We start from the raw sequence: 252,735 nt of genomic DNA on the forward strand, positions 1-252,735 counted from the left end.
TTTACAAAGAACAATGACTTGTTTTTTTTAAAGCACGCTCCTCATTAAGAGACACTATACCCTCACACTGTTAACACAACTATATGGCTAACATCAATCTATTTTTACAATATTGTTAATTTTTTTTATCCAAACGTCAAAATCCAATTAGTTTGCATTTTATCTCATTCACTTATTTTGTCTCTAGTTAAGCTCAGAAATGCATTAAGAGGTTTTAAACCAGTCTGCTTAAAGCTCCTGTTCAGACTTTAAGCTGGTAATGAAATCGTCTAAAAGTTGTACTGATACCTTTATGACCTCCAAAAGCAATAAGACCACCAGAGAGAAGATGATCACCAAACCTAACACACCTTCAGTGTTCCTCACAGAAGCTTTAAAGCTCTGGTGAGGAGTTGTTTTTTGGTTATGAAACAGATTGATTGTTATTTTGAAAACCTGAAATCACTGGTGTCAGATTTAGCCATTAACAGGTTCACTAGAAGAGGTAGCATTTATTTTATTTTATTTTTTACATTTTCCAGAGCAAAGACTCACAGTGAGTGATAAGTTTGACTATTAAGAGAAAACAGAACAGAATGTTTTTTATTAGAATTTCCTACATGAACAGGATATATCAGCAAAGAATTATAGGACATGTCATGTCTGTCATGGCGGCTCTGTCATGGCGGCTCTGTCATGGTGGCGGCCAAGACATGTACCGTTACAACTATAAAATTAATTAATTAATTTCTCTGGCTTTGATAACTGTTGGAAATATTTGAGGTAATGTTAGTACTCAACAACAAAAAATATACATATAGGTTCAGTCAATTGTTCAATTAATTTAGATATTTTAGTGTTAAAATTCTACATATTGTACATTTAAGTAGTCATTATCAAAGTAATAAAGAGGATTGATGAGTCTTACCAAGACACAATAAAACATTGTGTTTGAAAAGCAACAACCTTCTTGAATTGTAAGATGAAAAGTTTAATTTGAACACATTTATATTTCTAGTTTTACAGATAGACAGAAATGTCTTAAAAAACAAAATTGTCTCCTGACATGCGAGAAGCCCCTGCTGCCAACACTCTTCAAGTATGAAACGTCATCATAATGAGAACCATAGTCTGTTCTTTTATACAACGTTTGTTTTTCTTCCTGAACACGCACAGTAACTCAGGACAAGCTGGCAGCAAAGTGGAACAAAGGATCACAGCAAGAATGAGACAAGCAAACGGCTGTCAAGGGGGACCAACCCACCAACACAAACTCACGCAGCCTTCAACATGAGCATCGGTTTGAGTCTCAGTCTCTCTGGAACAATTAGAGTGTAAGGGAAGGCTGAGCTCCTGTCAGCACATCTTCACTGAGGATTAATTAATTCCACTATAAGTCTAGAAGGATTGTTGTGTGAAAATGAGGCGGGGCGTAAATGAGAAAGAAAATAATTTTTGGCACAAGTTTTTCGCAACAACTTCAATTAACTTTGAGGATACATGGGGCACTGCGGTGTCAGTGTCGAACTTTGTGGATTATTGTTGGCTCATTTAAAGTCTTTCGACCAGAACACGCGGGTTTGAGCCTGTTATTAATGTTTACATTTATATATTTGCAAGTTGTGTGTGTTTTGCTGCATTTTTGGGTCATCACCCTTAAATTTGTAGTTTGGGATTTGTACAAGTTGGTGCCAATTACATAAATAGGACACAATTTGATTTTAAATAATGGCCAACTTGTTCATATTGTCCCCCTATACATCAGAGCATGCAGCTATATTGTTTTGCTCAGATGCTTGGTAAGAGTGTGAAGAGACACTACTTCAGACAGATGGAGATTTGCAGCAGAGAGGTAATTTTACACTCTTGGGATCAATTGAGACTGATGCTTGCAGATAAAGAATGAGCATAAAAACAAGGGAAAAAATTTGATTTTCTTTTTATGTTCCACCCTTCAGCTTACGCCTGGGGTTTCCCATGATTTTTTCTTTACACATCTGTAAATCATTTGAAGAGGAAGTGTTATTTTTGCTTCTGTAGAGAAAAAAGATGAAGGTCTTGAGTTGATATATTGCACTTTTAAAAATCGGATCATCGCCATGTTGATCATCAGTCCAAACTGGCTTCATTTGTAGGTGCTAAAAGCAGCTCCTGAAGTCAACGCCAAGACATACAGAACTTCAAAGCACATGCACTGCACGAGTCATTTTGTATTTGATTTAGTTCTACTCAAATATAGGGAAGAAATATAATTTCCCGTCTATCCTCATGTGAAAAGTTCACTTGCTGTAGCTGCAGCAGTGTGGGTTTTTTTCCCCTTCTCATGCCTTAGGCTTTCAGCAAAGTTTGCTCAACTTTTTGTCTACTGTCTCTGTCTTTGTGTGTGAAATTAAAGCAAGCGCGGACTTGAGTTTTCTCAAAGTATCATGGGATCGTCTGTGCAAGTCTTTTGTATTTTTTTCAAGCAGCCATCATCTCTCCCCAATCGTCAGAAACCCTTGGTTTGTGTTCACACTGCTCTACAGTGTGTGTGTGTGTGTGTGTGTGTGTGTGTGTGTGTGTGTGATTCCATGAATTAGATGGGCTTTTCAGTGACTGCGTAGTGCGTACAAAGTTTTGATTACTCTCTAAGAAGATTTCCCTCTGGGTTTTCTTCTCTTCTATACCTTTTCCTTCAAATGGACCTTTAAAACATTAACCAAAATTCTACAAATACATTAAGCTTTTACGGTTACAAATTAGACATCACTGTATGGGAAAGTTAGTAATTAACTGACCTGGACAGGTTTACCATGTCGGCAATCGATTTTTAAATATTTGTTTCAAACTAGGGTAAAAAAAAATGCATGTTACACAGTTTGTATGTTATTCATTACATCTGAACATATCCATATCCTGTTTATTCCTCTCTATACAAATATCATATAAATGCTCTTTAATCTGTACACATGTTAGACAGGTTTATAAAATATTTGTCTACCTACATCCCAGTCAAACATCTGTACATCAGGAACATGGGAGAAATGAAAGGAACAAAAAAAAAAAAAATGTGGATGCTTAATCTCTTTTCTTCTGGGCAGGTAATAACGTCAATATATATGTTTCATATATTGTAACTTTGATTTCTCATTTATAGTAATAGTGACATTCTAGTTTTTGTCAATGATTCATTATTTATACAGATAATTTAAATATGTTTTAGTTCTATCATTTATAACATCATTGATGGAGTCAGTGAGGGGTGTCCTCATCGTTATTGTTTTTTTTTTTTTTTTTTTTTACAAATGCAACAAAAGTTTCTCTCTACCCTTCTCCTCCTGTACATAAACACCTTCCTTCATCCTGGAGTAAAACAGTACCAAAATGAAAAATAAAACATTTTCATTCTTGTTTTAGTTTGCATGGAAACGTTCTCAAGAGAAACAAAACAACGAAAGGGACATTCAAAAATTTTAATCCAAGCTTCATATTTTTCCCATTTAATTTATTATTTTCCTGGTTTTGAGCTCTTTTTTTTTTTTTTTTTAGAATTGTCCCAGAGGTTTAATGGAGTTCATTGAGTTGAGCCCCAGAAGAGGCTGGCAGATGGAGACCCACTTACTGCTCATTCTGAACTGAAGGATTCTGACAATGATATGAATGGTGGTCCCTCTTATTAAGGAGATGAATTCATTCTGAAGGCTCATTTTCTGGCAATTTGTGTAATAGAATGATGGTACGTTCTCTCTCTGTGTCTGTATTTCTTCTGTAATGATTTGAGTATAGATTATACAGTAGAGACTGAAGGCAGCATTACACAGGAATTAAACTACAATATCCAGAGGTCAGCTTTGTAAGGCCTGTGGAGCACTACCTGCTCATACATTACATACCTGCACATATACACATGCAAAATAACACACACACAGCACACTCAACACACACATACTGGCTAATTCAACTATGAATATTGCATTCTGCAGAAAATCCACTTCATATTTTTTTTCATTGAAACAAGTCTAAGCAATTCATTGTTGCCATAGAAACACATTTACCTTTTCAATTTATTTCCTTGGAAAATCATATCTCCAGATAAAAAAACTAAATGTCTAGACTATGTAAGTCTGTCTGTCTGGATACGTAGAGGGAGGTTGTTGATTGGCAGCGGTCAATACTTTTAAGTATTGGGCAGAAATCCGATTCAAATGTCTTTTGATTGAGGGACTACATGAGCAATGTCGAGGAAGGAAACTGAGAGCTCAAGTTTGATCTCATCCAGGAAACAAAAAAGAAATCCTAAGTATAGAAAAAAAACGATTTTAAGGGGAAAATTGTGCACAATAATGAAGACAAAATGATTTGATGAAACTTGTTTGTTAAACAGTAGACATACAGAGTTGGGATTAAGGTTCCATTGTTGTGAAATGAGATTCTTTTAGGATGTCCTTGCTGTTGACAGGGATTATAGGCAGTGTGTTGATTCATAATCTGGTAAGCACTTGGATGCTGTAAGAGATCTCAGCTATGAACTCAGTGATACGTGATGTTGATGGCTTCATCATGCAAACCTCTGTTACTGTAGCTGGCCTGCCAACAAGACTGTCTCAATATAACTGGAGAATCAGGTTTGCTATGTCAAGCGTTTTCCATTTTTGATGGTGCTGATTTGATTAGTAGGAGAGACACATATTAAAATATCAGAAAGCAAGATTGCTCAAATGAAATCTGCTGCTATTTCTTGAAGAGAAAATGTTGATGAATGAGAAACAGATGTTCTTTAATAAGTGCTCAAAAATCGAAACAAGTTTGAAGCAGAAGAGGTTGTCCGGTGCTGCGAATTTGCAATCTGAATATATTTGGAAAATGTGTGTTTACATGCGAGAGATATGTTAAGTATTACACATTATATTTAATGTCTAAGAGAAGGGCAACATAAACCCTTAAATAAGAGAAGTTCTGTGGACATTTGTGCGATACACCTGCTTATTGATGTGAGAGACAGAAGGAGAGAGACTGTGACGGTCAGACATCTGTGTCTGTCTGTCTGTGTGTGTGTGTGTGTGCGTGTGTGTTTGTGCGTTTAGTACCTTGTGTTGCCAGGTTGATGCCCCGGGCGAGTTATTAAGCAGCGATTCTGGCGCCTCAGGCCACTGTTACACCTTTACTGCCTCCTAATGCAGCAGGAGACTTTGTGCATGTGTGTTTTTGTCTAGATCTTTGTACATGTGAGCAAGGGGACCTGTGTGTCGTCTCATTTATGTCTGGAATAGTCACAAAATCCAGCAGGGAGCATACAGGGGAGGAATAGAGGAGCTGGGGAAGCTGAGGATAATTTTTTTTTAAAAAGAGCGCGGTTGTGGTTACACAAACGAAGGATTCTCTGGAGATAGCCGTGTCTTTGCTCTCAGCGTGTGCTCCTCCTTATCAGGTGGGGAACACTTTTTTTCTTCTCCCCACCTCGCTTCAGAGTATGCTTGTATGTGTGTGTCACTTTTAAGGCGAGGAGTGATAACTCTCTATCTGAATATTCCAGCTATGTGTCCATTGTGTGTCAGACCACTGCAGGCACATCAAGCATATTCAAAGGCCCTCGAGCTGTGTTAACAAGTCTGGACAGGAAAGCGAAACGGGCTAGAGGATGCGTGAACACGTGTGGACCACGTGTGTGTGTGTGTGTGTGTGTGTGTGTGTGTGTGTGTGTGTGTGTGTGTGTGTGTGTATTCTCCACTGACCTGCAGTAAAGTCTGAGAAATTGTTCAGGTCAGAAGTATTTACTACACCGCTGTAAATGTGTGTGCAACGCCCTCCACACATTCCATAGCTAAATATTATTGCTCGAGTCAGAGATTACACTCTTTATATCCCTATTACCAGCTCCTCTCTCACTTCCCCTGCTTCTCCCTCTACCTCATATTCTTTTTCTCTCACACCGCCGTCTGCTTTCACACCTCTCCCTCTTCCACTGCCTATCGCTCTCTCTCCCTTTTTTAATTCTCTGCTTCTCTTGGGAAGCACCCGAGTCAGGAAGAGAGGCTTAAACATCAGGGTAAACGGGGTGATATTGCATTTTGACACGCCTCATATTATTTCCTCCTTCAATTTCACTGCTCGGCGTAGGAATGTGAGGACTTTCTTCCTCGCCTCTTCCTCTCCTCTTCCCTCCCTGCATCCTTATCGTCCTGTCATAATGTGTTGCAGGTGGGAAGGCATAGTGGCTGAACAGATTGCACTATACCTTCCAGTTCCCGTGTTTCTTTATTCATTTGTTGACCCAGCTCTGTGCGACAAAAGTGCGTTTGCAGCAGCGTGAAGGGAGAGGCGAGAAAACGTAAGGGGCAAGGAGACAGTCGAAGGTCGTTTGTGACTAACTGTTGCACCGAGGAACGAGCAATCTTATTCTCCAACTTAAACTTTAGCTCAGCGTTACATCAGTCCAAGCCTCAAATGTTTGTACAAGCTATTGATCATATGGTGTCTATCATCCTGAGAGGCATATGTGCTCTGAAACATCTGCATATTACACTAGGGGTTCAAAATAACAGACTGACCTACTGTTTGACTCTGAATGTAGAACAAAGATGTCATTTCGTTTAATCTAATTTTCCCTCAAAAAATGTGTCAGGAAAACTGATTTTCCCTGTAGTTTTACCGCCTATGCATCTTGTCTTGCCCTGTTTCTCCGTGGCTGAATGGAAAAATAAACCATCTAAAATAAAAAATAAAAACATTCAGTAAAAAGTAACAGAGCCGCGTCGGTCATACAGCAGCCTTTGTCAACAGACTGTTGTCATAGAGACAGGACAGATGTGCAGCGCTTTTCTTCTCAGCGCACAAAGGCTTCATGCAAACGCCCCTGAGCACACAGCCAGCGCTAGTGCTAACTAATTTAGATGGACATGCTTCAGCAACCAAGCAATCAGCTATCATTCAGTCTGCCTCGACCCCACCTCTTTGCCTGCTTCTCAATTATCTAGAAGTTAGTTGAAGACAGCAACATCCAATATGGCACCCACCAACACTGGGCTTCATAACACCTATTCAGAAATCAGTCATCCTACGTCCATGTCATATACAGTGAATGATTTAAAGAAGAGGTTTTCACATAGTTTACATATTTGCAGGCTATTTTACAGACTTACAGATATATTTCCTTTTTTTGTGTCAAAGATCTACTCTCACAGCCATACTTAAGTCAGTTTAGCAGCATTGCACATAAAACCTCACATAGACTATTATCAATTATCTTAATTGTTTCAATCAGATTGTCTTCCGGCAGAGGAAAACTGTCGCAGCAGACAATCCTCACCCAAACAGTGTTGGCATTTAAACAAGATGAACACAAGCTGTTTGTGTTCGTTTGCTTGTGGTTTAATGATGCCCCGCAGTTATCCTCTTCATGATCATAAATGTAAATACATTGATTTCTGGGAAAACATTCGGAGATATCCGTAAACATCAAGTGCAGTTTATGAGAGAGCTCTGACAAAAACACCACATTTAGCCTGATCAGAAATGGGATGTAAGCAACTTTTAAGATAACTGCATGCAAATTAATTCTGCCTACGAATACACCCACACCATGTTCTCGTACAGTTAACTGAAGCTGTGTGATTTATGATTTCATTTAAGAGATTTGACAGCAGCAAATTCAGATAACAGACTTTTAAAGAAGATTGACCATTTGGCTTTTTATGTTTTTTGACTACTCTCCCTTGCTTGCATTCCTCTCTCTGCTTTTCTATCTACCTTTTTTTCCCTCTTCACTGTCTGTCAGGCAGATGTTTGGGCTCTGAGGTGAGGAGGTGACTCCACTGGGAGTCCTCTCCCCAGTAATTGGCTGTCACACACAGCTTCCCAAAGTTGGCAAATCGGATTTCTTGGCATCCGTGAGCATGGTGGGGGTGAGGCCAGGGATAATATGGCAAGGTGAAGGCTTTAACTGCAGGTGTAAGTCTGTGTGCTTAACCTCTACTAGCACTCTCTGTCGCTCTCTTACTTATCTCCCTCTTCACCTGTCTGTCTCTCACTCTCACTCTCAACCTCGAACCTTCCCCTGATCTGCTACTCAGGTTACTGCTCCGTCTCCATTTTTCTTCCAGTGGTCACTTCATAGTCGTCTATTTTAAGCTGACAAATCCACCTTCTAAGTATTTTAGTCGTTATCACAGGCACAGGTTTTTATCGCAACCTGAAGCTGATCTCCTCCCTCATTTATTACAGCTACACTTAATTACTTATTAGAAGTGAGGCATTTACAAATAATGTGGTCTAAAATATCTTCTCTGCCTATGTGAGCAGGGGAGAGCAAGATGAGACCAAGTATAGAGATAACGATATCCAGGACTATATATTCAATCCTAAAAGCTTATAGGACAGACTGGAATAACTTTTTATGTCACCAGAACAGAACATAAAATATCCCCAAAAAACATTCAAACTATCTGCAAGTCAGTTTTTTTTTTATAACAGCACAGTTGGTAGTTCTCAACAGCAAGAGCAGTACAGCTTCAACTTAAAGTTTTTAACTGTATACCTATGAAAGAAAGTGCAATGGCAAAAAAAAAAAACTTTGCAAACTATATCGCCCAAATCAGCAGAAATTCTGTCTTCTAGTTCAATGCAGGGTTCAAAGTGGGGGTCCTGAAACCCTGGGAGATTGCTAGGGAGCACTAGGTGGGCGGTGGCAACTTGGAGGGAAGAGAGGGAAGAGAAGTGGGGGGGGTGGAACAAAAATAAAAATTAACTTGACATTATTTGGGACAATAATGCGATATGGGGGTTCTGGCATTGCAAAGTTTGGGAACCTCTACTGTAGAGCAGTGATTCCAAAAGAAAGATGCTCCCTGCGCCTGTGAAGGCAGTATGGGGGGGCCTAGATAGGGCGTGTACAAAAAAACATAATGTAACTTCTCAAGTTCACTTTTCAGTATTTGCTTTTATATGTCGCTGTTTTACAAACTATAAAGTGTATGTGGATGGATTGTGTATTTCCACTGCATAACTTTAGACCCATTTTCACATTTAATTTGCCTCTTCATTAAATGAAAATATATTGGGAACTACTTTATCCAAGTCTCAAGTGCTGATCATATTGTATGATTAGAGGATTTGCTTTTCTATCAACTTACCAAAAAGGAGTTCCAGCAAGTTGCTGTGGTAGAGTTGTCCTTGTAACAAAAATAAAAGTTGTTGGCGAGCCCAGTGGAGACACTTTTCAAGTCTTACCGTAAATTCAACAGGCAGACCTGATTGTAATACCCTGCGCTTACCTTATTTAGTTCAACTGCTAATTTACAACACTGGGTTGGGCACTAAGTATCTTATTCTCACCCCTCACTGTCAACTTTTCCCATTTGTTTAATCTCATCTAAATGTGTCTTCTCTTGAAATTCTGTCTGATGGGGGGTAAACATCAAAAAATTCACTTGACCGATACACCACTAATCCACTGCAAATACATTCAGTCTTTTAACAGTAACTGGATAGTTCTCAGCATCTGTACTTAAAGTCTATTTGTTAACCGGAGAAAAAAAAAAATTGAAGAAGATGACCATAATGTTGTCCTTTCATGTTGGTTCACTATTGATCTGTATGAAGTTTCAAATGTTGCATTTGTTAGCAGAATTTAAACATGGAGAAATCAAATACAAGTGTAGAAGTGGCTGTAAGTAGTGTCAGATTGCAGTCTTGCAACATCAGAGGTGCTAAATTAAAGAAAATAAATTGGGAAAAAAATATTTTAAATTAAAAAAAAATAGAGTTGAGTAATATAAGAAAAAGCTTTTAAAAAGTAATTAAGACATGAAGGCCCAAAGGGAGAAGAGCAGTCAGGCTGTCTGACATTGAGTGTTAGCCTATGACATGAAGTCCTTCACATTAGGAGGCCATTTCTAAGTAATTAAGCCTAAGGGTTTGATATGGTTCTGAAAAACATCAAGAATGGTGCTCAAGTTCCTGTGCTGTGTGGTGCTCCACAGAGACAAATACTCTGAACAAGTTCTTATTACTTGCCTGAGGCTTAGCTCTGACAACATGACTCTGTTATCATGTTGAGTTTCAGAATATTACAAGATGTCCACTTTTTTGGATACTGTTAATAAGTGATCCCTCAGGGCTCAGATTAACAGGGGAAAATAATACTGTCTATAGCAAAGTGTCATCAGGCTAAAAAAAAGTATGCATTGGCTGGTAGTAAGCCAAGTGCAGTCTGTTTAGAGTATGAACACCTGTTTCAGATGAGACGGCACCATATAAAGTAAACACCATAAGGTTTTTTTCCACCTAAAATACCCAGAAGTCTAAGTTGCACTAACTGTTTTTCAAGAAATAAAAAGGTTTCTCCACAACAGTGTGGTCTACCTACCAAAGCCCTAAAGACATCAAAATTAGGCAGTTAAGTGTGCTGTGCTGACAATGATGAGTCCTGAGAATCCTGCGAGTACTAAACCAATCAGCATTGCTCAGAAACACAAATCACAAAAATATTGTACCCTCAGAAAGTGTTACCCCTTTAGCAGGGACATTTTTAGGGGTGTAAAAATAAAGTCCCCTATACCTCTACTATACTCTCAAACTAAACCTGGGTCCCTTTAATGAAAAGACACGAATACCTCCTTACGTCTGTATCTTTAGGTAAAGATTTTTTGTGGAAATGCATTTAATGTTTAACCTTGTACATTGAGAGCACAGTTACTGAAGACAAATTCCTTGTGTGTGTAAGCATACATGGCCAATAAAGCTGATTCTACTCTATTCTATTTGATTCGATTCTGTTCTACATTTCCTTTGGGTTTTGTTAATAATGCACGATGTTGATAAACCTAAATGACAAAATTAGTTGACTCTTCTAAAACAAACTATTCTGTAACATAGCACTTCAACAGCTGATTTTCTGTAGTTTTTGTTATTTGTTTAAGGTTACATGGTGGAATTAATCAAGTTTCCCAAAGGTTTACCCCCCACCCCCACGAAAAATGATGTTAAAATTCTACATCTCTCCCTGTAAACTAGAAGCTATTAAGTCATTCAACTGTATTCCCATTGGAAGTGTTACTTTGCCGCACAGATTCCTTGTAAAGTTGGAGGCAACAAGAGGCCAGCTGCCGTTAGTTGTGATTGGATTTCATGCAGAGCTCCGTTCTCTGATGTGTTGAATTTTCTCAAACCGTCTCTCACTTTAGTGTTCACACAAGATAAGAGCAAAATCTCTTTTGATTTTCACACAGTCCCTGTGACCAGACGGGCAGGCTATCTGCTACTTCAGGGTAGAAGAAATAAGGTTTCATGGATAAAGACTAAAGATGATTAAAGGCAGTGTCAATGGGATAGGGTGACAGCAATCTGAAAATGGTGTGAAATATGTCTCAGTAGCTTTCAAAAACACTCCATACAATAACCAGTGCTCAATGACAAATACAAAAATACTTTTATATCAGACCTTTGTTTGGCCAGGTGCAACTTCTTTTTCACAGTCGAAAACACCGAACAATTCAGAACATCTGAGACACACCTTGAAAGACATAAATAAAATATATGTTGTTTTATATTTGATTTTTTAACACTATACTAAACAGGCTTATATAATCAGTAAGACCTCTGTCATTACTCACAAGTCAATAACAAATCTGTCACTGTTTGTAAGTTTGTAAATCTCTTTTCTAAAGCCAGAACAAACAGTACCAAAACTTGAGCCAGTAAATAAATAATTTGCTCCCAAACAGAAGGAAATGGCAGCTTTCCCAATCTGTTTTCTGTGGAGCTATTTCTGTTTTTACATCTTGATAACAATACAGGTTAAGGTGTGAGTTTGCTTTGTTTAATGTGAAACACTCAGGAGGATCATCCGGGGTTATTGGTATATTTTCTTGATGAGGGCAGATAGAACAGCAGCTCAATAAAATATACAAAAATAACAAAAGGTGAGTGTTGTCAGTGCAGCAAAATGAACCCGCAGTAGCCACAGTTAAAGCTACAGTAAGTGTTGCTGTTTATTTTCCCCAAGATTCATTGAAAACCCTCGGAATTGGTGGGGAAACAAGGTCAAACCAGTCAATTATTACAAGCTGTTGTCATTAACTTTGGCATGAATGAATACCAGCAGAGCTCTAATTACAGTTGTGGCCAAGCCGCTCCATTTGCCACTTTGGACATTTTATGCAGCCCACTCCTATTTGTCCGTAACATTCCTGAGCACCATTTTTATTTTCTTATAATCCCACTGAAAATCTTCCATGGCTAGTTTCGAGGCAGAAATTTGAAGTTGTCTGAAAACACCAAAGGAGCCATCAGTAGACTACGTCGATACACCCTTTACCCTGAGGCTGTTCACACACAGCCAACTGGTAGCAAAGTATTCAAGTGTGAGTTAACACTCTGCAACTCAGCTCACCCCGCTTTACATTTCCCTTCAAATGAGTGTGATGTTTTATGTTGGATGGGAAACAGAGGAGGAAGTTATAGACTGAAAAGGGAGAGACTACAGGTTGGAACAATGAGACAGAAATGTAAAAGTGTGATTTTTTTTTTCTTGATCCGAAGTTGTTCTCTTGGTATAACTGGATTTGGATTCACTTTTTTTTCCCATTAAAAAGCACATGCACCAAAAGACATACTAAAATATTTAAAGGTCTGAAAAATAAATACTGTTTATTATTTTTTATTTAGTTTGCAGCAAAGAGGAGATTTGACTTTACAACCCACTATCCTCATAACTTAAGTAAACTTTTTAATGTGAAGAGTTCAGAAGTTAATAATTCATCATAGGTATATGTAGAAGTGTCAGATAGCGTGTGCAAGGTGAGGCAGGAGACCTGGACTACATGCAGCTGTTCAGGTTGAACAGTGAGCCCACAAGCACCAGGGCTCATGGAACATTGCTTTAGCCAGTGATTGATATAAACTCTTTTTTTTCCTATTATCTCTCAGCAACAGAACACCATCCTCAGTGGTTGTTTTCAGTTGTGTAGTGCAAGGTGTTGGAGAAGCTGATCTATTCCCAGAGAGAAAGTCAAATTCTGAAGCCTTCAGTTGTTGTTGCAAAGAAAATCAGAAATAAGTTGAGCATGCATTTAATAGCAGGAAGTGCGTGTTAACCACCTCTACTGTTTGTCCGTCCTTTTTGGATTGTGAATATTTTTTGAATCCTTTTTTACCTTTATGACAGCAAAGAAGTCAGACACAGTGATCCCCGAGTACATTCATGGAGTGTTCACAGATCATCCAATTGGCCGGTGTGCACTGAACTGAGTAATACATTTCATGAATTATCAAACCAGCATGTCCCTCTGTTTAATGCAAATATACATTTTATGTATTTCTTTTATGTTACATATAAGTTGAGGTTTGGCTCTTGTGAAAGCATTGTATGATAGTCTGTATTTGACTCGTGTTTGGAACCAGTCTTTAAACATGTTTTTTTTTGCTGTAAAATGGGTATTTTAATATGGGTTCTAATGTGGATTCCTTGGTTTTATAGCCAACCTCAAGGGGAAACTCGAGGAACTGCAGTTTCTTTGCACATATGCATTGGCTGCTTCATTATTCAACACAAGAGTTTGCAGCTTGTTAGTTTGAAGTGCTTTTCGTTAAACTTAGGAGGACATCATCCACTGTCATCTTTTTGAAATACAGCAGTGTAATACTGCAAAGACAATGGACCAGATGTACAAACAATGCATATGCATACAAAACATGCATACACCATTTCCCAAACAAAACCTGGAATTTGGAGTGGAAGACTAGTGAGAAGTGCAAACATCAGAAATACTTCAGACCAGACATACACACTGTTTTCAAGAGATGGTTGTGGCTGAGAGCTTTAGATAGTAACTTTGCAGTTTCAAAAACTCCTTATTTATCTTTTACTTGGTGCGAGTTAAGACCTCATTTCAACCTCTGTCTGCAACAGTTCATTTCCGCTGCTTTCTCTTTAAGGCCTCCCTCCCCACAAGACAACTCTCTTCTGATTGGCCAGCTCTCTGGAAGACTGAAGGAGGGCAGAGCGCTCAGTTCATTCTCAGTTTCATATCGAGGAACTATCGCAGAACCACAGAGCCGTTAGTGAACTAACTCTGCACACTTATTCTGGGATTACGCCAATTTACGTGTACCTCATGATCACAAACTTTGCCCACGTTTAGTATGTTGTAACACCATAGATAGATCAGCTAATAGGTCAACTTTAACTGAGCCATAATGACAATCTTTATATGATGTTTTCATTATATCTTGAATTGTGATGAATTTACAGCCTTTGTGTCAATGTGGGGGTTAGTCATGGTCCGATCATCCCTGAGGTATTATGTATGACGGATTGAGATATGTTAGTTTTTTACAGGTACATGGTAAGAACTTGTAAAAGTAAAAACAGGTCATTTTAAGTGTCAAACACATTGACTCATTCTATCTAGATTAAGTGATTGCTGTAATGGCTCTTCCTCTTTGATATAATTTCCATTAACAGTTCTAATGCACAATTTTCAAAATACAAACAAGTGTTCAATGTGTGTATACATCCAAGAGAAAAATATTCACATAGATTTCAATGGTTGTGTATACATTGCTGAGGAAAATGAATGAAAAAATATTTTCGTCATCTTCTACAGGTTACTCCAGCTGGACTTCCAGTGTTGCACCAGAGGGCAAAATCGCCTCGTTGCATCATTCAAGTACAGCAACAGTTAACTTACTGCCTTTAGGCCTGTTATTCTGCCTGCCGCTGGGAAAGAGAGTAAATTATTAAAATGTTTTGAGAAAAAGTCAGGAATGTACCGTTACAAGTTGTCCATCACACCCTCTGCTTTTGGCTTTAGGTCTTGGGTTTGTTTAACACGGCTGTCAAAACAAGAATATTTAAAGGTAGGATGAATTGTTCAAAATTTGAGAGCTTCGCTGTCCCAGATTACATCAGAGTTTAAAGTGGGTGAAGACTCCATCAGTATTTGGAAACATCTTTCTCCAAAACTTTAACGGGCACATTTGTGTATTTCTGGGCTCTCATTTATGTTTGGGAGATGTAGTTTTCTGCTTCCTGTGAATCACAGGGTGAGCTGTAGTGAGATTTCTGACAATAAAGATAACACTCATGTAATCTTATTTACCAGTGATTATGGTAATTTACAAAGTTCTGTATCATTGGTAAGTTTTTAAAAGAAAATTGGAACAGAATTGACTGGAACTAAATGTCTTCCTTGGAGTCAATAAGTTTCCCTGATTTTCGACAATGGCAGAGCTGACATTAAAGAGCAGACAGACATTCACATTTTTTCATTGACACAAGCATAATGTAATACAGCCACGGGGTGTTACATTTTCAATAGAACATGTGCATTGCTAACACATACTCGGGACATTACATGCCCACACTCACAGCTTGGATTGAAAGAACCCAGTTCAGTCTTCTTATCTTGACTCTGAAATGTAATTATGGTATATACTGTAAGAGAATCATCAAAAAAGTTTTACAAAAAGAGGGAAAACCAAGTTGAGGGGGAAATGGGGACACAGAAAATACATTTGACCAAAAAGCCTGTGAAGGAAGTGAACAAAAGAAATTGCATTTGAATTTGCATTTCTGTAGGACGGATGTCAAATCCTACAGTTATTATGTATTCACCCAAAGCAAATCCACAGTTATAGGGTTACAAACATGACTTTCCCTAAAACCAATGCAAAAAAATTGCAATTAGAGAATAACTCAGCATTTGAATTGTTCTGATGTCCTCCTGCGGTTTTGCTTATTAATGCAGAGCTTTTGTTTCCAGGCTACAATATCATTACAGCTGTGTGGATGCGGTTTAATTTCTGAAGTTGTAAATGAAAGCTTCAAAGAAATTTTGAGTGTCTTGGAAAGACATGCCAGCAGATATTTGGCTGTTTTTCACCAAACATTGATGTATGAAAATTATTTTACTTGCGGCTTTTATGGGTTCGTACAACAGAGTTGTTCCAGTTTTTGTCAGCTTCTTTTGAAAGTTGTATACTTATTTTTGTTGCTTGTACATACCTGTTGAAATGCTGGAGGATAAAATGATCGAGTGCCTGGTGTTGGGAGGTTGAGATGGATTGAACGATACAGGAAGGGACACCTCGGCTGATGGGTGGGTGTATGGAGAGGCTGATGGATGAAGTGCTGACCTTTGTGAATGTCAGAAACCATAGGTGTGTAATCCCACCTCCCATCCTAGGCCTTCATTATGGAGACATTGCCTTTTGAAAGTGCCAGGAAAGTGTTTACAAAGATCAAGATTAAGAAGAAGAACTGGAGTGATGCCGTTTCCATTACAAATGATCTTGTGGTTGAGCAAAGTGCACCTTGGAGTATGTTATACTTGAATGGAAGTGCTTAGCGCTTTTACTGGGATTTCAGTTGACATCTTTTAACATGTTGTCCAAGTGTAAAGCCATAGATATTCTAATAGAAATGATCAATATAACATAATAGATAATGTATTGTATTGAGACAATATCATTGTGTCAATATCAGACCATATCATTACTTGAAGGTAGGCACATGGCACCAACCTAGTCATCATCAATGATCAGTTTTGTACCTTTAAATCTTGTGTTTTCTTTATCTTCAGGTAATAGGTAGTTCAGCAACAGGTCGGACTGACTGAGCCAGTGAGAGCAAAATAAGAAGCCAAGACAGGCTTACCACAGGCATAATGGAGGACGATCTCTAGTCAAGTTGATTTCTATAGCACATTTCAATAACAAGGCAATTCAGAATGCTTCACACTCAACATCAAAAGCATCATGACAAAGGGAAAAAGAAACTTTGAAATAGAACATTTTAAAATCACCCAAAAAAAATCAGAAAGTCATCCAGGATGACGATCTTGAGGCTTCAGACAATAATGAGTTAAGCCATGGTTATGTCCATTCAGTGTGTGGCTTTGACTAAAGCCCAGTGGCTGTTGAGACACCAACAACATTGGTCTTCATTGGGATTATAAGAGGGAACAGACATGTTTGTTCAGATTTGATGAAGGCTTTCACAAATTAAATTCATAGAAAATGTACAAATACAATGCTTAAAAGTGTCTTCTTTGTGTAGCTTTTTCAAAACTCTTAAATCCACATAACCTGGACCTTAGAGTAACTAAATTGTCAAGGGCATGTACTGTATTTACTGAAAATACCCTGCATCATTACCTTGTGCTGTAAAACATTTTGCCAGTGCCAGGTACAATAATGTTGTGGACAATTTCAGCAAATAAGCTGCCAATTTTCTCAGTGTTTCAGGGGAAAAAGGGCTCTTGGTCTCAGTGAGTCTCACCTGGTGATAAGCCTGTTATCTGTGCCTCCCTGCTCTGCCTCTGGCCCGCTCTCCTCCACACTTTGGCCGACCGATCAGACATTCAGCCCCCTCAGAGTCAGCCGGGGACTCAAAGAGCCGTGCTAAGGGGACATGGTGACTGTCACTTCAAATCATGCAGTGAATAGAAAGATGCCATTTCTTTTGTAGTGGAAGCCTTGGGTAAGAAATGATGAATCATTCCCATGCTGCTTGCAAATTTTTTAAGCAATTTTCCAACTAGGGCAAATTCAGCTAGCTCATTTTCAAAGGCAACAGACGTGACCACAAACTTTTGGCGCCCACTCAGTGATCACATTAGCAGTGTGCAATACAGAGAGTGTGTGAGTAAAGAAAATGCACGATATAGTCTCTCATAAGGTTTAATTAATGCATTAGAGAGACAGGCTAATGGAGACAAATGGGACTTAACCAATCTAATGAGTTTCCCTTCTGCAAGTCATTTATATATTTATCTACTTTTCTCATTATTGTTCATTATATAAAATAGGAAGGCCACTGTCAATTAGTTATGAGTACTTTTCCACTTTAAATTCATTCAACAAGGGCCATTTTTAAACACAAGAAAACAACAAATCTTTCAGAAAAATAGAATCAAATAATTGAGAATTTGTTTAAATGTATTTTTTAGCTACGTTTAATTTTTTTAAATATTGTATCTTGTTCTGAAAGATTTGATACATTTTCTTGTGAAATTTGACTGCTGTAATATGTGTTGGGTTTATTTATGGTTAAGGTGAGTGAGGAAGCTCCCTGGTCAACATATTTAGTATTTAGGATGCAGTTTAGGGTGCACTTGTGGATGATGGGTTCAATCCATTCAGGGTTTTTCCTGGCTCAAAATGAGGTGGTGGTTGTACCTTTCCTGCCTTGTACATGTGCATGTAGTGTGGATACTCGCTCAGGAATTGTAAGAATTGTGTAATGGAAGAAAGGAAATATCTCACAATAAAATGCGGCGCTGAATACCAGATCAAAGCACGTTTAAGGCCTCCAAATATTTATCTGGTGTTTCATTGCTGTGCCAAATGTTTGTATGATTGTATCTTGTCTTAATTTTTATGTTTACAAATGGAGTCGCTGTGATGCAAGACAAATTTCAGACCATGTCTGACAATAAAGTTCTACCAAATCATATTAAAACCTAATTTATAATACAAATGAATGTGTCCTGGGCTGTAATTTAAGCCTGGGGGTCCTCCCCCTGAACATTTTGATTGTCAATTACTGTAATTCTTATATTTTGGAAGCTAATAGACGAAATACTATGTTGCTGCTGTTTGTTTACGTCACACTAAGACTGCGGGACAAAATGATAACGATAATAACCGTGATATAATATTCGTCAATATAAATATAACTAATGTTCGTTAGTTAAACACATCGGTTAACCGTAAAACTGGCTAACCACTGTGTGTAAGTTGACATGTATTGTTTAATGTTGGAGTGGACAAATTTGTCAAACCCATGCTTGCCTGGAAGTCCCTTTTTTGTGTCCAAGTATGCAACAATAAACAGACTATCTCTTGTATCTTTATTTCTGCTTTACCCATTCTGATAGATGGAAAACCTTGGAGGGCAAAGTATTTCTCTGACCCGTCGTCATGAATGAGTGGATAACACAGTGAACTGGAGTGGCTTACTCTTTATGTTTCTCTCTGTGGGCCAACATAATTGAGTACATAAAGCAGTAGATTAGATCATTGTATGCTTTATTGCCTCTAAAAGCCTATATTCCTGTAACATGATACATCCTTTGACTGAACTGTCTGATGTTTTGTCCAAGATTTCCTGTAAAAGCCTGAATTACTTATAGCCTCCCTCGGTGTTGACCACACAAGAGCTGCTCTGTTTCTCTACCAACGCCAAATATGTTAACAAGGCAGCAGACTCCAACACTCTGGGACCTTCTCCAAAACTGCTCTTGGTGCCTCTCCAACGTTTGGCTGCATATGTACTGTATATGATTGCCTGGGCTTGCAGGTGGCAGAGAGGAGACAGATGTTGCACCTTTGTTTCCCCGCTTGTTAAATGTGCCTCCCCTGAGCTTCTGTTTTGTCAACGGGCCATATTAACAGGAGAGTCTGCATCTACCACTCACTTCCATGCCTTTCCTCTCTGAGTTCAGCTTCTTTTCCTTCCTTTCTCCAGCTAGTCCCATTCACACAACCATATAAGTGTTTGCGTTTCTTTTAGTGGTGAGTGTGTGGGCACAGACAGACATGAGTCACCTAATTAGATCAAACAGTGTCTTTCAAATGTGACAAAACATGATGACACCAGCGGGTTCTTTAGAATTGCGTTGTTCCTCGGTGGAAATGAGGATGACGCAACACAGAAAACTCATTGTGATGATAATGAGGCATTCTTAAGAGGTACAGAAACAATATGCCGGATCTTTCTTTCTGTAAAATGTGTATCCATTTTTTTTACATGTATTCTTTGATTTCATCATTTTTGATTACAGTATGAGGACGGTTTTTCTTTTCATTTTAAATTCTTCAGTTGAGTGTGTTAGAATCTGAACAACTTGGCGTTGAAGATTCAAAGATATCGAGAGTTTTGCTAGACGTAATGATATAAAAGAGAACAATAAGCACAATGAAGATCCCAAGCAAAAATTCATTTGAGCTTGTATAGGCCCCTCATGGCTAAGCTATATTTCACACTCCTCGTGTTTTCTTCAATCTCTCCTTCTCTATTTTTTGTGTCTCCTCTTTTGCATTCTAACCTCAACATTTCCCCCCTCTAGCTCCTCTTTTTTTTAATCCTCCAGCAAACCTCGCTCTTCCCTTGTGCCTTATTTTCTCCAAACTCTAGCCTCACTTCACTCTTGCTTTACATTCGTTCTCCTCTAGCTAGCTAATACCTTTGTGTCTTGCTGTTTTCGCCTCCCCCCTCCGTGTGATGTATGGTTCCTGCAGGTGTGTAACACACCGTCTTTGGGGGGCAGAGTAAGAAAAACAATCCAAACCCAAGATGTTTTGTTTTATCTCATTATATCCATGCTTCTCTGTGTTTTACCCTGGTTGTTCAGTTAAGTAGGTCTATAATGGTTTAGTGAGGCTCACCTCCCCGATCTCTACCCTCCAGCCTCTCTGCAAACTCTGACTCATGAGTTGTGAATGTTTAATAGCCTTTTCTGCTCTCTCTCAGAAGAAGCTTACCTTTTTTTTCTCTCTTCTCTCCATCACCAACTTGCTTGAAATAGTAAGCATCCAGGTCTGAAAACCTGTCCTTCCCTGAAAAACTATGTCCTGTGCTTGCCTCATACATTTTCTAGCCTCTCCTTCAGCAAAGATAGCCTCCAACAAGAAGGAGGGGGTAAAGACATGGGTGAGCAGGAGGCATGCTCAAGATATATGGGATGTGAAGTGTGATAAATGAACAAAACTTTAGGAGTACATAGAACTCAAAGTGTTCTCCTTATCTGCTGTCATGTTTAACACAATATTTGTGTTTGCAAACGTTCTCTCAGGAATCCAACGTAAATCGTCCATACTGGCACCAGTTAATCAGGGGGTAGCTGCTAGCTAGCATCTGACTGCTTCAAAAATGGTGTCAAAGAATGGTCATTACCCAGGCCTCCATCCGATGGGTTAAATTGCATTGTTGAGTGACAAAGTATTGCTTGGTTCTGAAAAATAAATTCTTATTCATTGCGATAAATTTAGACTTCTGCAATGTGTTTATTGAAATTGCTAATATTGCAGTAAAGATGACTTGATGATTAATCGCACAGCCTTAGTGATCAGTTGTCTGTTTAGGAAAAGCAGAGAATTAGCACGTTATTAATTAAATAAAAATTAGTAAATGCGTTAATTTCTGACCCTAATCACATTGCGATTAACACATCCATTAGCCATTAACACTGACAGCCCTACTCTAGATCAGAGTCGAAGTCCAGCATCTATTGGATGTTATTTCCTTGATGGTCGGGTTAATTGAGTTTTTTGAAAGAATGATACCAGAGAGAAAGCAACAACTTGCAGAAATGTATTGAAATCTATGCAAGCAATGAAAACAAAGCTTTTATACTGATGAAACCATAGAAGGCTTGAAATTAAGAGGGACTGGATGAAAGACGCTGAACATTTCATCATTTGTCTCAAGGCTCGCCACCGTGCAAAGTTATTGATACATATTGGACAGAAAATGATTTTTGAATGGATTACTCACTCACTGGATTTTTTTGTGCCAGCCTATAAATCCAATAAAAGCAATTAATGTCAGCCAAGTATGAACTGTGAGAATGACAGCCATTATACTGCCCCAACTCAAAGTTTTAAAGTAATGATGGTTTCTTCTTATAGGACACATCTGGAGATTAAGGGCAACAAAATGACATTGAGAGAAAACGAGAATGACTACATGCCCTAAAACCCTGCTTCCATTATTCTCATGTGTCCTTCACATAAGACATGAAATCCCCCTCCAACTTTGTGCTCTGTGTCCTGCTGCATTTTGACCTCTGTGTGTTACCTGCAAGATCAATTAAGAATCACATCAGTTCCACATTGTATTGAAAAAATGAACAGTTTCCAGGTACCTGTGTGTATGAGCAGGGGAATGGAAGCTACTGGAAGATTCTCGATCAGATACAAGAGCAGAAGAGAGAATTGGGAGAGCCAAAGCAGCGATAACACATTGCAGGACAGCTTAGAAAAGACATGGTTTTGAACTTGAACACAATCAAGTCTCTGGTGGGGTTAGCCAGAGGACACAAGTTTGAAACCCTTGTCAAGAAGACCCCGGCGAGATGAGTATAATCAGTGGGGATGCAAAAGTTTTTGGGAGAGTGGAGGAGGGTCATGGTTTGGAGCTTGGGATGTCAAAATCCTTTTTTTCCTTCAAACTGACTGACAAAACAATGTGCGGGAAAGAAGAGGAAACGAAGGTAGAAGACGTAACCTGAAGGTAGAAGCAGAGGTTTGGCATCTTCTACACCCAATTCCCCCCTACTTCAAAGAAACTTAAAGTTCCTAGCTGTTTTTTTTTTTTCTACTTTTCCCCATATATTTGTACTGTACAAATTGGCTCAGTGTAGGGCCTTGTAAGGGGGATACTGTGGGAAGTGAGGTGTTAAGAAAAACATGAATGAAGTTGTAAGGTGGAATATATTTCTCCCAATTTCTCAGTTCATTCCCCATCTCAGGCTTTTCACTCCTTTGCCCTTTTCCTTACACTTCAATCTAAGTGAAGGTGTTCTGAATGTACCAATAGCGTGTCTTTGCATTATGAACGAGAGTGTGTTTGCGTGTGTAGGCACTTGCATCTGCATAATTTGCAAGGACTTTTCAAAGAGTTCTCAGAATACTTAGAAGACACGTCATTAAAAGGGAAGGAATGCAGCACGTCTATATACTCAGAGAAACTCAACTAAAACAAAAGACTTCGGTCGGCCAGGTAGAGTCGGTCTTCTCTTAATACAACCACTGGTCCGATATGTCCTTAGACACTTAACCACAAGTTGCTCCTGCTCCTTTGTCAGTGGAATGTTGGGGTGAGCTGATGTGAAAATGCAGCCGAAAATGCTGCAGGAGGTTCACCCCCGAGCTAGCAGGACGGGGTGATGAGCTCTTTTTTCCAGCTACCGGCGATGATCATAGACTGTATGGTCGTGCAATCTCCATTCACGTATTGAAGGAACAACCTGCCATTACTTTTCTGACTGTGTTTACAAGATAGAGTAGTAGAAAAGTTATGTTATCTCCTCATGCCAGCAGTTAGGTAGGACAAAACATTTCACTACAGCAAGCTTTTGAGATTCAAGGAAAAAGTACAACAGAAGATCCTTTCATGACTCTCTATGAGTAATTTAAGGACAATGCTTTTACATTAATCAGGCACTAGTATTACTAAACCTCTCTGAAAAAAAGCACTCTTAGAAATAAGTTATGAAAGTATGGTTCCGAGACAACATGGCAGTTGAAAAATAAAAGCCTTTCATAATTGCATACATCTGTTTTAAGGGTTTGCAATAAGGTTGCTGGGTATGAAATGCTGCTGATTTAGTGGGGCTCAAAAGTGAGCAACTAGCAGCTCAGTACATTCTGAAGATATCCTTCCAGCAATTAGTCTGGGAGCTGCTATAAAGCCACCTAAAAGTGTCAAGGATATGAAGTCAGACAAGTGTACCAGGGAGAGAAGTGGGGGAACTGATAGTGTTGCTGCTTATTTTGACATTTAATACCTCATGTGCGTGTGTGTTTGTGTGCGTGCTATTTTTAGTTAAAGAAAAGGCCAGTATCTTCATCTAAGACATTGCTGGACTTGGGGATTTAGGCTTCAAATTCTGACATGGCAGTTGTGCTTTTATTTTTGGCTTATTGTCCGTTTTTTGGCACAAGTAAGCTCCTAGCTCCGTTCTCTTTTACACACACAGTGCTGAGAGGTTCATGGACTGTCCTGAGGGGCCTGCTGACAGTGTGGAGGGGGGAGGGTGGGGGGTAGTGAGAGAAGGGTGGGTGATAGGAGACCAGACTGACACCAGGGGCTGATAGCAGGACTAAAAACCACTGACTCTGTACCTGACATACACACACAAACACACACATGCGTGCGCACACAGGAGGGGGCTGAAAGAAGGACAAAGCCTGAGGGTCTCGGTAGGGAATCCATCCTTGAAAAGATGGATTTCAAAGTGGTGGCACCCTGCTCTTTTTCTACCTTTCCTTCCCTCATCTCCTCCCTTTTCTTCATCCCTCTCTCAGCTCTGCAAGGTGAAAAAAAAAAAATTACCTGCTGCAATCAGGGAAAATGTCAGCGACACACGCATGCAGGCTTACACACACAAACATGCACCACAGAGAGAGAGTATACTCACATGTTGTTTTTGCTCCATCTTGTATGTTTACTAGCCGCTAATAGCTAATAACATGCATAACCAATGTGCCAGTTTCAGCTTTCTCATTGTGTATCCAAAAATAAGCAAATTTTTATATTGTGATGTAAGCACAAAGCACAATCCAAAGACTGGATAATAAATGAGGTAGCCTTTTGAGGTCATATATTAGCTTGTCAACTGCCTTTTTCTCAACACTTTGTACCCATATACCTTATTCATTTGCCGGTAAATGTGTTACTGAGATTCTACTTGTGGTAGTTGCTCATCAGATTTTTCTATTTGTTGGATGAAAAAGCCTAAAGGGCTTGTGAGTGGTTGACTCATGGCCTGTTTGCCCAAATCTTTTGGGAGGGATATGTGAACAACATCACATGATAACTACAATACTGACTCCTAAAAGCTAACAAGCCAGCTAGGTTCAACAAGTTCAGGCCCCCATAACTGCTAGCAATTGCTAAAATATGACAAAATAATTAATTAAAACTTCTTGAAAGGTCTGTTAGCCACACAAGACATGTTAACTATTTATATTTGATTGAAAAATCCCCTGTGTGTTGCAACAACACAAACATAGCTTAGAGAGAAATTCAAAAACTGTCTTAGCCGTGTTGATGTCTAGCAGAATGCTAGCAACAACAACCTGTTTCAAAGCAGTCACACCCCTAATTATGCTTAATATCTATAGGCTTGATATAATTAAAACAAGGGAGGTTTATTTTTTATTTTATTTTAACATTCGACATGTGGCATGAATTACTGTAGAAAAAATACCCATATAGAGAATGGGACTGTTTTTTTAAACAAGGATTTTAACATGTCCAGTTCTGCTGGAAAGTTGGCCCTTTTAATATAAAGCCCTATGGGTATTGACTCTGTTACGGAGAAAGCCTCCTGCGACCACTCGAGGAACTGCAGTCCATAAACTAAAGCAATCGCTTCAATTCTCAGTCCTGACAGTTGCGTTGTGGCTTATTTATGCTGTTACTATGACAGAGACACAGAGCCAGTTCACACAGATGAAGGAAAACAACCAGGGTCATGAGAGAAAGTGAAAATTGACCTCCTGTATATAAACTTGTCATGGACACAGACCTGACACAGGCACAAACTCACACATGTATGGGAGAGAGCGAATCCTAATTATAGCCTTCAACAAAAATGCTGGCAGCTCTCTAATTGCCAATTAACTCAGGGTCAGTGGTGTTATCTCTCAATCGCGCCGGCCTCTCTGCTTTGTCCCCTCTTACCTCCTCCAGGAGACGAGGAGGCTTTACTCCTTCCCCTCCTCTGTCTAGTCCCAAACCAAAGCAGTGTTTAATTTGTGTAGTTATTTTGAAAAGCTTTGCAATAGCAAGGGACAAGGCAATAACTAAATGGTTATCGTATTGTGTCACCACCGCAGGATTGTCTGAGCTCCAGCTTGTTCTGGCTGGTCTGCATTCAGCTCCACTGCCACTAAATCACCTTAACCCACTCCAAAGAACAAACACACACAATAACAGGCTATTACAAACACACACACGCACACACACACACACACACATAGACTAAGCCACTAAATCACAGAGAGCAAAAGTGACAGGAGAGCTAATCTAACAGTAAACACATTTGCTGTTAATCCTGAAACAGAAAAAAGCCCTTAGAAAGTACATAATAGTAATGGGAAGAAAAAAACAGATTTCTCTCGGAAGAATCAGAGCAAAAGGTGCGAGAATGGATGTTTAGTTTAATTCAAATAACCACAATTACTTTTAACACACATACAAAAAAACTCAGAGGCCTCTGCAGATCTACTTGGCTGCACCCATATTTCCATCCCACTAAGCAGGTGGAGTCCGAGTTAAAGTGCGAGTTATGGTGCAAGGCTATTCATGAAATACAACAAGTTGTTGGGTTTTTTTCCCCAAATTATCAACAGACACAGTTTGGACCTAGAATTGATTTTTCTTGGGTGAAAACAAAACAAAATTTCCTCTGGAGCAGAATATTCCTGAACAACTGTTAAATAAATCTATTTTGGGATGATGACAATATGTAAGCGCTGATCAAATTGTATATTGTTTTTTTGTTTGGACAAGTGGCAACCTCCAATTTGGAAAAAGGACAAAACAAAATGCAGTTCCTCCAGTGTCCACTTGAGGGTGGCTCCAAAAACCAAATAATCCCCGTTAGAACCAATGTTAAGATGCTCATTTTTCAAGAGTTAAACACGTCTACAGCCTGGTACGAGACACGTTTGGGTTTCTAAAGCTAATCACTTTATTGGTACACTCTTTATGGGGAGTGAATCTTTTTTTATAACTCATTGGCTTTGATCATATTAGGGCTATACTGTAGAGGTAAACATACATTTTCGTTTCATTATAAAAAATTTAGTATGTAAATGGCTGATTTGAGTGATTGATCAAAAGATAGGTGGAGATAGGATTTCCAATATATCCCACATTTGTTCTTTTAGAAACTAATTGGTGACATATACGTCCATATTTTATACAATCTATGGTATACTAAAAATTCGAGTTTTTCATCTTTTCTTTGGTATTTTAGTATGTTTCTATATTAGCAAGCTGTTTGTGTTGCTATTGTTATTTACTTTTATTTTTTCATATTACATCAAGTAAACAAGTTGGGTTTCACACAAAGGGAAGGAACTCACAGAAAAGCACTGTTAGTAGGATTTATTGTAACAAAAAGGAAAACCAAAACAGTGATCAGTCCAAGGACTTTCATATCCAAAAAGAAAAACAGACAAGGTCCAGCAAAGCAGGTGAAAACACAAGTTATCAATAATTGGTACAAGGTTTGAGATGGTACCCAGGGAAGACAAGGACTAACTAACAAAATATATTAAAACTACAACTGAATTCTAAACAAATGAAAGGGAACATGACAGTGTCATATTCCCTTGCAATTTGTCTTTACCTCTTTAAATGTGATTGTAGAGTGTTATAGAAGGAATACTGTTTATTCTGCATTTGTGTGTGTCTGTGTGTGGTTAACTTGTGCGTAGTCTTCTCACGTTAGACCAAAAGTAAGAAAGGAGAAATAATAAGTCCCAGCCAAGCCATCAAATAAGACTAGAAAATGTCTTGAGGACCTGGCCTAATAAGGAACATCATGGCAAATGTAGTAATATATTCCTCCTTTAAGTCCACTGCTTAGTATTTCAGAGGAGTTCTTTAAACATCTTCCTGAGAGAAAGCCCGAACAGAGGGCAGAGTGGGTGGGAGGGATGGGTAAAGACAGGCGGCTAAGCAAGTAAACGAGTGAAGGTGGAGGATTGGAGCGGTGAGAAAAAAGGAGGTATTAAGGGCAGTTATATTATGAAATAGCCTGCAGGGTCTCAGAACTGAAGGGTAATGAGTAAATAGCTCTGTCTACATTAATTTCTCTCAACCTGTTCCTTTCTGAATGCATAAGCGCACAGTCTTTTCTTTTGATCAATGTCATTTGAGAGAGATTGGAAGGTTAAAAGGATCAGTGGTTTTATAGCTAACCCCTCTTTTCCATTACATGGGCCGCATTTACTGTTATCCTGACCGGACAAATCATGGCATAATAACAAAGCTGTAATGACAAGGCTTATAAACCCCATATTCACACAGCGTCACAGTAATCTTTCATGATCATTGAAACGGTCCGTTAGTCGCAGTGATTAGCCTCCCTGACCTTCAGATCAAGTCTGGAGTGAATCAAAACAAAGGTCACATGTAGCGTTGGAGTATTTGTTTAACCGTGCACACAGGAGAAAACACTCAAATGCTCACTCAATGAAAAGTATCCATATTCGCTAAAACAGTTCGAAATAGAACTATTTGGTTTTCTTAGTCCTTGACCTAGCTCTGAACTGACAAGGGAAGCATGTAAAAAAAAAAGGATTAACTTAATTTACCAAGTAATATGTTGCATCATTTGTATCAAAAATAATATCACATTCATATAGATCTATAACAACGAATATGTTTGGAGGAAATCGTGATCGTCATGATGCATAAACTATATTCACCCTGAGTTTTCTAAACAAATGTTAGAGATTAATATACCTGGGAGAAGCAAAACGTTGGTGCTAAATTCAGCAGTGTTTACTGCCAGTAACTGAATTGTTTTCCAACAAAATAAAAGGTATATCAGATCACTATCCAACTGAAGCAAGTCACTTTTTGTTGTAAGGTTTTTGTTTAAAATGTGATGTCAAGGGTTTCAAATGTCAATCTAATTAAAGGCATAGTTGGTCATTTTAGAAAACTAGCATGATTTTGAAAGTCGCATTCCCTCAGTGCTTCGTCAACACCGACCCCCTCCAAAAGCCACGCCCCTCACTTACATGCACCAGCACCATTGCTCCAGCAGCTGACCTCAGCTCATCGCTTACATTTTGTAGAAACGACCTCGTCTCGTGTCACATTCAAAGGTAAGTAAACACTCAACTTTATTAAAATACAGTTTAAAAAAAACTATTTTACCATTCACTACGGCCATCGACAAACTCAAAGTATAAATTCCGTCATCGGTGACTCACTTTAAGGTGTGGGCTAGTGCACGCAAGGAGCAAGAGAACGAGCAGGGAGACGGGGAGGCGTGATTGGTTCATCAGATTGGTACCTCGTGGCAGACATTGGTCGAAAGTTTTTCCATGCTTACAACTGCTACAGATGACAGATTTTCTTTGTTCCTTTTTCAGAGCACATGGATCATTACATTCTGTCAGAACCTAAAGACAATTTCAACCAAAATATAAAGAAGTGTATCTGGAGAAAATGACCAACCCTGCCTTTAACAATGAGCTCTGTGATTAATGAATCTTCTTTTTATCTTTGTTTTTGTTTTTTGTCAGAAGGATGCTTCACAAGTAGACTACCCTGTTTCTTTTAAAGTATTTATAATTCACCCTATAGCAGAAATCACAAACTTCATTGTTTTCTTTACATCATCGCTCACAGTGCACACAGACCTACACCATTGTGCTTCAATCTCAATAGTTTACCCTGCCACTCACTACGTCTCCCTGCCTATAGAGTCTACACAGTTGCCTTCTCATTAGCAGTATAGATTTGAAGTAGAAGAAATTTGCTTTCAATATTTAACCAGAAATATTTCCATAATAAGTAGTCAAACTTTACATTTTTTTCACATTCTAGATGTATTAAATGCAACAAAAAAAATGCAGCTGTAACTCATATATATATATAACATTTTATATTGTAGTTAAATATAAAAATTAGTCCTGACTCCTGACCTTTACCTCCCACTGGCCATCCACCCCTAACAACTCCTCGCAAATCAATGACTTTCACTTTAGAAAACCATTGTCAGTGAACATAACCTAAGCAGTCATTGCTAGCCATATTAAAAGCAGGACTGGATTTAAGTCATATTCAGACCAATTGAAATGAGACATGTTTGGTTCATCTGCCTTTTGAATTGCTAAGTACATGCACTAGCAAGTAAAATATTCAGCCATCCAGTGTGAGCATTCCCATTTTTAATCCGTGTTCAGGGTTCAGAGTGAGTGTAAAAGGAGCTGGATCTTGTCGAGGTTCAGTGTCATGCTCCAAAATAAAAACCTCCAGAGGAGTGATCTCGCACTCTTCTCTCTTTTCTGCAGACCAGCCAGTTAGCCACTTATCTTTACTACAAGGCCCTAACCTTTAAATGTATTTACATTTGTTTCCCTCTTATTAAAGTTATGTTAGGTCATCAAGTAGCCTTGAGGCATTTGGACCGAGAAAGTAAGACGAGCTGAGCCTATAATCTTTCTCTCTGCACTTGTGTAACAGCTTTGTTTTGAAGCTTTATTGTGAGTTTTTTCTGGGTATTGTTTTTTGGTTGGAGATCCAGGCACCTAACTTGTTGTCTGGCATGCTAACTAATGAAGACACATTTTTCAACAAGACAGGGACATGGGAAGTAGGGGGATGATGGTGCTACAGGAACACTAAAATCCAGCAAAATGAATACTTGTTTTAAAATGTTTAAACTTCTGTTTACCCAACTTTGTGGGATACAGTATGTGATACACTGATATGTGTGATCGCTTGTTAACTGTAACTTCATGCAGGTTGAACAAACTGACAGGTTGGCGCACACTCACTCAAGTGTTTTGGAGGTTTTTGGCATAACGAAGCAATCACAGATGATTTCAGAAGAACAACTTCTGAGAGAGAGAGAGAGAGAGAGAGAGGGAGGGAGGGAGGGAGATCAGACTCACAAGACTGAGGGAGCATGCCATTGTACGTCGAAGTCTGGATGGCCAAGAAACAAAAACTTGGTCATCTGTCCTAATGTAACTCAATTTACCTGATGTATGTGAAAAATACTGAAGACTGCATTCTCTGTACACAAACTGATGCTGCCCAAACAGCTCCAACGTGCATTAAGTGCGCATACAGGTCCGCTTATGTCTAACTAACTGCTCTAATAATTATAAACTATATAACTTTATTTGCTCATTGGTCACATCTAGGTGAACTTTTGGCGTGAGCTTTGTTGTCTGTTGAAGTGTATAACTCTGTAAAATAGGTATGAGCTGCTGTTAAATCCTGGAGATTTAAATGAATTAGCCTGGTACACTGTATGGCATGATCATATAGAATAGACTCTCAACTCCCCCAACTATGACTGACTTCCTGGCTCCCTGACGTCTAATTCTGTTCTTGTGTTTGAATTTTGAAAGGAATAACCTTGCTTCCACACATTGTTCCATTTTCGTATCTCACAAATATCACAAATTACTCTCAGAGAAAATTAGACTACAAAATCTCAAGTGATGTCTGTTAAATAATAACCTTGGTAAGTATATGAAAAATAAAGCCCTGCTTGTACTGACAGTGATATACTGTATAGAAAAAGATTTTACACACAATGAGCTACAGAACTCTTTTATAATGCCCTGGTACTCAACATTTTTTCTTTACGTAACACATGTGAATACAAAGACCTACTTAACACTTTAACCTTTTGTCTCATTCTCCTGAATTAATTCACAATGGTGCATGGTGATACATAGGCAGACTGACAACGGTGAAAACTCGAGAAGAAAATCTTATCAACTGTAAAAGAACTCTGTTTCACACATTAAAATAAATAATTTACAGAAAACAGTCGTGGGAGGCAAACTGTGTTCATATTTTCATCATTATGAGAAAACAAGATCTCAATCAGGAATGTATCCAAATTTCTAGTCAAACATGTTTATCTTAGTGATGCCAGAGTTTGCCCACTTCACTGGGAAGAGAAGGTGCTCAAATGCTCTGATGTACTTGGTTTGGTTTTTTTCTCGTATTTTCTTGGTTTAAATTGAATCCCAATGAGTCAATTTTAAAGTTAAAATCTTAATCGCAATGACATTAATCGTCAGGAAATCATGCGCTTAGGTAGATTTTGGAATCTCACAGGATCTTTGTCACACATGCCACTCAATGTTTTTTTCATTCCCATCCTGTGCCTTTTGCATTTTCCCATATCTTAATAATAAAATGTGTTACTTTTTTGATGAATTCTTCTCCTACTTGTGGAAACCGGGGCACAGAGCCTCCTTGCTCATGTAAAACCAAGCATGACTGCAATATATTATCTTATATCCTCCGACCAAGGGTCTCAGACAGTGTTTCAAGGTGTGCTCGGCCACATCTTGTGTGGGCTGATCCAAGTTTAATAATAAACCAGTCATCATCACCAATTCAAATTAGAGCAAAGGCAACACATTCCATAGTAATTATAATATTAAGATAATCTACTATCTTTCATTGCCTAGCATTAAATTGGTTAAAGTTATGAGTCAATGCCAGTGACCTCTTTTAAATTAATATTACAGCCTTATAGTCCATTGAATAGGTATATTGATATTATTTCAGTTATTGGACCCAAAGGTATAAAACAGACTTTACTGCAAGCTCCTATTTGCTTAAGCAGATGCCTCTGATTCCCCAACCATGCAAACAGATTTTCAGCTGATCTGGTCCGGGTCGGGACTGTAGAGAGGGGAGCCATTGGAGCATCTTCGGAAAATTCAAGATGGCTGCCAATGAAGTGTAATGATCTGTTCAATCACTTAAGCCAGTAATAAACTAGACAATGAATTGCTCTTAAAAAATAACGAACAATGGCTTTTTCAGCTTTTATCGATAAGAAAGATGTATTTGCCAAAAAGAATTTGGTGAAAGTTTGTTTTGCCAACTGGTTAATGTCACGTGTTTAGTTCCTGTGATTGGTTGTAGGTTTATCTCTGCCGCTTAGTAATGAAAAGATAACAGGGGGGGTTTAGGTTACTTTGAGTTTGTGAATTGGTCGTCAATGTCAGACATGCTAATATGACAAGCGAACCATGTAAACTATCGTGTATTTACAGCGATCAACAACTATCCCACTTTTACCAAGCAATCCTCCTTATACATTTGAACAAAAAACATCACAGAGGCTTCTCAGATTATCCTGCTGATGTGCATCCAAGACTGAGCAGTTCCAATGGGTATGAGTAACCAACGCTATGGGAGAATTACTCCAATCACTGTCAGAACTCAAGACAAGTGAGAGGTTCATTCTGAATCATTCCCTCAGCTTGAGACATTCCAGTGAATCATGTGTGAATTGAACAGTGCTCTGACAAAGGCAGAGAGGGGGCCAATGACGTAAGAGTCTAATCTGTTGTGTCATATCAAAGAACAGCTTTGAGCAGCTCCATTGAAAATGAATGAAGCGCTCATTTCTTGGACACGCAATGTGCTCGTCAAAAATTAGCCTTTTGTCTTCCTGTTTTGTTCTTTTGTTGTCACCGTAGCTTAAAGTTCTCTTTTCCATTTACCTTCAAACAGCTCACCATTGCTCATTACAAATGATTCAGGATGTGTGCAATAAAGGGTGAGTTGTTAGGGAATTTTAAAGGAATCTTTTTCTGTACTTCACCAACCAAGATAACAATGTATGGATGTATTATGACTTTGGGTTACTGGAATTGTTTCCCCACCTGTTTCTTTCTGCTTTGTGGGCTTGCAACACTGTAGATCCCCAACTTATAACACATTTGTATTTACTTAAATGCATTCAAAAAACTATCAGGTTCTTCATCAGGTGCCTTCAAGACAACCACATGTGTAACTTTTCCTCCTCTTGCCTCCGCAGTTTGTCTCTTCACACACCGACTTTCTCTCTCCTCCCTTAATTCAGTGGTTTTGGTGCTCATGGAGACCTAAAGAGATTGACTGAGCCTTAAGGGATCACAGGGATGTTAGAAGAGGTCCTCAGTCACGCCTCCGGTAACACACATCTGACGGACTTAATCAATTAGATAGACCAGATACTTGTTTCTTCCAGCACCGGACCCAAAGGGGCACAATGAGGTTTCCCTATATTTCATCCACACAAACAAACACATGGTGGTACATACAGTATAGACATTTAAATGAAGTGTCTGATGTGAATCTCCCTCTAGACTGAAGTTGGATCTGTTAGTAAAGTGGACTTGGAACCTTGAATCAAATGATTTTTATCAACTCAATCCAATCAAAAACAGCTTTATCTCAAAAACAGAAAGAAAATTACAATTTGAAGTTGTTTTCATGTTAAAGATAACCAGTAGCTTTTTCCAAAAAATAAAATCAAATAAACGTAGACTTATACAAAAGTAATGGAGCTCAATCATCACTTATGGGCCTCCATACATGTACGGTGGGAACCTGCCTGCAGAGTCCTTGTCCTCTGTCTGTATTTTGATATTTTGGTTGACACAGGATTTGTCTGGGTGCATTCACTCCAGCCTGTTTTCTGTTGGACAGGCAGGTGCCAAACACTGGCAGTTAGCTTGTGCTAGCTTACGAAAGTATCGACTTTTCCATTACAACATTTTTTTATATTCCCAGGTAGCTTGCAGTGTAGGTACAAGCAGTATTGATTGATTGATTCAATTTATTTCAGACATATCAAATAAAATCAAACATATCAAAAATACAAAACAAAATGAAAAGCACGAAAATACAATAAACAAAAAAACGATGTTCAAATTATTTCACAAAAAAAGAAAAAGAAAAAGAAAATAACATATATTCAATTGATATGCCTGAAAAGGAGTAGAAAGAAGTATAAAAGTTATTTAATCCTACCCCTTTTCCACAGCTCAATAATTAATATTTATTAAATTAAATTCCTGTGTTCCTTATAATCTCTCTATATATACAATCTATCTATCTACAATTTGCTATACTATATTTATGATACTATATTTGATATTTACAATCCAATGATTTTCCATACATATATACAACTTGATATACTATGATTTTTTATCATTTATATATTTATACAATCCATATATCTATATATACATATCTATTTGTACAATTTGATGTACTATATTTATATATTATACAATCTGTATATCTATACAGTTTGGTATTGTATGTTTACAATTATACATTTGATGCAATCTATATATATATATATATATATATATATACAATTTGATATAGGCTACTATATGTACAATTTACATATATATAATACACATTAACATACACCTGTGTATACAAAACTTGTGAATCCAATTATTATTATATTTATTTTATTATTATTATTTTTTTTTTTCCTTCTTAAAGCTCTCCCTCATCCCTGTACCTTTTGAAAATCATTGCTTTGTACATGTTTTTAAACTGGATCATGTTTGGACAATGCTTTAGCTCCGTGCTCATACCATTCCACAGTTTCACACCACCAATTGAAATGCATTGATTTTTTAAAGTCGTGCGAACAGCTAGCATCTTAAAATGTAACTTTTCCCTCAAATTATAACCCTCCTCTCTGTCAAAAAAAAAGTTTTTGAATATTACCTGGTAGCAGTTTGTTTCTTGCTTTGAACATGATTTGTGCCACTTGATAGTCAACCAGGTCAATGAACTTTATAGTACAGCAATGTAAAAACAGGAGGTTGGTGTGATCATAATATCCTGCTTCATTGATTGTGCTTATGGCTCGTTTTTGAAGTGTGACTAGTGGTAGCAGTGAGCTTTTGTAAGTGGTCCCCTAGACCTCCACACAATAATTTAAATAAGGTAAGATCATTGAACAGTAGAGAATATGCAATGATTTGTGATCCAATATATGCTTTGCTTTACATAGGACTGAGATGCTACGTGACAGTTTAGATTTAACATGTTTTATGTGAGGTTTCCAGCAGAGCTTGTGGTCTATTGTCACACCTAGGAATTTATTTACATACACTCTTTCAATATTGACACCATCTATCTTAACATTTCCGTCATTATTTAAATTACAATTTCCAAACAACATGATTTTTGTTTTGCTTAAATTCAATGATAATTTATTATTGTCAAACCACCTTTTTAATTTGCTCATTTCAGATGTAATTAACTCCAGAAGCTGCTCCCGTACAAAAAATATTTGTGTCATCTGCAAATAATACAAATTGTAGAATATTTGAGTTTTTAAATATATCATTTATATAGAGAATAAAAAGAATTGGGCCCAATATTGACCCCTGGGGGACACCACAAGCAATGTCTAAACAAGATGACGTGTATTCACCCAACTTCACAAACTGTTGCCTGTTATGTAGATAGCTCCTCAGCCAGTTTAATACAACCCCCCTGATACCATACCGTTCTAATTTATGAATTAATCTGTCATGATTTATTGTATCAAATGCTTTTTTGAGATCAATAAAAACACCAGCTGCATAATTCTTTTGATCCAGGGAATTTGTGATTTTTTTCAATTAGCTCAATGACTGCTAATGAAGTGGATCTGTTGGGTCTGAATCCATATTGGCTATCAGTTAGTAAGTTGTGTTTATTGATACATTTGTTTAGTCTGTCAGCAAAGAGTTTTTCTAAGATTTTTGAAAATTGAGGAAGCAGTGAAACAGGCCTGTAGTTTGTAAAGTGGTGTTTGTCTCCAGTTTTGTACAGCGGTATGACTTTTGCAATTTTAATTTTTCTTGGGAATTTACCAGTTTTAAATGATAAGTTACAGATGTGCGTTAGTGGTTTTTACAATTCCCTGAATTACCTCTTTAACTATTCTCATGTCAATGTCATTATAGTCAGTAGAAGTTTTGTTTTTACATTCATGAACCATCTCTATAATTTCACTGTCTTCCACTGCTGTTAGAAACATTGATTTTGGATTAATATCTACAAAATCATAATTCTTGTCGTCAGATCTCACAGAAACAGGGATTTTTTCAGCCAGTATTGGTCCAACATTTACAAAATAATTATTGAAGCCATTAACTGCATCATCCATATTATCAATAGTCGTATCATTATCAATAAAGTCATGTGGATATTTAACTTGTCTAGAACCATTTCCTATAACACTATTTAACATATTCTATAAACCTTTACTATTGTTTTTATTTTTATCTAATAATTTGCTGTAATATTCTTTCCTACTATTTCTCATATTAGTTAGCTTATTTTTATATTTCTTATATTTATTTTCTGCATCTTTGGTTCTAAGTTTTATGAATTCTTTATATAGTGTATTTTTCTGTTTGCAGGCATTTTGTAATCCCTTAGTTATCCATGGACTACCTGTACATTTAAATTTCATTTTTATTTATTTTATTGGACAATGTTTATCATACACCAACTTAAATACCCCTAAGAATTTTTCATAAGCTCTGTCAATGTTTTCTTCTTTATATAATATTTCCCAATTTTGATTTGTTAATTCATTTTTTAAAGCGTTCATTGACTCTTCTGTCCGTAATCTTCTGTACTTGACTGTACTCTCCTGTTTTTCCCTCTTGTAGTTGTCACTGAAAACTATAAACACTGGCAGATGGTCACTGATGTCATTGATCATTAATCCACTTATTGTATTATTGTCTATAACGTTTGTAAATATGTTGTCAATCAATGTGGCACAGTGAGATGTAATCCTGCTGGGTCTGGTAATTTTTGGATAGAGGCTTAGACTGTACATTGTATTGATAAAGTCTTCAGTTGGTTTGTGGTTATTGGGATTAAGTAGATCTATATTAAAATCCCCACAGATGAACATGACCTTTTGATTAGATATTGTGAACATTTCTTCCACCCATTCTTTGACTATATCAATATTGGAACCCGGTGCTCTATAAACACAGCTAACAATTACGTACTTCTTTTTTTCCATGCAGATTTCAACAGTTAAACATTCTAATAAATTTCCGATTGCAGTTGTCATTCCATCTACCACCTTGCAATTGAGGTTTTTGTCCACATACACAGCCACACCTCATCCAGTCTTGTTCTCTCTGTTCTTGTAGTTTAGTTCATAGCCATCTAATTCAAAGTCTACACCCTTTTCAGGGTTGATCCAAGTTTCTGATATTGCAATTATGTTAAATGGTGGCGCAAATTGACGTAAATATTCCTTAATGTTGTGGAAATTTGCATACAGACTTCTACTGTTAAAATGAATGATTGATAGTTTCTGATCTGCCTTAATGGTCTTATTGTACTGTTCATCTGTGTAATAGCCGCAGTCGTCATTGATGTTTAAGAAAAAGTTATTTTCCGGGTCGATATTGTATTCCATGTCTTGTAAATTGTGCTCCATGTATTCAAATGTTTTCAGTTCCAGATTCTCATTATCAGCAATCATTTGGGTTATAGGTACCGGTATAATGTCTCCAGATGTAGATGAATGATTTCCTTTAGAGTGTGTCATGATTGTGTAGGTTTTTTACTCACTTGTGTTTCCAGTTCGGCCTCATTGAAACTTGTCCAGCTCTCCAATGTCTCTGATCACCATCACTTTGGCCTCCTCCGGTGTTCCGTTCAGCTTTATGAAGATTTTGCAGTTGGTGGTCCCCGTGGATTGTATTTTATTTTGTTTCTTGATGAATCGTGCTTGCCTGGCTATATCTGCGTTTCGTTTTGTTAAGTGTTCATTGATGTAGACGTCTGTCCCCTTCAGCTGCCTGCCTTGTTTCAGTAGTGCAATTTTGTGTTTACGGTTCACAAACCTCATTATTATGGCCGGTTTGTCGGTGTTGTTTTTGCGGGGCAGAGGATGACAAGCCTCGATGGTGTTACAGTCAAAGTTGATTCCCTTTGACTATAGGAATGCTGCCACTTGTTGCTCCGCAGACTCGGAGACTGCCTCTGGTTCGCCGTTACAGTCAGCAGTCACTGCCCGTGCATACGACCGGGGTTTTATTTTGAGCCCCGATATAATAATATTGTTCATTCTGGTGTATTGCTCCAGGTCGGCCACTCTGCTCTCCAGGAACACGATCTTCTTGTCCTTCTCCTCGTTCTCCAGCCTCAGCGCCTGCTGCAGCCTGACAGCGGTAATCTCCCCCGAGAGAAAGTCCAGCGACTTCTTAATGTCGTCGACTTCCTCCATCGCCGGTTGTTTTTTCGGTGGCATGGTGACTCTGGCTTGTTGCCAGCTGGCTTTGTCCACGTGCAAGCTAACCAAAGAGTGCCTTGGCCTGGCCTGGTGGAGCTGGCTGCCGGGCTGCTGGTTAGCCTGGGCCTGGCCTGGTGGAGCTGGCTGCTGGGCTGCTGGTTAGCCTGGGCCTGGCCTGGTGGAGCTGGCTGCTGGGCTGCTGGTTAGCCTGGGCCTGGCCTGGTGGAGCTGGCTGCTGGGCTGCTGGTTAGCCTGGGCCTGGCCTGGTGGAGCTGGCTGCTGGGCTGCTGGTTAGCCTGGGCCTGGCCTGGTGAAGCTGGCTGCCGGGCTGCTGGTTAATCCTGGGCCTGGCCTGGTGAAGCTGGCTGCCGGGCTGCTGGTTAGCCTGGGCCTGGCCTGGTGAAGCTGGCTGCCGGGCTGCTGGTTAATCCTGGGCCTGGCCTGGTGAAGCTGGCTGCCGGGCTGCTGGTTAGCCTGGGCCTGGCCTGGTGGAGCTGGCTGCTGGTTAATCCTGGGCCTGGCCTGGTGAAACTGGCTGCTGGTTAAGCCTGGGCCTGGCCTGGTGGTGGCTGATTGGCTGCTGGTTAGCCTGGGCCTGGCCTGGTGGAGCTGGCTGCTGGTTAATCCTGGGCCTGGCCTGGTGAAACTGGCTGCTGGTTAAGCCTGGGCCTGGCCTGGTGGTGGCTGACTGGCTGCTGCTGGAGCCTTGGCCTGGTGGTGGCTTACTGGCTGCTGGTTAGCCTGGGCCTGGCCTGGTGGTGGCTGACTGGCTGCTGGTTAGCCTGGGCCTGGCCTGGTGGTGGCTGACTGGCTGCTGGTTAGCCTGGGCCTGGCCTGGTGGTGGCTGACTGGCTGCTGGTTAGCCTGGGCCTGGCCTGGTGGTGGCTGACTGGCTGCTGCTGAGCCTAGGCCTTGATCACTTAAATCCAAAGTTTTCACCTTCAGTCACAAATCACATTCATGATAGATGCAAGAGGACACCCAACAACAAGAGATGAAGTCTCGGTGGAAAAATACTCAGGATTAAGGTGATTTCTGACACACTGCTGCTGCTCACACTGTTGCTGCACATAAATGCTCCGCTCCCTCTGTAAAATCTTTAAAGTCCCAACTCTAAACTTTACATGTTGACTTTTGAGTTCTATCTATGTTGCTAGTATTGCTATTAAATGTAATATTATTAACCTTTTGATAATACAATTGTTATTGTTTTATTGTTCATATTATTGTTAGTATTTTGTGTGTGTGTGTGTTGTTTTCTGTGATTTGCTCTTTTGTTCCATCATTGGCCCTTGGTAGGAGTCAAACAAAGTGATTAAGCAGGCTGCAGAAACACCCTTACTTTTTTTTTTTTTTTTTGTCGATGTGGGACATTTGAGTGTTAAAAGAAAACGGTGTGAGTATTACTGTCAGGAAATATTACTTAGACATGAAAAGAACTACATCAGTTTGCCAAAATACAGTACACACCAAAAAGTTCTTTAAAGAAGCTTTAAATAGATAACTGATGTTTTGCCAGACCATAAAATGATTTAGTAAAATATTTACTATACGGCTTGGCCTTTGTTGGCATGGTGTTACATTCAAATCTAGATCTGTACTCTGTGGCGCTGAGGACTCTTGAGGATGAATTCAGTTTTTATTAAATCAACTTCCTTCAGCCTGATATGAAAGCAAAACAACTGAGCTGTTTATCGAGCTACGGCGTATTTAGGCAAATGAACACCAAATACCAACACCTAGCTTGGCGTATGTGCAGATGTGTTTGTCATTTAGATATGCAAATGTGTTGTGCAAACACTCTCTGAAACCAACAGACCACAACAATAGGCCACAGATAATGGACAAAGGCCTGTCGATATTTGCTAATAGATTTAATTTGCTATTCCTGTTCTGATTTATTATTTGCTGCATTTGTTTTTGCGTGGGCCGCTTTGTTTTTGTTGTTGTCCTTTGGCTGTTTGTCTGAACCAATTAGGGTTGATCCTCCGGGGAGTGGACTGGACTCTTCAGATGTCTGCTTATAATCTATTGATTCCTTTCATCTTTGGTTGCTGTTGATGTTGCCTGTATGTGTGTTGGTGTGCGTGCGCATGCGCTTGTGTTTATATGCGGGTGTGTTTGTCAAAGACAGATGGGGGTGGGTGGTTGTGTTGGAAATGAGTCGATCTCATTTACACTGGTCTCTTCACCCGACAGGGAGGAGGGGTGCCTCGTGCGTTTTGTTGCCTTTCTGTTTCCGTCCTCTCTCTTTCTCTCGCTCTCTGTTTTCTCACATATGCTCGTAGCATTCTGTCGTCTCATTTGTCTCATACTGTCTCTATATCGTCCTTTGCCTTCTATCTTAGTCTGCCAATCTTTGGCTGTCTACCAATTCACTCTCTATTTCTATCTCTGGATGTTTTCTATTACTCTGTCTATTTTTATTTCACTACCGTTCACTCAGAATCCATTTTAATCCTTTATTCACTGTTTCTTTCGACTTCCTCTCGCTCTGTCTTCATCTCTTCACTCCTCTTTCACTGCCTATCAGAAGGTTTTAATTCAAAATCACACTTGCCAAAATATTAGGCTGTGGAAGGCTAAAGTGTACCTTGAAAGACTTTGCGCAACAAGGTAATTGTTTCATTCAGCACAAGTCAGTAACAGAATTAATTTCTCTGACTGTCACAGCCACGTCTAATAAGTAGCTGTTCAAATCTTTCAAACTAAAGAGCAGCTCAGGAGGAAATTAGTCCACAGGATTTGTGAATTAGCTTCCCTTTGTAGATTCGTCATACAGAAGGTCGGATGCAGAATGAGAGGAATTGATGTTGAGAGAAATGTGTGGATTTGTCTGAACATAGGTTTAACTGAGGTTTCAGTGCCAGAGATTTGTATTTGATCAAATGCTGAATAACTGTTTTTTAAAATGTTTTTAGGACCCATTTTATTTTCCATATATACCAATAAGCTGTGTAAAAATGTGTCTGATGCCATGAATCCTTTCTATACAGATGACACCATCATCTACTGTTCGCCATCTATTGCTCATGCTCTCGAGTTTTTGCAGTCAGCGTTCAATGTTGCCCAGTCTCATCTGCAGAAGCTAAAATTAGTTTTAAACACATAAAACCAAGCTCTAGCTGTTTTGTCATTTTAATGAGTTATCAGCGAATGTCACATTTATTTTTAACTTCCCAAAGAAATCAAATCGAACTCAATCAGAGCTACAGGCACTTGTTTTTTTTTATTAACTTTGAGTTATCTTTCAAGGCACATATTGCCAAGTTTGTCTCCAAACTTAAGGGGAAGTTAGGCTTTTATTTTAGAAAGACACAGATTTGTAACTGGTGAAGGACGCATTACTCATCACTGTGACTTGTATACTAAATCTGATTGGGAACCCTTGAAGGTACGCAGGCATATAAGCTGGCAGTCTTATTTATAAAGCTCTTCTTGGTTTGTTTACTTCCTATTTATGTCCATACCTCCAAAGAATCAAAAGCAACTTTACCTGGTGTTCCTGTGATGTTTTTCAACTGTCTGGTCCTCATGTCCACAATGAGCTCGGAAAAGAGAGTTTAGTTTTGCCGCCCCTTCTGTATGGAACTTTCTCCAGATTTACTTTAAATTGGCAGATCTAATTTCGCTTGAAGCCTTTGGCTCTTTCTTAAATAAATAAAAAAATACAAGACCATTGGACAGTGCCTGTGTTTTTAAATAGTTTTCCTGTGTTCACAACTCCTGCATATTATTTGCGAACCAATTTGCACATATTATTTGTTGTTTCAACTTCTTGTACTTTCTTAATCAGACATCATTAATCATCTTGGACAGGTCACCCTTGTGAAAGAGATCTTGATCTCAAAGGGTTCATTACCTGGTTAAATAAAGGTGAAACTCATTAAAAAAAAATACTTATTGGTAAAATACTGAAATCAGCATGCCCATTTACTCCACATGCAGATACAGATGGTACCAGCCAGCAAGATGCATCAGGCTTTTATCTAACCTTCATGTAAAACCTTGAAGACCATAAACTGTATAAAAAGATGGACAGCATGGCAGCTACCCAAAGGTGACTTAATTGGTCAATTGATTAGGACCTTCTATTCACTGTTCCTAGGCTTCTATAGCCAATGAGAGCCTGAGTAGAAAAGGGACTTTCTTTCTCTCCCCTCCATGGCCATAATTACACATGATACAGATGTGTCAGTGGATAAAAAAGGGATAACAACAGTGTTGGCAGTCTAGTCTCTTCAGGGAGTCAAGAACAAATGAGGTCAGCACGCTTGAGCTGGCGAAAGTGAAGTAAAGTAACAGAGATTACGTTAAAGGAAACTACATTTACTGAAAGTAAAATTTTCAGATGATCATTTTTTAAATTAACAGCTATGTTGAAAATTAAGAAAATATTAAATTGCCGATAATAAACGATTAAAGGATTGACAGACGTGCACAGTTCTGGAGACGCATTTGGAGAAGTCAAAAGTAATATCCACCTTGTGACATCAAACATGAACTTTTTTACTGTCTATTTAGCTGTTTTCATTTATTGTCCGATCTGTAGTTCCTTTTTCCAAAGTTAATGTTGTAACCTAGGGTCTACCGGATGTTCCTTATTTTCTTTCAAAATACAAGTGGATTTGTATCGAACCATCAAGTTAAGTACCTGTAGCTTAAGACAGTACAAAATATTTTTAAAAAGCATAACAAAAAGGGTTTTGAAATGCAAAATAATGTAACTTCAAACATGCAATCAAAAATGTGATCAATCGCAATTAACTATTGTAATTCAGCGATTAATAGCAGTTTAAAAAAATCACGTTTTTGACAGGCTTAACTTTTACACATATGCAGACGACCTGTTGATTTTCTCTTTCCCTGTTTCCAACGTTTTGATCAGTTGTGATGTGAGTGATTGGGTTTTGCCTCTTGCCTCCATACATAATGTGACTTGAAGCGATAAACAATATAAGTGGAAAATCTAGCCCTGACTGGTCTCTTTACCGTAATCATGATCCCATCGGCTCACACTCATTATACAATTCAGAGCAGCCATTTTGATCAATCACCACCCATTGTAGCATCACTGTAGCAACCTTGAGTCTGTAACAGCCTTGGGCTTTCGAAATAAAAGCCTTTGATAGAAAGAGAAGAGAAAGAATGTAACCCATCTGTCAAACATATTCACTCTGCACCCTCTCTTCTCTGTTTCAGCTTTGTTTGTTTTGTTCCTGTACAAACCTGGATAGTTATTGATGTATAAACACATGTATGTTGTGCAGTTTCTTTATATATAGATGGCATCTGGGCTACGACCCACATATTCTGCCTTATCAATGGTATTTCATAGTTTTTGACAATAACTGTTGACGTTTTGCCGATGCCTCTACTTCCTACTTTTCCTTGTCTTCTGTTTAAACTTCAACTTTCACACTTTCCTCATCACTCATTTTTTTTATTTCTAGAAGTTGTGGATTGCAGAGAAGCTGCCAGCACATATTTTGTCGTCTTAAAGTTACAACCTGATTGAAGGTGTTGTTGCCGTTGTTGGATATAAAACAGCATTACCAGTAATTGCATCGTTTCACAGAGCTGCCTTAAAAACAACTATTTTGTTCAACTGTTTTGTTTCATTGAGTTTTAAAGGCGAGCATAAAGAGAGAGGGAATCAAACGCCTTCAGGGGAGAATTGGCTTCTTCAGCAATAACATTAAAAAGGCTTTGTGGTGAGGCAAAGCACCATTTTTAGAGTGCAATTATGGACACTGTAATCACTTTTGACTGCTCACACCATGTGTGTTTCAGTGTGTGTGTGTGTGTGTGTGTGTGTGTGTGTGTGTGTGTGTGTGTGTTTCTCCATTTCATCAAAAGCAGACCACAATGTGTATTTTCCCTTTACCTAACCTGTCCTTTATGGACAGCTGCAAGTTGACATGCATGTATTTATGAAACATAAACACTTTTTGTGCATGTGTCTTTACATTTTCTCCCATTTCGCTGAGCACAGCATTAAATAGCACAAGGCATGCAGAAATATAATTGGAGCTCCTTCTGGAGGTAGCTGTCCTTCAAGCACACAGAAAACAGAGGCCTAACAAATCATTCTTGACACAAAATGAGGAATTAAGGAAAACCAAGGTAAATAAAAAGAGCATTTCCCTCAGGTATTTCAATGGTAGCTTATTTAAGGCAAAGCCAAAAATACAATACATGTGACAGTGACCAAACAATCTCAATAAATCATTGATTTAGAATTATTTATGTTGAGTTGCTGAGCTTCTTCTACTCAAGAACCATCTTTAAGCTTTCCTCATCTGAAGGAAACCTTAACTGTGCCCATGAGGTATGGGACGTAGATGAGAAGCAGAAGTGAACAGTCAAAGAAAAGGAAAATAAGTTTTTTTTGAAAACCAAGGTTCTTGCAGACAGATACTGTATATCAAGCTATCATTGGGGAACCGTTGCCCCCTGAGAGTCCCTTGACTGCCATACTCAACGATGTCAGGTTTTCCACTGATTACATTCTCAACATGCCCCACTGTGCAGCAGTCTCCCTCAGCAGGGGGAAACACAGCATCGAATGGGGACAAAGTCACTTACCTGGATGAGTCAGTCTCCCTCGTGGGTCGATTTGGGAAGTCACTCAAAGCCACTTGGGCAAAAGTTAAGCAGAGGTGTAAGGAGCATACAGTAAGTCCCTACAGCACACAGTAAGTCCCTAACATCATTCAGAAACAATTTGTGGAGTCCATGCAGCCTATTGGTGCCCATAAGCCTGTTACCCTACTAAAACTTTCTAAGAGATCTGCTCCATCTGTGAGTTTGGGCTCCCTGCCTATTAGCCGTCCCAGCAACCAGTCAATCACCATACTAGTTGGCTTGAAGCAGGAGACCCCCCCCCCCCCCCCCCCCCCATTCCAGGAGTCCCTTGATTCCATGGCTGCAGAGAGGTCCCAGCTGCCAACATGAAAAAAAAAATCTAACTAGGTGAAGAGAAGCATCTGTTGTCTACATTCCCAGCTTAAAACATTCTTTTAGATAAACATATTGATCCATTTTAGACAGTAAATAGATTTTCTTGATCATTTGAAAGCATTGGTAACAGATACTTTAGATGCCCTTTGATTTGGAAAATATTTTCTTGCATGGTGAATACTACTTCACAAATGGTTTTAAGTGAACAGTTGAATTTAACATTTCTGAACAAAAAACAGTAGCTTTAAAGAAACTCAAAGTTGCCAAAATGTTAGTTCTTAACTACGAGGATCTTTCATTACCTTGATGTAATGAAGTGCACACACAGTCACTTTAATGTCAATATTAGTCCCCAATATTGGAGTAGTGTTTTTTTTGCGGATAAGAAACTATTTGTCACATTTCTGCTCCACTGCCCAACACCTTTTTCACAGTAATTTTCCACTCATCCTGCCTCTGTTCCACTTGTCCCGCCAGCCACTCCCATATCATCAGATAATTCTGCGCACCTGCGTGCCCAGCTAATTTCCATCTCTAATAAAGCCTGAACCTAAAGCTCTCCTGGTCACTCACTCATTGTTCTTTGTCATTTCCATGCAAGACTTTCCAGCAGTCACTCTTGGACTGATTCCCTGTATCCGGCCCTCCCTGCCTATCACCTTCAGCTCTTTTCTTAATCTCGGACACATTGGCCCGTAATACACACATGCAAAAACAGGACCTGTGGACATGCATTAGTGTAGAGATGTAAGAGTGTGGCTGCTACACACTGCTATGCAGGGAGTGCACAAGAGCTGTTGGGGGTCGGTTCCTAGCTCAAGGGCGCCTCAACAGTCCTCTGGAAGTGCCCTGGCACCTCTCCAGCGACCAGACCAACTTCCATATTTTGGTCCGCCCCAGCGAAAGATCTGGTTCCCAACCCAAGTCTCTACTGACTGAGCTACTGCCGCCCACATTCATTTGCCCCCAATCCATGTCTCTGTCTGCTTTATCCCCTTTAAGACAATATTGGTTGCTAACATTATGGGTTGTAACCATTGGCATTATTAGTTGATAGTTGTTCACCACATTGAATCACTGTTGGTAAAATTACAGTCTTGAATATTTTGCCTCAGTGACACTTTTGGTAGCAACCATATTTCATTTAAAAATATGTATTTTACAGTAATTGGCAGACTTCATGATTACTTTGTTCTACTGCTGTCACACTGTGATCTAACAGTCTGTTGTTCTTTAATGGTTTTGTGATTGACTTGTTGCCAAATGCATGTTAAATTATTCTTTGCAGAATATGTGTTATATCATGTTGTAGAAAAGGAAGCAAGGTCCATAAGGTTTATCCTAAAATACAAACCCTCTATATATATACACACATATAGTCTCTGCTCAGCCTGTAATATCATTTGCATTGTCCCTGTCATTGCATTTATTAAATAATTGATATTTGGTGACAGCATCTCACATTCCATACCAGATTTGACGAGTATCGGACAGGGCAGAGCAAAGTTTACTTACGAGGCCCCCACGGGGAAGCTATCTTGTGCACACGAGATAATGGATAGCCCCCCACCCCTCATTCCTAAGACATTTATAACTGCTTCCATCATGTCAATAACTTTTCTTAATAGAACTTCACAAATTGGCTCTACACAGTTTTTTATGTTCCAGATTGTTTATGCTACTGCTGAGAACTCATTAACACTACTGGTGTAATATGTAATGAAAACACTTACCACCTGCAGAGGAAATGATATAGAATTCCATAGAATAAACTTTATAAAAAAGTCTTATATAAAAATCTTATATAAATGCCAGTAATTGCTTGAATGAGAGTATTTTTGACACATAAGGGACAGTTGAATATGTCTCTGTGGTTAAAGTGAAGTTAGGCAGCCAAAGTATGTCTTACAATGTCCCATCTTTACTTCAATGACCACCTTCTCCCATTCCCCACTGCCCTCACATCTTTTCTACCTTTTCCTCATTGATATTTATCCTTCCCTGACATTCTGTTGCCCTCCCCATCCCTCCCACTGTCTGCAGACAGCTTGGGCTGAGTACAACTCTACTGTGGGATAACTTCATTACAAAACAACTTGGGGGAACGGAGAGAGGTTTGGAGATTTGGGGGTGGGGGGAGGGCTGATAAGTCTCAGTGTTGTAATAAAGCCCTCTCATGTTTATGCCTTCATCTCATGTCTCTCTGCTCTTCCCTAATAGAGAGATAGTCTCACAGTCTTTTCTCCAGGGTACCACAATAATAATAAAAAAAACATTAGTTTACCGCTTGAGTGATGTACAAACGCGATTTGTTTTTGTTTTTTTACATTTTGTCTTGTTGGTTATTTTGTGGATTAAGTTCACAAGTGAAGCTAATTCTTTTGGGTGTTACAGTCTTCTTACACTGTGACTGAGATGATACATGTTTTTTTTTTCCACAGTTGACAACCAGGAGCTGTTTTGTCAGTGTGCAGTCAAAGAATGTGTTTTAAGCACAAGAAAGATAATGTTATGAATGTGCACTAATGCTTGTGTTTGATACGTTTACCTTTTTTTTTATGTCTTGCAATGGTGGCAGTCTTAGTCGCCTAAAGCATAGCTTCCTCTTCTCATGATGCAACCAGTGCATGCTTCAAGTGATTTTGCTTTCACAAGCCATGACATCATCCCCTTACACTTTTGTTTTCAACACCTCCCTCCCTTATGCACACACACTTGTTTCCGTTGCTACATTGTGACTCCCCCCCCCCTTCCCCAAAAGGCAATGTGAATACTGTTATAAAATATAATTGGAAGAGAAGATGTTTTAAGCTCTGCTCATTTGACTATGAAGCAGTCATCCCAGTATCATTTAACTTTCTTTAATTGAATCCCAACAGGCTCTCTCTCTCTCTCTCTCTCTCTCTCTCTCTCTCTCTCTCTCTCTCTCTCTCTCTCTCTCTCGCTTCGTCTTTCTTTCTCTCTCTCTGTGGTTAGACCATGGGCATGCATGTCCATTTTTATCAGGTAGCTCAAATGCGATATGCTCTGTGACCATATTCTCTTGGCAGTAGTTTCCTCTGTCATCATGCTCAGGATGGGAGGCTGAATTGCTGTGATATACTTAGTGGTGTTTTCCAGGCTGGAAAATAGTATAAACTGACAGGTGGTTTGATTACACTGCATCTGCATTGAAAAGAAAATCCAAAAGGACTTTAAGTCATATTTCCAAATGAAACAGTATATCTGATAACACAACTGCTAGTGTGATAGGTGTAATTTATTTGAAATAACTGATAAGTTATAAATAAATTCATGGAGAAATAAATATGATTTTAGTGACATAAAACAGCAAATTCTTGTAAAAAATGTCATAAAAAAATTGCAGAAGTTAATTTAAGTTTAATAATTTGTAAAAGATATCAGTGTTGAAACAGATTCAGTCTGAAGGATTTAAAACACTTTAAAAATTAGTTTTTTGTTTAAAACCTTTGAAATATACAGATATGTCTGCCAAGATTTATGAATCTGTCATCTACCTGTAATGTCTATCAAGAGATAATGCATGTGACTGATTAGTGATGCCTGCCGAGGCCGGAAGGGGGAGCTCTCAGCTGCGATGCCTCATTCTGCACGACGCTGACAGAGGAAGCATCGTGTCTTGAGTCCATTTATTCATTTTACCCCTTTTCAGGTAAAAAGATAATATATATCTGTGTTTATCTACAAAGGATGTTTCTAGAGGTGTTTTCGTGTTTATTGTTAGGAACTTACAGAAAGGTTGATGTTTAAAATGTTGTATTTACATTTTATGAAAGTTCAGTGAGACACTAAGCTAGGTTAGCTCCGTGTTGTATGTCGTCCACACGTCACCACACGAGGTCAGTGTTGGCATGAGCGCGTGTGTAGGTCTGGACGTGTGTGTATATTAAGATTAAGAATCTGAAAGTGTTTATAAGAATAGTCATGGTTGAGAATATTCATGTTTAATCGTGTCAGTGAGCACATATATATTTTTTTGTTCGGAAGAAATTGTTCAACAGAAGAAATATGAAGTAAAGTGATAGACAGGATATTTTTGTTTGTATTTTCAACACTGTTGATTATTTTATTTTATTGTACTTACCTGTTGTGTTTCATATTTGCCTGTGAAAAGAAATGTTAAAAGAAAGCACCATTGTGACTATGTGGATCATTTTGAAAAAGATAAATTAAATCATTCTGCACGACGCTGACAGAGGAAGCATCGTGTCTTCAGTCCATTTATTCATTTTACCCTTTTTCAGGGCACAACACTAGCAACTGCTAGACAACAGCTAAATTAAAGCTCTGCTAACAGTCTATTTGATAGGTTTCAGAAGGGTTTAACTTCCTAGCCAATGGTAAGACATGCTAGGAATTAGTTTGAATGCTAACAATGGCTGGTTTGACTTTGCTCACATATCCTGTTTTAACTTGAAATACAGCCAAATGTCTGGAGCTTTGCAATTGCCATTGTCTTTTGTGGTTGCTGATCAATCAGATAGTAGTGAAATGATCAGATTTTCTAAGCTCAACTTGCAAACCCATAACACAGAAGTTTGCCATATGACAAAATTTGAGCTTTCCAACAAGAGCATAATTTCAGAGGAAAATACCGACCAGGCAGCTTTTTTTGGCATGTAGACTTTGCTGTACAAATAGGGAGACATAGTATCTTATAATATATTTAGATAATTTTCGCAGATTGTCATACAGAAACCTGTTGTAAATCATCAATATTTCATGTGTGTGTATGGTTACTCTGTTTCAAACGCTGCTACGTCTTTTCTCCATTCACTCTCACCCTGTATGCAATCATGCAGGTATCAGCTGGTGTCTCCAGCTTCACGCAAGTAACGTTACAGCCTGTTGCGGTCTGTTGCTGTAAACTTGGCCAAACTCTTTTAAGTGTTTCCATTTGAGTATACTTGCAGACAGTATTTTTTTCCCTTATCTTTATACTCACGCTGAAACCAAAATGTCCCCGCACTGATTTGAAAGACGGCAAGGTTTCCTTCCTTCCTCATCGCTTGCCATGTAAAAGTGAGAAATCTGACACCAGTGTTGTCAACTTCCCCAAACTTTAGCACAAAGTGATTTGATATTTGATATTTCCTCATCACAGGCACACACAAACAGTCAATTCAGAGAGAAATACACCAGGAATGAAAGCTTGGTAAAGGGCTATGTCTAAATCAGGGCAAAACATAATCTGGGAGACAATTAATGGGGTCATATTCTGCTTTTTCTGGTTTTATATGCTCTTTAGTGTGTTTTCCCAAGTGTCCTGTGCATGTTTAGGCACATCTATGTGCAAAACTTCAAAGTCCGCGGAAACACGGCTTCTCCTATGTCCTCCTGTTAGCTGCAGCATTAGCTGCATGTAACGCTCGGTTCTAGCCCCCTCGAAAAAAAAAAGAAATTGCCAGTGTGACGTCTTGTCAGTGTGATATCACTGATCTAAGCCCATTGGTTCGTTGTGGCAAGCATCATGTTGCACGCCCATTAACTTCTGTAGCACGCACACGATATGCTGTAGCCTGCATTAGCACAGTAGTGCTAAGGTGCTAATGTTTTTGCTTCCCGGCCCTCGGAGCCAAAGTGGCTACATTCCCAATATGGTAAAAGGGGCGTGACATTTCCGAGAACCGTGCTGAGCGACCGACCTATTACGGCAGAGCCGACAGACCGACCAATCAGATCAGACTTGGCACACGTGGGGACTCTGAACGTGGGCACTTCAGAGCCTTAGAGAGAGAGTCAGAAGCGAGCCGGTGCATGGAGCGGCAGTACATGAAAACAGACACTTTTTTCAAACTTTAGCTATTGTGAACATACTTTAGTAGATTAAATATACAAACCCCAAAAAGGGCATAATATGACCTCTTTAAGGAAACGAAAATTACTATTTTACACTACTTTTATTTGCCCTTTATTGTAGCTGTTAGGTTGAGCAATCGGTGTTGCCTCGTGTGTGCACTACAACCAAACGTGTGTTTTAACCAGTGATGACGGTATGGCAATAATCCATGCCGTGGCTGAATGTAATACCAGTGATGGTACAGATACAGTTTACCACACAACCCTATACAGACTGTACACCCAAAGTCTGGCTGGCAGGCCTGACGGCTGTGAAGAAGTTTATGGATGGGTTAAATGTCTCCAGAAAAAAGGGGAAGGTCTGCACACTTTTAAATTCTCAGTGTCAGCTGTTTATTGTCGTTGCGGTCACAGCCCTCTTTATTGCAAATAGTTTTCTCTTGCTGACCAATCAAAAATCAAAATCAAGAAGATGCAATACCGCTGCTATCAACTTCATCGACAATGGCGGAGGAGTAACTAAGCTCACTCGTCTTTTTGGGGGTACAATTTTGGGGGGCGGCGGTGGCTCTCAACCCCGAGGTCGAAGGTTCGATCCCCAGCTGAGCAACAAGTCCGATGTGTCCTTGGGCAAGACACTTAACCCTGCATTGCCCCTGCTGCTTCGGTGGCGTAGTATGAATGGATCAGTGTTGTACTTACTCTCTGATGTACGTCGCTTTGGATAAAAGTGTCTGCAAAGTGAATTGTAACATTGTAACATTGTAACAATTTATAGATCTAGAGCTGCTGTTAATGCCAGGACAAAATTCTGAATGGTCACTACCGAGGGAAACCGAAAGTGCCGTGAGCCAACTTTTAACCTAGCAACAGTAAGTACCAGTGAAATTGAGGTCGTGAATGCTAAAAGCGCAAAAAAAACACTGTTAGTGGACACAGACCCTAAAAATGTTCATCGTGATTTAAGAATGAATAAATAAAAGGGGAGAAAAAGCAATACATGGTGTGCCAGAACTGTATAATTCAGGCTGTGATACTTTATTTAAGGGAATCTTTGAAGGAGATTTAACTCATTGGTAGAGATAACAGAAACATGTATTTAACATTGCTGCGTGCAGTCAGTGGCAGTAAGGCAAAGTCATGTCCCCCCACCAGCAAGTGCATGTAAACAAGTACTAGTCAATCCAGAATGAAAGCAGTATTGTAGTGAGCATCCGGCTACCATTAAGTCACATCAAAACAAGCTAATCTGTTTGTTGACACATTAAGTCTTTGTGTTTTTGAGGCTCACAGCAAATAAGGTGGTGCAATTAAAACCAAAATGCCTCCCGAGCTAATCACCTCAAAATGCACAACCTGCAAAAAAAACAGCCTCAACACCTCTGAGTTGGCAAAAAAAGGACATTTGAAGTTTAAGATCTGCTTCCCAAAAGGCACTAAAAATGCTTTGGTTGCTTTTATAGAATTCAATGATGTACTTTACACATCTAATGAAGCCCATCTTCCTTAAATAACCAGAAGGTGACTTCAGGAATGATGTCACTGCATAAGCAAAAATTCCCTGCCATCGTTTTGTAATTATAGTACCTGCGTAGTTTATTGGTCAATTATTTTGTCCCACTGAAGCGTAGATTGCCAAAATGGTTTGCTTACACCTTAGAGATGGTTGATATGAAGTGTTTAGTTGAAGGATACTTAAGCAGGGACGATGCTTCCAGACTGAGAAGGTAAAATGGTTGTCTGTGTTGTCTTTTGTTTCTTTTAGCAGGGAGTAGTGCTCCCCTCCCTGCACTGACATTTGGAAGCCCATACCCTTTGATAGCTTTAAATGTAAAAGGCTGTCCGCGAACAAGGAAGTATGCTTCATGGTGTGGCTCAGAATTACATGACACAAAGACTCAGGGGGATGGAAATAAGAGTGAGAACAGTGGCAGTTGGCATTGTGTGAGAAACCTTGAGAGCAGCAACAAAACACAGAAAATAAGAATAAGGACTACGAACAGTCCATTAAAGCGAGAGTATTCTTGCATGTTCTGCCGTTTTTTTTTCTGTGCCCTTGTCTCAATCTCCCTGCTGTCACTCTTTAGCTGTAAATGCACTCGCCAAACGTGGGTAGTTAATAAATAAAACACATTTGAACATCCTCATTGTCCAGCAAGGTCTCCATGAAGTTGTATCACAGAAAAGAACCGCAGTGTTTACAGCAGAATAACTTTTATTTTTCTTAACCTTGACACTCTCTTCGTTTGTCCTGTACATTACTATACTGTCTTCTTTGTTTGTCCTGTACATTACTATACTCTCTTCTTTGTTTGTCCTGTACATTACTATACTCTCTTCTTTGTTTGTCCTGTACATTACTATACTGTCTTCTTTGTTTGTCCTGTACATTACTATACTGTCTTCTTTGTTTGTCCTGTACATTACTATACTCTCTTCTTTGTTTGTCCTGTACATTACTATACTCTCTTCTTTGTTGCTCTAAGCTCCCTCAGACTAACAGAGCTAAGAGAAAGAGGAAGCAGAAGGGTGATTAAATACAGGTAATAATGGGAAACTAGCAGAGACAACAGTCTGTGAAAGTCCTCTGCTTTACTCATTTATCCTTAAATTGTATCTCATTCACCGTTACACCAACAAAGCAACACTTCTGTCCCTCAACCTTTCAGGAGGAAAGCTAAATCTAATACTTTCTTAACTGTTATTATTTTCTATTATGCCAAAGTTCATTCTTATTTCTCTCACTTCTGAACCGTTTTATAACCCAATGTATATTCCCCTCTATCCCCCTTTAACCCATCCCATCAGCTGTTGTCTAAAGATGGTTTATACCTCTAGAAACAATGGCACATTTTTCGGGCATTTCGTTACCGTCAGCGCTAAGCCATAAACGACTGTGCATTGTTAACAGTCTAATTAGCCCCTGCGTTCTAGGCTTAGCTCTCTATATGGACTGTTTTTCCTAAGCCATATAAAGCGTGATTGGTCAATACTACTTGGACTACAAACAGAAACCAGAACACTTCCCATACTAGAAGCTGGGCTCTCATCAATGGATTCTATCTTCTTCTTTTTTTTAGTTGGTCACAATTGTTTTCATAGTTTTCCCCTTCCTTTAGTAGTAAAGAAAAACCAATTGAGAAATAATTATTATTATTTTCTTTTTGGTTCATTCTTATCTGTCACTCTCTCCCCTCCCTCTCTCTCTCTCTCTCTCTCTCTCTCTCTCTCTCTCTGTTTTTGTGATTGACATGCTCGCACAAAAGAAGCCGAAAAATCAGTTGGCTGCATTCAGCAAAAACACAGTTGTGATTACAAATGTTCAAACCATCCTCTTAGGAACGTTGAACATCAAAAACAAAACAGAAAATGTATTAATTCTTGTATTTGTTACCATTCACAACATTTAATTTAATGAAATTTAAGATACTTTTCAGTCACATTTGCCTGCACAATGATACAGAGAAGTACCGAATCAAGGTTTTTTTTGTTTTTTTTTGTAATTTTGCTTTATAATGAATACCTGGCATGCATTTAAGTCGAGGATTTAAGTGCTGCTCTCCTTCTCTGGCCTTGTGGAGAGCGTCCAAAGTGGAAGGCACTTGAAAACCGGTGGTGTTTTCCTCATAAAGTTTTTACCCGATGCATATTCAGCCATAGAAGAAGACCAATTCCTGGGCTATTTGTCTTCTCCATCTTTAGCATTTTATTATTTTTCTTTCAGGCATAACATCCCGGAGGAGCAATCAGAAACAAGATGTCCTATTCTATCCCGTCCTTTTTCTATCGCTTCATTAGGAGATATTTATGTTTAAGTTGCCTTTCAAAGGCTGGAGCAAACTTACACGGTTACTATGGTGACAGAAGCTGCACAAGCTGCATCTATAGTATCCACACATCCTCTAATCATGATTGTGTAGCAGTATACCATGAGACATTCCTGCCTTTCTCAGTTAATCAGCCCTTTCTCTCTCCTAATCCTCTTTATCCAGGCTAATTCTGCCCCCTACTGGGTCTACATTTGACTTTTTCTCTTTATTTAATGTTATTCTAATTCCCAACTTTACAGCACAATAAGCAGCTGTTGAGCACAGCTCTCAATATGCAACCTTGTCTTTAACAAGCTTTCATGTCCTCATTCGGGGAGGCGTATATAGCTGCAGAATGTGCTGCTCACGTTCAGAGTGTCTTCTCCCGTGTCACACTCGGCGAGGACGTAGCAGTAGTAGCCATCTGTTGTGACTTTTTGCATGAGATGTGATTTCACAGGCTGCTTTTACTGCCTGAAACTATCCCAGGCCTCCTCCTCCTCCTCCTCCTCCTCCTCCTCCTCCGCCTGTCTTTATGAGACACATCAAGGACAACTAGCTAGTAAAGCGCGTTTGTGAATGTGTGTGTGTGTGTGCCTCGGAGGGGAGAGAGGGAGAAAAAGAGATGGAGAAAGAGGGAGAGGCCACCATCTCTTGCCCTGTAACAAAGGCTGCTCCTGTTAAATCACCCAGCTGAATACGCATAAACACTGAAATGCATCATTTGCAGAGGAAGGTAGCGACAGGCCCCCCATTACTCCGTTCCACATACTTGGTTGGATTTTTTCTGATATTTGTCTTCTAAATAGCTTCAATGGACTATTAACTATGTTTATTCATGTGTATTCTTTTACCATTGTAGCGATAAATATTGCTTAATTTTAAATACATCCTGGTTAAAAAAGGACAAAAATACTTTATTGCATAATCCCAAACTTTTAGTGACAGGTGCACAGGACCAAAACTCTGCAGAAGAACAACTTTTAGAAACTAGTTTTTCTCCAAACCGCCTCCCTATCTACTACTGTGTTTGGCAGAAGTCAAACTGGATGGAGAAACTCTAATAATTTAACCCTTTTTCTAATTTCACCATGCAAGCAGGTTGTTTTTATTCCCCAGGAGCAGACTAAAATGACATCCAGAATTGACAGGTATGTCAGTGCTCAAGAATTCAGCAGCAGATAACACCCTAAGAAATATCACACATTAGGAGCTGAATTGAGTGGAAATGAAGGCAGCTGGGACACAACTATCCTCTCCGCTGACATCTTCACTCTTGTTTTAATTTTGCGTTCACCTCATATCCAATTTGCCCATAAATATGAGCAGCCAACTGGGACAAAAATGTGCATGTCAGCTTTCTCGTGCTAATTACAAGCTGGATGTGTGGGAATTTTTGTTGGCTTTGATATCTCCCATTTGGCTTCACAAACGTGAAAAGCCCGACAACTGGTGAACACAGCAACAAACCCAGCATTCCAAGGTTATGAAAATTAAAATGATCAGTTGTACTCTCGCTTATTTGATCAACTCATCTGTTAAAAAGACAGAGGAGTAAGTTTGCTTGTGCTGGATTCAAATGTGCTGTTGGCTTTTATCAGTTCAAACAGGTTCCACCAACGACACATTAACAAACAGAAAGACAAACCACTAATGGTCTGTCAGAATAGAAGAAATAGGGCACTTCTACCTTGGGCATTACCTATTGATTTGGTCTTTCTCAGGGAAATCTTGCTCCTAAATTGTTCCCATTACAGAACTTCTCCCTGCCTGCTGATCATATCAACTGCAACAGATCAACACAAACATTTGCATTCAGCTAAATGTAACATCGCACATCACTTTTCACCTCAATTCACACCCACACCTGACGACACCCTGACACCCTCACAGAAACAGGTGCTGATTAATTATCTGGATATTTAAACTCAATACACCTGTACAGAGTGTTTATTTCTTCAAGCCTGAAAAACAAAATGTAACTTGTCTTTGAGAACAAAATCAAACATAACCTACATAGCCACAATCAGTAAACTATGTAAAGATCACTTATCACACATGAACCAGAATATACTGTTAAAAAAAAAAAATATATATATATATATACATATATACATATATATATATATATTATATTTTTTTTTTTGGGGGGGGGGGGGGGTTGCTCTTGAATTAGGCATTACGAATCCAATCATGGGTCCCCCTTGCTAACCCTCACCCCCAGCCTAAATGTACCTTGTAAAAGGATTGTGAAGATATGCCAGTTGTGGCGCTTGGGTTGCCTACACTCAACCAAAGTGAGACAACAAGAGGTGTCCAAGTGCAGTGACAGTACGCACACACACACTGTTCATAAAGGTCTAAAACTGTTGAAAAAGCCATTTCCTCTCTTTTTGTAGATTTATAACATCCAGTCTCAAAGTTGTTTTCATGTCTTCACCAAGTACCCACTTTGTCAGCATTTGTTCTCAGTACATAAATACATCATTTATTTGTCACACTTGACTGCTGGTAGATGTAATCACCACTGAAGGAAATAATAACCCTGATAATAAAATTCCCATTACATAAATTGGCAGTACTTGTAATGGATTGTGGTGCTTTGCAGGAAGATATTAAGCATTTTGGAAGCATGATCATAGTAATTAGCTTAAGAAATCATCAAATATCATCAGGATAAATATCAGAAATGTTCACTTAATAAGATGTTGGCCTATAATTAATCATGTAATTGCCTCGTTTTAACACCCGACTGAATGAAATTCATGAAACATTAAACAGTATAGTTTCCTAAAAGTACTTTTTTAAAGTAACAGTCAAAGATTGGAAGACATGGAATTAGAAAAATCAATCAGAATTGAAATAAAGGAACAATTTGTAGATTAAAAAACATTTGCCTTTAAATATTTAAAATGGAACCAACGCTTACTAGCCTTCAACATTTTAGTGGTAAACTAAAGAAATGATCACAAACTTGAGCTGTCAGATTTTTCAGCGTCCTTTCATACAACATCACTGTCATTTCACTTCTCACACACTACCTTGGCAACCAAAGCCTCATGGGTGAGGCAAAATGTATTTTTGTGTGTGTGTCACTGTTTATGTCTGAGACCCAGTAGGTAAGTATTTATTTGCACTTTTCTTTGTATGTCTCCCTCCACCTTTCATCTCTTACAAAAGCACAGACTTGGCACGTCTGTTTGGATGGTCCTGCTTTGTGTTTGTGTGTCTGATCTGTCTGGCTCGGAGGAGTGAAAATGGGGGGTGGGGGGTTCTGTTTGGCGGTCTCTTAAAACACACAATCCAAAAAAAAAAGTCTCTTTGGATCAAGCTCTCTGTCTTTTTCTCTCTCCCCCTTTGTTGCTCTCTGTAAATATCGGTTTAGTCTGACTGTACCTGACCTTGAAGGTGAACTCTCCAGTGCTGACTGAGAATTAGAAGCGGCTGTGGAAAAACAGGAAGCAAAAAAAGCAGCTGAATACTGAGCCACCCACTTTTAACCACTGCAGGTGAAGAATTATTTACACAGCAACACAGGCTTAATACATAAGCCCAAATAAAACATATAAAAAAGATTTCCTTGGAGGCAAAATCATGCGCCTTGAAAGACGGCTATCATCTAAACTAGAGCTCCTCTCAACACGCTCACTGCCCGTGAAAGAAAAAAAAAACCTTGTTAAAGACAGGCATGCCGAGTCAATTCTTGTCATCTATGTCACACTGAAGATTAAAACAGAAGCAGCAATTGTAAACATGATATCCAACATGAATGCTACACTCTTGTCAGATTGTTAGTGGACCAATTAACAATGTTCAAACACACTGAGATTGGATTTATTTTCCTTGCATGTGATGCTGTCACAGCACATAATAAGATTGTAGCCTGCAGACAAAGGGGCTCATCAGAATGACTGGTGAGATGTTGTCATAGATACAGAAGTCATTATAATGATAAAAGCTTAACTTGATGCTCTTAAGCACTTTCCAATCTCTGTTTGAGCGGGGGAAGATTTTTTTATACGGCAAAAAATATGGAGCAGTATAGATTAACAATTAAATGTGCACACTGTACAGCAGAACGTGAGTTTTATCCTACAGTGAGCTTTGAGTTTGAGACGGCGTAACCTCTCAGAAACAGATAAAAAGACAGTCAACTCTTAACATTGCATTACCTGGTCGGGTCGTGCACGTTGTGTGGGGAAATGACTGGCCCAACCACTGAAATGATGCCCGAGAGGCAAGTGGGAGGGAGTAGGAAGCTTGATTAATGTAGGATAACAGCAAATCCTATCTGTTCTAATCAAATCGGACACAATTTTATTTGTGTAGCATGTTTCATATAAACCTGAACTCATTGTGCTTTACAGAGAGACCATAATTAATCCACTATGAACAAGCACTTTTTGCTACAGTGTCAAGGAAAAAACTTTCTTATAATAAGAAAAAAACCTCAACTAGAGTGTCGCTACTGGATAGGGAGAAAACATGGAATTGAAGGAGCGACAGATAGAAAGGTATGGAAAATCCTGATTTAGGGTTAAATACATCAGGTTTCTTGCATGAGTTTAGTTTTTTTTAGGGATGAAAGTGATGGCTGTTACTCTTGCCTCTGTGATGAAGAGTAAATTAGTCATATAGACTTTGTGTTTCAAGCAATACTCAAACCACAATCAGCTGTTTGAAAATCTGGTTTTCTTTATCATGAACCCCCAGTCTCCCACCTGTCACACTGAACCATGAAAAGAGAACCCAATGAAATACTCAGAAACGAGAAAAATCCAAAGTCCATTTTATCAGAACATCGGTAGGTACACAGATTTCCAACAGAAAAAAATAAAAACACAGGCATAGGTATCCAAAATGAGAGGCAGAGGCTTAGTCGAGAATCACAAAAAGGTCAGATTATTAAGGCTTAGAAAACACAAGGTAGTAGCTGGAACACTGCATGGTGGTACAGGATGAACTGGCACAGTAGTAGGGGAACACATAAGCTATGTCCCAATTATGGGCTGCATCCTTTAGAGGGCACATTTTGAAGACCGATTACATCACAACAGTGTGTCAAAGGCTGTCCCATGTCGAAGGCTTGTTCAGATGTGTCCTTCTTTCCTGGCCAATGAAGGATCCATCCAGTGCATCCTTGGTGGCTGAACCCATTCCAAGATTAATTACGTGCCAATCAAACAAACTGGCTGACTCTGACACATGGGGGAGTAACACACTAAGGGCAGGGAAAGGTGATGATGAAACCAGGGTCCTTTTTTAAAATTGACACTCCATTGGCGTTTATTTATGATGCAGGGTACATCGTTCTGAGACAGTAAAAGCCACCGTCGCCTATCATTTGGTTATGAGGTTGTAGTGATTTCACCTGTGTCTCTAAGAACATTCAACCTCACATTGTTCCTAATTAACTGTGCCATCTGGAAAAATTATAAGCTTACCATTAATGACTATTTTTAGACCTTATGGAGTTTGTTTTACACGTCATCTTAATTAGCAACAAAGTTGTCCTTTGTCATAACACCAAAAAAATGGTGAGTCAACGACCTTTGGCACCACAAGCCTACGGGTCACTTTTTTTCAATTGGCCAGCTTGACCCCCTCGGACCCCTTCTGAAGCAATGCTGCCCTTGACTAAAAATTATGTTGGCTTTGGAAATTAAAGTCTATTTCATCCCATGTCACTAGGTTCCGGCACAGCCCACAGCCATCAGTATTTTTGACATGTTAAATAAAGTCTAACAAAGGTTATGTAAAGAGGTGTACCCCTGGTGTAAGTTACTCAATAATTTAATTAAAGGGGGAAGCCAATTAGTTAGGCAATGACTCGCAATATCTATGAGGGAAGGTTATGCAGAGGCTTCCTTTTTGACTAATTCAACATTGCTATAAAAATGTAAAGAAAAGGGTTAGGCCTAGTTAAATACCAGAGGAGCTTCATTTCTCCTTTCCCAAAAGTGTTCCTGACAGCACTGCAGAAAGTTTGAAGGCTTCCAAAGAAGTTTGAAAGTCAAGAAAATGCTAACTTTTTATGTAGAACTACTTTTTTGTTGCTATAAAGTGATAAATACAAGTCATGCAGGCAGAGTCATTTTGCTTTGTCGTTACCAAGTTAATAAATGTGTTTGTTTATGTGACTTTAGTCCCTTGTAGCTGCTTTTGTGCCAATCGTTATTTTTCTCTGTCTTGCTCCCACTCTGACACACACACACACACACACACACACACACACACACACACACAGCTGTCTATGATTCCCTGGAGACCAATTTTCCTCTGCAGCTGGCATACTGTAGGTGGTACAGGCCATGGGGCATTTACCCATTTACCAAAGTAATGAGGCTTACTACTATTCATGGATCTCTTATTCTTCCACCTTAAAAAAGCTGAATGCTCCCCCACTTACTCCCACATACCATGAAGGAAAGTTTTGTTTTTGTTGGCTTTGGCTCATCCTTAGTCAAATAACTCCTGTATCACAAAATCAAACTGGACTGAACAACAACTTAGTGCTCCTCAACAGTTAAGCAAAGTAAGCCTAAAGGAACAGTTTCTCGAATGGAGCCGTTTCAGGGAAATGGAAAAATGTGGCACATGGAAGCTGGATTAGTACATCCACATGTAACAAAACTGACCCCAAAGAAAAGTGGAAATACCAGAAATAAAGTAAGCAAGAACTTGTGCCACAAAAGATTCGTAAAGCTGTAAGGGAATATCCAACATGGCAGGGGAAAAATATACAAGATTAAGATTAGTATTACCTGAAAGACCAATAGAAATTTTAGATTCTCAGTTATCTTAATACTTCTCTGACATTTCCTGCCTCCATGCACTTTTCCATGGCAGCACAGCAGCCGACAGTAAACAAAATCCATGTTCTGTTGGGACTGATAACAATCAGCAACAATTGCTTGCATCCACTCTGGAGAGGGCTCCTCCTGCGGGACCATTGATGGGTCCTTGACATAAGTGGAGGTGACGAGGCAGAGGGTCATATCGCCGCGCACACAGCAGTGACAGCATAGTGACACTGACATTTAAACTAGCGAAAGCATCCTTCGGCTAATAATTGGTTGACAGAAGAGCTTGTGCACATAACCCACTGAGTTGACTGGGTGATAATTAAGAGGTGTAAACCAGGCGTGATGAAGAAATTAAAATTATTATTGTCTTGCTGCTTGAGCACCAGCTAAATGAACAGTGTGAACAAGTTCCAGTGAATGCGAGGGGCTTGTAGTTTTGTATAGTACATTTTATTTTATACAGTATTAAACACTGGACATAGTGGACATTAAAAAGTAGATACACAAAGCTCAAATATTGCTATTAGCAGCAGTGGGTCCCACACATCACAGCCCCAGGTCCGATGATGGAAGAGACCAACCCACATGCTAACCCTATTGTTCAGGAGAAGTCATCACATAAGAGTTTCTCTGTAATAGTCATAGTAGTGGACAGTATGAAACAAGAGCTAATGGTAGGAGTTTAAACTCCAAGTCAGGAAGAGCCGAGGAAGGACGAGGGAATGGAAGATTCAAGCTGACAAATAAAAGTAACCTGCAGTCCCACTGGAGATTGTCAGCAGCAGTCTGAGGTCTGAATTTGAATTACAGTCCAACACTCAGCCGTCTGTTTACATGGTAGAGCTCACCCTGGTACGACAGGAATGGTAGATGAGGGCAGAGTACCCTTTGTGGATTTGTAAGCCTCTTGTATATGAGTTTGGGGATTTGTGGCCCCAGCCAGAAAGGGCAGCCAGTGACTCAGACTGAGAGAAAAATATGACTTGGAGTCAAAAATATGGAAATGTATTTCACCTCTAAAAAATACACTAAGTTATGATTTAAAGTTAAACTTGCAGAGTTAAGGTCACAGACTAGCTGTTGGGGTTCTGCCATACAGTGTGATCAGCTACAGTTTTGCATATGGAGAGTATATTATGATGATTCTATTGAGGCAAGTGTAGTTGTATGGATTTGTAGGAAAGGGAAATCTGGGCAAACTTGTTTTTTAAAGTCCTGCTTTAACCACAGGAGGGGTTGGTTTATTGTCAGATGTAATCATTAAGTGTAACTTCGACAAATTAGGTTGTCTTTGTTGCATCGTTTTTTGTTTTTTTTTAAAGTATAGTGTTAGATTTTTTTTGCCAATTTCAACTCCAAACAGTCCTGACTCAGGCCTGTACTTATCACACTCCTCTCTAGCTTTACACCCCTCTTCACCCCAACTGAAGCAGCTGAGTCCTGGTCGGAGCCTCTTGAAATCATCTACTTCATTCTGTGGTCAAACTGAAAAACAGTCCCTGACACAACTTACTGAGATTCCTCACTAAGGTCGACTAAGGGGTTTCCAAAAGTATGCACTGATAAGTCCTTCAAACCCACACTCATGCAGCTTGTTTTAAGGAGCTTCTGCTCTCATAATTCCATTTTAGCTGCATCTTACATTTTAAAACAATTGAGAAGACTCAGCAAAATTGTATATGATAAAAAAAAAAAAAGTTTGGCACAGACTTTGTGCAGAAATCCAACTTTTGTCATTTTGCCAGAATATGATCTTCTTGTCCTATGCCTCTCATTTAAGTTAAAGCCCTGGGCCAGTTTCTCTTCTCCTTGGAGAAGATTTTATAATGACCGGGATTTCCTCCTATATTTAATTCTTTCTATAACAGGAAACTGCAGGTTATGTAATGTTAAGGGTTTTCCATTAAAACCTACCTGTGCTGATCAGACTGAGAATAAGCCAATACAGATTTTCTATACTAAAGTTTAGTAAGTCATATGCACTCTAGTGTTAATTAGCTGATTTAATAAGGATGGATATTATTGCATGTCAATAGTTTCTTAACTTTCCTGCACTCCACAGACTCAGAAAATCCTGGTCTACATCAATGCTGCAACACTTGTGTCCTCTGGCGATCCCATGTGTCCTGCAAGATTCTGATTTAAAAACCATCTCTAGAAGAAGTTTGATCAGAATTGACACTGGAATAGAGAAAGCAGGACTCTTTGAGGACGTCTCTTGGAGTTTGTGGTCTGACATGAAAATAAAAACAGAAGATGAAAGAATCCTAAGTAGGAGCTGCCCCTCTTGATACCACCAGTGACAACAGAAAGTCCCAGCTCTAATTTAATAACCCTCATCCAACTGTGAACATGAAAAGATGTTTCCTCCGAAGTCCCCTGTCCTTCATACCACATCAGATAGTTACATCAGATCCACCCGCAAATAACAATCCGTATTCTTCCTCTCTCCCCTCTGTGCATGTTGCAAAAATGCCTGGATGTGAAATTTAAGCAGCATAAATGTCTCTCGACTAAGCAAAGTTCAAGTGAAAGCTGTGGGACTCAAAGTTCTTTTTTTTGTCAGAATTATATTCCACAGAGTAGTTCGGCTTTATTTTTTCTCTTTTCTTGTGATTCAAAACTTGTTCAGAGGGTAAATTCCCCTGAAAGTAAAAAAGTAAAAACAAAGTATTCCAAATTAATGACGCCAAGCAGCAAGTAAGTTTGGCTCTTGTTCTCTGCTGCATTCAAGTCATTACTTTGAAACCCCAGAACTAAAATATACATGACAATTACTATGGTGCATAGTGGAAGAATACTGAGGAGGAAGTCATTAAAGTGCGCATGAGATATTTCATGTCTTAATTATAAATGAAGTTGTATTTTCATTTTTACACCTCACATTAATGACACTTCTCTACATTAGGAGCTACACTGTGCAGACTTTACATAATAACGTGTCACCGCATTTTTGTTCACTTGAAGGTATAGTCATTTGATATAACTCTATTCAAAAAAAGCCACCATGTACATTTTTTAAACTGTCCAGATTATTCTGTCAGAATTAACGTTGTGTGTCTTAAGCCTCATAAGAGCTCCTTGCAGCGTGTTTGTGCATCAAATGTGCTCGCCTGTGAGCCATAATTCAATTTGACTTAATTCTGCTCTGTTTGGATCTCTGTTCCTCTCCCTGGAGGACAGAGTAATGCTATAAAATAGTGAAAGAAGACATGTATGCTGCACTTCATAGGCAAAGCAAGCCTGCTTTGTTTCTGTAACACCTTTCAAACTCTAGTGTGGCGTGCTTTATGTAGGCAGGTAACTGGAAAAGAAAAAGCTTTTAATCAGTGTCATTAAAAGTTGGGAAATGAATTGATTTCTGTCTTGTATTGATTTAACTGAAGAAAATCCCATTGCTAACAGCTATCTGCTCGCTCTTAACGTCGATATACAGTATAATGACTCCAAGGATCTCTTTGAACGACTTAAGGAAATTTGTCTCGTATTCGGAGTTGAATAAGTAGCTTTTTTGTCATGTGTATAAAGCGTGATGGAAATCTGTCTAGAAAACCATTTAAATTTAGATTATTTACTGAGTTGAATCTGAGGATTTTTCCTCCAATTAATGTAATATTAGAGATCAGTCTGTATGTATTCAGTAAGGAACAGAGTGGGATTTTCTGGCACAACTTCACCAACTCCCGAGCTGCATGAAGAGTGAAAGGCTTGAAGTGGTCAAAAAGCTCCAGCCACACTTTTAGTTTGAAGATCAAGTAATAAAGTTGATCTTCAAACTACAAGTGTTGCTTTTTATCTCTGTATTCAGTAAGGACCCAGGCGTTTAAAAATGAGCTTCAAAACAGCATCTTTCTTGTGGTCTTCCTCATTAAGTTTAGCTGATGTAGCACTACTTCATGGCTGACTCAACGCATCGTTCTTGGTTGTAGTATAAAAGCTGGCTGTGATTACTTTTGTTCGTCTCTGCTTCCTTTGCTATAACCTCGTTTCCTCTTTTCTTTTTGTCCGACATTGTAATTTTCGCTGAGGCTGGGACATTGCTAAGTAATTTTGCAACAACCATCCAGATTGTTTTTTTTTTTTACTTAAAGCCACTGACGCTCCCCAGAGAAGATTTGAAAGAAATGGATGATAGAAGACTCAATAAAAAAATATAAAGAGAAACTGAATGAAAAGCCGCCCAGAAATCAGGTAATAGAAGCATGAATTAAATCTGTAGTGGCAAAAAAAAAACTGCTCTGATCTGAATGAGTCTGACGTTTCTGTTTGGCAAATGATTTAAAAAGTACAACTGAAATCAAGCATTACCAACTAAATCAAAACTCTTGTTTTGACAGCCGACAAAATACTTACATAGCTTTAATTAAAGGACTATTACACATCTATATTGCACTTTTCAAACTGTTTTTTGTTTCGCATTATGTTTTAAAATATGTGCAGTAGCTCAGACTGAAGGGACTTGGGTTGGGAACCAGAGGGTCACTGGTTCAAGTCCTGTGGCGGACCAAAATATGGAAATTATCTGGTAGCTGGAGAGGTGTCAAGGCACTTCCTGAGTACTGCCGAGGTGCCCTGGAGCAAGGCACTGAAACCCCCAACATCTCTGGTGCGGTCCTTACCTAGCAGTGTGTAGCAGCCCCACTCTGACACCTCTCCATTAATGCATGTCCACAGGTTCCTGTTTGTGCATGTGTGAGAAGCATGTCTCTCAGTAACAGAGTGTAAACCAGAATTAAGTCTGGGATTAATAAAGTCTGTATAATACATTTGTTGTTGTTTTTGTTTTTGATTCTGCATTCTTAGGTCAGTCTTTTGAGGTAGTGACTGGCAAATTTTTCCATTCACAGACCAAAGAAGTAACCATGGTGAGATTCTGCCAGCCTTTTTCTCTAACCAATGAAGTACTGTATTGACACCATTTAATTCACCTTCCTGTGTGCAGACAAGACAAAGCTTTTACTCAAATGACTCAGTCCACAACCTTAACGTCCTCCCTCTCCTCCTATTTCTATCGAATTTTCCACCCAACAGCAGGTTGATTATCCTCATTCAAAATGAAAGTGGAAAAGATAATAATTCTTAATTGGAGAAGTTACCTTTTCTCAACCTTTATGCCGTTTTTGAAGTTACGGGCATGGTAACAAAGTCAGAAATCACAACACGATTATGAACAAGATTCTTCAAAAACATTTTTTCGTCATTTTCAAAAGTCTACCTCTTAATGGAATGATTTTTCCCTACACCTCACAACCCCCCTCCCCGCGCTCTCCTGTCCTCCTCATCCCTCTCCTCTTTTTCACGCTGCATGTGGCCCAGCAGCAGAAGCAATAGTTTGTGCTGCCACAAACAGAGAGCAGGCAGGAGGAACCCACGATGACAGGCAGATAACAATGCTGCAACACCACACTAATTGGCCTGCGGCTTACAGGAGGAGTCTGGTGTTCAGCAGCCTGGTATACAGGGATGTGTGAGCAGAAGGGGAGTAGGTGGGAAAGGAGGTGGAGGAGGGGGAGATAGAGGCACAGAGTGTCAGTTTTGATTATGGATGAATTGTCAGATAAGTTGAGTTAGGACATGTTTGTGTGTGTGAGTGTATATATATTCATGTGTGTGTGTGTGTGTGTGTGTGTGTGTGTGTGTGTGTGTGTGTGTGTGTGTGTGTGTGTGTGTGTGTGTGTGTGTGTGTGTGTGTGTGTGTGTACTTGTGCAAGTGGGTTGTGTGTGCAAACATTAAAAAAAAAAAAAGATAAAAGTAACAGTGTCCGAAAAGGAGTAGGAAGAAGTAAATCTTATATACCTCTATGTCAAATGTATTCTATTAGTTTATAAATTATTCCAACAAAATCATCAAAATGAGCAAATACATGTACACAGAGGCATTCAAAAATAAATGTGTACACATGCAGACTGGAAAAAACATGTACATACGAATACAGTATTCAAAAGTTCTAAGCATACCTTCTGATGAAATTTGAAGTTTATACTTGTTTCTTCTACTTTTCTACACTGTAACCCAAATATCCACATAGTGTCAATAGTAGAAAAAAAATATATTCTTAACCAGCTATTTCTCCTCTACTCATACACCTCTTTGTGTATTTTTGTACTGTTTTGAAACAGAATTAAGTTTGGTTTTGAGTTCCATGTTCAAACTCTAAACACTTAGTTGTTATGCGTGTACAGAGTTTATTTAGGTTAAGGTTTCCTCGTAAAACACTTGAACCTGGGAATTTACAAATGTCTCATTATTGATTTATGTCGTTGACACCTGCAGCTGCTTTGGAAACAAGCCACTAAACACCCACACTCAGCATCAATAAAGAGTGCATTAAACTCTCCAAACTACATTACACCACCAGTAAACGATCTACACAGGAGCATACCTCACATAATTTCATTCAATACTTTCAACTGTGTTGTTGGTGCTGGTATAGTTGCTCCGAAAACAAACTGCACCATTAATCAAAAGCTAAAGGAGGGCTGACCTGTTCGACTTAAAACAGCCTACTCGGCAGCTCAAAACTCTGAAATTGTAAGTTTAATCATATACCGTGGTGTAGCACAATAATAAACAAGAGCTGGGACTTCTTGTGTCTGAGGTCTCAGGAATGAAAGCACCTCAGTGGTCTGGGACTTGTGCCAAACAATAGCCTGCTCAGTGTCAGAAAGAAGCTGCTGGTCTTCACATTTCTCGTTCAGAGATAAGCCTTTGTATATGACTCTTCTCTCCAGCGCTCTTCTGTTGAGTTTTTGTGTGTGTCGTCGGTAGCACTGGGACTCCACCTGAGAGTGTTTCAGGTAGCAGGCTTTATAACGACATGACAGTGGGCACTTCTGTTCAAGGAGGCAAGAAGATAAAGACATCCTGTACATACCTCCGTTCACATCTGTCTGTGCTCAATGTGACAGTCAGGTCACATCCCACTACTAGTCCAAATCCCTGAACACAACGAGCAACACAGCTAAGCCTGGATCTGCACTACTTTCAATACTGTCATTACTGTCCTTAGGTTACTCTGTTACTTAACTTATCAAAACCTTTTTTTAGGCAAATCCTCTTATTATATCCATTTTTTCTTTATAATACACTCTTGTGTTTTTGTGGGGTTTTTTGGTTTGATTTTTTACTACTGTAATGTTTGATCAACCTGGCACTAGAAAGACCTTCAGGATTAAGACAGTTCTATCTTATTATAACTTGTCTTGTAAGCCCCTTTCACATATGGACTTCTGATAGTTTCTAGAAAAACATCAGGACAGCCTGTCCCCGATGTTTTCTTGAGTTGCCCTGTCACACATTACCCTAACATTTCCCCTGTTGGATGGGAGGGGGGGGGGGGGTCTCAGGCTGCAATTTATGACTTTTAAAGGACACAGATCAAATCACAGTCTAATTATACAACATATCCATGATGGTGGTTGCAGCAACAAAGTCCATTGCTGACAGAAATCTTTCTCTGGGAGCTGGAAGGAAAAAATTGGAGGGTGAAAAAAACATGTGTTTCCTGGACACTTTTGGGAAATTGCCAGGAGTATAGGCATTGTGTGAAAGGGAATCTCAAGAAAACCTGGAGCTGCAGTCAGAGGAGGAGCACAGAGATTGAAACACGTTTTTTAATATGTGCATAAACAGAGCAAAAATTGAATTTTAAATATTGAATGATGTCCCTGTTCGTATTCCTGCCTACCAAGTTGCATTCACATCTCTGAAAACTCATTACTTTCATCTCTCTTGGTTGCCTGTTATGTTAATATGAAAGACTCCGAAATGCACAAAAATACAAGCTAAAAGATTTTTCAGATCAAGTCTGTAACCACGAGGATAAAGTAAGGCCACGGCCCTCAGTGGGGTCACATTTGATTAATAGTCATATAGCTTCCCACAGGTGTCCTTATATTCCTGTTTTCTTACTCGTCTCTTAAAAAGACTTGAAAGTGAAAAAATGTTTCACGCTTTCTATTTCTAGTTCCAAAAATACATCAAAAAAATTGAATGCACATGCTCACACACACACAGATTTTATTGAAGGCAGATCAAGTGAAATACGTCAAGAGGAAAATGGATTCGTGAAAAGTGAGTGGGGGCTGCAGGAAAGGTAGTAATGGAATTTTAATGGACTCACAGCAGTGTGTATGTTTGCCCATTTACATGCATTGGCCAGTCCATTTTATGTGAAATGCTTTTAAACACTATATATGTTTTGCAAATTTCACTCAAAGCAGGACCTTTATGTCGGAGGCTGTTGGGTTGATAATGGTTCATAACAGGAAATGAAAACATCTGAAAAAAGATGTGCTTAAATGCATGTAGGGATTCAGCAGCTTCAAGGGTGTGCCAGCTTTCCATTTGCTCTTTTGCTACAAATGGATTCAAAATACATCGAGTAGTTTGTACCAAGACAAATCATAGCTTGTGACAGGCCACAATCCTCTCTTGTCATCTTGGCAATAAAGTTTCATGACTCTGTCAAAATCCTAAAGGTCAACATCGGTCATTCTCATCAGTCTTTGGAGACCACACAGAACCAGTAGATCATTAAACTGCTTTGAAATAGCGTGAGCATTTGCTATCCAATGGCTTTGCATATGCTCTTCAAAACAAGACGAGTAGAAAGCTAAAAAAATGCAATTGCAAATATAAAAAGATCAATTTACCATCCAGTAGATTAATCAGTCTGAGCATGGCCAAAACAAGTAGACATCTATCGTCTCAAAGACTCAAAGATGTGATTTTTAAAAAAAAGGCTTCAGCCAATCTTGGCTAATAACTGATAATAATAATAACCCCCCCCCCCCCCCCCCCCTTATTTTAGAGACCATCAAATCTATCTTGTGGAGTAATTAAAATATTGTCATACCTGCAGCAAAAGCTCAGGAGTCCCACTTGGCCAAATAAGAGGGTAATACCTTGACATACCTCGTGCCTAAAGGAAGAATGTACGGCTTTTTGATCCAGAAGATGTCGCCCTTGGGCACGAGTATTAAACCAAAACAAACTGCTGTTTGGAGACACCTACACTATTCTGAAGCCTCCGCTCTCCTCCAGGCCACACACATCCAACCCCTTTCCCCTTGTGTCCGCACGAAGGAGCTATCAATTAGAGAGCACCATAATTTAGCACCACAAGATTGTCCTTTGCTCGAGCTGCAGTTGACTGTGGCCTGCGTTGTTGTGTTAGCGGGCTAACGCTAGCACACTCAAAGCTTCATATTGCACATAAATTGACATGGAATGACCGTGATCTAAACAGACTTACGTGACATCCAAATAAGCAGTGAGTAGAATATTGTCTTCTTCTTTTATCTGGTACTTGACTGAAACAGCTTTATACTCAAGGCCGTCCCGTCCATGTAAACATGATGTAAACACAGCTCTGACACTAATACAGCTCGCAGGACTCACTCATTGTAGACAGTCATGACTCAGCGAGACATTGACAGCATATTCTTGATTTCTGCTGAATTGATGTGTAAAGTGTTGCACATTCTTCCATTAATGTTGCATAGATTCTGATACGGCTTTAAAATGTATGTAATGTTCGGTGACTATGGGGCGCACCAACACAACGAGCTACCATCAGCAGCGCCAAGTTAGCTTGTCAGTCGTCAGTGGGGTTTTTTTCCAAGTAAGGGTCTCTTTTTCTCATTTTAATCTGAGACAAGACAAGTGATAAAAAAGAACAGTACAAGCCCTGAGTGTCTTGACTTTTAGAACCACATTCATGAACATAGTCCCTTCATGCTCCATTTTCCAACTGTCTGTTCTGTCTATTGCTGCACAGCCTGTGATAGTGTAAATAAAGATGTAAGTGGAAAACTGTGTTGCCTTTTAATGCCAGTTTTTTTTACTCTTGTTCACTCCATTGATCTCAAATGCCATCAACATTTCAAACACTGTCAGCGGTTGATAAAAAAAAAAGATAGAGAAGACTGGATTGCCGAGAAAGGGGTTGATGAGCGAGAAGCATCCGCTACTGCCTTTAAAAGTCTTCCAGGATTCTTTTGGGAAGCCAATCAATAACCCGTCAGATAGAAAGTCTTTTCGTTTTTTGTTTTTTTTTACCTGTCCGCCCGCTGCTGCTACTGCTCAACTCAACTCAATCCAGCTCTCTCCTTGTTTTCAGCCTCTCTCTCACTCACTTTATTACCTTCAGTCTATTGAGCGGACCTGCCAGCTCAAAGAAACATTGTCCCCTCTTACACAGCTCAGACTCTTAATAAAAGAAGGGTCACGGTGTCAGAGATGCTCAGCAAATTGGGTGGTGGAAAAACCTCGCATTACAGAGTACGAACTTAACTCCTGAAAAACCAAACGGCCGTTCTGCTTGTCTCAAGTGTGCCACTTCCTACCGACATTGTGCCGCACTGCTGGCTTTTGATTCAGTGCACTGAAGTCTTTTTGTCACTTTGAAATTGATTGTCTGAACTCTAAAATGTGTCTGAGAGTGATTGTAGTAAATCAAAGCTTCAAAGATCCATTTTGTAGAATATTTAAACTGAAGCAACAGGGTCAGAAGCTATAATGACTTCTTTTTTTTGGCCTTTATTACAATGGTATTGTAAACATTTGGAAGTGTGACAAGAACATGCTGGGAGCTGAAAAGTGTATGAAGCAGCTTCCTTACGTGCATACATATTGCACCGGTTGGGAACCAGAAGCAGGATATAACGACTTATTATATAGAGAATAAGATAATATTCATAATATTTGTATCTCCTGAATGTTACCTGCTGTGTTAACACACTAGCTCACCCTGAGTCATTGCAGACATTTCATTAGGGGGTGGCAGGAAAAAGTCAAGTTGATAAATTTGGTTGTTTGCATTCACACATGCATCCCCCCCCCCCCCCCCCCCCCCCCAAAAAAAAACTTGGACTTTTTCAGGAATTTGGTGCATGTGTGTAAAGTGGTTATTGTTATTATTATAGGTTTCTGCTGCAAAAGGTTTAGGATCTGTTAGTAAGGCACTATAATCAAATATATTTATCCTGGAACATCTTGTGCTTAACAAAGGAGGGAAATGAATCTAAAAACATGGTTCAATTAATTTGAAACAGATGAGAGTCAGATGTGAAAAATTGTACTGTGAACATTTTGCAATGGCTGTCAGCAACAGTGTGCGCAGAACATGAAGTGCAAATAGAAACACATCATGCTTTGCTTTTCCCTCCTTTCACAGCACCCTTGCTAATATCCCATTTAGATGGATTTAGCTTTTCAGAATTCAGGAATTATGCAGCCTTTCATTCAGTGTATTTCTGACTTCTACATTTAGACTTAATCTATTACACGCTCACTAAGGATTAACTGTTAATCATGTCATCTAAAAAAAGCAACATTTGTTGTTGTTCAATGTATCCACTCAGGAGGGAAAGACGCAGATGATCATTTTCAACAGCTGATTCTAATTTAGTGAGTGTAAATGTTTATCTCCTCGCAGACCACCTCGGATAATCTTCCAATCTGAACCAATGAGATAAAAGCCCCAGAGAGGTTTACCATGAGGACCAGAAACGCCCCTCACCTCAGGTAATCATCGGGTGTCAATCATCCATCACTTGCGGCCTGTCAGTATATGTCCAGGGCTTCACATCATTTAGATGATTGATGACCAGCCAGGTTTTTTTTTTTTTCAAATAACAGAGTCTCCTTACAGCAAGCGAGCGTTGGATATAGCGTCATATCCCGCAGCAACGAAAGTTCACTGTTCACACTGAAAAGCACTAATAAAATCAATCTACTTTTGAACATGTCTATCACCACTATATCACTATCACCAATATGACATGTCTAGCACTTGATTAGACCTGTTTATACTAATTTTATTTCATTTTTATTTTATATACTTTATTAATGCCCAAAGGGAAATTTGAGTTTACACTTGGGAGCTGCTGCTCACACACATATGTCCAAAATACACACATGCACAAACAAAAACTATGGACATGCATTAATGGAGAGATGTCAGAGTGAGGGGGCTTGACACAGGGAGCACCTCTGAGCGTTTTGAGGTTTGGTGCCTTGCTCGAGAGCACATTGACAGTCCTTGACCAATTTCCATACTTTGGTCTGCACAGGGACCTGAACCAGCGACCACTCGCTCCAGTGTCCAACCCAAGTCCCTGCCACCCTAATCTTCTTTCTTTCTTTCTAAATACACCATCCTGGGGCGCCGGTGGCCTAGTGGCTGGTGCGTGCGCCCCCACGTGTGGAATCTGTGATCCTTCGGGTAGGTGGCCGGGGTTCGAATCTGACATGTGGGTCCTTTCCGGCATGTCATTCCCCACTCTCCCTCTCCCTGATTTCTGACCCTATCCACTGTCCTATCTCTACATGAAGGCATAAAAAGCCCAAAAATAAACATTTAAATCCACCATCCTCTCTTCACAATACCGCCAAAGCTCACGCTTCCTTTATTGTGTCCCTTCGTTGTTTTACTAGCTGTCTGCTTATGATCTGATGTAAATGACTGCAATCTTTAACTTCAGTAATTGAAACATGTTCGATCAATCAAAGAGCCAGTAAACTTATTATATAATATTTTGCTTAAACACCTGTTCCATCTGTCACACTGACAAAGTCATTGTAAAGCTAATCAGACTTCCAATTCAGTAAAAACATTTTTAATAGACTAGTCACTGAGAATGATGGTGCCTAATGGTGACGTCTTTAACTAGAGTTTCCTGGAAATAGTCGAGTATTAGTTACACAGGCACTGGTGATGAGACAAACTAAGGGAGAAGTCAAAATTGAACCGGTAGATTTAAGTGAAGTTTGATCAATTACATAGTTAACGGTATTCATTGACCAAAAATCAATGTTAGTAAGAACACAAGTAAGAAGAGACAGCTACCTGTCCATCTATCTGAAAGGTTTTAAACCTAATGGACCCAAAAATGTTTGTCTTTACTGTAAAAGAAAGATCATGTCCTATAGTTTTTGCTGGCATCCAGTTAGCTGACTAGGCTGCTTGGAACATTGCATCTGTATTTTGTAGAGCAAAAAGACATGTTAACCGATTTACATCAGTGTGTGCTGTTTATTTTTTGAAGGTTTCCATTGGTCACAATGCAGCTTGGTCGTAAGGTGAATAATTTTTTTATTTTTTTTAAAACAATCATCAGCGATCATCATAGACCACTGAACGCACTTTTAACATGACAACACTTTTGAAAACAGGTCTCCGCCCTTGTCATAAAAAAAACATCTAATATATTAAAGCAACACACATGCATGTGTGGCTTTAAAAGGTGAGTGTTAAGCCAGGCACGCTCCTTCATCGACCCTCGCAAAATGCCTGAAAGCACATTGAGCGTGGAAGCCCAGTGGGACTGCAGAGACAATATAAACCAACAGGAGCGATGATTGATTGATCTGCTGCTATCCTACTCTCCTTCTACCCTCTGCCTCGTAATGCCCTCCTTCCGTGCCTCACCCTCCTTCTCCCTGTGGTCTACGCTGGTTTGTTTTGACCGGGTATCTTCATGGATCAAGATCCAGTGGTAGACATAGATTGCAGTTTACAAGTGGCATTAGAATGCATCTGATCAGGTCCACACTTGAACTTTCGTCAAATTATAAATCTACCATATGTGCATTCTTAGTTACTGATAAGTGGAGATCAAAGGAAAGTGTAAATACATGCTATTCATTTATGCATGTGCACATAAACTTCATGCCACGTATGTAAGTTATAAAAGAAGATTACAGTGGCTTTTTGGTACCTTTTTTCTTTATCTGTACAAATTTCAAAAACAGAAATGTGGAAAATGCTTAGATATTCTGTCCTTCAGTGTACTGCTGAATAAAGATGAATTGGTCCAATCCAAATTTGCACTACAGATGACATCACCCACGGTCCAATTTTTTTGTCTAGTGTTTTGATTGTCCCGTGAATAACTCCCAGATTGTCAACCTTTGTGTATTATCGTTTCCACAGTTTTTATACTAGGACTCCATCTTTTGAATGGACAAAATAGCATCTGAAGAAGTAAGATATTATCAAATCTGCCATCTGAGTACCAATGACTCATGCAATTCTCAACCTGTTGTTTCATCTTTTGGGGGAGAAAATGAGATGTGCACGTCTGACATGTAGAGATTGTGGTCTGTGGTAAACTCCCATCTGGCCCCTTTATAAGCGTACATATTTTAATGAGCCAAACACAGAAAAGTGAGCCAGGAAGCGAGGTCAGCTTTAAACACAGTGATTAGCAGTTCAAAGGGAACAACCGGGGGTTTCATCTACCTCTCCTCCTCTCGGCCGTGCCTCCCCTCACACCCAGCTCCCTCTCATCTTCAAACGCCCCGTGCGGAGGGGTGGAGGGCTAGGGATGGCCTCTCCTGGGTCAAACTACGGGGAGCATCGATGGCAGGGGGATGGAGGGCTGGAGGGCAGCTTTGTTGCCTGCTTGGCCTCTCCCCTTGCTGGGCAATGATTAAATCAAGGCCCTGGTGTGAGGCCTTCTGCTGGGGCGGCAGTGGGCTTTCATCCCCGGTGGGGCTTGGATGTGTCCCTGAGAAGAGACGTTACAAAGAGCCTGGTATTTGTTTTCTGAATTCATTGCTCCCTCAAAGCTCCCCGCCCCCCCTCCCCATCCTCCAACCAGAGCCAAATACATCACTCACAGCTGTCCTATATCTGCTCAGAATCTCAAGTTGTTATTGTTAACCTGCTGGATATCAGACCTAAAATCAGGTTGGATTTTTGATGCTCTTCCCTGATATACTTCACATAGCTTTTGGTCTTGAAGAACAAAAGGTACTTTCGAGAAGTGGCAGGAATCCCAAACAAGTAATCCCAAGTCAAAGGGCTGGAGTGGATGTCCTAACATTTATATTCTTTGCCTGTTCACAGGCGCACACCAGATTTTATGAAGTTCTCTTTTTTTTTTTAAAGATATATTTTTTGGGACTTTTTTGCCTTTATTTGATAGGACAGTGGATAGAATAGGAAACCAGGTAGAGAGAGAGAGAGAGAGAGCGAGAGAGAGTGGGGAATTACATGCAGGAAAGGAGCCACAGGTCGGACTTGAACCCGGGCCACCCGCTTTGAGGACTACAGCCTCCGTACATGGGGCGCGACCAGAACCAGAAGAGAACTCTAAAGCTTATGAAGAAAGAAAGATTTCAGGACTGAGACTTAGAAGCAGGTGAGAAAATCTGGGTCAGGCGTAAATGGGCTGTCCCGCTACAGCTGTTATTACAGTACGCATAAGCAATCCGACGTTGTTCCAGTGGAGCGTCTGGGTGGCAAACAGCAGAATGCATTTGCCCCCAGCAACTCCCATGGCTGGAATCTTTATAACTGTATGTGACAATGTATGTGACACAATGTGATGCTGAAATGAGGCAGCTCGCTCAGCCAAAGCCCCCTCTAACATAAAGGTTTTAAAAAAAAAAAAAAAAAATGACAGTGCTGGAAAAAAAAGAAAAACGTGTAAACACTGTAAAGACTGTAACTCCCTCCTGCAGAGCACCAGCGAGTGATTGCTGTGCCGCAGGTCCTGATCCTGTCAGCTTGACAGGAAAGAAGTGGGGTAGTATTCATGGAGAGTTATTCTCGTGTAATTGCTGTGAAATCAAGGAGAGAGAAAAAAGACTTTTGTCTTCTCGTGTAAACTTTTGGGAGATCGTGAGCCCCTCCTGCAGAGTGGTAGTGAGTGATTGCCGTGCCCCCCGGTCCTCTTCCTGATGGGCTGACAAAAGGAGTGAGAGAGAGAGTGAGGGGGGGAAACACATTCAGGAGAGTCATCATTTATCCCCATGTAATTACTCTGAAATCAAGGTGCTGAGAAATCTGTATTCAGGCTGACGGAAGAGGAGAAAAGCCCCCGAAGGAGTGTCTGAAACATATGCCGGCTTGGAAATGAAGAGACGGAGAGGAGAGGGAAATCGGTGGAAAGAAAAGTGAAACGGGGAGAGGAGAGGATAAAAGTCGATGCAAGGTCAAGTAGTTTTAAAAGAGATGGTCTAATGAGCATTCAGATACAATGATTAATCAGCAGACAGTGATGGAGAGTAGAGTGGAGGAGTGTGCGTACTTACTAAGCTGTAGTCAAGTGTTTTTTTAACAGTCGAGCTCATCATAGATTGTCAATCACAGAAAAATGTGTTAAATTTTGTTTAAATATTTTTGTCTGTAATTATCGCAACTTTCTTACTGCACTTCTTTAGTGCTCTGTTTGGCCATCTTCAAGTGGGAACATCTGCTACCCAGAATGTTTCTAAATGTTTGCAATTGGGCACAATGGCACCCTTATTACTTTAGTTTATACTAAAAAAGAAAATGTTTTTGAAAATCCCTCTCTGAATTAGCGCCCCTTTCATCTTCTAAACATCCGCATTGAAAATTCTCTCTTTTCATTTTTTTCCTGCATTGATTCCCTCAAACAAGTATCTCCTCGCCCTCCCCTCCCCTCTCTGCCAAAATGAGAAGTTTAGTTAACACATCCAGCACTAATCTCGGGGCCATTATGAGCATTGCAGGGATGAAAGAACAGTAAGGGAGCAGAAGAGAAGCAGCGAGGGCGTTTTTTTTTCTGCTGCGCTGTCCGCTGATGAGGGCCTTTTTGAGGGTGTTTGAGTAGATCATTAAGGAGAAAATAAATCCTCAATTCTCTTCAGTTCTTAAGATAGCAACATTTCTTTGCACACACACACACACACACACACACACACACATACACTCGCACATCCTTACAAGCTATACAGTCACTCAAGTGTGAGACTATGACAGGAAATGAATATTTAAGCTTTGAGCCGCAGGTGTAGGAGCCGCAGCCTTTTCGCGAGTCTTCACGAGTGCATCATTTATTTACACGTTTGAGGCTTCAAAGTGGGTTTAAATATCATCATTTCTCTCTCTCTGTTCTCTTTAATCAGGCACATCATCTCCTCCAAGCCCCCCACCCCCTCCCCGCGTCAACTTTATCCTCCATATGCTTCAGTCACAGGTGCTGCGAGGAAGTTCTCGAAGCACTTTCTGGATGCACATTTCTGTTTCTCCCAGGTCACAGATCAGAGTGTGATAAGGGGGAGTGAAGTTTTCTAAAGAGGGACAGTGTTTGATATGCATGTATGCAAAGGAGGAGATGTTTGTGTGTGTGTGTGTAATCTAAAAGTCCTGATAAAGTTTCTATGCATGGACAAGGAGTGTAATATAGCGAAGTCTCCCGGTGATTAGGCTTTGATGTTACCTTGAGTGATAGATGAGAGGAGGAGGAGGAGGAGGTGGAGGAGAGGAAGATGTTGATGCTGACACAGTAGTTTGAGACAACTTTCCCCTCTGCGCCTTTTTTCTTTTTTCACTTTAAGTCTTTGCCACTTCTCAATCTGCACCCCTGAAAACTCTTCCCGACAGGAAAAAAAACAACTGTCTCACTTTAAAGATGGGAAGAGCATCAACTGAAAAAAATGGGGGCGGCAGGGTTTGCAGCCGAAGGGAATGGAAAGAAAGGGGGGGATTAGAAAGAAAAGTGTGAAACGGGTTGTGTCAATTTTTATTCTAATGCGTGAAGGAGGCAGTTGGAGGTCACTGCAGTATTCATAGACATATCTAACACCTGCAAATCTGCATTGTAATCAGCACAGATCCACAACACAAGCATGGCACACACTGTGAAAAGGAGCCTGTTGAACATGCACAACAACATATTAACCAGATATCAAGAGATCTAATCATTGACTTAATCTTCTCTTTTTTTACCTTTCCCTTCTGTGTTTTTGCACGTGTCTTGTTTATTGTCAGAGCTTCTGATTTTTTTTTTGTTCAAGCAGCTTGTGTCCCCTATAAACAGCCGATTACTACAGTAGATTTCCCCCTTAGTGACTGTAGAGCCCCTTTCACACGTGATCCTCACAACAGGAGATTGTCAGTATCGGATGTGCCGCTTTCCCGAACCCGTGTCGAGAGCTGGAGGTAAATAAAACCTCCGAACAAGCCCATCAGAGAGATCTCTCTCATCGAACCGCCGACGGCAATTCAACATGTTGAATCAGCCAAAAAAAAAAAGGCAGACGGAGTTGGACACAGCGCAAAAACTAGGGCGACGACCGCTCACTGACGGTCCAACTATGACCGACGGCCAACGCTCTCCTTAGTGTGTCAGGGCCTTACAACCTAAGCACTGAAACCTCTCGACTTAAATGATGTCAGGAATGCAGTGCTGGAGAGCGTGAGTCAGTGAGGACTTGAGATGGCATAGAAATGAGGAATGGGACACAGTATTATGACATCACACGTTGTCTGTAAACAAGATTTTCTATTAAAAAAAACTGATTACAGTGTTTTCATAATGTAGCAAACTATCTTTATTCAGAAAAGCCATTTCTTTTTTTTTTTTTTATCTATTTTGAGAACTTGAAAAACACAGACAACTCTGCAAATGTGGAATAAAAAACCAAAAGCGATTGACTACATGTTGTGACAAACGTCTTTATCGAGCTTCCTGTCACGCTCATGCTAATTTCTTTCACACTATGTTTGTTTGGTTTTTTTTGTTTTTTCTTTTACTTTTTAGACCTCTATTTCTATTTGACTTTCTTTTTTGTTTTTAACATTTAGAAGGGGGCTGGATGATCACATTCTTGATGTTACCAAGTTTGCAATGAACACAGGAAAGTCTGCAGAAATGCTAACTCACAAAACGAGTGCTTAGCATTGTAAAATGCCCTCACACACTTGATGACTGGACAGTGGGACAAGCCCGTACCGACTGACACACTCGACGGAAATGCACCTCATCCGGGGGCATTGACCCAACTTCACACCAACACTTTACTCTGGAGCTGGCAGGAGAAAAAAAAGTCTGCATAAAGTCTGGGTGAACACATTTAGCTGTTTTCGATATATACATGACGCCCACACGGACAGTGTCATAAAACGTCATACAGTGCTCACAATAGTAAGAATTTCTAGTTTAGCCAGTAGGGCACATGCACTTGTTGTTCCTCCTCAACTGAAAAAAAGAATGATGTATTCTTCAAGCATAAAGACTACACAGATACCTCAGTAAATAATGATCCCTTGTTAGCAATAAGTATAATTAGTAAGTTATAGTTTGTACATGAGTGTCTGAATCAAAACATTAATCTCATGTCTGTAAAGGATGATACTACCTAAGAGCAGTGGGACGATCAAGAGCTAATTCTTAAATGAGATTTTTGTCTTCCTAAGAAGATGTAGCCCCTTATAAAACATGCTCGAGCGTATGACAGCACAAGCTCAAAGGTTACAATGAAAATATGATGTCTGTTCTTGGATTAAGTCTGACATATTAATTTTGTTTAAACTAATATAAATAGCCTTACATTAATGGAGGTCTTCAGTAAGAGGTTGAAGGTGTAGCTCCTCTTGTCCTTCTATTACAGCGCCGCCTCCTTCTTCTTTTAAATTCTCATTCTATCTTCATTACCTCTTGACACGCACACTGTGCATTTAATAAGTCGGGTTATTAAACCTCTGATGCTTGTTCCATCAGTGCAGATGAAAACCTCGGCTCCTACAACTTTGCTTCTGCACTTACTGTATCCCGCGGGGAGTATTTAAAGTGGCATCACTCCTGCTGCACTACCCACAGCACAGAGACATTACCCACCTCCTCTGCTCCCCTTTTAACACGCTTCGCTGCACACACAGGGACACACAATGATATGCATCACAAACAAATCACATTGCTTTTCTTATACAAATAATCACCTGAAATGGTCACATAGCAACAACCTCCGCTGAGCGATGACGGGGGTGATTTGATGAGCCTTATGAACCTTTGAGGAGCAGTATTGATGTCATCTATATTCATGTTGGCTTATTGCAGATACATTCTCCAGATCAGGAAATGTCATTGTATTTCATTAGCATTTATACATGAGTGAACTATGAGCTACCTTGGCCACAAATAAGTAGCAGCTTCTCACTTGCAAGGAGATGCAGTGCCCCCAAGAGGCCTTTAGAGTGAATGTCATGCTCCTGCAAATCATGAAGATATGCATGTCTCTATCTTTGAGTTGTTCCTTTTGGGACCAAGACAAGGCTGATGGTGATGAGTGAGCCTTACTGTTAGTGATAATCAAGCACTTTCAGGGCAATGAATGCTAATTTAAAAAGGGGTATTGCAAAAGGCAGTCCAAATATCACTGTCTTTATTTCTATAACTTAGAGCAAAGAATACAACTCCCAAGCTTAGAAGTACCAAAAAAAAGGAACAAAACTGTTGAATTATTTGTTGAGCTTTCTAAAGATGAATAATATGTGTCGTTCTCTTTAACATATTCTAATTTATTTTTTTAAATCTACATTAACAAATTGCACATCATTTTTTTTTTTTATGTATTTAATTATTTATTTACTTAAAGATGTTTTGTCATTCATTGGTTCCATTATGTTCAGCATGTCTGCAGAGTTAACAGAATGAACCACAATGAACAGAGTGGTATTTTAGATGAGGAAAAAAATCAAGCACTTTGACTTTGCATTAAGAATTATTGTGAGAGTCAAAGAAAACCACACACAAACACACACACACACACACACACACACACACACACACACACACACACACACACACACACACACACACACACACACACACACACACACACAAACACACACACACACACACACACACACACACACACACACACACACATACACACATATAAAATAAATATATAAATATTTTGAGAGAGTGAAAGAGAGGCTGTATTTTTCAGAAACACTTTACAATACACATCCAAAATACAAACATATTCTTATATTCAGGACCACGAGGCTCATCATGACATTTTAAAAATGTGTGAACACACACTCACACATTTTAGGATTTTTTTTATCGGAGCAATTTGGGGTTCCGTTTCTAACTCAATGACACTTAAACATGGGCACTGCTTAGCCAGGAATCAAACCCACAATCAACATGTGGTCGGCCCCTTCTATCTCCTGAGCCATTAAACTATAATGGGTTTGTCCAAATATGTTTTGCTTTTTGAGAGATGTATATTCAAGAACAAAAATAACTAATGAGGTTATTGTAAAGGAAATCGAATATTTCCGCTATGATTATGGTTATGGATTATGGATGTGTGAGGAGGAGCAGCAATATAACCAAATAGATGAACATCCATGCCCACACATTACATTCTTGACTTTCTATTACTACTCATTTATACCCTAGCCTTTGCTCTTGGTTGTGCAGTAACTCCATCAAGAAACAAGAAAGTGCTTCCCAGTATCATTGTCAGTACGTTTTGATTGGTTCCAGGATACTTTCACTTCTTACAACAGGATAATAAAACATGTTATCTCTCATTACAGATGTGCATGAAGAGAAATAAAAGGCACCCTGGGACTTTAAATCCTAAATGCTACTGTTAATGGGGAGATATTATCTCCAATTATCATTTTAAGGGCAAAAAGTTGTCTTGATGTTAATTAATCACAACATATCACTTCAGCTTCATCTACAGTGACACTTTAATCTGAGCAGTTATTTTCACTGCCACACCATACTACACAGCGTGTCAAGTAATGGCCCTGTAATGACCCTCACCAACTGCAGCTTACATGTCTGGCATTTATTAAAGGACCTGGCCAAGTCTAGAATGCACATTACCTGTTTCCATCAGGAGAGACATATGCTCCTCTCCGCTCTTACATTGTCCATAATGTGTTAAACATGCCGCTATACATACTGCGGCGACAAGGTGTAATACGAAGAGACCCCTTACCTTCTCCAGGCTGTTTTTACGAAGATGCTGGTTTCAAGGGGGCATTTGTTTTTCATAAAATAACTTATTTTAGCTTACCTACACATCAACTCAAATCTAAACCGTGGACATCTGTGGAGGATTACAAGTACCTGGGAGTTTATTTGGAACAAACTGTTCTACAGGGCCATTGACATCATGGCATTACTTAAAACAAAAAATGTAGGATGTTGTATGCTTGTGTGTTGTTATGTGTTACTAGTGTTTGGATAGGCCTATTATTGTGTGTATGTGGTGGTTACCTTATCTGCTCTAAACACCTTAAGGGACAGTAGGGGTCCACAGTCTCTAGCATCTTTATTTTGGGGGTTTGGAGCTGACAAGTTTTGGCACCCCTGCCCTAGCCTACTTGACAAAGCAGTGTATTTTCATTTTCATTCAGATTTTTACATGTATATATATATATATTTACGTATGTAGATATTTTCATATATCCCCAACTGGGGTACACGAGTTGGAAATTAGCAATAGTGCAGCACATCAGTTTCATGCTTTGTATTGAAACTATGTTAAATTACATTGTCCTCATTAAATACATTAATTCTAATTCAAATCGTCACACTCATTTGGACTCTGTTAATTATCTTACACGATTTTTTTTTTTGCTTTACTTTGCATTCATTTAGTCATTTAGTCCATGTAATTGACGTGACTGTAGTTTCTCAGTTTTACCAGTGGGGGGCAACAATGTGGCGGTGATGCACGACTCCAACCGCTAACTTTGAAAAACGAAGAAGAAGTGCAATTTCTGACAGAAAATGGCTGACCGGGATTGTGGGGATAATTTCCTTTAGCTTCAAGCGCGGTTTTAAGGGGTTTTCTTACGTCTGTGCGTGCAGTGATGCAATTAGCAGATAAACAATAATGTTTAAAAAGGCGAAACGAGCTAACTTTCGACGGAGGAATGAGTCCGACGAGGACGAGCTGGAGGATCCTCGTCAGCCGCAGCTGGCGCCGACACTGTTCGGGCCTATAGGGGGTGAAATCCCGTTCATGGAGTCTTCTAATAACGGCGCTGCGGGAGCACCGGGCGGCACGGAAAACGTTCACAGTAATGGCTTCCTGGCTAATGTTAACGCTTTGAGAGCTGTGAAGAAAGAAAAGAAAAGCAAAGAAGCGGTCAACATCCCGGCGCCGGGACCAACGAAAGCCAGTTTGCTGAGTTTCGTCGATGATGAAGGTAAATTAGTACCCGATGCTAAGTCGACTAGCCGGTTGAAGGTAGCTGGTAAAAACTTGTCTTGACGTGCTTTAAGTATTGATGTAACCCCCTTTTACGCAGCTTTTGTCGGTGAAAGTGTGTTTTATAACGACTGAAGCCTCTGTAGAAATGTAATCTCGTACACTGGTTTACCTGTGCAATGTCAACTCACGTGTGAATGATGATATCACGTGCGTGGTAAATTGGACTCCACACACACACTGACTTTCACTCTGCGTGGCCTGTTTGTAAACAGAGGGATCCGATGTGTTTCGAGTGAAGAAATCCACTCACAGCAAGAAGATTGTCAAGCAGCTGAAGAAAGAGTACAAAGAGGACTTGGAGAAGTCTGGAAGTGTCAAACACGACAACAAGTCAGGTGAGAAAGGTCACTGTCGGTCACCTGTCACATTAGCAGCATGGGAATTTTCATTTCATTTCATTATTTGATTTGTTTGCTCAATTCAGTGTTTGGTTTCAACACCATCATACACCAAAAAAAAAATATTTTCTCATAATGCTGAAACACTGTTCATGATCAAACAGGAGCAGGAAGAAGAAAACTTATAATACCTGCACCCCCCCTTTTCCTAATAACACAAGATACTGTTTAACAGAATACGATGGCTAACCTGTTGTTTACTTTCTTTCATAAAACAAACAAACAGATCAAAAATATAAATAGCTGCAACGTTTGATTTATTTTATTTATTTATTTTTGAACATTTTTTATTCAGCTTTCCACATTTATATTTACATATCTCAGTTGGTGAAACATGGTCATAATTTTACAAGAATTATTTACAGTTTGGCAAACATATAAAAAACACATGGCAAGATCTTCATCCGCACAAAGAGGAGACTCTTGACAAGTAGAGGGGAAAAATTGCTTCTTCAAAGCAGGCATCAGGTATATCTGTCCCTAAACACACAAGCAATTGTTAACCTTTCACACACGTCTCTATGAATCTGTCTACTGACACATCCAAAATAAACCAAAAGACATATACATAATGTTTTCTTTTTAAATGAATTGAGATTATGTAAACCGGTCTCTTACCCTATCGGTAATGTAAGGTAAGCAATGACAGGAGCCCATAGAACCACAAACAAATCCATTTTTAGATGGAGTTTCGCTGTTATTTTCTCCATCAAGTAAACCCGCTCTGGCCTTTCTCTCCATTGAAGAAGGGTGGGAGGTAGAGGTCTAAGCCAGGATATGGTTATCAGCAATGTTTGATTTTTTAATATTGTACAGAATAACATTAGTTCACACAGTCATTATTTTTCAAAAATGCACTTAACTGCGATCAGATTTGACCAGAGCCATTGCTTTCAAATTGGAGGTAGATTATGAAGTTGTAGCAGAAAATGGAGTTAGATCTGAGGAACGAATGGCCACTTTTTGTTGAATTGAAAAGAGGATGGTTTGTCACAATTAGTGGCCATGTTGATTTCCTTACCAAAAGTAAATCTAATATATAGGGTGTGTTCGAATTGTCCCTCCTATCTCCTTTCACTATCCACTTTACCTTAACCCCGGGGAAAACGTCATGAGGTTAAGGAAAGATGTTAGGAGAATTCATAAAGGATTTAGGGAAAGGCGATCTCGTTGCTCTAACAATCCGACCACATTTTCCACTAGGCGACGTCATTAAATGCGACGGGCCGGCGGAGGTTAATGACGTGAGTCCGCCGTGTTGAAACTACAATGTTCAGAAAATGGACTACTAAAAGCGCATCTAAAAAACTTTCCCCGGTGCCTTCTTGCCGGTGAAATAATCCTAATCACCACAAGGTTGGGATTGAAATAAAAGAAATATAGACTACCAGGGTACAAGTAACAAAAGTGAAGCCATCACCTTCCTGTCCACTCAGAAATCAACATCAAAATAAGAATGATTGTATGAAATTAATTGTTACATTTATGCAAGATATACCCTACACATAATGTTTTAAGCATACAAATGTACAACTGCACAGCATTCTTAAGTGAATGAAATACGTTGACTAAAACATCATCTGGATAAAAATGTCTCTTATCTTTTATCCCTTACATGATCAGTGTCACTTTACGATCATCGTTCATTTCCGTGAATGGTCGGATGCGCGACTCGCTTTAAATGTTGCGGCCGAAAGGAATTGTGGGCCGTCATATCTCATCTCCTTTGGTAAAGGATGGTCCAGTGTATCCTATGCTAAAGGAGGTTATTGACCCACCTTTCCTTAACTTTTAGAGAATTCGAACGGCCCTTGGCCGCCACTTAAATGCTTCCGGGTCATTTCACTCAGTTAGGAACCTTCCTAAGCAAAAATGACAATTCGAACGCACCCATAGAACCCGTTTTCTGAAGTGGCAAAATAGCCTACCATGCTCTGTTCTTCTATACAGAACATGATTGCTGCTTAAATAAATAAAAAAGGGTGTAACTGGCATAAATCAGATCCAAGTCAGGTGCTTTACTTATCACTTATCACTGAAAACTCCAGATCTTTCAAATCTGATCTAACTGGAGTACCCCTAAATTTCCATGTATACAAGTGCTCTGTGCTTATTCAGATTCTCCAATACTATGTCACCAGTCACATATTATGGAAGTGTGTAACACATGCCTTTCTCTTGATTAATGTCTTTCTGTGTCCCATTTCCCAGATGCTCCACTTCAACCTTTAATCTCCATCAAAGAGGAAGTTACCAGCAGAGCAGGTAGTGAACATGGGGAGGAAGAAATGGAGGTGGACAGTGCTGATGAGCAGGAGGAAGAGGCGAGGAGTCAAGGTGGCCAGGCACAAGGCCAAGTAACTAAGAGCAACAGTGCTGCAACATCGTTCAATACGCTCTCTTCCCTCGGGAGCCTGAGACCAGGTATTATACAATCAAGTTTAGATGTATATGCTTGTTCAGAGTTGTTACTACCATCAGGGATTATATAATCCCTCATGTAAACAGCCAGCTCCTGCTCTTGTGAAATGCTCTGTACTGAGCTGTACTCTATAACAGGAAATATGAGCAGGTTCTTTTGTATTCTGCTGCTAATCTGAGAATTAACTTTGTACCAAGAGTAATAGGTGCTGTAAGTCGTCTACAGATCTATACTTCCAAACCTGAAAGACTCTTTGGTATTTTGACCAACGATTAGATGAGTATTTAGGTAAAGTTATGTTTTCTAGGTGAGATCCCTGATGCAGCATTCATTCATGCTGCGAGAAAGCGCCGACAACTGGCTAGAGAGCTCGGCGGTGATGCTCCTCTGGTGGAGACAGAGACTCCCAAAAAACGCCTGGGAGGAGAAGATCAAGATGCCAGTGAGGACGAAGACGACGAAGAGAAGAGGATACGCTTCAGCGGAGTCAAGAACAAAAGCCAGAGACAAAAGATTGCTGAAGAGATAGGTACTGTGAGAAAGTTGTGCACTTACTCGTCTCTTGGTAACATTCTCCTGTTTTCAAAACGCTCGACTCTAACATGTGGACGTCCCTTTCACATGTGCAGGTATTGAGGGTAGTGATGACGAGGCGCTGGATACAGGTCAGGATGAGGAGGTGAGCCGCTGGGAGCAGGAGCAGATCAGGAAAGGAATCAGCATACCCCAGGTAAGCTGTAACTAATTGTCAAAACGGCATTTAAATATTTTGCCTTCTCGTTTGGCTCCTGACAGTTAATTATGTCTAAATTATCCATTATAATGATTTAATCATTTGTTACACTTCATGGTTAATTGCACTTCAAAGTGGTGAAAGTGAAGACAAGGATTAGGCCATTGAAAGAAAGTAATTAGCAATTTAGATTTATGAATTAAATAACAAAAAGAATAGTGCTGAAACGGATCTCAGTTGATATGCAATCCGTTCAGCCGCGTTTTGTAAATAACTTAAATTATAAATATACTTATTTATTTGCTAATGTAAAAAAGATTCAAAATGTGAGAATTAGGATCTGTTGCACCTCTCAAAATTAAAGTTGATTGAATCAAAATAATGTATCAAGTAAAAGTAGCGAATATTCGCTAGTATAAGATATCCATATTTTCCAGCCTAAGGATTCAGAATTAGCCTCCATGACTTATGTAAATCCTGTTTATTTGAGCTGAACCTGTGGATTTAAATATGACAACAGTGATGTATCTTGGCTGTTTGTGTTTGCCTACCTTTGCTTTAATTTTTCTGCCTTTTTTGTCTTTAGCTTATCACGAGCCTGATTATAATTAAAAGTGCAATGTGTTCCTTTTCTTTTTGGTTGTACAGGTCCAAAGCAGTCAGCCAGAGGACAACACAGTCTACTACCAGAACAGCTACGAGAGCCAGCCCTACGGCGCCTCCTACAGTATGCCGTTCACCTACAGCACCGTGGCTCCACAGACCTGCAAAGCGACAGGCCGAGCAGACAATGGCTCTGTTCACTACGGGGTCCCTTTTAGTGATCTAACCCCCGTATCGATTGATCTGGTAAAGAAACGCCTGCAGGATAGGTAGGTTCAGTCAAAAACTGCAGCAATATCAGTCTTGAGCTCAGGTGCTGCCATGTCTGTGTGCTGTGATCCTGCAGACCTAACAGAGTTACCAACAACCCAATGGCCAGAGAGGCTATATGTGGGACTGAAAGGGGTCGTATTAGTCCCCTGACAACTCATGTTTCTGCTGGAGTTCCTTATTTTAGCACAGTTTTCATAATCTCTCTGTGTGTACGGATGGTTGAACTTAAAGGTGTATGTCAGTCATTTTGATTCATCTAGTTTTGCTGTTCCTCAGTTCCATCTAAGTCATTCTCACTGTCTCTTCCTGTATGTCGTGTGTGTGTGTGTGTAGGCTCAGCCAAATGCATGCAGGCCACAACGCAAACGCCAAGCGCTTCAGGCAGATCGAAGAAGACCTGGCTGCCTCTGAGAGCTCCATACAGCATCTGGAGGGCTCGGCCAATGACAATGCAGAGCAATATAAATTCTTGCAAGAGATGCGAGGGTATGTTGGAGACTTGCTTGAGTGTTTCAGTGAAAAGGTAAGGGAGAAATGATCTGCTGTCTGATTAGCTGTTTTCTGTTCTGTGTCTTTGTGATGACTGACTACTTGATGTGGATTTTAAGAGATAGAATCTCTTAACAAACCTTTATTATGATACCTATATTGTTTTGATTCTGCAGTTAATGATAGCAGATACTTTAATTCTTGCATTAAGCGAGTTTTCTAAGTGACTATAAGTCACACTCAATATACTTCCCATTTGATGTAATTTCTATTATTCTACCCGCAACTCTTTATCTCTTATCATGACATACTTTTACAATTTGAATTTTCAACTAAGAAAAGAAAGTGCTAGTTCTTTAAGGTGAATCAGATTCTGTTGCATCCACAGCCTTTCTCAAAGGAATCCACACTTATCATTATTCCTATAATAATCAACTAAAGCTGTTATAAATCAGTTTGAGCAGGACAAGAAGAACCCAGTATAGTTCTTGTAAACTAATTTATATACAGGTGTTCAATCATTTTTAAAATATTGCTATTTAATATGCATGTCTTATCAGAATAATTCAGTCTTGATCCTGCAGCAGCAGAGCAGCAACTACATGGAACAAATCGAATATTGTCAGCTGACAACACGCCTCCACACTAATGTTTGTTTAAACCCCGATAGCTGACTGTCTGTGATGGAAACAGGACACTAATCAACATTCTCAGTATCATTTAGTGTGGATAAACACCAAGACTGAAACTAAATATTGTCAATGTTGGGTAATAACCTTAATGATTAATTTTAAATTTAATGAATTCACTTCACAATTAAATTAATTGGACTCTCTATTTAACTAGCTTTCTTTACATTTTCAGCTTAAAAAATTGGCTGAATGATAATAATGTCCTCAGTGCTCAATCATATCACCAAAGAAACAAGATTTTCTTGTCATCGTTACATATGATTTTTTTTACCCAGCTCTAGCAATATCTTGGTTCCAGTATTGTTTTGTCCGTCATGCTCATCTTGTCCCTCCAGCGAGACAACCCTGTGAGCCGGAGCCCCGCTTTTGTTTGTGTCAGAGGTCACAGAAGGCATCATATCTTTCAGGTGCCTGCTATCCTGGAGCTGGAGGCTGCCATGCACCAGTTACTAAGGCAACGGGCCTCACGACTTGTCCAGAGAAGACAGGATGATATTAAAGATGAATCGTCGGAGTTTGCAAGCCTTTCAAGTCAGTCCATCTTGAAGGTTTTTATGATTTATTTGAACAGCCTCGTTAGTTCTTTGGTACGAGTGTTTGTTTGTGTGTGTGTGTGTGTGTGAGTGCTCGTATTCTTGTTTCCCACTATCCCCCTTAACTCCCGAATGTTTGAGATTCAGCTTAAATCAGGTGTGATTTTGAGTGAGCGGGCATGTTCATGTACATGAGAAATGTGTTATTATCGGCTGCTCTTTAGCGGCTGAGTCTGACAGACAGCTGGGTGCTTGTAACTCGGCTCCATCAATGAGTCACTATGTAAAGATAAAAACCTTGAAAGTGACTTATCACCTGTCAGTTTCACTGTAACATGAGAGCGGTCGCAGCAAGGTAAGTGCCTAGAGAATGACTGGAACCAAAACAATTTTTACAAATATGACATCTAATTCCTGTTCATTAGAAACAAAGGCTTAGATCAATATTTTAGCTTAAACAATGTCTTTTTGCTTATCCCAGATTTTAAATTACTTTATTATTATTTTTGGGCATTTTTGATTACCGGCAATTAATTGTTTAACTTCAAATGCTAACAATTTAAAATATTTTTAGTATTGTAAAAGATGTTTAATGCCCAGAATAAGTTGATAGATCGTCTCAGGTTTTCTTCACTGGTTCTTACATGGCTCCTGTCTCTTGCAGGTAAAGCTGTCATGGCTCCTAGTCTAGATTCATTTGGTCGAGACCGAACAGCTTACCAGGAGCACAGTCGTCAAAGGAGGATAGCAGAAAGAGAAGCGCGGCGGTATGTGGCTCATTCACTCTTACAGATGTGTTTCAGAGATTTGTAAGCTTCATTTTTGGGGGGGATTCTTTGTAATATTCTATTTTGCCGGTAGGTTTGTTTTTTGGCTTTGTTGCTTTTATTCATAAACATACTTTTGTAATTGTAGTTGACTTTTTAAATAATGTTTAATTGCTGCAGGAGATCCTCAGTTCATATTTATTTAAACACTATGTTGGTACACAGTTAAATAAATGTTGTATGTGTGTTTTTATTAACTGGCTGTGTGCTTGTTGTTTTGTGCAGAACTCGGCGGCGGCAAGCAAGAGAGCAAAATGGAAAGAGGGCGGAGCATAAAGAAGGCTTGTCATCTGATGATGAGGAAACGTCTACCGACGTAACGAGCTTCAACATAGAGAGAGGTGAGCCATGTTGTTAAGACTCCCATAATACAGAGATTTGGAAAACTGGTTGATCGATGTAAGAAATACCTGCACACGAGACGTTCTGCAGCTCGTGCTAAACTTGAACCTTTCTTCTTATCCAGATCGTATCTCAAGGGAGTGTAAGAAAGCATTTGAGGATGTGGTGGAGGACTTTCATTCTCTGGACTGCATCAAATCCCATTTCGAAGTGTGGAGGAGAGACTATGCGGACTGCTACAGAGATGCTTACATAGGCCTCTGTCTGCCCAAACTCTTTAACCCTTTAGTGCGTCTGCAGCTGATCACATGGAACCCTCTGGGGGTAGGAAAAGTGTTTGTTTGGAGTTTAATTAATCTTTTTTTTTTAATGAGGGTTGTATTCTGAACACCGTTTGTTCTTTCATTTCCTCTCCAGGCGAATTGTGCAAATTTCGAGTACATGCTCTGGTTCGAGTCTCTGCTGTTTTACGGCTTCGAGGAGCACAGCACATTGCAGAGTGGAGATGGAGATATCAGCTTGCTGCCTGCTATTGTGGAGAAGGTCATCCTCTCCAAACTGACAGGTAGAGAAACATAAACAGCTGCATGTAGCATACTAAGATTTGCTTGGCCTAACAATGCAGGTCAGCACAAAACATGCCATGTATATTTAAGTTGTGCATGTGGTTGTGTTTTTCAGTATTGGCAGAGCAAGTGTGGGACCCGCTGTCCAGCAGTCAGACTGCCAGTCTGGTGGGCTTCATTCACAGATTAATGAAAGGTTACCCCACTGTGCTGCATGGGGACAACAGATACACACAGGTACGTCCACTCTCTTATTACATGTAGCAAGTAACAGAATACTTTGGCTCTTGTTGTCAGAAACCATCATCTTTTTTCCAATCTTTGTCTACCAGGAGCTTTTGAAAACTGTTGTCTTGAGGGCCAGGCGGACTCTGGATGAAGATGTCTTCCTTCCACTTTACCCCAAAAAGTATGTTACATAAAAGTCAATACTGCATGCTGCCTAGTTTTTATTTCTGCATGAAGAAGTTTTATAAATGCTCAAAAATTGGACTTTCTTTTGTTCAGCGTGTTGGAGAACAAGAACAGCGGACCCTACTTATTCTATCAGAGGCAGTTCTGGTCCTGTGTGAAGGTACCTGTAAGATTGTTGTTAAGAGAAAAACTGCTTATAAATGAATGAAGCCCTTCAGACACTAATTAATCCTGAATATGTGTCTAGTTTAGTTCCCATTACATATAGAAATGGGTTGATCTTTGTCTCACTCCTTATGCACAGCTGCTGGGCAACATCCTGCAGTGGGATGGTATCCTGTCCACTTCCTGTCTGAGGGATCTTGCTTTGGACAGCACTCTGAACAGATACATCCTCTCGGCTCTGCAGACCACAGACCTGTGTGAGGACAATGTTCTCAAGTGCCAGAAGGTAGGTTGAATCATGTACTGTAAATACAAGTCATATGAATGAAGACTCTGTTGTTGTATTAATGTGTACGGAGATAGTAAGTGCTTTAAGTAAATGTGTATCCTGTGACGTCCAGTCCTCATCATTAAACCTAACGCATCCCTTTTGTTTAGATGGGATTAGAATCCACTGTCTTGTGAAGAACTTAGAGCTGGAACATGACCTGTTGAATTATTTGTATCTGATTTTTATTGTACAGTTTTGTTCCTTTTCTCCCCAACACAGAGGGCGTGTCATGTTTGATTAAGATTTGAAAAGAGGCAGAGATTACACAAGGGCCATTTTATCACCTCTAAACTGTATTAACATCTGGTTTGCATGGGAGTCTTTTCAAATCCAGTCTTCCCCTAGTGGTGTTTCTAAAAACACCATCATCATTGTAAAGAACAGAACAATTCATTATCAAGTCTGACCTCTAAACGGGTTCCAAAGAAGAAGAAAAAAAACATCATCTCAAAGAACTCTCCACATTTCTAATCCCAAACTGTGTCTACCCACCTCTGACTACTGTTCAGACGTTGTGCTGTGTGTCCAGAACATGGTGTGCCAACAGTCTCTAAAAATAAATATAGGTTTATTTTAGCCACCTGTGCAGTGGAAACATTATCTTTTCCTGCATCTGACAATTGATAAGAGGTTCTTGTGTTTGAAAATACAATCCTCCTGGGCCATGTCAATGTGATTGGCTGCTCTCCACCTCAGTGTCATAAAAAACACTTGAAAAAAACACTGCTGCTCAGAAAAAAAGAGCCGGATTTAACTCCCTCTTTTTTTGTTTTATCTGCCTTCTTCAGGTCGTGGAGTGTTTGCCCTTGCACTGGTTTTCTGGGCTGAAGGGCCAGCAGACGTTACCACAGTTGGAGCCTTTCTGTCGCTACGTCACCCACCTGGCCAACTCATTACACCGCAGCACGTTGGGAGTGTCTGATGTGGAGCGACGCACGGTCAAGTAAGAGGCCCTTCTATACTTGATACATCTGAGGATGAAGTGAACTTGCTTGCACAATTGAGGAACTTGAATAGTTATAGCTCCATCTAGTGGGATGTTAATGAAGTTTCATTGAGACAGATGAGGTCTGTTTTGTCACATTGCAGAGCAATTTACTAACCGATGTCCTTAGATGACTCCTTTTAAAAATGTAACTTTAAGCTGTGTTCTGTCCTTACTGCTTTCTAAGACATCCCTTATCTGCTAACAGGGACCAAACTAAAGAGCTTGTGAAGATGTTGGGCCACATGAACGCCCTGGACCACATCGTCAGCGTGGCAGCAGAGCATGGCGTCAAAGACATCAAGCAACTTTTGGAAGCGAAGTCATGAAGGAGGATTTAGGAAAAGCAACTTTTTATCAATCCTACGTCGTGATCAGCACGTGTGAAACCATAGGATCACAGAAAAGGATTCTTGGAACTCAGCAGTCTTAATGTACATGCTGAAAAGAAGAAACCTAGGTGTAATTATTGTGAATAGTGTATAGTAAGGTGTTCTCACACACTCATCCACACAAGACTGATGTTGAAATGAGGCCTTGTATTGCAAGCTCTACAATATCGCTCAGTTTTACTGCATGCTAGCAGTGTTTTAATGCATAATTTATTAAGGGTAAACAGCTATTGACATGGATTACTGGCATCTTTTTGGAAAATGTCACAAAATTGATGAAACCTTGTGTGAAAAAAAAAAAAAAATGCTTCACCACCTTTTATTTCCCTCACATACTTTTCTCATTGGTATGTGTCAAAAAGAACTTGGCCAAACCTTCCCTCACAGTCTGACAAGGCGCTCTCTCTAGGTGTTCTGTGGGACCGCTGGTATGATTGTTCTTCAATCACCCACTCAACCCTTCATTTCTCCTCTGCCACCCACAGACTCACCCAATGACTTTACCAGAGAAAAGAGAGCTTTGTATTCAGATTTGTAAGAATTTTGTTTTGGTATTTTATTTGCCTGTCAATAAAATAACAATTTGAATGTTGTGTCTTGTAATTAAATGAAAACGTCCAATGTCATTGGATGGTTTTCTAGTTTGCATATTCTGACCATAACATAGAGATATTCCAAAAGTGATACTTAATATCCTCAAAATTAAGTATAGTTTTTCAGATTGATGAGAGAATCAAATAACTGTTTTTGTTCTGTTTTTCCCTCAGTATGCTCGATTTCTTTTTTGACAAAGAGGAATCTGCTTCACTCATGCAGCAAAGTATTTGCCCTTTATTAAGAAAGGTTTGCTAAATATTTGTATACAACCTGATCTAATTTCATGACAATGCGGTTAGTGTGAATTCAATGCTGGATTCGTCAATTTGCAGATTTGGCAGATTGCATTTTCGGGCTTGATGGCTATTGCGCAACTCTGCATGATAATGAGCAGGCGGGGCTGCCTGTTTGCTTCTGCATCCCCTCCTCCCAACTCAACACGTTGAACCCAGCAACCCGAAACGTTAAATTCCCCTTCACTACCTGCAAAGACAGACTTTTCTCAAACTTTGTCGACCGCCGTTCACTTACTTTACAATTATCCACTTTTTGGACCTCCCATCGAAATTGTTCCTCTTTGGGATCACTGATTCATGCGCTCCCGCAGGGTTTACAAGGTAAATAACTATTCATGCAATATTACATTTTGTGCTACACAACCACATGCAGAAAAATGATTATGTAATGAGTAATGAAAAGCTTCCACGTATCTGCACCCTAGGGTACTTGGTTTTGAGGTTACTCACGCGCGCAAGAGCTCTCGTCTGGGAAAACATTTCCGTGCGTAAAGTTGAATGGGTGCGTAGACACTTTAGTGTAAGCCCCCGTGCTGTTAACCGCATGTTGCTTTAGTTCAGACCCCATTTTAACTGCTCCTTAGTTAGTGCTGCTGTAACGCTTCTGAAACATGTAGACGAAATATCATTGAGTTGTATGATTTCATTTTCTTGCGACTTGTTGTACCCGATAAACAGATTTTAGAAATGATTTTGGTTTAACAGTTTAGTCTACTCAAAAGCATAGTCCGTAACAATTCTCCTGTAATATGAGAGAAGTGATTCCTTGGATGCTTGCTTCGAGCTGTCGCTGTTGGTGTGAGGAAGTTTGTGGCTGTTGTCTGGACTGGAGTGAAAGCAGCAAGTGTCCTCACATTGTAGACACAGGCATGCAAAACATGAAGCAAAACATGAAGCAAATCAAAAGTACTTATTTACAGTAGCTGTAAGTTAAAGCAACATTGTTAAAGTGGAAAGAATCCTGAGGAAAATCATCCAAATGTCAAGAGTGAAGGATTCCCCTGCTGCAGGGTTGCATTGTTTACAACCTCACAATTCAGCATTTTAGAGGTCATTGTTTTAAAGATAAAATTATCATAACAGGACTCGTTTCAGCTTTTAGTGTCGTAAAAAATTACCATTTGGCTGTACGTGTGATGGTATGGCAAAGGGTTGTGTTACATTAAGTGCCACTTCTAGAGAAGAGAGAGGCGTTATTTCCTCCTCTGGAAAAAATCAAAGTGTCACCCATTTCAGTAAAACACACATTTAGCAGGAACAGTAACAATCATAGGGGTTATTAAATCTCAGTTTATCTAGTCTGATGGATAGTTTCACAGCGGCAGGTTTTAAATCAACCAGGTTCAGTCGACTTAGACTTGAAAGCAGCAATTCAACCCACTGACTACATTTTGACATTTAAAATCGGACCATATTTTAAGAATGATTCAGAGACAAAACTTGACCTTTCCAGATCTCAGGGGTAACAGGTCGGACCAGTACCAGTCGGGGGTCTAACTTTAGCTGCTCTAAAAGTGGGTCACTAGTGAGTCGAGCTGCTGACTGCAGTGATGTATGTAGCCTATACAAATGCACTGAAGGCTGTGCATGGAAGCTTTCCAGGTTCACTGAGATTCTCGGGGAGGCTTTACCACGCTAAGGCTTCAAATTTCTTCGTCACTGCAGCTCCTGTCAGAGTTATGCGTCCCATAAGGCTGCCTATATTCCTAGTAATACCAGCATAGATTTCAATTTTCTCTGAACAGTGTAGCTTTTGTTTACCAATGGAAACCAGTCACATGTGGTATTTTTTATGTTAATTTGCCCCAAAAAAGTGTTTAAAATGTTGCCTAAGGGATTGCATATGCATGAATAAATAGTCTGCATTGTGTACACAATATTAATCAAGGGGTTATTAAGATGTTAGGTAATTATAATAATACCCAAACTGTGCATACCTGCAGAAGTGATACATTTTTCTAAGAGAAACAGATTCTGAGAAATATCAGTGCCAGTGGTCATAAATGTCACCTTAGTTAGGGTTTTATTTACTAAAGTTGATCGTTGATACTCCTTTTTTGGAAAGTTAATCACCCGGTGAGTTTTTTTTTTTCTGCATTGAATTTCTCATTACTGCGTTTATTTATCCGAGGAATCGGTGCCACCGCTGCTCACAAAGTCACTTTCTGACACTGCTCAAATCTCGATCAGTTCATGGTGACTAGTGAGGTCTAAACTGTCATCGTCAAGGTTGCCGTCAAACAGCAACACATCATCACTCTGTTTACTCACACCAAGTGATAAGATCTGGGTGGCATCATGTGTCCACAATGAAGCATGGAATAGGAACAGATGGGAATTGTCAACAAGTCGCGCTGAACATTACAATGCTGCTGACCATTCGTCGTCCTCAGTAAACGCAGTCAGCTGGATACCCACCATGATTGTATTTGCTTATAGCTGCACTGAATGACTCCAAAACTGTAGAGCTATCTACAAACCGTAGATCAGCATACCTTGTGTTTATTTTATTCTGTTGACATTATGCAGTGCAGCTCAATAAAAAAAAAAAACATCCAGAGCACCAGAGCTGTTTCCATTGCCTTTTCTATCAGGTATTCATGTGTCGTGATATGAGGGTGGAAAAATACGTTTTTGCTGAAGGGAACTCATTTAGCACGTCATCAAGTTACTGCCATATCAGTACAGTTATTATTGAAGGGCTTTAAATGTCAAATAGTGTAATATGTATGGTCTAATTTAATTGGTTCTAAGGATCACACCCCTTTTCCTGATCATCCACTCCCTCCCACTGAAGAGCACTGCCTCTGCTTTCTTCACATCTCATCTCGCACTGTTCTCGGCCAAATCATTTTTAAACCCACGGTGGTGTGCGCTGAGTTAAGAAGGGATTATAAATAATAAAGCCTATAAACAAATAAACAAAACCATTTAAGTCCAAAAACTGCATTCATGAGTTAAAATAATGTTACAGCCCACATTTTTTGCTGCTTTTGCAGATGAACTGGGTCACTGTGACTTTTTAAATGGATGCAGCTGCTTATCTGTGATTACGTAAGACTTTAATGTCATCCAGGGTTAATGCTATATAAATAAATTAATTGAACTTGTCACAGTCAGCCAACGGTCTGCTATATTTTGACCGTGCTTGTGTGCTGCATGAGAGTGTGCTGCTTGGAATAGCCGAGCCATGTGATTCCTCCAGATTCTATTTCGGAGCAGCAGCCGTCAAACACACTGCTCTTTTCACAGCAAGCTTGAGGAAGAGTTAAATAAATCCATCTTTTAATCTCTGTATCTGTCTTAGTTTTTGTAAAACACAACTCTTACATCGACAGGTGTCTGCAGGTGGATTCAGGTAAGAACTCAATTTTGTGACTTTGAAATGAGGCAACAGGTTGGTACCACTTTGACTTTGAGCTGTAGCATTGACTTTGTATTCAGCAACACTAACAGTGCATTTCACCATGCGTCCATTTGCAAACACGTGGTTGTTTCAAATTGTCAGTTCAAACTCACTTTTTGTTTGAAGAGCTGTGTTAAGAGAAAATGTGTCTTTCTTCCTAATTGTTGCATAACCGGTGTGTCCAGGTCAGACCAGGGTCATGTGGTTCATGTAGCCACTTTCTGCTGTTTTGGCGTGTGTGTGTGTGTGTGTGTGTGTGTGTGTGTGTGTGTGTGTGTGTGTGTGTGTGTCTGTTCATTCCTGTAAGCGCTTTATGATTGCTCAAAGATATTTGAATATTATTTTCACTCTGCATGTGTTTATTAATGAACTTCCCAGTTGTACAATAATGTGGCACCATAGCAGACGATTATAATAATCAGCTTTTGATTTATCCAGTTATTAACTATACTAATAAATGAATACTAATAAAAGCATTGGTTTAGCTGTCTTACTTTAGCCAGTAATACGTTAGACAATTTCTCCAACTGCTTTTTTCATTACAGCTTGTTTTGAACAGAAGGCTGAATGAAAGACATATTTTAAAATACTTATATATATATATATATCTATATATATAAAATAATTATTCCTATATTTTTGGACTTCATTAGCACAGTTACATTAACTGATCAGGTCACATGTCCAACACAAAAATTGTGGCGGTTGCTTTCCACATCATGTTTTAATTGGCTATGATAATCTCATAGGGACAATATATGGTGTAATCCTGGCCATGCTAGTGTGAAGGAACGTCTCTGCAGCCCAAACATTGAACTGTTAGCTGTTGGAATGCGCCCCTATTACTTGCCCAGGGAATTCACGTGCGCCATTGTTATAGCTGTTTACATCACACCGTGAGCTGATGCCGAGTCTGCGAGTGATGCCATTCACTCAACAGTTTCACAGCTTCAAGCCAGTGTTTGGAGCTGCCCTAAGAGACTGGACAAACTCATCAAGAAGGCCTGCTCTGTGACAGGCTGCAAGCTGGACTCTTTTGTAGTGGTGACAGAGAGGAGGACTCTTAACAAACTGTTATCCATTATGGATAATCCTGAGCACCCTCTGCACACCCTACTGGACAAACAGCAGAGCAGCTTCTCCAATACACTGATACAACTCCGCTGTCACAAGGACAGATACAAGAAATCTTTCTTACCGAAGGCCATAACTCTGTACAACAGCTCACCTCATGCGAGCAGAGAACTGTCATCATGATAATATCTGTCTCTCCATACTGTAATCTGTTCTGCACATGTTAAATTTACAAATTATCCCTGCACTCATGTTCACTTCATTTGTCTGTCTACTCGCCGTTATATTGAATAGTTTCTGCTGATAATATGTCTACACTCCTGCACTTTAACTTATGTATCACTGATTGCACAGCTCTGGACAGCTCCCTATACTGTCCATTTACAACTCTGTTTTGCACATTTACATTTAATCTTTCATATTTAAGACTAGTAATGCTTAGTTAAATCCTGGTTGTATATATTCCCATTCTTAGTTTTGATATTTTTAGTGCTTATTTACTTTGTATTTAATATTATATTGTGTTTAAATTTGCTAATATTGTGTTTTTTGCTCATATTGTGTGTTTGGACAACCTGCTGCTGTAACGTCACAATTTCCCAGTTTGGGATCAATGAAGTAATTCTATTCTAGTCTATTCTATTCTATATTCAGTATTCTCATATCATTTAAGAAAAATTTGAGACATTGGATCAAGCATATTTTTACTAATTTAAAAAAAAAACACACAATTATTAGTGTTACTGATGAGTTTTCTGTTAATCTAATGGTCAAAAATTGGACTGATTGTTGCCTCTGTAATTAAAAGGCTCATTACCACACTGTAGGCTGATGATGGTCAGCAGTCCCACAATAGCATACAAATGGAGAGCATGCACGTGTGTAATTCTTTCCGCATCATATCTAAAGAACATCCAGTGAGCGTCACTGCGGACATGCAACACCATTCATGATTAATGACGCTATGCAAACAATAGTGACCTCTACAACACTAGATGGCAGCTACACGCAGGAGAGACATGATTGAATGTGTTCTGAAGGTGTTGTTATTCCTTTTCCATTATGTAGACAGTAAAGTGCGTGATGGAATTGTTTCTTGCGGAAGCTCCCTCAGCTCAGGGTTTAGGTTACTTCTTAATAATTGATTTAGTTTTAATGTGTTTCCTGGCTGTGGCCTACCCAACTGTGAGAAAACTGTAGTTGTTGTTGTGACTCATCTTTGAACAACTGCCCCATTGTCGCTCTGTTTAGCCAGGGGAGTGCTGCGAGTGTGATCTTTGTTTGTTTACCACTCACTGCTTTCTCTGGACATTGGCACTGACACTTGCGTGGTTGGAAACGTGTACACGAGCCTGAATGTTTTCTTGAAGGAAAGAGTGTCTGCATGCAAGGTCATCGGCCTAGCTTACCATCATGTGGAAGTTTCCATTAGGTGTGACAAAGACTGTGGCACTGCCTACACGACCCCTCTGGGTGTCTGTTCTGGTGTTAGTGGGTTCTGGACAGATGCCATTGAGGAAATGGGTCACAGTGTTAATTGTTTCTGCATGGTAGTCACTCAGTTCTCAGTTTCTCTGCTATGACAGATACGACTGGCCTTACAAGCAGTCTGATATCGTTTGAAGCCCATCCCCTCTTTTTTTCCCCCCAATTCCATTTCTCCACCTAGTCTTTTGCCTTCCAAATTATATCAAGTATTCCCTCTTAGTATATGAGCTCAGCAGTGGGGAATGTTCTCGAGATATTGGACAGACTACTGACCCAAAGACTCTTCTCAGCAATAACGAGATGCTCTGTCTGACCTCCAGAGGTTATAGAGACAGTTTAAACTATGTTCCTTCTCATCTTTGTTCTTGAACATGCAACACCCAATTTTTTAATTTGTTTCCTGTTTACTCTGCGCACAGAAAAAAGTGGTGTATTTTCTTGTTAGTACTGTATGACTACAGTAGGGTGGGGGGGGGGGGGTGGAGTGTTAACACTGGTCGTTTTTGTTTCCTCTTCTCTGTGTGGGAGTATCTTCAACGCAGTGATGAGTCTCCACAGTCTGCTTCAAGGAAGTGTTTCTGTGTCATGAGTTATGATTCTCTTTGTTGGTACTGAACAGTCTGTTCGAGGGCCCTGCCTCCTCTCCTTTGAGTTGTGTTATATAACTCATGTCTGTGACATGAATAAGATGGATGATCCCTATAGGCTCTTGGTTTCTTGGCTGGCAGGCACACATTGTGGATTTCGGTTGAGTTATGCAACACCCAAGGAAACTGTTCTACTTACGAAAAGTTTGTCAAGGGCAAGTGAACCCCATTCAGCAAATGAATGTTGCACTGAACCACTCTGTGTATTTGTGTTCAACCGAGTCTTTAGACTACTTGGTTTGGATGATTCTTTCAGACATCTTAATTAAATGGACAGTGATGTTCGTTGGACTTTTGAGGATGATACTGATACAGACTTAAGAGACGAAGAATTCACCTACTATGGATAAGGCTGCCAATACAGTAAAAGTTTGAGAATGACAAAAAAAAGTATGGCTATGGGCTGCTTTGGTACCAACATTACATGAAAATGTATTCAGAAGATTGAACTTCATAGAACTTCGATAGAGTACAAAGGGATTAAACACTTCTAATTAATCCTGAACCTTGAATTTTGCATAATATGTTCTGTGAATAAAGATTTCATATCGCTGAATTATAGTAGCTATATATGCTTTTACCGATATCACATTGCAGATGACATTGGCCAATCCATTTATCTGTCAGTTGCTACAGGACAGAGCTGACTTGACTCATGTTATTGGCAATACTAAGAACAAAAAGTTCTGCACTGATTTGAAGTCACTGGAGTCAAATGTAAGCGTAAGAAACTTGATATCACTGTCCCTCATTCTGTCTCTCCTTTGCCTCCCATTAGGGTGTCAGTGACCTTTCCCCCTCTCCCCTGTGACCTTAGAACCCCAGACGTTCTTCTCCCCCTCCCCTTCCTGAGGTCAGACCGAGATCCATGGCACTGCAGAGTCTCCTGGGATTTGGGAAGCAGTTGCTGAGGGTGAAGGTGGTGGACTGTAACTCAGAGGACTCCCGTCTGTCTCGATGCCTTAACACGTTTGACCTGGTGGCCCTGGGCGTGGGCAGCACGCTTGGTGCTGGCGTCTATGTGCTGGCTGGTGCTGTTGCACGTGAGAACTCTGGTGAGTTGAAATGACTGTATATGGTCAGAATGTATCTCATGGCCTTTATTATAAAGCTTCTAATCACATGCTGCTGTTGTCCCCCATAGGTCCTGCCATTGTTCTGTCTTTCCTGATAGCAGCCCTCGCCTCAGTGATGGCTGGTCTATGCTATGCAGAGTTTGGAGCTCGTGTTCCCAAGACAGGCTCAGCTTACCTTTACTCCTATGTGACTGTAGGTGAACTCTGGGCCTTTATCACTGGATGGAACCTCATCCTCTCCTATATCATTGGTAAATTGTACATAAAAACAGAGCTAAAAGCTTGGTGAAAAACCTGTAAAATAGATCCCTTTACATGTACTTAGACTGCTTTTCTTTATCTTAGGTACCTCCAGTGTGGCCCGGGCATGGAGCGCCACCTTCGATGAGCTGTTAGGGAGGCGCATAGAGGCATTCAGCAGAGAGTACATGTACATGAATGCACCGGGCGTCTTAGCAGAATACCCTGATGTGTTCGCTGTTTTTATCATAATCACCCTCACTGGTAGGGAAACTTCCTTCTTTCTGTCTCTCTATTGACTTTTATATCTTATATTATTCTTTCTTTTCTGACAAACTCAAACTTTTTTTCCCTTTTTCTTTCTTTCTGTGTCTTCTTTATTTTCTAAGGTCTGTTGGCATTTGGTGTCAAAGAGTCAGCCATGGTGAACAAGGTCTTTACCTGTGTCAACATCCTAGTGCTGTTGTTCATGGTGGTCTCTGGCCTGGTCAAAGGTACTTTAAAGAACTGGCAGCTTGACCCGGAAGAGATCCTATATGCCAATCATACCAGTAACTCCAGCTTCAAGTAAGGACATGACTTTTTCACAAATGGAATATGTTTGGTGATTTCATTGTAATGTTTTTCAGATACTCCGTTCCATATTTTTGGAACTACTTCTGACCTTTAGGCAGACTAACTCTTCAAAGTGAAAAATCCATTCAATATTATTGGGTGTTTTTTGTCTTACAGTCTGACAGGCATCCTGCCTACCAAGGAGAGTTTAGGAGTGGGCGGCTTCATGCCCTTTGGTTTCTCCGGCGTCCTATCGGGAGCTGCTACCTGCTTTTACGCCTTTGTCGGATTTGACTGCATCGCCACCACAGGTCAGTTCTAACGAAACCAGGAAACACTTACTCTCTGTGCCCTGTTCTGTGCTTACATGTCTCATTCCCACTGCCTCATGGGTATGTTTAAGTTTTGGGGGGAGAGGGGGGGGGGGGGGGGGGGGGGTTGTAACAGAATCAGCAACTGGAACCATTTCAATCCTGAGCTTGTCTAAACGTCCACCAGTGTTACATAAGAGGGGCAGGGCAGTTTAATGCACTTGGCCAAATTTTTCTCTTGGCTGAATGCCAAGCACTCTAAGGCAGGTTAGGGGTGCAAATCGTGATATGAGGTTGGGTTGTTCCCCAAAGTTTCTCCTCACTGTGTAGATTTGCACCTGTGAATGGTTGTCTAGATGCATGTAGTTCCTTGTAATCGATTCAAGCTGTCTTGGCTGAAATAAAAGGAAAGTTTCTTTTGCAAGCCTTCTTCAGGGCCCCCTGGTTTTTCCCACCCCTCTTTTTCCTGAATTCTAATTGGCTAGTGGGACGTTAACCCTGAATGATTGCTTGAGTTAAACTTGTACGGGCTTGTCTGTCACACACACACTCAGCCTGCTCCACAGCCATTATATCATCTGTCCGTGTGTGTTTGAGTGTGTGTGTTCTGGCTAACCTAGAGTTAAATTTGTATGAGGCCATAACCCCCCCCCCCCCCCCCCCCCCCCCACACACACACACACACACACACACACACACACACACACATATAGGCAGACATAGGCACATATACACCATCATAACTGATACCGCTGCCATGCATATGACCCCATTCCCTCTAATATTGTGGGCCAATCAGTCTCTGTTGCCTGCCACGATAAGTGGTGTAAAAAAGACCCAGACAGCGTCAAACACGCTCCATCGTTGCAATGTGATTTCACAGCAGAACAGGACGTGAGTGTTTGACTGAGGAGCTGTGTTGCGTAATCACCTGTAGCTGAATGGTTTGGGTTTTTTTTTTTTTTAGGTCTTGTGGGTGCGCAGGAAAAATAAACTCCTTGTTCAATTTGTTGCAAAACACACCACAAAAACGTTTGCAGAGTTTTGCGTCTGTTTGCCCAGTTTTCTACGCTTACTAGAGTGACTGGTCTGTACAATTCAGGATCTGCTCAAACCTTTGAAATATGAAGGCAAATTAAAAATTGAATTAAAAATAGAATAAAATCAAGCTATAAGAGTGTTGTTGTCTGATTGGGCAATACATAAGTAGAGCTGTACTTTTAACTCCCTGTCCACTGTCTCTGTTCACTCTCCACATCCTAGGTGAAGAGGTGAAGAACCCCCAGAGAGCCATCCCTATTGGCATCGTATCATCACTGCTCATCTGCTTTGTAGCCTACTTTGGTGTTTCTGCAGCCCTCACCCTCATGATGCCTTACTACCTGCTGGACAGCAACAGCCCTCTGCCTGTAGCCTTCAACTATGTGGGTTGGGGAGGAGCCAAATATGCTGTTGCTGTAGGCTCTCTGTGTGCTCTGTCCACTAGGTAAGCAGTAACATACAGCTGCATTGTTTTTGCCATTAGATATAAGTGCACGCTCATTTACTTCAGTCCTTTTTTTTTTGTGATAAAGATTGGGACACATGCACTTATAGACGTTTCTGTGTGTATGTGTGTGTGACTGTTTGAATGTATATTTAACTAAAGAGGGCATTTGAGCCCGCATCTAAAAATAACAGCACTGCTTAGAATATATGGGCCCGGCAGTGTAAGTATGAGATTATGTAAGACGACCTCATGTCACCGAGGGCAACAGCAAGCTGCATTTTTGATAATAAACACACGTTTTACATGGTTTCCAAAGGTGGTATTATAAGTTCTTCATTGTGCTCATTCTTTTTGGACTATGACTTCAATATGGCTGAATGTTCTTAAAAGGTCAGGTTACTGGGTGTGAACATATGTGTAAGCATCTTTCCTTCTCACCGCTATTGTTCATATGCCATGCCCAATTTCAAGCGTATTGTGTTTTGTAAATGTTTACTGTGTGATGTTCCTTGTATTTGCGAGCTGGTGTCTTTCTTAACTAATGTTTCACGGCATTCTTGTGGGTGTAAGTGTGGATACTATATATCCTGGTCTTCCCCCCCTGGTAGCCTGCTGGGTGCTATGTTCCCTATACCCCGTGTGATCTGGGCTATGGCTGAGGATGGGCTGCTTTTCAAGTTTATGGCCGGGATCAGCCCCCACAGCAAAACCCCAATAACTGCAACCCTCACCGCTGGCATAGGGGCAGGTGAGACACTAACACGCATGTTTCAAAAACAGCATCCAATGTTCACTGTGGCCGCTTTTCATGCTGCTGGGCTGAGCTGTGCCAGGTTGCCTACTAATGCTCTGGCCTGCATATATGAACTTATTTCATTTTTGTTTAAAATGAACAAGCCACAAAACAGCCCTCCAGCGTGTAAAGCGCACCTCTAACTGTTTCTTATCCTGTCTTACATGGTCAGGTTTTTTTGTTCAGAAAGTCCAGGTTACACTTTATAAGTCCTCTAACCTTTGCCAGTGGATATAGTTTGTGTTTACTGAACGAAAGAGGCGTTTCTACCTGCATCTTGGTGTGTTTATAAGGTCTAAAATACCAAACTAAACTGCATGCTGAACAAGATGTTTTCACTTCAGAAAGGAGAGTAACAGCATGTGGTGCACTGAATATTTGCTTTTTAAGGGAAGGAAAGTTTGCATGCCAGCCTAAGAATATATTTCATTAGGTATCGTTCCCCTGCGAGTGTAGGGCAGTCAGTTTTGTCCCCTATTGTAAACCTCCAACCGAAATCCACACCTTCTGTCTTACCGACTGTATTAGTGTCCTTTTGATAATCCTTCCTCTTTCTTCCCTACTGACCTCTTTCAATCCTTACGTTGCCCGTGTCCCCTACCCTACCCCCAACAACTTTCATCCCAATCTGATGTTTTCCTACCCACTCCTTCCCAAGTCTGTTGGGTTCCATGTTCCCCCTCCCCCGAATCATCTTTGCCATGGCTCGGGATGGCCTGCTCTTCTCCTTCCTGTCCCGTGTCAGCGAGAGGAAATCCCCCATAACGTCCACTGTGACCGCCGGGGTTATGTCTGGTAAGATGAATAGGGAGTGTTAAAATTATGGAGGTATAGAGAATTTATAGGTCTGGGTTTGATGTTTGATTTGGGGGGGGGGGGGGGGGGGTTAAGAGGATAGGTCATAAAGTGAGGCTATAGAACAGTGCAGTCATAGTCCATAAAAAATCAACTGTAATCAAAAAGTATGTGAAGTTGAAGAGTAGAAACCTGCATGGGGAATGAAGTTGAGCACTTTGTTTGTTTAAATAGTCATCAGTTAGCATGTTAGCAGGCTTAATAAGCTAAATAATATGGAGGTGCTTTAGCAGACCTGGTTACCAATCCTTTTTAGTGGCGTTTATGTTTTTATAAAACACCTACCTCTGATTAACTTTTGTTTTATCTCTTCACAAAAAAGTCTACCGCCATGCTGTAATCTGCTGCTGAAAAAATGCTTTGAAAAAAAAATACTACTAAGCAGATGAAGTGTTACCACCATGATAGATTAGATACTAAGCATGTTAACAGGCTAGCATATGTGAAATGTGAAGATTTCTTAAAAAATAACAAAAGATTTCTTTAAAAAATTTAATTAGATGATATAAGTTTTTTTTTGTTTTTTTTTTAGGAATACCTGGAATATGAAACGATAACAACTTATAATTGCAAATACATGTTTGACCCACTTATGCATCTAGGGATACAAATAGGCTTTTAACCCGCAGACGTATGGAATGTCAGAGAAAACAAAAAAAGTCAGAGGTTGTTATGATGACACTAAAGCTGTGTGTTCAACTCTCCCTCCTTTCATTGTCTTGCTTTCTAAAGCTATCATGGCATTTCTGTTCGACCTGAAGGACCTGGTGGACCTTATGTCAATAGGAACGCTGTTGGCTTACACACTGGTGGCTGCATGTGTCCTCGTACTCAGGTCAGCATTTTCACAAAGTGTTCAAAGTTCATGTTTTGTATGTATGTGAGCCTGTAATCACACTGGCAAGAAGTCAGGGGAAAAAGTAATTTTGAAATATTGAAGTTGGTCAAGCACTAGGCTGGCACATAATTTGATCAGCCTTTCTGCTTCAACATCTAGGAACATTTTAGGAAATAGGGAAAATCAGCCACTTTTATAGAAAGCATAACTCGAAAATGAACAGTGCACTAGTTTTGCAATTTGCTCCTTATCACTGCATTACCACTGGGACTGGCAAGTATTTGAAGTGATGTACATACAGTGTTGGGATGCCTTTAAAAAAAAAAAAGCATGGTGTGTTCTTTTGTTTTCCTTTCAGGTACCAGCCTGAGCAGCCTAGTCAGGTGTATGAGATGGCCAGTACCCTGGAAGAGGACATGAGTGACGGCATCAGTGTCCCAAGTATGGGCATCCTGCCAGGTGTGGAGGAGAGGTTCAGCTTCAAGACCCTCCTGTTCCCAGACAACAATGAACCATCAGCACTTTCAGGCTTCTCTGTCAACATCTGCGCCTCCTTGCTGGGTAGGTGATGAAATACAAGAAGTGTAAATGAAATGGTGAATTTGTGTTTTTACTTCTGCAAGGATGCCACAAAGATTCTTATTTTGCTTTGAATCCAAAGTAAAAGTTTTAATTTCTACTGAATTTATAGTGTTCATGTCACTTCTGCATAATACAAAATAATAGAAAATATGAATGAACTTCTGCAGGAACATTGATCCTGGCGTTCAGTGTGCTCGCAGTGCAGGGTGGCACTGCTTCTTGGAACATCGTAATCCTCAGTGTCATCTTCATGGTGTGTGTCTTTCTCACCTTCGTCGTCGGGAGGCAACCAGAGAGCAAGACAAAGCTTTCTTTCAAGGTTTGATTTGAGAAACTCTCTCTATGTTAGGTATTTTGGACCAAAAACACAAACGGTTAGATTATTTTTAAACTGTGCTTCTTATTTGTGTGTCTGTCCTTTTCTTTAGGTTCCACTGCTACCCTTCCTTCCAGTCGTCAGCATGTTTGTCAATGTTTACCTGATGATGCAGCTTGACAGAGGCACTTGGATACGGTTTTCTATCTGGATGGCGATAGGTAGGTCAACAGAGGAGTATTAAATGGACTTTCTAGATGCAGACATGTCACTGATCCCTTAAAGTGAAAATGTTTCAGGCTAAGGCGTCACCCGTATATACTCCTCAACAAATACAATCAGGTTAATAATGTATTTTTGGTTGCTTTTTTTATCTTCATATGTATTATTTCAGAATTTTGGGTTAAACCAGCAGAAAATAGAAACTGTTTTTGGCAGTATATCAAGCATTGGGTTTTGAGAGTTGGTGGCCAAATGTATACATGGACGCTGTAAAGCGTATTATTATGATCATGGTAAAAGTTTCTTATATATTTTTACTAGAGCCCGACCGATAAATCGGCCAGCCGATAATATCAGATGATATTAGCTTATCAAGTGACTATCGTATCGGCTTATGTTATTGCAGATATGCACAGATACTGTATAACTAGATTAATTTTCCACTGAAATAGCATTTCATTTAAGAAACGTCGAATTATACTAGGAGTTCTCTTTCTGGCTGTAAGCAATATCACTCTCCAGATAGTGAAGCGGTGATCAATGTACATGCACAGTTACTTTCCAGTTGAGTGACCATCTTGTCTAGGTTATACTGTATATCTTTTCCACAAGTGTTTGCATTTGAGGGATCAACGCAATAATTGTGTTCAAACAGATCAAACATAGATCAAAGAAAGAAATTTACCTCTGTATCGATATTGGATTTTTTTTCTCCTCAATATCGGTATCGGCCCCAAAAAATTACATATCGGTCGGGCCCTAATATTTTCTTGCAATCAAAAGGTGACTTTCAAATATAAGTGGGACTTCAATAAATAGCCTCGAGCACTCAAGATGATAACTGTTAGTATGAAAAAAAACAGTCTATACTTTTGAAAAGGTAATGATAACGTTGTATCTTGTTCTCCTCTTCCAGGTTTTGTAATATACTTCTGCTACGGCATCCATCACAGTACTGAGGGCTCCTTATCCCGCTCGTCTCCAGAAACAGAGATGGAAGGCGACGGTGAATCAGAGGCCAGGTCCACAGAAAAGGAGGCCTTCCTGCACTATGGGATCGAAGCCAGGGAAGAGGACGATGGAGATTTGTAGGAAGCCTTAGAACATGCTGCTTACATTTCAACCTGCCCTGACGCCGGTCTGTCTGTGTAAGACTATTTTTGACAGCACAACTCCCAGTCCCTCACTGGCAGTACTCCTCTTTGAAGGAAGTTTTAATGTGTAACCTTGACCTAAAATTCAGAAACCTGTGACCCCCCCCTTTGACTGCTGGTTAGAACAACAGGATTTCTGAAGCTATAATTGAAGTGCTCCTTCATGTTACATCAGTATTTTGAAATAGTTTTGTTAAACCTTTTGTTGCCCTTGAGCTTCAGAGGCATGTTATCGCTGGCTAACTGATGAGGGAGGGCTCAGGCTAAACACATGACTCATGTCAGTGTTTCTGGGAGGTTCTGGGAGACAATAATATTTGTTTCTCCTCAGGATGGGTCACAAAATCTTCTCTGGAGAGTGTCTGGGTTACATTGCTGGCAGTGGGACAATGTGCACATGTGGTAACAGCTTTTGTCTGGGTGCCTTTCTTCCGATTACAACATGTATATATTAACATAAATCCGAAAAAATCTGATTTAAAGGTTAGTGAGAAATACAGATTGTGCTAAACCTTTTTCCAATTCTTGTGCAACCGAATGATTGAAATGATCTCCAACAGGCTGATAAGTGGCAGGATTTCACAATACATTGCAACACAATCGCCGTGATAATAATATAATTTCTCTTGTTCACAAACCGGAAAGGCTAGATGGCCGATGGCTGTGAACGTTGGCCGGCGGACAGGAAGCCATAGCTTACAGTTAGCATGAGTCAAACCCTTAAGTCCAAAGGATTGCTTTAATACCATCTGAGGTCCAAGGCTTTTTTTGCAAAAGGGAAAGCTTGGCCTCCCTGGGTGTTAGAGTATTAGCAGGGAGCAGTTTGGAAAATAATCAGCCATGGATTTGGCTGCATATTATGATGCAGAAACAGCTGTAAAAATACAGTTTAGCAACATCTCCTGTTGGAATCTGAGTTACTAAGATTTAAATAGAGATTTGAGGAAGATTTAAAAGCAGGACAACATTTGCATAGTCAAATTTGATCAAGAGTTGTGGCGCTGGATAGCCTAGGGGTTATGTCGCATACTCCTTTTTATGGAAGCTATTTTCATCCAAGCAGGCGGCCTTCCTGTCCTTGGGTCCCTGTTTCCTACTCGATCCACCGCCATCCCCCTATACAGTATGTGTGAAACAGTCCCAAACAATGTTAAAAAGAGTTACCTGATTTGACATTTAGATGAACATTTTCTAAATTACAGTCTACAATATGAACTATCTGCTGCTCTTAGTAAATACATAAAATGTGAATTGTGAAACATGCTAAACATTAGTTCAGGACATTGACAGCTGATGAATGTCTGACAGTGTCACTAAAGATGGTAGTTGATTTTTTTTTTCACAGTGCTGGCTGCTGTGTGTCTTTTGCATGTGAAGCGTGTCACAGTTCCTCAAAAAAAAAAACAGATCAACTTTTTTTTTTTTGGATGTTCAATCTGGATAAATGTTCTCTGTGATGTTTGTTAATGTCTTCTTATCATCCAGACCCTTACATATCGTAACTTCTGTGTCTTTCAGACGTTGAATCTGAATAAAGTTAACGTTTTTAATTAGGTAAACATACAAATCATTTCATCAGGCAGATTTAACCATTTATGTAAATGATTGAACAGAAACATTGATGCATTAACTTTCACCTACATTACCCACATTGCAACTTGATTGTTGACAATCAGTTGGAGAGTTTGTTGTGACAGCTTGTTGCAGCTAATTAAACCTCAGGCCACTGGCCTCCATCAGGTTTACAGGCCTGAGGGTCTTACTCACTCATCATTCATTAACCTATTTCTAACACCACAAATCCAGATTTGTGTTTATTTTCAATCATGTAGTCTTCATCCTAATCAATTGACATCACTTCAGGCAATTTATGAGTATGTGCAGCTTGCTCTACAGCCACAAAAGGTACAACACAATTAGTATCCCTTCATACATCATTTTAGACCTTGTCATTGATGCTAAGCTGATGAATAAAATCTGTCGAGAGGTCAAAATGTGTAATCAAGATTGTATATATAAAGTATTGTTCATATTTCTCAGTAAATTATTTGTAAATTGTAGAAAAGGCGTTTACTAAGTCACCCTGTTTGTGTCTGACATGCTCTGTACATTGTGTTTACATATTTTGTAAATCCTCACTGCCTTCACCGCCTTCATTTATCATCAATGCCGTTTTAAGAGCTATAGACACAGGATGCATCACTGCAGTAGAAACATGATTCCTGGAGTAGTAATGAGCTGCTGTAATGCTGCTTATGGCCGTTACAGTGTGGTACTAATCCATGACTTCACCTATTTCTTACACGACTGTCCCGATGACGTTCACACAAGAAAGTCTTCACTTTGTGGAATTTTAAACACAAGGCAGAAGCTCTCTTTGTTATTTTTAATTATCCTAAAGATATATTATGATGGTGAATATTTCCCCCATGAAATGATCATGAACAGTCTTGTAGAATTATTACAAAGGGATTCCTGTGTATGTCAAAATCTGTTTTGGTAAAAATCAATGCTTATATCTCAATGATGTCATCATGTCATGTCACTTCTCACCTAAATTAATATATGTAATGACATACTAGATAATAGATAAAAGCTTAAATTGTGTCCCAATATTTTGAAATCCATCTCCATGCTGCGTTCATGACTGTCTTATCTGTTTCTCAGTCTTTTTTTCCCCTCATTTTGCCTTTTTCTTGGTTATTGTTGCTTCAATGGTATAAGGTGTAAATATTGGAAAAGCACAAAACTTAATTTTTTAATTCATATTTCTCACTAAAAATCAGTTTCTCACTTCATAATCACTTTGGTTTAATCTACCCTCACTGAACATTTCCTCATAGAAGACGATCATTATTTCCCTCAGGCTGCATTTACGCACAGTACTGCACTTAGAAAAAGCTTGACTTCATTGTCATTAAAGCATTGTCGTTAACTTGGAGTGCATTTTTGTTGGGCATCAAAGTCTGTTCTTGAAAGTAAAAAGCCTCACGGTTCAGTTGCGTTTTGTAGGATCTTTCATCCACTGTGCAAAGCCTTTTTTTTTTTTTTTTTTTAGCAGTTTTCATACAGATATCTTTCCATGAAGCCATAAGTCGGAACTGAATAGTTCAGGCAAAGCTCCGAAGATGGTTTTATGTTAAGATTTGTTTGTTTTTTTGTTTTCTGGAGTCCATTCTGTTTATGTTTTTATTTTATTTTTTGTAGATGTTCAGTTAAATGTTAAATTGTCATCAAATATGACTTCCTTGTTCAAATGCTGATGTGTGACAGTTTCTGCCCTTTTTATTTTATGTTTGTGTCGGGGTGTTAATTTCACATTGAAAACCAATTGGTTGAATGTGAAAGGTCTTTACTTTGGCGCCATCTGCTGGGGGGGTTGGGTATTATCACAATTAGGGAAACTGAGGGGCTCATAGCAAATCATAGATAATATTTTTTCATTTTCTTCTCACAGAAAAAATAACATTGAAAGTTGAAATATTAAACAAAATGTATGGTGTTCTGTGTGTTATTCATGTGGTAGTCATCCCTGCTTGTCCTTTGTGTGCCTTTTTTCATGTCTGTATATGTTTCAATGCTTCACTTTTGTAAATAAAAATAAGATTTACAAAATCCACACTCTTCTGTCTGCTATATATCTATTGATTTATCCACTTATTTTATAGCATGGCCAGACTTTCCATCACATTTCCCACATGAACCAGCAGAGGGCGCGAGAGTGTTAAGCGAGAGGCGAGAGAGAGAGAGAGAGACAGAGAGAGAGAGAGAGAGAGAGAGAGAGAGGCCCGTGCGGCTGAACAGAAAGATGCTATGCCAGGTGCTGCAGCATCAGCACCGCTCCTCCTCCTCCTCCTCCTGTCCGCAACATCCCTCTCTCCTCACACTTTCTATCTGCCAGAGAGCGAGCGAGAGAGTGGAAAGACGCGCGTGTTTTTCGTTTTGCAACTCCGAGCATTGTTGAATGAATTAACATCAGAAGAAACCCGAAGGTAAGACGCTCGTGTGAAAAATACGTTTTATGTAACGACGTGTCGGCCGTCAGAATCGGGTTTTTAAAAAAGTGACGCACGTATTGTAGTCGTTTTATTTGGGTCTCTTGGGTTCTGGTTCGGTTCGTTAGCATTCTCAGCTTAATGTGCCCTTGATCATTTTTTTATTTTTTGCAGTCTATTTATTCCATTTCACAAGATATGTTAGGTTATTTCAGAGCCTCTTTCTGCAAAACAAAACTGTGATATATAACAGGCTCGTGCTTTAAGTGGAGTAGTAGGCTAGAGGAGAGAGTGAGGTGTTGTTAGAGAGAGGGAGAGAGAGAGAGAGAGCTAGAGAGCTAGAGAGTGAGGTGTTAGAGAGAGAGCTAGAGAGAGAGTGAGGTCAGACAGTGAGGAGCTGGTTGGTGTGATGAATGGAGCAGGTCAGGTCTCTGTGGGTGTTGCTAATGATCAGATATAGATTATCCAGGCTTTAGACTTGACTCCTGCCATGATCCACTGTACTGAGAGGTGGAGGGATCTGTATTTATTTTTTGTTATTTAAAAAATATGCAGGGCATTAGTGTGCATTTACATTTCTGGGGAAGTATTTTTGTGTGCTCAATATTTGATGAAAAGTGTGTAGGCTATGTACAAAATTATGTTTTCACTATTTTCCTGTTAAAAAGCCAAACTATTTCTAAACTGTACATATACATGTCTGGTTACAGTTTGCAAATTGCTCAAACTCTTATTTCCTCCCCCCTCTAAATGTTCTTACTTACATCCAAAGGAGTCCTTATTAGATGTTTAGTACTTCTATGCTCTTTTCCAAATCTCCCATGCATGTCCTCAGCTTCACCTTAGGGTTACCTAGATGGGCCGGTGTAGAGGGAAAACAGTAGTGAATAGTGAAAGGTGAGCAGATTGGGGGCATGTCTTTCACGCTCAGCTGTCTCTCGTCCTGACTGAGTGGTGTCTGATGATCAGGTTGTCCTTGAGACTGTGCAGGGTGCTGTTTTTAATGTCCTTGTTAGCGTGTATCACTTGTTTGTAGTTCTTATTTCTTGGATTTTTAGCATTGCAACTGTTCAGCATTTGGCTTCATTGCTCAACCACATGGAGGGTAGATAATGGGAGATATGGGGTGTTTTTTTTTTGTTTTTTTTGTGATTATTAGAATTGTCATTATCGATCCCATTGTTATAGACTTCCCACAACTATGGATCTTGCAGTCCATTTTGCTAAATCTTGCCAATCCCTCGCAGTCATGCTGATGTGCAGGCTGACACGGTATCAAAGCAGGGCAGCAGAGCCCGTGGCCTTGGCTTGTTCCTGATGCTGATGCATGCGTGATTGATTCATTACATCTGACCTCTGCAAAGTCTGAACAGCGATCAATTCAGCAGACCTCTGCCAGGAAAACCACTTGTGTGTGTGTGTGTGTGTGTGTAGATGTGTGTGTTTTTGTGTGTTTACGTCCTCAGGCTCAGGAGTTATGTATGTGTGTGTTGTTTCTGCAGGTAAGACAGTTTGTCACAAACCCCATGAGTGTAGCGCACCGGTGCGACCTTCAAGGTCATTTAATAGGACAGAAGAGAGGCGGAGGAGGAGGAGGAGGAGGAGGAAACGACAGAAGCTAAGTGAAGCGAAGGAGAAAGATGAGGAAAGAATGCAAGTCAATTTCATGTGGTAGATTAGTATTTACAAGATTGTTTTTCTACATTTTACTCGTGTTTCTTCTTTTTTTCTCTTTATTGTGCACAAACAAGTATGCTAAATGTCCACGACTACTTTAAATGCAATGGATTCTTAATTATTATTTGAAGATTTTTTTTAAACATAACTAAACATGTTTATTTAGGGACAAAAAGAAAATGACTCACTCATCTGTGTTATGATCTGAAAGGATTTAAAACGGTGTAATTTAGCTAGTGGCACTCAATTGCGTGAGTGAATTTGGTGTGACTGAAAACTGTCAACACAAATGCACACGCGCACATTCTCAAATTCACGCTTGCCTTTGTCTGGAAGGTGGCAATGAGCTTGTTGTATAGCTCCTCCCCTGCAGTCACAGGCAGGACATCAGAGGGTGAACAGAGAGGCACGCCTCCACTGATGACACACAAATGCACATATAAACACACACACACTTCCCTATCCTGTGGGGAGCCAACATAAAAGACTTTTTTTTTTTTTTTTTTTAACATTTGTGCATCCATTTGAACAGTCATTTAAAGAGGGATTCCACAGACTTTACAGTTTTTTTTAATGTATTTTGTGGGCTTGGTTCATTGAAAGCATATCAGTCAGCATGCTGCAGCCAGTATTAAGCAAATGAATGCATCTTGTCTATGAATGAACTCAAGTGCAGGCAGCAGTTGTCCTTTTCATGAGGACGGAACTGTGAGTGCTTGGCTGAAAAAGGCCACATCGTTCATATTTTATGGCAGTTCTCCACACCGTACATCTCTGCTCTTATTCAGTTTTTTTCCAAGTTCCCGAAAATAAACACATCTGCTAGAATGTGTTAAACTGAGCAGCATTTCCTCAAGGAGGTCTGTGCCCCTCTCCTGCACTCTCTCCCCTTCCTTTATGCAAAAAAAAAAGCCCATTCCACCCATTACCATAATTTTTCTGCACATCATCACCACCCCAAAAAACCCTCATCCTGCTTCTTTCTTTCCTCACCTCTCACTGATCCTCTGCCAGGAGTCCCTCCCCCTCACCTCTGGGGTTTGCCACTTGCACATTACACATGCATACACACTCTCACACATTGCACTAGAACCCCCCCCCCCCCCCCCCCCCAACATTCCTCTCCACCCCCTCCTCTCTCTCTTTCTCTCTGCAGCATCATTTCCTTCTATTATCATATTTTCCTAAAATAAACACAAGTGACTCAGCCTGGCTGAAGTTGCACTCAGCTTCTCTTTGTCTGGACTCTCTCACCTTGCCCGCTTTATGTCTGACTGTGTGCGTCTCTGTGTCTGTGTGTGTCTGTGCGTGTGTGTTTGGGTGAGCATGTGCCAACTTACGGCCCCACGGAGAATTCTTTGTCTGCCTCTGCTTTGCATCTGAAGTGAACTCCTCTCTCTCCTCCTTTCCTCTTTGTCCCCTCGTACAGTTTCCCCCTCCGCCAGCCATGCAAGAGTTAACATTTCTCTCTGCGACAGGAGCGAGGGTGGTGGGTGGGTAGGTGGGCGGGTGGGTGGAGGGGCTTTGCAAATAACAATGCGGTGCAACCAGCATCCAGCGTGGCCACACAACCTTTCTTTTCTCCTCTCCACTCTCCGCTATCGCCAGTCTGGATCATTGTCGGTGTGTGTGTGTGTTTTAACTGAGCCTCAATGAGTCAATAAACACACGTGTCACGTCTTTCGCCTTCTCATTTTCTCCTGCAGGCTGTAGCAATCTGTTCTTCATAATCATACTAATCTCCCAACCAGTCCCTCTTTGTCTTACGTTCTCGATTTATCTTATTCCCGTTGTCATTTTCTCTTTTCATTTCCTGCACATTTGTCTTCCTATTATCCATCTCGAAGGCAATCAATCCTTACAGGCTGCACAGCACGGCAAAAGCAGACAGGAAACCAGGACTTTGTCTGATTTCGCAGGGACTAATTCCCAGTACTTTGCCGAAAGCTAGGCGAATATATCACGATTAGGAGATGGTAAATTTCCTCAGTGGTTGCTTTTTTTTTGTGGTCGACCCTTTTGAAAGCCACATTTCCTCAGAAGCTGTCTCTTTGTCTCTGCTCCTGCTGCAGCAACAGTCACCTCATGAGACTGTGTAGGTGGCACTCTGAAGTGTTACCCTACATGCCTAGTGGACGCTCATGTTTTATTCTGAAAGTGACACTTTTAGTTTACATAGTGATCATTCTCTGTCAACATGAGTTGCCTGTCTTTGTGTACTGTCGGCTGTGCAGTACAAAAAAGAGACAACCCATGTGTGTGACATCTTGATAGATGGATGTGTGAATCCCCTCCCTCCATTTTTCATTTTCCCAAATAAATCCGATTATGGAAATATTGTGATTTCCCAGTGTTTCCATAGCAGGTCGCGAAATCATTCACAATAAGGAAATAATGCAGCTTTTATTGCGGATGATTCGATTTTTGTATTCCCTTTATTCAGTTAGGTATGACCACCCACTCTGACCTGTGATCCTGCAGAAATCCTGTTACAGTCCCTACTGCCATGTAGACAGAATCCCCCCCCCCCCCCCCCCCCCATTGGGGTACAAAAAGGCGTCTGTGTGTTTATGGGATTGAAGGAGGAGAGAGAGGCAGAAGGGGATTATTTGGGCAGATGTAGCCTGCAGATGTGCCGTCTTTAAGGATGAAAATGGGATTGATCACTTAGCCCTGCACTTATTAACTCTGTATCATTAAGGTGGATGAAAGGAAAGGACAGACTTCTTTTTTGAGGAGATGGGAAACACAGAAATGAAGCTTAATTGGATACAGTTAGAAGCGTTGTTGTGATGCTGTCAGGTATAGTGGGAGATTGTTGATCATCTTGTTTTTTCATCTTTACATAAAAGTGCAACTGGATGATTCTATTTCTGGATATTTCACATTCCTGCATCTCCATGGTGGTAATCCCTTTGCTGTGCACAGTGCATTCTTTTTTTTTCTTTTTTTTTTGGTTCACACATACACACTGAGGCGCTGTTTAGTGAATCATCACTTGTGAAATTCTGTCTACCGGGTGTCTTTTGTGTCTCCTGTGAAAATGGTGTTCAGCTTATTTCAGTGCTATTTCTGTCAGCGCTGAGATGGGAGGAGAAGAGAAGGATGACTAAAGCTTAGCTTATTTCTGAATAGACGTTCTTGCTAAGCTTTATCCTGCTGTATAATGTGTGTGGATAGAATACAAAATACAAGAAGAGAGGGATACTTTTGCAAAAATAAACAAGAGGTTGATTGCGCTTATGTGTAGGTTTATTTTGGAATATACACAAGCCATACATGTATACACATGTCTGTAGAGGGTTTCACAAGTTCACACCTTTACACACACACATTTCTGACACAAAACAGCCTCGGGAACATGTGCAAGGACATGCAAGGATGTTGTCACTAGAGATTAATTACGTGCAAAAGCAGGGCATGTACTGTATTAACAGAAGTGAATTCAATCTAAAGGATAAGTGCTACAATGCATTTCATGTGAATTCTGCACTAAATCTAATTATGTCATGTGCTAACACTCAGGAGTCATAAATTATGGCATATTTCAGCACTGCCCATTTGTGTTCCCTCATCTCTTTAGCTTCTTTTCAAGTGTGCTGGAATTCACATCTATGCAGAAGTACGTATATATGGATGAAAACGGGATGGCACTGGGGAATTTATGCGTGTGTGTGTGTGTGTGTGTGTGTGTGTGTGTGTGTGTGTGTGTGTGTGTGTGTGTGTGTGTGTGTCGTTGGGGTTCCCCTGGGACCTGGGAGCTGTAAAACCTGTCTGCTCTCCAGTGGGGGAGGAGAGGGAATAAAGCAAAGTGCCAAAGACAAATGGCTGCTGTAATAGCCACATGTGCTGCTGGATGGACAACAAAGACACTCAGAGAGGGTTTGCATACAATGTGTGTTTCTGTGCAGGTGTGTGTGTGTGTGTGTGTGTGTGTGTGTGTGTGTGTGTGTGTGTGTGTCTTTGTGGGATATAATGTACTGCACATATAATATTTTGTTGTCACTGTGTAAATATGTGTATAAAACGCAAACCAACTTCCTTCCCGGCATGTTTTACAGAATCACTGAGAGGAAGAAAAAGTGAGTTATTTCAAATAAATACTCATACATTATAGAATAGAGTTTTTTTTTTGTAAGTGTAGGTGTCTCTATGTCTGAAAGTTTGTTTGATTTATGATAGGGAGTGAACATTAATGTGAAGAAATGATGCAAGATCCTGATAGACAGCAGATCTCTGACTGTATCTCAGATCACTTTTTAGTTTCTTCCATGCAGCCTTACAGATCAAGTAAAAAAATATATTTTCTGCAGTTTACTTAGGATGAAACCTGGCATTAGAATGTAAAAATGTAAGGTGTCTCCTGTCCTTGAGAATTCAGACAACCTTATACAGTTTGGGGAAAATATGACCCTTCTCTCACCTTCTCTTCACCTACTTTTAATGTTCATACAGTCCCTGAGAGAAAAAACAGTCCACTTACACACTTTAATATTCTTCACTTACTGCTATCATGAGATTGACTACCTGCAGAGCAGGAATTTAAAAATGGAAATTTATGTTACGACTTTCATCAATGGGAACAATTAAGTGCTAATTAGCATTATATATGGTGAGGGATTTCAATAATTACTTCACTCTGCTCTCCTGGGCTTCCATCAGAAACTGGGCCTCTATAGCTCGTCCTATAGAGGTTCAAACGACGCATTATTACCTTCCACCAGCCATCAGAAAGCTGTAACTCTCCTGTAACCATACTCCTACTGTCTGTATCCATCTGCATGTCTCATCTCTCCCACCGCATGTCTGTCTCAGTCTTTCACCCACACAGTTTTAGAAAAAAAAAGGAGGATGAGCAGGCATTTCTCCTCTCTAGATTTATTTTTCTCCTTCATTTTTAGTCAGTCCCTCATCGTTCCATGTTTTCAGCTCGTAATTTTCCCTCTTTGGAGAGGAGTCAGAGCCCTTGGTGGTTGAATGCATCACGAGATAGGTTAGAAGCCCACTAACTGCGGCTCTTGACTGAATTTGATCACTGCTGAGATAGTGTCTTCCCCCTTCCCCCATGCTCTCATCACTTCAGCCATGTGTCGATGTACCCACTCACATGGATATGATTGCTCCAAGAAGAGCAGCATACACCTGGTGGGGAAATAACTGGCATTCACTTATATAATATATATATATATATTCTAGCTTTGTGTATATTCTGTGTGCACTACGCATTCCTGATGCTCCATGCTTATCCATGGCTTTGTTCATGGGTGTGAATTCACATGTTGAAAGCATTGCACACTAGATATGCATGGGATGTGAGTGTAAAGCTGACCTTCACAACAGCCTGTCTCTCTTTATGTGACCTTTTTCTCTGATGGCACACGCAGGGGTCAGAACGTGTATTCTCCAATTCCCAGGGATATGGTATCACCATGACAACCCAAGCAGGATTGTTCAATTTTTTACCCCCTGCTGTTTTCCCAGAGGAGTTCCGACTGAGTCGTTACCTCAACTAGTGGTTGAAACAAAGCCTACCTTCATGACATATTCCAACTAAGATCAACTTAAGATGCATATATGCAAGAATGATAACTGGCTTGACCTCCCTGATTTACTTTGATTTCCATTAAGTAGTCAGAATTTGTGCAATATTGACATTTTTGGGGGCTTTTTTTTTTTTTTATACCTTCATTGTAGAGTACAGAGGATAGAATAAGGAAACTAGGATGAGAGAGTGGGGAATTACATGCAGCTAAATGCTGAGGTTTTGCGGTCGAATCCTGGGCCGCCTGCTTCAAGGACTATAGCCTCTGAACAAATGGTTCCAGCGTTTAAAACCATTTTAATTCCACTTTTAAATCCTTATTAGGTAGATTCATCTCATTTATTTAAAGCTCATGTAAGAAGCTTTTTGCTGGTTATGAAACTGAGCAAAACAAATGCTGATGCCATTTTATGACCTACAAAAGCCAACAAGAACATCAGCATCAAGACTGGTTCCTTCTATATTCAGTAATGCCTGTAACTTAATGCCAGACAAAGTGATTGAATGCATGCCCCCATAACAGCCTTTGTTTATGTTTCCCAAGGCAAAGATTCTTCACGAGTGATAATCTTGACCTTTAATAGAAAGCAGGATGAGGTCTTTAGTTTGAAAACACTACTTACACGTGTACAGGACAAAATCAGCAAAGACATAGGAGGTACCTCCTCGTCCACAGGGGACGCCAAAACCAACGCAAACTGAAAGTTCCACACAGGAGCTTTAATAACTTTGAAGGAAATAGTGTCAATATATAGCTGACTTTGCGCACAACACTGTTGTCCATAAACTAATTCAAAGTTTCCAAGTGTGATCCATTTTCTATTTGCAGTGTTTACCCTGCTCCAAAAAAAAAGATGGTTTCACCATTTCTTAGTCTTGTAATTGCACAATTCATATTTCAGTCATTGGAAACTTCAATTCAGCCCCTCACCAACACTAGCCCTGCTTCATCCACTTTAGTGGTTCTCTACACTTTAAGTGGTTTGTCATCAACGTAAGGGAGTGCCACAGCAAAGGAAACTTGTCAAGGTGCCGTTCCTCAAATGTGTGGCTCCCAAAGCAAACCATGAAACACCTCATTTAGAAAGCCTTTTATCATCACAACGAGCCTTTTTTTTTTCCACTGTCAGGCAGGTTCTTTTTCTTCTCCGTCGTACCGTGTTCAGGGTTTCTTTCAGATTAGTTTTGTATGCCACACTGTGAGGTGATGTGCAGCACATTCTGGTTCAGCCACTGTGACCAAGCTTAGCGCTCAGCATCCCAAGACTGCTGTCATCAGCACAACCCCCTAGCACTACATCAGTGGCGTAATCGATCTGTCACCATGTCCTCTCGGAGAATTCGGTCGCTCTCTCTAATGCAACGCTGTGTCTCTTTCTCCCCCTCCCATCCCTGCCTCTTTGAATTCTGTCTGTATGTGTTCTTTCTAATTAGCTAATTATTTGATTGTGTGCACCAGCTAGGGGTAAATATTAGCTGTGTGCACAGAGGAAGGCAGTGTTTGGATTATTCTACATGTTGTTTGTCTATTTGTCTACCACAGTGAATGTTTTCCTCTGATTCTGAACAATCTCTGATCTCAAACAGACAATTACAAATATATGGGTTTATTTACTAATATTTGACATTTCTATCTAGTATATATATATAAATGACATAGGAAATGAGTGTTTGGTCATTTGAATATGAAAGTTTCAGTTTTATGTTTTTTTTTTGGTATTCAGTTCCCAAATCTTCAGCAACAAGACTTTTTGAGAGACTACACATAGAAAAATGTGAAATATTTGACTCTTACGGCAGTCTTCAGGAATACAAATCAAATCCTTGAATGTTTCCCCTCCTCGTGCATTTGTCCAAAATGAAGCTCTACACACACATGGAGCTGCATCAGTTGTGCCACAGGCAATGAGAACTGCAGTCTAAGCGGTTCACTCAGTTCACTGATATCAGTGCCACAGGACACATGGAGAAGGCACCTGCTAATGAGAACACACACTCCCCTGCTGCACATATAATTAGATGGTGGGAGTGTTATTTGAACTTTGGAAACCATTCAAATATTCAGTGTGATGGTTGGGAGACATTAAATACATAATGACAATCTAGGTCTAAAATCAATCATTCACCACCTTCACAGATGACTGGATGTTACAGTTACCTGATAGAATAAGCTTGAAATATCAAAAAAAGTTTTGTGTATGACAGAAATAGGCTTAGTTATACATGTAGCAAATGGTACTATACTTGCAGGTTACATGAAACCGAGTGTATTCATATTGTGGAGGGAATGAAGTAGAAGAAAAGTTTGAAGTCTTTCCCCTGAGAGCACGAACATAACAGACGTTTCATGTTGTCAAAGTGACGACTTTTCTTGAGTTCGTTACTGTAAGCCATTTTTGTTTTTTTTTAAATGGGCGGCTGTGGCTCAGTTGGTAGAGTTGTCACCTCTCAACCGGAATGTCAAGGGTTCGATCCCCAACTGAGCAACATGTCCGATGTGTCCTTGGGCAAGACGCTTAACCCTGCATTGCTCCCGCTGCTTCGTGGCGGTGTATGAATGGATTAGTGTTGCACTTACTCTCTGATGTACGTCGCTTTGGATAAAAGCGTCTGCTTTGTAGAATTGTAAATACAGCTGTGATAAAATTGTCCTGCACTGACATTGTGTGACAAGTGCTGAAATACATTCCCCTCCCTGCCACCTGCTCATCTATTGACTACATGCCACCAAATACAGTCATTTACATTTAAAATGGTCAGAGGGAGACAACAATTTTAATCTCAACTGTCTGTTCATCCTGCAAGATGCTACTTTCGAATGTAGCAGGATTTGAGGTTGCTGTGCGTGATCGAACTGTGGCATTGGCTCAATCAGCCATATGGCATGCTGGAGAGGACATGTTGAGAGAAGAGTGTTAACCCTCCTGTAGTGATAAGACCTACAGTATGGATTTATCCCTCCAGATCTGGTGTTTATACTCCAAGCCTAACACGACACAAATACATAATTTACAGTTTTCATGTTTGGAACATGTCTGCACATGAGCATATTACACCCTCAACATTGGTTGTATTTTGATAATTTCTTGAGTTAAGACACTGTTTGCTTGTGTTGTTTCTCCTATAAAGCCAACATTGAACATACTTATATTGCAGATGTTTCCCCTTATCCTCATCTCGCCTTATATTTCCCAATGTCTCTTGAGAAAAAAATGCTCATTACAAAACACTTTGCATCCTTCCATCTCTTCCTTCTCGTCTGTCTTCATCAGACATCCCGGGGGTGACTCCTCCACTTATACACAAGCAGACTGTAGCCTCTGCTCTACTTCAGTTCTCTCTTGGCTTATCTCCTTTCTTATAGACCTGAACATCCATCATCATTTCATAATTGCTTTCCTATTATAAATGCTTTACTACCCTTTTGAATTCAAATATGCACATTAGTATTTCTTGAGGTCACCAAGCCACCGACCATTCAAATGAATGTAATGCAAAGAAAACACATTGCCCATCATTTTAAAGACGCTGTTGCAAAGCACAAAAAAAAAAACTTTTGTTAACTACCAATATTCAGTCATATGATTGATTGATTTGACGTTAAAATTGTGTCATGCATAAACAATATGCCCAGCCCAAAACAGTCTTGCAAGACAATGTGAAGGGGTTTGCTGGCAATTATTTTGTGATTTAAAACAAGAAATGTATTGGGAGCCTAGGGCTACTAGCCTGTTGCTTGGGTATCCAAACAGATATTGATATTGTTTAATTTTTAATAGAACCATATCCAAGTGTTAAATTCTGGCATTGTGACAACCCTAGCACAAATGATCACTACCTTAATATTCCTCCAGTTGTTTTTTTTTATCTCAATAGGTTGTCAAATTCTGTTCAGTTTTGAGTGGCCATCCATTGGTACTAAGTAACAAAAAGAATGGAGTTGCTGACTATTCACAGCTGATTTAAATAGCTGTGACAGAGACCAGACTAAATATGAATCACTTTAAATGGCTCTGTAGGGAAAACAGAAAAAAAGGGAATGGGTTTTTACAAAAGTGGCTTTAGTTGAGGCACACTTTCTAACAGTCTCCTTTACTTTCTTTTATTTCAGATTGAACAGACCTCCAGCTCTCTGAAGAACCATCAAAGTCATCCTTGTTAATGTAACATAAGTGGGGAGCTGAAGTGAAAACGATTTTATGAGATGACATTTCGTCCTTGGAATAATCAGCTGAAGGGCCATAGTAACACAGAACCTGAAGAGGAAAGAGGTGGAGAGAGGAAACATTTGTAGGTCTATACATGGCCTCAGAACCCTGCAGGTGTCTTTGAGCCCTTTGATTAAACCGATTCAAAATGAGCTTCCCAACTAGTATTCAGGGCATAAGGGTCAATGTTGAAAGAGGAGAGAAGATTGGCAACAACAAAACCCAAATCCAGTTCCCTGATGGGGATGATAATGCAAATCGATTAACTTCAGTGGGTGACCAAGAAGGAAGAAGACTGATGGAGGACACAGTGTACAGCACAAGCTCAATACCTCCTCTTGTTTCTCAGACTGACTCCCCAGACAAGTTGGTGATTTGGGGCTCTGAACAGCAATGTATGGAGCCTCAGCTGGGAGAATTTGAGGTTTTGGAGTGTCAGGAGATACATGCATTCTTGGGGAACAGGGATCAGGACGAGGACGAAGACGATGGCGGAAGTTTGAGAGACGGAAAAGATGAGGGTCCCATGTCAATATCCTCCAGCTCAACTGCCAGCTCTGCCTCGATTGGAGCGAGGAGAAATGACAACGACAGCAACAAAGTGGAGGGCAGAATACAGAGGGGCAAAGAGGTGCAGGAAAGGATTGCCTGTCACAGCACCGAAGAGCTAGACACATGTGTGACAGGCTCAATAGAGAGAAAAGACACCAGGTCAGGAAGAGTAGGAAACAGAGAGAGACAAAAGGGAGGTCTGAAGGAGTCCAAGTCGGAGACAAATGTGTTTGTCTCAAGTCTTTCAGCTGTTGCCCTCAGCGGGAGTCTATCAAGTGTGCTTGACACTAGCGTAGAAGCCCATACTTTCATCTCTATGTGCAACTCCAAGAGCAACCTTTATCCCAACACAAACAACACTACCTCAGCCGAGACAAGAAGAAGGGCAGCTCCTGTAGATGCCAACCAGACCTCCCCTCCATTGCATCCTCAGGAGAAGCCTTGCATTCCTCAGTTCTACAGCCAGGATCGAAGACATGAGGAGAAAAGTCTGCAAAGAAATGAATCCTCTTCTGATGTGGGCTTTGGCCAAAGAAGGAAAGCTGGCTTTGAGGAGAGGGTCATGCCACCACGACGGCAGCAGCTTGTCAGACCCCTCTGTCAGACAGAGACAGGAAGTGCAAAGAAATCAGCAGAGCCCAATGACCAACAGGTTGAAACAGGGCCATCTTTTTTCCCAAAACCCTCTCTAGATTCACACAGTTGTGAATCTAACAGAAAGTTTACAAAATCCTCTTTACGTGAACCATCCGATTTCTCATCCCTCTACTACGCATCCGGAGTCTTGCAGCCTAGACAGCCAAACCCCGCAGTCCAGAGGGAGGCTCGTCCTGTAGAGAAACAGCCAGTTACAACTGCATGGCGGAACTCAAGTCCTGCCAATCCCTCCTCTCTTGAGAAGAGACCCCAGACTCAGCTTACATACAGAAGGAATTGCTCCAGTCCAAACAGGACAGGGGTTGATTCTAGGTCATCTACCCCTCCCCACTCCCCTCTCAGGACACCCCAGGGTTCACCACGCAGGCAATCCTCCATGTACCTCGTTTCCAGGAATGTCCCTGGAGTCGTTCGACACATCCCAGGATGCAGCCCTGCTGTAACAACATCAGCTCAGGGCTATGGCAACAGTTGCATGAGAGCACCAGTCAAAACTAACATAAGCACAAGTGGAATCCCAAAAGCGCCTCTTAACAACCAGCAGAGCTCAAGCCCCAAAGAGAGCTCCCCATCACCTAAACTTAAACCGAAAGGAGTTCGGCCCAAAATCATCACTTATGTCCGAAAGAATCCTCAGTTTAAGCCTCAAGCTGCTGATGGACCTTATCAGGTATCCTCCCTACCATCCAGGCTTTCAGCATACACACATGGCCAAACAACCACTTCTTTCAAAGACACCACAAGAGACCCTTCCAAGCCTGAAGCAGAAACCAGAGGACCCCCCGTTCTTAGTGCCTCTAATCTGCTATATGACAAGTACCGCCAAGAGATGCAGACAAGCATCTTCCCATCAGGTGTGCTGAGCAGGAGCATCAGGGCCCCTGGACATACACACACTGTCCCACCTGCACACACTCACAGCCACACAGCACCTCCAAAATTGGGCAGCAAGGCAGACTTCTATGGGGCACCATCAGAGGTCAGTATTATGTACAGTCTTTTTCTAAGTTTAAGTTTGTGATTAAAAGTTATTGTCATTTCCAAACCTATCAGCTATTGTCTTGCAATACAGCCTAATTATGAAATGGCCAATTTTTTCTGGGCTTCCACATGGATTGGATTTTAATGCTTTAAGACTTCTTTTCCAAAACGTTTCCAGTTAAACTAGCAAATAGAGGGACAAAGTTGGGTTAAAGAGAGAACATCTCAGATGCTACTTGATGACATTACTCGTACTACAATCAGAATCTTGACCCTAGCTGGGTTTGTGCAAAGTCCACAAAGGATTTTCTACGAAGCTGGGCTCTAACACAATCCAAATGAGATTTATAAAGAACTTGCATTCAAAGTGCTTTGCAAGGCTTTTGCCATGCTTCTATTCATTCACACATACACTCACACACTACCATGCAGTGTCCTGGCCTGACCTTTTAGCAATTAAGGGTTCAGTGTCTTACCCAAGGACAGTTTGACTATGTGGAGAAGACAAATTGGAAATCGAACCACCAACCCTGTCGTCGGTTGAATTACGCTACCTCATTAGCCCCAGACTCCTCATATGTGAATCACAGCACATTCACAAAGAAAGTAGCAAGGTCATATATACAGTTAATGATACAAAATGAGAAAAACATCTTCTGTTACAGTCACTGACGCTGCATATCAGCTTTGATGGCTGCTGCCTATAGTTGCAATTTTACAGCAAACAATGTATAATTGATCAAAGATCTGCTGCATATTATTCCCACTCCCAAACGAGCTGCTCGTTAACGCTTTAAAATCATCCCTTATTGATTCTGATTAAATAGCTTCATTGAGTATTCATATTCATGCAGCGTCAAAGACCAGCATATGGGAATAAATAGTTAATGCATTTGAAGTAGAAAGCCCACAGGGACTTAAGGATTCTCTCTGCTCTATATGTTACAACATGCGCGTTAGCATTTTGTTAGAGGGACAAATCTTGCTCTTGATTTATGGTGTTGATAGTTCCTTTATCTATTTCTTGGTTCGCTTCCGGTCAATGTTAATTTTCTTTTAGTGCTACAATGTCAGATTTGATGTGTTCCATGTTTCATCAGACTGTTTTTCCACTTTTAATCTGATATGTGTACACACTACATTCATGTAACCATTATTTAAATCAGTTATCAGCTGTTGCAATTAGCACAACATTGAATGCAAGAAGAAAATCTAAAAACGCGAGTGTTTAAATTGCGAATCAAAGTGTTTTACAGTTAAAACTAACACATACATATATCTGAAAAGTGATAAAGATTTTTGTTGAAGTCTTGCATGATTATAAAACCTCATATACAGTAGCTAACATGCATGTAGTTCAAATCTTCAAATCTTCTCTAACTCCCATTTACTTTTAACCCACACATGAAATACCTACTATTTCATTTCAGTTTCCAAGGGTACATTATATACTTACAGAAGGACAAAATCAAGAAATAAGTACAGTGTTATAATGAACACTTATGAGTAGGACTGCACACAACTCTAAAATTCAAAAGACATCAAGCTGATTGTGTTTTTAAATTCATTTAAATGTTTAAATGTCTAGATGGGCAGATCTTCCAGTTTAAAAGGCAGCACTGCTGAGGATGCACTGCAGGCTCGAACAGCGACTCATGCCGGAGGAAGCGGCAGTCTCTTGCGCACTGGCCGGGGTCTGCGTCTGGGTCTCGGAGCCGTCAACAGGACGGCTACAGGGTCAGCCAAGGGCAGAGGACTAGGTCAAGGTCAGAAATCAAGCCTTGTCATCAGCCAGCCTATCCAGCCTGTCAGCCCAGCGCAGAGTCAGAAAAGCCAAGATAACACAGGTATGAAAACATCTCCTCGCATTTTTCTTTTGAGCAGGTTTTCATTTCCTCACAGAAAAAGATGCAGATGGAATCTTGTGAACTACATGTCAGATTTCTTTTCGGCAACCCAAAACTTGAAACACTGGAGAGCTACCTTATGTTTCTCCTCTTGTGCTGTGGTGGGACTGCCTCTTCTTCAAATTGGCATGAGATGAAGGCAGCTCATTAAAATGAATATCCTGAGATTTTGCACGCTGATTGGAGGGTTTTTAAGAAAAACTCTGAAGGGACGTTTTCTGTGCCAGAAGGCTGCCATCTACAAAACAAAATAAATAAATAAAAGCTTGCTAATTCTTTCTCCCCACGTACAGCGAATTTATTATTCAGATGATTCAGATACCATCTCTGACTGCTGAAGTCAGACTTACATTACAGCTCGACTCTCACAGGAACATTAATGTATGAAATTTTCTCATCACCAAGCACACAGCTGGAAAGCCATGCCATTTATCACATCCATGCCTATTTGATCTGCCCTCTCACACATAACCCAAAAACCGCACGTACAGAATTGATCAGCATAGTGTTACGATGTGCCAAGCTTCTTTATCATAATCCCTATTAATACATATGTATGTTGTCTCAGTGCTGCATGGGCCTCCAGGGTATTACAAGCTTTGAAGTGAAAAGCAATTAACGTTTAAGTTATGTCAGTATCTTCCTGCTGGAATCATCCCTCCTGCCTGCTGCCCTTCATACTGCATGGATAAACACAAGTTAAAATTCTGAATAAACTGCATATACAGCATTAGTCAGCATAGTGTACAGGTGTCTGCTCTTGTGTGTATAAGTTTCATAATTAAGTGTTTTTGTTTTTTTGTGAGGTTATTTTTTTTATCTCTCTCCTGGGGGAATCTGAGCCGTAACCCTTTGTAATGTGCCAATAAGCACTTTATTTCCTCTTTTTCATCACCGTTAATTGTAAAAGCTTTTGTGGAGGGAAATCTCTATCTTGTGTACACATATCACAGTAATTATACTGCTTAGTATTGTAGAGCAGAACTCTAACTACTCACATAATTACTGTGTAGGTTTGAATATCTGTGTTACCATGATAATGAGGTTCATCCACCTACAGTACAGGACGTTTGATAAAGCACTGAAACTTCTGCATATTGAGGCTCTCATCTTGTTCTAGTTCTGCAGAGATTGCAACACACTCCAGTATCACATTTAATAACCTGCAATTTAATGCTTTGTGGAGGAAATCCATGCAGGCTGTTGCAGCTCACCTTGGGCTGCAATTAAAATCGGCTGGTCATTACAGCGCTCATCTGAGTCGCCTGTCCCATTGACTTTTCTCAGCCTAGTTTACATAATTAATTTCCAGTCAGGATGCCTGGTCTTCGGATGAAAGCCTATGGATGAAAGCCTGTGGATGTTTAAGTTGTTAGGTTTTGCAAGGGTTGTTAGGAAACTGAATGCAGTGTTTTAGACCTGCAGGCAAAGTTAAGTGGTTTTATTCTAATATTTCCAATAGCTGAAGGGAAACTACGGTAAGTGTATGACCAAAAAAATATCCATGGTTCAATGGTGTATGATGCATTTTCAAAGTCACGCTTTCCTATTTAGGTCTTTTTCGAGTGCCACTTTATTATACAGAGGGCATTTTGCTTTGCAGGTGCAATTTGTAAAATAGGGAAGTGATAAATGAGGAACACAAAAGAATTAGACTTCTAAAAAAGTTACTTCAAGGCTAAAATAACAGAGAGTGAAACATAAATAGAAAGGACAGTCAAAGCCATATGAATAATTCCATCTCCCTTTTATTCATTTTGTGTTTTCATTTAACATGGGCAGAGGTCCGTGATATCTAGGCTAAAGTGGATGTTTGTCAGGCTCACTTCTCTTCCGGGTCTCTCAGAGGAAGCGATTGGAAAAGGGTTGGGGGCAGGATGGAAACGAGGACATTTATCTTTAATGATCCTGAGTTCTCCTGACCTCCTCACTCAAGAGAGGCGAGCTCCAATCGAATAAACCGACCGCATGGCGCAAAGGCAGATATTGTTGGGGAGGGAGGAAAGAGGTAATAAGTGTGAACAGCTGAGTTGTACCTGGTGGGGACTTACACAGGAGACTCTTCTCCCTCTTTGTTTTGCTCCAGCAGCAGAGCTCTTGTTCTCCTTCTCAGAGTTTTGTATTTCTTTTGTGTTGGTGTGGTGCTTACCCTGTAGCATGCACCGAAACACAGCTGTGCTAAATAGAGAGAAAAGGAGGACTGCCTACCTTATCTCTGCAGCCAGCAGGGGCTAATGCTCTTCTTCTGCCCAGGATCTAAACCTTTTACTGCAGGCAGGGGTAGACAAGATGGGTCTGGGGTCCTGGGGATTTTGCACACTGTGTGAATGTGTGTGTGTGTGTGCAGCTTTCGTTGTTCATGCCTTCACAGTTCATCTGTTTTTTTGCTGTTGGAAAAACCATAGATTACGGAGAGGGGGATTTCGACCCATTGCTCGCCGACAATAGCCGCCTCTATGGGGCTATGATTACTTTTTTATCCCCTCTTTTCTAGCTTTGATTCCCTGCCTTTTCTTTCTCTTTGCTTCTCTTTTCTTGAATTCCTTGTTGTGCGTCTACATTTCATTAAACCCTTATTTTCTCATTTAATGTCCAGAAAACTGGATAACAGAGCCATAGCTGCAAATCACTTTAATGCATAGAATAATGAGGAATTACCTTTCGCATTATTAACTTCAAAAACAAGCTAACACAGTGTAACCGTTGGGAAGATTTATCATCTACTGTATGTCCTGAGTTATTGGTGTCACAGTGAACGTCCTAACTGTGTTGACGTTGAAGTGCTGGCTGCATGCCCACCGTGAAACAAGGCCAGAGCCAAAGCAGCTGTTAGCAGCTTGTTGTGTGTACAGTTATTATATTTGCTTGCCGTAGCAGTCGGAGTCATAACACCGAAAACTTCCTGGTGCCCACTGAGAGCTTAGTCAACACAGGATGATGAATGATTCATCACATCGTGCTGATTTCTCTGCATTTTGTTGGTATGATGGGGTTAATGAGTTTACAGTAGTTACGCAAACACTCACAGTACATGCAGCGCTGTACACGAATCTGATAAATATTAAACAACATCCTTTTTTCTTTGTATTTCCCAACAGATGATGTTTTTACCCACGATGCTCCTGTTCCAGCCACAGCAGCAGCTCAGCCACACCCTTCCACCTCCAGGTCTATGCTTACTAAAACGAGCCAGTCAGGTCTGCGACCCCCGGGCTTCAGCTCCAGCCGCCACCCCGCCGGACGCTTGGCAGCTTTTGGCTTCGTTAGGAGCTCCAGCGTGTCCTCTGCCACCTCCGCTCACTCGGCCGACAGCACACAGAGCGACCCCTGCAGGACAGCTCACCGTAAGTCCCAACGTCACAGATCTGTTGACATCATTGCCATTTCATTTTTCCAGCATCAGTATGTGTAGCTCACCAGAACTTTCACACACACATCTCATTTATCACCACATCATGAGTGCACTATTATCATCATCATCATCACACGGTCTTTATTGCCTCCTTCTATGAATCCCCCTCATGAATACAGTTTGCATAAACAGAACCCTCCCACATTCATTATGTTACAGTTTGCTCCATCTTCCTGAGCTCCACCTTGCTCTATAATTTATTCTGCACTCTGTTAGTCTCGAACTCGTGCAAGGTGCAGGTCAAAAACAACTAAAAAGCAGACTTGCACAGCATATTTTCTGAAAACACATAAGGCCACAATACAATGGTGTGTTTCTAGCCATAAAAAATGGCAATGCAATGATACTATTGTTATTATTTGGGTATTAGTTTAACCGTTTGTTCCATAATTTCTGAGAATGCATGATAGAATCGAAAAGAGGCACTAATAAAAGCTTATTCTGATCGTATTCTAAAGGTTAGAGGTCAGAATGTTGTGACACTGTTACTGACTGCTAAATACAGTATGTACCTGCAAAATGATTAAAGGGAGGTGAAATGTTGCTAAGCTGTGAGATTAAACTGAGTAAGTGTTAGTCGGGACTTTTGAAAATTAGAAAGTCTCCCTGTTTGATAGCCTGTAACATTCTTCCGTCTTGAATGTATGTAAAACAAACACAGCACAGGATGTCCCTCCCCAGACTCATCAGTAATTTAATAGGCTCTAAACTAGGTCTGTGCTGCACATTCAGTCAGCATTAGCAGAGATAACAAGAAAGTGTTGACAGACTTTAATTTTGACACTCATAGAGAAATGGAGTTGGACATAACAGTCTAATTTTAATGCTGCTTGGCAGGCTGGTCTGTTAGTTGGCTGAATTGGTGGTAACTGCATGTGTTTTTAATGTGACCTACATAGAGAACGCTGGTGGTTCTTCTTCTCCCAGTTACAGTTGACGTAAGCACCCCCCCTGCTCTCACGCACATCAGGCCCCCTGTTATGTCATCGCTCCTTTCTCTCGTCCCCCTCTTTTTGGACTTGGACTGTTTCCATCCCTCTCTTCTCTCTCTCTCTCTCTCTCTCATTGCCGGAAATTGAATTCAAAGTGTGTGGTAATGCGGGGAGGCACCTTTTTAAGCTTCTTTTGAAGAGGAAAAGAGGACTCCCCTGAGGGTCTCCAGTGTGTTCTTTTAAGAAAAGTGGCATTAATCTTTTTGCTTGAAAGAAAGCTTGTCATGCCTGTTTTTTAAAGGCCTAGACAGACATATATTTTACATTTCGTTTCAATCGTGTTTCAATTAAGATGTTATGAAAAAGGCTTTCATTTAATCATGAATGGTGCCCTAATTTGCTTTGTGTGTATTAGCGAAGTGTGTAAAAATGTGAGTGTGTTACAAATTTTTGATATTTGCTTTAATGACTGTTAGAAAACAAGATTTTTTTTTTTTTTTTATGTCTTTGACTTTAGTGATACTAAACTGAATGTTTGGGGTTTTGTTGTGATGATCAGGCCATGTTAGGGTGTCAACTGGTAGAAACCACGATGGGCTTTCTCACTCCTTTGTGACCAAACATATCTGTTAACCTTTAATTTAGTGACAATAAAGCAATCAACCACTCAAAGTGTGTAGTATGGGAAGTACATTTGCCAAGTTAAAATGTAAAAACACAAGCATATGCATGCATCTTTATGAACAGATTGTGGCTGCAGACAAACTCAAAATAACTGACAGTATTGAATTTACCCCTCCCCTTGTTGTACGGCTAATAGCTTCATTTATGAAGTACAGCGCAAATATCAATATCATTAAACCATAAAATGAGATTCAAGCAAGAGGAACATCTCTCCTGCTCCAGTTAAAGACCTCAGCTTAGTCATTACTGACTGTAACTGCATCCACTAAGATATATATGTACTTAATACCATGCCCTAAACTCTTGCTTGTTAGCATATTAGGGATTTAAGCAGATGCCAATATTAATGTGCAGTTTTATTCCATGAATCTATAAACTTTATACCTCTATAGGCATTTTTGACTGCTTTAAAAATACACCGCTGTAAACACACACTCTGACTCACTCCCACAGCACAGAAACACCTGGCAGAAGAAGTTTTTAAAGTAGCGCCTGCAGCAGAATGTTTCTCTTCCTGCTGCTTCTCAGCTCACGGGGAGACCAAAATGGAATCAAGGATGATAGACATGAGAGGCTGAAGATTAAGGGCCTTTGATGTTCATTTCTCTGTCTGAGTGACTGTATATATGTGTGTAAGAGGCAGGAGGGCAGAGCAGGAACATTTTACTTTCACTTTTGACTCTGTGTGGTGCCTGTGACCTTTGTCTGAGAGGCATTTGAACCCTCCACTTTATTTGAACCTTCCAGACTGAAGTGGGCTTGACTGACGATCCCAATCTGTCTCTCCTGGTGGTTGAGCTTTAACCAGAGGATTGTCTGATTTTTATTTTTTTTTACCTTTTTACATTGGGAACACTTACAAGTCTCAAAGTTTCTTCCAAACTTTTTTTTTTAAAGAATTCCGTCTTGTATTTTCTTGACCTGGGTTAGGCCATCATACATTTGCATTTACAGATTATGTTTCTCAAAAACAACACGGTTTGAAACGGGACAAAGACAGAATTAGTCACAGCCCTGAACTCAATGATTACAAATTAGAGGCTATACAATTACGGGTTGTTGTCTGTCCTAGAGGCATTGAAGATGAGCAGTAAAATCAGGGATGACATTTTCTTTCAAGCGAAGCTCCATTCCCTGATTTGAATTCCAGACAGCATCAGTTTAATCCCAAAAAATAATTGCATTTTGAGATCATAATCTAGCCTGAGGCAGAACGTAAAAATATTGGGTGTTTTTGAGTGACTGAACAAACCAATCTGTTGTTGAACGTTGTGATTTGCAGCAAGATACTGATGGGGTCTGAAAAGTTAAACAGCAGTCATGAGCGTGATAAACGGTCTGCGTTTTCTCATTCCTGTGGGAGTGTCTCTGTTGAGTCCATGTTTATGTGTGTGTGAGGGTGTATGAAAGATGTACACATCGTGATTATTTGAGTTACCTTATGACCTTTGCTCCTTCTGCATCACTGAAACACAGATCAAAGAGGAGACAGATTGGGGGGTGGTATAGACACACCTTCCAGTCAAAGATATTGGGGCAGCCACTGCAAACTGCAGAGCATCCTCCTGAAATAGAGACAAGAAAAACCGGGCTGAGTTACTCGTTTTCGTCATTGATCAGCAAGCAGTGCAGACTCCATGAGGGCTCCTCTGGATGATACGGATAGGAGAAATCATTAAGGAGTAGAGCGATGGGGAGGAAAGGATTGCTGCGCTCAAGTAAAGTGGGTTAGTGGAAGTATCCCAGGAGTTTATACTCCCCACTGTCATAGCTCGCTAACCTGCTCTGATCAATGGCTGCTGTGCAGATGCAGGAGTATGTGTGCATGTGCAATTGTGTGTCTGTGGAGGAGAGAAATGAGAGGCAAAGGAAAAGGAATACTTGGTGGGAGGACATGCAATTATAAGAACAGGCATTAGTTCATGATCACAATGTGGGGTTAGCTCACCAAAATGACACGCACAAAACATGCTTTTTCACATTTGCCTTGTAAGAAACCCACTTAGTCATGGTTTTATTTTCCATTTTTTGAGAAGTCAGTATCTGAGATTTCTGCCTGCATTCCAATAACACGGTGATGAATAAAATTCTATTTGTGGTGCGCTCACAGCACTGAAAAAATGTTTTTAAAAAATTCAACAGCACAATCTCCTCCCAGAAACCATGTCCCAGTTTCTTGGGTTAATCCACTGAATAGACAGTCATACCAGGGCTTTTTTTTTTGAGGGACTATTTCTCTGGTATGAAAGTAGCTCCATTAAAATCTGATGACAGCTTGTTGTGTTTACTGCACTGTATGGGACGGAGGCAGACGTTTGAGAAATGTGCTAATAAGTAAAATAAAGTATGTAAGACATTTTTGTTTGGTGTACTCTCCATTTAAAATTGTGATTTATGTTCCCTGTGATAGAAAACCATCAGCCTTCAAAAACCCTCCAGATATTTTGTAAGGGAGCAAATCATGGATCCTGAAGACCAAAAATGGAAACGTGTACAACACTCTTACATTAAGGTAGCCAAGGTGACATTGAGATACGCCTTAATTGATTAGAATTGCCTGTTTGCATAAAAGTAAGCATACAAGTATTTTTGTGTTTGCACATAGAACCTTTGGGGCTTTGGTGTGCTCTATACAACATTGATTGTCCATTAACCCAATCCTCCTTTTAGCCTGATCGCTGATATCCCCGAAGGTTTTACAGGAATGTGTGTGTGTGCGCGTAAGTGCATGCATAACCATTAGAGAGGGCATGTGTGCATGCAAGAAACCTTGGGGGCTGCTTTGTTAATTCCACTGTGATTGACAGACTCCATTACATAGCTGCAAGAAGGATTTGAAAAAGAAAAGGCTGATGAAGCCTGTAGCTTTGAGCCACGCCGACTTCCACGACAGAAACTCAATTGCTTAAACAAACTTCGTATTATTAGAGCATTATCGCCTCAATCCGCCTTCCCATCGAGTGATAATGAAATAAAGTTGGGAATCAAATTGAACGAATGGAAAAAGACGCTGACACCTGACGGGGCGATGGAGAGCTGAAGGGAGATGCAGTGATAAAGGCAAAATTCAATGAGACGAAATGAGCAGCGGGGAAAGAGGAAGGGAGGATGTAAAAGATAAAAAGAGGGGAAAGAGAGGAGCGATGAGGGATTGGCGCAGGGAGGACAGAGTGGATGCCATACCCCAGATGCCATGGCTCAGATCTGGTCTGTGACTCATGCTAGCTCACTGTGAACAGATGGTTTCTATGGTGCGCACACAGACATACACACACACCTATATACACACACACTCAAACGCACGCTTGCAAAGCAGCAAATTAGATGGGCCAATTAGATATGGCTGCCATTCTGCGGCTGAGGGGAGAAAAACTAACATGGCAGAGGCTTACAGAAGCTGCAGAGCTGTGACAGTGAGGACGGGCTCAATGGTCTCGTTCATTAACTGATGAACTCCACATGTTTGTATCCAAGCTCACTGTTAACGGTTTATGAGCTTAAATGATGGTTCAGGCTGACCAAAGCATCAGAAATGTATAAACAGCATAAAAAAATGTGATAAATATTAAGATTTACACTTCAACTCCCACAAATATAAAAGAGACTGGTCATATGTGCCCATAGGTGTTAAATTGTCTCTATGTTAGTATAAGTAAAAGTGAATTACTAAGCACTATGTCTCACTCAATAATCAGAACCTTTCAGTCTTCATTATGCTGTATAAAGAGCATAAATCCTCCAATTTCGCTGCATTTATTTGCATGACAGCGTCACTGTCAATCATCTCTCTCCTACTGAGCAATTCTCATCCCCTGTCTACTTTGCAAATAAATTCCTTTTTATTCCACAGCATGTAACACCCAGTCTTCTTCCTAACACTCTCAATCCAGACAACTCTACATTAAGCTTGTCATATTAAGTCTTACAGTTTTAATTCACTTTTCACTTAATCTGACTTTTTTTTTTTTTAAGTGTCGCTGTCTCTTTGAAAACTCACATGACTTCTGTGCTTTTATTTTCTTGGTAGAAATGAGTGAAAGGACAATATGATGCTAAATGAGGATTCTGCTCGCTTATATTGGGAAGTGGAAAATATATTCAATGAGTTGTGTTGCTGGGGTATGGTTATTGTTATATATTTAGCTATCTTAGTAAACTGTGACAAACTGCAATCTTTAAAAAAATAAGTTTTGTTGGCTTTGCCCCTTCTTGTAAAATATTTGCTGCTTACTGTTATGCCAAAAGCCTTGTTGGTCATGCACAATTATTCCATAACCTGAAAACCGTTGTGCAGCTCATAACTGAGCATCCACACTAGTCAAACGAACTAGACTTTGGGGCTGAAGCGTGCTTGGGCACGTTACAAATTGCATAGTGTGAGTGCGCCTATACTAAATGGAAAGTACAGCAGTAAGCTAAGTTTTTCTGCAGCCTACCTAATGTAAATTTGATCCCAGTGTGTCGTTCAAGGACACATCAGCACTAATGTTTCTGACTCTTGATGGGGTTTGAACCCTGACCGTCTGGTTCAAAGACGGTCAGCGTCATCCATAAGTCCCTCTGCTTCCAATCTATTCAATCCTAGAACTTCTGCTAATTTGTTCATTTCTCATTCATTCCTGATCTGGCTTAATCCTTTTGAAACTTGTGTTCTTGCCCTGAGCCTTTCCTTGTTAGGGATCCTTCACTATTGTGCTCAGCAGATTCAGGGCAGCACCATCTTCAGCCGGAGAAAATCTATATCTCCAGACATGCTATTGAGACTAGACAATGAGTCCTAAAATAACATCTCAGCCAGTGAAGTCTATTCTAATTTCATATAATGCCATTTAACCAATTCAAGTAATTCAGCTCTATGATGGAGGGGAGTTGCTCTTTTATTGACCGTATGAGGAGAAATATGTGGTTCAGCATCCTTCTGTTTGGACTGAACCTTTCAATTCCTGACATCCTGGTCCTGACAGGGGACAGGAGGCTTGTGGATGCTGCTGTCAGCTCCACTGTTATCATCTAATCTATCTCGCGGTGAACAGCCCATAGTATTGTCTCTGCACGGTCATTACTGTGTGCTTTATGTATGCAGCTTTAACCTTGACTTTCACACACTGCAGAGGCACTCGTTTACTTTGCATTTTCAGAGATTTTGTTACCAGGAAGTTGAAACTGTCTGGGACTGATTTTCATGAGTAAAATAGCAGTTTGGAATTTATTTGAAAACGAACAGTCAACTGATCAAAACTCACAATATCTGGTCTCTAATGACTGAGTCTGCCACATTAAGTGTCTAGTTCCTGCATCTATTCTTTGAGTTGCTGTATTGTTGCCCTTAGAAGAGGTTCACTGTCTGCGACTGAAGGGCAATATTTTAACCTTGAATTAAAACGTATTTATTTTCATGTGGTATTTTCATGGTCTCCTTTGTTTGTATTTAAGGTTACCTGTTCTGAATGGTTTCGTTTTTATGGTACATCAAGTTGCACTAACATAATATAATTACATGAAATCTAATGCAAATTCTACAATTGATCAAATTGTGATGATGGGAGCAGCTTGATTGACTTGATCAAGAATTACTAAATAACAGAAGCAAAAGAATGAGAAAAAAAATATTTCTGCTACACTAAAGTTTGAAAAATAATAAGCAATAATTTAGACAGATTTTCATATTTCTCTTGTGGCAGCATGATGCAGACAAAATGATGTCGGCTGAAACTGTGAACAAAGCACAACTATGAAAGATCACTGGAAAGGTGATATTACAGAGTCCAGGACTCCAGGACTGATGGATGAAGAGCAACAGAGTTTAAAGCAGCTTCAAACAAATGACAGGAAGCAACGATAAATAGGCAGGACAGGCTGTGATGACTACAATCGTCACGCTTAATTACACACACTGTCTTCTACATTCAACAATGCAGGAAAGAAGCCGACATCTGTCTGTGAGAGCATGTAGTCCAATTAACCATCGCTGTCCTAAAACCCTTGGCTTCAATTTATAGATGCATCCCTAAACACTTATAAATAATTCTTAATGAACAGCCAACACTCATTTCAATGATTCAAGAATCGTCTCATATAATTGGGTCCGTCATATGTCATCATTAACGTTGAACTAAACGGTATCCTTCCAACTGACAAGACATTCACAAATATTTTAAGCTTGATTTTTCAACATGTTTCTGAGAAAAGAGACAACTTTGAATTTCTTTTACAAAATACGATTATCTTTTCAATTCAAACCCATTTTTTTTATTATTTATCAACCATGTTCATATACGGTACTGCTTTTTGCATGCTAATGTACCAATGAAAAAAACCTTAAAACAACTTCACAGAACATCTCATCCTGGTACAACTCCCTCATAACCTCAAAAACCAGTTCATCTCAACCAACCGTCTCTGAACTGTATGACCACTCTGTGATCAGGAGAGCCATCCTGATCACAGAGGACACCTCGCAAAACACCTACAAGAAAATCGTTCAATACCTCTGCGAAGGGTTGTACGGATTCTTTCTATTCCTGCCTGAACCATGTTTTGGTGATCATACTTATATACTTAAATTACAGTTTATAATACAATATTTGTTTGGGAGTAGAATTAAATACTCCCAAATCATTCCTGCACACAAATAACAGCTCTATATCATCCACTGCTGAAATAAACATAGATATGCTCATTAAACATCAATGGAAAAGTAAGAGATAGGAACAATATATCTTCCCCTTTCCTCCATATCAAATCCACCACCCAGCTTATTAACTATCCTCGAAATATCCTGGTACCAGATGCTATTATTCTTTCTGTGTTTATCTAAGTATAAAGTACTATTTAAGGTATCCCGTAATTTCCCCAGGGGAATGTTCATGTTTTTGAAGAATAGGAGCATTTTCTTTGGCACGTCAGCACTGCAAGCTGTGCACCTGGGCGTGTGCCGCGTGTGCTGTAATCAACCTGGACAGACTACACCAGGATCAATTCCTTCAGGACAGCAGGAGGGTTTCTTTAGCGGAATGTGAATGTGCTGACGGAGCTGATGAGATCAGACCGATTCAAAACACCTCAGGAAGGAAAATCTACCAATTGAAACCATGGCTCATAAAAGCCACAAAATATATACACAAAGGGAAAAGTCTGGGAATGCATGTGGTTCCGGTTGATCTTTGGCTTTGTCCATGTCCTCTTCTGTCCGTGTACATGATTGAGAAATGGGAGACAGCAGCATTCTGCCGGCATTACTTTTGATATGAGCTGCAGGCTTCTCCAATAAAATGGCCTCCCACTGAGCTGGAAAAACCTGCTCTCTTTTGTTCTTAGCTCTCTCCATCAGCTCACGGTCCCTTTTTAATATCTTAAAAATGTTCATCTATCTTCATAATAACCTAAGCTCACCTCCGGCTCCCTCTTTTTAACTCCCCTTTGCTCTTTTCATTTCCTTTTTGTTTGCTTCGTCTTCATCTCGTACAGCGAGTGTCTGCCTTCCCTCTTCCTATCCTCTTCACGCTCTGCTATCCATCATAGCGGGCATTTTGCCAATCAGTGATGCATATCAGCTAGCTCTTACCGTTAATGAAATACATCCGCTTTCTCTCTTTCTCCGAGCCACTGAATTTTGATCTCCTTTTTATCATTCACCGCATTCCTCAGTTCTGCATCCCTGACTACCAACCGTCATCATTTACTCTTCCTCCCTACCCTGTGTTGAGGGAACTTGTCTGCACATACCTATGACTAATGAGCAAACCACCGTTCATATCAACGACACAATTGATCCGTGTCAACACAAGATTCAGTCAAAAGCATGTGAGATGAACAAAGAGGATTTTTCATCCATTTAAAGCAGAATTGTGAATATATTGACAGTAGAAGTTAAATAGATAACTAACAGCAGTGCAGTGCTCAGTCTAAGATCATATCTGGACTGCCCTTGACTGGTTAATGAGGAGGAAATATTGTAAACGACCCCGCTAATTTAGTGCTGGAGGAGCTCTGGGATGATGAAGGAAGCTTTAGGAGTGTTTTATGCATCACCTGTATGAGATGATGAGCACAGTGAACACAGGAGTGAGGAATCATAAATACAGGCGTCCTTTTTTTATGTTGGAGGAATTTACTGTCTAAAGCGAACACTGTAAGGTTTTCCTTTCAAGACATTTCAGTTTTTCCTAAAAATGATACTAGTTTTTAGACATACATCAGTTTACAAAAGGGAAAGTGACACATTACACATAGCATTGATTGTGAGGCATTTCAGAGAACAGTTTTGAGAATAGGATATGCTAATATGGGCAGATAATATCGGCCGGCTGATTAATCGGTCGGTCACTAATATTTATGTTAACAGACAACATTATACTGAAGAAACATATGCTCCTGTGATTTCTCAATGACAGACACTGACCAAACAAAAACTAGTCTACACTACAAAACCCACTCACATTCAATATAGGCCACTCTCATCTATCTTTGAGTCTGCAAATATCTATTTATGAAAACATAATTCCTTCACATTTACAAAATATGTTCTTCCATACATTAGACCACGGTTCAAGCTAAAGGGAGATCGGGCCTTTTCAGTAAAAGCCCCTAAACTGTGGAACAGCCTCCCTCATTCAATCAGGTCTGCACCCTCTGTTGACTCTTTTAAGTCCCGTCTCAAGACATACTTTTATATTTTAGCATTTGAGTCCCCTGGTCCTGAATAGACCATTTCTTTCAAGTTCCTTTGTTGCTTTCTTTATTTTGTTGCTTTCTTTATATATTCTTTCTTTTTATTTGTATATATGTATACATATATATATTTCTCTCTTGTGGACGTTGTGATCTGAAGTTGTTTTTTCTTTTTTAATGTCTTGTACAGCACTTTGGTCAGCTGTAGCTGTTTTTAAATGTGCTTTATAAATAAATTTGACTTGACTTGACTAAAGACCAAACAAACCCCGACCCCCTCCTTCACCCATTTTATTTTAAATAAATTAAAACAATAATGAGACTCTGACAGCATAAGTAATACAAATGACATAAACTGCATGAATATGACCTAGATACAGTGTTATCTGAATACTCTCCCTTGCCTCTTTAGGCCAGAAATATAGTTTTATATTGTACTTGTATACGAGTTGAATGCCTTGGTTGTCTAATTGGAAGTTACCTCACTGTTGACTTTAATAACAGTATGAGCTCCAGAAATGCTTGTTAGGCTTCAATATAAAGCTGATTATCCACCCCATATTTACAACAATGCCTATACAATCCAATGATTAAAACATGCAGTGTGTTCAATGGCAATTTTTCTGCATCTGTTTGTACGTAAAGGGAGATGGAATTCTTCGGTCACCCACAAAGTTCACACCGCTGTTAAAGCTGCTCCTCTGAATATATGAGGCAGCCTGCAGGGTAGCTTACTATTCTAATCCTGAGCGCCTCAGGGACTTAGCTCTAACATAAGACAATGCAGACCAAAAGAAAATCTTGAGATCTAAATTTCCACAGCAGCTGTTTGTTTTTTTTTTACCATAGAAATGTACACATAATTGTGTCCGCAGAGAGAAAAACATCTCGCTACATGGCTTAATCATGGCTTCATACAGGCGGCTTTCCATTAAATTGTTTATCCCCAACTTGTCACATGAAGGCGGTGGAGAAGTGCAGGCAATCTGTGGTGTCATTATTGATCGGGGATGAGGAGATGAGCAGTGTGTGAGAGTGTGTGTTTGCAAGTGTGTAAACAATCCACGAGTCATTTGATAGATCACAGCTGTATGATAGGCCAGGATGAGCAATGAACAGTGTGCTTCTGTGTGAGTGTGCATTGTCTTTTCTCCTTGAATGTGTATATGTGCTCTCGGAGAAGTGTTGAAGCGTCCCAGTGTAAACATTTATCTGAGGCAGGTGTGTGCGAGTGTGTGTGTGCAGATTTAGTGTGTCCCTCCTAGCTAACAAAAGGGTGATTGAGAGCAGCAGTCTCGAGGCTATGAGGTCACAAACCATTTCTCAGTCCAGTGAACCTAAATTCAGACACAACAAGATCCATCAGGTTGTAGGAAAACAAAATGTGGTTAAGGAAAAGGATTTAGAGAGAAGGCTATGAGGGTATGAAAAGTCCGACAGGGAACTCTATAGCTATATCTACCACAGTTTTTAAAATACCCTTCTGTGTATTTCAGGTCTGAGTGTGAGTGAGGAGCCTCCTCCCCACAGAGTGACCACCGGCCCACTGTCTACAGACCACCAGAGAGGGCCACCATGTCGCAGCAACAGCCTCCAGCCCCCCTCAACCCCAGCCCTGCCTCGACGCTACCTGCCTCCCCAGCCAAGAAGCTCCCCTGGAGGTCAGTTGAAGGTTTTGTAGTAGAACACAGTTAGTTTTAAAAAAAAACACTGGAGACGAAAACCTTTCATATTTTTCCCAAAAGTTCTTGTAACTTGCCTTGGCGTTTTTTCTTAATGGTTAAATTTACACTTAAATTTGCATATGTACAAGTCAAGAACAATTAAACGTGTTTTTTAAAAAGGGGCAAAGATACTCACTTATGCATATCCAGAGTGGCTAAATGATGGTCAAACACTCTTTGTAAATTCAGTAAAGACATTGGGAGCTGTAAAGAAAAACAAGGGTTAACATTTGTTAATATAATTATTTATACAATCATGAATTTCACGGCTTGTTTTGACAAAATGACAAGCCAAAACCGAGTGTTGTAGGTACGAATAATATAGGCTACTCAAATTAAACGAGTTTCTTTTTAAACGTAATGCACATTTTAATGTACTTGTAAGCCTTCAATCTAAGCAAACTTTGCCCCACTAGCATAAATGTAAAACACAGACACAGCATTTCTCAGTTCAGTCCATGTGGTGAAAGTCCAAGTAACCTCATCATCCCTATTCTTCCTTCAATGTACCTGAATCACGGTACAAAGCTTTCTCACACACTGAACAAAACGACAAAAAAAAAGGTTATGCAGTCATTCAATGTAAATCTACATTTAAAGCAAAATATGGCGAGACAATGTGCTCTTATTTGCCAGGTGCCTAACAATAAAAAAAGTAGTTTCAATCGTTTTGGATAACACACCTGTCCGTTTACCGTTCCTCTACTTTGGCTGAGTTGTGCTGCTTCGTCGAAAAATACCACCTGTTACAGCCATTTCAAAATAAAAGCATCAGCCTTTATAAATTCACATATATTAAGATATTCACAGCAGTAAGACCATCAAAATAAATAAACAAGAAAAACTGGTTATTTAGGGTAAATTACATCACCTGATAAGTGGATAGAAAAATAAATGAACAAACAGCAGTCTTTATCTACATAAGCAGAGTTTCGTGTACTGTAGGCCTACGAAGTCTTCGGCAGCAGAGGGATTCCTGGCTTTGTGAAATATCAGTTGTAAACAGGTTTTGTGTTTATTATGTGAGAATCATTTTCTTCAGTGTTTTAAAGTCAATGAAAGAAAAGAGTAGGCTATAAAGACTTCTTTCTGATGCCATAACACACTGCTTCTCTATGCCTCCAAATACATAACACTTAATGAAGCACACGTTTCTGCTTTCACGGGTTGTTGAAAGTTATTTGGGAAAATGCTGGAAGCCACTCACACTTCACTTCAATTCACTTAAAACAGAATCTATTAAACCGTGTGAACAATAGCTGTTGAGCTGACTTTCAAGTGTCTGTTTCAGCCTTTCATTCAAGTGTCCTCTTGGTCACGATGGCAGGATTTTCTAGTCATCCAGAGGAAAAAGATTTTAAACTACCCTTTTTGCTGCTTTAGCTATGTTAAAGTATAATAAAACACAAAGTCTAAATGTTTCACATTTTCTCCATAGCCTACAAGTGCTAACACCCTTTTACAATCTTTTAAAGTCCCAACTGTCCGTTCAGTGCCAATACTGTCTGTTTAGAAGTGAGAAAGCGCAGTGTCTGTGATGCTTTTCACACAAACTTATAGGCTACATTTCACACATGGAAGAAGGATAGTATCTCGCCTCACTCACACTTATTGCAAGTCTTAAAATGTTTATAGTGGCTCATTCAATATGTGTAAACGCAAAGCTCAGCCCCTTCTGCAGTTGTGTGAAAATGATCAATGTAGACATAAATGTTACATTGTTTCCAACAGGTTTTTCCCCCATGCCAGCCTGTGTGCTCTGAATGCAGACAGTCACGTATTGTGAGAAGATTTCTCTCAACCTGTGTTTCTGTAGGCCTGAACGGACTTTAAATGTGCTGTAAATTATTGATGAGGGATCCTGAGGATTCCCCGTCAAGCTTCAAGTCCTGCACAGGCATAGCTTTATCACACATTTTGTCAGACATTCACACACACACACACACACACACATCTTATCAATCGTCAGGCTCCTTTGTCCTGCTGAGCCTCTGAAAGCTTCAAGTTAAAATTTTCACGACGTTTTCAAAGAATTAAATGCAACAGAAAAGAGAAAAATGCAGTCTCATGACCCCACCTCTGGTTGGCTCCCAAGGTGGCTATATTTTGTTTCCCATAGTATCTCAATTACAATGTAAATATGTTGCCATTTCTGTAACACAACCACATTTTCAGGGGAGACAAGTAATAGGTTAACTTTGCCTCTTAAGTCATGCATCCTTTTTGAGGGCAGCTGTTAGAAACTCCATTTGTTGAAAACATGACCCATACTTTCAGTTGACTAAGGCCTACTTTAATAATAATCCCTAATGAGTCTACTTCAAAACAAAGGGTTCTCTTTGTCAACTATGGTTAAGCAAATGCTTCCACTGCAACCGTTAAACCAGTATGTGTATCAGTGCAAGACCCACCGTTTAGTCCAAGTATAGTCCCCTTGAAGAACACAAAAAGGCAGGCATCATAATGCTCAAAAAAATGCTTCAAAATGGTCGTCAGAAAGAATACTTCAAAATTCTTCCAACAGTCCCGCAACCATTGGGTGATGTCATGATGGCAAGGACTGCTTTCAACCTTTGCCTCTGTCTAACGCAGTGATCACGCGAGATAGCATCGACATGTTGGAATGTTGCTATTAGCATTTAGCCCAAAAGCCTGTGCAGCGTGGCTATAGCCTTGTATTATTTCATTATCCACTGCTTAATAAGCTAGCTGTTTAGATACTTGCATTGATACTCCATCCCAGAATTAGTTGTACAGATGGTTTAAAGTGTTGATAGCTTGAAGCTGTATTCATTTGTTGGTACTTGTCGGTCGTCTTTATCTTCTTTTCTTCGTGTTCATTAAGATAAAATATGTTAACGCATTACTTTACTGAACAGAGAGCAACATTAACAATGTTCAAACCAAACTGCTTTGTCTAAGTATTTGTCAAAACGTGACAAAGTGTTAGCTAAAAGTCGATTCTATATCCAAACTTCAAAGTTCAACACACTCTTGCTGGATTCAAGCCACACTACATAACCAAAGCAGTGTGTGTGTTATCCATATTTGTGAGTCGCTAGTTCTCTTGGCAGTAATGAGTCACTCTGAGACTTGGCATGATCACACCAACACATGCAGAGGGTACACACACACACACACACACACACACACACACACACACACACACACACACAGTGTCTTTGCAGGCCTGAAGTGTGTCTCCAGGGTTTTTGTGTGGATTTGTTCAGGATCAGAGGCTTCTCTCCCATTACAGGTCTAATTAGTTTCTTTTCAAGGCCTCTCTCCTTCTATCCTTTCTGCTTTACAACAGAGTCACTGCTAACCTCCTACTACCACTATCATCTGCCCCCCCCCCCCCCCCCCCCCCCCCCCAATTCTTAACTCACTGCAGTTGTACGTTATGCATCCCACATTTATTGTTTCAAATCAGTGTCTTTCTTTCACTCCCACACACCTCTACAACTGTGCCACAGAGTTCATCATTTTTTTTCGGTCTTGTCTACAAAGTGTGTAATGTCAAAGAGAGCAGGGAGGGTGATGGGCACATCTCCTCCAGTTTGCTCTGCTTCTCTTTGACCCAGAGTCCCCTGGGACATAGTTATACCGAGCAGCAGGGGGGGGGGGTAGAAAGCTGCAGATGAAAGCAGGGAGGGTAACTGAAAGATTGAGAAAAGATAGAAGAGGGGGGAAAATCTGCAAAGTAACTGAAAAGGGAAAGGAAGAGAGAGATAGCGAGCATTCAAAGGGGAAAGATTGTGTGTGTATCGGTGAGGAAGTTTTATAAGTTTGACATCAGTTGTTGTAGCGTTATGTAAATCTAAGACAGCTTTTTGACAAGTTACTTCTGTATCTATCTGTCATGTGTTGTATAAATACCATTGAGTGTCTTTGTTGATTGACAGTTGGCAGGAAGGAGTTTCAGCGGAGCTCAGAGGTCACACGTTCACTCCCGTCTTCCCCGAAGAGGCTGGCCGTGGTTCCCCCAAAACCTCAGTCACCAGGTGAGCCTATACATTTCCATTTTTCACTCAGACCAATGTAAAAATATAAACATGCACTACATTGTTAATCATAGATGCAAGCCCTATAAAGTCTTAAGAAATGCCAAATTTCCAGAGGCTTTAAGAATGACTTTGAAGTGTACTGTGATCCACAGTACCCTGTACTGTATTTCTTATATGAATCGGTTTCCCAATGGATATTTGGACTCATTTGCACATAGATTTACCTGCAACTTATTCAAGCTTCTTCTCAGCTCTTGGGTTCTGGTTCTGGTAATGTAAATGCTAACACACTGTACATACACACTTGAATAGAGTGATGTCATCATAATTGAATCGGCTTTTTCTACAATGAAAAGTTCATGTGTGGGAGAAACTTGGGAGAAATTTCCTGTGGTTCATCTGTATATGTGCTGCCATATGAATTATACCTGTGTTTCACAAGTCCAAAGTTCTTCCAATTCTCTCCTAATTTCACTGGCTTTATGGCTCCTAATCCTCCTCTTAGGGCCCACTAGATAGTCTACCTTCCTAAAGCTCTCCAGAAATAGCCCTTATTATAATGACCTCTTCTTAATCCACCCACACCAAGAAGCAGCTTACATCCTTTTCAAATATCTAGCTCTGGATTTGATCCATGACGTCTGGACTTCTCTTCCTCTTGGCTCTGCAGCTTAAAATTATTTTCTTACAGGATTGCAGAGGGCCACCTTGTCGTTTCCTTGCAGAGTTGGCAAACATCTCCTCAGGCTACACCTCGTCTCTCTGTGCTTACTTTTCTATTTTCACTAGGTGCTGCTGTTACGGTTCATACCTCTCTTTCCCTGCATCTTTTGCTGGACCCCATCTCCTCCTACACAGTTGCAAGAGCATGTATTTCTCCTCACCGATTCTTATCCCTTTTTGTCAAGATATTTTAAGTCTTCTGCGCCTACTTGAAGACACACTGCCATATAAAAATTTGCTATGATAACATTATTTGAACAAGCATCCCAATCTTTAACAACACCCAAGCAGAAAGCATGCCACTCCCTGCACCCTGCTAGGTCTGGAATCACCTTTTCTCATTGTTTCTTATTGCATCATTATTCCTCTTCCATCGACCACTGTGCTATCATCAGCATGCTGCTTTCACACCCCAGCCTCATGGACTCATTTAGTATTCACTCAACTCACCCCAACCTTTCAGGTAGAACCTATACAGATATCTAAGTAGGTGAACACGTGTGTGCCTGCAAAGAGGAAGGCTTTACATACGGCTTGTAGATGATTTCAAAGAAAGCCTAATGTGCCTTCGAGGCACTGATGAAGATGTAATACTGAAACACTTGCTGATATTTCAGCTTTACAAAAAGAAATAAAGTCTGGGTTATTGAAAAAATACATCTGCCTCTTAGTTTGTTTTATATTTTCATTTTTAGTTTGCTCATTTTTCCTCATTAAGGTTTTATTTGCACCTTCAGGGACCTTCCAGCCTCCTTCTTCTGAATTCTTTGTCTCTCATCCCTTTTAAACGTTGCCCACATCATTCCCCTTATTTTATCCCCCACACCTCCTTCTAACCGATCTCTCACTCATTACCTGGGACCCTGCGCCCCAAGCCCAGCCTTTGCGTTGTCATGGAGACGGCTCCTCATGCCTCAGTAGCCCTGAATGATGTGGTTAAGGCAGGTGATGTGGAGCTGCAGTGATTTCATTACCGTGTGTGTGTGTTGATATGCACGCACACAGGCTCATGTGTCAGTCTATCTATGTGATATAAAAGAGGTACATTTAAGGAGTGATTCATGTGGTAGTGCTGTGTTCTGACACTGTGTTTCTCCACGGGCTAGTGTTAAAGCTAAACGACAAGGTGACTCACGCTGAGGTTAATCGGACTGCTTGTACATGAACTGCAGCTTAATGCTTGTGACCCCTTGAGGATAAATATTGTCCACATGTTTCTGTCATGTGGCCTCCCTCATTAATGAGACAGGATTTAACTAACAAAAACACAAACACATAATCTAATCTCAGAATACTATTACAGTGTATATTTCATTGTAGGCCACAGCTCAATCATTTCATGATATCTGTCACATTCATCACGATTAGATGGTCCATCATGAGGAACACCAGGCTGGGAATTACACCCAAGGCTTCCTCTGTAGAAAAGATTCAATTAACTTACTACCATTTATCATGTGAACACAGTCATTAGCAATAGGTCGGGTCGAATCTCCTCTGATTTAATACTCATCAATTCCATTATCATAGATGGATGTGTCCCAGTTAGTTTTAAGAGCAAGTTATGTATTATTAATTCCATATGGGAAATATCAAATACTGTATGTATTATCAGAACATTTCTAGATCATATGTACAAATATCTTCCTGTAAAACCAAATGGAGTGTTTGGTTTCTGACTAAATGTCATTTTTCTGTTTCCTTTCCCTCTCTACAGTCCAGTCTGTCCAGCGACCAGCAGCAGCAGTGCGAGGGTCAGCCCCCCCAGGATCCCCTCGCCGCGTGCCCCCCCTGCTCCTGCAGCAGGAGCAGCAGCAGGAGAGCCTGCAGAGAGAGAAAGAGGAAGCGCAACAAAAGGAAAGAGAAAGGCAGGCTGAGGACAGAGAAAAAGAAGAGCAGAGGGAGGAGGTGGGTTGATGGGAGCATCTGCAGCACCACTTTAAGTTTGCACTTTACCTATAATGGTTTTCATTATTTGTCGCCCAGGTTCAGAGACTCCAGGGACGCTGTGAGCTGCAGGAGAGGCAGCTGAGGGTTCTGAGAGGAGAACTGAGGAAGACTTCCCTGGGTCTGGAGGCCTTCATTATCACAACTCAGCATTACTGCCTCAAGGTAGTCAGGTTTGATAATACGAGGCATTCGACAAATTAACATTCATGTGGCCATACACTACAATTTATTAAATATTCCTGTTGCTTCACCTAAAATGACCTAATTGGGGAGAATGCAAACCTTTGTTAATTTATGTGTTTTCCCTACAATCAATTTCTTTGAATTGATCAACTATAGATTCTCAAGGAGATTGTTGTAATCTCTCCAAAGTACTCAAACTCTCGATTTTTAAAACATGCTCACTCACATGTTAACTGAGGAAAATATGCAGTATTTATTGCTTTGAGGTAAGATTCAGGGCACGCTCCAAAAATGCGCATGATGAGCAGGAGTGATTGCATCGTGGGAAGGTTCCTCCCGAGTTCAGTGTGTCACAGAGCTGGTTTTATCCAGCTTCCTCAGTCTGATGGAGTTATTTGGCCTCTGAGGTGCCATAGCGGTAATACTGCTGACTGTCTAGGGACTGTCTGACTTCTTTATGGTCACTGTCTGAGAGCTGCTATTACAGGTCCACAGTGCAGATACAGCAGACAGGAATGGTAAAAGTGAGGGCCTGTTTGAGTATGTAAGAGCTCCCTCTGGTGGCAGCAGATGTGAAAAGCGAAAGCAGTTTATTGAGGTATAATTAAGCAACATCAGGACCTTTCCGTGCTGTATAACTAGATATAGTATCCTTTGTTTTATTCTCTTTTCATACTTTCATGAGAGTGTTTGGAGCTGAATGGGACCTATAGGCTAAAGGCTTTTAGAACATGCTTAAGGGCTGTATTAGCCATGCTAGCACATTACTACAAAATGATATCAAATAACAGGAAACTTAGACATTTAATTTGCCCTAGATGTATAATCACCAAAAACCAATAGATGTCCATTCACCTTCAATACTTTTAGCTAATAAGCAAAAGTTGGCTAGCTACTATTTTTCATATAGATTATGATAAGGGATGTGTTTAGCATAGGTCACCACCATGCCTGTGTAAAACCTCTCATAGAAACTAGCAGAGCTGAAGCTATCTAGGTTCTGTGAAAATTCAGAAGCTGACTCGCCGTTAAGGCTTTAATCAAATATATTTTTTATTGCAGGTACTTGGAATATTTAAATGCCATGTGTTATGTGTCAAAATGTTGTTTATTTCCAAATTTCAGAACAAAACTACAGAAGAAAATCAAAGGAAATTGTCCATGGAAATGCAAATGATCAGAGAAGAAATGGGTGAGTGGAAACCAACATTTTAATAAAATTATTAAACACAGACAGGACTTTTATTTTTACGGTGGACACTTTGACTAGTTATAGTAAAGTAGGAAAAGCACAGGTGTTACAAATGACATTTACAAGAGCATGTTTCTATTTTAAGTGTTTAAGAAGCACTGCAGGGAGCACGCACAATAACAGGACAGTTACAGGACCATTAAGAGAATGGTTCATTATTAGTACCTGTACTTTTTTTCCTGTAACATGCCAAAAAGGGCCTATCTTAAAATAGAAAACAAATGACACACTCAGTTCTTGAATGCAATTTTTTTTATCATAAAAGTGAATTAAATCTGACTCCAGTTTTGTAGTAAAAATATTAGTAAATCAATCAATATATTAATCATTGATTAAGTAAAATCATAAGATACACCCTGCTCCACACACAGCATCCAACTCAGCTCGATGGGAGAGACTGCATCGGGAAAAGACCGCGCTGGAGGTGGCGTTTGAGCGGGAGCTTCAGGAGCTGCAGCTGCAGCAGGAGGCCGAGCTGGCTGCGGTGGAGGAGGGGCTCAGGAAGTGCCACTCAGCAGAGGAGGAACACCTGAAGGCAGAGCATCGCTCAGAGATGGAGGAGCTGAGGACTCAGCAGCAGGAACAGGTGACAGAAAGGCATCATGGGAGATGACTCTATTTAATGTCGGCCTTGACGAGCTCGGTTCTTTTAACATTTAATTGTATTAGTCTTAGTTATAGTTAGTCACTGAAGGACATTGCTGTTTGTTGTTCGTGCGGCAGGTGGAGGAGATGACAGTCCACCATCAGGCAGCAATTCAGGAGCTCAGAGAGATGCATAACATCACCATGGCAACACTGCATGAAGAGCATGCCCGTACCATGAGAGGTATGATTTTAGACCTCATTTAGAAAACACAAAACAACCCCAGCACTTCACCAACTAACAACATCACTATTTTCATTGACTTCTGATTCTTCTTCTTCTGTGTAGACTTGCGGAAAGCTCATGAGCAACAGAAGATGCTACTAGAGGAGGATTTTGAGAAACTCAGGCTTTCTCTGCAGGTAAGATCCCATTAAAATAAAGACATTCAAGTGATTGTTTTGTTCTAACGGTTGAGGCACATAACTGAGGCACATTTGAATATTGTTTTTTTTGTCTGCAGGATCAAGTGGACACTCTCACTTTCCAAAATCAGAGTCTAAGGGAGAAAGCCAAACGCTTTGAGGAGGCTTTGAGGAGAAGCACGGATGAACAGATCGTTGTGAGTTTACCTACTGCGTGAAAAATACACATACATTGTAAACTATGGTAACATGGCTGTTTGTATCTTTCATGGAAATACAGAATAAGAGTCTTGTGAAAATTGTAGATAAGCAAATATATCATGTAACCTCAAATATGTACTTCCTGGCTTCCTAAACCTTATCAGCCCCTCACCATCTTTTTCTTGATCTTTTTGTGTGAATGTTTGTGTGTGTTTGTCTCGAACAGGATGCTTTGGCTCCATACCAGCACATTGAACAAGACTTGAAGAGCTTGAAGGAGGTTGTGGAGATGAAGAACCAGCAGATACACCAGCAAGAGTTGAAGATCTCTGACCTGGAGAAAGTGGTAGGCTCAAATAGGCTATCTCAAACCACTTCTCTACCAGACTCACACACACACACACACACACACACACACACACACACACACAAATGCACACAGTTTAGGATGAACATGCTAGTTTATATGTGTGGTGAATGAAAGATTGCGCTGTGGTTTGGTTCTACTTATGAGCAGGCTCAGAAGAACGTGTTCCTCGAGGAGAGAGTCCAGGTTCTGCAGCAGCAAAATGAAGATATGAAGGCTCGGATTCAAATGAACCTTGCACTGTCCAGGTGAGACACATTCATTTATCCTCTTTATGAGTAGCCTTGTTATCACTGTAAATAAATCTGTGTGCACTTGTTACTCATTGGTCATGTAGTCTTCTGTAAATGTTAGATTTGGTTTCAAAGTGATACATCCGTTTCCTTTATTGTGGATATGCATTTTTAACAAAATAATTAGAATATTAATATTATGTGCGAATCTTTATACTAAGGCTAGCTACATTTGTTGCTGTTTTCCCTGCAGGCAACTGTCAGAGGATAACGCCAACCTCCATGATTCTGTAGAGAAGGAGAGCACGGAGAAGAAGCGTCTGAGTCGCAACAACGAGGAGCTCCTGTGGCGTCTCCAGACCAGCCCCCTTATGTCTCCTTCCTCTTCCCCTCTGCACCGTTCCTTCTCCACCTCCCCCGTCCCCTCATCCCAGTTCTTCTCCTCCTCACCTGTAGCAGGTTGCGACTCTCCCACCCACTGCTACGGCTGTCCCCAGCAGGCGCAGTACTGCTCCCCGTCCCACAGAGCTGCCGCCGCCACCAATCAAAATCTCTCCCCAGGACCAGCCACACCCACTCACAGGGCAGCAAGCAATCAGAATTATTCACCTGGCCCGGCCACACCCACACACAGAGTATCAGCCAATCGCTGTAACGCTGCTGCTTGTTATGGCTCATTGCAGAGATAAGCTCACAACTGTCTATCTCTTGAATTTCTTGTTTGGGTAATTCTCTTTTATTTACCGTATATTCTCCTCCATTTTTGAATGTGAATGGATTTGAGGTTCATGTTGGGGAAAAATGAGTCCTGGAATGTAGAGTGTATATATACTGTATGATAGAGACACAGGCAATGTCGTCATAAAGTTAAATCTCCCTGCATCTGTAGTCATGATTCCGACAAACAGAAAGAAACTGTACAGATGGAAAGTAAAACTCTCTTTGAGGCTTTGTTGACCTGTTATAATACTGTGTGCTGGTAGGTATGTTTACTCACCTGGCATTAACATGTATTCAATTACACCTCCAGTTAAAAGTTGCAATCAGATCTCCGTTCCCTGCTTGACATGGAATTAATTAGCAGCCTACATCGACCTTCATTATAAAAAATATGACTTTATAGAAAACTCTGACGCACACATGAGAGAGAGTGAGAGAGTCAGAAAATAGCGTCTCGTTTATCTTTCCATCTTGCTCTCTTAACTTCCCCTCTCTTGCTCTTTTCACTTGTTTCTAGAACATTTCTGTGCAACCTGCACTTGAAATCTCACTTGAAAGTTTCTCTTTAACACATGCCCCTTACAGCAAGAGATTGTTTGCTGTCAGGCAGAAGGGGGAATCCAAGGTGACAAGACATGACGTAAAAAGAACACTACGGAAGTGAAGCTGTAATGGTTAGACAGCAGAGTCTGACACTATGGTGACAGTTTTTGTCTCTCTAACAATGCTATGTGTAATTGGATGTAGTCACGAAACAAAAGAGTTAAAATAACAAACTGGCAAGAAGAAAAGAGTATGAAGCAGCTCCATTATGTGTACAAAGATCTCACCAGTCGAGCACTGGCTGAGGATATAAAGCTCATAATCCCCCATCTGCTCCCTTCAATTTGCTGTTATTTACCTCCCTGTGAATTGTCCTGAATATTTCCTGCTGCGTTCTCCCATTGGACATCCAAAACTTCTTGCGTTACTAAATGTTACGAGGAGGCTGAAGTCCAGATAAAGTGGGGGTAAAAATGTGGTAATTTGTGTTCACATATGCAGCTCGCATAGAAAACTTGAGGAAATCCTAAGGAACAGGGCATATTATTTTATCAGTAAGGGACAATCCCGATAAGGCGCCCCTCCACCCTCTAACCTAGTCCAAGAACGCCTCCGAATGTGGCCTGAACGAACAGACCTCACATCATCTAAAATGAGTCCAGGGTGTGTTTGTACCTCTACTGGCCACGTGTAATTGAGTTACTTAATATGCATGTTAATACCAGGTGTATACAGAGCCTCTAAAGTACTGTGATGTGTTAAAACACGGTCATGTCCTTGATAAAATAAGCGATACTCTGTCATCCACTCTTCTTTGTCAGTTCAGATTTTCCCTTAAAAAAAAAATCCCTAAAGGAAGCGCCTTGTCCTACCATCTTACCAGCAGAGAAAACCCTTTTATTTCACTAAAGACTTTGGATGAAGAATTGGCTTGTAAACCAACCTTTAGACATTTTGTAACTTGTCTGATGCTGATCGTTTTACTTGTGTGGGACAACCCCTATACCTGTCGTGTACTTTAGCCATTTTACCTGCAAAATACAGAGAACTCAATGTACAAAACCCTTACCAGGTCTTCCTACAGGAATCTCTCCACATGAGCTATATACCCTTCACTTTTGGGATCCCTCAGGTCAACTACGCAAAAACTACGTCTGCCATTTTCTATTACCTCAGCGGGAATGTGCAGTCTGTTGTGTCTTTATCGCAACAGCAACAACAACAACAACAACAACAACAACAACAACAACAACAACAACAACACAAACACACAGCTACAAGGGAACTCAAAGCTAAAGGGGGAAACACAACACAAGAATCTCTGTTTTATTTCCATGTTTTCAAACGTGATGTTTCTATCTAATTTATTTCTTACATGTATTTTGCCACTTAAGCGAGCATGTACTGTAAAGGTCTTCCAGTCTTAATGTGAAACTTCTTATTGCTGTGATCTGTCTATTTATTAAGCTTGAGGTGTGAAGGAAAAGGATGGTGTGTGTATCTATGGAAATATCGCCCAATGGGACAAAAGTGAAATATGGGACGCACCCCGGGAGAAGTCCCACATAAACACATAACAGTGTTCAGGGGTTCGTCTTGTGATATGATATGAGTCTATAAGCTATGTAGGTTTGAAGAAAAATACAGGTTAACCCTTTGTTTACCTTCTTAGGTCTGTGTTAACCTCTTCATAACATCTTTGTTTATCTGAATGACACTTTTGTTCCCCTTAAAGTGTCATTTTTAAACTTTTACAAAACTACACTGAATTCTCAGCTCTCGAGAATCTCTTATTCAGGGAATTGTTTTCTAAATTTAGATTAGAAGAAACTTTCAATTTACTTTTTATAGCTTCTCTACAGAACATTATACATTCTCAAGATTATTTCCCGAGATGATTTTCCACGTATGTTAAATATAATAGAAGCTTTGGTATTTAAAAATGATCATTATTATATATTATACAGTATCTGATAGCTGCCTTCTGTACTGTACTCAGCTGACTTACCCTCAGGGTCATGACACCTACATCACCTGGCTTTCAATAAGTCAACATAGATAACTACCATAATATACAGAGTAATCTCAGTGATTAACTGGCACGCTAACAAACAAATCTAAAGCTGTTCAGACTAAATAAATCGTTGTATATAAGTGAAGCCAGTGAGGAGAGATGAGGGTAAGTTGGTGTAGGCTCTTGGCAGTTACAGCAACTTTGCAAAAGTGAGCAGAGTTAGTGGCTAATGTAATATTGTTAGAGTAACATAGATGCATGGGGGGGGGAAGGGTTTTAATATTCAGTGCCCCTGGTCACCTTTTCTGTTCATTACTTTTTACCAGCATGTAAAGGAGGACGGTTGTGGGTTGCCAGATTTTTTTCATTAGTAGACTTAAAATTGTGATACCAGCACTTTTGATGGTCGTGAAAAAAGTTTTTAAGAAAAGATTCTTTCATAGATCTTCAATTTTTTTTTTGTATGACACGTACACAGGGTTAAATGCTCTCAAGCGAACGAATGTCAAGTACGGCAAAGGAATTTGAGAGACGTATCTCAATTCACACTTTTTTTATACCTACACTGATGATTTTGAGAATGTCTTTGCATTACGATACAATTGTTAGAATATACCAGTCAGAAAGTCACTGTGTTTTCCAAATGTTTAGGGTTCTCCTGCGTCACTGAATGACTCTTTCGATCCTCCTTAAGCTCACTAATAGTGCAAAAAATAAATAAAAAAATACAGTCTACAAGATGCAACCAAAATGATTGTTTACAAAAATTACTGGTTTCACCAAAAATGAATATTTCACCTTTGAATGAACCGATTTCTAAACAATGAGCTGGTATTGTAACGACCCTTCGATGTGTCCTGTGGACATTTGTGTCTCACTATGCGCTGAATGTCAAAAATGTAATGACTGCATTTTATACAAGCCATCAATGTGATTTTGTTTGATATGAGGACCTCTATGTAGCAGCCATTTAACATGTAGCACTTGGTTTAACCTCCCCACAAGAATCATGGGTCATTTAAAGTGTCCATTTTGATATTTAAATGCTGTTGTAGCAAATGTTTCCATGGCTTGTCATCTCCAGCACTAGAATCCGATTTTGTGGCTGTAAGCTCGACAGTTTTACCCCCTTACAGATTTGGTCCAGAGACAAAGTTTACCGAATGTGTTTGTTCTGCCACTGATTGTACGTTTGAATGTAAATACATTTACGACAAGAGTTGTGTCTTAGTGCACCGACTAAAGTAATAGAAGCATGTTTTTTCTGTCTTTGCTGTTTTCTGGCTCTCCCTTCCTCTTCTGTCACCTCGCCGCATCTGTGATAGTTTGAATTGTAACTGTAGCGTAGGAGGCCTAGAGGAATGACGAATGAGATAATTCAACATGTAATGTATACATGGTCTGTTGATGCTTTCATTTGGGGAGAGTATTAAAAATATTCAAGAAAAGACATGTGGTGTCATCTTTTATTCATTTGAATATAAGTGAAGAGACTAGAGGACTGCATACTTCAGACACTCAGGATTGGATTGGAAATAAGAATGAAAGTGTCCTGTGGGACATTTGAGCAAACAGCTATATATATATAAATGCAAGCATACATTGTGAGCGGAAACAGAGCACATTTAAACAAAAGAGGGGGATTATGAGTTCAACAGCTTTTTTTAAGGGAAAGTATTAAAAAATTGGGAAATGCAAAATCAATAAATGCTCTCCAAATGTTCAAACAAGGTCTCGAATAAAGATAGGATTTTACTCTCATAGAGCTGCATCCTATGGGTGGACGAAGGTCTCGATATTTTTGATGAAGATGATGGTAGTGATGATGGTTTTATTTGAAAACGACGACTTATATGATGGTTTCTATACTGATTAGAGCTCTCAAGAACTGCCGTCAATGTTGTGCTTTGCCTCCGTGCGATGCCTGTCAGCACCTGTGTGTCCAATCGGACTCAAAGCTGATCGTTTGCACTTGACTGACATTGTTTCCTATTTTCTAGATCCTTGCTTGTGTTGTATTTACTCCCTGATTTTCCTTCCTTATAGATAATAGCGTCTGCTAAGTAGAATTGTAGAATTGTAGGTGGGGGGGGGGGGGAGGGGGGGTAAAAATACCCTACAGAAGTAAACACAAAAATGGCATCATGACCTGAAACAGATACAGTATCAGGAACTCACCAGTCAAGACAGGACTCTTCATGACTTCAATAAGTTTTATACATTCATAAAAATATGCATCATATAACATCATGAATTAGACACTATTAAGTAAATACTTTTAGCATTATAGCAGTTTCATAACATTTTGCTCAAAGACATGCTGGTCACTAATTTAATCCGAATGCCATTTAGCATCTAATCACAGCTCGTTCGTCTATATAAACCATTAAGGTGTTCCTGAAATCAGTCCCTTGATAAAACAATAGCAATAACTTGAATCCTGACATTTTATTGTTAAGAAAAGTTCTCAGATCCCACCAGTTTTTTTTCACATCAGCGACTTCAGAGGATCATCAAACGGATGAATCACTTCTTCATAAAGTGAGAAATGATATCCATGGGCAGGGGGAAGATGATGGTGGAGTTCTTCTCTGCTGCGATGGTGTTGAGGGTCTGCAGGTAGCGAAGCTGCAGGGCTGACGGGGACTCTGCGATCACCAGGGACGCCTCCTTCAGGGCACGAGACGCGTTCATCTCACCCTCTGCTGCAATCACCTACACACGGATGAAGAGAGAGGTGAGCCCTTTTATTTCATCCAATAAAGCCTGTGTGTACATTGTGTTTTACGGCGAATTCATTCTTGCACTGTCTTCGCTTCATGTCCTCACCTTGGCTCTGGCTTCTCGTGAAGCCTCTGCTTCAGCAGCCATGGCTCTCTGCAGCTGATGTGGCAGCTTCACATCTTTAATCTCCACTCGCTCCACCTTGATGCCCCAGTCGTCTGTGGCTTCATCCAGGCTAGACTGGTTAAATCAGAAAAGAGAAATAGCTTTCACCGGTATCATGATAAATCTACAGCATCTATAGATTTCATACAGGATTGTGAGTGGGTTAGAAGTAAGAGTAAGAGTTTTTGACCAGGACATGTAGTGAGATATGAGTGTATGCTTCCTGTTTTAAAGTGTTTCATTGTGTAATAGTTTGTATCTTGTATTATTCCATGTTACTGTTGAGTTTGTTTTGTACGGTCTCTTGTGTCATTGTCATTGAATTATTTATGCACTTCAAAGACCCATACAGTGACAAGCAATTACCCAGGGCCACAAATGCTGCAGTGTGTGCCATTCATTTACTGTACATGCTACACAAAACACTAAATGAATGCTTAGACATGAGGTGTATGGAGTTGCAGAGTGCAGTTGGATTGATTATTCCCTATCAATCACAGATGAAATCTGCATATGAAGGTGTTCATTGAAAAAAAAAAGGAAAACCGAGATAGCTAAATGTGTTTTACAAATTTTTCAAATGATGTTGGGCTCTCCTTTAAGAAAAAAAATCCTGACCTTTGTTCATATACTGTACATTAAGATCTTTGGGGCTGGAAATGCATGTCTAAAATGTTCCACAGTTCTAATAAATATATATAAATTTTTTATAACACTGAAACAATAATACACAGATACAAACATAGAAACATATCTACGTACATCTACATATGTTTGAGTATATATCATTTAAACACAATTTCAAAACGCTTTCTACCTCCTTTCAGGACAGTAACCTCCTGAGTCCTGATGTTAAATAAAGAGATATTTTTTGGTCAATGTGGCTCTTAAGTCTAACAAGGCTGAGTACCACTGGTTTAGATCGTGTACCTGCATGCTGTGAGCGATGCCCTCGCGGTCAGACAGCAGCTCTGAGAGGTTCTTGGTCCCCAGCACATTTCTCAGGGTGGTCTGAGCCAGCAGACGCGTGGAGAAGTCAGCATTGGACACATTGGCCACAGAGGCGATGGGGTCACTGACCCGGAAGTACACCACTCCATCCACACAAACGGTGACTGAGTCTTTGGTCAGGATCTAGAGAAGGAATGGGTTCAAGTTTTTGTGTTAGTTCACCTTTTTTTTTTTTTTAAATGGTTGATAGGAGATTTACTCCAGACAGCATGTGTTGTTGTTTTTCACTGATGGCAAAACTACCTCTTGTGGTGGGATGTCGAATGAAACTGTTCGCAGATCCACTTTCACAAAGGAATCAGTGCATGGCAAAACGAAGAAAATTCCTGGAGAAGCAGGAAAAAACATGAATTTTCATCATTTAAGCAGACATCATCATTGTTAAAAAGAAAAAACATAGTTAGTGTTTCTACCTGGTCCTTTAGCCTTCCTATCTGTGATGCGTCCCAGTCTGAAGATGACAGCTCGCTCATACTCCTGAACAATCTAAAGTACATATGACACAACGTTACCAAGTCATGTAGTTAATGAAATCACTGTTTAACTGCTTTTGAACCGATCGCTCTGTCTCTTTTTTGATTATTTCACTCACCTTCAGACAGAACCAGATGGTAATAGGGAAAAGGATGAGTGTAAAGGTGCCAGAGAGTATGACGATGAACCAACCAATGCATCCCAAAGACCCGGTCCGCTCAGCTGCAGAGAGACAGAAAGAGAAGCAACTGTGTGGATAAGAGTTGCACACTGTCAACCTCTTTACATTTAAATCGTAGAGGAAACCTTCACGCTATAACAAAGCGTGAGTGGTGAACAGGTTGGAATAAAGAAGAAATGGATCTAATTGACCTGAGCATAGTGTGGGGATGTATACGAACCTCTGGTGAAAAAAATCCAGAAGGTCGCTGACCAGGAACCAGTTTGAAATGCTTTGAGTTTTACATGTCGACACTCGCTCTACACTACAACAGCACAATGAAGGCCTTTGAGTCATTAAATACTACAACACCTGAGAGTCTTTGTATGAATTTTGTGTATATCTTTCCAAAGAGTCACCTCTGCCTTTGTCAATTCGAGTCAAGGAAGTGCTTCTATCTTTACATTTTTCAGTTTGAAATGACTTTGGATCCCCTTTTAACCGTCCTTTTCTGGTATCAGGAGAAAGTGTAATATCCACTTATCCATTGTGAACTTATCATGCCAAAGCAACGACAAATATGTCTCTTACAAGGCATTCTTTAAAAGGTTTATTTAAAGTGAAACTAGGCTGACATACAGAAAAACTCAAGGAAAATGTTAAATGCCCTAGTGCAAAATAAACACAGCAATCTCGGTGAAACTGAGTTGTTGGTATTTAATGATGTTAAGTCATACTTACAATCGCTCATTAACAAAGTGTTTTTACATGCTGGGAAACCCACATACACACAGTGCAAAGAGTAAAATGTTTACTCATGCAACAGGATCCCAGGCTTAGTCTGCACTGATGATAAAAGAAGTCATTAAGTAAGGGAAAGGTCTGGGAGTCACAAGTTGTCATAGTTTCCAGCGCAAGTGACTTAAGTACTTCTGTTTTTATCTGTGTGTGTTTTACAACAAGGCCATTAGATCTCATACATGGTCACATCGCACAGGGTCACATGCCTCACTTTGCAGGCAAACTATTTTTTCAACTGGACAGATTCACAAATACCTGACCACCTCCGATCTTTTATTGCTATGAGAGGACAATATTTGTGTTCAATTTGTATAAGCCATAAAAAAAAGGAACATTATTCTGTCTCTCTAGTTCAAACCACGGGATATGCTTGTTTCCTTTGATAAAACCGGGGAAAATTTGGTGTTGCACAATTCTGTCGAGTTGCATTAGGCGCCTGATAATTCACTTCCACTGCTTCACATGATCTGTGACAGTTGTGGTGGAAAGGTCATCTCTCTATGTTGCTTAAGAGTGTATGAGCATTGTTATAACAGAATAAAGAATTAACACTGTCAGTTTTTAATACAGCTGTGTTGATTTGATTTAATCGTATCATTTTATAAATGAAACTGATTTGAGAGTAGCCGCGTACAAATAAGATTAATAAACGAATAATCTCTTCATAATCTGAGAAGTGGAATTAAGAAAGTTTGAATGTGGAAGAAGGGGTTTGACAATCATCGGGATTAACACAGACTACATTTTATTCATTTATGTTCATAGTAAATTGGTTTGATTCTTATCTGAAAATTCTTCTGTTTTTCTGTTGTAATAAAAATGTTTTACATGTGAATGCAGTGTGTAGATTTGGTTCATCAGTATGTGGTTGTCCATACATTTACATACATACATATATATCTTGATAACTGGTTAATAAGATGAAGATAAATGATTAATTTATATTATGTAACACAACGACAATAGGTGATACATATGTAAAAAGACGTGTCTAAAAAAATGAATGACTGTATACATTTAGAGTAATATAGAAACTGACTGGATAATTATCAATCAATGACGATGGAGACTTCTTCCCTTTCCTCTTTGGATGTGTTGATGTGTCTTTAGAAACTTGTTTGACCATCGTTCCCCATTCTTTTTATTGTTTGCTTATTTTGTCTGTCTGCTTGTTTCTAGGTTCATCTGCCTTTACATGTTCAGTATTCATTTCAAATTTCAATCATAATCTGTTCACACAACTCAATTATTCTTTTTAATTTGCCATAAAATTAACAAACACCTGAGTTCAAGTGGATTCATATAAATGTGTGCACAGCTGGCCTATGACACATGATCCTGTCCATCAGATTGTCATCTTAACAAAGAGGATGGAAAATTATTATCATAACAAGGCCTTGTCCTCAAAAGTAATGACCATTTACTCAGGCCAAAAACACCTGTGCGTAACATGAGAGCTCCTTGTTCACCTGACTTCACACCGCATAGAAACAAGCACGCATAGAAGTGAAGGGAGACACGAAGACAAACACTCACGGTCACATGCTTTTGGGACCCTTTATCTCAGTGCCAAGTGATCTCTGTCGCTATGACGATGGAGTTCTACTTTGCCCTATTGCCTCCTCATGCTGCTTTCCATCTGAACAGGTGAGATTGAACATTTGCCGCATACACAACACACTTCTGTTCACTCTACACCAGACTCTGGACATTCAGCTGACAGCTCAGGGAAGAGTAAACAACCTCTTTGTTGAGCTAAGCCTTAAACAGAGTAAACACAACTTTTCCTTTTTTTTTTTTAAACAGAAACCAGTTACGTAAGAGTAGAACTCAGGTAAAAAAAATAAAAATAAAGGTAGAAAAATGTGTTGCTTACATATTAAATCTTCTTTGCTCAGGACTCTTCTCTTCGCGGTTTCCATATTGTGCTCCATTTCCATGAGCTGGATCAAAGTGATAGGGGAAGTGCACTCAGGCAGTTAGTTAAAAGAGAAGTGAATCTAATGAGGAGTGACTCAGCCAGCCTTTTAAAGCTGTAATGCTGAGGGAGAAGTAGGTGTGGCTCACACTCTGAGTTAACCATCAACAAAGTACAATTCTTATGATGCCAACACGTCACTGGAAAAAAACTCAAGTTTTTGTACTACACTTTGGATGGCTGTTTAATGTGTAAGCCATCGAAAAAACACTCACACATCCTATTTAGTGGTTATTCAGTCAATGATCATAATAATAATATAATAATATAGAATAATCATTTATCTAGCTTTATGATACAAGAACAAATAAATAAGAGAAATAATAGAATGACCACTTCTAAATAATAACAGTTCAAACACCTGATATTTATGTACAGTGTGCTTTTCCGTGTTAGTTGTTGCCGCTGAAGGAATACATCAAATTAAAAAGTGAAATAAATATTAAGATAATAAAAAAAAAATTAAAAAAAGAGTATTGAACATTTTTTAAGGGGAAGCTTCAGAGAGACCATCACTTAATTATGAGGATAAACAAAAATCATCACACATCAGAGTTTGAGTGAGACAGAATTACACCCATTTTTTCATTTGAGTATTAAAAGCAAGTTGAAGTATTCAGTCCAATTTAATCCTCAGCCTACTCAACTATTTAGCATTGCGCATTTGGTGTCATATTGGACAGCATTTCAAACTACATAAAGTCAGATCAAATGTGACTTGCAATAAAAAAAAAATGTATTTAACATTTCTTAGAATCTCCATAGTCTTTTTTGTAGTATGCATAGGATAAAATGTTTATTGTATATTCCATGTATTCATTTATGAGATGTGTTTCGACATTAACAGTTATCAGTGTATGGTTATAGAAAACTTGGATGGCTGTGAGGTAGAAAGTTTTCCAGTGAGATACAATCACTGGGTGTTGCAGGTCTCATGACTGATAGCTTCAGTCATATGCACTGTTATATTAGCAGTGCTCGAGATAAACACTGTATAGAGCAGCAGGCTGGAAAATGATCTACTATTGAGGGTTGGGTTTAATGAACAGAAAAGGAAACTTGATATAATGACGCAGAGCTCATGCGGTCTCTTTTGAGGATGTGATTTGTACAATTTACCCGCGACCTTCTTCATCGAGTCTTTAACTGGCCATGAACTTTATCTCTGGTGTTGCCTTGTCTGATACAATCAAGATGTCACTTTAAAACAAATGAATGACTTTACTGACCTAAAGCGCTGCTACTTATCAAACTGATCATGCGCCCATGATTAGGACAATAAATTAAAATTAGAATAGCTACACTCGCTGTAGTTTCCCTACAGAATATGTAAGTCTAGCTTTGTTCATTTTTTCAACATGAAGAGGTTCATTGACTTTGTCACCTGGAATTATTCTAATGAAGGTTTTTTTTTTTCTCTGACAACTTGGGATTGTGCAGAATAGAGATAACACAACAGCTAGAGCAACCAGCAGTTTACTGACAAAGTAATCAAACAAAAAACAGGTGCAATTACAAAAAAAAAAAGGGGCATCATAGAAAAAAAACAACATAGAATTTAATAAAAACAGAAATATGTCAGTTACTCTACAACAAGAAAGTAACTGAGTGTACTGGGCAGTGCATGAAATAAACTAACAGTTTTTACTCTTTTGCCAAGAATTAATTAAGAATAAACTGTTTTTGTTTTTTTTAAATCTCAAGTCAACATTATCAACCAATCAATGCTTCAAGTTATGTTAACAGTATGACAGTACAACAGTACATGGATCAAACACTTTTATAACAGTATTTGTAGCAGGGCGACATCTTTAAAAAAAAACAAAAAACTTTGTAGACAAACAAAATGTAAACTGCTGACAGCCACATGTGTTTGCTCACTGAAAACACAAAATGACATATGCGACTCTCCAAGCAGGAGTTAAAAAAAAAGAAAAACAAAAAGTTAAAATATAACTTCAATTCAACTTACCAAGAGAGGTCTCAGAGATTCATTTCATGATGCGATATTCAATTCAGGACATGTCATAATCATCATAAAGGATGTCCTCTCCACTCACACTGGACACGAAATACTACGTGGGACTACTGTCGAGTCATTACATGATATCATGTACATTTGTAAATGTTCTATATTTCATAATTCACTACGGACTTTTCACACCTTGTCAAGATCAGCCAAGTCCAGCTAACATTAAAACCATTCACAGTCTACTTATAAAAACTAACAACTTAGACAACTGATATTTACATCTGTTCTCTATGCATATTATAAGACGTATTACCATCCCCCTCCACGCTCTATTTCATCTGTTTGCATGACACTTCAAGTAATAAGTCATTCTGGTGGTAACATAAACATTACTAAAAGTCTCTAATCTGTCAGGGTTCAAGGCCAAAAGGAAAACTGATAAAAGAAAAGAGGGAGGTAATAGGAGATAGTATTTATGTGTAATCAGTGTTTCAAACAGTAATGTGTGTTTTACTGCCAACCCAACTGGGGGTGCAGGCCTGGTTGGAGGGGGAAAGGGTTTCCTGGTCCTGGAGGGTAGTTAGTGAAAGCGTTGGGCTGAGGTTGAAAGCCTTCCAGAGACGTGGGATGAGCCTGGTACAGAGAAAAAGAAAAGTAGTGTTGCTGTAGCAATGAGGTTTTATCAGTCAGGCATTCAAATGATTTTACTATCAAAGAGTATAGTGGGGGTTGTGTGTGTGTGTGTGTGTGTGTGTGTGTGTGTGTGTGTGTGTGTGTGTGTGTGTGTGTGTGTCTACCTGCAGCAGGGCAGACTGCATTGCTTGGTTGTGGAGTCCACCGAGCCCAGCAGGTGAGCCAGAGGGGGAGAAGCCCGGTACTCCGGGGAATGACAGCAAGCCGGGGAAGCCGCTGCTTCCTGGAGGCTGGAGTCCGCTGCTCAACCTGAAAAAAAAAAAAAACACCACGTATGATTGAATGATATTTCACATCACTCTTTCTTTATCCACGGGATTTCAGAACTAAATACACTTAACCAGGCTTACTGATCACACTTTTCACACTTTGATGCAATAAAATGTGACTGTGATCAAGTTTCAGTTTTCACCAATTTCAGTGTTTTGTTTTTTCTCTCTCAACATACAACCTGGAAAACAGTAGCATATATCTTGTTGGTTTAATAAGTTGAAAATCAGACATGTAAAATAGCTTAGGGTTATTTTTCAAGAGTTTATCTGATCACTATGCAGGCGATGGTCACAGTATTTATATTTCCACTGAATATACAAATGTTAGATGATTACAGACACTGTCGTATATCTTGTAACAGTGGTATCATAACACGACTATAAAAGCTGTGTATAGTTCGATAACTCCTTTGTGTGTATACAGTTTGTCTTACTCTAGCAAACCATTGTTTCAGTTCCCCATGTATAACCAGCAAAAACAAGATCTAGATGGTTTGGACACTAGCTGCCATCTCAGTACTTGAAATACCAACAGAGGTGAGGCATGTGCTTGCTCATTGGAAAGATAACATGCTTGATATATGGCTGACAATAATGGGATTTGTCAAGAAGCTCTACGCCTGACACTCCGGAAGAGGTGTAGAAGTGGACTTTGCACTTTGTAGGTGCAGTGTTTCTAATATTAGCATATGAAACGCAGAGTGGAAAATGATTTATGATGCCATCACATGTCAGTTACTCTACTTGGACAGGACAACTGACGTCTGTGCTTACTGGGAAGGTAAAAAGCGAAATATTAAAAAGGTGCAATAAGAGCAAGAAGATTCACAAAGAAGAGCCCAAAGTTGCTCGTGAGAACTTTTCATCAAGACCAAATGAAATGAGGGTTAATTAATCTAAATCTAATCTAAAATGAATATGAGAGTAGTAGATTTAGTCAGGTTATCGATATCAAAGTTGACAGTAGACTTGCATGAAAACCTCTCTTACCCAGGCTGGAAGTTGGAGCTAAAAGCAGATGCGAATCCTGGCAAAACTGGCGATGAGGTTGGAACTCCAGCTGCAGCAGCTGCAGCAGCCGCGGCTGCCTGCAGTGGTGCCACTGATGCCACTGAAGAGGGAGTGGCCCCGGGGAGTCCCATGAAAGAAGACAACACAGGGCTCCCTGCACTGTGCCCTCCTGACACCCCCAATCCTGGGAAGGCAGCAGGGTTTGCGCCGGGAGGGAGGCCTGCGAATAGCGAGGGGGCTGAGGTAAGGCCTAGACCGTATGGGGAGGCTGCATTGGGGGCAGCATTGGAAGCCAGTCCTGGGTAGATGGAGGTGGGCGGATGGTTAGAAATACTGCTGGAGTGAGGGATTCCTGGCATGGATGCAGAGATGGTGGATGGAGGGAGTGAGGAGGTAAGGGAGGGAAAGTGGGAGAGGCCGTGATAATGTGAGGGTGCTGGGCTGGAGGATAGACCCTGGAGGCCAGGGATGGCAACAGGACTTGACAGAGAGACTTGAGGAGAACCTGAGGGGTGTGACAGACCGAAAGAACGTGCCAGGGCAGCCTGGGCAGCCTGGGCAGCCTGGGCAGCCTGTGCAGAACCTGGGACTACCAGAGAGCTAAGAGATGGTGTGCCGCAGCGAGAGGCGCCCTTGAAAGCGGAGGGCACGGGGCTGTTACTGCCGCTGTTGCTTCCCCCAGAGTGTCTATTCATGGCTGCGGCCATGGCGGCCTGAACCTGTGCAGCGTGGGCTGGGGAGGGTTTGGGACTGTGACCTGGGGTGGAACAGCTTGGCATCGCTGGATTGGATGATCCAGGAGTGAGAGATTGTGGTCCAGAGGGGGTGTAGCTTCGGATCACTGACCCAGATGGGTTACCTGAGTGTGGGTGTATGCCAGGGTGTGTGGATCCTGACTGGTGGTCTGTGGACTGGTGAAAAACCCTCTGTTGAGATGAGCCCATGGAATTCGTCTGAGATAAGTGGTCGTGGCCGCTGCGGGAGGAAGCAGGGGTGCCTGGTCTGGAAACACCATGGAAGGGAGATGAAGTGAAGCCCCCACTACCAGGGACAGGCGTTCCACAAGGAGTACCTGAAGGAGTGTGGGCTTTGATGACGGATGAGGGTGTAGGTGTAGCATGGCCCCCGGGGGTCTGGGGCCCTGCTTTGATCACAGATGGAGACGGAGCAGGGGAGGGCGAGTGGGCATTAGGGTTGTGAGAGGGCACCATGCCGGGGAACACTGGTGTGATGGGGGTTGTGGGAGTTGGCTGAGCAGGAGAGGCCTGAGGTGGGACAGGTGTAGAAGGGGTGGATCCATGAGGAATGAGGAGGGGCCCACTGTTGACTCCAGGTGTGGTGATCTGTGGATTTCCTGGCTTGGCATAACCTGGAGATATAAGAAGATCCAACGGGGTAAAAATGGTTATTAAAATAAGTATTATTATCTCATGACTTAGTTTAAGAATCATGATTTTTGTGTTTTTGTTTTTGTGTTTTTCAGATTTCAATTCAAGAGAAGGATTGAATAAGCTAAGACCCCAAAATACTAAAGATAAAGAGACCAAAACTAACATCTTAAAAGGAATAGGAGATGCAGCATGAAGTACTAGCCAAAAAGCATCCAATTACATAAAATATTCCAACAATTTGGAATATTTAGTTTTACTAAAGTATAGTATAGTAGTATACTTAGTTTTTTTCTTCAGTTGAAACATAAATGTGCTCATATCTCCCCCAAAGACTCTAAAAATATGTATTCAACAGTGAAAAATGATGAGATAAGAGCGTTAACAAAACATGTTTTCCAAAGCAATGCAGGTTAAATGCCAGCACAGAGCATGATTCCAGCAAGAAAAAAAAAAAAAAAAGATTGATGGTATTAGTTTGAAGTTATTCCCAGTCCAGGGCCGCAGACCAATCGTCCACATGATTCAGCAAAATAAGACTTCTACGCTGACTGACCAGAAAGCAGAAGTAGCTGCACACAGGACAGCAAAATATTGAAAAAAAAAAACAATTTTAATGGGCAATTTATTCTGTGGTTATGATGTGTTTTTTTTGTCATATTAGGAGAAAAATAGTAGAAATAATAAACTGCATCTTAACAGAATTACTGTTGTATTGGATATGTTGCAGTCTAATATGAAAATACTCCTATCACATAAAGATGTAACGGCATTTTCAAACAGTCCCAAATGAAAAGAATCCAATACACAGCCTCTAAGTTGGCCTGCATGAAATGTCAGTTTCTGGTCACTCAGTGGAACTCAGTGTCTCCAGCAGAAATCAAAAAGCCCATTCTTCATCTGATAAAAGATTTGAGAAGCGCAGGTAAGCAGCATGCCAGGTAGTTAGGCAGCAAGCTTCCAAGAGTGTTTATTTGCCGTCTCACACATCACAGCGCACACTCGAATCATACCTGCTACTTTGTGTGCGGAGCTGTAGGGGGGAGGGGCCACGTGGGCTGTTATAACCCCTCCCATAGAAACAAGGCCTGCGTTGTTGTATGCACCTGAGTAGCAGTTGCATATATTAACAGTGTCCACCACACATTAATACAAACACACACACACAAATGTAAGAATCACACGCACACACAAAATACAACCCGTTACCAACTGATTACCTCAACTCATACCAGTTTGCATGAAAAAAGAATTGAAATCAAACCACTGAAACGAGCTGAAGTTTTAAAAACTTGAAATTTGTACGAGTGTTGGATTACTGCACAGGGCAGGGAAAGGTACTGTAGGCGAAAGAGTGTGAAGGTGGGTTGTTTCTTACTTGGTGCAATAGTAGCATGTGGTCGACATGGTGGTATAGGGTAGGGCACAGGCCGATGAGGGTTGTATGTTGAAGGAAACTGTAATAGGAAAAGACAGAAAAGATTGTTCTGATTAGAAGTCAGGTAAAAATGAATCTGGAATACAAATCAAAGCTCATAGTAAAAACACATTTAATTTAGAATAAAATGATCAAATGGGGACCATTTTTTGTTATCTTCTCACATTCTAAATAGGGATGGGTACAGTACTCGTTACTGACATCATCAGTCTAGTAACGTTTCACTACCAGCACACCTGCGTTTGCATTGTTTTAGGCTACAGCAGCCCAACTCAGTGAGCTACATGCACCATGTCAGCAATGACCAGGAAAAGTGATGTCTAGAAGTACTTGAGCAAAAAGACAACTATTACATGAAGCGTAAGACATGTGGAATTAAACCAGCATATAATAGATATACTTGTTCGATGCTTTACCACAAGGAAAAAAAACAGCGGAGAGAGACAGGAGTGCGGCCTGTTAGGAAAAGTTTGAGGTCTGGGACGTCGATGTCCGACGTATTTTTTTTACGGTAAAATATATACAATTGGGGCGCTGGTGGCGCAGTGGTTAGTGTGCGCGCCCCATGTATGGAAGCTGTAGTCCTCCAAGCGGGCAGCTCAGGTTCAAATCCAACCTGTGGCTCCTTTCCCACATGTCATTCCCCACTCTCTGTCTCCCTGATTTCCAACTCTATCCACTGTCCTATCTCTCAAATAAAAGGCACAAAAAGCCCAAAAATAAATCTTAAAAAAATATATATATATACAATTTATGAGTAATGGATTACTCTTTCACAAGGTAATAAAAGCTATAAAATAATGATATTACTGAAAATGTATATCTTTGCTTCTAAGTTTATAACAAATACAGTGTTGCAGGTCCTTACAATTAACAGCTGTCTGAACAGTGATCACTCTATTGCACATTCACACCTTTAGCCATGTGTATGTTAACTTTTCAGATAAACTACATTTTATTTTAATTTAATTGTAGTTTTGTATACTTGATTAATACCCAGAGGGGAAATTCAGTTACTGAGAGACATGTTAATCACACGCACACACACACACACACACACACACACACACACACACACACACACACACACACACACACACACACACACACACACACACACACACACACACACACACACACACACACACACACACACACACACACACACACACACACACACACACACACACACACACACACACACACACACACACACACACACACACACACACACACACACACACACACACACACACACACACACACACACACACACACACACACACACACACACACACACACACACACACAGAGACACACACCAAATACAAACAGGACCCCATGCATTAATTTATAGTAGCAGGAGTCGGGGGGCTGCACACAGAGGGCACCCTGAGTAGTTGGGGATTCAGTACCTTTCTCAATGGCACCTCTGCAGAATTCAGTAAGTGAACTGGCACCTCACCAGCAACCAGACAAATGTCCATAAATTGGTCCGTACCAGGACTTGAACGGTCCACCCTCCGCTTACCAACCCAAGCCCTTACAGACTGAGCTCAGACTGACTTTACTATCACTCAGATAAATGTTTCTCTTATCTTTCCATTCTTCTGCTAACACTCACTACAGCCCCAAACATTCATGTGTTTCCAATAAGTTATTTTACAACGGTGTAAATCAGTAGCTTTTATAACAGAACTGGAAATGTGGGATAACGTTTTTTTATCAAATGCAAGCAATAAAATGTGTCATGTGAGGGCTCGTCACTCAGTCATGAGACTTCTCTAGGGCAACCTGTCAATGTTACATAATCTAAGTCCAGGTACATCCATTCTAGTGCTTACTGGTTTGAATGGTCCAGTAATCCGTGAAGCGATTCCTTTCCCCTCCATACTGTTAGAGGTGTCCTCTTTCTTCTCACCTTCTTTCTTTACTGGAGGAATTCCCTACAATCAAAAAAAAAAACAATGATACTTTTATTCAAGGTCAGATTTACATTGAGCAGACACACACACACACACACACACACACACTCACACACTCTGTTCACTTGTAACCTGAAAAATGCTTAATAAACAGGTGAAACTATGTGGACCTACACAAATACCAGGACATAAAGAAATATGAAATATGCTCTTTTTTTTACTGAGTAGTGGTGAATTTGTGATTGACCAATCTTAAACCTTTTCAGAATCCTCCTGCACATACTTACAGGAAACGTGCCACTGACCAGGCTGGGTCTTCCTTTAGGGTATGGATTTCCTGGTATCATACCACAGGAAGAGATCATGGCTACAGGAGCCTTGCAGCCAACCTTACACACCTAATAAGACAGAAGTGGTACAATTTCAGGAATCGTGTGCGTGTGTTCTTGCTTGTGTACACAACACTAAAAATATTTTAATCAAAAAGAAAGCACTCACACATGGACACTACTTCTTATAAAGGCTTGATTTAAAAATGGATGCTTTATTTATTGCATGAGTCACATGTGCCTTCACACTAGACGCACTTGGCAACCCTTGTTCCATGGGAATAACTGGCTCCCAAAAGGGACTCAAAGACCTCCAGAGAATAAAAAATAACAGCATGAAGTTTTATTGGCTTTAAGATGAACTCACTTGCTCAAGTATCCTGCGGGCTCGCTTCTTCTCAGACAAGTGTATGCGAAACAGATCCTCCACAGGACGATAATTTTGAGCATCTGATATGTTCCTGTATGTGGATAGAAACACAATTTTTAAAAAGTCAGCTATTAGTGTACTGATTGAAGGAAGTTATAACTGGTATCATATTGCTTTTGACTGTGTTATACAGTCCATTTAAGATGTAAAATGTACTCACAAAGCTATTAGTTCTAACACAATCAGTCGGTCCTTTGAGAAGGTGAAGCAGTTCAGGATATTTGCAACTTTGGTTGTAGGGATCGCAACCATTTTCTGATGGAATCAGATAAAGAAGCACATTTCACTTCACATTTTTTCAAAACAAGTGGCACAAGAGAAGGAGCAAGACAATCAAAAATTAAACATTTTAACGTTTTTATAGAATCTTGAACTTGTTTAACAATATTCCCTTCAGTCTGTCAGAAACTTAATGTAGACGGGTAAACAAAGGAATAGGAAAAAAAAAAAAAAAGAACTTTGAGTTTCCCAGTCATTTCAAACACCTGTTACTTACATGCTGCAGAGCTTTCACTGCTTTGATCTGTGGCTCTGCCCATGAGAAGTATTTCAAGATCTCCATCACCTGCAGATGTTCAAGGCAGTGTTACAAACAACTCAATTTCTTTGAGAGCAGTAGAAAGGATCGTGGCAATTTGACAAGCAACTTTGTTGATCAAAAACAAATGTCAACTCTTTACGTGTTTGTTTTGTTTTTACCATATCTTTATTTTGATTTAAAACAACAAGAGCATGTAGGGCTGGGCGATATGGACCAAAACTCATATCTCGATATTGATTAGCTGAATGGCGATACTCGATATATATCGATATGTCTTTTATTAACATTATGGAAAATAAACTACCTGTTTGTGAATTTAAAAAGTAATATTAGAAAATGAAAATGTTCCTTAAATACAATAAAAGAGAGAGAGAGGAGGAGCAGGGTTAAGAGGGACGGACAGTCAGTCATCATCAGTGAGATGAGGAAAAAGGAGACCTGGCACCTCGAGAACGTTATTTTAATGCGACATAAACGATATCGATATTAACGATATTGTCTTACCCTATATCTTGTTTGAAAATATATCGATATATCTTAAAAACTCGATATATTTCCCAGCCCTAAGAGCATATGTACATCTCTTTACTTGACGTTTTGACAATCACATTTACTTTACATATTTTGAGAAAACAGAGAAAAGAAAAATGTTCCATTTACTCAAAGATGACATCTTAAAATCTACCAAGTCAAGAACTAATAATGTTATTATTTGTAATATGATAAGACGTGTATGCATTAAGGCAGTGGTTCCCAAAGTGGGGGTCGGGACCCCAAGGTGGGTCGCCAGCCACCAAGAGGGGGGTCGCGAGATGCCTTCCATAAAAAAATAAAAATCATTTAAAAAGAGCATAAATATATCTTTTTACCACTTTTGTAAATATACAAAAAGTAGTCCAATGTCATATAAGACAGTATCATTAAGTGAAATTAAATTTTGAATTCTTTTAGGCTGTTGTGTTATTTTGTGTTACTAGTTTTTGGAGAGGTTTATTCGTGTGTGTGCGTGGCTGTCACTACGTTATATACCTAACTAACCACCTTAAAGAACAGTGGGGGGGGGGGTCCCCAGTTTCTGTCACCCTTATTTTGAGGGTCACGACCTGAAAAGTTTGGGAACCCCTGCATTATGAGGACTGCATTAATCATATCGGAGTTGCTGCATCACAATCAAAAGCTTAATTCTTGTGATTCCTGTGAAGTGTAGTGAAACACATAAACACACACACTGTTCACACATTTACCTGCTCACTGGAGAAATATCCATGAACCTGTTCAATAGCTTTGGTCCTCTGATCGGTCAAGACGCACTGAAACAAGGAATACAGAATCACCATAAAACACTTTTTCCAAACATGAAATCAAAAGAGATAATTTGTGATTTGACATCTTTTACCTTTCTGATCTCATCCAAGACGATATCAAATGATTTCTTATCCATGTTTACAGACACACACACACACGTTATCCTCTTTCTCAATACTGCAATTAATACTCTCAACAACTGGTAAATACTACCAGTGATTACTTTTTACAATACCAATGAAAAGGTCATTTAATATCAATAGATTTTGGAAAAGTTTAAAAACTGTGCAACTGATGCAATGTCAGTTATTTGAATTCATTCTGCTACAATAACATAATTAGAAGCTTAAAGTAAACGCTTTTCAGTTTTTGGACTCGTACTGAAGCTGCATGATCAAACTTCTCTCCCGTGAACAATGACTTCCAAACAAGAGAAGTGGAAAATCTGCAGTGAAAATCCTTTCTTGCACCAGGTTTGTCCGCAGCTAACAACAAGCTAGCGAGCTAGGGCTACCTCGATTTTTTTTTTGAACAGAGCTCAGTAAAAAAAAAAGACACTCGAAAACACGGAAAAGTATTAACATGCATTAGTTCGTTTAGATTAGTTTAAATCCAGCGCTCGCGAAAATAACGATCCGGCCGATATTCATCAAGCATAACAAACTAACGTGCTCGCAAGATAGCACTCTTGTTAGCATCCATTGACAGCTGTGCGCTAGGAACGTCAACACCACAACGGACCCCTTTGGAGTGGCCTAAAAAATAAATATTGTAACAAAAAAATAAATTTAAAGTAACAGTATTTATGAACTGATTAGTGTAAACGCTTCATTAAAAAATAAGTTTAAAGATCAGTTGAATTTAAAAATGTTCTGTTTTTTACTGTTCTGTTTTATTTGCTATTTTCTTGCAGGCAAGTGGCAGGCCAGCTAAAGTCAGCGTTGAGGAAGTAAACAGGTAGAATGAGCCTCAGCAGCTTGCGGAGATAGATAAGAAATAAGAGTTTTAAAGTGAAAATGGATCGATTTTCTTGGTCGAATGGGCTTTTAGAAATTGACGAAACCTTAGTGATACAGCAACGAGGTGTGAGACTCTATGACGGTGATGATAAGGTATATCTTGCATTTGTTTATGGCTAAGAGAAGCCTGACACAACTACAGAACAGCAAAAACATACACCCAGCATTTTTTTTTTACACCACTTATTTGTGTTTAAAATGGCAGTTTTAGGTGATATATAGCAATGCAACCACTGGTATACATCGTTTTATAGTCGAATCTGCATGAACTAATACATTTTCCTGTCATTGTACCAGGCTAAGCTGGATCTGGGAGTTGCCTTGTTGAGTACCCATCGGTTGATCTGGAGGGATGTTAAAAACCATGTAAGCCAGCATTAGAAATGACTGGACACTTCCTCCACTGATTTCCCAGACATGTCTTTTGAGACATAATTGTTTTTCTTGCCATCTGTAGGAATGCTGTATAGCCATGCCTTTGTCCCAGATCATCCTCTTCGAGGAGCAGGCTGCAGGAATAGGGAAAAGGTAAGTGTCTGGAAACAAAGCTTGTTGTTTCTACAATTCTACAATTCACTGAGCAGACGCTTTTATCCAAAGCGACGCACATCAGAGAGTAAGAACAACACAAGCAAGGATCTAGAAAAAAAAGGGGAACAATGTCAGTAAGAGCAAAGGATCAGCTTTGAGTCCGATTGGACACACAGGTGCTGACAGGAAGTGACCAGAGGCAAAGCACAACATTGACGGCAGTTCTTGAGAGCTCTGATCAGTATAGAAACCATCTTATAAGTAGTCGTTATCAAACAAAAACCATCGTCACAACCATCATCATCATCATCAATGATATGGAGACCATCATCATTAAGTTAGTAGGTATTCATGAAAGAGCTGGGTCTTTAGCTTTTTCTTAAAGGTGCAGAGGGACTGAAGTTCATACCGCCACCGGGGGGGCGACAGAGGAGAAGAGTCTAGTCAGAGACTTAGGACCCTGTTGTGAAGGTTGGATCAGACGCCTTTCATTGGCAGAGCGTAGTGGGGCGGGAGGGAGTGTAGACCTGGATGAGAGAGTTAAAGTAAGGAGGAGACGTTTTTCTGTCGCTGTTTTGTAAGCGAGCAGCAGAGTTTTACATTTTCTAATAACAGAAACAAGACTTGGGGGGGGGGGGGGGGGTTTACGTACATGTATACTGTCGTTTAAAAAAAGATAGAAATCAAAAGACAGTAGCTTGTTTGAATGCATTAGTGGTTATTTTGAGCATAAATCTTAAACCAAGGTGTAGTGACCAATTTTAACAAACCCAATATTGTTTCAAAAAGTCACTTGAGGGATGAACGTGGAAGCTTTCGGACGCGTGCTTAGCTCAAAGAAATGAACACAGTCCGTTGATGTTGTGATTTGGATATTTCAATCCATTTATTTTGAAACACTTCTTACCAAATAAAGGAAAATATGACGACCCGCTACGTCTGTAAATGAAACAAATCCGCGTTGGAATGCGTTTAACTCCGACAGGCTGACACGGTTTGCCTCCATTCAATCACCTGTCCCACCTCACCTGGAGCCTTGCTTTAACCGCAGCATCTGCCCAGGCTACACATAGTGCCCAGTAGAGGGCCAACACACACAAACCACAAGGAAAATAGCATGACACAAAACAAACACATCATTTGGCTCCAGCAAAAGGTTCACACACTAGCTTTTTTCTGGAGCTTACTGTATTTTCATTCATGGTTGTCGTAGTTCTTATGGAGCTGGCTTTGTTATAATCTCATAGATTCATATTGAACTTTGGTCATATGAGAAGTAGTTGTTGTATTTTTGGTCGAATAGTTTTGGGAAGTGTCTGCAGTTAAGAAAGCGCCAGGAAGTTAAGATTCATTTGGTCAAAGCACATTTTAGAATAAAGAATGAACCCTCTCTCGGTTGATATGCATTCACTGTTTATTGTTTGTCCTGTAGTGCGAAAATAGTGATACACCTGCACCCAGCACCTGCCAACAAGGAGCCAGGTCCTTACCAACACAGCAAGTACTCGTTCATCAAGCTGTCCTTCAAAGAACATGGGCAGATAGAGGTAGTCCCATGTTTACTTTCTGTTGTTTATAGTTTTTTTTTTACCCTATAATGAGCCTTCTTTAGGGACAGTCTGTGTTTGAGACTTTATAGCCTGGAACTGACGCGGTATCTTGTGCTTGCAGTTTCACAGGAGGCTGACAGAAGAAATGACTCAGAAGAGATGGGAGAGTACAACGGTTTCACAGCCAATCCCCACAGGAACTGGCTCACAGGTGAGAGACATACCATGTGTTCCCTCCTCATTAAGACTAGAATCGCATGTGCACATTCTCTTATATCTCTGGAATGTGTTTGTTGCAGATGCTGTAATTTCACTTGATTTATCCACACCACAGGACTTTAACCTCACAGGCCTAACTTCCCTTCAGCTTTTTTTTACGACTACACGTTAATGTGTCCATCAATGATGTCACGCTCCACAGGATGGCAGTATTATCACTATGTGGTGGAGCTTTATAGTTCAAAACTGTCAGAGCTTCTGTCTCTGATAACTTTTTACAGTTTTCCAAAGTCAGTGTTAGTTCATGTGATGTTGAGTTGTTGGCTTTTGCCCTAATTCCTTGATTTAACTTGATTAACTTGAATCTCTCACAGTAAGGACTCAGACAGAAGTCAGAATTGGCTTATGCTTATGCTATTACACTTACAGTAACACTAGTTCATGTTTCTCCTAATAAGTAGGAGAGCATTAATTGTAGTTTTTTGACATAATATTCACTGAAATGAAATGATACACGGTAGCAGGACTTGACCACATTTCTTTCCCTCCTCAGTGTTTGTCTTTCCTCGTCTTTCGAGGTTTGTGACCAACTTTGAAATGGCTTGTCTTGTCTTTCACTTTGTGTGTTTTTCTTTCCTTTCGTGGTCTTATAGGCAGGAAGGACACGTGCAGTCGGGATTGTTGGCATTGAGAGGAAGATTGAGGAGAGAAGAAAAGAAACAGACAAAAACATTTCTGAGGTATTGGGAAAGCGAAAAAAAAAATACTGAAAGTTCTAAGAAATGTGTGAGAATGCTTATTGTTATTGATTTAAACAGAAAGCTCAGGATACTTCCTATCTGTCCTGCTACCAACCTCCTTCGAGCTTCTCATGCATTTAACATATTTGGGTGCATTTAACTGTGAAGATACTGAAGATGCAGAGTGGTTGAGTTTAAGAAGTTTCTAAGAAAGTTTTAAACAGTTTTTTATCCTCTGCCATTAAATCTTGTCACACTCAGAACTGAATGTGGCTCATGTGAATTCAAGCTGACCACAGATGCTGTGAAGCTAGTCAGGGAAAACCGTGAAGTTACTGTATGTGTTTAAAGGAAACAGCAGCTGGATATACTTTGTGTGTAAGACTTTAACCTGGAACCATCAAAAAGACATATATACGTATGAGGCTATTTTAAAAAGTATGATGGTGAAATAAAAGGTGCTGGGAGGAATGTTCAAGTTGAACATCAACCACTGAGGAGGGGGAGATGTTGTGGAATGATATTTAAATTATCTGTAGCCATGAAGTTTTGTGGCTTTTTTAAATTGTGATCATTTTTGAGAACTCTTACTCAGTCAGTGCCTTTTTTTTTCTTTTCAGGCTTTTGAGGACCTCAGTAAGCTGATGGTGAAGGTAAAGATTTAGTTCCTTTTAAATCTCACCTTTTCCTGCTACTGTTGATATATAGATTATTACAGTATTCATTATCCTGTTATTTATTACACAATAGATGACCTTTTAGAAAACGCATTTAATTGAATATGCTATCTAACCATTATGCTGTAGGATTGTTAAAACCTGTGTTAAGCTAATACACGGTTGGATTTTAGCTGACTGCTTGTCTTCTCGACCAAACAGGCCAAAGAGATGGTGGAGTTGTCCAGGTCGATAGCGAACAAGATCAAAGACAAGCAGGGAGACATAACAGAAGACGAGGTAAGAAGCTGAGCATGTGCAGAAACGACAATCAAACAAGATGTAAGTCGCTGTTCATGCATATTCAGGACCTTTGTCAAAACATCAAAGCCTCCCAGTCATTTTCTGCACACTACTCTGCAATTGTAAACTCTAATAGTACAACACTCGGTTTTCATGTTTCACTTTTCTTTAACTCTTTTGTTCTGCTTTTTAGACAATCCGGTTTAAGTCCTACCTCCTGAGCATGGGTATCGCTAACCCTGTTACCAGGGAAACGCATGGATCAGGCACACATTACCATTTGCAGCTGGCTAAACAACTGGGAGACATGCTACAGGCCCCTCTGGAGGTATAGGCATCAAAGTTTGGTTTCATATATTTTACACCTGCACGGAATCAAATCAATTCATTTTTAACAAACTTAAATTTCCATTTGAATCCACCTCCGACATTTTGTTGTTGTTGTTGTTGCTTCCTGTCCACACCGCGTCACTGTCTCAGGAGCGAGGAGGTATGATGGCTCTCACTGAGGTGTACTGTCTTGTCAACCGTGCTAGAGGGATGGAGGTAATGTTAAAATCAAAATCACACACTAATCAATTTCATGTGTTATCATAGGAATGTATTTGTATGTTTTAAGCTGCATGTACAATGGGAAATACACTAACAGCCTTTTGTTTGTGTCTGCAGCTTTTATCTCCAGAAGATTTGTTAAATGCGTGCAAGATGTTTGAGTCATTAAAGCTCCCGTTGAGGTGAGTTTGATTTTAGTGTGTCTTCACGTTGTATTGTTTCATGTGTCTCTTATACGCTCCTCTGAGTATAGACTTGGCTTTGTGTTTAGTAAAAGAATATAGGGCAGGGACGGCGTCTGCTTCACAGAGGCCAGGCTCTTCCTGTCAGGCTTCCTGTTGTTGGAAGTGTTGTCCAGCCCTCTGTGGCTGACATTTCCTGTGACTTCCCAGGGTTTTCAAAAGAAACGCAGGCCTGTTTCCTTAACACACTGGTCCTAGTCCTCCCAAACTAGCGTCTGTTCCTTTGCTTTCTGCTTATTTAAAGCTCATGTGAGGTGTTTTCTGCAGGATATGAAACAGACATTAAATTATTACTGGTGCCTCTGAATGACCTACAAAAGAAACCAAGACCATCAGCAGCGACTATTTCTATATAGTTGTTTTTGTGCCTGTAATCGCTGCCAGGGGGTAGTTGTCAGAAGTGAATTACAGTACGCTGCAGAAACAGCCTTTCTTAACATTTTGCACTGCTAGGAATTACAGTGAGTTTGACTGTTAAAACTAAAATTGCTTATTTTTTTGGTAATAAGTAGAGTCCGACCGATTAATCGGCCAGCCGATAATATCGTCCGGTATTAGCATATCGGCCAATTTTATTGCAGATATTTGCCAATAGTACTAGATTTATTTACCTGTCAAATAGAATTTAATTCTTGCAGTTCTCTTTCACCAGCAGAGGGTGCTATATGGATTACAACAAGCATTATCACTTTCCAGAGTGTAAAGCGATGATACATGCATACATGCGCAGTTACTTTGCAGTGGAGTGACCATCTTGTCTTCATTATGTATCTTTTCCACAAGTGTTTTATAAATGCATTTAAGGGATCAACACGATAAATGTGTATCCCTATATCTACATATATATACAGATTGAACATAGATCAAAGAAAGATATTGGCCGATATATCGGTATTGGATTTTTTTTCTATTCCCCAATATTGGCACCGCCCCAAAAAAACCCATATCGGTGAGGCCAATAGGAAGACACTACTTGTGCATGTACAGGATAATATCAGCAAGGAGATAAGAGGGACTGCTTTGTCGCCAAAATCAACGCAAACTGAAAGTTCCTCACAGGAGCTTTTAAAGTTGTGAAAGATCACTACAGCTTAAAAACTGTCAACCAGATCTCATTCTGTCTCACACACTCTTTACTTAATGTGTTTTCTTTGTAGGCTGCGCGTGTTTGACAGCGGTGTGATGGTGGTCCAGCTGCAGTCTCACAGCGAAGAGGAAATGATAGCCTCAGCGCTAGACAATGTAAGCTTTACATTATACTGACATGGTGTAGACTGATCGAACAAAATGCTTTGTATATAAATGCATGTATCTACAGAGAGAGATCGCACATTCAGTAAATGAAGGTTTTAAGTTTGTTATCCATTTTTTTGTTCTTATCGTCATCTTCCTCTTTGCAGGTGTCTGACAAAGGCTCTTTGACAGCAGAGGAGTTTGCAAAGCTCTTGGGCCTCTCTGTTCTTCTGTCCAAAGAGAGGTAAGATAAGTTCTAGCCTGTTTTACTGCACACATGTATACTAACAATGACAATGTTGACAGTGTTGTTTGTTTCTCATTTTCTTTATTCAGATGCTTTTCTTGTTCTTCATTGTAAAGCGCGTCCTGTCTTTGTCTCTCTCATTTCCAGGTTGCTGCTGGCTGAGAAGATGGGCCACCTGTGTAGAGATGACTCTGTTGAGGGTTTGAGATTCTACCCAAACCTGTTTTGACCTGTTTACAGCTATCAGTGTTTGGGGGTAAAAATGAAACTTGGCTGCACTTAGCTGACTGATGCATTAAAAAAAAAAAAAATCCTACAACAACCCCTACATACTGAGATACAGGTGTGCCATGGGCACAGTAATGTTGCTCTCAGGTCTAGTCTGACTTACTGATCAGTTGTTGTGCTGTTAGCAGTACATATGCAAAGCCTCTGTAGGTACCACCAGCTTTTTTTCTATGTAGGTCTAAGAGTTGAGTCTGTCTTTTAAGGTAATCAAAAATATTATTTTACCGAAACTGTTCAAGAACCTGCTCATATTATACATGCAGCAAAGTGTTCCCCGGATTGATCTGCCTGGTGGATTGTGTTTTTAGTAATAAATGGGATTATTAAAAACTGACTGAACATGTTATTAAGTGTGCATTTTTTGATTTTCATTCACACACAGCCAATACCTCTTTACTGTTTTGAAAACCCATAGCATCTGATAACATATCTTCCAAAGAAAAATACACAAATATGTAATTAATGATAAAGGAATAAATCTTGTTTTCTTGCTGTCTGAAGAAGGGAGAAAAAATAACACAGAGTTTACAGTGACTCTAAACACTCAGCTTAACCTTTCTTTTTGTTTTGGTCCTAGTGCACACTTTTGTCTCTCTCTTTTTATTCAAATTGTCTGTGAATAGTTAGTTGTCTGATATATATATATATATATTTTAAATTGAACAAATGTTTAATCCACTGTCAGTTTCAGTCCCAGCATAAAAAATACAAGGCACATTGCCAAACATCACTCCTCAGGCAATTACTCCCCTCACTGCGGAGGTTGTGTTATAGAAATTCCAGTCGTGACTGTTTTGAAGCCAAACTGAAAGATAAGAGTACAGTGAAGCTGTCAAAGAAGTTGACTGTACCACAGTGAAAGAGTAACAGCAGAAGTAGTAATATCTATGCAGAATATGACTATAAGTCTTATGTTGCTTCATGTTTAAATTGTACAGTCGCTGCCAACGTTCTTCAATTTGTAATCTTCCCTGTGGGCCTTTATTTTACAAAGAATGGTAAAGTTCTTTGTTCCCATTGTGGACTGATCTGAGAAGAAAAGGTTGTTTCATCTCTAGAGAAGCTTCCTGTTTTCTCTCAATGAAAATGAAGGTCTGCAATGCTTTACAGCTTATTACATTAGCCCGCCATGTGGTTCTCTTGTTGATGGTAGATTAAATTGTTAGTTCAGGAAGTCAAGTCATAGTTATTAAGACTTCATGCGTGACATTGAACTTTGTGTGGACATTTTTCTTAGTAAGTCTTGGTCATGAATGCTGAAATGGACAGATTTGATCTACTGCTTGATGAATATATCCGTCTTGAATGGCTTAGTATCATCTGTTCAAATATCTTTATTTCATATTCATTATGGAAGAAATACTTGTATCTCATTTTAATTGGGGGAAAGGTTATCTGAGTGTGTGAGATGAATAGCTCTGCAGTTTAACCGTAATGGCATTGTATCATTTTTTTTTAGTTTGTTACCCAAATTACTGGGCCAGTTAAGATACACAATGCTTTTCTGAGCTACATGTCATGAGTTTCTGTTTAATTTTGATCTTTCAATGGCCCCTATGCATTGAAAAAGTGATTTATGTGTGACTGCCATTAAAAGGAATGAATTATGGCTCAGTCTGTTGAATCGCACATACTTCTCCCCATAGTCACTTTCCTCAGGCACCTGTGCCGAAGCCTTTTGATGACACAGCTGCCTGTTGTTCACACTGATAACAATCTATTCAGTGTTTCACCTTATAATAGAAGAGCATTGCTTAACCAGGAGAGGAACGTTTTCTATAATGCCGTTTTATTGGCTGGCATGTGAAATGAGCACCTTGCAGGAATTAACCCGCATGTGGATGCACTATACTGTATGGAAAGTATGTTGTGGGAAGTGGTTTTTTTACCCCAGATTTATAGGACCTAATTTAAGAACTAGGGTACTCCAAAATATATTAGCTTCATTTTGCCTTTTGGCAACCAAAAACTAACTTTTAATGAAAATCCAAACATTGATTTAACAGAACAGACTTGGCTTCTAATTTAAAAAAAAAAAAAAATTAACAATTTAATAGTTGACCCATTGAGTTTTGATGTAGCCGAAATTATTTTATTTCTTACAATGAAATTAGTCATTATATTTTTTTCGGGAAGTCTTGTCCCCTGGAATAAAGTAGAGCATTAGTTTGTTAACTACCACGTCATATTACCGTACCTGGTGCATATCCGTTTTTCAGCAAACAAACAAAAAGAGCATATCGAGCTGCACACACTATCCAATACGCCCTGCTGTTATTTTTTACAGTCTATGCTGTTGACCGAGAAACCACTGTGACGGACTCTCTTCCACGCGCTCCGTAAAGAGGCGCGCGCCCCCTCGCTAAACTCTGCTGGGTCCGTCTGTCTTTCTCCCGCTGACTTCAAATGATCTGCAGTTTATCAGCCAGAAGAAATGCGTTCACGGCACATGGAGGGGGGAAATGTTTTGGTTGCTGTGTTGAAAAAGTGAAGAGGAATAATGCTGTGCTGAGTCACCGAGATATGTGAGTCGGAACTTTAGTAACTCTAGCCTTAAAAAGAGGTGAATGTTATGATGACTGATGCTGTATTTGTGTAATGTTAAAGTTAAACGCAGCATTCAATTTTTTGTACATAGGTAGAGTTGTACAGACATGCAAGCTAAGTTAACTCTTTAGCAGAGATGTGTTGTTGTTTTTTTCAAAACTCTTTATCCTACTAGCCTACTGTGTATTATTAATTATGTTCATTGTTTTAATTAAGTGCAGCCCATGAGTATTCCTTTAATTGGAAAAGCTGCAATCCATTGTCTGAATTAGGTGCACACAATTTCAAAATTTTGATATTTTTCGAGAAAATCATGAGTCTTTTTTGTTGTTTCTAAGAACATGATGGCAAAACAAATGAGTAAAATCCTTACAAATAATCAAATAACTAATTTGGCTCCTCCTCATAAATACTTGTTATTTGCACAGGCCTCCTTTAGCTCCTAAAGTCATGCAGTGAAGTGAAGCTCTCTCTATACCCATTGTGAAGATGGAAGGAAGGGGAAGACGCCACAGTAAATCAGAAAACTCAATGCTCACAGCTCCATGCTCTAGCCTTCCTGTTATTCAAAAGTCAGATGAGCGCACAAATTCTTCTGTGTATTTTCCTGTCTGATGACGCCCTCAAGCACTACCAGTTGTTGTCTGCTGGGTTCTTACAAGGCGGTTATTTGTTTTTGTTTATTCTTTTGGTTTTCCTCTGTGTTGTAGAGGTCAGGGTTTCGAGGAGGAGGACGGTCATGAGGTGTAGGAGAAAACAGAGGCACAGACATCGGAATGCCACAGGCTGTCTCACTGCTGTCCTTCCTGCTGGCGCTCATGGGATATGGTGAGTTTTACCAAACTGTTTAAAAAAACACAACTACTATTTTAAGGAGGAGTAGATCACTGCCTTTGAAATTGATTTGATCAAGAACACACGTTTTACCTTGAATCTGTATTCCAATATTTGCCTTCGTTTGAATGGATTGGGGATGTTGAGTTGAAGGGAGTGAAGGAGCTACTGGAGAGTCAGCCTCTTCCTCTTCCCACACCCTCTTTGTTTTGTGAGGATGGTGAGGTTCACACAGCAGAATTTACACACAACACACCACAATGCTTATAGGCTAATATTTATTCTGTGGTGCAACATATTTATTTCTCTTCTGGTTACTGATATTGTGCAAACATATTCAGATACACTGATAAGTGGATAAATACTAATGGTTTGATCTGCTGTGTGTGTATGATGAAGTATGAGATGGGTTTATGAACATTCACATTGTCTGAGTTGAAAACAGATCTTTTGTTTTGCTAAGCAAATTCTATCATTTGTGGCTTTGGATACATTACATCTGCACTTAGTTTCACCTTGACGTTTGGAAATGCATCAATAGGCCTATAAGGGGCGCTATAGGGATTAGCTTGCGCCCCATGTTCTGAGGCAATATTCCTCCAAGCAGGACGCCCCCGGGTTCAAGTTCGTTGACAATCCCCACTCTTTCTCACTGGTTTCCTACTCTAGTCCATGTCCCCTCCGATAAAGGCAAAAATAAATCTTAAAAGACATAGGTCTGTAAAAAATGTTATGAGACAACTTTACATGCATAATGCACGCTTCAAAAATAAATAATTGAAAATGCATTGTTTTTCCACCATGGCAGTAAATGTTACCTTAAAACAAAGTAAAAAGAAAGCCTACAAGGTCATATCAAGACAAAGAAATTGGACATCTACCTAATATACAAAAAAACAAATATAACAAAAGCTTTTCCCATAGTGGAGACACTAATAAATGTTTGTGCAAGATGTATCTATGTATGATAAACTATTCTTTCTCTTTGCCCTCTCTCTTTCCTGTGCATCCTTTCCTTTAGCTTTTGCAGGGCTCAATGTATGGCCTTCCTTCCACGTTGCCCTCAGCAACGCCAGCGTTTTTGTGGACTTCAGCACAAAATCCAACACCAGCACCATCCGCAGCAGGAGCCTCTCTCTGGTCAACACGGAAACCAACACCACCCTCCTGACCAGGAGTCTCCCCGGCAACCAATCTGCTGTTAGGGTGGAGTTCAACTGCTCCTGCTTCCTGTATGCAGGAACTTTCCGCTTCCTGCTTCGACAGACCAGCATCTCTGCTGTTTCTCATGATAATGGCACAGAGGACAGAAGCATGCAGAGCACTACCTGGTGGTGGAGTTCAGAACTGCAGGTGCAGTGGCCCACCTTTCACATCGCTGTGGAGAGGGCTGGAAACCACTCTGAATCTTTTCAGGCAAGGCAAACAAATATTCAACTTTACACACAGCGGCGAGTTATTGTGCTGCAGAATGATGAACAGAGTCAAGGTATTAAAAAATATTCAACTGGATTCAGACGTTTAAAGAAATGGTTAAACGTTATTTAAAGAAACGTATAGGACAGAATCACCTCAACCCAGATACATCATTTTTCAGATAACCTTAATTAAATGAAATAATACTGCTGTGGTCACTTTAAGTGATTATGTTCTAAGGAATAGAAAAAGCAAATAAAACCATACAGACTTATCTGACCCACATCAAATAAATAAAACATGATAAAAAAGACCTGGAACATGCAGCAAATGAATGGGACCTGATCCAGATTCAGATGATCAAAAAAGATTGATGATCATTCTCCTTCTGTCTCTCTGCAGGTCGGGATCTCCACAAACGAGCACTTTCAGGCCTGCACCAACAGCATTGATTCTGCTCTCTTTCTAGAAGTCAGCTACATGGAGTTCAACCAGATAGGACGAATCAGCATCGACAAGATCCGAGCCCGCACACGGCACCCAATCAAACCCCTCCGTTCCCAAAGTGTTCAACTTTCCTGCGCCTTTCCCTTCACGGAAAGAGACTTCATACAAGTGGCTTTACGGTCTCCTCATGTAGCGCAGGATGTGAAGAGCTCTGGACCTCTGTACCTGTCCCGTATCTTTTCCTACAAGCTGCAGGTGGAAAACAGCAACGCTTTTAGGAGTGGTTGTGAAGGGACTATGACTGTTAAACTGATCACCCCACCATGTGCTCACATCCACGGGAAAGTGTTGCTCTATAAGGACGCAGGCGTTGGGAGAGGCGTTTCTGTATCCTCTGGGATGGGACCAGGAACAGCACTGATAGGGTTTGGACCCGAGGAGCCCTCTTCTCCTCCGTTAGCCTTTAACTGGCTGACTCAGGGGGAAAATGAGACCGAGTTTAACTGTTCTGTGTTTGACCCAGGAAGGAACAAGTACTGCTTCCGCTTTGTTTTCAACTTCAGTCGCTCCCCTAGTCCTGCACAGACCTGTTTGGTGGTTCACAGGAGTGCTGGTAAGCTTTAATGGATTGACACATTTACATGAAGCAGCTGTAAAGAATACACTTGCAGTCTATTTCTGCTTGTCATTCAACAGTAACACCAGAGCAGCAATATTGGAGGGAAAGTGCTGCTTCACTATAATTATCCTGATAGAGACTTTTATTCATCATAGTAAGAAAAGCACAGGTGTTCAAATTAAGACCAAAAACCACAGAAAAGTCTAACTTAAATTAAAGAAAAATAAAGACCACATAACAAAAATCCTTATTAGGGCATGCAAGACGGAAATAGTCAGGAGGCCAAGTATGTCCCTAAGGGATGACACGAAACACATCATCAGTGTAGTGAAACAAAAACGTTTTACCATGAAATTCTCATTTTAAGGAAATGCCCTGTGCAACTGAGGATCAAAAAATAGTTCCGTTCCACATTCCAGTGCAGCACGTGCAGTAAATACAGATGTTGCCTGCAGCTGTGCCCTGACTTTTCTATTTTGGGGATAAAGCATTAACTGGTTGATGTCATGTGATATGATGGATGTATTTTTTGCATCTCCAAGTGGAAGGGCTCAATTTGCTATGCTTATTCTGCCATACTTTTGTTCACCCATCTGATCGTCACATTGAAGTAAAAAAAAGAGTCTCTCCTGATTGTATGTTGGGTAGTGTTGTGGGCCTTTTGGAATGCATAAACCTTAATCAAGTTTATTCAGGAAAGAAGCTCAATAGAATGAAGGCTTATTAATACAAATGTATCTGTTATTTCATTACATTTTTCGCTTGCTTGTTTTCCTGCAGAGTCATGGGGCCCGTGGCAGCCGTGGAGTTTGTGCAGCGTGAGCTGTGGAGAGGGAGTGAGGGAGAGAGTGCGTGAGTGTTTGCTGCCCTCAGGTGTGGGAGGGATGCAGTGCACCGGCATGGTGAAGGAACAGTCTCTCTGCTCACTGGAGGACTGTGCAGGTCAGTCACACTTTTAATCCAATTTTTGTCTGTAGATTTTCGTCCCTTATCCTTTTTGGTTTAAATTCAGCAAGAAGCATTCATCTTTTTGAATTAAAATATTATTTTCCCTTTCTTACCCCAGTGTTGCCTGCACCCTCTCCATCCCTGCCCTCTGTGCCTGTTGGAGTTTCACCCCTTGGTGGTAACATGGTCGTGGTGGTCGGTATCTCCCTCTGCCTGGCTGTGATTTTAGCTACCGTTGTTGTGACTGTGTGGAGAAAATTTTGCCAGACCCCGCAGTGCAGCTCCGTCCGCCGAGGCTCCATGCACTCCCCGGGAGGACGCAAGCTCTCTGATGAGGCCTCCATTTGTGGACACAGCCTCCAGAGACCCAGCCTGTCGGATGGCCACTGTCCACTGGGGGGTGTGGGCGTTGCCCAGAAAGACGCTCCTGTCCTGGGCAGTGCGCCTCTCTCACAGACCTTGGTGATGCCACTACCGCAGGATCCAGAAAGGCTTTCCCCCACGGCTCAGAAGTTGTTGCCACCAATATTTGGGTATGTTTAGATCATTCTTTCACTTTTATATCACATGGAACACACTTTTTACCAAACTATTTCTTTCAATCTACAGTCTAAGAAGTTACATTTACATTTTTCGAAGGTATCGGTTGGCTCAGCAGCAGTTGAAAGAGATGAAAAAGAAGGGGCTAAAGGAGGCAACGCAGCTGTATCATGTCTCTTCAAGCCCCGTCCATGACACCTTGGTCGAAACATCTGCTTCACCCACAGCTTCCCCCGTCCCTACACCAACTGAATTCACTCATTTGGCACTCCCGCTGGGCCTCCAGGATGACACCAACCGCAATCATTTTCAGATTGCATCTCCATTTTCTGAGCAGACTTCAAGGGTCACACCCAACAGATTAAGTCCCAAAGTGGAGCTGCTCCTGGGTCCTCGTGTCTCTGCTGCTAAAAATGGAGGAAGCTCAAAATGGCGCGACCGCACTGCGGACTGGGTGGAGATGGTAGAGAGGAGTGGGTCAGCGGCAATCAGACGAGGAGAAGATCCAGGGATGGGAAATCACAACAATCCAAATTTCCGCCGGACCTCCAGTTTTAATGACATGAAACCCCAGATTCCAATATATGCCCAATCCAGACAGTTCAGAGAAAGGAGCATGACTCAGGTTGCTACATGGTTACTTAATTATTCTGTGTTAATAAAGTGTTGGTTATATATTGCTATATATTACTTATTAAGTAAGATAATACATTTTTCTTCTCAGGTGGGATCTCGCACCCTTCCTGAAGGAAGCTGCTGGACCAGAGGCGGACGAGAGAGGCAGCCATACTGCTCTTACCCAATTCCAGAGCACGAGGCCTCAGATTGCTCTCAATCCAGACCCCAGAGAGACAACAAGAGGAAGCCTTGGATAGAAACAGCTGGCCTTTCTTACAACAGTGAACTGAAACACACAGGAACCAACACAACACATGCAACTCATGCTAAAGCAGACCCCAGTGGCACTGCAGAAAAGCAAAGGAGTTTAGGGACAGCGGGCAGGGAGGGAATCTCAGGGATTGGGGGCCCAGCGGTGAGTCCTGTCAGTCTGAGTGTTGATCGTGCAGAGCGGGCTGAGCAGAACTGGAACCGCCGTGGCCCGTCGCCTATCCAGAGGAACATCCTGGCACGTAAATTAAAGGAGGCTCAGTCTAACTCAGGGGCAAAGGCGCGGCAGCGCAGCTCCACTTTTAGTGTATCATCCCTGGAGCAGAGGACAGGTCGCTGCCGCTCTCTGCCAATGTCTGGAGATTACAGCAGCACTGGTGGCTCCCCCTACAGGCTGAGTGAGGCGGAGCAGAGGATGTTGGACCTGGACCTGTCCTCAGCATATTTCAGGGAGGAAAAATAGACCATGCACAGCAGTTACTATTTAATTTTTTTGTCAGAAATCTGGAGAGTATGCGTTTTTCAACTGATTTTGTTTTCTTATTCGGAGTTTGACTGTTTCAGGTCAATATAGTTGTAAAGTATTGTTCCAAAATAAGCCCTTTTTGAAGTGATGTCTGTATGCATTATTGAACATAAGCCGGATCAATAACAGTATGCAAAACACTACAGAAGTTAAGTGTGTTCATCTAAGCCCTCTTAACTGCTGCATGTGCTGTGTCTTTAATGCAGTCTGCAACACTGTGTTGTAAAAAGGATAACTCTCACATTTGGATGCAGTTTGTTTATTTGTTTGAGTTATATCATACACTTTAAAGAAAGAAATTCATACTGGAAACTTAGAACATCTGTACTGTCTACATTTGTAAATAGGTAAATTCATGTCACAAAAGTGAGAAATTAAAATACAAAGAATTCCAACATGACATTATTTGCCCTCATTTACAAAGTATAATTAGACATGTTTTTAAATGTCCCCAGCTCCACTGCCTCCAGCGTCCAAGAAAACCAAAGGCCGCACCTTCATGGTGGTGTGCCTGAGTGAATACCAGAGGCCTCTCCAGGTCCCCCACACCACACCATTGTCGTACTGGCCCTTATACGTCCCTTTGCGATAGAAGTTCCCATTTAGGTTGGCTGCATGACACCTGTAGATACCAGGTTTGTACACAATTTAAAGAGTTTTACATTTTTTCACAAGACAATCTGAAGTTCTGCTTTTGTAGAACAATCAAGACGGATGGAAGTAAACAGACAGAGCATCAGGTCTCACCTGTTGAACCACCACCCTGCTTTGTTCTCCTGAGCACAGCTGCCCTGAAGGTAGCGGTCATTGTCCTGCCAATCACCATTGTAAATGTTAACATAATCATTATTCATACACTTTCAACAATAAACCATCGGAGAGGCTTCTTAGAAAGTTTAAAAAGAGTAGTGACCTACCTGATCTCTGGTGCTGAACTGCATGCCGCTGAGGGAAGTAGACCAGTGCTCCACCATCCCCCCACCACCAGTCAGAGCATCTCCAGCCTGCCCACTATACATTTCATACTGGAGACGATACTTATCCTGGAATAGATATTGAAGCAAGCAATGTTGGGGATCACAGTAACTCTTAGATACAAGATATTGATCTGTAAAATTGTTTATCTTACGGCCTCGTTGGTGATCCTGAAGTTCTCATAAAATGCATAATTTCTCTTTCCATCCCAGTCCATCAGATCAATCTTCACCAAGTTCTTGCCTTCATGATAAAGAAATATGGGCAAATAAATTAGGTGGAAAATTCAAACTATGCAGCATTTTTTAGAAACTTTAAGGAAAGCCTAACAGAGAATAAATCCATGCTTGTTTGACCTTCTGAGAGTAGAGGATAAATGTGCTCATTCCCCAACCAAAACTCATCATTCCACAGCTTGAAGTCACCAAATCCATCTCTGTAGTCCACCCAATCCCTGAAATGAGAATTGGGCATATATAAATCTCACATGAAACAGCTGTGTAAATCCCTCCCACCCACACCGCCATCCCTCGTGCTTTAACACCTGTTGAAGTCGACTTTTCCATGCCGACGCCTCTGAAACACCGTCCATCCCCCTCCATCATCCATGTCGCAGTAAACCAAAAAAGGATCCTGGTGTGATTTGGGTCTGATGCGGTAGAAACCACTAGGTGGTCTCAGCCTGTCGTACAGTTCGGAACAGTCTAAAAAATAGCATTAAAAAGACGATTAAAAAGATTTCTGATTATGAAGGTACTGTCAGTGCTGTAACTTATAGTTCACACTCTTGATTTATACTAAGAGAACTTCATAAATGATGTAATTATTATTTTATGCCCTGACCGGTCTGTAAATACCAAACTGAAAACTAAACACATGATTTCTAATACAAGTTTTATTTTACCTTTGTCATGGACAACTAAGTTGCCTGCTGGTGGAAGTAGTTTCATCAGGGTCATATCAGAGCTGTCTGATGTCTCATTGCTGCTGCTGCTGTGGTTTCCACCATGGTTGGTCTCAGTGTCAGGTTTAGTATCAGACACAGCAGGTTGTAAAGGCCTGAAGTATTTGTGCCTCTGCAAGTGCTCAATCTGCCAAGTCCCGATCAAGATTTTGTTCTCCAGCTTTTTTATGCTGCGTTTGAGAGCTGCAACTTCTGGTCCACACATGTTCTCTGCCTTAAATGTGGAAAAGAAATGTCATGTTATTCTGTACATGACATTTCTAAACTTGTTTCGCTGCTATAGCCAGAGAGAGTTAAGCAAAAGCATGTGATCTCATCTCCAGGTGTTGGTTAAGCGGATTTCATCCATGTTGACTCTCTTGACATACTAGGAGTCACGGCTCTTTAACGGCTTTGCCTGTAAATTATGCCTTTAGGTCAAACATTTTCAAATTTCATTTGAGGAACAAAAAAATGTACATACCGTCGACTGTGAAGAATGAGCCATGGGCGAGCACACTAAAGCCAACAACAGCAACACAGGCATGGCCTTTATGGAGAAGTCCCTTGCTGCAAAATGACTCTGAAATGATAAAAACATATTTTAAATACTGATAGAGTAGGAATCTTTAACGTATCAAAATCTCTGCACAGAAAGCCCACCTTCATATCACAGTGCCTTGTCTTGTTTTCTTCAGGTTCAGTGTTCTTTTCCTCTCAGTGTTATTTATGGGCTGGGCTGGTTCTGCATGGTCCACATTAGGGGATCCAGACTGAGCCTAACTTGCCAAACACTGAACTTGAGCCAGTTTGTATTTTCTACCTCTATCAAACATTTTAGTATTAGAAAAAAGTGGCTGATCCCAGACCTGCAAATAACCCCATAGACAGAGATTGTTGAGAAGATGCCACTCCTTAAATACCTGAACAAATGTTCTTTTTGTTCCCTATTTTGGTCAATAAACTCATACTTGAAGTTTTTACATTTCTTTCCCTTGGGTATTGGGGTGTTTTATCATTGTGTAATTATTGTTATCCCAGATAACACAGATCAGGATTGACTTGAACTTTTGAATTAACCACATATGTACATAAATATATAAAGGAAGATATACTGTTAGAGAACAGATATACAAGTTCTTGAAGTTGACTCGTTATATTAAACACTGTTATTATATAATTATTTGCTGATATAACAGAATATAGATAATCCCTCTAGGCCTGTGCTGGAAGAGGAAATGTAAAAACCAAAGCAATCAGAAATAAATAATATTAATTAAGGCGACATGCTTTGATCAATGCCCTGCAAAATGTCTTAAAATTGATCATTTTAAAATTTAATGGAACCGAATGGTCAAAAATTAAAACGCTTAAATAAAGCAGCAAGTTTTCCCATTGAAAAAAAATATTTAGTCGTTGATTTGGCTCCCCCTAGTGTTTGTTAGTGGTAAAGAAAAAAAACGTTTTAGATGATAGTGTTTTCGTCTGCAATCTTTGGACGGTATTTATTATGTCTAAATATTAATTAATAAATGTAAATGCTTTTCAAACAAGTGTTACAGTAATGTTTCATATTTGTTTTTTTAAAGTTGGGGAGGTATTTTACCTTTAATGTAGCAGTTTTGCTCCCTGGGTTTTAACAAACTTCAATTTTCCATTGGTCGCAGAAAAGCAGAGTTTCAGCAAGTCGGTGTTTTTTAAATATTTTTTTACCCTGGTCATTTTTTAATCGTTCTTACAATTCACAAACTAGTATAGGACTGTCGTTTGGGAATGCGTGTTAATTAAAACCAGATGTTGCTGAGCGGAGGGAGATATGAGAGGGCTGCAGCTAAATGTTGTCTTACTTTTAAGGTAGCAATAGTTTCAAATGCTCTGCACAGGAGGGTTATGGTCAGGCTCGGTGTGTATGTGGGCTGAGAGAAAATAAGAGCTGCAAAGGAAAAAGACAGAACGCTTCTTTTTTTTTTTTTCTTTTTTTTTTAAACAGAGGTTCAGGAAGTGTGAAACCGCTACGTTTGCAAAAACGCTGAAGGAGTTAGAGTTAGTGGATGGACAGAACATAAAATACACCCGGTTAACCTTTGAGCTGTTTTCCTTTGTCCTCACAAGAAGAAGTCACAAGACAAAGTCTCGTATAATTTCACGGATGACAGTCCAAACGGTAAGCAGGCGATGCGACTTTAGCTTGTTTTTTTGGGGGGGCAAATTTGGGTCAACAAACTGCCCGAGTGAGGGAAAGTTTTTGGATAGGATGGGCTGAAACACTGGGGGCTTTGGATTGTTTAATCTAGCTGGTTGTTTTCATTTTTAAAAGAGAAAAACACTCTCTTACACAATTTGCTACAGTCTTGGTTGCATATATATGTTTCGTGAACAGCTAAAAAGAACTTCGGAAATCAATGCGAGGAAATCCTGCTGTCTGATAACTTTGTACAGGCGCAGGGTGCAGACTGTTTTAAGTGTTTCTAAACTGGATTTTTAGCTTTGGTGCTGTTTTTCTTAAGTTGTCATTTTGGAGCAAGGTGCATAACAAAGGAGTTTTTTTTATTTTTTTTTACACACTTTCATTGTCCAACGCAGAGACTTCACGTTCAGGACAAAGTAAGGAGGAAGACCCACACATCATGTCCTCTGTGCATTTCAATCCAGGGTCGGATGCAGGTATAAACGGGTGAGGAGCAGCCTACACCTTTCCTAACATTCAAGGAAAAAGTGAATCTTACCTTCACCTTGTAATCTTGTTTTTTTTTGTGCTTAACATTTCCAAGTTGTTTTGCATGCTTTTGCATCTTTTCAAGCTGATTTTATTCTTCTTGTTGAGTCGAAATCTCTGTTTTTTCTTCTGCAGAAACATTGCAAAGATGGAGGATGCTAAGGTGGAGATTGATGATGGGAAGGACGAGAGTGTGCTTCCAGACACAATGTATCAGTAAGTTTACACAGCTTGGACAGCAGATAGTTTTGTCATACCAAACTTTGTACTGAAGCAACTTTCTTTCCTTTTATTTGCAGCAATATGCGGCAGAAGATATCCCCCCTTGTTATGTCCTTTGGATTTCGGTGAGCTTGTCTAGTGAGGGTAACAACTGATGGTTCTTTCCATCCCTAATTGGTGATGCCTAATGTTTCTCTTTTGTCTCCTCTTGCAGTGTATTCGGGGTGATACTGATAATAGTGGACTTTGTGCTGGTGATTGTGGATCTTTCCCTGCCAGCCAAAAGCAGAGATGTTGGCAATGCAATAGAGGCTGTGTCACTCACCATCTCTTTCTTTTTCCTTGCCGACGTCCTCCTGAGGATCTATGTGCAAGGGTAAGTACACTTTTTAGTAATGTAGCTGTAAATTCAGGCACTGCTTTTTTTTTTTTTAGTTTCCCCATCTCACAGTCTTCCTATAAATCTCGGCGAGGCTTGTCAGGTTCTATATTTGTTGACACCGTGTTGGAACAGGTTGAAATATATGTTGTTTACTCGCAGCCTGTGAATGGGAGAACATAAAACATTCGAAAGAGTGATGCAAACATTCCCAGAATTGTGTGTCAGCAGAAATGAAATGTGGTTAGCTGTTAAACGGGAAGTTGTGAAAAGGAAGCTGAGCAGGAAATGTATGACATGTAGTTGGCTGTTCCTCGGGACACTTTCTGACTAGTACAGTTTCACTGAGTAAATACTTTCCCCCACAGTGCAGTTTTTCTTATCATTTCAAATTCAGGTTCATTCTATTAATTACATGAGTTGGACCTTTTTTTCCCCCCCCAGCTTCATGTTAATAGTCTTAACTGCCTTCTAGGTTTAAAGTGTACTTCAGCTCCAAGATGAACATTGTGGACGCCTGTGTTGTGGTCATCACGCTGGTGGTCACTATGATCTACACCTTCTCAGACCTGTCAGGAGCCAGTCTCATTCCCAGGTACCTGTTTCCCCCTGCAAGCCCCACTTACAGACATTTAACACAGTTGTGTTAGACACGTGTTTTCTATCCTCTTATTGATGTTCTGCTCCACAAACAAAGTGCCCCCACACAGGTGTTTTCACTCATCTGTTAATTAAACATCTCTTCACTGGCGCTTAATCAACAGCTGCCTCACTCTCCTGTTAGCTGCACCTGTAAGCGTGGGATTTTTCTGTCTTTCTACTAATCTGTCCATGAGTTTGGTGTCATCGTGATTCTCACATGAGCTCCATCTGATGTCTAATGAGACAGGATGATTCAAAACACCTGTGAGGAAGAGTGCATTTTTTGAAATTGTTTTACTCTGTGGCTCAGTTTGTAGTATTCACAAATTTTGGGGACGGTGTCAAAGCAGAGTAAACGATATCGTCCTCCTCCTAAACCGTTGTGCTTAATTTTTAATTTCACTTACATCTTTCAGTCCAATTCAAACAACTTTCTTAACCCCTCTCTGGGCAATTAGTTTGGAGCAGCATGTACATAGAAAACATAAATAAAGACACCAGATTGGATATAAAAGCACTAAAATTACCATTTGTGATGCTAAAAGGATTAAGTCAGTAAAATATAAAAAAAAAAAAAAAACACCTAAGGAGCATTCTGTAATCTGGTTGCGGAATGGATGAAAGATTTAGAACGACGGTTAGTTTTACTGACAGGTCAAACTTAACAATGTCCTGATGGCAACAGAGAAAATTCACATTCACAAAAAGCACATGACCAGAAGAAGCTAGAATACTCTCGGCCTTGCAGAGGATCTCTGCTGGTTACAAAATGAGTTCCAATCTGTCTGTTTCACACGGATAATCTTTGAACAGATTTTAAAGATGCTGTTCAGACTGTTCCTGCCCTTCACTGAGAGGCTGTGAAAGCAGCAGATAAAAGAGAAACAAAGCCGACTCTCAGTGAAAGACTGATAAAAAAACAAATGTCACAGAATTACAGGACTGACTGGAAATGATTCAGTTTACTTAAAAGGTGAACTCTGTCTTCCTCTTTTTACCAAGCTTCAAACGTTTCATACAAAACAACTATTTGACTTTTATTTCAAGACTTTAACTCTTTAAATTCAATTGTGTGATCATAATAGATCACTTTTTAATGTTAAGAAAAACCAAAAAACTGAATGAATAAATGAAGAATGGAAACCTATCACGACAGTTATGTTCTGTTGTAACGGCAATAAGATGAAAATTGATGAAGTAATGGATTGGTCTCTTATACAAGATGAGGTTCAAGCTCCTAAATAAAAGAAAGACATGCAATAGGAATTAACATTGGAAAAAAATGGCTTAAATTAAAACTTCAAATAGCTTAAATAAAGTATTCCAACTTGGTTAGGCTCAAGGGTTGAAGGGCTTTGTTTACTGTTGATGTGTTTCAGGGGTTTGAGCAATAAAACTTGATTTTTAATTATGATTTTTTATAATCTGATGGTAATACTATTTCAGTTTTGATGTTGGAGCCAAAATGTGGGTTTACGTTGCCATTATTATATTTTCCTTTGTGTGTGTGGGTTCCTCTACTGAGCACTCTGTGGAGCCTGGGTGGATGCTGTGCTTAAAGCCTCCAGTTGATAGCAGACAGGTGTTCAAATGAGAGCAGACAGTTTTTCAATCATGTCAATCTGTCGTAGTTTAATCTGATCGAATTAGACGTAACCAACTTGTTTATTATTTAGTTTGATGTCGAAATTGTGAAAAATAAACGGATTGAGACATCCAAATTGGAACGACAATGCACTTTGGTTTATTCCTTGGAGGTGAGCACGTGTCCAAAAAAGCTTCCACGCTCATCCCTCAAGGGTCTTTTTTTAGACAGTATCGGGTTTGTTAAAATTAATCACTATACCCAATTCTTTCTCAACGAGCAGAACGTGTATCAAAAGGGTGTTTTGTTGAACATGTCTATTCTGTTTAACCTCAGAGTGAACTATGAATAAATGCAGTGGGTGTCACATTTCCAAGAAATGCATCCTCAAGCCATTTTAGGCATATATATATCAATATCTTCAAAAACTGACTAGTGATGTAACATTGACTTGAGCCAGATTGCGCGGTCATGAAACTGCCCTTGAGTAGGTTGAGCTCCATAAAGCCTGTTATTGTTCTTATGGTAATGTTAAATAAATACTTGTTAATGCATTAAGATGTTTGGTTCAGTATAATGTATCCTCTGTTCCTTGTCAGGGTGGTGACATTCCTGCGTTTCCTGAGAATAATCATCCTGGTGAGGGTTTTCAGACTGGCAGCTCAGAGGAAAGAGCTGGAGAAGGTCACCAGGAGGATGGTAAGGCCATCATACCAAGCTTCTTCTATCCAGTTCACTAGAGTCTTGTTGATTGTTAATGTGCAGAATTCTGATAATAATATGTATCAGGACACCTTGTTGGTCTTTGTGATCATCCACTTTGTTAATTCTCTCAGGTTTCTGAGAACAAGCGGCGTTATCAGAAGGATGGATTTGACCTTGACCTCACCTATGTCACAGGTATTTGTTACATGTGAAACAATGTTAATGTGTCAGAAGTACATTATAATACATAACACATTTGAAATATATTTAACATATGTTTGCATCTCTACCCCTTTCTTTCTAGACCGCGTCATCGCCATGTCTTTCCCCTCCTCTGGGAAGCAGTCTTTCTACAGAAATCCAATAAAGGTTAGTCAGACACAACTTTGGGACGTATAAACTTCCATTATTCACAATTTTTTTTTTTTCAAACGAATCCATTCATATGAACTGTTGTTACAATAAAAAAATAGACCCTCTAAGTGTTCACATACCTCTGCAGGTGTTTTAACCTATTTCTCCTCTCTCTCTCTCCCCTCAGGAGGTGGCGAGGTTCCTAGACACTAAACATGACGGCCACTATAAAGTTTACAACTTGTGCAGTAAGTCAGCACTCCCCTGTGTCACATGCACTGCACTCCTTGTCATAGCTCATGAAACCCGTGTCCCTGTTGTCTTTCGTTTCCAGGCGAGAAAGGCTACGACCCCCAGTTCTTCCACTACAGGGTTGAGCGAGTGTTCATTGACGACCACAACGTCCCCTCCTTGGAGTGAGTCACTTTTCCTGTTGCGCCGTTTTAGTTTCAACTCTTATCTGTACCCTGTAATCACACTGACTCTAGAGTTCAGCTGCACAAGAGGGTGTTTGATATTCTAGTACTGGTATCAATGCAAAAGGTTTTTATTGTTGACACAACCATAATGCCTGTGTTATGAGCTCATACAGTAGCATGGTATATTGCAAACCACAGTTACAGGTCGTACAATATTTGCCAGCTTATCTACATTTCCTGATCATTGTGTGTTCTGTCTGTCATAGGGACATGCTGAAATACACAGCAAGTGTGAGGGAGTGGATGTCCGCTGATCCCAAAAACATCATTGCCATTCACTGTAAAGGAGGGAAAGGTGAAGTACTTGTTCTATTATTATTTAGTGAATTATTTCAGTTCATCAGGGCCATTAGGGTCAGTGTAGTAGAGTTGAAGCTTTCACTCTTAGTTAACCCTTTAAGCTCACGTTTGATTTGATTATGCTGGTTGTCCTCTCGACAGGACGCACAGGTACCATGGTGTGCACCTGGTTTATCGACAGTGACCAGTTTGAGAGTGCACAGGTACGTCTCTTTAGGTTTTTGTTAAGTTAAGGTAAGGGTGAATACATGAGCAAAACACTAAAGATGTCTTTTTTTTCTTTTCTTTACCTCACCAGGACAGTCTGGAGTATTTTGGTGAGAGGAGGACGGACAAGAGTCAGAGCTCTAAGTTTCAGGGAGTGGAAACTCCTTCTCAGGTAAGAACAAACCACACAGGGGCCAAGTTCACTAGGACTGCTTTGGGATCAGGGATTAAGTAGTTTAAGACTTATTTGTGTGGAACTGCAAACAATGACCATGACTGGCGCCTCCTAGTGGTAGTATTAAATAAATTACACTGGCATAATGGGGTAAAGCAAGACACAGAGGACACATTTATTTTCGACTCTTTCCCCTAGTTGCTTATAATTAAGCAATATCAATCGAGAGGGTGTGAAATTCTGCTTAATATCAGCTGTGCTGTGATTGGTCATAGTGGCAGGGCTGCTGGGTGAGATGATACGACCAGCATATAAAAGAAAACGTCCCCAAAGAAAAAAAAAATCAATCACCGGTAATCATGTTTTGCTCCCCAAATTGAACTGGTTCAACATTTATACTGAAACTGACCAGTTGCCAAGCAACCCAAACATTCTCATGTACTGTGGCTAACTAATTTGTGTTTTAATTTATCACGCAACAAGTTAAATAAGATTCAGAGCTAACAGCACTAATAAGGACAAACACTGTCTGCTGTCACATTCATTAAGAGGATTAAGAAAACCTGGCTATGGGAGAGTGAAACGTCCCAGCTGTACTAATGTTTTCATACATTATGCAGTTTACGTGCGTGATTTGTTCACTGATTCCTTAGCTCTACGCTTATGATTGATCATGACAGTTAAAGATTTGAATGGTTTATCGTCCATTCAATGAATATGAGACTTCCTTGTAACACGCTACACATTAGATAGTGGGTTGGTTTAGCTCTGCTGTGACCAGTCCTGTACATATGAACCACAGAGCCGGTACGTGGGCTACTACGAGATCATGAAGACCAACTTCAACAGACAGCTGCCTCCACCTAAAAGCCTCAGGATCAAGAGCATCCGCATCCACTCCATAGCAGGTAAAAACCCAGTAAACCTGCAACCCCCTCCAATAAGCAAGAGTTTCCCTTTGTCCCGCTGCTGATATCTGCCTGTTTTGGTCTTACTCAGGTGTGGGTAAAGGTGATGGCAGTGATCTCAAGGTCAAGATAATTGTGAAGAAAGAGCTGGTATTTCAATGTGTGTGTGCCAAACAGGAGAACTGCTCAGTAAGTATCACACACTCCTCTGTTCATGCATTCATCAGATCAGACTTATTTGTCAAAAAGCTCTTTTAGAACGTCCCTTGTGTGTTTCTTTTTTAGCTATTTCCTGATGTGGGGAACAATGCAGCAGTCATCAGCCTGCAGAATGGGCCTGTGGTTGAAGGCGATGTAAAGGTCATGTTTGAGTCAAGTGCTGTGAGTACTTTCATTCACAACTTTCCACTTCAAATGAAAAAATGCTTCGGCGAGTGTCATTTTATTCAGGTAAACTTGATTTTTTTTGTCATTTCTTTTAGGGTCTACCAAAAGGATATGAAGATGTCCCATTTTACTTCTGGTTCAATACCTCCTTCATAGAAGAGGACAAGTATGTTTCTGATGCCTTTAGTCCTGCAGCACTCAACTCAAACATTTATTTCTTTGCCGTTCCGTGTGTGTGATCTCTGCAATTCATCTCCCAACAGGTTGCATTTACCAAGAGAAGAGCTCGACAACCCACACAAACCAAAGACCTGGAACCTGTACAAAGAGGACTTTGGTGTCACTATGTTCTTCTCAGAACCATAAATAAAAGTCCTTATACAAGGATGTAGATGATAAAATGGGTTGTTACAGTTGAACCTTGAATGATCGGTGGCTTGAACACTAACTCAATAAATGATTAATTGATGCTCAAATGTTATATATATATATATGTCATTGAGGTACAGCAATGAGTCAAATCATGTAGACTGTGGCTTTGTTCTGAACAGCTATTAAACTTAACTGAAATATACAATGTGAAATATTGTAGTTGAATGACTTTAAATTTCTTGCTGTCAATAGTTTAGTTTACAGGTATGCGTAGAATTTAAAATGAAGAATGTGCACTATTTTACATAAATATAGCAGAAATCAAGTATGGAAATGTCTCTCGAGTCATGACTGTCTACAATGAGTGAGATGCACGAGTCCCGCCAGCTGTGTTGTTGTCGGAGCCATGTTTACATGGAAAGGACGGCTGACTCCTCCCCTTGCTTATAGGACTAGATGTCATGTAAGCATTTGTAGGTCAGTTATTCTGTGCCAACTTACATGCGATGTGAAGCTACGGGCTAATTTAAGTCTGCTAACATTAGCCCGCTAACAATGCAGCCAATTTAGTACGCCGCTTTTGCTAAACTCCTTCGTGCGAACATGAGGGGGAGGAAGTTAGGTGTGTCGCTAGAGGAGAGTGGAGGCTTCAGTATGCCGGACATATCACCAGTTTGTTTTGGTTTCATGCTGATGCTCAAGGGTGACATCTACTGGATCAAAAAGTTGCACAGTCTTCCTTTTATTTTGAAAATTATTTTTCATCATTTCAGCATTACATAATGATGAAGGGTAGTTGTCTTAGAAACAGTCAATGAATCTTCAATGAAATTGCTTGCCATTACTTCACCTTCTGAAAAAGTATTTAGTCAATTTAATATATTTGTATGTACTGTCTTGCTGCCGCACTGTGCACGGTTTTATAAGTGAGGAACCAGATTGAAGCAAAAGAAAAAATCAGTGCAGCAGCAGGAGACCAAAATGACAATTGACCAGAATACAGAGTGAAAATTTTCAAACTAATTGCTTTGAGTTAAACCTAAAAATATCTACAACACCGAAAATGTAATTATGCTACATCTCCCAATCAGGTTTGTTATTCTGTGAAAAGGCAGCACTTCAAAGTGAATGTAAAGGGACTAATTGACAACCATGGAACCAACGTTTGGAGATGAATGGGCTGCAGATACAATGTGAGTTTATATTGCAACCTAAAAGTAGTTAAAAGTACACCTCTACTTTGAGACGCTTCATTCATGTAGTTCTATGAAATAAATACTTTTCAATTTATACTTGATGATTTTCCCTAACAGGAACAACAAAACAAAGTGGGTATATAAGCATCAGATTATTACTTTAATTCACAATCTCTTTAAATTATTTCTCATTTTTTACAAGTTGCAGTAAGTTCTCAGGTATCAGACAAAGATATGTGAAACTTCCTGTGTGTCACAGCTTGGGCTTACCAAACATGTTCTCTATTAACTCATTTATAAACGAGCAAACAAAAACTTAAAGTGCAGACAGAAGTAAACCTCAGAGAGAAATACTGTTTTTCCAGGTGTGAAGACCTTTTTTGCTGAGGCAGATGGTGCTGTACATCATGAGAGATTATTTACAAACTTAAGTGACCACAAATTCAACTACGATGCAGATAAGAGACTGACAAAAGTATTGTGTGCCATATGGTAACCCTACAAAAGTTCATACCTGAGGTCATGACTGATGTCCAATAATCTTCCAAGATTCAGTATCAGACGATTGCATCATTAAACAAACCTTAAATCCCAGCGAATATGACAGTGTAACAGTGATCTGTAATTCAGAGCGAACCCCAAATTTTATGGAATCAATCCTAATTCCCTCAACAAGATGGAGTGCTTTTCTGTAGAGCAGTTTGCAAAATGATATTGGATTGATATAAACATTACTCTCCCTTAAACAAGGCACCCAGGACAGAAGAACTGCCAAAATCTCAACAACTTTCAACAAGTAAACAGAACATCATTGAAGCTGTCTTTACACAACTGGCATTGCAAAACAGCAGTTAACAAACAGAAGGCATGCTGTAAATTCCAGTCACAAATGTCTGTTTAAAGACATGACTGATAAAAAGGCAGAACTTTTTGGACTCAATGCAAAGTTCAATAAAGTGACTTAATGTTACCCAACAAATACCAACCAATCAGACCCATCAGCAACAGAAATTTTGGTTCAATTTTATATTTGGTCTAATTGCTCTAACCTCACCCATTCACTTTGTCCAAACTTCTGTATGAAGGTCAACAAAGAGTTTTTCTGGCAGCCCGGGCTAAGTCTCCCCCGAAACCATGGGCGAGGTCACACTGCTCGAGCTCATCGTAACGCCCGCTCCGCAAAAAGCACAGTGTTGTGGTTTTGCATGTCTCATGGCAGGGCTCTGAAACATGTCCTTTATGTCGTAAGTACCAGAACTTCTGGAAGATCTTGTCATCTTTGAGAAATGTCTGCATTAGGCCGTCACAGTCAGACGGAAACAGAGTGGTCAGACCGTAGGCCTCAGTGGCACGGTACAGCAGTGTCCACGTGGGGTTCTGTTCTGGGCCACCTTTCTCTCCTGGACTGTGGTTGGCCTCTGTCAGGTTCAGGATGTAGGTTTCATGGTCTAAAACCAGCCGAGAGCTGCCTTTGTAGCTCCCATCTACATAGTAGACACGGTAACCTTGGAAAAGACATTATTTTAGAATTCCTGAGATGTGTGTGGGGGTGGGGGGGGGGGCTTCTAAAATGTTGGAAGAACTAGTGAAACACTCACCTGGGTTTAGATTTACATAAGTGGTGACACTAGGCGCAATAAATGCCACTCCCAATGGGCGGGACATTGTCGCCTCGTCATAAAACATCTGGAACTCATCCATGTGTGTATGTCCAAAAAACTGTCCAGAAATGGTACTTTCATACCTGAAGGAAAAGTTACAAAGGAAGAAAAAAAAAAAAGTCTCATCTTTTATATTTGCAGTTTGCAAAAAGTCACACTGCCACATGCAGCCACTTTAACCACAATAGGAAACTGAAATTTAAATGAACAACTCGCATTTACATGAACCGTAACACCAGAGCAAAAAAACAAGGATATGTGACATGCAAACAAAAGAGGAAGTAAAACATGTGCTGCTAGCAATAAGCCAACCACATTTAAATTATCTTCATATCTGCAGGTCATCCAAAGAGTTTAAGACACCTGATAATCTGAATTGTTTACTAGTCCACATAAAACAGAAAAGCTGAATTATTATTTTCATACTTTTTTCGTAAGAGACAAACTCATGTACTTTCACTGGACTGTAACTTTAATATCAAGCAGTTCTGACACTTGAACATTCAGGTTTACACGTTGAATGTAGCTACATACCTGTTAACAATATGATAGTAGTTCCAGCTCCAGCTGCCAAGACACAGTCCTGGTGGGATGTGACCAATGATATGAACCTTAAAAAAAAACACATCATGTAAAGGAAGATTATAGCACCAATAAAAAAATACTTTTTTGCAAGCTTCGTTTAAAGAGTGCAGCACAATAACAAAGCCATAGAGTCATTATCCACATCTAGTATGAAACACATGACTATAGGACGTGAGCCACATTCAAAAAGTGTTTAATCAGCGTTACAATTGTAAGTGAACAAAGTCCTCTTTCATCTTTGTTTCTGCTGTTTTACTGACCTTCTCTCCCTTGTCCTCACTGTCCTGGAGAATATGGACAAGCCACTGCAGCTGGTTGGCAGGATCTGTAGAGTTCACCATCAGCCAGAAGTTCTCTCGAGCACAAAAGTTCATGTTGAGGGAGACCACCCTTAAACCGGGCTGGACCTCAACTGTGAAGAATCCTCCATACCTGAAATTATAACCAAAGAAATAAATATATATATGTATATATGACTAAGACATGAAATCAGCTCTTTGGATAGTCATAAAAAGTCAAATCATTTACTGACTAATAATATCTGAAATGTGACCACCGCTGTTTGAGAACATCAGGATGTGAACTGCAAGAACAGAATATTCAATCATCTATATACACAGAGTTTCTTCTTCTTGAACTAAACCAACTCTTTGTGTAAAGATATTTGATGTAACAACAACAGCACTTCTGGTTTATCAACAAGGTGGTTGGGCATGCACAACTATGTCAACAAAATAAAAACATTTAAAATGAATAACCAAGAACCTCAAAGTCTTCAAAGCCTGCTCCGGCAGCCATGGTGCCCATTCTTCAGCCATTGTATCAAAGAGCCAGGAGCAGGATCTGTTGCCATGAATAAACGGTGGTGGAAAGCTGTTCACTGGCGTACTCTCATGGTTTCCTATGGCAGGGTAAACCGTCACATTAGGTCCCAGGTGTCTGAACAGAAGAAAGCAGAACGATGTGAGAGTCCATAACAGTTTGGATCAGTTCCAGGAATCGCATGACAGACATTAAGCACGGAAACCCTGAATGTTATCAAGTGAATGTTATCAACTTCAACCCAAAGAATTTTGTGGTTCAAGTTAAAAAGAAATTGTGGTAAGGAAAAATTCCAATAGCAGCTGGTTATCAACAGGAACAGGGTTAAAAAGGTCGGACATTTCAACACCAAATTATTCTATTAAAAACTACTCTAAACTGGGTGGGTGCTGGTAAATAATAAGTAGCACACACAAGATAAGTACAAAAATATATACTCTAGCTGGTGAGTGTGAAAGCAGGAAGTGTGTTTTAACTTGTCAAAGAAAGATTTTTACTTGTGGATGAGCCTGGTGATGATTGTCAGCTCTGACAGCTGCTGTTTCCTGGTCTGGGACCAAACATTGTGCGCAGGAATGTCTCCGGTCCAATACACCCAGTCCCAGGGACCGGCTTTGGCAGCGTTCTCCAAGAGGTTCTCCACAGTCCACAGAGGCAGGTCGCACTTACTGTAGGTTCCCCAGTAACCAGCCTCCCTCCGTCTCCACCTGGAAGAGCCCGAGTCATTACGACAGCACAGAGGGTCCTTACAGTCTGCGCTGCTGCCAACGTCATACTCCTGTTGGTGTAGATGATTGAACTTCAAAAAGACGGGCTTGATCGAAAACACAATCATGTGACCAGAATCAATCTGATGTTGTTTAGTTAGCCATTCCAAACTTCCTGGAAACACTGTAACATGTTTGCGAGTAAATCATCAACAGAAAAATGTATTTTTGTTGGCTATGACCTCAACGCAGATGTGATGCTGGAATTTATACCATCCACTATCAAAAAAAAAAAAAAAAGATGCGCCCCTTTAAAACTGTACACCAGCACTTCCTATGTAGTGACCATTTCTTTTCAGTTCTTCCCTGGCACACACTCACCTTGTCCCAATGAATGTCTGTTAGGAACAGGACCCGGCTCTGTGGAGAACCTGGTTTGGGAGGGGAGGGTGGTGTAACAGGTGGTTTAGGAACCTTGGGCAAGCTGATGTTCCAGGGTGCATAGATGTCAAATTTCCCGCAGGAAGGCCCCACCAGAATGGCACACGCTTCAGAGGGCCACAGCAAGGACTCCTGCAGAGCCCGGATGAAGTCGTCCCTGAACAGTTCGGTTATTTGTCGACAGACCTGCTCGTCGGCCAGATGAAGGCGGATACACGCCTCACCTACTGCTTTTGCCACCCGCTCCTCATTGACATCACTCTGCGAGAGGTTACAAAGCATTAGAGAAGAGGTGGGGCGACTACCCTACTACAGAGAATTTAAAAGATATCAAAACCTCAAATTTCCAGAAAACAACAACAAGCCTAACAGAACTCAATTTCAATCATTCCAGATTACTAGACGTTACTAAACATTTGACATTCCTGCTTACATTCTTGGCGCTGCTTTTCAATATATAGGCTATATCTTGCTTAAGCCCTTTCTAAGGCAAAAATGTTTCCCATGTAATAGTGGAATGTCAGGAATGAAGTTCTTGTTAATGTCCATAAAAATCTGAATGTTATTTACTTTTTACAAATAGACCATGAGGTCAGAAAATATAAAGAATGTTCTTTCAGGTAAAATCAGCAAAAAGCTTGAGAAGATAAAGAGATCATATTCTGAAAAATAAACTTCTCCTTATAGGGGCCCCGTTTGTTTTCTAATTTAGTAACCCCTTTTTCAATATTGTCTCAGAATAAAAGAAAAGAAAATATTGAATAACTGGCAACTTAAGCAGGGAGGATGCAGATGTGAATCACATCCTGTCTTACCACCATACCCGTACTCACGTCACAAAACGTGACATTGAAAATGTAAAAGTGTTACTTTTCTTTTGCAAGGTTGTACTTTGTAGCGCAGTTAAATCATCAACACTGACTCTTATATTCTAATGTACGAGCATAAAAAAAAATACAGCTTGTAAGGTGACTATAAAGTTGAATCATACAATCTTAAGAGCATCAATTCCTTAAATAAAAACTAAAACTGCCTGTCATGAAGGAAGGGTTTATTAAGAAATGACCAACGCACCAATTGAAATTGAAACCACACCAAGATAAAATGGAAATGACCTCGTTAAAATATGTAATAGTCACTGTTCTTTTTTTAATTCATAACTATATGCTTCCTTTCTTTTCATTGTCCATTCGAGTTAACCCCATATAAATAAAATCTGGTTAATTACTTATCAGTCTGCTTAGCATTGAGGATATCTCCTTGTAGGTCATATTTGAGCTATTTTATACCTCTAGTCTGTACGTGACGTCACTGTGTCTTTAAATATATTTTAATTGGATGGAACTGAATTGAAAAAAAAGTGTCTTATGTCTGACTTTAGTAAAACACGTGCAAACATTACCAGGAGGGCGATGTCAAGGATGGTGAAGATAACTTTGCACATGGGGCAGGTGACATTTTTCCAGTTAAATCCGACATTTGGGTGGTTTAAGCGCTCCACGAAGACCAGCCTGGTCTGCTCGGAGGTGCGCGCCGGGAGACAGGAGCCCAACAGCGGCCACAGGAGAAGCAGAGTGCACGTTATCGGGACCCTCATTGTTCCCCTGACAGCAGGTGTGTTCGTCAGTCTGCATGAAGGAACCAAATATAAAAGTGAGGGGCGTCAAGGAAGTAACACCAAAACTGTGAGTGCTTGAGTATAATCGATAAACCAGCAACAAACAAACAGCCTGCTAACAATGTAGCCAACTAGCCTCAATGTTTCCACCGTAAACCTCGTCGACTCTTACCAGTTTGTGGCGAACACAGACAGGTCAGAAGATCCGAGAAAAGTCGCTCTTCCCCTTACAAAAAGTGTCCAGAAACAAGGTCGTCAGCCCCCCTGTGTGCTCCTCGGTCTGCACACTGATGTTATGGTAGGACAGGTTCGCAGCTCGGTCTTGTGAAAGGGACAGAAAGTCAGCTGACACATCACGTGCCGCAGTGTTTTTTTTTCTCCCCTCTGAGTAAATTGTAACTCAAACCACAGCTGATAAATCGACTGATAATTGCACTCGAAGTTTTTGAGTGGATTACCTTGCCCCAGCTCTTTCTTCTTTCCTTTTTTTCCTTCTATACTTCCTGCATAATACATGTTCCTGCAAAACTTTAAATGTTAAAAACATTACACCTATTACAGATAGGCATACATTAAAGCTCCCTTCAGTGTTCTCTGGTCATGAAACAGACTGAAAGTACCTCTATAAAGTTACGAAACATGACTATAATAATAATTAATTTATACTTTATTGTTTTTACACTCTGTCTAGTAAACATGCTACTCAAACATGGGCTGAAATACACATACATGCACAAACAGGATCCTATGGACATGCACTAATGGAGAGGTCTCACAGTGAGGGGGCTGCCCACAGTGGGCGCTCCTGAGCTGGTGGGGGGTCTAGGTGCCTTGCTCAAGGGCACCTCGGCAGTGCTCAGGAAGTGGACTGGCACCTCTCCAGCTACCATGCCAGTTTCCAGACGTTACGTGCCGGGACTTTAACCGGCAACCCTCCGATTCTGAACCCAGGTCCCTACAGACTGCCGCCTATAGTTGACTTGATTAATTATAATGGTAAATGGACTTGAGCTTATATAGCGCTTTTCTAGTCTTCCAACCACTCAAAGCGCTTTTATACCACATGTCAAACCCACCCTTTCACACACTGATGGTAGTGATCGCTATGTAGTATCATCCATCAGAAGTAACTAATCCCATTCATACACCACCACTGAAGCAGCAGGAGCAATTTGGGGTTAGGTGTCTTGCCCAAGGACACATAGGACATTTGGCCAGCTGGGGATCGAACCCTCGACCTTCCGGTTGAGAGGTGACAACTCTACCAACTGAGCCACAGCCTATTTTCGTAATGAAAATAATGATTTTCATTCTTCATAGGAAATACCGGCTAAGTGATATGCTTGACTGTTAAGACATGAAAAAGACAAAATCATAAAAGAGATAAGAGGTATTGTTTTGTCAACAGGGGTCACCAAAACCAACACAAACAGACAGTTCCTAACAGGAGCTTTAAACTACAAAGTCACATTGAACCCATGATATGAAAGTAATATAATTCCCCCAATTCATTAAAATAATGGATATTATATATACTAAAAGTGCCATTTATTAAAGCTCCTGTGAGCAACTTTTATTTTTTATTAAGTTTGGCGCCCCCTGCTTTACTGATCTTGTCCTGTACATGTGAAAGTAGTGTTTATGTAGCCTACAGGACATTTCTTCCTTCTTTCTATTAACAGTCAATCATATCACTCTACTCACTTTAACCACAATAGGAAACTGAAATTTAAATGAACAACTCGCATTTACATGAACCGTAACACCAGAGCAAAAAAACAAGGATATTTGACATGCAAACAAAAGAGGAAGTAAAACATGTGCTGCTAGCAATAAGCCAACCACATTTAAATTATCTTCATATCTGCAGGTCATCCAAAGAGCTGTGAATAATATAAACAAATACTTTTTCTGCCGTGGTTGTTGGTCTTCTCGTCCACCTACCTGGCAGTAGTTGCAGGCATTAAAAATACCTTGAAAGAAATAATCAGTCTTCATGCTTTTGGTCTTGTTTGTTATTGAAAGTCATCCAAAGGCATGAGTATTAATTTCAGACGGTTACATAGCCAACTAAAAACTTTTCAAAGGCACTTTAACTCTTAAGCAAGAATAAAAGGCAATTCCTTTACGTTTCTAAACTTAAAACTCCTCACAGGAGCTTTAATCTTGTGATGTAACACAATGAAATTAAAACTGATGCCTCTTTGTGACCTACCAGAAAAAAAAAAAACACAATTAGCAACATCATTGAATCTTACTATTAAATCTGAAGTTGCTGCTGCAGGGTAGGGTCAGAAAAAATGAGTTACAGCACGCTGCTGAAACAGTCTTTGTTTACATTTTCACACAACAAAGATTTTCAGAGTGATAAGTTTGACTGTTACAAGAAAAAAGGATGAGATTTATTTTGCGTGAAGGGCTACAAAACTATGGAACAACCTGCTCGATGAGATCAGGTCAGGCGAATCAGTCATCTCTTTAAGTCCCTTCTGAAGATACACTTTTACCGGCGAGCCTTTCCTGATTTTAGCTGAATTTAAATTTTTACTTGAATTTCACTTTTTAAAATTTCTTTAAAAGAATTGTATGACTTTTATAGTTATTTTAAATTGATTTTATTGTGGTTGTTTATTAATGGTTGTTAATTCTTAATCTTTGCTTTTATTATTCTATGACCTGCCTGTTTTTAAATTTGTGTTTGCTGTCCTTGTAAAGCACTTTGTAACTTGCTTTTAAAAAGTGCTCTATAAATAAAGGTTATTATTATTATTATTATTATTATTATTATTATTATTATTAATAATGCATGCTCAGGAGAAGAGCAAGGAGATACAATGTGCAGCTTTGTCCACAGGGGGGCACCAAATCAACACAAACTGAGATCTGCAGCTGTTGCCTCTAAGTTGAACTGGAGGCTTCACTACTGTACTCTAGAACAGGGGTTCCCAAACTTTTCAGGTCGTGACCCCCAAACAGAGGGTGACAGAAACTGGGGACCCCCCACTGTTCTTTAAGGTGGTTAGTTAGGTATATAACGTAGCGACAGCCACGCACACACTAATAAACCTATGCAAAAACTAGGTCTTATATGACATTGGACTACTTTTTGTATATTTACAAAAATGGTGAAAAGATTTATTTATGCACTTTCAGTTTTTTTATGGAAGGCATCTCGCGACCCCCCTCTTGGTGGCTGGCGACCCACCTTGGGGTCCCGACCCCCACTTTGGGAACCACTGCTCTAGAAAGTAGTTTGACAAAGAAATTAAGGCCAAAGGGGTCCACTAAAAGTATAGTATCTGGAGCTTTCAGCCACATCTAGTGAGCGCCAAAATCAACTGGATCACTTCATGACGAAGAGCAATTTCTCTCAACTGAAGAAAAAACCCAACATATGACAGAAAATTTAGTAAACTTGTAAATATGAAACAAAAGTTTGTCCACACAAGGGAGTTGGTTTCTCAAAATGAAGGAGCACAGATTTGTCATAAATATAAAACATTTATTGCATTGGTATTTGCTCATGTTTATAAAAGCATTGTTCCTATACACGTCTTTGGATCGGTCTTTGTCAGAGTCAAAAAAAGCCAATATTTCAATGAACATATTTCAGCCATAGTAAAAGAGCAACATACAGTAAAAGCTTAAGAACATTTATACCTCAAATTTAAATTATACAAGATAGGCAATATAATACTTATTGTATGAGTTGTGTAGCTGGAGTGGTCTCTGACAGTATTTACAGTGGCTTAGCAGGTACATGATTGAAGTGAAGATACAGAGTGGTTTGGAGATTAAAAAAAAAAAAATGTAGTGTTGCTGCCAAAGGGTTCACTTGTCCTGCATCTTCTCCAGAATGGGGACTATCATGTCAAACTTGGGCCTCTTGGCTGGATCTTCGTTCATGCAGAGCCTCATCAGCTTACAGATATGAGGAGAGATCCCCGGTGGAATGGTAGGACGAAGACCTTCAAGAGCCACCTGAGTAATAAGTAGGAATGCAAGATGCAAAGTTGGTGTAAACATCGCAAGCAAAGAAACCTGTAAAAGCCTCTGGATATATAGGCGGTATTTGCTAAGAGACACAGAATGTGGATGTGCACATGTAGTACAGAATTAGCCTTTGGGTAAATAAACATTGCGCCCACTTACCTTCATGCCTATCTCCATGTTTGAGAGGTCCGCAAATGGAACCTCCCGGGTAACAAGCTCCCACAGCAACACCGCAAAGCTCCACATGTCTGCAGATCTTCTGTTGATGTCTTCAGGCCTCTTCTGCAGGGCTGAAAGCAAGAAGAAAAATCATTGCTTTTATTCCGTAGCATGGCAACACACCAGATTAGCATTATGACTACCTCTAAACTGGGACATGATTATACAGTACAGCATGTCTCCTACTGACTGACTCATAGAGTGTAACAAGCCATTATGGGAGGAGGGAGTAGGTGGAAGGGAGGAGGATAAAAAGGAACAAATACCTTCAGGGGCCATCCATGCTGGAGCGTAACTACGACCAGGACACTGGAAGGAGAACTTAGCGTCTGCCATGCTGATTCTGGCTGTCATGTCCTCGTCAATCTGCAGTACATTAGTTTGTTACTCATTAAAATCTGCACAGTCAGTGAGTCATGGGATCGCCTTATTTGTGTTGTGCAGTGATAGAATAACATTTTCACAAACAACAGTTGCTTGTAGGCCAAGACAGTCTTACCATTATATGCTTACTGTTGAGGTAAAGCCGTGAAACCATTGGTTCTAAGGTGTGAAGGAACGCCATACCACTGGCGATGTCCAATGCAAACTTCACAGCTTGGCTTTGGTCGACCACCAGAGCTGGGGAAGAGAACGCAGGTTAAAAAGAAGGGATAACAAAAAGGCCGGAAAACAAGGAAGACAGAATAGTGGACTGAAGATATGTTTATGTGTGTACATCAACTCAAATGACTTACTCGTGCCCTGGTGGAGTATGTTGAAGAGGGATCCATATGGCATGTAGTGTGTGATGATGATGGGGTGAGGTGACGGGGGTGACTGACATGCCCCGAGAACAGGCAGAATGTTTGGGTGAGAAAATATCCTGTGCAGACAACAGAAAGAAGAAGCAAACATGTGTGTTAACTAAGGGCGGGGGGAAAATATTGATACAGCAGTATATCGTCCTCCTACTGTATTCTCATGAAACAATCATCAAAGCGCTGGTTCCAATCTCAATATTTTATTAAAAAAGGGCGGATTTGTTGTTATTTTACTTAACTCTCAAAGAGGGAAGGATGTTGGACGGACTGTTGAAGCCTGGCGAGGTAAGCTAATATGCTTATCAGCTGTTGTTTATAGTGTTTTGCTGTAGCTAAGTCTTTTCATTGGGAGGTTTATTCTTATTAATTAGATCAGTTATGGCTATTTCTGTAAATACACATCATCTCTGCTTGTGAGATATAATTGTCAAGATAAACGAAAACCTAAGTAATCCGTTTTCACATGTGCACTCTCTAGGAATCTCTAGGAAATTTCAGGCGGACTACCACTGAAATCCTCCCCTTGTTCACACATGCACCTCACAGCCAAAGACTATCTTTGTCGGAAGAGGGGGGGATCTCCTGAGGAAAGACGTGATGTAAGATGAACGATTCTGAAGTGGTGGGTGACGCAACAAGTCCACTATACTACACTATAATGACAATATCTGCCTTAATATCAATGCTATGTGTAGTTCGGCAGAATCAGAATATTAACAGAAGAGTGGAGAAGAACATACTGGTGAACACAGAACATAATGAAACAGTTTAATTACGTGCACCAAGATCACACCAGTTACATGTATATAGTCTATGGTGAATAAATCACCGGGAATAAACGTCATCAGCTCCTCTCATTTGCTTGAGGTGAATTCTCCAGATTAAATCCTGCTGCTTTCTCACATCTGCTCATTAACACTTTACACTGAAATTCTACTAGGGGCCTGGTAAGAGAAACTCTGGATAAAGTCAGACTCTCCCCGAAGACTTCAGGACTTTTTCAGGAGTTTTGTGCAAGTGTGAAAACATCTTATGGTTAACTGTCTGCCTTTTTAAGGGTGCTGGTTACCTTGACTCCACATGACTGTGAGACTTTTTTTCCTTTTGAAAAAGTCCTGCTTTTAAATTGTATGAGCATTCTTCAAACTGTATGTTGTGAATGAATTCACGTTTAGTAGCTTTGTGTCATGTGTTTTTGTCATATTGTAGAGCTTCTCAGCTTCCAGAAACTATTTCACCATTTCACCAACCAAACCCACTTACAAAAAAAAAAAAACTCCTCTCTCTGTTGTTGCACAAGAATTTTGCAGTTCTCTGCAACCACTGACTTCAACTGGTGAAACCAAGCGTCACTCCCATCCCTTCATAAGAACTGCGTGAATCAGCATGTCCAAGTGCTCATAGGCTGACTACAACCCCAGACGAACAGGCTCAGAAAAGAACCAAATATATTATCTTTAGTTTATGCAAACAGATTGACAGCTTTGATGCCAAAAAACAAAACCCTCATATATTTTAGTGCAATGCTAAAATAAATGACATTTAGGCCCAATCAAACCTACTTCTAATAGTTTTTTTTAAAGATTTAAGACGGATTCATTAACTGACCTGAGTTTGGGATGCTCCTCATTGAAGTCTCTGCTCTTCCTCGTTGTCCAGTCTCTCACCTGTAGCACCTTCACTACAATCTCATCCCCTTGCCACCGGCCCTGCCACAACTGCACACAGAGCGATAGAAAGTGGTCAAAACAACTGACTGGACTTTGAAAAAAGAAAAAAAAATCATGAACTGACTTTCAACGGGGAAACTGACCTCTCCGGACTGGTTTTCATTGATCTTTGCCAAGAGTGAAAGCTGCTTATAGTCAATACCGGCCTGCTTGTTCAAGGTACCATTACCTAAAAGAGCCAAGACATGATCAATCAAATTCTAACTCAAACTTAGATGTGATTCTTTTCTTTTTTTTTATACTCACGAGGTCGTGTTCGCATGGTGCCCTTCCAGAAAGTTTCTTTGTAAGGCACTTTGATCATACTCTGACCCATTTTCTCTGCCTTTTCTATAAACATTCACAAAAGAAGAAACAATGATACATAACTTCCAGTTGAAGGATTTTCTGCTCATTTTGTATGACGTGTTAGTAGGGATGGGACAATATGTTAATATGTCTACTGCAACATTATCCTCATCCTGAGTCGTTTGTGTTGCCCGTAGGGATGAATGTGAGTGTGGCAGGTTGTTTGCCTCTATATATCAGCCCTGTGACTGACTGGATAACAGTCTAGGGTGTACCGCGCCTCTCGCCCAATGAACTGCTCCAGCCCCCTGCGACCCCGAATGGGAAAAGCAGTATAGATAATGGATGGATGGAATAAAAAACAAATATGGCTCAAAAACTAATTTCCCTGGAGCTTCTGACATGAATGAGTGCAACAGAAGTTAACTGGCCGAAGAAGAAGTTGACAGCGAGAAAAAAAAAAAAAGAAGACTGCCAGACAATGTCGAAAGTGGTGAATAGACGTTTAGAGATCAAGCGTGAAAAGAGGTGACACTGACATTAAATCGCAGTGAATAGATACATTAATCCTGCGCTTCAGTGTTTTAGGAGCATTATATATTCTTCAAGGAATAAGTTATTATGATGTATCATTATATGATTGTCTTGCAATTGCTGTATCGTGATATTATTGTTATCTCATGCAATGTATTGCATATCGTATTGTATTGTATTGTATTGTATTGTACGGTGAGTGACCCTGAGATTCCCATCCCTACTAATCAGTGTGTTAAAATTGCACACAAATGATCTCTAACCTTCAAGCAGCTGTCTTAGGTGAGGCTTGGCCTTGTCCAGAGGTGTCTGTCCATACCTGTTACAAACACACACCTGGCCCCCACTTGCCACTAAGTCCTACAAAAAGAGGATTACACTGTGTTATTCATAAAGAAGATTGTTATCATGTTAAAAGCAAAAACACTGGGAGCATTCTGAGCTCGACTGCACAACAACTCAATCACTGCAGTGGCTGTTACTCCCCAGAAGAGGGCTCTTGAACGTGGGTGTATTGAACCTCACCTCTGCAACCTCATCTTGGCCCCAGAAGCAGGCGTAGTGGAGCGGTGTGTTGCCGTGCTCGTTGACTGTATTGGGGTCTGCTTTGCACTGAATCAGCTGATATTCAAAAGGACACAAAGTGAGGAAATTAAGCAATAAATTACATTTTTTTCTTTTTTTTTCAATAAAAAAAAAAAAGGTGCAACAGGTCCTGTTGTAACCATAAAACGTGTGAATGTGTTTACCTTAGCCACAATGTCTCTATGTCCATGACTGGCGGCGAGATGCAGCGGGGTGTCATCTCCTCGGTTCATCACGTTGATACGAGCACCTCTCATGATGAGCATGTCAACAACACCGCTCCTCCCCTCCCTGCATGCCCAGTGGAGGGGGCTGAAGCCGTGATCATCACTGAAACACAAGACACACAGAGGGAAAAAAAAAGAGCAAAGGAGGACACATTCAGAAGCCTTTTAATCCTGGAGCACATGACAACGTTTGTTTATAAACCTTGAAATTGTTTGAAGGAGTGTGATGATGTGCTTTATTTGAACTCAACTGAATGTGGTTGCCCTTAGCAAAGGAGTATATTCACCTCTAAACAGTTAAACACATTATGTTTTATGTCTTTTATTAGCAAGACCCCATCTTCTTCTGTATTGGAAATCTAACTAATCCCCCTCTTTCACTCAGTGGCTTTAAAATAGTCATACTTTTGTCGCATTGCATGCCAGCCTGAGCTTCAATCCTCTTTCCTTTAAGCCTATCATGATTATCATTTTGGCCATAATCATGTATCTCTACTGCACAGACAAATAATTTATTACAGAAAGGCCCAGAAATGAGCTGGTAAATTAATTGGTTTATGGTTTTCTTTGACATACAGCCACACAGGTTCTCACACCAGCAACCTACCGGTCTTTATTTAGACTTAAGCACAGGCTTCCTCGCGCTGTCTGGAGCCTATAGTGATAAATATGTCTGTGCAGAAGCTGGAAAACCTGCTGGCATACGCAAAGATTTAAACACACAGACAGCAGTGAACATAGTGCTCCTGCAGTCTACAAGGAGCCAAGCTGTCACCTATGTGCCACCCAAGTGACTCCTTTACAATGGCTGACCCCAGGACAGCTGCAGGGGCTCCTCACAGCTCAATGCAAAGCCACAACGTGCACAAGCTGTTTAACAGCAAACCACAGGCTTGTATGGCCTCTAATAGGAAATAGTTGCAGTACTAGCTCACACATAAGTGAAACAGCAGTTAGCCACATTCTGTGTCAGCTCTGATGCAGCACTGTGGACAGATAGTTCATAGTCTGAGCAACCCTGTGTGCTATAAAAAGAAACATGGGGGGGGAAAAAAACTCAGGAATGACAGTCTATCTCTCCCGCTCTCCTTTTTTCCCCCCCCTGTGTCTTCCTGTGTCACCGCAAACAAAATGCTCCTACTAACTGTCTTGTTTTTCCCACCAACATATGACATTTATTACACATCATTGGTCATTCTGAAGGCAATTAAAGGCTGGGTTCACGCAGTTAAAACCAAAGCCCGCTCCTCCAGCATAATGACTGGTGTGTCAGATGTTTATGTGGGACTGCAGCTAGCTGCCTGGGGGAAGCTCTGTCGGCGGAGGGCCTGGTCTGGCCCTGTATGGACTTGAACAGAGGAAATGGTCTCCGCTGTTGCGTGGTTGGCCAGCAGCTCTGCAGCCCTTCAAAGTCAACGTCAACAAACTGCACATATATGGCCTGGCCCAAGAATGAGATAACCGAGGCCTTTAGCGGTGAGGTCTTCTAGCTCCTTTCTAGTGAGGAAATTTTGTAAACAGTCTGACGTGCTCTGAATATCACAAAGAATTGTAGGAACACTATAAGGCTGAAACTCATGAACATTATAGAGTTGTAGAGCAGTTAGATTTTATATATAACTATGTATATTTCTAGTTTAAAAGCTATAAACTGATCATGAGATTATCCCATGACCTATAGACTATTTCTCATTCAAGTGACTATTATCACGTAAGTTACAAAGTTTTTCGTTCCAGTGCACGAGGAGTTAAAGGTTATTTTCAGTTTTTCAGCCACCACAAATCAGCCTCTGCTTTTACGCAGAGACAGTTTTTGGGGATGACATCATTAGGAGAGAAATCCAAGAAGAAAACTAGGGGGAAAAAAGCTCAGACTGGCCTAGAATTACCGACTCTGGGTGATGCTCGTGCGGCATGTGGAGCTGCAGGGAGGGAACGCACAATGTGGAAACTATTCGACCAACTCAGACGTTGCCAAGGCTGGCTCACTTTGTGTGCACACTCGATGGCACCAGCACAGAATCACCTTGCACACCGTACCAAATCTGGTACGTTTGCTTGAAGTCAACTTCACAGTGCTACATGTCAAATCCGAGAGAAGACAGAGGCCCCTCTGCAGTCATCTTCAACGCTTTACATATTCTGAGCTAATTCTGGGTTGCCGATCTATCCACTTACCCCAAGTTGAGGTCATTCTCTGTGTTGTCCAGCCACAGGCGGACGGCTACAGAGTTCCCCTCTCGACACTGAGTGAAGATGTCATCCATGGTTATTCTGCAGTCAGACTCTCTCTTTTAAAATCAGGAACATGTAGCCTGCAAAAGTTGTAAAAAGAGTTTTTATAGCCTACAAGAGAAGAGTTGTTTGATTCCTCCCAAACAAGCAGAGTAAGGTTAGAAGCAAAAGCCATTCAGAGTTTGTTTTATCTCCCAGAGGACTAAGCAGGTAAACAGATATCATTGTATCAGACTAAATTATGGACTTGAAAACACTAATGCCCAAGGATAAACTCTGTGTCTGAGCCTGGCTGTATTATATTTTGTCTTTCCTGGTATCATTATAGTCCTTAGCATTCATTTCCACGTTGGACCAATGACTGAGCCATTAGTTTTATAGGCTACAGATTGTTAGATGCGATATTAACATCATCCGCTGCACAAACAAACACAAACAATCAGTTAAATTAAATGATGAGGTCCATTTCCCCTTTGGCTCAATCTTTCCCTGTGGAATCGGATGGGCTGGCCCATCGTTTCACTTTGAAATCTATTGTTAAAACAGTCAAAGTGAACTTGGACTACCAAAGCAAACTTTCCCATCACAGTGTAAACAAGACAATTAAACATACAAACACATTTTCAAAGGTCTTACCGGCTTCGACTAGATCGATTTCCTCTTTTTTTTTTCCCTTTTTCCCCCCACGAAAAGTCCGCCGTCTCCTCAAATGTAAGGGCAGTGAAGAGTTGGTTTGAGTCCACGCCCCGCTCCTCGGAGCTGATGTGAGCTACTGCTGAGAAGTTAGGGGAGCTCTTGCTACTGGCAGAGTCCCGGGACAGCCACACGACAGCGCCCCCTGCTGGAGGCAATGCGACAGTGCGACACCCAGCGGCCTGACACGGAGGCCAAAAATACCCAGGTCAGGTGAAGAGGAGGAGGGATGTGGGCAGTTATAACAGTGGTGGAATGTGACTATAGGTAAAAATACTCAAGTACTGTAGTCATGTCAAAAATTTAACTAACTCGTAGCCTACTTCACTGTATTTTTTTTTTTTTCACAATTTTATATTACGCCACTAGCCTACATTTAATCTGGAAATATGTTTTAGTAACTTAAACTTGTTTAGTACAACCTTTCAGATTTGTTTTCACATACATTTCCTCCATGTTTATTTACATTTGGTGAGTTAACATTTTTGGATAAACTAAATGATCTATTATTCCCTTACAGGTTGAAACAAGATGTCAAACTCATTAACTTAATAAGTTTTTTAAAATAATTAATTGGGTTGGCTAAAAATCTGTTTTCAGAAAACTGAAAACTTCATTTTTTTCTAAGCTCAAGAAAGTTGAGTTTTTTTTACAGCGAGACTAGAAATAATTGAGGCTTTTTTATTTTTTTGTTGGTGACGTTAAACTTTTCAACAGCTTTAAGTAGTCAGCTTCATCTTTAACATCTCTAGAATTAATCAGTAGGCTCATATTCAAACAAAAAATTATTATTTATGGTATCAGTTAACTTTTAATAAGGCTACAAGGTGTTGACAAAACTATTACAAAATGAATGCAGGACTGATGTTGGTGCTTAACTCAAGTAGCCTAAAGGATTTGATACTTGATCTTCCTCTTATGTTAATCATTCATCTTTATTTGTAATCTGTCAGGACTGAGAATTAGTATCCATGTAACAAACACCACACCATAGAAATTGTATAAACATATTTTTAATGTAGCATCATTACGCTTTTGTTCCTAAATGGGTCACATCATTTATTTTCAAAAGCATGGACAATTGAAACACCACCAAAGTCACAACGACAGGGATGTGGTTAAGGGAAATTGATAGAACCAATTGTATTCTTTGTTTTCTTCACAAGCAGATTCGTGATAGCGTAATAACTAAGATGTCATTCAAAATAATCAGAACATCTGACAGAATTAAGTTTTGCTATGCATTGGTCCACTACGTTGTATCAACAATAGCCTATGCTTCCAATAATGCTTTGTGTTTGATTACAACTGGTCTTACTCTAATTATATAAACACCTTGCTTTGCCAGCTAATAACAGTAAAATACCAAACCTCAAGACTGAACGTCAATGATTTAAATAAAGTGTTGAAATGCTTCCTTTCAAATGTGCCACACTAAACATTGTAATACATATTTTTATTTGAATAATACTTAATTTACTCTACAACCCTTTACTGTCACTTAAATTGGATCACAGTTAGTTTGATATATGATGTCATCATCTTAGTGGATGAAGAATTACGCCATTGGGGGAAAACTGTTATGTGGTACATATATAGGTACTTGGTTGCAAAGAGATTTAAATGATGGGAGGAGAAAGAGGAGATGAAGTTATAAAGGTCTTGTGTTGGATTTGCATCTATCCAGTGAGAGCATGTTGCAGACACCTCAACCTAAGTCTTAGTTAATACATCCTGCAGTAAAGGGCCAGGGCCCTATTGTGTTTTCAAACAACTGCAAGAGGTTTGCAATGTAGAATTCACAATAAAGGAACCTTTAAGTACAAATATTGAAAATGATCAGTAATCAGTGTGTTTGAGTGTTCCTTTGCCTGAGCTCGCCTGAATGTTCAGAATCAGAGGCTTCTAAAGTTTTGACCTGTAAGAGGCTGCCATCACTAAAATCCTTTGCATCTTCCATTTCACCCACACATGACTTCATATACACCTGTTCTGGCTTTTTTTTTTTTTACCAAACAAAACATGTTCAGTAGATCAAGAATTTCAGTGTCTGCATGTTGAATCTTGTATTTTTTAAAACTGAGTCAGAAATGACTATAATATATAAATAACTAATGATGGGGAGATCACGGGGCACTGGACTACAGATAAACACGATCATTGAATTTGTTAAGTAAAAAAGGAACGTGATAAAGTGGTTTTATTTCCATCAGAAGTAGACAGACTCTAATTTGAGGCCTTAGAGTTGCTAATTTGGTGAAGCAAAAAACAAGAAGACAGAAACTAAAGCTGAACATGCTCATATTTTTCACATGAGCCAGAAACATATGAGAAGAATTCAAATACAAACATTTATCATATATTATGTGTTATGCTGATCTAGTCATTATATTTTCTTTTTGAGATCAGATCATAATGTTATCATCAGATATGGTTCTGATGGGTATATGTTGGAATTTGGGACATATCACTAACAGTTTGACCTCCTGACACAAACCCAAAGGGCATCGTTACTGTCCTGATGGTGGGGGAACCTCTGGGGCTTTCACTAGGACTGACAGAGGTCTACTCTCTGAGGATATAGACACTGCAGGTGCAGCTACAGTTGCCACAGGAACATCTACTGATATGGATGTGGGTAGAGATGGCGTAAAAGCCGGTGCTGAGTTCCCAGACTCAATTTGAGCACCAGCTACAAATGACTGAGAAAGTCCTGCTGTGTATGAGGGTCCACTGCCAGCTTCATTAAGCACTGACAGATTCACTGCTTCGGTCGCAGGTGTGAAAGGTGCAGCAGCTGACATTTTGACTCCCGTTGCTGCTGTGGATGCAGGCATGACAGCGTCAAACCCAACTGGAATATCTGCTCCTACTGGCTTGAATACTGAGCCAAAGGCTTCTGGTGAGACATCAGTCAGTGGAGGTGCTTGCAGGGGTGGAGATAGGGCGATAGGGGTTTCAGACGCTGGCGAGGCCTCTGTGGCAACTGGCCCAACAGATGCTAAAGCAGCAGCCTCTGCTGCCTTGGCATTTTCTGCAGCCTTGGTCTCCATCTCATCCATTCGCCGCTGCATCATCCGGGGCATTAGCTGCACGTAGGTGCCCATCAGGCGGTGATTCGAGCGAATAAGCTTCCCAGCACAGCTGTCCACACAGCGCTCCTAAACCAACACAGCAATGAGAGATGATGAGGGTATATTACAGTTTGTAATCAAGATGCACTATATGGCTAAAATATGTTTGGATGTTTACTCATGGCTTAGACTGGAGAGTTGTGATTGACTCTAGAGACTTGTAAAACAGAGTGTTTTTCTAACAACCCTTATGTCGGCAGTTTGGTGAAGGACAATTTTTACATGACAAATGTTATATTGACAGAAATAGCATGTATATAAAAGACGGTGGGCCAGTTGCAATAACATTCTGACTTTAAACCATCAGCACAATTGTATGCATGTATAATTATTACCAAACTATTGTCTTACCTCGTCCATGGTGAGGTTTCTGTAGTTAAAGTTGCTGGTGCATCGCTGGAAGCAGATTTCAGTCATGCGGTTGTAAACTAGGAGGAAATCCTTGAGCTGCAAGGGACACAACCATATCACCAAACACATTTTAATTTGTAGTAAAGTACATTGTAGTAACCACTGCATATTAAAGTCACTTACATTTCTCAGTTGCTGATCGGGATCCATCATGATTACTGTGAAGCTGCTGACTGCTCAGCTACAATGCTAACGCTGGTCAGTTAATGACAAAAATAACAGTTTCCGGTCCTTATCTGTCTGATGTTATAGAAAGTACAATACCACAAGATGTAATGCACCATCCAGCTTTAACGATTCCCCAATAGCACTCACACGTTAACTAATTCACGACGTGTGTTAGAATGGCATGACATTCACATGCGCGCTGCCATGATTGTGCCGAAGATCGTTTACGCTCAGGACTCAGGAGGACTACTCACTTGGTGGTGAAAAAAATAGATCCTTTTCCGGTTTTCGAAAAAGCATGTCTATGTGTTGGGATTTTACTCTTTTTAGGATTCCGTTGGCCCGAAATACTTAAAATATACATCAATTCATTTGAAATCTTGACAAACCTTTAACATTTAGTCGTTTGAGAGCCCTTAACACCGTTTAAAGTCTAATTCAATACATTTCACTCATGACCCAAGGACTCTTGTTAGCCAATAAAACAGCCTAACCTGATGTTCATTCTGTAAAACCCGTCAAACCCATAGACTGTAAACCCAGTTTTTGGTCAAACCTCATTACCATTGCCTCAGTTCATACATCCTAATACTTTCCCAGATTTAATTCTGAGAAAACTCGAGGTAAAATTATAACTAGTCCTGCTCATAGCTCCGAACCCCTCACCAAACCAGCACATTTATGTATCATGGTTAGCACTCATGGCACAATGCACACTGAGAAGAGCTAGTTTATCATGTTACTTGATTAGTGAGTTATCAATATCCCTCCATTTCCCATCACGTATGTACAAAGCCACTGAATTTTAAGTTGTTTCGCTCAAAAGCAGCGATTAACATTCACAGACTAATGTTATTTAGCCTACAATTCCTAGTTTTAAAAATACCATGTAGCTTACAGGCCTATATTGGACAACTACAACAACACCGGTTGTTCAGACAAGTTAAACAGTAGTTTACCTTTAGTTTAGTTTCCTCTACTGAACTGTCAATAACAAAGCAGAGGTAGCCTGACCTTTAAGTAAGACAAAACGTCCCCAGAGCTGCTCTATGTGATGTCAAAACCTACAGGTCATAACTTTAAAACAAACTAACTGATTACATTTGGTTAGTTAGTTAGTCTTTATTCACTCTTTTTGATACTGGACATTAGATTACTTCCAAATGCATTTGGATACCAACTTTTCATGTGAAAACATTTATCCATAACATCTGACAAGTTAAAGCTGGACATATTAAGAAGCTATAACCACAGCAGTAATGTCAGTACTGGCCTACTGGCCTTCCTCTCTGTGATACTTGGTCACCTGTGTAGCTGTACAGGGGAATACAGTCAAGAGAACAAAATAGAGGACATTTGAGATAAAAGACAGAAGCATTTCCTTTATTTGACTAACCCAGACATCTGAAGTCTCATACTGCTTTATGATACACTATTAAATACTTTTTGCACAGACAGAGGGCTGTAAATGACAGGAGGAAACTTCAACATGCAACACTGTAAATGGTAGAATAAAATATGTTGCTTTTGCCCTTTCCAGTCCCTCATCTGCCATTGCAATATGCTTGAAAACTTAATTTGCGTTTTTGGAGAAAAACATATTTTCTATCATGATGTCACCTAAATAACCTAAAGTGAAAAACTGTGCAACTCATTCAGACACTTCTGTTTCTAAGGAAATTGAACATGATTTTGTCTATGGAAGCACTACTGTATATATTTTGAAATACATTTTATTTTTCATGCTTTGAGTAATATTTTGATAGTTTCTAAGAGAGTTGTGTTATAGCCGTGTGTTCTTTTGTGTTGTTTCCATCCTGTCTGTGACAGTTTGATTCAAAGCGCCTGAGGCCAGAGATAAATCCATACAGGAAGTAGGCCATGGACAGCTATTGAAAAACTGTCAAAAAAATGGTGAGTGTGTGGCATATCTGTGACTGCCGAGTTCACTTCTAAGCTCAGTTATCTCAGTGGGCTGTGACTTCTCATTCTGTTTTGGGATCACAGAGAAGGAAATCATCATTTAAGCTGTTAGCATATTAGATCATTAGTGCAATAGATTAGAAAGTGAATCATTTGATCATTACTATGACAAGGAAGAAATCCACTGTGGGTGATGTTTACACAATAAACCCACAAGAGGAAAATATATAATATGTCCCACTCATAGCTTTCCCCTTTTTCACTTCTTACCTTTAATTTCTTCCATGTGAACCATATGGAATGAAAATCAGATGTTTAAGTGTCCATTTATTTACAGTAAGAAACAATCACCTCTTTTGGCTCAGGAATCCCCTACAGCATGGAAAAAAATTGTAGGATTTATTTTCCTCACACCTTCGGTATGAGACATCTTTTCGTTTGTCTGTAAATGATCTTCCGTGTCCTGTGTTGATTTTAAGTTTTTCCACAGCTTTCATAATAATTCAAACATTTCCATATACAGCCCTTGACCTCTAAATGTCACGTACACACAGTTTCCTTTCTCTTTTAATCCTCTACCTTTATTGCATCATCTGAAGCGAAAAGGTGCACTTATGTTCCTCTGTTGCTCAATGTGTAGACATCAAGAGGTTGTTTGTTTGCATGAAAAAGGAAATTGCTCAACTGCGCAGAGCTCATTAAATATTAAAGTTGCATCTTTAAAGACACAAATGTAGAAAAAGTGTTTGTTGGCTTTTTGAGGCGGCCTGTTCAGCTCAGGCTAATCTTGTTGGACATCATCATGACTAAAGCTGCCAATAAAATGATTTGTGCAACTTTCCTCAGCCTTTGAAAGAAGTGCACATACATTCCCATTACTAAACTCAATTCTTTCCTCACTTTCTTCCCTTCCTTTCCTCACTTTATTCATGTGATCGTCCTCTCCTCTTATTCCCTCCCAACTTTCTTTCTCCCTCTCCACATTCATCCCCCATTCTCTCTCCATCTCCTCTGCCTCCTGTACTATCTGTTGACTGTTCAGGTAGATGCTACTGTGGGACACCATGGTGCTGGTGTCTCTGGACGGAAGGTGAGCGTCCATGTCTGCCTCCACCTCCATGAAAGCATTCACAGGGTGGACTGTCAGCTGATTTTGAAGGCTGTTTCGTCCCTGACGCTGATGGCGATGCCTCTTCTTGTGTTTCTTTGCCAACTTCAGATCCAGTGAAGCATAATTCAGGTCAGCCTCTAAAGTCTGGTTGCAGAAAATGAAGACAAAATAGGTATGAAATGTTTCTATCTAGGTGTAAAGATTGACAGACAAAAGTCTTAAATGTATGGTATTTAAGTGTGGATCATGTGGCTGCACTTTGTGTGCGTTTCTCTGTGTGTAGTTTATTTTTAGGACACATTGTGCTGAAACTTTCTCAGACCACAACACCTATGGTGTCAGCTGCTTTCCGTTTTACAAGCAAACCCGTCAGTAGAAATCTCAAGTGGTCTACAGGATATATCAGTTTACATGCAAACCAGCATATACTGTATATAAATAGTACCAGTGTGAACGTGAGAACAAAAGCCCCTAATATAGAATTTTATAAAAACACCGGTACCAGAATAACCCAAATATTTTAATGCCATAGGTTGAGAATTTGATTAAACAGCTCAAAAACATATTCTTGAATGTCATCTTTAGTGCATGTTATAATCACTACATTTCGCCCTCTGTATTTGGGTTGCAAACGTTTCAAAAGATTTATTGATGTATTAACCCATGCAGTCTCGACAATAAACCATTAGCAATTCTACATAAATCAGTAAAAAAACATCAAGGTCAAACAATCAGAAAATGTAACTTGCACAACGGATGTAGAAAAATTTAATTCTAATAGTTTGAAAAAACTCTACTCATGCTGTTAAATGTTGGTAAAAAATATTCATTATAAGGCACTAAGCTAAATGACTTACAATAAAAAAATAAAACTACACAAAACTATTTTCACTCACAAAAGCTTGAAACCTTCAAAAAGACAATGTGCCGCTGATCCCTGCTAGTCTGCACACATGTTCAAAGTTATTACCTTCATACGATCTCTTGTGTGCTGCATGGTCATCATCTCATAGCAACCCCCAACAGACCCTGATCCAAAAAAAACAACAACGCATAAATTGTTTTTCATTCTAAGTGGGCACACATACATAAAAATAAGAATAAGAATTTTTGTTCAAAGGCCAAAGGCCTGCAGATCCAAATAAACTTAAGATTGTGTATATCAACCATGCATGACTCTTATAGAAATGGTTTGTCTATTTTACTTTTTATGATGTCTTTTATTTAAACTCAGAAATTATTGTGAGCATAACCCTCATTTACAATGACATTGCGCATATAAAAAAGTTAAACAATGAATATATATATATATATATATATATATGATTATATCACAGAGAAAAAACATCGGTTAAAATAGACATACAATTAAAAAGCAAAGTTAAAATCAAAACAATTACATCGGGTGCAATCAGAAGTTAAGAAGTTCATAATTAAGGATCTAAAATGTCCATAAGGAACCAGTGCCTTGATCTTTAAAGTGTTTAGTAGTGAATTCCAAAGCGATGGTGCAAAGAAGCCAAAAGCAGATCTTCCAAGCTCAGAATGAGCTTTAGGAACCAGGGGCCAGATTCACAAACGTTCTCTTAAGATAAAACTTAGGAAGAATCTGGATTAAAAAGTTAGCAAGTTCTTAAGAATGTTGGTAAGTGTAATTCCTGATTGTTTTCTTAAGAACTTCTTTATTTTCTTACTGATGAACTTCTCAGATGTTGTAGGGCAGACATATATCCCTATATAATATGACTATGCATATGCTTATATGTATATTGGGTGTGAAATCATTGACTTAAGGACTGAAATGTTATTTCAATACATTATAATAAGCATGTTTGTCAATTGATTTTATTGTGATAATCATATTTATAATTTACATAAAAAAAATAACTTTGGGTAAAGGAAAAGATTACAACATTAGTTAGTTTAAGTTTTTGGGTAAAATTAACTGTCAAATGTGCTATCTTATTTTCAAAGACAGGAGACGTACACCAAAAACAACAGTGGCAAGCTAAAATGAACAATAAAAGTTAAGACAAGTTTAGTGAAAACTGAAATCGGTTGTCTAAAATGAATGAATTTAGAGGCTTACATTTTCACTCTGAACAATTTTAGGACAAGTGTGTGATCTTAAAGTTACGAAGAAAATAAGGAGGAAATTTAAACTTTGCTTTCAAGAATCTCATGTATTCTTAAGTTTTTCCCTAAGAAAGTTAAGAAAATAAATAAGCACTTTTTTCATAAATATCAAGACAAAAGTTAAGAAGAAATCAGCACTTAAGAAGTTTTTTTCCGGCCCCATGAGCATAAGCCAGTCATTAGACCGTGTGTAATGTACTCCAGACATACATGCAGACATACACAACGGCATTAAAAGACACGTTTCTAATTTTGAAGATGAAAGAAAGCTGGCCTGAGCTCACCTTGTCTCTCAGTTCTGATGTTGCCATAGATTGGATTTTCCTGTTGCTCATGATGATTGTAGGAATTTTCCTGCTGCTCATGATGATTTTGTGAATTTTCCTGCTGCTCATGATCATTAACGTAATTAAAATATTGCCCTTCATCCTGTGACAGCCTTCCAATATGGAGGAAAAGAATCACACATAAGATGTCACAATAACAGGTATATTTGTAGATAAGAAGAAAAGTGACATTTGATAACTAATGAGAAACAAGATTTTTTGGACTGAATAAAAGTAGCTGAACATATAAAAGTGATTTAACCTAATTGAACTAAACAAACCTTTCTCCTTGGTAAATGTGTTGGTAGCAGCACGTCTCTGTGTCTGTTTGCAAAACAGCAAATAATAGAAAACTGTAAGCGTACATAGTTTAGAGTGATTGGTGGTGATTAAAATGTTTTTTTTTTTGTCAATAATTTGACTTAATGTAACAGAACCTTTGCACAGTGTGGCTTTCAGCCTAATGCAGAAGAAGACATTGACACACACAGAGATCAACAAGGCCAGAGAGAGCAGCACCAGCCCTACCAGTTCAGTGTCACACTCTAAAAGAGAAACAAAAACAAAAACAAATATGAACACTTCTAACAGTTTCACTGCTTACAGATGTCTGCAATGATACCCTCTGACGTTAAATTCAACAGTCAACAAGTTTAATCCTCCATCTCTGAAACACTGTATGGAAGTCCCCGGTCTCGGTAACAAACAGAAAAGATGAAAGATTTTTCAAATGCGTCACCACTGGCGATGAAATCAAATGTTTCTATGAAAACTCTGATCACTGACCTTTTTAAGTTACAAAACAAAATCAGAGGAAAAACTAAGAGCTGCAGCCATTAATACAGCCAATTTAAACTGAATATATCTACCATACGTAACATCCAATAATTACTTTTTAGAAAAATAATAAAGGGCGGATTTGTGAAATCTGAATAAACCATAACTATGATTTTTATACATGCAGCATCACGCAAATAATTCTGTCCCGAAATTCATTCTTCCTGCTATAACAGCAGTTTTATAGAAATCCTAGTTTCCTAGTTTAGCTGTGGCACGCATGGCAGAATGAACAAACATTACATATCATTAACTTCCCAGGTTTTGTCTGGATGCTAACCTACAATAAACAGATTTGTATGCCATTATATTTCCCTTTTGTTCTTGTTTTGAAAAAGGATTAAGCTTTTCTGTCTATCCAGTAAAAATCTTCATGTAGCTAACTAATTAGAGGGACACATTTACAAACATAAAGTGCATAAAAAACTGATATTCAACTTTGAAAATCTGTGTAATTTGAAATTTCCAAAAGCGGTTCAGATCCTACCTGTCATACTCCAGCCGTCTTGGACAAATGAGTTGTCTATCCGACACACACAATAGCTTTCAGCTTACAGGGCATGGAGGTGTGCTATTTTTACCTCGCCTTAGTTACCCCTCTCTTATCACAGCGCTTTGAATAGACACATGCACGAACATGCTGCACTTCAGTTACAAACAGGAAACTTTGTAACCTCATTCTGTGTAAGTCTTTGTAAGTCTCATCGTGATGTACTGTAGGGTTTCACATGGAAAGGAACTGCGCTGCTATTTAGCTGTTAAAAATTACACATGTTAGCAACTTCAATTTTTAATTTAAAAAAGTGTACATTTCAAAGAAAAACAAACAAAAAAGAGTTTCACTTTTAGACCGAAAATATTCCATACACTTTCGTCAAAATAGAAACATTTTCTGAGACAAAGAAAATTAACATATTTTATTATCTGAGCCCTTATTTGTTGGACACAATTTTTGATCTTACATCTCAAACCTAGCCTAAATTTAAAGTGTGCTTTGGTTCCACTTGTGTTAACCATCTTTTCAAGTTCACAGATTGCACAAACACACACATTCATTCAACCTTTATTTAAATCTTGCAAAAAAAAAGACATGGTTGGTTTGGAAACAGTGATAGATTTATTATCTATGTATGTAAAGATATGTAAAGATCTATGTACGGGGTGCCATATCCTTTGTACAACAACAATTGACGTCTCAATACACACAGCACAGCGTGGTTTTGTGACTGTGGTTGGAAAATTGTATGAAAAAAAAAATCTGTCTCAAAGTGAACAGTTACCGGTACTTGGAAGCGATAACACTATCTGTGTGTACGTGTGTGTACGTGTCCAGTGTTGGTGGAAAATGTTTTCACTCAGAAACCTTCAAAAATTAAATTGATGAAGTCTATTTAATTTCGACAGCTAGCGGTATATAAAGATCAAAGAGAAAGTTCACACACCAGAAAGAAAGAAAAACCAGACGACTCAGATTCACCTTAGTGTGTCCATTTCTGTTTCCTATTTGTGTGTTTGATGTTATAAAGTGGTTGTTTAGTTTCTTAAACCATTTGGTCCATGTGGTCTGCGGTTTAAAAAAAGTGTCACTTTGTTGTGGATGTGGTCAGTTAATTTACACTTATCAACTTTGAACAGCTATAAGAGGAACTTTCCCATTTGCATTCAGGCGATAAGCAAATCCATAGTAGGGATGGGTCCTGATTTTTAAATGTTAGAATGGACAATCATTTTTAAAACATTGAAGAGTTCATGCTACTCTAATCTTCACTTTACAGTATCATTTTTTCCCATTGTTTTACTGGTGGCTGGTTGTAATGTAGTACTACCCCTGGATGGCAACTAGAGTGCATCTGAGAGCTGTTGCTAACTGCCATTAAAAAGAAAAAAAAGAAGAAGAAAACATTAGTGCCATGTGCCTACAAAACAGCTGTGACTCTGTGAGATTCAGAAACGTAGAAAAACGAGTGACTCTTGCAGCCAACAACACGTTCTCTATGGAACTAATTTAAAAGTTTCAAGAAAATGGGGTCAAGTGCTAACTTAGCGCAACCAGGTATAACTAGCATATCATAAGTCTACAACAACTATGTGCAGTCATTTTATTGCGAGGCAACCAACATGAGGTCTGAGCAAGGGTTGAAAAAAACAAAAAAAAGTAAAACAAGCACTTGCAGAGGTGTAGTCAGAGTCAAGAAAAACCATCTTTTATTTTTTATATGACACACTTTATCACCAATTTAAAGACATTAGAGTAAAGCATAAGCAAGTATTTTAAAAACAATAGCATCCCCAGGAAAAAAAAAACACTTGCACAGTTGCCTGCAACTGCGTTAAAACAATTACAATCGAGAACAATACACCTTATTATAATTCTACATGTTACTTAGACAGGTTTAAGCTTTCACCATAGTCCAACATTACTACATTTAATTATCCACTCCTGTTGGGTTTTATTTTAGGCATTAAATGATATCGTTTGGTTTCACACTTCCATGTTAGTCACAGAGTTGCACCTTGAGGTGGGGTAAGGCTGTCTGTAAATGTCATGCTGTCTTGCTGCAGTATACTTGACAGGAGGAGGAGGGGGTTTGAACGGAGGAGGTAGATCCAGCCTGCAGAGCGAGAGATAGAGAGAGAGAGAGACAGAGAGAGAGCAGAATTATCGACTGGTGGCTAGAAAGTTAGCTGCCCCCAGGATGCATGCAGATCTTAAAGTTCTTATGGATCTTTCTGACTCATTTTTAAAAAATGTTTTTTCTAGTCATTGGGTGCATGACCCTGAATAAATGCCAGCAGGTAAACAGGATGGCTAAGTGGAAAGGTATGGGGGTTTTACCTCTTCTTTATGATATGTCTCCTGTAGAGAAAGCCAGTCACAGCGATCAATACCAGCAATAGAATGATTATTAACACCAACAACAGATGACTGCGGACAACTTTGGCACCTAAGAAGCATATCCAGAGAGGGGGGGAAAGTGTCATTTTGGAGGACAGCAACTGCTAAATAAAAATGCCTAAGCTATAGATCAGCTGACTTTGGCCAAACCTGTCAGATTCCAAAATACATTGATAATTTGTGACGCTAGAGTGGGGAACTTTTTGCATCTGTAGCTTAAAGCTTGCCTTCCCACCTTCCCCCTCACCTTATTGAACTTCTTTTTAACAATATTTCAACCTTGAAATCAAGCCTCATTGCTCGATCAGGAAAGAAACCAAGTTAGAGAATCAAGTCCTGTGTAGCCTCACAATGCAGTTGAGATGAAGATGGTAGAGGTAAAAAAAAAAAAAAAGGTTACTATCCAGCTCTAGTTTGGATTGGGCCTTGCCTTAAGAACATTTTGATATATTCTCTGTCTTTTCCCCCCTTTAAAACCCCTTTTATTGTTTTCTTACCGTTGCTGCTGCTGCTTACTTTGACTTGTCAGCCACAAGCAAAGCTAACCCAGTTTAAGAATACTCAGAGCGAATAACATTCCCAAAACAATATAAGAGTTCCTCTAGAATACAATTTCGGGCAAACCAAGAGACACTGGATGATTCAGGATCGCAGAAAAATACTATAAATCTCTAGCAACAACTGTCTATCCTGGGAGAGTTGCATTTATACAATCCATGGACTAATGACCTGTGAAATATGATTATTATTACCTTCATTCTCAGTGACCAAGGTTTTATTTCCAGTGCTCATGGTTGAGGTTTCATCAGGGTGTCCAGTGCCCCACATAGACTCATTTCTGTTCTCCTCTGTTGAGCCGGACAACGTGCTGCCATAACTTACTGTTGTGGATAGAGCTCTGGCCACTGAAGTGGACGCGTTCAAGCTGTCAGTCTGGTTTAACTCCTGATAGCTGGAATTGCTAAAGTGATGTGGGTCAGGGGTTGACGTGACACTGACATGTGTGTCATTTATAAATGGGGTTGACACATTGGTGGGGCGTGAATTGTTCGATGTTAAATCTCTCATGGTCCATGGCAAAGTGTTGTTTACAGTTGGAAGCCCAGTGGTCACTGATGTGGTTAAGTTGCTGTCTTTTGTTTGGATCAAACCCATCTCAGTTCCATTAGACTGTGGTGACAATGTGACAAGATCTGAAAGATGTAAAAAAAATGGTACTTCAATAAGCATACTGTCAGCAACAATATCCTGTTGTGTCATTGCCATAGACTGAATATACCAGTGGACAGCGTCCCTCGGCCTCCTTCCATTGAACCAGATGAAGCCATAATATCTCGGAGACGGGCACTGACATATTGCAAATTTACCACCAGAATCTGCACAGCCTGCTGGTAGGTCCCTAGTGATTCCACTAAGTTACAGATGAAACGGCAAAAAGGTGGTACAGTCCACAGCAGAACAGATTCTTATGTTAATTTGAAGCAGACACTCTTGTGTTAGTGTTCTTTATGTTTTCTTTAGCCGTTATAGCATCAAATAACTAATTAAAAATAATTGATCACAAAATTTGTGATAATAACTATCATGACAATACCAGGTTTGAGGAAAAATTATCCAACATTGAGAATCAAGTTTGACCCACGTGTCCCATCTGTAATCATTGAGGAGGCGGGGTTTATGACATATAGATGTTGTGTTTCAGCTGTAATGCAGCCAATCGCCTCTAGCTTGGGGCTTAATCTCAGGTTAATAGGCCTTCTCTCTCAGCTCTACTGTCGCACATGTGCCACACATAATAACAATTTTGTGTTTGAATAGTATGATAAACTGTTTCAAATAACAATAAAACAGGTCAGAAACAGTCTGGTTATCGACTGTGTTTAGCTGTGTGAGGTAAATTGAAAACTATTTTGACTCACTAGGAACATCCTCTAGAAAGTACTTTAAAAATGCCAGTTATATCTGTTTGGTAAGATAAAACCGCAGCAGATTAGCTTATTTTAGTATGAAGACTGGAAACAGTTACACCTGGCTTCGTCCAAAGGTAACAAAATCACCATCTCAAAAATTCTATCTAGTTTGCCTTATCCAAACAAACTCAAATGCAAAGTCATAGTCATAGTTTTACATTCAGCTCTTTGCTACATGTTTTCTTTATGAGGTGTAGTAACGTATTTCACGGCTTCAGGGGGGAAAAAAACACCATAACAAAACTTTAGGTGTTTGAGGTTTTACTTGTCTGGAAATTGCAAACTATTTTTTTTTAAAGCCTCACATTGGGAGTCTGAATAAAGAGAGAGAAGTATGAATAATGCACCACATCACTTTGAAATACCCAGATCCCAGTGATACATCATTAAAACATGGGCCGAGTTGGCATTTATGAGCACCCAGTGAATAATCAATGGGTGAAAAAAAAGGCAATGGGCTCATTCAAGAGGGCGGACAGTGAAGCTATGGGCGCTGACCCTGAAGAAAAGGTGTTGGCTGGAATTGCAAAGTCAGCTTTATTGTGCAAATGTATTTCTTCATCTATTGTACTTTACTTCATTTCTCATATTTATTTTCTACCATGCATAACCCATTCATAAATACGGACAGAACCATCAATAATCTGAGTTAACATCTACTATAAGACACAGTTGAGGACTTGAAATGTGCCAACTTTGCTAATTTACAACTTTACTCAATGGAGTCCAATTCTACCTTGCATTGGGATCCAATACACAACGGTGCGTTGGTGCCTGTGGCAAGTATTTTATTTCAGCCATTCATTGTAGCTGCACTACTTGAATCCGTCCAACAGATTGTGCTCTTACCCTTGTCATGATATAGAGACTTAACTGTGTTTTTGTTCTTGCCTTGAGGTTTGAAAGACAATAGAGTGGAAGAGCAGGAAGTGTCTTTATGCGTGTGTGGCTTTTGTTTTTTTTTTGTTATGTATTGAAACTCTCATAACTAACACATTTACAGGATGTGAAATCAGTCAAGCAAGGATTATTTTCCAGCTACAGCACAGCCCACTCAAAACACTACACCAAGTTTTGTATCACCAGTGGGGGCAGAAAACTTGAAGTTTGGTTGTTTTACAATTACAAGACCTGCTTTAGTTTCGCTTAGTCCAGTATTAACCCTAAATCCCACAGTGAAATTGATTTGCGGCAAATAATTGAGAATTTCACTCTGAAAGTTCAGCAGCACCCAGTTGATTCATGTTTCTTGTCCCATGTGTTCTCAAAATCCTCTGAATCTGCTCCTTTAGCTAATTAAAAAATTGAGTGAGCTGCAGTTTAATAACAACAGTCAAGTATCAGCTCTCCTGTCCAGTGCAGTTTATTAAGTCATTCAGCCTCCTGGGACCTCTATTTGATTTTTTTTTAATCCAACCCTGAGGAAAACGCTGAAATGGAGGAAAAAAAGAGAAGAACAGATGCAAAACAATTTGAGAAGCTCACCTGTGCTTGAGCTTGTGGTTTCGGTGAGCACTGTGATGATAAACTCTTTTTGCATGGTTTGGTTTCCTGTGTTGACAGTCAGTGTATAAACCCCTGTGTGAGCTTCAGTTACCTGCCAAAGCTCCAGCGATTCATTCACTGACACCTCCATCTTGTTCTAAGGCAAAACAGGGTTATGTAGCATGCAAATGACGTACATATTGAAAGGATGGTTTGCATTATTTTCACCACAGCGGTAACAAATCCATTCCAATTTCAATGAATGGAACAGATTTTGCTTGGATTGCATAAATGTGCTGATTTCCATTACCTTGGTCCAACTGTACTGAGCATCTGAGGGCGCTGTGCAGTGAATGGACACATTTCCACCAGTATGGACCTCAACAGTGCTATCAACATCACACTGTATTGCATCATCTAATAGGGAGAAAATGTAGCTTAATTTGAATCGACAACAACAGGAACATGTACAGTAAAATGAACACACTGGGTAGCTCTATCAGACAAAGATTATATAAACACCTCCTGTAATTATCCTCTGCCTCCATATGGTCGTAACACCCCTTCAATACACTGAAAAGAAGGTAAGGGTGTATTGTGTATGTGTTATTGTATGACTATGTGACATTGACCAGAGGAGAAAATAGGCCAAACATAAATGCATCACGGCAGACAAAGCCCTTAGATGTGGCCTTGCGTCATTACGATGAATATTTAATCAGTGTTAAGGAGCTCTGATGCAACTAAGTATGAAATTCAATTTATACAACAAAACATTTGATAAAATATGTCTGCACGTCTTACTGATACAGATATAAAAATTACCCTCCAATACTATTAAAAAAATTCCGAATTGGGTATCGGCGAGTATGCCTCTCATTTCACTGCGCGGTTGCAATAGCTAATTACGGCCCCAAACGTTCAAGTGTTAGGGAAATTGTCTTGTTATAATAACTAATAATAACAGTATGATGCTAGGAGATAGTGTAATATCAGTCAAGTCAGCAATTTGTGTCTTTCCATCAATATTATGTATAGTTTTTATTTTATTTTGTTGGTATCGGAGGGCAAAATGGTATCAGCCAATACTCAAGTTAAGTTACTGGCATCAGTCGTGAAATGAAAAACAGTTATTTTTTTCAAATGTAAATCCTACAAAGCTGTCTGGTTGAGGAGTGTTCGTATTGCTCTGCATGTACTTGGTCTTACCTTTGATCTCTAACTTGGTTTCTTTCCTGATCGTGCCATGAGGGAACACCGTAAGGTCACAAATGTAGATACCACTGTCCCATTTAGAAACTGTAGAAAGCTGTAAAGAGCCCATTGACTCCTTCTGAGTATGGATGCTGACATTAGACCAGAAGTAATTGACTCCATAATCTCGGCTGTACAGCGCCAGTTTTATGTCTTTGTTTTGCCTTTTATTCCATTCAATGCTAATAATCTTGAGATCAGTATTTCTTACAGTGCAGGGTAAAGTAACATTCTGGCCCACTAGTGCCTCCATCTCTTCATGATGAAACACCTCAACATCCTGGAGCCCTGTCAAGCACATACGACAGCACTGGAATCAAGAAAGAGTGAAGGGGGAAAAAACACACTTAACGCTGATGTTACAGCCTGCTCGGATGCAGGCAGACAAAGTCAGAGCGTTACACTGAGGCAGTCTAGAAGCCAATGCACATTTCAAACCCAATGATGAATATCCCATCAAGGCTGGATTATCATATGAGCAATACCACATGTGTACCAGGATTACCTTGTATCATAGAGGCAAGGAGCAGGAGAGAGGAGGCCAGTCCCAGCGCACTTCCAGCCATGTCTGAGCTCCCCAAACTCATTACAATCAATCAGGTCGAATCTGTTGAGGGACTCTTGCAAAAGGCAGGAACAATAGACTGCTAACTGAGGTTAAAGAGCTGTGCAGAGACTGTCGAGACAGAGAACCGGGTGACATATCTGAACAGGAAGCCACACAGAGACATGAGTGAGTCATATGTGCAGCGCGGAAGCTTTGCGGTGTAAACGTCTGGTTAAAAAATGATTTGCAATAAACATCTTTGCACTGCTTATCATCTTTTTTTCCTTTAATAAACTAACAAGATGCTGTACTGAATCTTTTTGGGTTTAGATTACACCATAGAAAACCCAGGAAGCAAACAAACACAAGACTGAAAGATTAAACTATTTGAATTACCTAATTTCTTAAATTGATTAAACATTGAACATGCACTGGTTGAACAACAATAATCCACTTGGGGTCACTGAATTGTCAGCTGTGATTCTGTACTTTAGTTTGTCTTTTTTACAAGGTGAACCATTAAAGTGAGAAAAGACTGCCCCTTATATTGACTTCTAGCTTGCTTATATATAACATTGCACCGATCTAAGAGTAGATTGGAAAGAACTGATAGCTTGTTATAGTTCTTCCCTCTGCCATTATCCTTTTTTTTCTGCCCTCTGTGCTTGTTAGCAGGGATGTTACAGAGCAGTAAAACCCATCACGCTTGCACATGGATAAACAGATGAAAAAGAACATTGCATTTTTAACGGGAAGTTCTGGCAAATGTGATTTTATTACATCCAGTTATCATTTGTTTACTTGTTTCTTGAGAGTCATGCAATAATATTCCGGTATGACGTTATAACACAACATTGGATTTGTAATGCCTTAAATGATTATTAAATTGAATCTTACTGCAGCTTTGAGAGTAGATTTTCTATGATTACATCCAGTAAGCACTGATAGTAAGAATAAATTGATAAATATGTTTGGAACTTCAAACCAGAAACGATCTCTTTGTGCACTTACAGTTCCTTTGCTTAAGTTTTCTACCACCTTGAACTTATCTTGAATTTGTCATGTTAAACTGCAAATGAAAGTGGTTTTTATATGGGTTGTATATGACAGAAAAACACATATTTTGAAGAGGGGGATAGAGCGGGGTGTTCATATGTTTTTTTTTTTTTTAATGCAGTGCTTTTCTGCAAAACCTAGAAGTATAATAAGAGTATGATCCTGAAAAATGTAGAAAATTGACTATGGGGTTGAAACTTATGCAAGGTATTGCATAGGCTAAGTTATTTCTGACAACAAGTTAAATATTGTTTTTAAAAAAAATGTGCTTCTTGGATTCTAGATAAATGTTTGTATAGCGCCGATTCATAATGTTATGTCAAGACACTTTACAAAAGAGCAGGTCAACTTTACGCTTTGTTGTTTAATGTTACAAAAGTGCAGGTAAAAGGCTATACTCTCTGTTATATTATTCATAAAGACCCAACATTTATCCATCATGAGCACTAAACATTATTTAGCAAAGCAAACTTTGTTTCAGAGGCAGAAACCTTGAGCAAAACCAGACTCATATGTTGAACAGCCATCTGTCGAAACTGTGTTGGGCTTGGACAGTGGGATAGGGGAAGATGCAGGAAGAAGGAGAAGAGACAAACAGAGCAACATCAATATATGTTGAATAATTTTGAAGGTTTTTGTCCAGGAGCCATTTTTTTAAGCAATTTCCATAGACAAACTCAACTGTGAGTTCGTCTGAAGATTTTGTTATCCAAACTGCTTTTTTTCAACCTTTAATTCTTTCATCTCTTTTTCACATATTCTAAGTTCTCCCCTTCATTTATAATGAATAAACTCTCTATCGACCTCCCAGTGCATTTAGATATGTGATACTTTTTACTTATTCCCTGTGACCTTTATAACTCAAATTAGAGCTTAGAGAAGTGACTGCCATCCTAAGAGAGATTTCCATCAGTATTCTGTCAGTGTTTTATCAAAGTGTAAGGGGACCTTGTGGCATTGCTCCATTTGAAAAGGCCAGCATCACTTCCCCTAGGGAGTCATGGGAGTCTGAAGGATTTCTGTCAGAATGTAACATCACGGTGACTACTTCATTCAGCCGTCCAAGCAAAACGAGAAGAACAAAATGTGAGGCATTTGGCCGATAAGGAGTATTTTAGTTTGGAATGACTTCCCAATGTTCAAGTTAAATAGGAACTATTCTCATTCACAATTAGATAATAATGAAGAAAGTGAATTACAGGCTTTGGTTGGCTCTGCCCTTCTGCTTCCTCTGGTGTGATGAGACGGAAAGAAAGTGCGCTGACCTGCCGGTGCACCCTTCCCCTCCTGCACGCATTAATGGTCGCACACTGAGGTCAAGTCTGCTCTAGCCGTCTCCAGGGCTCTGGGGCACCCCTGCGACCTGCAGCAAATGACACTTTCTGCAACATACGGCGCCAGAACACTAATTGTCATCTCTCTGCATGGATATTTGCAACTGTGTGCGCATGTTTGTGTGGCTGTTGACCTCAAGGGACTGTGTGAGCAGTGTTAACACACATTGACACATTCTGCATCGCTCATTTAGCCAGATTCACTGCTCTGTTTTGCTTGGAGCACAGTGTTAAATCTGTGAACAAGCTAGATTATTAGAGGGAGTTTGATATTAAAATGTGAGTGTGCTGTACAGAATGTTTGACTACCGAACCAGTCCGACCCCTCAGAGACTATTTAAAAGATCTGCTAATGAAAGTGTGTAACTTATGCTACCTCCAGCCAAAAAGATGAAACATATCCTATCTGTTTTGCGAAATCTTATTAGAATATTGATCATTTTTAGGTATGATTATTAATATATATTAACTTTTTAGTTAGTAGCTCCTGTCGACAAGGAAGTTTTATTGGAACCGAACATTGTAACAGTGCCAATTTAAAAAAAAAAGTTGTTGCCTTCTGTCCCGACAAAAACTTGAAATTGGGTAGTGTATAGTTTTATTGATCATGAACACAAATGTGGATCTAGAACAAATCCTGCAAGTCAGTTTGAAATAGTGGCCAACACACTGTGTATGAATACAGCTGTGGAGTCACAGCATGGACCTAAATATTTTTTTTGAGGTGAAATCAACTCTGTACAAACCCCTGAATATTTAATACAATCAAAGCCAGGAAACTGTGTTGTTTTTTTACCATGATTTTTTTGGTGTCATTCTCTATACTTTCATTGGAATGTAGAGAGCCCTTGTTGTTTCCATTTGGCCAATAGCCATGTTTGAGGCTCTGTGAGTCTGAACTTTGTCTATTCAGTCAATGGTAAAGACACATTGCTGACATACAATGATAACTTTCAATGCTACTGTCACTTACAGTAAACGTACTGTGCAGAGTTTCTATATAGATAAGCTTGACTATTTTCTATGTCGTTATTCTTAATGCCTCCCACCGAACTCTTGGGGTCAATGTCCTACAAACCAATGAGGAAGCTTTATAGTTAGGCCAGAGATATACTTGCTTTTTAAACCTTTTAAGACACATAATTGCTGACATACCTTTCTGAGGGCACACCAGACAGCTCAATCCTTATGCAACTACCTGATGTGCTGGATCTAAACAAGAGATTACAGCACTCCAGGTGGATACTATTATGTTCAGCCAGCTCTGGCAAACTGATGACCAGTGGGCAGAATGCGAAGTCAACACTGTTGACACAGTTCCCACTCTCCTTTTCCAACATTTTTCTCCTTGTATGGATGTAACGGTCCAGGACTTGTTTCCATTTCCATTTTGCAGGTTTCCACATGGACCAGAAGTGCCTGAGGCTCTGTTCTTTTTTCTAAGTGGAAGGTTGGCACTTTGATTCCCAACTTCTGCACTCGCTTATGGAAGTGTCCTTGGACAAGACACTAAACCCAAAATTGCTCCATTGCAGGAGCCAGCAGAATGTAAAGCTAATGTATGTCGCTTTGGACAAAAAAAAAAAAGTGTCTGCTAAAAGAAACTGTAACATTGTGACTTCTAAATTGAAACTTTTCTGTCGCCAGCTATTTTGACAGGCATGTTTCCTCACAGTAGTTTCAAGTGTGCAAGCTGCAACTTTTTTTAAATTAGATCTTAAAAGAAAGTGAAGGCAGGGCTTGATGGTGGTTTGGCAAATATTTGGTCATAAATCATACAGTATAATTTGGCTGTTGACGTGTGCCAATATAGGAACTAAATGATTGACAAAGTAATTTGGCTTCATTCTCTGACCAAAAGAAAATTTCAATTCATAGTGTTTTTTTTTTTTACTAAAAGCCATTCGTAGTGTGAAAAGTTTTGATCTTAACTTCCGAGCAGAGTGAGTTCCCGTTGAGCTCGTGGGACAGCGACAGAGAGACCAACGTCACTGTTCATGTCCAAAGCAGGCATATGGTTCAGAGCAGACCCAAGGCAAACTGCTCAACACTTTTTTTCCACTTTTATTGCTGCCCTTACTCTGGGAGAAAAGGCATTGACCTGCCCAAAACATGACACATTTACTAAGATTGTTTCAACCCCTTTCACCTGTCCTCAATTGCTCCTATTATATGTTTTCTGTTTCCCCAATATGTTTCAAAGTGTTTCTTTGAAAAATGAATGGATGGCCACATAAAACAAGCACAGCAATGGCAGTGCAACGTACACCTCTGAACAACATGGTGGAAGTTTGTAATTTGGGAGGCTGACTGAAGTGAGAGCGTGAGTGAGTGAGTGAGTGAGTGAGTGAGGGAAAGACAAATTGAGAGAGCCATTGTGGAGGATAAAAATGGGTTTTATAGCTTGTCAGAACTGTACACAATGGGCCACAGAATTAATGGTTTAGGACGGTGAATAGTGTTTGGGGGTGTAGGTGGGATGGCAGAAACATAAATGTGAAAATGTATTCATTACTCATTCCCTCACCCACCTTTTGGGAAAAAAAAATGACACAATGAGCAGCAACAGCAAAAAGTGTAATAAACTGAACTGTGGCAACTTATCACATCCTAACCAATGGTAATACACATTATTCAACTTCTTATACTATTAGCTGCACATTTTTCGAGATTTGGTCAGCATCCGGTTATTAAGTGGCATCAAAATATTGAACCGCATGTATTTTGTTTGATCCTTTCTGTTGAATAAAAACCTTTGAAGAATTTGTTTCTACAGGAAATAGAAACTTCTATTTCAAACAGACCATAGCAGGAAAAATTATCACTTGGCAACATAATATTCTATAAAGCACTGATAGAAAAGTCCTATTTATTAGTGAAGAAACATTAAAGTACATAGGGTGCCTAAGATGTGTCAGTAAACTTTTGTTATATGGTGGGAAGCACACAGTGTGCACAGCACTTGAACGCAGTGTGGGATTAGGCCGGGGAAATACTTTATTATAGATCATCATACATCATCAATGGGTTTCTTGGAGGATGTTACCAGTTAGTGAGCTCATCTGCACCCTAAAAACAAGCAGTAACACATCCTCAAACCTTTAATTCACTGAGGATATACCAAAACAGCTATTCCTTTGTTTGTATGACAGGGGTAGAGTAGACGGGTCTATCTAAGTTCAGTGTACCCAGGCTTTCTTTGATTAAGCTTGCTTGGTTAAGCCTGAAGCTACAGTTAGAGATATTGAGTATAACAAAAGTTGTTATGAACTCTCTCTGTTAACTCAGACTTTCTTCTTCAGGCTCTGTAAGGGCTAATAGAATAAAAGGCATTCTGAACTTAACTATTAAGTAATTTGCCAAGTACAAGGTTCAAGTTTGTCTTTGTTATTCCTGTGAGAGGGCAATATGGCATGCAGTGAGCAGTAAAAATATACATACATTACATACATCCAGCCAACAAGTAACATACAACATAAGACGACGCTAAGAAGTAAAATCCAATGGACAATAAATACAATAGATTATAAACAGGTTAAAAAGCAACACAATTAGTCATTTAAAAAAGCAAGAGCAGCAGGGACAAATTAATTTTTTCATTCCTAGTCCTGCATGCTGGTAGGCTGAATCTGCAGCTAGATGGAAGCAACTTAAACTCTTTGGACAAAGGATGACTGCAATCAGCCAGGATTGCCTGGGCCTTTATTTGTACATATTTGTCTTTACTTTGTACAAATATGTGTTAGGTCAGTAAGTGTCAAACCTGCAATTTTTCCACACAGTTTAATAATATTCTGCATTCTGTTGTGATTCTTATTATGCTGAGTGACCCAACCAAGTTACCGATTCATTAAAACAAGAATACACATCTCCATAAAAGTGTTGACCACATTCAAATTCCAAAGCCTTCTGAGAAAGTTTACCCGCCGATGAGGTTTGTTTTACAAACAGCATCAGTTTGAAGCTCGAATGTCAGTTTGTCATCGATGACGGCACCTAGGTACTTAAATTGATGTACAGACTCAACAGCCTAGTTATTTATAACAACAGGCGAGATGACAGATGATTTTTCCTGCAACACACTGTCATTTATTTTGGCTTCAGTACATTAATATCCAGGAAGGATGACCTGCACCAGTCTGCAAACTCACCCAAGACTGGGCCGTGATCCGGGCCATCAGTGCTGAGGAGGGACACGGTCACTGAGTCATCAGCAAACTTAATGATTTTCCCGGTTCTCATGTTTGCTGTGACACTCATTAGTGTACAACACAAATTAAAAGGGGGAAAGAACAAATCCTGCGGGCGATGTAGTTGAAGAAAATAGAACATCTGATATGTTGCCATTTACTCTCACACGCTGCGACCTTCTAATTTAATATTCCATTAGCCAGCATATTAGACCAGCGTCGGTGTTGTGAATGGTCTGGAGCCTACCTACTAAAATGTGTGGTTATATGCAATTAAAAGCTGAGGAAAAATCAAGAAAAGGTAAGCATGCGAGGGTCTTGGCCCCCTCAAGGTGTGTCAGGACTATGTCTAACAAGGTGCCTATTGCGTCCTGTACACCCCTGCCTGACCTATATGCAAATTGTAGTGGGTCCAAATTTGCCTCCTCTGTTTTAAAAAGTGAATCGAGTACAATTTTATCAAATGACCTCATTACAAGAGAGGTAAGCACTACAGGCCTTAAGTCAGTGAGGGCATTAGGACAAGCTTTTTGGGGGCACTGGTACAGTTATGGAAACTTTCCAAAGACAAGTTAATCTCTGGAGGTGTAGCTTTTCTTTGACTGTATAACCATTAGGCCTGTCCCTGACTAAAGATTTACATAGTCAGACCTGATTCGTCAGAGTTTGCTGTTGTTGTTTTTTGCGCTCATTGATCCATATGCTCATTTGCAATTGAAGAGATTAACCATGTCATTAAACTGTCTTCTAGACTTGGAATACAAATGTATTCTACGATAGGACTTTATACATAATTTATCTCACTCATTAAGCCTGCATTAAGGTGACCTTATAACTGTATTAATCATGTCCAATACAGAAGGCACACAAACTGATGGCCCAGTGAGTGCGGATTCAACCACCACAGCAGCCACCATCTATGCATCTCTAAGACCGCTGACAAAGAAAAATATTTTAACTAAGCATTTGAAGATTTACTGCACTTTCCTGATCATTATAACCCAACAAAAACCGGTCCCCACGAACAAATTGTTGAAGATCCTACTACATGTGGTCACCCCTAATACCTATCTTGGATTTCACACCCTACCATGCAGGACATGAACTACCAGAGATGAACATTCCTTCTTCTTACGTTTGGCAAGTAGAAATCAAAATAATTTATAGATTTTTTCGATATTGATGTGAGAACAATAATAAATTACTTTATAACCAATTTAAATCCTCATACATACTGGGGGTGCAGATGGCCTAATGGTTAGGTCGTACCCCATGTATAAAGGCTATTGTCCTCCCAAGTCGAACAAGGTGGGTTCAAATCGAATAGAGGTTGAACTAAAGGTATTTCAATGGCAATGCAGAATCTTGAATGGAAGATTTCTTCCCCCTTCTTGCTATTCTGCACCAATGAAATAGCATCCAGCCACTTTCCCACAGTGGTAAAAAAGGAATGTATTGGTGGTTTATATAAGATTGTTTTTTGAGCTTTTGAAACCACCAAAATAACAGCTTCAAGTCAGATATCCACCATGTGAAAGGCATTACATTCTTTTGTTTTTCAAAATGGTGTTTGTCTCAGTTTTGCTCCCTCCGGTGCTCGAGACACACTTTTCTTTTTACTGTCACATGTATTTACACTCTGCTAGGTTTAGCAGATGTCTTGCAGCAGGGTTGGAGTTAGTTCTTTTGTGCTGCGGCACACGACTCCTCCTATGATACCTTTGAGCTTCTTGGGATAGAAAATAAGTCAGTTGGGAAAGAAATTCAGTGCATTCAGGGAGAATTGACCCAACAGATGAGAACCTCAAGCTTCAACTGTTAGCTTGTTTATATTAGGGAGTACACAGCTCCATCCCATAAGTGATCCCTTACTTGACTACTGGTCGATGTATTTCCCTTCAGTAGTCTATTGGGGTGTGTCTCTTGAATGCTGTTCATTGATTAGGTCTGAAAATGCCGTTATTCTCTGGAGACAGTCCTTCCACACATGGAATTAGTTTTAATCATTAAACCATTGCCTGTCTAACCCTTCGTACTGCCTGTACAAAACATCTGCTTTTAGATATTGTCAAGTGGCAAAGGCCTAACTGACTATCGGAGGGGCATTAAGCTACACTCATGTTTTTTTTTTCATCAATACCAAGGCAACAAATGAGTGTTTTATGGGAAATGAGTTGCTCAGTTTTGATCCTATGGAGACTTTTTTCTCATGTCCAAGCTAAAACTCAGCTTTTGCTAGTGAAATGAGACAGCTCTTCAAGCAATCTATTAAAATGGAAAAGGGAGTATTGCCATACTTATTAAAAGTGAATTTGACTTTTTATTGACGAAAGGTTGATGATCGAAAAAGACAAGCGACTTAATCGTTGTTAAAATGAATGAGGTCTTTCTGGTTCTAACGTATCGTAGCAAAAGTTAAAAATCAGAATCAAAAAACGTCTTCATAATACAGGTTTTGTTTTTGCTCTGTGTCTTCCGTTTCTTTTGGGAAACAAGTCAGTTACACTTGTGACCTCAGATATAGAAAATGAGGGCTTATGTAGAACATATTAAGTTCCATTTGTATGGATAAGTTCTTGGAAAAAAGCCCTGCGCTGTGCCAATTACGGCAGCTTTAAATGTTCTGATGCAGAGGCATTGATTCTTTACACATGCACATACACACTGCTGGTGTCTGACAGTTTTCACTGAGGGTGATTTGTTTGTTGTTATGGTGATGATGGTGATCTATAGCTCATGTCCCTGTGATTTTTTCCTGTGTTTTTTTCAAATAGGTTTCTAGTTGCATGAAGCATGGAGCATTTTCCTTCAAGTCTAATCAAATTCAGCATACTTATAGAAGCAGAAGTTGTATGACCACGTTGGCTCCCACTGTGTGCTGCTTATATTTGATGCCTCTTGATGGGCCCCACTTGGTTATCAGTGTGAGTTCACATTAGCAGCATCATGTGTTGTAGCAAAGTACCATAATAACTGCAGAGAGGACAATAGTTGCTCTGCTTATCTAGAGTAATACAACAACATGACAAAAACAACATGTTATTGTTTCTTTGGGCCAGACACTTCACCTCAAATTTCTCCTGCTCTTTTGTCGGCGGCGTATGAATGTCTGTGAATGGGATTAGTTACTTCAGATGGTCACTTTACATAGCAACCTCTGCCATCAGTGTGTGAATGGGTAGGTGTGACCTGCGGTGTGTAAAAAAAGAAGCGCTTTGAGTAGTCAGAAGACTGGAAAGGTGTGATTCAAGCTCAAGTCCATTTACCATCACGCGTGAACAACATGTCATTTTGTGCAAACAGGTTATTATCTTGTATGCACAAGACAATTACTTGTTCCCAAGGGACAATATCCTGTTCCAACAAGATAAACATCTCGTAAGGACATGATAATCACTTGTTCCCTTAAGACAGTTATCTTGTGCACAGGATATAGTGATCTCCTTGAGGGACTCTGTAACAAAGCATTCTGTAATAGACATCATGTTTTAACTCTAACTTATTTATGTTTGTTGAACGAAACATTTACCAGCTAATGGCAAGTCTTATCCAGAAAGTCTTTATCGGCCATGAAAAAAAAAATGGATCATAGACTATACCTGCGTCATATGATAATTGATGGGTAACGGAAATGCATTTTATTAAAGGAGACATTTTGTAAAGCACTTTACACTCACAATTATGACAAATGCCCTCAAAATGCTTTCAACTTAAACTCTATTGTCCCAAATTGTTTTTGGAATAATGAGGTGAAGTTTTTTGCTCAAAGAAGGTGCCAGTCCTGCCAGTTATGAAGGTCAGTTATGACCAACACAAAAACGATCAAACCGTCCAACTGCAGATTAAACACTGTGAGCTTCCTGCGGCCCACTCCCACTTAAAGCAGTGAGTTGCCAACTAGAGTCTGCGGTGTTTGGAAATGACATAAGGTGCCGCTGTGCCTGCCTGGTGTCACAGAGTCACATTGAGACGTGACTCATGATCATATAATCATTGTGGCTAATTTCTCTTCCTCGTCTTCAGCCATCCTCTCCTATTATTGACAGTCATTATCTCCTTTCCACCTCGCTCTGACTGACAGTTCGGCTCTTGTGAAACCATTTTCCTTACAATGGCTCTTAATGTGAGCCCTTTAAACGCCTCTCATGATTGCAGGTCCCCTTAAATTTAATGTTAA

General features: G+C 40.0%; 14 protein-coding genes across 21 annotated transcripts; 6 read left to right on the forward strand and 8 right to left on the reverse strand.

Annotated features, from left to right (window-relative positions):
- Window positions 1–84,386: 84,386 nt before the first annotated feature.
- On the forward strand, window positions 84,387–95,636 carry paxbp1 (PAX3 and PAX7 binding protein 1). The gene is made up of 18 exons (XM_061054925.1): window positions 84,387–84,818; window positions 85,096–85,218; window positions 87,493–87,705; window positions 88,011–88,232; window positions 88,333–88,433; window positions 89,085–89,308; window positions 89,646–89,835; window positions 90,901–91,024; window positions 91,691–91,793; window positions 92,079–92,194; window positions 92,320–92,519; window positions 92,613–92,760; window positions 92,877–92,998; window positions 93,094–93,170; window positions 93,269–93,335; window positions 93,480–93,626; window positions 94,460–94,614; window positions 94,865–95,636. The coding sequence occupies exons 1-18, from the start codon at window positions 84,503–84,505 to the stop codon at window positions 94,983–94,985; spliced, it is 2,769 nt and encodes a 922-aa protein (XP_060910908.1). The 5' UTR covers window positions 84,387–84,502; the 3' UTR covers window positions 94,986–95,636.
- Window positions 95,637–96,076: 440 nt separating this feature from the next.
- slc7a1a (solute carrier family 7 member 1a) lies at window positions 96,077–111,958 on the forward strand. 4 transcript variants are annotated; one of them, XM_061054937.1, is made up of 14 exons: window positions 96,077–96,262; window positions 99,280–99,299; window positions 103,374–103,611; window positions 103,701–103,883; window positions 103,978–104,136; window positions 104,262–104,439; window positions 104,605–104,738; window positions 106,002–106,224; window positions 107,679–107,815; window positions 108,608–108,710; window positions 109,072–109,274; window positions 109,463–109,614; window positions 109,724–109,832; window positions 110,750–111,958. In XM_061054937.1, the coding sequence occupies exons 3-14, from the start codon at window positions 103,425–103,427 to the stop codon at window positions 110,923–110,925; spliced, it is 1,944 nt and encodes a 647-aa protein (XP_060910920.1). In that variant the 5' UTR covers window positions 96,077–96,262; window positions 99,280–99,299; window positions 103,374–103,424; the 3' UTR covers window positions 110,926–111,958. The 4 variants fall into 4 exon arrangements, with proteins under 4 accessions (XP_060910920.1, XP_060910917.1, XP_060910918.1 ...); XM_061054934.1 differs by lacking the exon at window positions 99,280–99,299 and having other exon boundaries at window positions 96,107–96,262; XM_061054935.1 differs by lacking the exon at window positions 99,280–99,299 and having other exon boundaries at window positions 96,125–96,262; window positions 103,335–103,611.
- Window positions 111,959–114,783: 2,825 nt separating this feature from the next.
- Window positions 114,784–160,584, forward strand: mtus2a (microtubule associated tumor suppressor candidate 2a). 2 transcript variants are annotated; one of them, XM_061054928.1, is made up of 16 exons: window positions 114,784–114,979; window positions 126,313–128,597; window positions 130,188–130,446; window positions 133,605–133,850; window positions 145,701–145,865; window positions 149,834–149,932; window positions 152,376–152,566; window positions 152,645–152,770; window positions 153,917–153,983; window positions 154,415–154,629; window positions 154,767–154,872; window positions 154,978–155,051; window positions 155,153–155,251; window positions 155,482–155,601; window positions 155,770–155,870; window positions 156,109–160,584. In XM_061054928.1, the coding sequence occupies exons 2-16, from the start codon at window positions 126,558–126,560 to the stop codon at window positions 156,542–156,544; spliced, it is 4,344 nt and encodes a 1,447-aa protein (XP_060910911.1). In that variant the 5' UTR covers window positions 114,784–114,979; window positions 126,313–126,557; the 3' UTR covers window positions 156,545–160,584. The 2 variants fall into 2 exon arrangements, with proteins under 2 accessions (XP_060910911.1, XP_060910912.1); XM_061054929.1 differs by having other exon boundaries at window positions 114,785–114,979; window positions 155,773–155,870.
- Window positions 160,585–161,641: 1,057 nt separating this feature from the next.
- On the reverse strand, window positions 161,642–166,503 carry stoml3b (stomatin (EPB72)-like 3b). Its single transcript, XM_061054941.1, has 7 exons — window positions 166,344–166,503; window positions 163,625–163,728; window positions 163,446–163,518; window positions 163,276–163,358; window positions 162,952–163,155; window positions 161,962–162,096; window positions 161,642–161,847 (listed from the first exon to the last, which is right to left on the reverse strand). The coding sequence occupies exons 1-7, from the start codon at window positions 166,405–166,407 to the stop codon at window positions 161,659–161,661; spliced, it is 852 nt and encodes a 283-aa protein (XP_060910924.1). The 5' UTR covers window positions 166,408–166,503; the 3' UTR covers window positions 161,642–161,658.
- Window positions 166,504–167,983: 1,480 nt separating this feature from the next.
- Window positions 167,984–178,471, reverse strand: proser1 (proline and serine rich 1). 3 transcript variants are annotated; one of them, XM_061054933.1, is made up of 13 exons: window positions 177,841–178,471; window positions 177,689–177,754; window positions 176,400–176,468; window positions 176,064–176,158; window positions 175,841–175,934; window positions 175,432–175,542; window positions 175,064–175,165; window positions 173,160–173,238; window positions 172,795–172,887; window positions 171,253–171,762; window positions 170,373–170,691; window positions 169,215–169,359; window positions 167,984–169,050 (listed from the first exon to the last, which is right to left on the reverse strand). In XM_061054933.1, exons 1-13 carry the CDS (start codon window positions 177,883–177,885, stop codon window positions 168,928–168,930), a joined length of 1,851 nt encoding a protein of 616 aa, XP_060910916.1. In that variant the 5' UTR covers window positions 177,886–178,471; the 3' UTR covers window positions 167,984–168,927. The 3 variants fall into 3 exon arrangements, with proteins under 3 accessions (XP_060910916.1, XP_060910914.1, XP_060910915.1); XM_061054931.1 differs by having other exon boundaries at window positions 170,373–171,762; XM_061054932.1 differs by lacking the exon at window positions 172,795–172,887 and having other exon boundaries at window positions 170,373–171,762.
- Window positions 178,472–178,677: 206 nt separating this feature from the next.
- On the forward strand, window positions 178,678–185,663 carry vps36 (vacuolar protein sorting 36 homolog). The gene is made up of 14 exons (XM_061054926.1): window positions 178,678–178,861; window positions 179,066–179,134; window positions 179,226–179,296; window positions 180,732–180,846; window positions 180,971–181,060; window positions 181,722–181,808; window positions 182,429–182,461; window positions 182,687–182,764; window positions 182,961–183,095; window positions 183,248–183,313; window positions 183,437–183,501; window positions 184,719–184,803; window positions 184,962–185,038; window positions 185,189–185,663. Exons 1-14 carry the CDS (start codon window positions 178,766–178,768, stop codon window positions 185,268–185,270), a joined length of 1,149 nt encoding a protein of 382 aa, XP_060910909.1. The 5' UTR covers window positions 178,678–178,765; the 3' UTR covers window positions 185,271–185,663.
- A 2,671-nt stretch (window positions 185,664–188,334) lies between these two features.
- On the forward strand, window positions 188,335–194,494 carry LOC132987926 (thrombospondin type-1 domain-containing protein 1). The gene is made up of 7 exons (XM_061054930.1): window positions 188,335–188,704; window positions 189,732–190,126; window positions 190,529–191,186; window positions 191,973–192,134; window positions 192,259–192,673; window positions 192,780–193,305; window positions 193,405–194,494. The coding sequence occupies exons 1-7, from the start codon at window positions 188,653–188,655 to the stop codon at window positions 194,029–194,031; spliced, it is 2,835 nt and encodes a 944-aa protein (XP_060910913.1). The 5' UTR covers window positions 188,335–188,652; the 3' UTR covers window positions 194,032–194,494.
- A 28-nt stretch (window positions 194,495–194,522) lies between these two features.
- Window positions 194,523–196,799, reverse strand: fgl1b (fibrinogen like 1B). Its single transcript, XM_061054939.1, has 9 exons — window positions 196,676–196,799; window positions 196,497–196,595; window positions 195,974–196,247; window positions 195,614–195,773; window positions 195,426–195,523; window positions 195,224–195,312; window positions 195,012–195,137; window positions 194,842–194,906; window positions 194,523–194,716 (listed from the first exon to the last, which is right to left on the reverse strand). Exons 1-9 carry the CDS (start codon window positions 196,679–196,681, stop codon window positions 194,536–194,538), a joined length of 1,098 nt encoding a protein of 365 aa, XP_060910922.1. The 5' UTR covers window positions 196,682–196,799; the 3' UTR covers window positions 194,523–194,535.
- A 1,182-nt stretch (window positions 196,800–197,981) lies between these two features.
- On the forward strand, window positions 197,982–205,649 carry tpte (transmembrane phosphatase with tensin homology). Its single transcript, XM_061054938.1, has 19 exons — window positions 197,982–198,176; window positions 198,596–198,686; window positions 198,864–198,944; window positions 199,028–199,075; window positions 199,165–199,326; window positions 199,805–199,924; window positions 202,156–202,255; window positions 202,393–202,456; window positions 202,566–202,630; window positions 202,803–202,863; window positions 202,950–203,031; window positions 203,301–203,389; window positions 203,536–203,597; window positions 203,693–203,773; window positions 204,579–204,684; window positions 204,776–204,873; window positions 204,970–205,065; window positions 205,167–205,237; window positions 205,335–205,649. Exons 2-19 carry the CDS (start codon window positions 198,640–198,642, stop codon window positions 205,435–205,437), a joined length of 1,536 nt encoding a protein of 511 aa, XP_060910921.1. The 5' UTR covers window positions 197,982–198,176; window positions 198,596–198,639; the 3' UTR covers window positions 205,438–205,649.
- Window positions 205,650–206,776: 1,127 nt separating this feature from the next.
- Window positions 206,777–212,792, reverse strand: smpd1 (sphingomyelin phosphodiesterase 1). The gene is made up of 9 exons (XM_061054942.1): window positions 212,646–212,792; window positions 212,258–212,483; window positions 210,796–211,116; window positions 210,205–210,485; window positions 209,651–209,824; window positions 209,146–209,317; window positions 208,835–208,911; window positions 208,238–208,383; window positions 206,777–208,144 (listed from the first exon to the last, which is right to left on the reverse strand). Exons 2-9 carry the CDS (start codon window positions 212,450–212,452, stop codon window positions 207,726–207,728), a joined length of 1,785 nt encoding a protein of 594 aa, XP_060910925.1. The 5' UTR covers window positions 212,453–212,483; window positions 212,646–212,792; the 3' UTR covers window positions 206,777–207,725.
- A 3,162-nt stretch (window positions 212,793–215,954) lies between these two features.
- On the reverse strand, window positions 215,955–223,865 carry ilk (integrin-linked kinase). The gene is made up of 13 exons (XM_061054943.1): window positions 223,724–223,865; window positions 223,031–223,176; window positions 220,790–220,955; window positions 220,566–220,661; window positions 220,304–220,400; window positions 219,465–219,548; window positions 219,302–219,387; window positions 219,097–219,206; window positions 217,423–217,550; window positions 217,185–217,306; window positions 216,952–217,051; window positions 216,626–216,756; window positions 215,955–216,454 (listed from the first exon to the last, which is right to left on the reverse strand). The coding sequence occupies exons 2-13, from the start codon at window positions 223,117–223,119 to the stop codon at window positions 216,305–216,307; spliced, it is 1,359 nt and encodes a 452-aa protein (XP_060910926.1). The 5' UTR covers window positions 223,120–223,176; window positions 223,724–223,865; the 3' UTR covers window positions 215,955–216,304.
- A 908-nt stretch (window positions 223,866–224,773) lies between these two features.
- timm10b (translocase of inner mitochondrial membrane 10 homolog B (yeast)) lies at window positions 224,774–227,729 on the reverse strand. Its single transcript, XM_061054945.1, has 3 exons — window positions 227,449–227,729; window positions 227,266–227,361; window positions 224,774–226,941 (listed from the first exon to the last, which is right to left on the reverse strand). Exons 1-3 carry the CDS (start codon window positions 227,476–227,478, stop codon window positions 226,291–226,293), a joined length of 777 nt encoding a protein of 258 aa, XP_060910928.1. The 5' UTR covers window positions 227,479–227,729; the 3' UTR covers window positions 224,774–226,290.
- A 1,126-nt stretch (window positions 227,730–228,855) lies between these two features.
- Window positions 228,856–234,418, reverse strand: LOC132987935 (uncharacterized). The gene is made up of 6 exons (XM_061054944.1): window positions 234,314–234,418; window positions 233,427–233,534; window positions 233,271–233,313; window positions 232,948–233,102; window positions 231,498–231,556; window positions 228,856–230,671 (listed from the first exon to the last, which is right to left on the reverse strand). Exons 1-6 carry the CDS (start codon window positions 234,318–234,320, stop codon window positions 230,198–230,200), a joined length of 846 nt encoding a protein of 281 aa, XP_060910927.1. The 5' UTR covers window positions 234,321–234,418; the 3' UTR covers window positions 228,856–230,197.
- A 1,596-nt stretch (window positions 234,419–236,014) lies between these two features.
- si:ch1073-15f19.2 (T-cell surface protein tactile) lies at window positions 236,015–242,235 on the reverse strand. Of its 2 annotated transcripts, none has more exons than XM_061054946.1 (7): window positions 241,937–242,235; window positions 241,387–241,719; window positions 240,488–240,594; window positions 240,178–240,334; window positions 237,475–237,915; window positions 236,663–236,771; window positions 236,015–236,438 (listed from the first exon to the last, which is right to left on the reverse strand). In XM_061054946.1, the coding sequence occupies exons 1-7, from the start codon at window positions 242,016–242,018 to the stop codon at window positions 236,309–236,311; spliced, it is 1,359 nt and encodes a 452-aa protein (XP_060910929.1). In that variant the 5' UTR covers window positions 242,019–242,235; the 3' UTR covers window positions 236,015–236,308. The 2 variants fall into 2 exon arrangements, with proteins under 2 accessions (XP_060910929.1, XP_060910930.1); XM_061054947.1 differs by having other exon boundaries at window positions 241,387–241,741; window positions 241,937–242,064.
- Between the last annotated feature and the right edge of the window lie 10,500 nt (window positions 242,236–252,735).

Source organism: Labrus mixtus, chromosome 14 (genome assembly GCF_963584025.1).
Source record: "Labrus mixtus chromosome 14, fLabMix1.1, whole genome shotgun sequence".
Classification (NCBI taxonomy): Eukaryota; Metazoa; Chordata; class Actinopteri; order Labriformes; family Labridae; genus Labrus; species Labrus mixtus.

Bases quoted from the DNA above. Each gene is read 5' to 3' on its own strand.
- paxbp1 (XM_061054925.1), top strand. From the start codon at position 84,503: ATGTTTAAAAAGGCGAAACGAGCTAACTTTCGACGGAGGAATGAGTCC. The intron at 84,819-85,095 runs GTAAATTAGTAC...GTTTGTAAACAG, and splicing joins GAGTTTCGTCGATGATGAAG to AGGGATCCGATGTGTTTCGA. The intron at 93,171-93,268 runs GTATGTTACATA...TCTTTTGTTCAG, and splicing joins CTTCCACTTTACCCCAAAAA to CGTGTTGGAGAACAAGAACA.
- slc7a1a (XM_061054934.1), top strand. From the start codon at position 96,239: ATGCGCTCCCGCAGGGTTTACAAG. The intron at 107,816-108,607 runs GTAAGATGAATA...TGCTTTCTAAAG, and splicing joins GACCGCCGGGGTTATGTCTG to CTATCATGGCATTTCTGTTC. The intron at 109,833-110,749 runs GTAGGTCAACAG...CTCCTCTTCCAG, and splicing joins TTCTATCTGGATGGCGATAG to GTTTTGTAATATACTTCTGC.
- mtus2a (XM_061054928.1), top strand. From the start codon at position 126,558: ATGAGCTTCCCAACTAGTATTCAGGGCATAAGGGTCAATGTTGAAAGA. The intron at 145,866-149,833 runs GTCAGTTGAAGG...GTTGATTGACAG, and splicing joins GCCAAGAAGCTCCCCTGGAG to TTGGCAGGAAGGAGTTTCAG. The intron at 155,602-155,769 runs GTAGGCTCAAAT...TCTACTTATGAG, and splicing joins TCTCTGACCTGGAGAAAGTG to CAGGCTCAGAAGAACGTGTT.
- stoml3b (XM_061054941.1), bottom strand. From the start codon at position 166,407: ATGGAAATGGAGCACAATATGGAAACCGCGAAGAGAAGAGTCCTGAGC. The intron at 163,519-163,624 runs GTGAGTGAAATA...TATGTACTTTAG, and splicing joins CCATCTGGTTCTGTCTGAAG to ATTGTTCAGGAGTATGAGCG. The intron at 163,156-163,275 runs GTAGTTTTGCCA...TTCCTTCTCTAG, and splicing joins TCGACATCCCACCACAAGAG to ATCCTGACCAAAGACTCAGT.
- proser1 (XM_061054931.1), bottom strand. From the start codon at position 177,885: ATGGATAAGAAATCATTTGATATCGTCTTGGATGAGATCAGAAAG. The intron at 176,469-177,688 runs GTAAATGTGTGA...GAACATCTGCAG, and splicing joins GATATTTCTCCAGTGAGCAG to GTGATGGAGATCTTGAAATA. The intron at 175,543-175,840 runs GTGAGTTCATCT...CTGTCTTATTAG, and splicing joins CCCGCAGGATACTTGAGCAA to GTGTGTAAGGTTGGCTGCAA.
- vps36 (XM_061054926.1), top strand. From the start codon at position 178,766: ATGGATCGATTTTCTTGGTCGAATGGGCTTTTAGAAATTGACGAAACC. The intron at 182,462-182,686 runs GTAAAGATTTAG...TCGACCAAACAG, and splicing joins TCAGTAAGCTGATGGTGAAG to GCCAAAGAGATGGTGGAGTT. The intron at 183,502-184,718 runs GTGAGTTTGATT...TTTTCTTTGTAG, and splicing joins TCATTAAAGCTCCCGTTGAG to GCTGCGCGTGTTTGACAGCG.
- LOC132987926 (XM_061054930.1), top strand. From the start codon at position 188,653: ATGCCACAGGCTGTCTCACTGCTGTCCTTCCTGCTGGCGCTCATGGGA. The intron at 190,127-190,528 runs GCAAGGCAAACA...GTCTCTCTGCAG, and splicing joins ACCACTCTGAATCTTTTCAG to GTCGGGATCTCCACAAACGA. The intron at 193,306-193,404 runs GTTGCTACATGG...TTTTCTTCTCAG, and splicing joins GAGAAAGGAGCATGACTCAG to GTGGGATCTCGCACCCTTCC.
- fgl1b (XM_061054939.1), bottom strand. The intron at 196,248-196,496 runs GTATGTACATTT...TCCACATTTAAG, and splicing joins CTCATTCTTCACAGTCGACG to GCAGAGAACATGTGTGGACC. The intron at 195,138-195,223 runs GTAAGATAAACA...TATCTATTCCAG, and splicing joins TCAGGATCACCAACGAGGCC to GATAAGTATCGTCTCCAGTA.
- tpte (XM_061054938.1), top strand. From the start codon at position 198,640: ATGTCCTCTGTGCATTTCAATCCAGGGTCGGATGCAGGTATAAACGG. The intron at 198,687-198,863 runs GTGAGGAGCAGC...TTTCTTCTGCAG, and splicing joins TCGGATGCAGGTATAAACGG to AAACATTGCAAAGATGGAGG. The intron at 199,327-199,804 runs GTAAGTACACTT...ACTGCCTTCTAG, and splicing joins CTGAGGATCTATGTGCAAGG to GTTTAAAGTGTACTTCAGCT.
- smpd1 (XM_061054942.1), bottom strand. From the start codon at position 212,452: ATGAGGGTCCCGATAACGTGCACTCTGCTTCTCCTGTGGCCGCTGTTG. The intron at 211,117-212,257 runs GTAATGTTTGCA...AACCTCTCGCAG, and splicing joins TCCTTGACATCGCCCTCCTG to AGTGATGTCAATGAGGAGCG. The intron at 208,912-209,145 runs GTCAGTAAAACA...TTTTTTTTTAAG, and splicing joins GTGAGGACAAGGGAGAGAAG to GTTCATATCATTGGTCACAT.
- ilk (XM_061054943.1), bottom strand. From the start codon at position 223,119: ATGGATGACATCTTCACTCAGTGTCGAGAGGGGAACTCTGTAGCCGTC. The intron at 220,956-223,030 runs GTAAGTGGATAG...CTTGTGTTTCAG, and splicing joins GAGAATGACCTCAACTTGGG to TGATGATCACGGCTTCAGCC. The intron at 216,455-216,625 runs GTAAGTGGGCGC...CTTATTACTCAG, and splicing joins ACATGGAGATAGGCATGAAG to GTGGCTCTTGAAGGTCTTCG.
- timm10b (XM_061054945.1), bottom strand. From the start codon at position 227,478: ATGATGGATCCCGATCAGCAACTGAGAAAT. The intron at 227,362-227,448 runs GTAAGTGACTTT...TGTCCCTTGCAG, and splicing joins CCGATCAGCAACTGAGAAAT to CTCAAGGATTTCCTCCTAGT. The intron at 226,942-227,265 runs GTAAGACAATAG...GTGTTGGTTTAG, and splicing joins GAAACCTCACCATGGACGAG to GAGCGCTGTGTGGACAGCTG.
- LOC132987935 (XM_061054944.1), bottom strand. The intron at 233,314-233,426 runs GTTCTGTTACAT...TTTTGCAAACAG, and splicing joins GAAAGCCACACTGTGCAAAG to ACACAGAGACGTGCTGCTAC. The intron at 231,557-232,947 runs GTGAGCTCAGGC...TTTTTGGATCAG, and splicing joins CATCAGAACTGAGAGACAAG to GGTCTGTTGGGGGTTGCTAT.
- si:ch1073-15f19.2 (XM_061054946.1), bottom strand. From the start codon at position 242,018: ATGAGTTTGGGGAGCTCAGACATGGCTGGAAGTGCGCTGGGACTGGCC. The intron at 236,772-237,474 runs GTAATAATAATC...TATGCTTCTTAG, and splicing joins CTTGGTCACTGAGAATGAAG to GTGCCAAAGTTGTCCGCAGT. The intron at 236,439-236,662 runs GTAAAACCCCCA...CTCGCTCTGCAG, and splicing joins AGACATATCATAAAGAAGAG to GCTGGATCTACCTCCTCCGT.